The 244,796-nt window shown below is 44.3% G+C and overlaps 1 protein-coding gene across 7 annotated transcripts; it reads left to right on the top strand.

Annotated features, from left to right (window-relative positions):
- The first annotated feature begins 3,926 nt into the window (after positions 1-3,926).
- Positions 3,927-200,058, top strand: SNX29 (sorting nexin 29). 7 transcript variants are annotated; one of them, XM_033166461.1, is made up of 22 exons: positions 3,928-4,087; positions 10,779-10,843; positions 12,950-13,002; positions 14,155-14,279; positions 16,784-16,964; positions 18,566-18,636; positions 19,313-19,561; positions 21,498-21,876; positions 25,621-25,739; positions 28,860-28,941; positions 29,363-29,448; positions 33,269-33,332; positions 35,098-35,226; positions 45,686-45,768; positions 68,511-68,617; positions 91,942-92,058; positions 101,593-101,648; positions 102,080-102,161; positions 133,562-133,702; positions 154,170-154,309; positions 199,109-199,145; positions 199,670-199,777. In XM_033166461.1, exons 1-21 carry the CDS (start codon positions 4,081-4,083, stop codon positions 199,125-199,127), a joined length of 2,355 nt encoding a protein of 784 aa, XP_033022352.1. In that variant the 5' UTR covers positions 3,928-4,080; the 3' UTR covers positions 199,128-199,145; positions 199,670-199,777. The 7 variants fall into 7 exon arrangements, with proteins under 7 accessions (XP_033022354.1, XP_033022353.1, XP_033022352.1 ...); XM_033166457.1 differs by lacking the exon at positions 199,109-199,145 and having other exon boundaries at positions 29,366-29,448; positions 199,670-200,058; XM_033166456.1 differs by lacking the exon at positions 199,109-199,145 and having other exon boundaries at positions 199,670-200,058.
- Positions 200,059-244,796: the final 44,738 nt, after the last annotated feature.

Below are 244,796 nucleotides of genomic sequence, written 5' to 3'. Positions count from 1 at the left end.
GTCTCGAAACGTAGCGCAGAGGAACTACAAGACCCAGCGGGCTTTACGCTTCGCAGTCGTAGGCGGGACCATGCGCTTACTCTCGAAAGGAGCTGGGGAATGTAGTTTCGTGGATGTCTAAGAAAGTTGATAGAAGCATTTCGTAAAAGGAAGTATAGACAGGGATATTCCTTCCACACTCCTCGCACATAGAAGCGAGAAAGTGGGTTTTATTACCAAAGAGGGAAGACGTAATAATAAATATTTTCCAATGGAATGAATCGGATTGTGTTCCACGTGGCTGCTCTACAGCACGTGCTTGAGAACATAGTTTGCCATATGGGCAGTTTTATATATTGAATTTCTATCCCATCTTTTCCTCCAAGGAGCTCAAGGTGACATACCTGTTCTCCCCCTCCTCGTGAAATTCTTCAAGAACCCTATGGGGTAAACTGAGAGGCTGCGACTGGCCCACAAGGTCACCCAGTGAGCTTCATGGCCAAGTAGGGATTTGAACCCTGGTCTCCAAAGACCCAACACACTAACCATTATACCATAAGGTTACCAGATGTCCCCGTTTCCCCGAGGACAGTACCCGGATTTACAAATCAGTCCCCTGACAAAATCCTATCATTCCTAATGAAGTTGAAAAGTGTCCCTGGATTCATTGAAAAATATCTGGTAACCTTACTATACCACACTGCTTCACACTGGTTTTCAACCTGCCTCTTCCCAGTCATTAGAGGCTGGTCGATTAGTGTGAATGGGGCACTGGCCCACCAACCACAAGCCAGCCCCCAAAGCGTCTGCTTTCTTGCTTGCAACCAGCCCAGTGGGTAAACCTGGCTCTGCTTCTTGCTCCTTAGGTTATTATTTATTAAATTTGTATACCACCACCCTTCATCTGTAGATCTCAGGGTGTTTCACAACATAAAAATACAAGATTTTATAAACCCATAAAATATATGGTGTGACATCCACACCATATATTTAAAGTACATTTTAGCACACATTTAAAACACAGCTTTCCCCAAAGAATCATGCAACTGCAGTTTACCACTCACAAAGCTCCTATAGATCTCCCATGTTGCAAACAGCTTGGCAACACGCTGGCTCAGAGCAGACACTCTGGCACCGTTTCGTACTCTGCTAACACCTGGTTCAATGTGTTGTCTGAATGTATCATGCAACAGGGTTTCACCCAAGCAATGTGTGATGGCAGTTACCAGAACAATGTCATCTGTACATGAAACCGAACAAATTAGCTGTGCGCTGAGTAACACAAGCCAGCTTCCAGGTACTGTTCTTACCTGTGGTTCAGTAGGAATATTTCTTCCTGCACACAGCTACCAGCATGTTTCTGCATCGTTTGCTAAGCACCACCTCCACATGTAGCCCTGGGCAGTGCTACACAGCAGTACTGTACCAGAAGACCTGTCCTACTACCATCACATTGCAGCACAATATTGCTCCAGTATGAGAAAGGCAATTGCAAAAAAGAGGGCAAATCAAGTCTCTTGAGTTTTATTGGCGTAGCTCAGAAGAAGGGCCTTTTGCCCAATGCAACAACCTGACCTGCTTGAACCTGCCTCTAAAGTGTAATAGGAGTCTCAGGTAGCAAGACACTATGGTGCCTAACAGGTGCTTTTACAGTGGTGGTGAGAAAGTACTTGATGGTCCCTTTGATATTGTTGCCTCTCCAATTACAGGGTGATAGACTGATGACTGATAGGTAAGAGGATGGGGAATTTTATTACAGTATTATTATTCATTTATGTATTACCCACCCTTTACCCTAAGGTCCCAGGGCATGTTACAACATAAAAAAAAAAATTAAAAACAGTTTTAAACAACCAACAATTACAAAAATGAGATGGGTCATTAAAATATATACTTCAGGTGTCAAAAGCCAGGGTAAAAAGGTGCACTTTCAGCAATCTCCAGAAGCTGTATCTTGAAGATGCCATGTACACCTTTAGGAAGTGTGGCTGCATACACACCAAGCATTTAAAATACCCTGGCCCAATATTGTGAACCATAGTTTGTCAATGGTGCTGGGAATTGTAGCTTTGTGCATTTTGAGAAATGCCAAGGATTTCGTTGACTCCACCCTTCCCGCATCATGCAAATGGTCATGATTCCATTACCTTGCTTTGCTCTTGGACAATTTGAGCACACCCTTTCTCAGAGCTTCCTGTTCCAGGGAAAGAGGAAGCTTGTGGAACAAGTCTGGGCACTTTGGATACTCCTGCCCTTCAAGTTTGCGAAGGCCTCAAGTATTCCCACTAGGGATGGATGATTTGTTCATATTAAAGGACTAGATGAGAGCTGTGTTTACGTAGCCCCATCCTCTTATGGCTACTTGGAGGCAATGCGACACACCTTAATATTTTTTTCTGTCCTTCAGTAATTTAACACGTGGAATAAAACTTGTCCCCTCCTTGGAATATCGCCTATTGTTTGCCCTAGCCTGCATGTACAGTACTGCCTATGTGTGAAAGGTCATGTATTTAAGCTCTGGGTAGCTAAGCAGTCAAATTTACAAATTCGGGTGTGCGTGTGACAAACTCCAGAGGGGCCATCCGATTTGGCGGCGATAGATTGTAATGGATTGTACTGAATACAAGGCTGATCGCCGAAGAAGGCTGATCGCCGAAGAATTGATGCTTTTGAATTATGGTGCTGGAGGAGACTCTTGAGAGTCCCATGGACTGCAAGAAGATCAAACCTATCCATTCTCAAAGAAATCAGCCCTGAGTGCTCACTAGAACAGTGTTTTTCAACCTTTTTGGGGCAAAGGCACACTTGTTTCATGAAAAAAATCACGAGGCACACCACCATTAGAAAATGTTAAAAAAATTAACTCTGTGCCTATATTGACTATATATAAAGTAATTCTCTTGAATAGGAATCAAATAAACACAAAGAAAGTATTTTATAATTACTTTTCAATTTTTCCCACGGCACACCAGGCAACATCTCGCGGCACACTAGTGTGCCGCGGAACAGTGGTTGAAAAACACTGCACTAGAAGGACAGATCCTGAAGTTGAGGCTCCAGTACTTTGGCCACCTCATGAGAAGAGAAGACTCCCTAGAAAAGACCCTGATGTTGGGAAAGATGGAGGGCACAAGAAGGGGACGACAGAGGATGAGATGGTTGGACAGTGTTCTCGAAGCTACTAACATGAGTTTGGCCAAACTACTAGAGGCAGTGAAGGATAGGCGTGCCTGGCGTGCTCTGGTCCATGGGGTCACGAAGAGTCGGACACGACTGAACAACAACACCAGGTGGTGGGGGAATCGTCACCCACCCACCGCTGCCTTGTTCTTTATTTTGCCAGAACAAAGGTGGAAACCCTATCCACCACCTTGCCCAAGAATGGGATATTGGGAGACCGGCCGATTAATTATCTATTGCAGTGGGGGATCCAGGCAATGCTTTTCCCGTAAAGGTCTCACGGCTGCTTCCTTGGGGAGCGCTGGAACCCCGCCTTGTTGCAAGGCGGCGGCAATTAACGCACAAATAATGAAAACAAAACAAAATTAAAAAATTCCTTCCAGTAGCACCTTAGAGACCAACTAAGTTTGTTTTTGGTACGAGCTTTCGTGTGCACCCACAGGAAAGCTCATACCAAGAACAAACTTAGTTGGTCTCTAAGGTGCTACTGGAAGGAATTTTTTATTTTATTTTGTTTTGACTATGGCAGAACAACACGGCTACCTACCTGTAACTAGCACAAATAATGAGTTAGGGGGCGAGCAAAATCGAGGGAGGAGAGACACCGTGCTCAGAGCGACTGCAGGAAGAGGAGGAAGAAAAAGACGGAGCAGCATGGTCTTACCCCACCCTCGCAGCCATGGAGCGTTTGGACTACAATTCCCATGACCCCCCCAGCTTGAGATGGTTTCCGGGTTCTAAGTGTTTTGTTTCCGGGCTTCTTGAGGATCACTTCCGGGTGGAGGGGCAATGTGCTGTGGAGTGTGCTGGTGGCTTTGACGGGAGGGAGGAGCCCCGGCGGCAGCGGAGGAGGAGCCGGAAAAGTCGGAGGGGGGATCCCGAGGCTTTGCTTGCCCGCGGAGGGGAGCTCCGTCGCCGGCCATGAGCGGTGAGTGGAGCGCGGAGCAAGCTTTGCTTGGCAAGGGAGGAGGAGGAGGTGGATGGATGGGCTGGCTCGGTGCTGCTCTTTCGCCCAACAATAACAACGGCAGCAAGGGTGGTGCTGGGGTAGGGTGTTAAAGCGTCCCTGGAAGCCCCCTGCCCCCACCTTTCTTAATGCCACTTTGTGCATGCTCAGACACACTCTGCCGCTCTACTGACAGTGGAGCAGCAGCATCCCTGGAGCCAGCAATTGTATCTTACCATGACAAAAGAAGAGAGAAAAGGGTGTTCGGAAAATGCCTTCCAGCGACTAATTTCCGATTGCAGTTTTTTTTTTTTTGTTTGTTAGTTAGCGCTTGTGTAGCTTGCTCATCGACGAATATTTCTCGTGGCCAGGGGTGGGCGTTGCGAAAAAGTCAGTGTTGAGAATGCAACAGGACCCTACTCTACTCTTGTGATGGCAGCTTGTTTTAAAACTGTTGTTGATATTGTTGTTGTTTTGATTGGTGTACCCTGCCCTGGGGCTTGACGGTGAAGGGCAGGCAAGGAATTGAAAGAACAGCAGCAGCAGTACCAGCAGCAGCAACGTGAAATCAACAGTAAATGACAATGCAAACTAAAACCAAAGCTCACCTTTCCTCATGACATAGTGTATGAAGTTATGCAAGGCCATGACCCTCATTGAGGCTGCATGGGGTGGGGTGGGCTATAGATGCATGCAAATAAATAAATTAAATAAATAAAGCTGCTAGCAAGGTAAATTTGGAATGGAATAAAAAGCACTGTTGTTCTTTTAGAAGTATTAGGACATTGCTCTCTGGCACTGGGCATTCTGTCCCTGTTTAGTAGTTTGCTGTCCCTGTTTCTAGACATTCATGGGTTAGTTAGAGAACGCGGAGCTCTGGCAGCTGACATATTCACATACTGTGGGATGCCTCCATCACTTTTTATGTCACAGCCTTCTGGTACTGAAATGAGACCCAACTAGGTTCTACTCAAAGTAGACCCATTGCTATTAATGAACCCAAGCTAATAATGCCTATTGATTTCAATGGGTATGCTCTGAGTAGGGCTAGCATTGGATACAGCCCCTAAAACTTGGCTAAATGGATCTGCTTGCAGTTTCCTCCCACACCCTAACCGTTTGGGCTTCTATGTATATCTACTTATTTACTTACGCCATTTGTAGCCTGCTTGCCCCCCAGGAGCTCTTGCTCTAAGCAGTGGAGAGAGATCCCCCCTTCTCCATTTTATCCCCACAGCACCCCTGTGTGGTGAGGCTGAGAGGTAGTGTGACTGGCCCAAGGTCACCCAAGGAGTTTGTGACTGAGTGGGATGTTGGCCTATCTCTTAGAGCTAAAGTATTTAACAAATTTTCTCTAGAGTTTTCTATCCCTTTGTGGCAATGTTATACAAGTCTGATGATGATGAGCTGAATAACTGGAAATAGTTAAATGTCAATAGAATTGCTGATAATACTTCTGGTGAAATTGACATAATCCAAGTTTGGTGAATTTAACATAAGTATAAGGAGTTTGGTTCTAGTTTGTGTGGATAGCCAGATCCTCCTGTTGCAAAAGTTGATCAGATATCAACTGTTTACTGTATATTCTGGCATATAAAACTACGTTTTAATCCAGGAAAATCTTCTCAAAAGTCGGAGGTCGTCTTATACGCCGGGTGGAGAATCTGCAGTCGAGTGTATCTCAAACGCTACATTTTAACTTGAAAAGTTGGGGGTCGTCTTATACGCCCAGTCGTCTTATACGCCGGAAAATACGGTAGTTCTAGTAACTGATGCCTTTATAATAACTTCTGTTATTAAGCTAATTCCATCTCTTTCAGTTCTCCTAAGTTTTCATTAGTTGTTGTTGAGTCCATCTGTTTGGTAAATAATGATCCAGGAGTTAATAATAATAATAATAATAATAATAATAATATTTATTATTTGTACCCCGCCCATCTGGCTGGATTTCCCCAGCCACTCTGGGCGGCTTCCAACAGAAATCAATACAAAAACATCAAACATTAAAAACTTCCCTAAAAAGTGGTTTCTTTTCGTTTTGGTTTACATAAAGGTTTATGTTGCATCTTATATTGATTATGCTGCTTGTTTTTCAATGTTGTTTCCTTAAACAACAATAAAGTACTTATTGTTAAAATAAGGCATCTATATTTTTATGTTGTTTAGTTAAACACTTTGAAAGTGCCTTAAATTTCCTAAGAAGAACTAGTCCAGGAGTGGGGGACCCAGGTCTTCGTTAGGATAACATAGGTTTAGGTGCCTGTGCCATATTTGGAGCATATATTCCTGCAATGTCATCCAAAGTGCAAATTAAAATAATGCCATAATAATAAATTTTTATTTATATCCCGCCCTCCCCGGCCAAAGATGGGAGTCTGTTTGCAAACAACTGGAGGCTGCAACGGGATTTTGATTTTATTTATTATTGTGTTTTCTCATCCTTCTTCCATGGAGTTTACAGCACTGCACATGACATACTCCCATTTTATCCTTTTTTCTTTATTTTCATAATTTTTTTATTTATGATTTTCAGTTATATGCAGTCATTTTAACATTTCAAAACTTCTTTCCTCCTTTCTGTGGTTTCTTAAATGTATTTTTATCATTTCCTGCATATTCTAAATTAACTTATTCTTTTATTCATCTACTTTAATTATAAACTCTTAGGAAACTGCAGGTTATTACAAAAACCCTACCAATGTCCTCATCTGTTTACAATTTGTTTGTAAATATTCAATAACTCATTTCCATTCTTTTATAAAAAGTTTGTTACCTTGGTTTCTTATTTTTCCAGTAAGTTTCACCATTTCTGCATAGTTCATAAGTTTTTGAATTCATTCTTGTTTTGTCGAGACTTTTCTTCTTTCAATTTTTGGGCAAGTAACATCTTGCCACTGTGGTTGCAAACACATGAATAAATTTCTATACTTTTTTAGGTAGTTTTACCCCTATAATTCCCAGAAGAAAAGCTTCTGGTTTTTTTAACGTTATTTTAAACATCTTTTTCTGTTCATTATATATCATTTCCCAGTAAGCTTTACCCTTACTGCAAGATCACCACATATGATAGAAAGTACCTTCTTTCTCTCTCCATTTCCAACACTTACTCAGTTTTGATTTATACATTTTTGCCAGTTTACTTGGTGTTAGATACCATCTATATTACTATTTCATATAGTTTTCTCTTAAACCATAGCATGCTGTAAATTTTATATCTGTATTCCACTATTATTCCCATGCTTCCATATCTACGGTATATTGTAACCAATATCTATTGCCCATTGTAGATTTTACCTGCTCATCCTTTGTCTCCCAATCTAGTAATACCTTATACATTTAGACAACACTTTTACATTCTGACAGATCTCTCTTCCATTGTGATATTTGTTTCCCAAACCCTCGTTTCCTATCTTTCTTAAATACTTCATTCAAATGATGATATTGTATTTATGTTGTTAACTTTCCTAATAAATCCTTAAATTTTAACTCTCTTCCCTCTTGTTTTACTAAATTTCTATAAGTTGTCCAATGTTCTATCATATTCTTTTTCTTGACCGTTATGGCTTCCAACGGTGAGAGCCAAAGTGGTGGTTTTGTCTCCAATAATTTTTTGTATTTATCCCATACTCTATACAATTTTTTTCTAATTATGTGATTTGTAAATCCTTTATGTACTTTCACCTTTTCATACCACAAATAGGCGTTCCAACCAAAGATATTATCATGAGCTTCTAAATCTAAGATATGTGGATTCTCCAGTGTCATCCATTCCTTCAACCAACAAAGACAAGATGCTTCATAATATAATGTCATATCTGGCAGGGAGAAATACCCGCCAGGGTCTGTTTTTGCATGCAGGGAAAGTCCCTAACTCACCAAGGGTTTGAGACCTATCGACTACCATCACCTAGTTTAGCTGGCCAGTCAAGGCCGTTCCTAAGGTGTGGCCGCTGTCACATGCTGACAGCATCTAGAAACCACAGATGAGTGCAGGATGGGGACCAAAGATGGACAAAACTGGTCCAGAAGGAGCATGATGTGACCACCACCAGAGGCACTACCCGTCCCTTAACACCCTTAACACCCCCATCATCATATTATTCCCTTGTTATTGTTACTTCTCCAAGAGCAAAGGGACAGCTTTGCTGTTCCACCTCCTTTAAAGCACTTGTATGACACAGTAGTGTCATGTTATCAGAGATTCCTGTTACACCTTAGTAGGAGGCAGAGGCATCTCTCTGGAGGCCAATTGGTGCCTGCTTCTGTGTCACCCCTGGTAAGCAGAGCATACACCTAGGGGAGAGGGTGCTTGCTTCTTGGGTACTTTCTGTAGCTCAGTGGTAGCACATCTGCTTTGCATGTAGAAGGTACCCAGTTCAAACCCTTGTATCTCCAGTTAGAGTTGAGAGAGATCCCCGTCTAAAATCCCAGAGAGCTACTTCCAGTCCGTGTAGACAACGCTGAGCTTGATGAACCAGTGGTTCGGCACAGCAGCTTCCTATGCTACTTCCTTCCTGCTACTTAGCTTTCCTGGTTCTCCCACCACGATCTATCATTGACCCTGTTCCCGTATGCCATAGATGGGAACCTCCAGAGGTTCTTGAAACCTCTATAAGAGCCCCAGTTGGCAGGGGCCCTTGTCAGGGTGAGCTGGACTCCCACAGCACAACAGAGGCCAGTTTGGGTTATGAGCTTGAAATCTATGTGTTTCAGAAACACTGCGAATGCGACAGCAGGCTGAGTAAGCCTTTTTCGTTCACGCTGACTAATTGAATTTCAGTTCTACAAGCAGAGTGGGGAGTCTGAGGTTGTTGTTGTTGTTGTTTTGAAACTATGGTTGCTTCAGAGGTGGCTAATGCTGGATAATATTATGAACAGTATTATTATTATTATTATTATTATTATTATTATTATTATTATTATTATTATTATAACTGGTCCATAATTGAAAGCTACCTTTAATGTTTTATTGTCTACATGTAGTGTTCTGCATTCTGTACACTTCTGTGGCATTTTATGAGATGGCAGTATATCATAGAATCATAGAGTTGGAAGAGACCACAAGGGCCATCCAGTCCACAAGGGCCAACCCCCTGCCAAGCAGGAAACACCATCAAAGCATTCCTGACAGATGGCTGTCAAGCCTCTATAAATACTTTTATAAATAAATAGAAATGCCAAGTCACAGACAGTTGGTCCATGTAGCTCAGTATCGCCTCCTCTGACCGGCAGTGGCTCTCCAGATTAGACAAGTTCATAGAGGGCAAGAGCATTCGTGGGTACTAGTCATGGTGACTGCGTTCTTCCTCCAGGACCAGAGGCAGTAGCCTCTGAATGCCAGTTGCTGGGGAACAACAGGGGAAAAGACTGCTGTGTTCATGTCTTGCATTGTCAGCTTTCCAAAGTCACCTTGCTGGAAACAGGACTTTGGACTGGACAGCCCCTTGGTCTTACTCAGCCGAGCTCTTGCAAGTGCTGTTTTCTGCAGCTCTGGCTCCTTGCAAATGTCTCTTGTCAAAACTACCGTATTTTTCTGTGTATAAGACTAGGTGGGTTTTTATTATTATTATTACCAAAAAGTTGGGTTTGAAATTGGGGCTCGTCTTATACACGGGTAGTGCTGAGGCGTGTTTTCTCAATTTGGAGTCTTAGACATGGGGGCATCTTATAAAAAATACGGCACTTGGCATGAAAAGTGCCCCAGCTTCTATTGCTTCAGTCACAATACAGAGCTAAAGTTTAGGCAATGTTTTTCATTTGTTGGGTCCATTAGGACATAGCCGCCATTGGTTTCTCTCCTGCTGTCCTTGATACCTTCACTAGGAAGCAAAAATGCAAGTTGTCTGTTAAATTTGACAGAACTGTTTCTCAGGCTTAAGACTTAAAACAGCTGCAGTGGTTGCCAGCTTGTTCCCAGGCCCAATCCAAGATGCTCATGCTGGTGTTTAAAGCCCTAAACAACTCATGTCCCCAATACAGTGGTACCTTGGTTCTCAAACTCCTTGGTACTCAAACAACTTGGAACCCAAACTGTCAGGGATTGCCCGTCTCCTCGAGAGGAGAGGGAGAGGAGAGGCCCTACTCAGGAGGAGAGCCGGGGCAAGGGTATTCCTTGGGAGGAGCAAGAGGAGAGAGGTCCTCCTCTCGAGGAAGAGAGGGTTGGAGGTCCTGGTCGAGAGGAGGACTGGGAGAGCAGCTCTTCGCGAGAGGAGGGCTCTCTACGCTACAGAGAACCCCAACCACTTCTGTCGACAGACTCCTCCTCCTCCTCTTCTGGCCTCTTGCCTGAGCTCTCTCCAAGGGAGGGGGATCTGCAAAGGCTTGGAGACTCTGGGCAAAGACCCAGCACCGCCAGCCAGAGAGGATCTGAGGAAGAACGGCCGCTTCCGGCGCCAGCACAGCATTGGGGGTTCAGGAGGCACCGCAGACGTCGTTTTAGGGTGCCGAGACTTTGGTGTTGGGCGGCAAACAGGAGAGGGGCACTTCCGGATTCTGCAAGTGACTGAGCGGTCATGTTTTGAACTAGCTCCACACTGTAAATAGTTATGCACAATAAATAGTTTCAGCTACTGAAGGCTCTGTCGTTACTCATGAGCAACACATGGGAATCTCCTGACAGCAATCCGGAAGTGTATATTTAATATATAGCCCCCTGTGCTTTCTTGAATTCTAGGGTTGCAGAACAACGTGGCAAAAAGGCAGTTTCTCCTGGAGAGATTATTGGATGCAGTTAAACAGGTAAGAAGTTGGGCCTACAAAGAGGAGAGGGTGCCTCCATGTTTGAAACCTTTCTAATAATAGTTGGAGCTGTCTCATTTTGATGCAATTCTAAATAGCTGTGTTGCAATATGTGTGATTGCTTTGTTTTTGCAATGCAGTTATGTTCCTAAATAATCCTGGACCTTAAGGGCTCTTCCAGATTATCTGTTTATTGAGTTTTTACTTGCATAAAGCTTAGGCGGAGGTTGAATGGTGCCCAGTCTGGTGGTTATGGAACAGGCATAGGCAAACTCCGGCCCTCCAGATGTCTGGGACTGCAATTCCCATCATCCCCAGCTAACAGGACCAGTGGTCAGGGATGATGGGAATTGTAGTCCCAAACATCTGGAGGGCCGGAGTTTGCCTATGCCTGTTATGGAACATTCTTTCTGGGGGTTTTTTGAGCAGAGGTTATATGACGACAATCATTCATCCTGATTTGGCTGTGCGGTGCATATATGTCTTACCACTAATCACCCCTTACTTTTCAGTATAGTCCTCTCCTAACAGCAAAAAGTAAGATTTTTTTTTAAAGTGTTTGCTGTATCTGGGCAATGGAACACTTCAGTCCACTTAGATTTCTAGGATGCACTTGAATACCTTCTGCAAAATACTGACAGGCTGGAAGCACCCTCAGTTTCCTTTTGCAAACCACCACTTCGTTTGAATAGGAATTGGCCAGGACAAGTAAATCAGTAGAGCTCCAGAAATTTACTTGCTGGATCATCTGCGCTCATGGCTCCTTTCCTGTATTCAAAATTAGTTGCAGAGGATTTGGAGGAGTTTGGCAGCTTTGGCCACATTTCTCATGCAGAAGCAATAGGAGAGACACTTGAACTGGCGTTTTTTGGGGGGGTTTTTTGCCTTCTGCAAATTTCTTTGCACTTTTGAGTACTTACTGGCTGCCCTTCAAGGAAAAGCTCCCAGCGCAGCTCGCAAAAAGAGGCAGTAACAATATATCTGTGGTTTGAAGTCAGAAAAGAAAAGAAGTTGCACAAGTTCATCCAGCCATGAGACCAGGTTTGGAGAACTTTTAGCCTTCTTGATGTTGTGCGTCAGTTTGCATTAGTTCCAGCCAGCATAGCTCAGCTGTCAGGGATGATGTCAGGATTCGTAGGCTAGCAGCTCCTGGGAATGCATGAGCTTCTTCACCTCTGCCCTAAATCATGGGTAGGTAAACTAAGGCCCGGGGGCCGGATCCGGCCCAATCGCCTTCTAAATCCAGCACGCGGGTGGTCTGGGGATCAGCGTGTTTTTACATGAGTAGAATGTGTCCTTTTATTTAAAATACATCTCTGGGTTATTTGTGGGGCATAGGAATTCGTTCTCTCCCCCCCCCCTTCAAAATATAGTCCGGCCTCCCACAAAGGTCTGAGGGACAATGGACCGGCCCCCTGCTGAAAAAGCTTGCTGACCCCTGGGGCCTAAATGATGGTCAGGGGTGCAGCAGGCAACACTGGCCTCTGCTCCTCTTTCCTTCCCTCCCTCCTCTGATGACCTCTTGCATCTCTGTCAGGCCACTAAGCCTGGGGGCATCCTCTTCCCAGGCCCTGGGGGGCAGGCGTGGCGGCATGAGGAGGCACTTCTCTTTAGGGTGGGGGGGGGGTGGCAGCTCGGAGACCAGGAGCGGCAGCAGTGGCTGCCTGGTGGACTCCCAAGAAGAGGGGAGAGGAGAGGAGGCTGAGGAAACACTCAAAAAAGGAGGGTGTTCGAAAAAGGTGAGAGGCTGCCATCTCTGCAGGCAAGGGGAGACATACAGTACCGGTAATTGAGATCCTGAGACGTACAGAAAGAATGCAATGGTAAAGAATGGTAAAGGGACTCAAAAAGGGTGAAAACCCTTGAGCTAAGCCAATACATGTGGACTTTTGTAAAATGGAACCGCAGTTTGATTTTACTGCCAAACCTCATGCTTCTTTCACCCACATAGTTCCAAAATCTTTATTTTATTTTATTTTATTTTATTTTATTTTAAAGATTGGCATTTTAACTAAAGGTGTACGGTGACTCGCTTAAGTTGAGTATCAACATATTTAAAACTCTCCTCATCACGCCATTGATGCTGACCGTATCTGTTCATTACAGTGCCAGATCAGATTTGGAGGGAGGAAGGAGATTGCTTCCGATTCGGACAGCAGGTAAGTCTGAAAGGATATTGAGTAAACGGCACTTGTTTTTAGTCATGCGTGTCATCGGCTGGCTTGATGCTTCAATTTGCCCGATAGGTACATTCAGGCTAGTCTGGGAGAGCGGGGAGGTAGTTGTTAGAGAGTTGTGTTTGTGCTGTGTGCAGGATGGTATGAGGCAAGAGTTTACAACCTCTGCAATGAATGGTGGGGGGGCAGTAGCCTAGGGTGCACAACGGCAGCAGCTTACTTGACGCCCTCCCCCCAATAAATTGGTCCTTGATAGGGGGTTTCAATAATTGTTGGTCCTTCAGGTTCATCAAGCTCCCCTGGGGATTGCTGTGACTAAGAAATAAGTTACTTCCCACAATGGTACAATCTTCGTTGTTTTTCTTAGAATGGAAATTACCTTGAGCTTATTTTGGGAAGAAGCGATTGCAGAACTTCCCCATTCTTCAGTTTCATTTCCATCTCAACGTGGGAAAGATTTGTAGTGCTTGTTGGAAGTTATAAGGAGGTTTCCCGATTTCTATGCGTTGTGGGGTTAATCAGGCTCTGGGGAAGATAACGCCAGGAGTCAAAAGCCAGGGTCTTTGTCATTGGCCGAAAGCTTTCTAAGGAAGATGCCAGGCGCAGTGCTGTGGGGAGGGAGTTCCACAACTTGGAGGTGCCAGAGAATGGCTCTAACCCTGAGCCACCTACCGGTAAGTTGTTGGCCGTCACCACATCTTGTGGCAATGATTTCCACGGGTTAACAGTGGAATCCACCAGTTGCTCATGAATCCTGTGCACCTCTTTACCATTTCTTCCACCCAACCCCGAAATTCATGCTGTAGGACTTGTGAACTGAGTGTGTCTGTTTCTGTGATTGGGTCTCTGCCCCAGGTTTGGCTCCCATTCCTTCTGCTTTCCCAGCCTTCCCAGTTTTGCTGAGTAAAGTGGATAGGAATCCTCTTTTGACCGTGACCTGCGGGTGTGTAGCAGGAACCAGCAGGTTTTGAGGTCTGATTGCAGCAATCAGTGAAATAGGTTCCTGTGCTAAACTGGGGTATCGTTACCGTTTTGCATCGACTTAAGCTGGGAGGTGGATAGTGCCTTTAAATCTTGTTTCTCCCCTTCTCCCTTTCCTATGGTGCTGCTTATTAAGTTTTGTCTGTTTTGCAGAGTTACATGTCTCTGTGCTCAGTTCGAATCTGTGCTTCAGCATGGCTTGAAGAGGACCCGGGGATTAGCCTTAACAGCAGCAGCTATCAAGCAGGCAGCAGGCTTCTCCAGTAAAGCTGAAATGGGTAATTTGGGATTCCAATGCGCTCAGCTCTTCTTTTTTTGGTTAAAAAAAAAAAGTTTAAACAGTCTGTCTTGCATGTAAACAGCTGGCAACAAATGAGATTTCAATAATGCTGCTGGAATTGAAGAGAAACAACTGTTCTTATTAGTTTGGGTCTCCCCTGCTTCATACGCACCATACATTTACAGCACATGACTTCCCCCAAGGAATCATGGGAACAGTAGTTTACACCTCCCAGAGCTACAATTCCCAGGACCCTTAACAAACTACAATTTCCGGAGTTATTTCCTGGGGGTAGGGTGGGTGCTTTAAATGTATGATGTGTACACAGCCACCATTTTTTGTTGGGGGGCGGCGGCATGCATTCTTTTGAGCTGTTACACATATATCCTACTTTTAAGCAAATAAGGATTTATGGAGAGGGTACAGAGAAGGATAAGTAACCAAAACAATCAGAGGGTTGGAGCAACTCTCCTGTAAAGAAAGTTTAATAGCATTTGGGGATGTTTAGGGAAGAAAGGAAACCAACTACCCAGATGCTCTTGGACAGCAACTCTTGGCATCCCTGACCGTGGGCTAAACTGTCTTGGGATCATGGGAGTTGTAGTATAATAATATGTGGGAACCCAAAGTAGAAGAACTCTGGTTTATGGCTACCCAGGTGGGCTGTTAAATACAAGGCTGGTTTGAACCAGTGAACCCTACAATGGAGGCAAGAGCTGTAGCTCCGTGATAGAGCATCTGCTTTGCATGCAGACAGTCCAGGGTTCAGTCCCTGGTGCCTCCAGGTAGGGTGCAATTAACCTTGTGCTGAATTGATTAATTAGCAAAACCCAGGTGCTGTTAGTTAGGTTCTTTGCATGTAAGCTTGTGATTGGGTTGGCTGGCCATCAGACTTCTACAGTTTGTCAAAAGAGACCCTGTTAGTTCAACGTGCCTGGGTGTTACGCCATACTTCCCAACTTAAGTCCATTGTACTCCTCCAAAAGTTTGTTTTTTAATCCGGTTGGTGGTTTCCATAATGCCTTCTACTCACCCTTGTAACCCTGCTTCTTTTCGATGTATGAACAGATAATTAGAATCTAGGTATTAGTTTTTCTTGGTTTTTCATTCTTGGCTAAAAGTTTGTGTAATTGAGAAGCTTGCCTTACTTTAAATAAACCTTTATATATATATTTACTGGTATGAGTTGTCACTTCAAAGTTGCCCGATGCTAACTTCAGTTGCTTGTAAATTTGTCTTCTACCATAAATTGTTATTTTTCTTATCTCCCGGGCTTGAGAGGACTTCTCTCCGCCTACTTGGCAGAGATAAACACCGGAGAGCTGCTGCCAGTCAGTTTAGACAATGCTGAGCAAGGTAGAACAATGGTTTGAGGCAGGATAATGTAGTTTTTTAATATGTTCTTGTGATGCTGAGGCAAATGGTAGGCCAGGCTGGTCTCATCATAACAGTTTGAAGAGGGTTTGCTAAATAGATGACTTGGGAAGCAAAAGCTTTTTTAATCTCTTTACCCATTATCAAGCTTTTCAATTCCTTGGAATCTGTTTTTAATACTCTACTTAAAGAACAGGCACTTATCCTTAAACTTCTCTGTTAATTAAAATTTCCCCTAAATCGGGAGCAGAAAAGTTCTCCCCTAAGCATACTTGCCTGGGAGTAAACCCTCTTGAACACAGTGGGACTTAGATCTGCATTGGCTTGTGCTACAGGTTTGGCTATGCTATGCTAATTAAACGGTGAGTATGATGACCTTTCGACACAGGAGATTAGGTCTGGCAGTAAAAATTCAATCCTGTAGGGATAACTTGTGAATCGCTTCAAAGCTATTTCCATTCAAGAAGGTACAGTATGTGGTTACATTATCAACCAGCTGGAAAACTGTTTTCAAAGCATTCAGCTAGCATTTTCAAGAACAGAATGGGTAGCTTGTTGCTTTAATTACCCTGCGTGCAATTGGCCGAAGATTAAAAAGTGTGACTTGAAATAATGATTATTTGGGAATTGTCACCAGGGTTATGAGGCCCAGTTCAGATGCAATGAGGCCACTCGAAAACAACAACATAGTTTGTGTGAATCAGCAATGAGTTTATGTATCCCCCCCCATTTTTCTGTCTTTTTCCTCAATTGCTCAGCTGCAGAGGAGATTTCCTGGTTCCTTAGCCACTGTTTCCCCATCCTGTGATGTTCTAACCAGGCACCTGTGGTTTCGGCACTTCCTGCAAATCGGGATCCAGGTTTCCAACCCTGGTTTGTAGGGGGCCCTTTAACCAGGATCCTAGTTTGAATGTCATGGGAAAGCATGGTTGAAGAAACCAGGATGTCTTTTCTGGGTGTGCTGAAGGAGAACTGGAGCTAAGTTATGGTTTGTGCTTTGTTGGAAAATGGGCCCCCTTCCATCTGAACTGTAGAGTTGACGATGGCAGTACTTCTCTGTCTCCTGGGATTTTTGCCGATAAGATTTCAGATGACCTTATGTGTGCCTATGAATGCATACTTTTTCAGAGCCGGTGTTCTGGTACTATGTGAAAGAAGTTCTAAATAAACATGAGCTGCAGCGTTTCTACTCCCTGAGGAATATTACCACAGACGTTGGCAGAGGTCGCGCTTGGCTGCGCTGTGCGCTGAATGAACATTCCTTAGAAAGATACTTTCACATGCTGCTTGCAGATAAAAGCAGGCTGAGGTAACTTCCCTTTTTTATCCTTTTCCTGACAGGTAAATTTCTACTGGCAGAGGCTTCCTGATGAGCCGCCTGAAACTGCAGCAACAGGCTAAAATTTCTATTTATGGCACGAACAGATGACGTACTCATTTGTTTTTAAATAGCAAAGTGTTTGATCATAATTTAAGTAATTGGCGATTCTAGGCAATTCTGCAGCAGAATATATATATATATGTGTGTGTGTGTGTGTGTGTATACACACACACACACACACACACACACACAGTATATGATTCCAAATGCATTGGGGTACATAACAATTTTGTATGAGTCTTCAGTCACTGCCAGTTTTGTTTTAAGGTACCCAAGAGGCTGTATGAAAAACCCCTACAAACAGATACTGACCTTAGGCAAGTCACTGTGTATCAGCCTTGGCCTATATCATTTCACACACACACACACACACACACACACACCCTGCTCAATCTTCCACATGCTCCCATACATATTGACTTGGTTTAAGTGCAATTGTCTGATAAATCATGGTTTATTAGGTGGAGAATTAGCCTTGTGCCCATGCAGTCTGTCATCATCCCTCCCCTTGACTTCCTGACTCGGTGCTTCATTAAACCATGGTTTCCCATTGCATTCTGTTCACCTGCTGCCATGAAGGCAAGTGTGGGGATGGAGGCTGTCTCTCAGGTCTCATAATCCATGGCTTATTAGACTGATAGCTGCATCTGGCCCTCTCTAGCTCACTTACCTTCCATGGAAGAGTGTGCATGAGAGAGTTCTTTTTTACTGTGCAAAGGAAAGTCTGCACTAGCTCTGTTTCTTCAGTATGCAGACTCTAATCCTCATAACACAGCTAAGGTCTCTGTAGACCAGAGTTTACCTATGCCTTAACCCTTCGCTCCCTATCATCTAGAGCAGTCTTCATGCTGGCTGGGACTGGTGGAAACTGTAGTCCAACAACATCTGGAAAGCCACATGTTGGGAAACGCCTTTATAGTGGCTGGTCAGGGCATAACGCAAGGTTGGGAAGCAGATGAGTAATGCATGGGGTTGGGTTGAGGGACTGATGGCTATGAGGTTTAGTCACCCTGTTGTGTTTGGTGTTTGGCTATTGCTGTGGCTGTTAACATTGTAGAGGGTGTGTGCAGGGGGGATAGATTGGCGGGTTCTTTATACACAGTCTTTATAGTAGTGTTAATGGGACATTGGAGAAAGCCAGTCCCCGAGCTTTTAAAAATGCACTCTGCAATGTTGAGCCTCAGCAGCTTACAAAGTACTATAGATAGATAATTACTGTTGAGGAATCCTTTGTCCATAACTGGGTTATGGCCTCTTCTCTAAACTGAGGCTGGCTTCACTCTGCTACAGCGTAGCCTTGGTATCTGATCTGTGTCTTGAGAGTTGGAAGACAGTACTAACAAAGTCCGACTATTTTTTTTAGATCATAAAGGTGTCATGGGCAACACATGTGCCATTTTTCCACTTTCTTTCAGTTCATAAAGTAGTATAGCGCCTCCCCTGTCCCCGTTCGAAAGGGAGTTAGTAAGAACCACAGTAGATTTGTTTACCTTTTTGTCCTGCCTTCTTTTTTTTTTTTAAACACCTAGTGTCTTCTACGAAGACTGGTCCTTCATGATGGATGAAGAGCGCTCTAGTATGATTCCCACTATGGCAGCTGGTATGTATACTCCAGTCTGATCTGTGGGGCAGTTTGTGGTGGAGACTGGACTAGAAATGTTTTAATGCTGGGTAACGTTTTTGGTACAGATAGGAAGAAATGAATTTATTTATATGCTGCTTCCGTGCCAAAATGGCTTCAAAGCAGGTTACAACTATAAAATCAGTACACAGTTGAAATGCCCAACGACAGTTCCAATCACAGTTAAAACAAGCAGTTAATAAGTGTGACAATTAAAAACAGTTTAACCCCCACCTCACAGTTTAAACAGTAAAATCACAAGTTCATTTCAGGGGAACACTTGCCTAAACAGTTGTGTCTTCAGGAGCTGGTGGAATGCCAATACTGATGGGATCCTCCCATATTTCAGCAGGGAGAACATAGCCCAAGACTAATGCCACCAGTGAAAAATCCCTCATCTGTTCTACCACAAGCTGATAATCATCAGATTGTAGCAGAACTAACTGGGTTCCATTAGCTGATTGTAGTGCCCTTGCTGGGCAGCAGAGGGGAAGTTAAAAGGAGCAAGTAGCCTTATAATGTTCTTTTTTTTCTTTTTGTGAACTGCTTTGAGGTTTCTTTTACAATCAAGTGGTATATACATTTTATGATTTTTTTTTTTTGGTAAATTTGTCCACTGAGTTACATTGCATTTTTTTTTTGCTTTTATCTAAAGGGCTGCATTCTATTCTTTTTGCAATCAACATTGATAACAAGGATTTGAATGGGCAAAGCAAGTGTCCACCCACAGTCTCTGACCTTCTCAAAGAATCCACACAGAATGTGACCTCGTTGTTGAAGGAATCTACTCAAGGAGTTAGCAGCCTCCTCAGAGAAATCACGGCATCCTCTCCTGTTTCGATCTTAATCAAATCGGATCAAGATGCCGACCCTTTGCCCATTTTATCGAAGAGTCTTAGCGGTGGTAAGTCTTACTGAGCTGACTGCATTGACAGAGGTAGCCTGCAAGAAAAGAGACTTGTGTTAGATGGTAGCTGTGATTTTGAACATGGGAGGTTTTCACTCATACCTTGTCTCCTAGGCAGCACCTCTTCCATGTACCCAGCTGTTTGCTTCTGCATGGTATGGTGTAATGGTTAGAGCGCAGGACTAGGACATGGGAGATCAGGGTCCCAAACCCCATTCAGCAACAAAACTCACTGGGTGAGCTGGAGTCAGTCACTAATTCTTAGCCTAACCTACCTCACAGGGTTGTTATGGGGGTAATGGGGAGGAGGAAGAACCATATGCACTGCCTTGAGCTCTTTGGAGGAAAGGTAGGATGTAAATGCAGTAAATAAAGATTCATCATGCATAGGTGGTCAGGCAGCTAACACATTCAGATGAACACATGATAGACCAGTTAAGTTGTAGACTTTCTGTCTGTATCAAGGGGGAAAGGCATGCAAGAGACGGTGACTAGGTCGAGAGTTCTCGCTATACAGTTAAGAACGACAAGCTGCTACATTGTCGTAGGTCACATCTGTGTTTGCCGTCGGGAATCCATATGAGCCGTAGCAATAGCGTGAAGAATAAATTCATAAGAAATTGGCTTCTGTTCTGCACCTGTGCAAAGCCATCTTTTTTGTTGTTGTTCAGTCGTTCAGTCGTGTCCGACTCTTCATGACCCCATGGACCAGAGCACGCCAGGCACGCCTATCCTTCACTGCCTCTCGCAGTTTGGCCAAACTCATGTTAGTAGCTTCGAGAACACTGTCCAACCATCTCATCCTCTGTCGTCCCCTTCTCCTTGTGCCCTCCATCTTTCCCAGCATCAGGGTCTTTTCTAGGGAGTCTTCTCTTCTCATGAGGTGGCCAAAGTACTGGAGCCTCAACTTCAGGATCTGTCCTTCTAGTGAGTACTCAGGGCTGATTTCTTTGAGAATGGATAGGTTTGATCTTCTTGCAGTCCATGGGACTCTCAAGAGTCTCCTCCAGCACCATAATTCAAAAGCATCAATTCTACGGCAATCAGCCTTCTTTATGGTCCAGCTCTCAAGCTCATAATTTGACAAGATGTCTGAACTGACAAAATTGCAACAGATTGCTTCACCGCTGGAAAGCAGAAAAGTAGAGCTTAAGTTACAGTTCACCTATACATTTGCGAATTCAAACCAAGCTTGGGATTTTAAAACCATGGCTATCACAAAACCATGGCTTCAAGTGACATGCTATAAAATCTTGATTCTAGAAATAAGCTAGGCTTAGACATAATGATGGTAGGGACCCAGGTGGCGCTGTGGGTTAAACCACAGAGTCTAGGGCTTGCTGATCAGAAGGTCGGCGGTTCGAATCCCTGCCACGGGGTGAGCTCCCGTTGCTCGGTCCCAGCTCCTGCCCACCTAGCAGTTCGAAAGCACGTCAAAGTGCAAGTAGATAAATAGGGACCGCTCCAGCGGGAAGGTAAACGGCGTTTCCGTGCGCTGCTCTGGTTCGCCAGAAGCAGCTTTGTCATGCTGGCCACATGACCCGGAAGCTGTCTGCGGACAAACGCCGGCTCCCTCGGCCTATAGAGCGAGATGAGCGCCACAACCCCAGAGTCGGACACGACTGGACCTGGTGGTCAGGGGTCTCTTTACCTTTACCTTTAGGCATAATGATTAGGTAGCTCAGTTAGTAGAGCATGAGACTCCTTAGGATCGTGGGTTTGAACCCCACATTGCAGGGAGTTGGACTAGATGACCCTCGTGGTCCCTCTCAGCGCTACAGTTCTATTATTAGAATCCTGAAAAACTATTAGTTCACACTCCCCCCCCCCCAGTTGCATATATGCTACCCTGTAAAATTAGAATAAGCTTTCTAAAATAAAAAAACCACTCTTTCTTATAGGCTGTGTGTTTTCATCTCTCTCTCTTCTGCAGATTTAAAATGCAGAAAAGATCGGATGAAGAAAAAGAAGAAAGTCACAAATATCATTTTGTTTGATGATGAGGAAGATGAACAAAACCCGGGGGATGTCTTAAGGGGAACTGTTGCAGGGGAAAGCTCCGAAGAAAACTTGGACAGGTTTTCACCCTACGTAGCTTCTCCCCCTGGCCCTGGAGAGATGCTAGCTAAACTGAGTGGGGACCAAAGTGTGCCTTTGTTGAAAAATGATTCTGTATATCTCAATGGGGACTGCGGCTTCCAAAAGTTGGATGTGAAAAGTATAGATGATGAAGATGTGGATGAAAATGATGATGCGTACGGCAACATTTTAGGAAACCGCTGCTTGGCAGAAGACACAGCGTCTTGTGGAAAGTGAGTATTCTGCAATGGCCCAAGACGACAGCATGTGGCATTTTCCTATGTTACTTAAGAGGCAAACTCTTAATTTGATCCAGGGGTTGTTTTGTCATGCATGGCTTTTATCTTCAGCAGGTTTGGGTGCCAAATTCCACACTCGCAAGTCTCTCTATGGCCCTCATAACCCTTTCCCCAGGCCACTCCCCACCCTGGCCCTGCTTTGAACCCCCAAGTGTTTTTGCCTGGCTTGAAGGTGTCCTTGAACTCCGATACTGGCCCTAATTTGCCTGAATGGAGGCTAGAGGTGGGTTTGCAAGTGTGCGTAGAAATTCCCGTACGAAGGAAAAAATTACATTTGTGGCTCCATCTGCTTTTGACTGTGGCTCTGCCCCACACCTGGCATGTGGCGTCCGCAAGGCTGCCCCAAAGGGAATGAGGCCCTTGGGTTGAAAAAGCTTCCCCACCCTTGATCTTTGGGGAATTTCATTTTCACCGCTTTCTGAACCAGGTGGCGGAGTCCTTCTTGCTACCTGTCCTGCCTTGGCCAAGTTAGTCATGAATCATCTTGGACTTTGAAAAACAGCATCTCTCTCTCTCTCTCTCTCTCTCTCTCTCTCTCTCTCTCTCTCTCTCTCTCTCTGTGTGTGTGTGTGTGTGTGTGTTTGTGCATGCACGAGAACATATTTATCTAGAGGGCAATCCTTTTTAAAAATCTAGGAAGCTGCCTGCTACAGAGTCAGCCTATTGGTCCATCCAGGTCAGTATTGTCTACCCCAGTGTTTCCCAAACTTGGGTCTCCAGCTGTGTACAACTCTCATCATCCCTAGCTAGCAGGACCAGTGGTCCGTGATGATAGGAATTGTAGCCCAAAAGCAGCTGGAGACCCAGGTTTTGAAAACACTGGTCTACAGACAGAATGGCTGGTAGTGGATCTCCTGGGTTTCAGTCAGCTCCTAGCTCCCTCTGGGGATCGAACCTGCGACCTTTTGCATCCAAAGCAAGTGCCCAACGACTGAGCCGCAAAGGAAGCATGTGAGCAAAGGACTGTACAGTATGCATTCAGCTGCCACAGCATTGCATTAACCCAGTGCAGTGCTAGCCCTTGTCCAGTCCTGGTGAAGAGGAGCTCCACGGTCAAGTTTGGAAGAAGCAGGTTAGACAGTGGCTGGGAGAAGATAGCCAGAGCAGGGGAATGATGGACAAGGACCCATGTATATCCACTGAAGAAACTGGCCAGCTCAGATACCAGATGGAGCTTGATGAAACTGTAGTGAAATACAGGCAGTTCTGCCACAGGGGGGCAGTTTGGATCGTCAGCGAAACCTGGTCTCGGAAGAAATCACTTGGTACATTTACCTGAAGAGCTTGCAGAGCTGCCTTTGGATTTTGGTTAGGTGTTTCCTGCAGCAAAATCCCTTATTATTTGTGGAAACACAATACACTTTACAATCGCCCTAGATCAGTGTTTCCCAAAGTGCGGAATGCGTACCCCCAGTAGTACACGAAAGGGTTCAAAGGGTACATAGAAGATTTTAAAAACTGTGCTTTATTGTAGTTTATTTGTTTTTTTTAAGCTGCGGAAAACAATTCATTAAAATTGAATATATTATCTTCATCTGAGAAGGTGGTACATGATTATTGTAAGTTTGCAAAACACTGGTAAATGATACCCCATTGGAGTCATTCCCTATCCAGATTAGACAGTTTTTTATTTTATTTTGCCCTTGTGTTGAAGACTTTCTTGTTTTGGAAAGCCTTCTTGGAAGGATGATCTCACCCCATGTGCCATATAAACCTTTGGGATTTAAAAATGTACCCTATACTGCTGTGTTCACAACATGATGCTGGTTTGCAGCCTTTTTTTGCCTTGCCTTGCCTTGAAATTTTTGGATGTAAAGTGATTGATAGATGAAGCTTCTGGATTCATGCTTAGTGTCAAGGCCCAGATCTGCTGCTTCTGTAGGTGATGCTAATGATGGAGCTGAACCCATGTCCTCTGTGTCTGTATTCAAACCACCGCTCACGTCACAACAGCCATAGAGAGTGTATGCCTGGTACTGGATATTTGTGCTTCTTGCTTTGGGCAAGCAGTGTGGTGTAGTGGTCAGAGCATTGGCCTAGGACTTGGGAAACTAGGATTCAAATCCCTGCATAGCCGTGAAGCTCGCTGGGTGACCTTTGGCCAGCCACAGCCCCTAGCCTAATCTACCTCACAGGGTTGTTGTCAGGGTAAAATGAGGAGAGGAGAACCATATATGCCACCTCGAGCTCCTTGGAGGAAAGGTTGGATATGAATGTAGTAGCAATAAGAGAACAATAAATTAGATAAAAATAGCAACAGTTGGGATAGCTGACCAGACACATTTACCAAAATGTTCATGGGTGTTGATACATACTTTTGTATCTTGTGAGCTGCTGTGAACACACTTACTTTTTATTTTCGAGACAAAATTACGGAGTTAAAGTAACAATCTAGCAAGATATAAATAAAAACAGAAGTGTGTCAGGGGGCGGGGGAGTACAAAACAACGACAACTGGGTTCACAGCCATTGCCTAATAAAACTAAAGTACATTTTCAAGAGACTGCACAATGCGTTAGATGTTACAAACAAAACCCAACCTAATACAGAGAGAATGCAAAGCAAATGTTATGAAACCAAATAAATCCACGTTTCATTGGGACTTGCCATCCCTGTGATTGGCTTGTCATATAAGTAAAAAAAGGCTGCCAATTTTTTTGGGGGGGGGGGATTACATAGGTTTAGCTGCACACTGAGACACTTTTAATTTATAAGTCAGTCAGAGCCATCTTTCCCATAGAGCTTAGTGGCGTGTTGCACCAGGGCGCTGGCCTCTCAGGGGTGCCCCAGCGAGTGGGGGAGCTGCGTGGCTTTGTTGGCGGCCTCCCCTTTCCCTGCATGCCCACCAGCTGCGCCCCATCAACCATATGGCTGGCGGGCCTGTAGCTTCCTTCACCAGCCTCCGCGGGAAGAAAGCGATCCCTGCAGAGGCTTAGGATGGAAGCTGTGCCCTGCCAACTATATGGCTGGTGGGCATGCAGCTTCCTTCGCAAGCCTCCACGGGAGGAAAGCGATCCCCACAGAGGCTTGGGAAAAGGTCGACAACTCTGGGAAATGGGGGGGGGGGGCGGCACCGGAGGGATCTTTGCACCACAGCGCCGGATATGCTTAAGGCGGCCCTGAAGTCAGTTTCTCAGAAGTGAGAATAAACATTACTTTAGGAATAGGAATAGGAATAATTTATTATTGTCCAAGTACATCTTCCAACATACTTGGAATTTGTTTCGGCTACATTGCAATGTAAACATACAGACACTGTTCCTCTCACAATACATAGAAGCAAAGAAACCCCACCCATAATTTACCTCCCCTTCAGCTATACAACTACGAATTTAACAATTTAATGGCACAAGGGGAAAAAAACTATTCTTGTGCCTGGCCGATTTTGTATATGAAGTCCTGTAGCAACGTCCAGATGGAAGTAAATCAAGCAGATGATGACCGGGATGTAAAGGATCTGCTACAATTCTCTCTGCTCTCTTCCTAACTGTTTATACAACCAAATGTTTATACAACCTGAGAACTCCTTCCAGCCCTGTAGTCGACCCATCAGAAATTGATGAGAGACATAGTTTGGAGTTTAAACACACTTTTCGTGTGTGTGGGAAAGCTGTGTTCTAGTTAAAGCCTGATGTTACACACAACTTTTGTTTTCTGAAAAATGTGATTGTTATTTAGACCGTCCGAGGGCGTCACGAGCAACTCGCTGGTTTGCGCCTGGTCTCCTCTGCAAGTCCTGAATGATGATTCTGACAAGTTGTTCCCTGTCAGTGCTGTAGGCTCTTTCTCCCAGACCGGTGAGTATCTATTGTTAGCAGTCAGTATTTTGCAGCCAAATGCAAAGAATGTCTGAAACAAGTAACTGAAATGCATAGAGAGCGAGTGACTTATAACACAAAATGTTGGGCTATTTTTGAAAGGAGGCATGCAAGGAAGTGCCTGTTTTCTTTGATGTTTTTCTCTCTCTCCCCTTGCCTAGTGAGCTTTCTGTATGTTTGTACTGGAGAGATAAATGTAGCATTGTTGTTGTTGTTATTGTTGTTTATAACCAATTTGCATTAATCAATAAGTTTACTTGCAAGACAGTAAATAAAACCCCTACTTAAAAATACACATCGCAATAAACTGAAAACATATGGCTGTGCATTATTATTGTACTTGCTATTCCAGTATATCAGGAAAAAAATGCCCCTTTCTCCATCAATTTATTTAGCTCATTTGCTCGTATTCTCCCATAATAGGTTGTCTTGGTCCTTTTCACTATAGTTCAAATATTTTTAATCAACTCAAAGATAGTGTGGGGAAGTCAGTTTCTTTCAATAGCTTGTCTATTCAGCTAAGTGAGCAACTGAGAGTGACTATACAATAAGAAGTCAACGGGTGCTGGCTGACTATCCTTTCTGGGTCATGCCACCAGACCTCGGATAAATTTATTAATAGAAGGAGGAGGAAAGACTAAATACAAATAAGTGTGGCCCGTGCAAATAGCTAACATCAAAAATATGCCTGACAAGTAAAATATAGTTCATCGTTGAACGGAAAGAGAGGTGCCAAGTCTGAAGATTGACAGTCACTTATAAATCATCACATAGAATGAAAATTTGAGCTTTTGTGCAACTTGCATTCATCTCACCGGGTCTCTTTTGGGTAGATGGTGCCCTTTTGTGTTTTTCTCTTTGGCATCTATGAGTAAAAAACACCTGAAAGGGTTAACCACTGCATCCAGTGCCCTCCTGTGGATTTAACTCTGCAGCATGGTATAAATAGTTGAAAGGCTTGCATACAATTGATCAAAGCCTCTCTTTTAAAAAGTCATTGTCAGGTGCCAAATGGAATGCAGTACCTTTCCATTAAAAGGTGAAAAGGCTTCATGTGCCCATGCAATTCATGTCCATATTCTGCCCCCCAACCCCCCAGCCCATACCGATAAACCCTTAAGGTAGAGCACTGGAATCTTGTTATAAAAAGCTTTATTTTGGAGGGGAGGAAAATCCTAGCAAGATATTCAAGTGCCTGGACCACCTTCCTTCTCTCTCTGAGTGCAGACGGAACCTGTCCTTTGCATTTGTTGTTTCGGCATCTTTTTCCCCCAACACACAGCAATACTGAGAAGCCAGCGAGACAATGACAAATGGGAATAGTTCCTTAGAGATCAAAAGAAGAGTGACACGCAGCTTGAACTGGCCTCTGGAAATGCCCCATTGAATGCAAAAAAGGGGGGGGAGACTTTTCAAAATGCTGCTGTCAGACACCTTGCTGTCAATCACCTGTCTGGCAGTCAAATTCCCTCCTCCCCTCCCCATTTCTCCTTTCCCCCCTCTTTTCTCCTGCTTCTTGCATGTCCTATCAGGTATGGCTTGATGGAGCATCTAACGTTGAAAAGGACTGTTTTTAATCCCAAGGGAGCTAAAAAATAATGGCTTTGGGGCATGGGGTCATACCCAACTAAGCAAACCCTCTGAACCTAATGAACCTAAGTTAGTCATGCCCATTAACTTCAGCAGGTGTGCACAAAGTATAGATACAATTCATTATCTGTAGCTGTACCTTAGTCCTTAAATACCACCATTCAGAACTTTTCTTTTTTTCCCAGCCTGAGTTCCACATTTCTTGTTGGCCAAATTTCTAGTACCAGCTGGCAGCCAGAGCCTGAGCCAGAGGCAATAGTGAGCAGAGCAATAAATTGAATTTTACTTGCATACCGTAGACTACTTTCTATTGATGCACGTCTTCTAGTAGCCTGGGTGTGAGTCTGTTCCCTTCTAAATGGTTTCCAGCCCTAGTCCCTTGACAAAGACAGATGTGGTCTCCCTTTCCCGAGTCTAAACATTCAGGGCAAAACCAATATCCAGCCTGAAGACTGGACAGTGAATGCAGGTTTTCCTCGGTTGTTCTATAATAATTCTCTCCTTCAATGGACAAGTAAGAGACCTGGGAATTGTAGGCAGTGGCTTGAGCCAGTTTTTCCTCTCCATAGTGGCTTTGGAAAGTCTTCATGATCCCCAGCCTCAGACATGAAGCTGCAGAGGTGGCACGGACTGCCCTGCCGGTAACATGGTTCTGAGGTTGGGAGGGAGGCTGGGGGAAGAAGTAGTTGGCTGCTGTGGGTGAGGGGGTGGATGGATGTTCCCAGAGGGCCTTGGTCCAAGTAGCTAGCAAACCAGCAAACCCCTGTCACCTTTCCACCTCTAAGGTTGGGGCAGGGGAGTTATCCTTGACCTTGTCACTGATGGGTGGGGTGGGAACTGGGATACTAGCAATCACAATTTTTGGCTTGTCTACCAAAAATTGTTCATCCTGGGCAGGACGCTGTTACTTTTCTGTAAATTGGCAGTGACCATGACCCACATCTCATTCAATGTGAGGACCAGCTAGTGTTGGGCTTTGCAAAGTGACTGTATAACACCTATTATATTATGGATAGTTCTAAACCTAATTTCTGCAATCCGTCCTGGTTCCCAAATTCTTGTACTTAAAGGTTGCAGAATGCAGAAATGTTTTACAAATCTTTTTCTTTTTCTTTTACCAATTCATAAAGTTACTCTTAAGTCCCATTGAACTGAGTTATGTGAATTATAACTGCTTAGTAGTTAAGTCTAGCATTGCACACTTTAGTGTGTGGTTTGTATGGATCTGATTCTTGGCAAGCAGGCTGTCAGTCTTAAATAAAGATGTCCAGTAATCGGTGGATTTCAGCCTCCGTACTGGCTGGTTCCCTTGATTACAATATTTAATTCAGTGTATCATTGCACTCTATGAAATTGTCCCAGAGTGGATTTATCACAAAGCTGAATTCTGAGAGTGAAAATTAACAAGGCTGCTTTCAAAAGTGAACCAGTGCCTGGAAGAAAGTAGCATTGAACCTATAGGACCTATGTCATATTTCTTCTAACCCTGTTATCCATGTGTTCTTTTAGGTAACCTGGAGAATGGTGATGAGCACGAAACAGCTGATTTTTCAGTAGAATTGGCTCGGCGAAATGCTAACTCACATTACAGGTATAAGGCAGATTAAGTTTTCTAGTTTTCAAACAAGTCCATACACCTTTCTGTTTTCTTCCTGCCTAAAGCTTGGTGTGGCGGATTGTGCTCGAGGTTCAAGCTTGCGTGTTTCCTCTTTCTTTACTTACTTGGTTTATGCAAGCCATGGTTTGCTGTTGCGTCTGAGCCAAGGAAAAAGTGATTAGCACAACCCATTGTTTATGCCTGTAAACCCTCGGAGAAATGTGTTTCAAAATGAGGTGTGCATGGAAACTATGCCTTGCAGTAACAAATAGTTCATGAAGGAAACTTGAGAGGGGAGCAAGTGCATGAACCTGGGAGTTGTGCATTGAAATGGATTGTGCCCAGTCTTGTTCTTGCAGTTCAAATGTCTTCTGTAGGCTCTTCTTCAGGTTTTCCTTTCTCCCCTTTTTAAAAGCAGGGAAGAAGTGAGCCCCCCTGTCCAAGAGAACTCTCTGCACGATCTGCTGCCCTCGGCCACTGTGCCAGAACCGATGACCGTTGGTAAGTCTCTGCTGAGCCGGATTCAGAAGGCTGCTGTTGTTGTCTTTCCATTCTATTCAAGCAAATGCTTTGTCAGGATAAGTTCCAGTTCCCTGGCCAGCATTGGCAAGAGTTCTTATCGGTTTCATAGAACTGATTCAGCCGTCTCCCTGTGTAGTGGCATCCTGATGTTTTCAACTGCAACCCTCATCAGCTCCAGCCAGCAGGTCCAATGGATAGAGATGGTTGGAGTTGTACCCTGACAGCATCTGGAGGGCATCTGATTAGGGTAGGCTGGGCTAATTCAGATTTTGGGGCTATAAATTGGTAGCCCAGTAGGCAGTGAAGCACAATATTAGGAATATAAAACCCCCCAAATCGAAAGCAAAGCCCCCATAACTTGAGAAGAGCATTGCAGGGTCAGATGAAAGGCTCAGTTAATCTTTCACTATCTTTCTAATAACAATTGGCTAGATGTGCCTTGGAAGCATACGGCATCTGCTCCCCCTTATTGCGACCCCCAAGGTATAACTGTGCAATCAGCAGGGAAAGAGGTGGGGAAAGCTTTGCTTTACTCCAAAGCGGTCTGTTGTTAATTTCATTATTAGTTATTGCATTTATGGAATCTTCATAAATGAAATGAATTTGACTTCACATCCAAAGGCGAACTCCTCCGTTGTCTCCCGAAACTGATGGATGCCAACAGATAACAATCTGGGAAGAATCTCAAAAGCAATTTCACAGTACATTAGAAACAGTCACACTTATAAAAACAAATTGAAATGTGTTCAGATATTGACTGGCATTAAAAAAAATAAATCTCCCTGTATGGAAGGGAGGAAAGTCTCCCAACAGGTGCCCCAAAGAGAACAGAGAAGGAACCTGTCTGATACGCAGCTGGAGGGAGTTACCATAGGCTGGTACTTCTTGGTTCTGACCTTGTGCAGAACAGACTCCTGATAAGATGGTCTCTGCATTACTGTGTGATAATAAAAGCCACAAGACCCACAGCTACAAGTGGTTTTTGACAGCAGTGTTTTGTTATGTTTTAAAGGCAGTGGTTGCAACCTATGTTTTGTTGAAAAAGAACTTTCTGCTCCTCGTTTCTTTCCTTGCCAAGTCTGGAAGCACCTCTTCCCCCTTTCTTATCCAATGTGCTTTGCTAACGCATCTCACAGAACCTCCGCTCTTCAAAAGTGTAGCGACTCTCCAGGTCTTATCTGCATCAAATCACTTAGGAGCGTACTGTATTGTCTACACGGGCTGGCAGCAGCTCTCCAGGGGGCCAGGAGTCTCTCCCATCCCTACCTGGATATGCCACTGGGGACTGAACTTGGGAAATTCTGCATGCAAGGCAGATGCGCTCTACCACTGAGCTTATCCCCCTTTGCCTTAAATCCACCAATCTTCCTGAAACGCCAGTGCTGAAAGTATTGCTTTAGGCTGCAGTCCTATGCACAAGCCTGGAAGTGAGTCCCATTGAAACGAATGGGATTTCCTTCTGAGCAAAGAGCCATAGGATTGCTTTGTTTGTTGTGGATTAACATTTTCATCAACAGAGAGGAAGCTAGGAGTAGGCTTTTTGTTTTTTTACTTCTGCCATTATTTAATGTATATACAACAACAACAACCCCCTCCCCAATAAATATGGCCACAGGATGAGGCCACCACTTGGTGATAGAGCCCATTTTGATTTTTAGATTGTAAGCCATTTTTTAAAAACAACAACAACAAGCCAGTATTAAAAACTGCTCAAATGTCTGTATTACAAGAGCTGTGTCCCCATTATCAAGGTTCTTGGAGCAGGACTCAAGCTTTCCTATGTTATTTCCCATAAGCTGTTATGTTTCTGCTCCCTATAATGTGTCAGATTAATCTGTAAATTAAAAAGAAAAAACCATCACCTCTCAGAGAAATCAAATTTATATTCTGGCATTGAGCTAGAGAAGCAATCCAAGAATAAGGTTTTAGCCAAGAATATATCTGGATATATGCTGACAGATGACTTCACTTTACAGCTCCTTCTCAAGAGGTGATTGTGAACTATCCTTATCTAATCCTTGACTAGCCTCTGAGAGTTTTTTAAATTAATAACGTGCCCTGGAGAAGTGGTACGTCTGTACTAAAGCATGTCTCTTCCTGAGCACACGTTCTTCTGAGTTCTGTTTGTATTCCTACTCCTACTGATAAATCTGTCAGACACAGCCATTTGGAAGCGAAATGTTCCAAGACTCGATGGCGCTTTCGGACAGTCCGTTTTCTCCACCGTGGCCTGGTTGCTTATTGGGAGTCGTAACACAAATGTCGCAGGCATCAGACACCTATGGAGGAAATTATTTAGCCTCTCTCTTGAATCCAAAAGCTTGCAGGCAGGCAGGGTGGTTGTGGTTTAGGTATTCAACTAAAGCTTTTTCAGCCCCTTCTTGGGCAATCTTCTGCGAGCCACATGCCATTGATGGCTGGGCAAAAGGGGGCGGAGCAATGAATGCAAAATTTACCTGCGTACAGTGGGCACCTTTTTACACTTGCACACCTCTCTTTGACCTTCATCCAGGCAACCGAGAGTCATGATCAGGGTTTAAGGAGTCATTCTAGGCCAGCAAATGTTTTCAGCAGGGGGCCGGTCCACTGTCCCTCAGACCTTGTGGGGGGCCGGACTATATTTTGAAAAATAATAATAAGTAAATGAATGAATTCCTATGCCCCACAAATAACCCAAAGATGCATTTTAAATAAAAGCACACATTCTGCTCATGTAAGAACACCCGGCAGGCCCCACAAATAACCCAGAGATACATTTTAAATAAAAGGACACATTCTACTCATGAAAAAACACGCTGATTCCTGGACTGTTTGCAGGCCAGATTTAAAGGCGATTGGGCCGGATTTAGAAGGCGATTGGGCCACATCCGGCCCCCGGGCCTTAGTTTGGGGACCCCTGATCTATACTAATGGGAACTAGACAGGGAGTGATTGAGCAGGAAACAGATCTTGGGATCACAGTGGATAGCTCAGTACAAATGCCCCAGTATACATCCACGGTGAAAAGAGTCTAGAGTCGTAACGAAAGGGATGTGCAGGCTGGGGGTGAGGACTGTCAATATGCTAACGTCTTTACAGAAATCTATGATGCAAGCATAGAGGTCGTTGTAGAGCTGGAGAGGGTACAGAGAAGGATAAGTAACCAAAACAATCAGAGGGTTGGAGCAACTCTCCTGTAAAGAAAGTTTCATAGCATTTGGGGATGTTTAGGGAAGAAAGGAAACCAACTACCCAGATGCCCCCGGGCCTTAGTTTGCCTACCCATGTTCTAGGCCAGGGGTGGCCAACTCCCAAGAGACTGCGATCTACTCACAGAGTTAAAAACTGGCAGTGATCTACCCCCTTTTTGGGGGTTCAGGTCAAAGTTGTTGAGTTTTTCCAGGGAGGAGGTAAAATGTTGAGCTTTTTTTTTAGGGGAGCCACAGTTATTCAGCTTTTTGGGGGGAGCCAATGATCTACCAGTGATCTACTGGTAGATCACGATCTACCTGTTGGACATGCCTGTTCTAGGCAGACAAAAGAAGTTTAGGAGGGAGTGTCAGGGGTGTGGGAGAGTCTCAGAAAGTCAGACAAAGAGATTTGGAAGGCTGCATTTTACCCCTGGGCCTGCGATTCTACACCTCTGTTCTAAATTTTACAATACATTAAAAACACCACCACCACCACCAAGCAAAACACCACATTGCTAAGGAGTACGAATTTCAGAGCTTTTGTTGTGTTGGATACGTAACTGTCTATCCAAGTGAATAATGGGGCGATATATTCCATTTCTCTCCCTGCCCCCTGTTTTCTTCTGCAGCTGAACTTCGGCAAGCCATTGTGGCCATGATGAATAGAAAGCATGAACTGGAAGAGCAGAGCAGGTAACCAGAGTGCAGTGCCTTGGTCAACCTCATGCTGAGATGCTATATCCACTGCATTAGGGCGGGAGGGGTTTTCCTTGATTGCATTTGCATGTGAAGGGGTCAAGAGGATGCTGCTTCACCAGACTTCTGCCTTTGTACCCCACTAATTTTGCCTCCATGCTAGCGTACATATTGGTCCTGTGTTTGGTGCCAGCGTGAAGTGAGCCCTGTGCATTTAGTGTTGTGCAAGGGCTTATCCGGTGATCAGGAACCCTTAGTGAAACACACCTGTACAGGTCTGGGGTCCCTTTACACTGGCCCTGGAGTAAAAGCATATCGTGGTCCTTGTGTCCCTCTCTGTTAAACCAGTAAGGAATGGTGGGGGAAACGTGAAATGAGTCATCACTAGAGGTACACATCTTGAATAATCGTTGCTGAACGTTCATACCATTTGATGTTTCCTAATAATCTATTTCAAGCGCCGTTCATTTGCATATGAATAAAACAGTAATTCTGGAGGAGCCAACGTTTTTGTGTCTTTAGATAGCGCATGCATGTGCTGCAGACAGCACTGTCCCAGTAGAGGCATTCCCTCCTGTACGTTGACACCTTTTGAATAGATTCATCGAAACCTTGCCTCCCGAGTCACAACCCATTGTTATACGCAGATGCTCGAGATGCTGTAGGTGAATGAAGGGCTCTGAATTGTAGGGAAATTATACACGCCTAGATGTGGCAAGCCAAAGATACGCGCAGCACACATGAGAGCTCTCTTCCCTTTATGGCAGAAGTGTTGGGAAACCTGTGGCCCTCCAGATCAGGCATCCCCAAACTCGGCCCTCCAGATGTTTTGGGACTACAACTCCCATCATCACTAACTAACAGGACCAGTGGTCAGGGATGATGGGAATTGTAGTCCCAAAACATCTGGAGGGCCGTGTTTGGGGATGCCTGCTCCAGATGTTCTTGTGGAACTGCAACTCCTATCAGCCCCAGCCAACATGGCCAGTAGTCAAGAACGATGGGTGTGGGAGTCCCCCAGTACCTGGAGGGCCACAGGCTTCTGTCCCTGGAGGGGTGATGGACTATCCCTGGAGGAAACTGGGCTGCTAATTTTTAACAGCTGGCCTTGACATCAAGGAGGAAGATAAATTTTCAGGCAGTCCCCCCCCCCCCGAAGCAGGAGAGGAGCAGCAGCCAGGTCAACTGCAAAGCAGGTGAAACTTGCGTTACCATCTTCCTGCTTTGCTACGGCTCCCCCCTGAAGGGAGAGGAGACCTCTGGACCACCCCTGAAGAACCCTGTACTTACACACCACTGATTTGTAACAGCTAGCCTTCACACCAGACTTCTGGGTGGGGAGGTTAAAGGGGGGGGGGAATTGTCGGTTTGATATGAATGATATTTGGATTAGGGTGAGGTTGAGGTTTCGTTTGTTTGCTAGTTAGTGGTTCAGAGTATTGCTTTGTTTATTACTTCAATATTGTTAATGTTGTTTGCTACTATACAGCTAGTATGTCTCCCCCCACCCCTACCCCATGGATGTTATATTCTATGAAATACTAATATATTGTGTAATTCCCCCCACCATTTCCCCCTAGGGTATAACGTATTGTATTTTTCTTCTTCTTCTGTAAGTCACTTGGAGACCTTTAGGCAACGAGTGACGAATAAGTTTAATGAATGAAAGAATGAATATTGAAACAGGCCTGCCTTGACAAGTGTGATGCCATGATGGACAGTGCTGTGTCCATAATGCTGTGCCCTTCCCCCTCCCCCTCAGTTCCTTGCGGAACCTCCTTGACGGAGAGATGGAGCATTCTGCGGGGCTTCGCCAAGAAGTTGACAACCTGAAGAAGAAAGTTTCTGAGCAGGAAGAGCGCTACACCGTGAAGATCCAGGCCTTAGCAAGGTAGGGAAGTGTGGGTGATGTGGCTTCCCCAGGTCTGGTGGAAGGTAGCCTGGTGCCAAGGAAGCTTGCCTTTCCTTGGAGATGCTCCTCTACCCAAGACTGTCTGGAGAACACTCGGGCTGGGAAGAACACATGTGGCTGGGAAGTGACTGTGTATGAGGTTAGGCTCAGCTGCTGCCCTCTTCCAGCTGTGCTTTCTTCTAGGTCAGGGGTTGGCAACCTAAGGCCCATGGGCCACAAGCAGCCCATGGGGGTTGTTTAACCGGCCCATGGACCCCTGCCGCCTGCTCAGTCGGCTCCCGTGCGCCACGCTAAACCGGTGCAGAGCAGAGCGGGGACCACCTTCTGCGACGCTGGCCAGCTTCCCATTGGCTGCTGGAAGCTCCTGCAGCCAATGGGAAGCTGCACACGCTTCCTCTGCGCTCGAAGGAGCACCAGAAGGAGTGTTTGTGCGTGCGTGCGCAGGCACTCCGGCCAACCATGGCGTCTGCGGGACCGTGAACCGGCCCAAGCTACAACAACTTTGCCGACCCCTGTTCTAGGTTGAGCAGACCCAGTTTGGTAGCTTCTGGATTGTCCTTAGATCTCAACCCTCCATCCCAGTGGTCTTCAGCTGGTCCAGACCCAAGTCCCACCTCCTGACTTCCAAGCTGCAACATGGGACCTGCTTTCACATTTTCACATTGGACTTATACTTAATAGTGCTAATGATGCACTTCATTCAATCCTAAAACAACAATCTGTAGAGAAATGTACGTGGTGCAACCTCAGAATTACTACTGAATGGAAACTAGTCCTGCAGTGAGGCATGAGAAAGGCATGAGCACCCGATTGGCCAGAAATATGTGTCTTAGTTTTTTTTTAATGGCTCGTTCTTTTCTCCCATCACGTTGCCACACTTGTGCAAATTGATACAACAAACATCTAATCACAAGAACCTGCCATAGTCCAAACTCACATGAAGTGCTCCTTTGGTCTGGTCAGCTTCATCTGGAATCTAATATGGTGGCAACAGCTTTGCTGCAACCCACTGGTTGAAGACCTATGTTCTATCTTTCAGAGCCCAGTCTTTGCCTTTATTTCAGAGTTCCAATTTTGAGTGCTGTACACAAGCATGGCAGCAGCCAATGAAGGAGGCTTTTGCAAAGGAAGGAGCTGCAACCATTCCTACATTGTTGATGTCCCCTTCCTTTAGGGACCTTGCTTCTGGGTGCAGGGATCAAATGTTGTCTTGGGTACTGGAAATAGAACCTTTACAAACGGAATCTGATAACTCCTCTTAGCTTGTTGCACTTTTATTTGTTTACTGCTGTGTCTACATCCCATCTTTCCTCCAAGGAGCTCTAGGGTGTGGTATATGGTTCTCCTCCCCATTTTTATCCTCACGACAACCCTGTGAGGTAGTTTAGACTGAGAGTGGCCCAAGAGTGAGCTTTGTGGCTGAATTGAGGATTTGAACCCTGGTTCCCAAGGTTCTAGTCCAGCATGTGCATTTTTTCCCTTCTGGAATAGGTCAACCCAATTAGTAAGCTCTGTGTCTTGCAAACTCTTTCCCAATATGTTATTCCAGTCTTTCTTTCTTTCTTCTTCCTCTTTTTTTAAAAAAGAGTGAGTAGATTTTCTTAAGAACACTGAGTTTTGTGCTATTTAGGCATGATGGATTATGTTTGAATGATGAGTAAGCAACTCAACAGATTTTGTTAAACCGGTTTCCTGTGCTTTTTTTCTTTTTCTGCTTGGTGTTGTTGTCTTGTTGATGCTCCAGTGCTCCATAATGCAACTCTGCTGTTTTCGATTTTGAAATTGGTTCCAAAAACCTGTCACCATTCACCTTTTGCTGATTGATACCTGCGGTAGTAACTCCATCTGTAGTCATTTCTACTGGAGTCTTCCTAGATTGATTGCGGAACACAGGCGTGTTTCAACATTTCTCAGAAAGTTTGCGATATCGCTCAGTGTTAATACAAATAGGTCAGCTGTCAGCCTCAATGCAGCAACAAATGTATCTAAGCCTTTCCTGCAATATTTCGAATAACAAAGAGAGACTCCAGCATCACACTTCTTAAAAGTATCTTCAGTATCGGCTGTTGTAGCATATAAACAAGAGAGTCTTTTAGGTTGAAATTATGGGTCTCTCCACCCCCTGGAACAGTCTTTCTGTCCTAATTCCAAGCTGAGTCAACAGTCCTGTATGTCATCTGTTGAAGCACTTAAGTAGGGATTGTGATGTCAGGTGACAGCTTCAAAGCGGCCTGCTCTCGGCACTAATCAGCTGATTGTTGCTGGGTGCGCACACCTTCAAAGGAGCTCGCTATAAGTACTGATCAGCTGACCAGTGGTTCCAGGAACCCCCTTTTGAAGTCCATTTGTAGGTGCAGTGTGAATCCAAGCGACGCCTGCAAACAAAAAACTTCATTGGTTTAGACCAGGGTTTGAGGAGCCAAATTAGTCTGGTGGGCCAGATCTTTACCTTCTCCCACCCCTGCAATCCAGCTTTCCCAGGTGGGTGGAGTCATGCATCTTCCAATCATCTGATGTCATTATGATGTCAGGTGACTGATAGGTGGGCAGTCCCACTCACCTCTCAGAGTTGAGCTGCCCATGTAGGGGCCGGCTTCTTTTCCACCAGTGTGTTTCCTGCAGTGAATGCATTGGCAAAGCATCATCCTGCAGCATTGAACCCTCTGCTCACCAACTGATGTCACCCAGTGGCAACAACTGATGGATGGGTGGGTGTCATTCTTTGGGCCAGCTGGGACCCCCAGAGAACCAGGATTGCCCCATGGGACAGAGGTTCCCCATCCCGGGCTCAATGGACCAGTGGATTGACTTGGTATAAGGCATATTCCTATGTTCATCTGAGAAGAGTGCTTGTTCTGGGGATGGGGTTACTCTTTGGACAGCTAGCATGGGCTGTGGTGATGCTGGCAGTACTCTGTAGTAGACTTCATAAATCTTTCAACTAAGACTGTTCAGCTTCCCGGCTTGTCTCTTTAGGAAATGAAGTGTAAGGACGGATGGCAATGGAAAGTAGCAAAAATTAGCTACTGACTAAGCTTAGATTCTTGGTATGAAAAGCTGAAGCTGTGAACGTCCCTTTTGCTCAGCTCTTCTTTAGGCAGTAGACTAAGCAGAGTGGATTTGCCCGAATAACTCTACATATTAGTTGGCCAAAACTGGTTTTGAATTTGCATTCGAGGTGTCTGAAATCTTCCAAATGAAAGGGCATTCGTAATCATGCCGTGTTTGGCAAAATAGAAGCACAGCTTTCCCAAGCTCTTGCTGCTGTGTTTGTGGAAGATCTGTCTTACCTTTTTAAATAAACAATCTCATAAGTTATCATTTGGAAGTACAAGGAACGGAGCTGGAATCAACCATTTATCCCCAAGAACCGTGCAGTTTTATTTGACAGCCAATCATAAGATCTCTCTCTCTCTCTGTGCGTTTGTTTCCTTTTCCTTTGAGCTTTCACCAGGGCAGCAATTCTGCGAGGTAAATAAGTTGGGGAGGAAGTGCAGTGTCATAGTCTCCCTATCTAAATTCTTTACCAAAGAGATGGTGATGGCTTCAATTGCTTTCGGAACAGAATTAAAACAAATTTCCAGAGAAGAGGTTTGCTTGCAGCTGTGGGTTATGTTCTGAGCAGAGGAACAAAGGGGGTGGCTTTTGAGATTCCCAGAGGTATTTGCAATGCCATCACTGGAGACAGATGCTACCATAGAGGAACCTTTAGGTTTTAGTCGTACATGGGCTACTGCTCCACTCTGATTAATCTTGGTGAATGCTCCTTGGTGAATATATCCTCAGTGTGTGGCGTTCAAGCTGTGTTATCAGTTTCTACATTTTGTGTGATGGTTTTGTTCATGTTTTGGTATCCGCCTTCTGTAAGATCACCAGAAATTGTGTGTGTGTGTGTGTGTGTGTGTGTATGAATAAGAGAGATTCAGACTAAACATTAAAAATAACTTTCCTACAGTAAGAGCTATTTGACAGAGGAGCAGACTGTGGTGGACTCTTCTTCATTGGATAAATATAAATTGGATAAAGGTTGGATGGCCACCTGTCAGGGAGTTTTTAGCTACATTGCAGTGGGTTGGACTAGATCAGTGTTTTTCAACCTTTTTGGGGCAAAGGCACACTTGTTTCATGAAAAAAATCACGAGGCACACCACCATTAGAAAATGTTAAAAAATGTTTAAAAATTTAACTCTGTCCCTATATTCACTATATATAAAGTAATTTTTCAATTTTTCCCACGGCACACCAGACAACATCTCGCGGCACACTAGTGTGCCGCGGAACAGTGGTTGAAAAACACTGGACTAGATGAACCTTGGTTTTCCTTCCAACTCTACAATTCTATGATTCCAAGTAACAAGCATTAACAATAAGAGCACAATATACAGCAGCTTGTCAGTTCAGAATGCCATTAAGAAGATCAGTCATCAAAGCCAAAAGGAAAAAAGGAAAGAAGGAAGAAAATAGGAGGAGGAGTCAAGAAGGGAAAGGGAAGAGAGGAAATAAACTCTGGCGGAGCTCTGCTATGGTGCATTGATCCTGGTTTGTTTACACTACTGTGGAACCTTGGTTGTCGAGCATAACCCGTTCCGGAAGACCGTTCGACTTCCAAAATGTTCAACAACCGAGGCGCAATTGCCGGTCGACAAAATCCATTGAAAAAATGGAGAAACGCGCCTCGGAAGCCATTTGACTTTCGAGGCGCCTTCAGAAACAAAACCAATCACTTCCAGGTTGTTGACGTTTGAAAACTGAAATGTTTGCCCTCCGAAGCATTCGACAACCAAGGTTCCACTGTATCTGAAATGGGGAAGTCTGGGTTAGGAAGAACTGAGACAAATAAAACCATGGTTCAAGTTCATGGCTAGTGAACTGAAAATAAGCTAGAGATCCTTGTTTTGGGTGTGATTCGGAACTCAAGTTTACACAAAACCAGTGGTCTAAGAGGGGAGGGACATGGGAGTGGCCATGATACTCCTCACAGGTTGATAAACCATAGTTTACCAGATGAGGAATATTAATATCTGAACTGGCTTGTAGTTCTTTAGCCTTTTATAACTTTGCACCTATGCCACTTCAAATCCATTTCGATTAAAAGATTTGTTCATGGTTGAAATTTGATTTTGTCAAAAGTCTGTGTTCCCTCCCTTCTGCGTTACAGAAAGAGCAAATTTGTTTCCAGGATGGCATACAGCAATAACGTGTTCCACTGAACAAACATCTGAAAAATGTAGTGCGTGTATGTGTGCAAAAGTTTCCTTTCCAAACCGGGCAGTAAAATGCAAGTGCCTGAAATTTATTAAAACATTTCATTAAGCATTTAGGGTGCTAAATAATTTACTTAGGGTTAGCTGAATAGCAGCTAAATTACATAACATGAATTCCGACACTTGTAAAGCATGAATTTCATCCTTGAGCTCCAATCACTCCCAAATTTAGAAACAGGGCATTTTATGTAAGATTGTAACCAATCAAGTTTTTTCTTGGAGTAGACCCACTGAAATTAATATACAGTACCTAAGTTAGGCATGCTTGCTAATTTCAGTAGGTTTACTCTGAGTATGCCTATTGATAGCTGCAACCCATTATTTTTATATTAGCATGGGAAGACCTATAATTGACATCTTGAAATATTGCCAGAGAGTTTCCAATAAGTGAAGAAGAAAACAGAACAAGATGAAATGTATCTAACGAATTCAAAGCAGGATAGGTGCAAAGTAGTTTTTAAACGACAAAGTACTGTACCCAGCTGTGTCCAGAATTGCTGTTTTTGGCATCCATCCGTCTCGAGAGACAATGGAGTGCGCCTCCAAGGGTGAAGCCAGACCGCTGCTTTGACAGCACTGAAGTGCCCTTCCCAGGGTGCAAGTCTGGGCAGTGTGTTCTGGGCTGCCCAGAAGACAAGACCCCTCTCTCAGCCTCACTGATGCGGTCCAAAGGAGAGCAGAGCAATAGGTTTGGGACCAGCTTGGCTGCAGGAGTTGATGGAAAGAGGCATGCAAGGCACCATCCAACTGCCTTAGGGACTGCACTCTGGATTTGTGTAGGGCTTACTCTTTAGCCTTTTCTTCTGAAGATATCCCACAAGGCAGTGGAGGTTTAGGATCAGAGTTTTGCTTCTCCTAGATGGGCAACCTTCCCAGGTTGATGAGCCCCACCTGCCTCTCACTTCCCTCTACAGCACGTGCAGAAACTGCCTTCTTGACCATTGGACCCACTATTGGTCTCGTCCACTCCATCTGCCAGAGCCTGTCTTCACATGCGGGGGAAGTCCCTAGAAACACTGAAATTAGTGGAGCAGCAGTTTCTTTATCCTAATGCAGCTGAGGCTCCAATACTTTGGCCACCTCATGAGAAGAGAAGACACCCTGGAAAAGACCCTGATGTTGGGAAAGATTGAGGGCACAAGGAGAAGAGGACGACAGAGGATGTGATGGTTGGACAGTGTCCTCGAAGCTACCAACATGAGTCTGACCAAACTGCAGGAGGCAGTGGAAGACAGGAGTGTCTGGCGTGCTCTTGTCCATGGGGTCTCGAAGAGTCAGACACGACTAAACAACAACAACAATGCAAATTTGTTGCCTCATTCAAACTTTCATAAAAATAATTGTGATTGTTATTAAGGGCATATGCATATTCTACTAAATAAAATTTACTTCATCATTGAGTAGTTGCAAAGACATATCTAACTTTTGGGTTCTGTGTCCAGTTAGAAAACCATGTTTGAGAGGGATTGTTTAGAATAAAAACTACTCTCCCCGCCCCTCCCCAACTCATTATTTTAGGATGAGGCTGAAAATCCTTCTTATTTGTAAGCCATCCATTGCCAATTTGTTATGCTACTCTAGTAAAAAACAAAAGTGTATGTTAGATAGATTTTATTTTATTTTATAGCTCAATATGTCATAAGTTGGTGATCCATCAGTTCCAGCTGCATCTGGCAAACTGTAGCTTTATGCTTTTGAACCTTCCATATCTGGGACTAAGAATCATGAGTCCCTAACCTAGACATGGATGGGGGAAAATGAAGCCAACATCATGTATTTTAAATCTCTAGTCATTTTTTTGGCACTATAATCCCCCCCAAAGTGTCTATAGATTATTAGGCATCACAGAGTCATCTGGTCACAATAAAGCACATAAGGCTAAAAGCAGTAAAAGCAATTAAAATGTAAATATACGGTACTTTTCATGGGTAGATTATAACTTTGTTTTATTGAGCTTTTCAGAATTACAATAACTTTGTTTCATTTTGTTTCACCGAACTGCAATAAACGGAAAGCTATAATCTTCCCGTTAACCCTTCTCTCTCATTCTTTAAAGGCTAAAACACGTCGAGTTTAGTTAAATTGTTTTCTCTCTCGTTCAGATTCAAGTGATAATTTTAGCAGAGTTTCTCCCGTTCTGTAAAGATCAAGTCTGATGCTTGGTGTTTGGATTCTGCACGCGGAAGCAGTAAGAGTAATATACAGCATAAAATGCCTTCGGGATCTTCATTAAAATTTCATCGTTATGTAATGTATACTCCATGGCCACACAGGAATTTGTAGAGTTCTGGAGGAGGCTGAATTAAGCAAAGTTGCACTGACCAGAAATCTGTCTTGACAGCTCTGTAATTATTAAAGAAAATATACTGGCCAAGTCATTTCCCAGTGAATTCTTAGGAGATTTCTCCTAAAGGCTCCTTTGTAATGTCACTTTTATGTAGCAATCATTCCCCAAGTTGAGCGCCTGAGAAAATGTCCCTTGATTTAACTAGGAACAACAGCTAGTTCATCCTTGCAAATGGAATGAACAGTTGTTGTTGTTGTTCAGTCGTTCAGTCGTGTCCGACTCTTTGTGACCCCATGGACCAGAGCATGCCAGGCATGCCTATCTTTCACTGCCTCCCACAGTTTGGCCAAACTCATTCTAGTCGCTTCGAGAACACTGTCCAACCATCTCATCCTCTGTCGTCCCCTTCTCCTTGTGCCCTCCATCTTTCCCAACATCAGGGTCTTTTCCAGGGAGTCTTCTCTTCTCATGAGGTGGCCAAAGTACTGGAGCCTCAACTTCAGGATCTGTCCTTCTAGTGAGCACTCAGGGCCGATTTCCTTGAGAATGGATAGGTTTGATCTTCTTGCAGTCCATGGGACTCTCAAGAGTCTCCTCCAGCACCATAATTCAAAAGCATCAATTCTTCGGCGATCAGCCTTCTTGATGGTCCAGCTCTCACTTCCGTACATTACAGTTGTTGTTAGTCCATGCTAAACAAAGCAGCTCATTTCTTGACCACTGATAAGAAGCACGAGCATGGGTATAGCAGAAGGAGCCAGGTTTTCAAGGTGTAGCAAGTTCGAACATTTCTGTACCCTTATCCAGTACCCCCAAATCATTTTGTAGTGATTTATTAGCCGAAATGTCCCTGTTTTGGGGAGTTATGACAGGTAAAGAACAGAACAGAAGAAGAGTGCTGAAACAGGCTTTTGGCCCAAATATTCCAGCATCACAGTGGCTAATCTACAAGAAGCCCACAAGTTGGACCTGAGCACAATAGCACTCTCCCCTCCTGGAGTTTCCAGTAGCCTTATTCCCTATGGCAGTGGTGTTTAAACATTGCTATCATGTGCCCATAGTTTGTACTTTCCAGAAAAAAATAAATGAGTCCCCCCACACAAACTTTTCGTGTGTGTGTGTGTGTGTGTGTGTGTGTGCAGTTCTGAGAAAGGTAATGAAACAAAGTTATTGTAATTCTGAAAAGCTCAATAAAGCAAAGTTATAATCTACTCATGAAAAGTGTGTCTGAGTAAATGTGGTATATCCGAGAGGTAAAAATGCTGCCAAAGAAAAGAAAAGTGTATGTGGAAGAATGATATTTCAGTCTGCTAACCTCGACCAGTGTTTTTGGAAAATTGCCCCTAGTAAAGGGGAAAAAAACCAAAACACCCCAGTAGCAAAAAATGAGATTTCTTGGGATGTTTTTAGTGCCCTGGGCATTTTTTCATTGAAAGAAACCTGTTTAGGCATATTTTGCTTGCTAATGCTAGTCATGGAGAGGGGAGGAGAGGAGGTGAAAGTTCTGCTCCAGGCACCTTCTGATTCCCAAGAGGTTCCTCAGGCATTAGCCACATACTTTCAAGCTTAGCTTTATTAATACAAAGATAAGAGGAAGAAAGTTAAGAGCATGGGTAGGCAAACTAAGGCCCGGGGGCCGGATCCGGCCCAATCGCCTTCTAAATCCGGCCCGCGGATGGTCTGGGAATCAGCGTGTTTTTACATGAGTAGAATGTGTCCTATTATTTAAAATGCATCTCTGGGTTATTTGTGGGGCTTGGGAATTCGTTCATATTTTTTTTTCCAAAATATAGTCCGGCCTCCCCACAAGGTCTGAGGGACAGTGGACTGGCCCCCTGCTGAAAAAGTTTGCTGACCCCTGGTTAAGAGGTTAGGGTAGTTGCTTTCAATGGTTATTAGCCAAGGTGGCTGTATAGAAAATCAGGTTCAGGAGCAAATTTCTTGGGAGAGGAATGTTGCCTTAATGGCCCGCTTTGGAAAGGAGGTGATGGATTTTTGTGCTGATTAAGGAGGGCTGCTTTTTTGTCCTTAAATATACACCTAGTATCAAACCCTGCACTGTAGAGAACCACAGCATCCATAACACCTTGGTTATGGAACGTTGTTGCTTTTACTGTTACTCATGTATGTTCCTTTAATCTGTGATCTCACACACAGTGGCACGCAAACACGAATACTGTGTGGTGTAGTGGTTAGAATGTCGGACTGGGACCTGGGAGAGTGGGGTTCGAATCCATGAAGCTCACTGGGTGGCCTTGGGCGCAGTCACGCTCTCTCACCCTAACCTACCTCACAAGGCTGTTGTGAGGATGAAATGGGGAGGGACAGAACTGTGCATTGCTACTTGGAACTCCTTGGAGGCAAAGCAAAATATAAATGCAGTAATACATAATTAATTCAGTAGTAACAGTATAGTGGATCAACTTCCCATCTCTTTGCGCTTGCATGTCTCTGAAGCCGCGATCAATTAGTGCAGAGCAGGGCTAGCCAGCATGGTACCCTCCAGATGTCGCTGGGCCACAACTCCCATGGTCCTTGACCATTGACCATGTTGGCTGGGACTGATGGGAGTTGTAGTCCAGCAGCATCTGAAGGGCACCATCTTGACTATTGCTGGAGTAGACATTGCTGGTTTAGATGGACCAACAGCTTGACTTTGGCATAGGGCAGCTTTATCGGTTGATTTGCACAGCTGCCTCTTAGCTGCAACATCCATCCAATCACATGAATCAGAGTTTTATGGCCATGGTCACAGTCCTATCAGGTATTGGATCCCCGTGTTCACAATTTATTTTATAACTTGCTCCAGAGTACTTACCTGTTTCCCCCCTTTAAAAAAGAAGAAGAAGAAGAGCAATATTATTTTTTGTTGTTCTTGTATTTGCAGAGAAAATGAGGTGCTAAAAGTTCAGCTAAAGAAGTATGTAGGAGCTGTCCAGATGCTGAAAAGAGAAGGTCAGACTGTGGAAGGTGAGTGTGGAAAACGGCCGCTTGTGGCATTATTGACGGTGCTTCTCTTTGCTGGTATGAAATGCATTGCTAATGAACCATTGCCAAAATACAGTTTTGAAATATACAAGATGCTCGCCATTGGTTAGTATGGAACATTTTAATCCCGTAATTTTGCACGACAAGGGAGGCTATTATTGTTCTGCTATTTTTCAGTAAGTCTTCACAAAAGAGCAATTGATAGCTTACGCTTGCCGGTCCTGAGCATGTTGTGCAGGGATGATAAGACAGCTTGTTTTTGTCTCTGTATTACTTATATGGCAAATGTGGTTGGTGTTTCTTTTAGATCCATATAGGAATCAAGGCCCTTTCTCCAACGGATGACAATAAGTCCTGCTTCTGCCTTAAGAGGTTGCTGTTTCTAGGGCAAAGTTGAGGAATGATTCCTTTAAAGCTCATTTCCTTTTGGTGTCTCCCCTCCTTTCTTTTAAACACTCCTTTGTGATCACTTGGAAACTATTTAAGATTTACAAAGAATTGTGGCCGTATCCTCAGTTCTGGGCTAATGCATAGCCTGTGTGAGTGTTTGTTTAGGTACTGTAGGCTGGATGCAGATTTAGTGACCCACACTGGCACAATTGTACTTTTTCACCACCCCCTCCACCGGGTGGAGCTTGATTTCTGCAAAGTCCTTCCATCCCTTTTCATCCCCCCCCCCCTTCGGGCAGCCTTTTCTGACACATTCCACATTCATGAGGAACCCCTGACTCTCTGACCGCAGTGAGGAGAAGGGGACAGAAAAGCCCCATTGGGTGAACAGATTTTTGCTCTCTCAACTCTAGATCCAATCTTAGAAGTAGCCATCCAGGTTTTTGGCTGGGGCCAGAAAATCAGAACACATTACTCCAGACTTTCAGAGTGCTGATGGGAATCTACCCAAATCCTTCAGCATTCACCTGAGGCCCTTCTCATGGAATTCCTCTGAGGGAGGTTCAAAGGCTGGCAAGAAGGGAGAGGACTCTTTCTGGTTGTAGCTCCCCAGCTGTGGAAAAACCATGTCTCAACTAAACCAGCTGTCAGGATCTTCCCCAGTCCTGCTCATGAGTACAAGCCTCTTTTGAAAATTGAATTGCTATTTACAAGCGGAGATAGTCAAAAACATGACTCTTTAGTCACTATCAGAATCCGGAAGTACATTCCTTCGGCTCCCCGCCCAACACCAGATTTTCGGCACCCTGAAACGATGTCTCCTGGGTCCTCTAGCCCCCCCTGCACTGTGCCTGTGTCGAAGCTGTGAGCTTCTGTCCGATCTTGTCTGGCTGGTGGTGCTGGGTCTTTCAGCAGTGTCACGGAGCCCTTGCTCCGCTCCCTCGCTTGGAGACAATTCCTGTGATAAGCTGGATGAGGAGGAGGAAGAGTCCGTTTGCAAAAGGCTCGGGTTCCCTATAGCTTCGTGAGCTTTCTTCCCTTGAAGAGCAGCTCTCCCTGCCCTGCTCTTGAGCAGGGCTTCCTCTCTCCCTCTCCTCGTGAGTAGCTGGGCTACTGCTGACACCACCTAACATTATAGGAAGATGTGTTGAGATGCCTCTCATTGAGGAAAGGTGAGGATGAGGAAAAGGTTTTTCCTAGACCTGTACGCTATCCATGGAAACCAGCATAGAATTGTCTTCTTTCAGGATGTTCAGTTGGATCCAGAGTAAATTTGTTTCTTTGTGGTTTTTTAAAATATATCTCATTGATTTGGGACAAGTTAGCTCTGACTTGGGTTTCGGCCCATTAAACTCTGTCCCCTCCACACATTTTGATTTTCAGTAAAATGTGTTCTTCCCACTCCTCGGGTTTATTTTTATTCTGGAAGTAAATTGGCTGGAAGTGAGGGCTGGGTTCTTTTGCTGTATAGAATGACTGGCTGAAAAGAGAGAACTAGTACTTTTTAAACACACACACACACACACAGGCACTTTCGTTGGAGAAAATTAAATCTCTTGACAGGCGGTAAAAAGCCTTTTAGTACTTTTCTAGTGCTTTAAACTGCGGAAATAAGTTTTCCATTGGTATTCACAGCTTGAGCACTTATAGATTGAGGGTTTTCTAAGCTGCTGGAGGAATTAAGTAACTTAATTCCTGTTTGTAAAACAATTTAAATCAATATAGCTATGTGATTCTTCATGCAAGTATCATGGCCTGATTTTTTTAATAAGAAATACGTAGACATAAATTCTATTCATGAATTTTCCTTGTAAGTGCACTTATCTATACACCCATAGCCCCTGCAAACTTCCTACAATAAACACTTTCCCCAGAAAAATCGTATTTGTTTTTTTCACTGAAAGTTTAAAGATTAGAGGATAAAATGTTTCTGCAGTTTATGTATTGCCATCATTAGTCTCTCACATAATTTATTATTATACAGCCACATTTATAGCCCTGCATTAAGCGTGAGTTGGCTGAATCACATTCTGCTGTTATAATGAGAAATTGAGGTGTGAGGAATAGGTTCTACTGCCTATGGTTAGAAAATAATTCATCAGACTGGTTTGAAACTTGGCAGTGTACGATGTGTAAATCTGAGAATGGCCCATGCTGAATTTGGGATAGAAAGGATAAGAAATTAGCTACACTTAATTCCAAGTAAAGACATTTTTAATTTTCGCATATTTATATCACCACCTTTCTTGCTTCCTTTTAGCAATTGTATTCCATCTTTTATCCAAGGAGGTCGCGGTGGTGTGCAGTATTTTCCTGCTCCTCAGTTAACCCCCACAACGACCCTATTGAGAGGTAGTTAGGCTGAGAAGCAGTGTTGGCCCAAGATAACTCAGTGAGCTTCATGGCTGAGTGGGAATTTCAACCCTGGGCTCCCAGATCCTAGACCCACACTCAAACTGCTGCACCACACTTGCCATCTTCCATCATGGAACCTAAAGTGGTCTTCCATGGCAGTACTGACTAAATTCAGAACCGCTTAGCTGCATCAAGGTGATGGATGGTTTTGTGTGTCTTCAGATGTTGGCTGAATAACCCCTTAGCCTACTAGAACAGTAAGCTCTTCAAGGCTGAGGCCTGGTCTGCGAGAATCTTACTTAGAAATAGCAAGCATTTACATGCAACTTATACTTCCAGAGGCTAAGACTACAACAGCAGAATGACCAAATCTATTGCCCCGAAAAATGCCTTTTTAATAGCCCCTACAAGCATGCTACACGATTAATGAATAAAAGCACGTACCAGAGCTAACAAAGCAAGCCATATCCCCAAACATACAGTACAAATGGGAGAAATCTTTCTGGGGAAACGGCCCCAGCAAAGTCATTCAGTTTGTTGAAAGTAAGCCATTCTCAGCACGACGTGTTAAATCATTCCTAGGGTTTCAACCTATGGATGGTAAATATATATACTGATAAATGTGAGAAAGACAGGCTGAAGTGAAGAGCACAGGAAGTCAACGTGATGCCCTCCAGATGTTGGACTACAGGTCCCATCATCCCCAGCCAGCATAACCCCGATTAGGTTAGTGATGATGGGAGTTGTAGTCCAACAACATTTGGAAGGCTGCAAGTTGGTTATCCCTGATCAAGATATTGCTTTAAGTGACTTGACTCTCCTGTACCTGCATGGTTTTGACTTAGCTCTTCATTAGATAAATGTTTTGAAGCACTGTGCGGTTGTTTTTTGGTGTACTGATTTCTATTAAAAATATTCATGAAAACGATCCTTTTAAGCTGCTTAAAATACAAAAAATTATCCTTCATTAGATATTGACTTAGTGTAATTACCGGCGGGGGGGGGGGAGGAAGGGGAGAGGAGAGAACCTTGGCTGGCTGTATTCTTCTGTGTTACAATTATGTAAATGAAGGAGTGATAGGAATAGAAACTGTGTGGGTTGGTCAGGTTTTATACAAGAAAAAAGGGGGTGGTGATAGAACGATAGTTTCTAAAAATGAACGACTCTGCGCCATGCCTTCTGTTTGTCTTTCATCAGCTGTGGGTTACATTTCCATCACTGATACTAAGAATAAATTTGAGCTGCATATGTTTTATAATACATATGATTCCAAAAAGGATGTTTTTTTAGGCTGATTTATGTAAGGAAAGAGCTGTATTACTACAAATCTGCATATCATTTTATTTATTTATTTATATTTTGCTGCTGCTGCTGCTGCTGCTGCTGCTATAGAAGGGTCCACAATTTTTGGCTGGCCTTTACGCACAAGCCAAAAAATGGTGATCTTGGTGCTGAACAGCAAGGCATATTCTGGCCTGAGGCCAGGTTCTAGGAAGATGGCTGCAAGGCTGGCCAGAGGTTTCAGGACCTTGGATAGCTCTGAGCAAGCCACTTGATCCAGCAAAAGGCTGAGAGCGGGCAGGCTTTTTAAAGCCTCTGCCACCCAGACTAGCTCTCCCATGCTCTGTCCTGCTTGTCATTATGAAGTTAGATGATGGGCAGATGGGTTGTCCCGCCTACCTATCTTCTTCCCTTGTGTGTTGCTTTCCATGCACTCAACAGACAGTGGGTTGCCAGGCACTTGGGAACCACAACATTTGACTTAGTGTTCACACGTGAACCAGGCCATTGGCTGGGTTTCAGAGCAGCTCACTTGATTGGAGCATGGTGCTCCCTTGGGGAGAACATTCACAAATGGGGAGCCACCACAGAAAAGGACCGTTCTTGTGCTGCCATCCTCTGGGCCTCTTGTGTTTGTAGTATACAGTGGGTCTCTTCATATCAAAGAGGGAGAAGTAGTCAAAGATCCCTCAAGGCATGTGCAAGCCTGAAGATACACCTAAAGAGAGATGCTTTTTTAGCATATGATAAAGCTGCTAGGAAATGTGTGTCCTTTAATTTTTAACCTCTCTTAGAAAAAAGTTATGTACTTATTAGTTCTGGGTGCTGCTTATATCCAATTGCATTGGAAATGTTTAACCAGTTTGCTTCAGATTTATATACTGTATTTTGGCTAACGGATGCCGTTTGATGGTTTACTGTACATTTCCGAGCATATTTCAAAGTGTTGGTGTTGACTTTTAAAGCCCTTAACCGCCTCGGCCCTATATACCTGAAGGAGCGTCTCCATCCCCATCGTTCAGCCCGGACACTGAGGTCCAGCTCTGAGGGCTTTCTGGCGGTTCCCTCACTGCGAGAAGCAAAGTTACAGGGAACCAGGCAGAGGGGCTTCTCAGTAGTGGCACCTGCCCTGTGGAACGCCCTCCCATCAGATGTCAAAGAAATAAACTATCTAACATTTAGAAGACATCTGAAGGCAGCCCTGTTTAGGGAAGTTTTTAATGATTGATGCTTTAATGTATTTTTCATCTTTTGTTGGAAGCCACCCAGAGTGGCTGGGGAAACTCAGCCAGATGGGTGGGGTATAAATTATTATTATTATTATTATTATTATTATTTTATTAATTTGTTATAATATTTATATCATTAAGATGAAGTATTTATTTGGATTGTCATATTGGGCTGCATCTGACACTAGTGCTGCCCAGAGGGTTGCATCCAAGTAGACCCATTGATCTTAATGGACCTGAGTTAGTCATGTCCATTAATTTCAGTGGGTCTGCTCTTGAGTAAAATTTCATTGAATGCAGACCACAATGTTTTGAAATGAATCAGTGTTTGGGTTGTTACTGTAATACTGATTTATATTTTCTGTTGTTAAGGGAGCCGCTGTGGGCACAGTTATATGGGAAAGTGATATACAAACTGAAATAATAAATACACCAATTAACCAGGAATATAAGATCCCCCTGGAACTGGCATTAAAGGCTTCAAGCTCAAATAAAGGTTCACAAAACATTTTTGAGGTAAAGAGAGGGATGTTCAGATTTCAGAGCTAAGCAGGGATTTGAGCCTCCAATTCCCACATCTGAGCCCACCATGCTAGCTAGCTACCACACTGCAGTTCATCTTTGACCCAAATAAAAACAAACCAGAGATTTATTCAATTTTACTTAGGTGCCACTCAAATAACTTTTTTTTTTTTAAAGAGTCTTAATAATTCCTTTAGGCGCAACAGCTCAGAACTAATATTATCATTTGGTGTATGTCACATCATCATAATAAAGCTAACAGTTCTCTTCACTTGAAGCCTTTTTAATTTATTTGGTAATAACCCCCCCCCAACAATATATGTTCAAAGAATGAGTTCATTGGCGAATTAAAGTGGTTCTGCAGCACGTGGACGGAAAACTTTCTAAGATCGCAATTACATTTTGAATTTTCAGTTTAATTGTTTAGCTATGCCTATTTAATCCATTATAAGCATTGCTTATGAATATACATAACCTGAATATCAAATACTTAGAGATTCTCTTCCTTTGAACACAGAGGATACAGCTTCTTTGAACTGTGAAAGTGCCAGGCAGGCTTAAGGAATCAAAGTATAATTCTCAAGTCATATGCAGGCAACTCCAAAGTGTGTGTACCGTATGTGTTTTTAAACGGAGAGTGATACTTTTCAGTTTTATAGAAGCAGATAGATGTGTGCCAAGGAGATGGGATTGCGAGAAAGAATACCTTGTACACCTGATAATTAGTAGTTAAGAGCAGCCCCTGCTAGATCAGACTAAGTGCCAACCTAGTCCAGCATCCTGTTCTCACAGTGACCAAGATGTCTATGGAAAGTGCTCAAGCGAAACCTAAGCACAACAGTACTCTGCCCACCTATGGTTTTGAGCAACCAGTGTACAGACCTGTTTAGGTCTTTGCCAGTATTCTGCTCTACTTTTTGTAAGCGAGCATTACAGAACAGAAGAGGTTCCCAAACTTGGGTCTCCGGCTGTTTTTGGACTATAATTCCCACCATCCTTGACCACTGGTCCTTCTAGCTACGGATGATGGCAGTTGTAGTCCAAAAACAGCTGGGTATCTGTCAGGGAAGTCCCCTCCCTTCCACTGCAGCCGGGAATGGGACCGGCATCACAGAAGCTTTTAGAGTATAGAGACCCTTGTCTGCTGTTTACGAGCTCCCCCTCCCCCTCTGGGAGCTCGCATGGTTCACATTCCTCAGAGGGGGAAAGAGGGGGGGGAGACAGAAGAGCGATGCAGAGGCTTAGAGCCGGAACACCACAGGGAAAGCAGGGACAGAGGTCAAGTTCTCACGCTACGTGGTCGATCGCAGAGGGGGAGAAGGAGGGGCTTCAGGTTCCCCAAGTTGCTTTGTTGGAAGGGAAACAGAAAGAGTTCATTCCTGGACACTGATGAGTAAGTGAAAGGACGTCTGAGACTTTGCTTTGCTGTATATCGCTTGCACAATAAAGAACTTAGTTTTTAGAAGTTCTTTGCCTTGGACTGTTATTCATGAGCAACCACTAATCGTCCTTACAGCATCCAAGTTTGGGAAACCCTGCATTAGAGGGTCCCTCAATTCTCCCTCTGTCTCTGTCTGTCTGTCTGTCTGTCCCTCCCTCCTTTTGCTTCAAAACATTAAGATGGTTAAAAATTAAAGAAAAGGGGAAAGGGCCCCTGGACGGGTTAAGTCCAGTCAAAGGCGACTATGGGGTGCGGCGCTCATCTCATTTTTCAGGCCGAGGGAATGAGCACCCTTGGGGACAAAATAGTTAACTTAAAGCTCTGTCACCCCCCCCTTCTCTTTCAAAATACCCTGCATAACATAGGGCTAAGGAACGTGTTGTAGTTGTGCCACTATCAGCTGTGTGAAAACTGTCGAGTCCAACGAAAAGGGTAATTACCGTATTTTTCCGTGTATAAGACTAGGGATTTTTTAACAACAACAAAAAAAAAGGTTTAAAATTGGGGCTCGTCTTATACACAGGTAGTGTTGAGGGGTGTTTTCTTAATTTGGAGTCCCCCAAAACAGGAGGCGTCTTATACATAATTATACATAATTGGAGTCCCCCAAAACAGGGGGCGTCTTATACAAGGAAAAATACGGTAGATAACATGGGAAATTTCAGGGTCGTTTTGCCCTTAATTTATGCTGATGTGTCGGATGTTGGTAGTGCTTTGTCTTAAAAACCTCTTTCTTTTTGTTGTTGCAAATGATGAAGAACGCTGGAATAAACCAAAATTGACCCGCTAATTTCCTTCCACTTTATTGCTGGAGATGAGATCTTCTATGTCTAAAATATATCATTGTGTCCTTAGTTAATTTCTTAAATTTGTCTTTTGAAGTAACTTGGGTATGGACAGATGGGGCAATGGAATTCAGTCTTTTTTACACTTGGAAGTTCGCCAGGAGCCATTTCCCTGACATTCTGGCGAAAGCTGTATTCATCGGGGATACTAGAATTGTGTGGCTCATAGAGATTTTCAATTTCAGCCCTGCTCCATCATAATTAATATGTTAGTTGTGAGTAATCTTCTTTACCTTCTTGCGTTATCCAAAGAAAAAGTCCTGATAAATAGACCTTAGAACATTGTGCCTTTTAGGATTTAATGTAATTGCAGGGAATGGCTCAGAATAAATCAGGTTATTGGGATTTGGATTTTCACATTACAAGGAAATATATGTTTGGTGGCAAATATTTGTTTTAAAAAAAACTCTGCTGGAAAAGGAGAGAGAGCATCAACCTGAGATCTAGATGAAATGTGTTTCTAGTTGGGGTAGGTTCAATGCTTGGCCATACAGGATGCTAATCCTTGATACTACTATTAATTGGGAAACTGGGGAACAAACCCTGGATGTTTCAGAGACATTTGTTTGCTGGAGGTGTAAGCAAGGCTTCTAAATTGAAATATATGGCTGTTTATTGCTTTAATATTCCCACCTTTACTTCAAGGAGCTCAAGGCAGCATACATTTTTCTCCCCCTTCCCCTTTTGTCCCTTGCGACAACCCTGTGAGGTAGGTTAGGCTGAGAGAGATGGTGACTGTTCCAAGGTTGCCCTAGGAGCTTCATGGCCAGGTAGGACTCCCAACTCCTAGTCCAACACGGCAACTGTTGCACCGGTGGCTCTCATGTCTGTAGACCCGAGGCCTCTAGTTCCTTTTGTCAGGAGGAAAGTGGTTGTCAGTTTCACCATGAAAGACGAAACAACCACTTGAAGTGGAAAGGAAACAGCTATCTTAATCAACCTTAAATAATAATAATAATAATACATTTTATTTATACCCCGACTGATACACCGGGCTAAGGGCGGCTAACATCAGATATATTGTTGTTGTTGTTGTTGTTCAGTCGTTCAGTCGTGTCCGACTCTTCGTGACCCCATGGACCAGAGCACGCCAGGCACGCCTATCCTTCACTGCCTCCCGCAGTTTGGCCAAACTCATGTTAGTAGCTTCGAGCACACTGTCCAACCATCTCATCCTCTGTCGTCCCCTTCTCCTTGTGCCCTCCATCTTTCCCAACATCGGGGTATTTTCCAGGGAGTCTTCTCTTCTCATGAGGTAGCCAAAGTACTGGAGCCTCAACTTCAGGATCTGTCCTTCTAGTGAGCACTCAGGGCCGATTTCCTTGAGAATGGATAGGTTTGATCTTCTTGCAGTCCATGGGACTCTCAAGAGTCTCCTCCAGCACCATAATTCAAAAGCATCAATTCTTCAGCGACCAGCCTTCTTGATGGTCCAGCTCTCACTTCCGTACATTACTACTGGGAAAACCATAGCTTTAACTATACGGACCTTTGTCGGCAAGGTGATGTCTTTGCTTTTTAAGATGCTGTCTAGGTTTGTCATTGCTTTTCTCCCAAGAAGCAGGCATCTTCTAATTTCGTGACTGCTATCACCATCTGCAGTGAACACCAGATATATAAAACACATTAAAAACACAAAATCAAACGATAAAATACAATTCGTATCCTGCCGGTTTCAAATTCTTCCTGTCATCTTATCCAGTTCTGTGTAGTCCATAAACTTCATCTGCCATTCTTCTATCGACGGTAGTTCTTCTTGTTTCCATCTCTGTGCCAGTAACATCCTTGCTGCTGTCGTTGCATATAAAAACAATTTTTTTATCTTGCCTATTAATATCTTTCCCTACAATTCCAAGCAAAAATGCTTCTGGTTTCTTTATAAATGTATAGGACTAAATTTGAAAAAAAATATTTGAAAGACAATTGTAAACAACAAATCACGCTAGTAGGACTGCAAGAAGTTTTGTAAGGTTAATTTTAGGAAATATTACAGAGATAAATTTGCAAAGTAATAATTGATTATTGTTATTAAAAGTAATAGTGGAGTATGAAATACAAGAAGAAGTTAGGAAAAGTGAAAATCTTGAGAAGTGGCTGATGCAAGTGATGGATGTTATGTGATGTTTAAAAGAATGTATGCAAAAATTTAATAAAAGTTATTTAAAAAATACAATTCGAATCACATTTAAAATCAAAATAAAATTAAGTGGGAACCCACGAATCATAATTGTAGGGGTAAGGAATTAAAAGTTCACCAGGCCCTGCCACTTGTGCTGGTCCCATATAGGCCGATAGAAATAGCCAAAGAGGCCACTTACATATAGGGTCCCATAGAAAGAAGGGGGTCAGACTGGGCCTGGACCAAAGGCCTGGCAGAACAGCTCTGTCTTGCAGGCTGTGCGGAAAGAACAAGGCAGCTGCTGCAACTGCATAGGTGCAGCATCCCAAGTCTTGGTTTCTTTGGTTATTGCCAGCTTCACCAATCTGCTTGGGTTAGGGGAGTGGACAAAGTTTTGTCTTGAGTTTAATAAATAAATAAATAAATAAATAAATAAATAAATAAATAATAAATCTTTAGCTTACCAATAACACCAGTTAATTAGTTTACAAACCCATTGGTGGCATTCAGCTAAATAACTGTGAAAGCAGAACAACTTCCTCTTGCACAGCATGACTCCCCCATCTCCTTCCCCCACATGTGCCCTGTGCCATCCCCAAATCTAGAATAGAATGTCTTGTTGGGCAGGCAAAAATCCTTGCACTGATGGAACACTCACCTTAGGCCTGCTTTGGATACATCCCTATGTCTAGTTAGCAAGCCATCTTCTATCATGTCTGACTTTTTGTCCATATAGCTCTAAGGTTCCCCAACAAGCAGGGGGCATAGATGAAGACCTCTCCCATCCCCTGCTAACCTGATTCTTTTAAATGGAGATGCCAGAAGTTGAACCGGGGACCTTCCGGATGGAAAAGTTGTCCTCCGATCACAACACTGACTACAGTAACATGCCCTCTGCCCTGAATGATTTCCCTTTCACGCACAAAATACCTTGGGAAGGTGGTGTTTGCATTTTGTGCATGTGCAACCTGTATAACCACGGGACACTTCTTCTGCCATTTGTCATATATTTATTTAATTGAACTCCTGCCTTTTGCCAGAGGCTAAGCAGAGATAACGAAATGTTCTTAAAATCTGAGAGCTGGTGTGGTTTGAAGTCTTGGAGGAGCGGTTGGGTAATAATGCAAGCAGCAGGTTAATTATCAAGTGATGTTTTCCATGTACTTCTCTTAACGCTGGAAGGGAAGGATTAATTTTTAAAGCAGTAATTTTATTGCAAACTCTTGGATTTGGGAGGTTGGTGAGCGCAGCCTGTGCGTCTCTTGCTCTTTCCTCCTCAAAATAACGGTGCAGGATTTTGTAACACCGAGGCGAGTGGCTTATCATCACAGTGTACATGGTGATATTTGTGTTGTTTCGCTGTTGTTGCCAGACATTTTATCAGTAGTCTACCACATTGCCTTAAGAGTTTTTGACTTCTTTCCTCTGAGGACCTCTCCAGATTCTGGGTCAGTGCAGCCGATCTGAGTTGGCACCGGCTGGCAGACCTTACATGGTTTTATTATGTTGTTTTCCTTATGGGAAATATTAGTTCATTGCTGCTTTTGGACAGCAGTGATTTTATGTTTCTGATTATCCTCTGTGTGGTACAGCTGACTTGAACTTCCCTTTACAAATAACCCTCCTAATTTACCACCCTGCTTCCTTTGCAAATATGCTTTTAATCTCTTTGTGTTCTAGAATGGTATTGAGCAATTGCTTCATTGGAAGTTAGGTGTGCCCAAGTCCTGTGGTGACCAATGGGAGACGAGGGCATGCTTTAGTGTTCAACAGTCCGGTGTTAAACAAGTTTACTTGGAAGTCTCCCTGAATGCAACCAATGTTCCTTCCCGGTTGGGGTTTTCTGAAGTGACTGATTTGCATTACCTAAGCCATGACCTAGGGACCCAGGTGGTGCTTACCTTCTTGGAGAGGATCTTATGTCTCCTCTGGATTCTCCTCACCCAAGTGTCATTATTAATGCTGATGCTATGTTTTCAGAAGATATTAGTTACTTTGGTTATCCATCCTTTCGGCGTTCATCACTTTCCAGGCTAAGCTCGTCCCGAGTGCTCCTTCTTCCCTTAGAGAGAGACTCTGAGCTGTTGCGTGAACTTGAGTCTTTTTTACGTTTGGGTGAAAGAAGGTGGCTTGATGGAGCCTCATTTGATAATGAAAGAGGCTCTACAAGCAAAGAAGGGGAGCCAAACCTTGACAAGAATAATACACCTGTCCGAAGCCCAGTCTCTTTAGGAGAGGACTTGCAGTGGTGGCCGGATAAGGATAGGATGAAATTTATTTCTATTGGTGCTCTGTATTCTGAGCTTGTGGCAGTGAGCAGTAAAGGGGAGCAGTATCAGTGGAAATGGAGTGAATCTGAACCTTACAGAAATGCACAGAATCCTTCTATACATCACCCACGTGCCGTGTCCCTGGGATTAACCAATGAGAAGATCGTCCTCCTTTCTGCAAACAGCATCAGAGCAACTGTTGTCACAGAAAACAATAAGGTAGCTACCTGGGTAGATGAAACCTTGAGTCCTGTAGCTTCTAAACTAGAACATACGGCACAGGTGTACTTTGAATTTCGAGGAGAGCAGATACTTTCCCTGCATTGCTGTGCTCTTTATACCTGTGCTCAGCTGGATTATAACCTGTACTGGTGGGGTGTAGTTCCTTTTAGCCAAAGGAAGAAGATGCTGGAAAAGGCTAAAAATAAAAAGTCTAGTTGTTTTCGGATTCCTCCTAAAGCAATCAGTAATGAGGAAGATGGATAACACCTCGCCAGGGAGGCCATTCCATAAATGGGGATTCTGCCACTGAAAAGGACGTGTTGTGGGGCAGTGCCATCTGGGCAGCCTGCAGTGGTGGACACCACAATCCTAAGGTCTCACCTCTATGGGGACAGTATCTGAAGAAGTGAATACTTGCGATGAGGTGAGGTTTGCTGCCTGTGGAAACACAACCACAAATCTCTTGCTGATCGTCCATCAGAGGACACACATCCAAAGATGATTCCTTTGCTGTCAAAGGACGATTCCTTTCGCTTCCTAGGTTAGTGATGGCGGAGATACAGACTGGTCTCACTTTATTGTGGCTAGAAACTGCTTTTGCAAAAGGTGGTTTTCTTTTCATTGTAGTTTTGTTTCTATATTTGTTCAATAGTTCTTTTTTATTATTTATTAAAAAGATAGGAGAGCTGGTGCATTATCTTAGTCTCCCAGATACAGCATTCTGCTACCAACCAGGAGTGTTTATTATGCGAACCTTAAGATGAAAGTTCTTACCTTATCAGCTTAACAGTCAACAATTTGCCTATTGGGATAACTGTTACAAAGGAGGAGGTGAGAAGGCTGGAGCTTGATCCACTTTGCGCTAATCGTTCCTAGCAGCAACTGAGCGATGCCATCAAGGCAGGTAATTCCTAATTGGCCTTGATTGCTCATTTCTTCATTGCTGGGATAACTCAAATTTGAGCCGAGATGGTTGTTGGCAGTGCGACATGGAGCACTTTGAGCCAAGCACGAGCTCATTCCACAAATAGTGCAACTGCCCGAGCCACAAGACTGACAGGCCACCTGTTTCCTCCAGCTGTTTAAATGCTTGTCAGATCCACTTTAGCACAGTTTTAAAAAGCACTTATTACCTTGAGCCATGGCTTGAACAACAGCATTCCCATATATTTGCAGTTCAGTCCAGTACTATTATTATTTTTGAATTAGCTGTGAAAAAATATCCCAGCTCCTGTCCAAAACCCAACCATAGTGGTGCTTATTTGGAAGTAAGAAGCAAACTTTCATTGTAGCAGATCAATGGTACAGACTTAGTGGCTAGGAAAGAGCAGTATCTAGTCCCAGTGCTCTTACAAAGAGCCAGTGTGGTGTAGTGGTTAAGAGCGGTAGACTCGTAATCTGGGGAACCGGGTTCGTTTCTCCGCTCCTCCACTCACCTCACAGAGTGTTTGTTGTGGGGGAGGAAGGGAAAGGAGAATGTTAGCAGCTTTGGGACTCCTTTGGGTAGTAAAAAGCAGGATATCAAATCCAAACTCTTTCTTCTTCTTTTTGGTAGTGGCACCCACCCTGTGGAACACCCTTCCATCTGATGGCAAAGAAATCAGCAGCTATCCTATTTTTAAGAGACATCTGAAGGCAGCCCTGTTTAGGGACGTTTTTAATATCTAACGCTGTATTGTTTTAACATTCGTTTGGGAGCCGCCCAGAGTGGCTGGGGAAGCTCAGCCAGATGGGCGGGGTACAAATAAATTATTATTATTATTATTATTATTATTATTATTATTATTACTACTACTACTACTACAAAGCAAAGCAGTGGCAACAGCATAACCAGTTCAAAAGACAAAAGACCAGGTTCAGCAGTCCAGGAGAGGGCTGGCCGACATATGGTTTTCAACATCGTGATATATCACCAGCTGAACATCATGATATACCAATATATCACAATGTCTGAAATAAGGATGGAGCTAAGTAGAGGCATTGGCTGGCTTCATGGTTTCCCCTGCATCATGATTTTTGCATAGTGTGGATGCACACACACACCCTGATTCACGATATATTGCTAAGTCAAACATTATGAAACCGATATGGACTTCAAACTGGTTTTGGATGATATGTTGATAAATTGCCCAGCCCTAGTCCAGGATTGGTAGCAAGAGTTCCAAGACCGGACAGTTGTTCTAATAAGTTTCCCTCCCTTCTCACCAAGTATTTAAGCAGGAGCAGAGAAGGCTCAGCTACTCACAAGAAGTTGTGTCCCTTCAGCAATTCCTGACCTGAAGACAGACACTTATCTGGGGAGTGGGGGGAAATATTCTCCCCTTCTCTTGATGCACCACATCTCTCTGGGAGTTCTTGCTGGGTGCACCTCCTCTTCCCCCAGTCTCTCCCAGCGTGTCATAGATGGCTGCACCTAAGATTTCCCTCTCATCCTCCAAGGGATGGGAAGGGCTTGGGTCTCTCACCTTGTCAGCTTCGAGAGGCTTCATCAAGCAAGCTCATAGTCTTATTCCCTGCCCAACTTTGAGTCCATGTCTTCACTCTTGAGTGTTTCCTGTTCCTGGCCTGGATCATAGGATTCAGAGGGAGCCATGGCCATTAACACATTTGCCTTAATGTTTCACTGCATATAGAAGTTACCGGTATTTTTCAGCCTGCATTTGCAACAACGAAGTGTAGTTCATGCCAAGTGCAAATTGGATATATCTTTTGCTACATGTGTCGTCTACAGGGCAATTGAGAGCCATCTCTATTAAATAAGAACCCTGTTCAACTTCAGTGGAATTCTGGCAGGATGAGAGAATATTTTAGCAAATCAACTTTTTTTTTTTTTTAAAAAGCAAAGCAATGTGCTCACCCAAGTAATTGCAGGCTTCTCCTCTTAGTGACAGAAACCTTTTGATCATTTCTCTTTGCGTTGCGAAGTGGTTTTGACACGCTCTTAAAATGAGGTTACCATTTAATTTTCATTAACCAAAGCAACACTTCCTGAAACTCAACAGTTACCTAACCTTGGTGTAGCCCTTGTTGGAGGTAGGCTAGTGTAAATATTGCTGCCGTTTGTCTAATTAGTTGAAATGATTTTGTGGTGTGTGTCCCCCCCTTGAGGGTGTGCAATAAGGTAAATGGTAGGAGAAAATATTTTTCATGTTTTTATGATGATAAAACAGGTGTTCAGCTGATGTTCAAGGGACATGACAGAGTCCTGGAATATAACAATAACAATCATCATCATCATCATCAAGTCCTCCAGATCTGTTTCCCCCAGCGAGTTCAGAGCTGATAGCTGATAGTGGTTTTGCCTTAAATGAGGAATCCACCATTTGTGGGTAGAGTGGACAGGAAATGCTATTTTTTTGTCATTCTCCCCTGTCCATTTAAGTCATTGCCCCAACCCTCATTCTGCCCCTGAGACTTGGTCTACGGCAGGATGGCTAAAGCCTATATTGCCCTGTCTTGTTGAAGCACTTTCTGCTAGGGCAGGAGTGGTGAGTCTCAGGCTTGAGAACCGAGTCTGCCCCTCCAGGCCTTTCTGTTTGGCGCTTAGTACTCTACTCCGTCTACATCCACTCTCCACACCACATTGACAATTTCCAGGCCACACCTCTCACAAGCCTGGGGCCTCCTTGAGTGCTTTTGCCTGGCTAGATCATGTTCTTGAGCTCTTGCTTGTTTGGAGGGGTGTGTGTGTGTATAGAAGCACAGGTCTTATCCACGACCAGAATGTAACCTGCTGTATGAGTTACACCTGTATCTGAAGAAGTGTGCATGCACATGAAAGCTCATACCAAGAACAAACTTAGTTGGTCTCTAAGGTGTTTTGTTTTGACTATGGCAGACCAACACAGCTACCTACCTGTAACCTGTTTTTCTGTCCACTTTTGCTGCCCCCCGGGTGAAAAATATTCCCTTCTCCTTCGCCGTGGCAAAGCTAACCCAACATTTCTATAGCCAATGCTTTCAATCATTTTTAAAAGACGGAATGCAAGTGATGAATCAAAATGGAAAAAAGAAAATGAAGTCTTGTTTGTGAAGCGATCTTATATCCCTTGGCCCCCTTTCCTTTCAGTTCTGAAATTAAGTCTGTCCCTTTCCTAAATCTTGGCTAGATGAAGGTCTCCTCCTCCACCACCACCCTTCCTCCCTTTGTGCCTTGAACTCTTTCCCAGAACACATGTCAGATGCTGTCCCTCTTGCTTCCTTCCAGACCCTCACTCATTTTTTGGCATCGGTTTGGCCACCTCTCAAGATACCAGTGCCAAACTCAGCGCAAGCATTCCCAAGGTGGGAGCAGCAGTCATCGTTGATATTGGGGTGCCAGGTGCCATTTGGAGTCAAGATGGCAGACCGAAACCTGGCTTTCGATTGACTTCATCAGATGGGTGACTGGTCCAAACTCACCGCACTATCCATTTAAAAATCACAGTATTTTCTGGTTTCTAAAAATACCTGGCCAGTACTGGGCACTCCCTGCTAGTCTATATCTGTCTATATCTATATACCTACTGCTTGATTGCAAAAACACCCCTCAGTGGTTTACAAAAAGGATAAAACTATAAGCAAGATCAGCAAAAATTGATGATTTTAAATATTCCAAAAATAAATAAAACCAAAAATAACTCTCACAACCTCCCATTTCAGTAGCAGGGTTACATTTCCAGTGGTCCACTCAGACTTTGGATGCCTTTATTTCCAGAAGCTTCTGGTGTTGGGGCACGTAGAATATGAGACTTATGGGATTCTTGTATGATTGGGGAGTGGCGACGGGGGAAAGAAACACAATTTTATACTGTGAATACTAGGAGTGGAGGGCCAGTGGGATTTGGAATTCCCTGCTGTTACAAACTCAGCAGCAGCCTCTTAATGCTTTTATTTATTGGGCCGATTGAAGTGCTCTGATCAAAGGCTCCATTCAAGCTCTTTGATTTCCCTCCTCCTCCTCCTGCCCCAACTTCATTTGCTTTGTATCTGCATATGAAGCTTGTAAGCAGTTCGGCTGCTTGCTGAGCTTGGCAAACACCGAACTCTCTGGCTGAAGGTCTGTGGCAAAGGGGCCCTTTGATAAGGCTGGTTTGCTTAAATAATCACAAAAAACAACAGCTCTCACTTTTTATGGATTCCTCTGTTTTTTTTTATCCCATATGGGTTGGATCTGGACTGTGTTAGTTGGACTTGCTTCCCATCAGAAATCAATGGGACTTGACGTAACCATGACTAACTCTTTGCATTGAATTTCAATAAGATCCAAGTTCAGCCGACTTAGTCTGGATCTAACTCTCTGTTTTGCTCCTTTGCTGCTACGCGTTTTCAACCACATTTCTCAGACTCAGTTTATTTGATTTTAAAAGGGGGCGTTTCTCTTTCCCTCCCCCAGTCTGCTTTTTAGTCTTGTCCCATATAATGTCCTTACACCCGCAGGTTAAAACTGCTTTATTCCAATAGGCTTTTCCTGTTTAAGGAAAGGCCTTTTAAATGTGTTGTTGTTGTTGTTGTTGTTGTTGTTGTTGTTGTTGTTGTTGTTGTTGTTGTTGTTGTTGTTTTTACTCTCTCGTGTATCTACTACCTATGCAGTGATTGATTTGGTTTTTGTTGTTGTAGTAGTTGTTTAGTCATGGACCAGAGCACGCCAGGCGCTCCTGTCTTCCACTGCCTCCCGCAGTTTGGTCAGTCTCATGTTGGTAGCTTCGAGAACACTGTCCAACCATCTCGTCATCTATCGTCCCCTTCTCCTTGTGCCCCCCATCTTTCCCAACATCCGGGTTTTTTTCCAGGGAATCTTCCCTTTTCATGATATGGTTTTTACTTCACTTTAACTCCATTATATTTTAATTACTTCTTAGCTATTATATTTTATATGTTCATAGCTTTCTGTGTTTTAGTGCTGTGTGGTTCTGGGGGAAAGGTGGGAAGCAAGCAAGCAAGCAAGCAAACAAACAAACAAATGGCTGTATTATGACGCGAGTGGCGCTGTGGGTTAAACCACAGAGCCTAGGGTTTGCCGATCAGAAGGTTGGCAGTTCGAATCTCCGTGACGGGGTGAGCTCCCATTGCTCGGTCCCTGCTCCTGCCAACCTAGCAGTTCGAAAGCACGAAGTGCAAGTAGATACTGGCCGAGGGAGCCGGTGTACAGCTTCCAGGTCATGTGGCCAGCATGACTAAGCCGCTTCTGATGAACCAGAGCAGCGTGTGGAAACACTGTTTACCTTCCTGCCGGAGCCGTATCTATTTGTTTCCATGCACTGTTCTGGTCCATCAGAAGCGGCTTAGTCATGCTGGCCAAATGACCTGGAAGCTGTACGCCTGCTCCCACGGCCAGTAAAGTGAGATGAGCGCCGCAAACCCAGAGTTGTTTGCAACTGGACCTAACGGTCAGGGGTCCTTTTACCTTTTACAGTCTCAATGAGCCCAGGGTCTGGGGTGTCTCCTTATATAGTTCCGATGTACTTTTGCTATTGGTACATTTGTCCTGGGTGTTTAATGTGCGGCTGAATGAGCTGGAAGGGCTTTTCAGACTGCTGGCCATTTGCTGCAGGAGATTTTTTTTGGCAAGTTTCCCCTTCTTGTTTTTATTTAATTGTGTTTTATTCCATTTGATTTCCTCCCTGCTTTTTAGTCCAGAAGGATCCCCAAGGCAGCTTACAGAAACACAACAGAACTGTGCTATTGAACAGCACTGTCGCTGGGAGTGTTCTCATCTGCTTTCATCCAATCTTGCTTCCATGATTGCTGAAAATAATGTGAGATGAGATAAGTTCAGTGAGAATCCACCCATCCACCCCAAATATACCGCTTAATCAACCGAAAAGTTAAAAAAAACAACACCCAACAGACACCAAGAAATACAATCAAGGAAGTGAAGACTTGCCCTAGTTCAGGGCTTCCCAAACATGTTATTGCTCACAGTCCTATTTGATAGGGCTAAAAATGGCAGCAGCCCACAAGTCATGAGTTGAAGCAGAGCCAGGAACATACAATGGCCCATGTTCTACCAGGATTTTGACACCCTTTGCACATCAGAAAACTTTTCACTCCATATTGTCTGCACTATCTGGAAGCAGCTTTCTGGGGTTTCAGACAGTGGGTCTCCTAGCCCTTACCTGGAGATGCTGGGACTTGAACCCGGGACCGTCTGCATGTAAAGCGTATGTTCTACCACTAAGCTACGGCCCTTCCCCATAGCTTCCCTATAGCTTTCTAGGGTTGAAGCCAGTCATTTGAAAACTGGAAAGCTAGACCCCCTCTGGATATTCATTCATGGATTAAGGGTTGAAAGGGTTCGTTTTGGAATCAAAAAGCATAATGAATCTGATTCTTTGATGATAATAAAGTTCCCTGTTCACTCCCCAACATGCCCCTCAATATTCCCCCTTACCTTGCCTTGTCAATAATGTCTCCTTTAACTCACTCCACTTCACTCAGTAAGACTTCAAACTTGCAGGTTGGTTTTTTTTGTGATGCTCCGACTACACAAATAAACAAGATTCGTAATGTACAGGAATAATCCGTGTTATGTTTACTTGGAAGTTAATTCCTGCGGTGCTCAATCAGACTTAACTCCAGAATAAACATGTACAGGGTTGCGGCAACTCGGCTGCTGACAGCTGATTCTGAACAACACAGAAGCAGGACTGTGTGTGTGTGAGGAGGCGGATCAGAGCCCCAAATCTCAGCCTCCTCTGGGCACTCTGATGGCTGTATCGACCACTTGCCTTTTCGCTTTCGCCGTAGGAATGTGCGCCTTCTTTGGCAATTTAATTTAAAGGTTTCGTGAGTTCTCTAATACCACCTAAGTATAACGTTCCTGCTCTTGCGATTTATTGATTTAAATGTTTCATGGAGCATACAACCAGGCAACGTGCAATGTCAAAACATAATGCTACAAGCATAACTTCAGTTAATACATCAAAGGTGCATCGATAAGAATTAAGAGCTAGTGTAATGTAGCAGTTAGAATATTGTCCTATGACCTGGGAGATCGGGGTTTGAATCCCTCCCTGCTCAACCAGAAAGCTCACTAGGTGACTTTGGGCTGGCCACTTTCTCTCAGCCTAACCTACTGCAAAGCGTTGTTTTTTGAGGATAAAATGGGCAGGAAGAACCATGTACACCACTTTGAGGTCCTCGGAGGAAATAATAATAATTTAAAAATGGCAACAGATCACTGTTCCAAAGCCCTGTTTGAACAATACAATTAACCCCCCCCTTTATTGCTTCGATCTCTTCTGTTTCTTCTTTGTTGTTACTGCTTTTTGTGTATTGGAAAACAAAAGTAACAACATTTGTTGAAAAAGATGTCTAAAAGAAAGCAGGGGGTGACTCTTGCCCAGCGGCGGAGCATATGCCTGCGCTGCCCAGGGCGGGCAGGCTCCCGAGGGGGGGGCATGGTACGGAGGGTGCCCTCCTAGGCTTGGGATAGACACTCAGATGCCTGGAACAGCGTGCATGCCCTGCAGCCAGGGACGGAGCGAGCCACCCATGGGGGCGGAGCGAGCCGCCAATGGTGGACATTTGGCGTGCCACCCACCCGCGACTCCCAAGCCTCCCCCAAGCTGTCAAAACAAAGGGGAAGGGGGGAATGCTGCCGGCAAAGCGGCGCAGCTCCCCCCTTACCCCGATGGCTCGGAGTAGGCTTGGGAGTTGCGGGTGGGCCGCGTGCCAAATGTCAACCCCCTCAGTGAGGGCACCCGGGCCAGTCCACCCCCACCCCCTTCCTACGCCCCTTCTCTTGCCCAGCTTCAATTGGGAAGGAGTCTATAGGGCAGGGCCTGCCATACTACATTTGTTTGTGTCTTAGCCTCTAGAAGAGGAGAAAACAAGCTTGTTCCATCCTCCATGTGATAGCCATTTAGATAGCTTTCTTCTAATGCTTTCTTTAGGATTGTGTGTGTGTGTCTTTAGGATTTATGCAGCATCTTCTTTCCAAAGTACTTTGTCTGCTCAGTGATCTCTGTACAAGTGTGCTCAGTAAACTACTTGTAGATTATTTTACAGCATTTAGTTCCAGAAACTGATCTTGAGGTTATTTTAAATGTGCTTACTTACTGCAGCAGAAAAAAAACCTGTGTTGTTAAAAAAATTGGGAGTGTGGGAAATGTTCCCAACAGTATAATAATGGTTTGATTAAAATATGGAATATCCTCATAATGATTAAATGAACATATTTTTTTTAAAAGCTAGTTATAAACTAACCAAGTAAGTTCTTGAACCCTGGCCTTTATCTACCTTTGAAAAGTTGTTCATTCGCTATACTGTATATGTGGACACCTTTTAAGATACTGTAATCAAATGTTACATTATGGCTTCTGAGATCAAGGAGCAAGTTTTCACCTAGGCTTGGATACAACTGGACACAATTTTGAATCAAGGTGGTGGACTGGATTTTTCAAAACGGCATGGATTTTAACCACCCATTTCAGCCACTAATTTCAAAACTGCACTGATTATTATTATTATTATTATTATTATTATTATTATTAAAAAATGGTTTCCTAGAATGGCCCGTCATTGCTCAGTATGTGACTTCTTACTTTGTTATGTTTTGGAGCAATAACTATTAAGGCAGTATCCAGTGTTTTTGCTTTACTGTAGTTCTGTAGATTGTACATGAGAATATAAATACCACACCAGCAGGTTTTAAAGATGGCAAGGCAACCTTGCTGCACATAAATTCAGAGGGTCCAATCCTGTCCCATACAGTTGATCATCTGCCCACTGTGAGCATTCAGCACCAGATACTACAAATTGTGAGACTGACGGGACAGGTGCAAAATCTGCCTGGCACTTTGGCCAATGGAATGGGCACAATGATCCCCACTACTAATTCCTTCTCAATTTTTGCTTTACATGCCTGTTTATGTCCGGTTTCCTGGACACAGAGCTGAGTCGTCTCTGTGTTATGTGAGCCCAGAAGGCTTGGTGGCTCATGCAAATCAATTCTGAGGTCCAGTGGTGGTTTTGGGCCAGTTCTAGAAAGGATTGGTTTGTTTTTTAAAAAATAATAATCCTGAGTTAAATTAGCGCTGTGTGTTTTGTTTTGTTTTTTCTTTCAGTATTGCCAAACCTTTGGAACACAGATAGTGAGTTTGCCATTCCTGAGCAAAAACAAGTAGAAAACCACGAAGAACTGGCAAATGCTTATGAAAGAAAGCTAATTGAGGTAAGAGTGTTTTGCTATATAAAAAGTATGAGGTATAGTTGGAGTAATACTTCTTATGTGAAAGAAGATATGTATGAATAGTCAATTATTTTGTGCAAGTACATTATTTATATTTACCATCTGGGTAAGCGACTTTGGGTTGTAGCCAATGTTCCTTCTACTCATTTTAGACCCACTGAAATTAATTGGCAATACTAATTCAGGCCCATTCATTTCAAAGGGTCTCCTTTGGATATCAGAAGACTCCCTTCTGGATCTCAAGGCCTAGACTTAGACATTGCCCAGTTAATCTGCAAAAATTCCAGCTTCCCCAGCTGTTTTTCAACTTTGTTAACTAAGCTAGCACTGCCAACAGCTACCTTGGGACAATCAACCCAAAGTTCTAGCTTATTATGGAAATAAATACGCAATACCAAACCAAAGAGGGTGATATTTCCTCACTGCTTTCCAAATTAGCAGGGCCTGTTTGACCCCTTTTTAAATGCAGAATTTTAAAGGTATTAGGGGTGGTCTTAGCACTGACTTTTCCTAGGTGCCTGTCTGTGCAGCATAGGGCTGATCAGAATATATATTTTTGGTGAACAGGGGGAAACTAGCATTTACTTTACCTATTTACCTTTATCTTTCCTTCTCAAAGCAATCTGTGATGTCTTCTTCTCCTGCATACCCCCCCCACCCTGTGACAGTCTATTGAGCCTAGGGCTCAATAACAATTAACAATTTCTCACTCAGTTTATTCCCCACTGCTTAAATTAGTGGACAAACATGTTTGTTTCTCACTGTTTATGTGCCTGATAATAGCTCTGTTCAGAAGTGCCTCCAGGATTCAGTGAAACCATGGGGGGGGGCCTACACATTCTCATCTGCACGTGTCCAGGTGCCTCTGAAGATCCAGATTCTTTAAAGTTGAACAAAAGAAAAACCAACAGTCACGCACATAAAATACCATAACATACAAAATACATTAAATTGAGTTGTAAAACAAAATATCAGGTGTAGCTAAACCACTATTGAAAAAAGATACTTTGAAATATGGAAGTTAAGAGAAAGTTAAAAAGAAATAACGTAACATAACCAGATTAGAAATTGTAATGTTTGAGAACAGCAACTGAACAGGATAGGTTTAACCGGGGATGAATGAATGAATCGGGGAAAGATTTTCTCTCATGTTTTTGCAGCCATAGTGAGAAGTCTAGCCATGGGCTTTGTTAATAATTTGTTTGAACCTCCAAACAAAGATGCTGGTACAGGGACCCAGCATGCCATATTAGCCTTCCGAAGTTCAGGTATAATTGAATCAGGCCCTGGAGCTTTCCCTGACTTTAACTGGGAGATCAAGGACTTTTATTTCCAGCTGGGTTACTGGAGCCCATGCTGGGAGTGCTTCAGGGACCTCCAAAGTACTGGGACTCCTGTGGGATTGGTGCTCCCGATTTGCTTGCCTGGAGGAGCCTGCGTGCCTACAGTTGTACTCAAAAAGCTTTCATACTTCTTGCCAAATAGGTGAAGTTCAGAAGCAGGGATGGGGAGAAATTTGATTAAATTTTTGTCTGAAGGCCCGATTTGGACCGTCCAAAACAGTAGGTGCACCGAAACACAACCATTGCTCAAAATTGCACTTCTCCAAATTTTGCAGTGAAATTCTTCAGCCAAGTGATGTGTACAGAAGCGCATATGCCAAGCTAAAATGTGCATAAATGTGCATCTGTTAGTGAAAATAACAGAAAGAGATGCATTATGTTTTTGAAAACATGCTTTGTAAAAATGTGTACATCAGGCTAAAGGTGTGTGCAAAAATGTGCCTATTAGTTCGCACAAAAACGCTTACGAATTTTCACAATGACTTTTTCAAACAACAACAACTACATAAACTGATGTGGATAATGTGGAGAACAGGACAGAAGGCTGGAAAAAGTAGAAACAGAAAGGAACTGGAATGGACAGATTTGCCCATCCATAGTCAGTAGATGGACCCTTCTAGTGCAGCAATGCCTGCTTCCTTTTCCACATATGGACTTGAATGAATGGAGAGCACTTATGCATGAGGCTTTTGGTTTAACCCGCAAATAAATTGACCACAGAGGGGAGAGGAGTAGCACTAAGCGGCAGGCCCTCAACAGCACTGTCTCCCGTCTCTTTGCACACAGTGACACTTTAGATGACGAAGATTGCCCTGCAGCTTAAATATTACAGTTAAGCCTCATGGATCAGTTTTAAGTTACCGTGATCTCAGAAGTTGGTTGGTGGTTAACTAAGACTCTTTTCTGTATTGTCAGTTTTTATAGGCCTCAGTGCTGAACTAGCTGTGTGCATTATGAACAGCATTGGCTTAGATCTTAAGGAGTTTATCTGTCCATGCGTGGCAAGGCTGGGGAGTCTCAGGTTCTGCTTTACAGCCAGAGTGTGTTTGTTTGTCTGGAATATGTTGCTGAACTTTGATCGTGACTCTCGTTTGCCTGTATGGAGGACAGAGGGGTGTCTGTAGACTCTAGCCTGCCATTCAAAGGTAAAATCTACACTCCTCACCATGCCAACTTTTGCCTCTGGTCTGGCCCCACTGGATTGCGGCCCCTGGAAGGTTGCCCAGAAGGGAATGTGGCCCTCAAGCTAAGAGAGAGAGAGAGATTCCCCATTCCTGTTGGGGCAGTTTGGAGATCTAAGCAGAGGCTGGGCTGCCATTTCTTTGGGATATGCTAGCCCTGATTTTTTTGCATCAAGAGTGGGTTTGAACTAGATGCCTATAAAATCCACCCTTTATGTGATTTTATAATGGGGGGGTGGGGTAGGGGAAGGGGCTGCAGTGGGAAGGCCGAGGCAGGAAAGGCCTGCTGGAATCCAAGCTGTTGTCCGTTCCTTTGCTGGCTGAAGACAACACTTTGTGCCTGAAGCTTTAATATGCTGGTCATTCGGCCTCAGCTTTTGAGATGCTCTGTCGAGGCAGGCATACACTGGAGTTCCAGCTATGAATATTTATGGGTGGATGAGGCTCAGCTTCTGTCAGAAAAAAGGTTAAATTTGGCACTTGAAATGTTTGACAAATCGTACAGCCCTCTTCAAATTCTGCTTGTCTGAAGCACTTGAGGAAATATCTGCAGAGGTGCCTGCTTGTGACGGATTAATCCGAGTGTTGGATTTTGTCGCCCTTGTTAATGTCTCTTTACTACTCCTTCAGTGCTGAGGGACACACACACACACACAGAGAGAGAGAGAGAGGGGGGGGGAGAGATAGTTGCAAATGCACCAGCTAAGGAGCAGGATCGTTTCAAGACTCTGAGCTGCTGCTGGAGATTAGGAGACCACTGGGACTGTGGTTGTCAGATGGGAGACCCCAAAAGATCCTGCTGTACCACCAGGGCATGTGGGGCTAGAACTCACAGGGGCCTTCCTCTGAGCCCAAGGAACCAGGTGTCCCCCTCTGCATGTTGCTGATCCATTGGTGCACAGGGTGTTGAACAGAAGAGGAGAAGTGACCATCTTCAGACCATGTGGCTGGCCCTTTAGGAACATGGCGGTCTCCACAAGGGGGTGGAGTCTCCAAGAGGTAGTCTGGCTTAAAAGTCATGAATCTGCTCTTAGCCCTTGTTGGAGCAAGTTGCTTGCTTGCTTCCATGGCCCTGCATCCTGACCTACCTTGCTGCCTTCTCCAGGGGAACTGGCACCAGACTAGAACCTGATCCACATTAATGTTTGCTACATTGTACCTGTGTCTGTGCAATGAAGGCCCCATTCTATTGCATTCCTCCTTCTCTAGCATGGCCCTAAATTCCAGCATTGGCCAAGATAATGAATTGGAGGTCACAGTGCTGCCAGTTAAGGTATGAGTTGGGGAACATGATCTGGTCAGTGGCCCAGCAGATCCAGCCACTGAACTTGCTTGCTCCTGGTAGACCAGTTCGATAGCTACTGCCCACTGTCAATCATGTGGTGTCATAGGGCCGGACCATGCATGGGGCAGGTTGAAGTAGCTGTTGTGATATCAGTACAAGCCGAGCTGCGAAGACGCTGAAGCAGCTAGGTCACTTGACTTGACTAAGAGTCATATTTCACTCTGTGAGAAACACACTGGCCATAGTAGCCCACTCACATGTGATGTCATTGTATTTTACTATTGTACTCTTTACTTTCAGTTCTGCATCAGGAGGTGCAGACGTTTTACAGACAGCTCTGAATTATGAGCTGCTACGCAGAGGCATACTCTGCTCTTTATCTACAATAAAGTAGATCTTAGCCAAATGGCTGATGTGTGTTGTTTTCAAGCTGGGAACAACCGCATATTACATTGTGCCCCTGGACTCCAGAAGCCAGAGGGCACAGAAGCTTCGTCCGTCTTGGGGTCAGTCTCTCAACTTGCCCCCGCTGGAAGTTTTCATAACAGTAGCTGCCTTGGGAAGCCCAAGCCCAAGAGGCAGTGCCCCTACAGGCGTCTCACCACCTCCAACCAGTGGCAGCTTCTGGCGAAATCTCACGAGATCTTGCTGAAATCTCGCGAGAGCTTGTCAGAACCCACCGTCGCCACTTTGCGGGTGCTGCCTCACAGCTCGGGTAAGGAGGGCTTTGTCAGGGGTGGTGCAGGGCAGCACTTTCCTGTTTTGCCTCAGGTGGTGAAGCAGGGCACCTGGGGGTCACCATGATGTTAGGTGGCCTGATTTCAAAAGATAGGATTGGGAGCACATTTTCCAGTGGTCTCCCGGTTCTTTCTCCCCTTCCTTTCTGCGGGAAGTAGCTGCACTCTGGAGTGCCTGAATGTGGGACTAGTCAGTTGCAACTCTGTACACTTTCATCTGGAGGTGCAAAGTTTGCTTGTTTGTTGCTCCTTTCCCCATCAATGCTTAACCTTACAGGGTAACAAATAAATAAAGGGGAAAGAGATTTCCTTGTTATGGCTGCTGCCGCCTCTATTATTTTCTCCACTTCTGGGTCCTGTGGCTGCAGCAAGCCTGCCCTCCTGCCTCGGGCTGCTTAAGCCGGTCCCCGAGACACTGTGGTTTTGAATGTTACGCATGGCGTGCTCCAGCATGCTAATTGGAAGAATTAGTTATAGCTGAGATTATCATCATCACAGCACGTAATCCCTCTGTAGTAGTCTCTTCCCAAAGGTCTCTGAGGCATAGGTGTGTCATGAAATGCAAACCATTACTTTGCAACTCCGGCGAGAGAATGAGTAATTGGGCCTTGCTAACATTACCCCTCCCACCCCATTCACGAGAGAATTCTCCTGAAAATTGCTCCCGTATGCGTGTTCCTGTGTCAAATGAGTCATACGTGCAAGTCCCCCAGAAGCATATAAACTGCCATTTTGATTCTGGAGTGGTTAACATTTATGGAGACTGTCAGGGAGCACGTTTTTGCATAATGCTACCAAATCATTGTGGGCACAGGAGTTGTTCTTCTCAAGAGTTATTCATTGCAGAGTCATAGGATAAATGGTCTTAGATCCTGTTTCCCTGCCCAAACCACCTGAGCAAGTGGGGTGATGGCCTTTCCTGTTAGAGGTGACAATTTTCAGTTACAGGGCTTGTTGTCTTCATGTGTTGGCTGAAGAGTAAATAAGACTGATGTGTCTCTTTTTAAATTAGGGATGGGGAACCTTTTTGAAACTGACCCACCACATTCTCTACTGGGCAATCTTCTGGCGACTGCATGCCAGCAATAGGCAGAGCTGGAGGCAAAAGTGGGCAGAGCAATTAATGCGAATTTTTCCTTGGTGTAGTAGACTAATTTCTGCACACGCTTTCACATACAACTCTGTCCTTCATCCAGGCAAACAAGAAACATTGTATGAGTTCAAGGACACATTCCAGCCAGGCAAAAACACCGAAGGAGGGTGCAAAGCAAGGCCAGGGAGGGAGGGAGGTAGTCTGAGGGGAGGTCCTACTCAGGAGGAGGACATCTCTCCCTTCATTCCTCCCAAGGAATACCTCTGCCCCGGCTCTCCTCCCGAGTAGGACCTCCCCTCGCTCTCTCCTCACGAGGAGCCAGCGATCCCTGGCAGCCACCATTGACAAAGCTGGTGGTGTGAGCATTGCCTCTCTGATACCTCCCCCTTCCCCCTTGTCTCAGTGACGTCCTTTATTACTTAATTATTTGTGCAAATTCTTCAAAGGCAACTAACTTCAGGAGTTTCGGGTTCTCAATACAGGCATTGTGATTATTTGTAATTTTAGTCCATGTCTTCAGATTTCCAGAAATCATGCCTCTTAATGCTTCAGTCATAAATTTTCATGAAAAACATAAGGGGGGTTGCTGAGAGGAGGCCAGGCAATAGCCATTAGCATGCAGCAGGAATAGACTGATCTTTCAGTTGTGCACAGCTCTCACTGGCTATATTTCCTCTCTCTCTCTCTCTCTCTCCCTCTCACCCCCTTCAATTCTATATATGTTATTGCAGAATGCTTTATAATTAACTGAACAAAAATATCATCTGATCTGCAGCTGTCACGGCTAAAGTGTGGTGGCACTCCGAACAATAGATAAATAGTTATGAAGTGTGTTAATCGTAATGATACAGGGAAGGCCAGTAACTGGCTCTGATCTAATCAGGAGTTTTACATAAATCGTTCTGAGGGTGGCACTTCCAATACCATATAATTACATCAGGAAATTTGGTGTGTGTTTGAGTGTATTGGAATTCATTGGCAACCCACAGCGTAGTGTGTATCTGGAAAGTCAAGTTCAAGCAAACACCAGCTGTCTGTGGAAGAAAGAAAATGCCAAAAATGAGCAGTACCAGGCCACCTGTAACTTGCGTGTTCAGTTATTGATTTCTGACGGGCTAGAGGCGAGCTGATTGTGCAGCATTGATCCTGGCACAGCTGCGAGGACTCACTGTAATATGTTTCTGAGCCAATATGCGATGGCCAACCTGGGCTTTTGTTGTGGTTAAAGCTAAGCAAGATCCTTTCACACCATGGTTTCTGAGCAGTTCTTAATTAACTCTTAACTATCATTAAGCCTCCATGTGGGCATCGCTACAAAAAGAAGACTACAGCAGGAGAGGAGAGGGTGATCTGCTGGAGAGGAAGTGAGTGCATGAGTCTACGGCAAGATCTCTAGCTCTTTTTTTCTGCCAATCCTGCTCTCTCGTATAACAAAAGTTCTTCCCCTGGTTTTGCATGATGCATGAACTGGCACCAGTCAGCTTCCTCATTAACATGAGCCCGTTGTGTTGCATTCGGTGGTGTTAGGCGTATCTTACTGTGAGAGGCAGGAGGACTCTTAATACTAGCTGCTGAAAATGGCGTGTTGCACCCAATTCCTGCTTGTGGGTCTCTCACAGGCATCTGGTTGGTCACTGCAAGAACGGGATGCTGGACTAGATGGGCCTATTGTTAGGTTTGCAAGGTATTTTGATGGGCAATGAGATCTACAGTCCTGTCTCCTTGACACATAACCACCTGCTTCTATAAAACTGAAAAGTATCACTCTTAAGACGCACAATCTTTGGAGAAGCGGTATGCTCTATGTTCAAGGAAAGGGGATCTCTTAAGTCTTTAATATTCATGTTATGTGTATTTATAGGCAATGCTTGTAATGGTTTAAATAGGCATAGCTAAATAATTAAACTGAAAATTTAAAATGTAATTACGATCTTAGAAGGTTTTCTGTCCGTGTGCTGTACATTCACTTTAATCCAGCAGCGAACTCATTCTTTGAACATATATTGTGGGTTTTTTTAATGAACAAATAAATTAAAAAGGCTTCAAGAGAAGATAACAGTGAGCTTTATTATGATGATTTGACACCCACCAAATGATAGTATTAGTCTTGAACTGCTGTGCCTCAAGGAATTATTCAGTCTCTTTAAAAGACAATCATTTGAGTGACACTTGAGCACAATTCAAGGAATTGATCCTTTTGGATGGTATCCAGCTATTTTTTTTGCACAGAGTAGGTACATTGACATTAATGGACCTAACTTAGTCTTGTTCATTAATTTCTATGAGTCTGCTGTCAGTAAAACTTTGTTGCATGCAACCATCTGTTTTTATTTCGGTCAAAGAGGAACTTTGGTGTAGCATCTGGCTAGCGGAATAGTCTCAGATGTACTAAGAATTGGAATTGGGACCATAAACACGCAACAGACATCCTCTAGCATTGAACTATGACCTTTCCTCATTCTTTTTGATGAGAGCTTTTAAAGAACAGAATTCTTCATTTTGATAGGCTGCCTTTTCAGGTGGGTTTTCTGTAAGATCTAAGACTGATGCATCTGAATGGGGCATCAATTAGAGTTTGTGGTGGTATGTGATAAATAAAACCTTGCTGTCTATTAGGCTAGTGTTGCACATCACTGTAAACCACAGTTAAACTTTTGTTTAAATGCATGCTGCCAAAATTCAGTGTTTCTCCTGCTCTTCTGTTACTGCTGTGATGCCAGAAAGCAAGCTGTGGTCTAAGCTTGGTGTCACATGTGAACCCAGTTTCATGACGTGTTTGTTCTTAGCTGACTGCTCTGCTGTCCTCATTGTGAGCTTGGAGGTTTAGAGCAACACAAGTGTTAATAGCCTGACTTGGCTGCATCACATTTCCAAAATCATTAAGTTCCGAAATGTCTTCAACCTTGTGATCTCTGTCTCTTAACCTGAGCATCTGGTAGTGTTCAAAACTCATTCAGAGGGAGAGTCTTTAGCTGAGTCCTTCAGGACACTCTGTGTGGCTGGTGCTTAGATGAAGGATGAGTCATTTTTTCTTTCTTTTGGAACTCTGCATGTTCAAAAGGTCTCTCTGCGCATCATTTGCCACTTGCTCTTCTTAATATACAACAAATTGCTGTTGCTTTTTTCCAGGAACATAAGGCTGGCTCTGATATTTCTCATAAAGATAATGTTAGGATTAAATGGAAATGAACCTTGATTCCTCGCCACTTCCCGTTGCCAACACCTCATCTCTTTGTATTTTATAATTGAAAATCAGTGTTCTTCATGCTTGAGCAGGCCAGCCTCATCCTTTTCCATCAGAACCTTAAGTGTCCTATGCATCTTCTACACTAGCTTTCCCTAACCTGTGTCCTTCAGATGTTTTGCAGTATATTTCCCATCAGCCCTAACCAGCACTGTGTCCTGACTGACATGTTTTCTTAGGACGCTGTACCAGCAAATGTTCTGAGGCCGCATCTACACTGTAAAGTAGTGTGATACTGCTTTAAATATAAACAGTCCTGGCTTCCCCCAGAGAATCCTGGCAGCTGTGGTTTGTCAAGAGTTCTGAGAGTTTTTGAGAGGTCCTTATTTCCCTCATAAATCTACAGTTCCCAGAGTTTCCTTGTAAAAGGGATTGATTGTTAAAGCACTCTGGGAGCTGTAGCTCTGTGAGGGGAATAAGAGGAAGGCACGCTTGGCAAATCCACACCGTGATCAACTCCAGCCTGGAAACCAATGTCCCCACTGGACGGCCATGTGGATCCAGAATTGGCCTCCACACAGTCACTTATGGACTCATTGTTAAAACCGTGTTCATGGAAGACAATCTTACTCGGCTATGAGTGATAGCCAAAGAAGAAGAAGGGCCCCCTGAAATCTCCCGGCATCCTTAACAAACTACAATTCCCACAATTCTTTTGGGGAAGACATGACTGCTGCTTTAAATCTATGCTGCAGATGGAGCTTTAGGTAAAGACGGAGAACCTGTAGCCTTCCATACATTGCTGGACTACAGCTCCTATTCGCTCTGACCATTGGCTCAGCTGCCTCGGGTTGATGGGAGTTGGAGCCCCACAACACCTGGAGGGCTATAGATGCACTCAGATTTGTTGCTGCCTTCCCTACACTTGTTTCATCATCAGGAATGGTTAGGGCAACTATTACACCTAGCCCTGCATTATGGCCGCAACTTCCTCTCTGGGAGCCTGCACATTTTCTCATTGCGTTAAGCTATGGCTTAGTGCTCCGTGCGAGTGAGGGAAGACTCAGCCTGAGGCCACTTGGACTTCTCTGCTTTCTTTCCAACAGCCTTCATTAGAAAGGCAGGAAGCTGACAGCCTCCTTAGGGTTCCTTGGCCTTGCCTCCAGGCTGCTTGAATCACTCTTGCTTTGTTCCGCTGTGCCCTTCCTTCCTGCTATTCCTTCCAGGTCTGTCTGCCTATTTGCCTTGGGCTTTTTATTGGTTTGCCTCCTGATTGTGTGTGTGTCTGTGTGTTTGTGCAATGCGCCATGTGTCATCAGGAACCAGGAAGTCCATCTTTCCAATGAAGTTTTAGTTTTCAAAACACATTTATTCCCCCCGCCCTTCACTTTTTGCTGCTTTGTCTCTGGCATAAAGATATCAGGGAGAGCTGTTTTTCTGCTCGCATCTCTCTGGTGTTTCTTATGCTTGTTGGATTATTTCAAGCAACTCCACAGAGCAAGCATGCCTTTTGAGAGGCGAGAAAGATAGAAAGAAGCAGTCGTCCATTGGGCATCAGCAAGGGAGCTCTTGTGTTGTATGTAACATCTTCTCCTGACTGGCATTAAGTGTGCTTCTTCCTCTGGTGGCTTCTAAGTAGGAACCAACTTCTGGCGCACAGATCTTGGCAGAGTGATGCGCAGCTCTGGCACACGATCCTCTCGGGCGTCTCGGTGTCAGTTTCCCTTGCCTGGATGCTCACAGCGATGTTGGTGGCCAACGCTGTTTCTGCCAGAATCCGCCAGCTGCTGCACCCTCAGATACCACTTTTGTTTCTTGGACTTGCCTCTTTAAATTCAGAACAGTCGCTCCCTAAATAAAAAGGCAGTATCACTCTTTTTTTCAATTTGCAGTGCTGAAGTGAGGATGGGGAGGCCTGTATAGTGGTGAAGAAGGGTGTTCATATCCTTAAATCAGACCTTCCCCTAAGTTGCACCCTCTGGGTATGTTGGACCAGCAGGGCCAATTGTCATGGGTTATAGAAGTTGTAGCCTAACAGCACATGGAAGATACTGGAGTGGCTGGGGCAACCCTGTCAGCTGGGTGGGGTACAGTTATTATTATTATTATTATTATTATTATTATTATTATTATTATTATTATTAAGATTAGGGAATGCTGCCTTAAATTTTTAGTTGTTTTACTTAAGTAAATTGTTTAGAGCAAGGTTTCCCAAACTTGGGTCTCCTGCTGTTTTTGGACTACAATTCCCATCACCCCTGACCACTGGTCCTGCTGGCTAGGGATGATGGGAGTTGTAGTCCAAAAAAAAGCTGGAGACCCAAGTTTGGGAAACTCCTGGTTTAGAGATGCTTATTCTAATTATGGATAGTATAACATGGTATCACTAGTAGATAGTTTGTAAAAGTAGGGTGTGAATGTGGAATTTGTATTGCATTTCTTACATTGATTCCTTTTGGGTGGGATTTGTAAATGACTTGAGACTTCTGTTGAAATTAACTAGCTAAAATAAATAATCAAGAGTCAAGGTGATTGTGATTTTTATACATGCATACATACATACATACGTGTGTGTGTGTGTGTGTGTGTGTGTGTGTCTATGTCTATGTCCATCCATCCATTCATCTATGTATCTGTTCTGTCTATAATATTTTGCCTCTTGATTTATTTCTTTTAAGCCCCATCTGCACTATACATTTAAAGCAGTATCATACCACTTTAAACAGTCATGGCTTCTCCCACAGAATCCTGGGAGCTGTAGTTTGTTAAAGGCGCTGAGCATTGTTCAGAGACCCCTATTCCCCTCACAGAGCTATGGTTCTTAGTGTGGTTTAATGGTGCAGTTTAATAGGGAACTCAGGCTGAAACAGGTTTCCCACCACTGTTCTCGCAGAAGATGCCAGGGACTGATTTTCTGCATGCAAAACATGTAATGACTGATGGGGACAGCTTCAACATAACATCAGGACATTTCCCCTTTGTGGAACTGGCATTTCCTGGTGCATCAGAATTGTTGTTAGTAGCACTGATCAGGGGATGCCTTTAAATAGTTTGCTGTTTTGAAACGAGATAGTTTCAAAAATAGGTTCCAGGTGCTGTTCACCAGATTTAATGGGTTGCCTTCCAAACCAGCCATACAATATAGGCACCTGTGTGGTATTTAAGTTTTGTTTATAAGTTAAATTTAAATATAAAGCATGTTTATTCATATTGTTAATTTACTATAGGAAAAAAATAGAAGTGCGTCCTGTTTCCTCTGTGTGTACATTTTTTACAGCTTAAAATAATGCAGTCCTGATGCGAGTTGTGGCATAAAGCAGATGGCATTACATTCTTTGGGATTAATTTCTGGTCTGATTTGGTATGATTTGGACATGTGCCGACGGCATAATTATTGTGTACACGGACATTGTACATTGTGGGACAGAAGGCAGGCAGTCTTACTGTAGCAGCCATCAGAACGTAGGACCACAAAAGTGGGTTCTGTGCCACCTTTTGGTAGCAAAGGGACTGCAAGGTTGGAAGGATGAACATCCAGCATCATTGGTTATAAGATCTCACTGCCATTTGCACGCATGGCTTGTAGTGGCCAATTTCACTTAAATACCTATGTGGACTGCCTCTATTAATCTATGTGTTTAAATCAGGATCGATGGAATATTCTTACTGTTGATGTCAGCTGGAAAAGGGTTGTTGTTCTCTTTCTGTTATATTTGCAATTAAAAGCTACATACATACATACATACATACATAAAAATATTTCCCTGTGGCCCTCCACATGTTGTTGGGCCACAACTCCTATCATTGCTGGCTACTGGCCAAGGTGGCTTGTTTTAGTGGGATTAGACCAGTGGTGGTCAAACTTGGCCCTTCAGCTGTTTTGGGACTACAGTTCCCATCATCCCATGCCACTGGTCCTGTTAGCTAGGGATGATGGGAGTTGTAGTAAAAAAAACAAACAGCTGGAGGACCAAGTTTGGCCATCACTGGATTAGACTATAAGAAGGGCCTTGATGGATCAGACCAAAGTTCTTTCTGTTCCATCATCTTGCTTCCCAGAGTAACCAAGTTTCAGGAAGTCCACAAGAAAAACATGCTAGCAAGAGTCCTCCTTTGCTGGTCATTTAGTGGCCTAATGCCTCTTAGGTTCTACCTGCGGGTTTTCTTAACTGTCATGACCAATACCTGCCACCAGAGCTCTTTTCTAATCCCCTGCTAAAGACGTTAGAGCAGGGGTCAGCAATCTAAGGCCCATGGGCCGGAAGCGGCCCATGGAGGTCGTTTGACCGACCCATGAGCCGCCCCCAAACCGAGTTGCCCGCTCACGCGCTGCGCTAAACTGGCGCGGCGCAGGGACTCACTTCCACGGTGCCGAAAATCGTGTCTGCGCAGACGCAGAAAATCATGGGCGTGTGCATGATCCGGCCCACGGAGGGATCTCCGCAGGACCAAGTGTGATTTGCTTTGACCTTGGGACAACAAGGTCAGCACTTAACTGGCTGAATAGCAAGGATCCCATTGGTTGCATTCACCTGAGATGGTGTGAGAGTGGAGGTAGCATTGAGAGGCTGTCTGGTTGCAGCCTGCACCCACTGCTGCGTGTAGCTCTTGGGGACAAAACGGTTCCCCATTCCCTAGTCTACTAGTTACTGGCATAAGACATCGGAAGCTACTATTGCTCCACTGACTGGCAGTAACTCCAGGGTTTCTGGCATGGGATGCTCTTAACTCTGGAGACTTCTGCCTGCAAAACAGATGCTCTCCTACTGAGCTATGGCCTTTCTGTAGCTGTCCAAGATTCCAACCCTACTCCTTGAGGTTCCTTGATCTTGAGATGCTAGTGATCAAACCTGGGAACTTCTGCATTATTTATTATTATTTATTACTATTTATTGCCTTTATTATTATTTTTACCTCCCCACCCTCGCAAGACTCAAGGTGACTGACATAAAAATAAGAACCACTTTTAAAAAACCATCATTAAAAACCAGTTGAATATTGATAGAAGACTACTGTATTTTCCGGCGTATAAGACGACCCCCAACTTTTCCAGTTAAAATATAGAGTTTGTGATATACTCGACCGCAGATTCTCCACCCAGCGTATAAAACGACCCCCGGTTTTTGAGAAGATTTTCCTGGATTAAAAAGTAGTCTTATACACCAGAATATACAGTATATACATATATAAAATCAATTAAAACCATATGCAGTCATACCTCATGTTGCGTACGCTCTGTGTTGCGTACGTTCGGGATACACACTCCGGCACCCCGGAAGTGTTTTCTGGAGTGCGCGTGACCGCCGGATGCGCAGAATGCTTCTGCGCACTTCGTGCATGCGCAGAAGCGCTCAAATCGTGCAACTTCTGGTTTTTCTTTTTTCTTTTTTACGTGAGTTCGAGTTACGCACACCCGCGTTACGCACAGCAACCCAGAATGGATCACGTGCGTAACCCGGAGTTCCACTGTACTGTAGTTTACATTAAAGAAACACAACAGCCCCAGCTTCCTCATTAAAAGCAGTCAGTTTCCAAAAGCCTGTTGGAATGAAAAAAGGAGAAAGGTGTGTGTGTCTATTATTAATGCATATAAAGTATGTTCTCTTTTACTAAGTTTTGGCATCTCTGCTTTCCTGTGAGCTTGCAAGGTTCTTTATTGTAGGCAGAAGTCACTGTGCCCTATGATGACCCCAAATTCTCACCTGTTTTTCCACACATGAAGCAGAATTTGTTGTAAGCTTGTTGATTCTATTTAATAGCTTATTCAGCTATTTCAAAATAAGGAGAAGCAAAATGTAAAATACTTGCAATTGAGTGCATAGTCGTAAGAACAAAATATATGCTTGCAATATTTTTTTTAAAAAACCCAGTCTTAATTAGGTATTCATTTTCTTTTCTTTTTTCTAAAAAGAGAGAATCTTACAGGTAAAGGAAACTAGCAGGGAGCAAATTAGCAGCCAGAAGTGTGTGAGGGTTTATTGATGGTTGAGGGAAAAATGGATGCCAGCAGGGAATTTTCAGTAATTACAGAGTAAGGAATTTTAACCAGAGTTAGTATAGCTCCTTTGGCTGCTTGTGAGTGATAATTACTACAATAGTAGGAAATCAGGTAAATTAAGTTGTGCAACATGTCAGGCAAATTTAGATCTTCTGCCGTTGCTATTTTTTCATTACGTGGGGAATTAAAAATAGGAAGTTAACCTGAACATTTATGATTTTGCACTTAAAGCCTCAGAAATCCAGGCGCAAGGCATGTATGCCGATTATCATCGTCCTTCGCTGGCAATGTAGCCTGTTCTTGATTTGCATCATATCTGTGACGTCCCTGTGAGGAGCCTAACCTTTTAAAGAACTTTTACTGTTACTGCACCTATTGTATTACGTAGGTTTTTTCTATGGATCATCTGGCCCAACACCCTGCAATGCAGAATATGCAGCTGCCCCTTACGGGGATTGAACCTGCAACCTTGGCATTATCAGCAGCACGCTCTAACCAACAGGTCTATGTGGATTACAAGTTCAGATAAAATAGTCAGCCAGTCACCGTTCCTCAAAGCACAAAGGCAATCATATTTCTTCCCAGGATCATACCCAGTCCCTCAAAAAGCCAAAATCATGTACAGTCAAAACACATTAGGTTCAGTGATGAGTGGGATCACCAAAGTCTTATTTCAATGGCGGGTGGGATTGCCTGCCCCCTTTCTGCTCCTTTAACACACACACACACACACACACACACACACACACACATATTTCCAACAGCATAAAGCTGAATGCGCACAAGTTAAATGCCCATAAGTTGTGAGTTACCTGTGTCATTAAATGGTGCCAAACTGTATTCAATGTTGTATATTAATTTGTTGTGACCCACCCTGGGACCTTAACAGTGAAGATCAGTCAATAAATCAAAATAATAATGATCATAACAATGTACCTTGCCCTGGGCAACTTACAACATAGAATTCACCGCAGGGGGGACAGCCAATGAAATGGGAGGGTATATGGGAAGAATTCCATTTTCAGTTCTGTTACACATACTTCGACATAGTGAGGCAGAAGTGAGGAGCCTGTGGGGTTGGAGGTTCCCTGTCCCTGCAGTAGCGTATGGAGTCTTTTTGGAGGGGAGGTTGTGCCAAAGGGAACCATGGGAAAGGTGGTTTTTGAGGAGTGATTTGAAGTGTAGGTGATGCATGGGGAAAGACTGCAAAGCTAGAAGGAAAGTGGAGGAGGACTTTCCAGTGCTTGGGTTGCAGCGCTCCGAATGGTTTTCTTGATTATGATTTATATGGGGCCATCTGTCCTGGCAGCTCAGCAGCAAGCAGGAAAAGGTTGGCAGAGGACGTCTTGCTCTGGCGAAGCTGGGAGCCCACGAGATTGCAGACAGTGCCTTGTGGGAGGCTGGATTTGTGCAGCAGAAATCAGGAGAATGCAGCAGCTGTGCTGCTTCCAGGTATTGGAGGCTAGCTCAGGACCTGGGACAGCTCCCAGGAGCAATGGCGGTTGCTTTCACAGTGGCCCTATGGCGTGCCCAAGCCTCACTCCTTAGATGCAAATTTTAGCAAGAATTTGAAGGGCCAGTGCCCTAATTTAGGCCCTGGTGATGCAGTGTTGCAAAGTAGCCTCCAGCGGCATCTCCTCTGACTTCTCTGCTGGGAACTTCCGGGGTGCTGGATGGGTACGGGGGCTTGCAGGCAATAGGATGGGTGAGTTGTGGGTTCTGGTTCCTTGTTTTAAGGAGCGTGACTCCCCTGACTTCTGGGGAAGAAGCCAGTGTCAAAGCCTCTTTCATCCAGAGGACTCTTGTTTTTCCAGATCACTTGATATCTATGTTTTCAGGCAAATTGGGAATTCTGATGTCTTCTTTCTAGCCATTCGGAGGCCAGGAACATCCTACATAACACTTTCCCCTCTTGCTTGCTGATCTACACTCCGTTTTCCTGTTTAATCTTAGAGGACTTTGATGTCCAGAAAGTTTTGCATTCAGTGGTGTCCACTAATGGAAGGCTCCTTGATCCAGCGAATGCTCCTATTGGCAGTGGAAAGAGAGGCTTTTTCTTCAGTTCACCACCCACCCACACCCAAAGGGTTTCCCCAGCCCTCTGGAGCTGCTGGAGGAAAGGGGGCTGCAGAGGAAGGGTGACTATGCAAAATCACCCCCTTCCTCTCATTCTGCTGATAGAAGTCCCTTTGCTATTGGGGTGAGGAGTGTCCAGGCCCATGGTCCAATTGTGGCCCTCCAGGCCTTTCTATCTGGCCCTTGAAATTTTCCCCAGGCCACTGGCTCTGCTTTGCACCCTGAGTCATTATTGCCTGACTGAAATGTGTCCTTGAATTCCAGGAACCCGCCTCCTTGCCTCGGGTGTGAGTGCAGAGATTACTTGGCCACTGTTCACCATGTTCTGATAACTTCCATATTGGGTTGTTGCAAAGCACTCCATGCAGGGCTGCCCTGGAAGATGATTTGGAAATCTCAGTTGGTCCAAAATGCAACGGCCAGGAGTTCTGTTTAGATCTCATATAAACTCTGTTTTAAAAAAGCTTCACTTGTTGCCAGTTTATTTCTGGGCCAAATTTAAGGTGCTCATATTAGTGTTTAAAGCCCCAAGCACCTAAAAAACCACCTCCTTCCCCACAGACCCTCATGGATGCTAAGATTGGCAGAAGAGGCCTCTTGGTTCTCCCACCAGCCTCAGAAGCTCAGGGATGGGGGTTGGTGGCCAGGGAGAGCTCATTTTCTGTGGCAGTCCCCAAGTTATGTAGCTCTGTCCCACAGAGGTGTATCTGGAAGCTTCATTATGCTGTTTTTGACAAATGCTGAAGATGTACATCTTTACCTAGGCTTTTGTTTTATTTATTATGTATTTTATTTCATGGAATTTATACAATGCTTGATTTAAAAAAAATGTCAGTGTGGTTTTACAAAAAAGAATAAAACAATAGAAACAGTTAAAACAACTCTTTTAAACATTCAAGTAATTATTGAAACCAGCAATAAGTGAAAAACAGATTCTACATATATGGGTAGGCTTTTCTGAACAAAAATGTTTTTAGCAGGGTACAGCACCAGTATCTGCCTGATGTCAATAGGCAGGGAGTTCCGAAATGTAGGTTGCTGCCACGCTAAAAGATCAATTTCTTACAAATGGGGAACGAGTGCTATATGGCACCCATAACAGTGCAGGTCAAAGCAGTTAAGTGGGCATATATGGGTTAAAGTCATAGAGTTGGAAGGGACCCTGAGGATCATCTAGTCCAACCCCCTGCAGTGCAGGAATATGCAGCTGTCCCGTACTGAGATTGAACTTGCAACCTTGCCATTATTAGCACCACGCTCTAACCATATGAGCAATCCATATGAGCAATTCCGAATGGTGATCTCACAGATAAACGGATCCCGAGTTGTTTAGGTCACTGCATACTAATAGTAGTAGATGTGGTCCTTGGTTTGAAAAAGGTTCACTTCCCTAGCTCTGCTAGATGAAAGAGCCCTTCTGTGAGGTCAACAGGTGATTAACGTTCATGGGTGTGAAGTCGCGTGAAATCAGATCTGTGCCTATTTTTTCATCACTGTTGCATTATTCAACTTTATGTAGATAAATTGCCGCAGAAACAAAGTTTATTAAAGATTTTAGAAATTATAATCCTGAGTAATTTGACAAGCTAATTGGTTGCATCACAAGAACAGTTGGCTTTCATGGCTATCAGCTGTAAAGCCAAGTGGTTTCTGTCTGAATATTACGCTAATAGGCTGGCGTTTCCTCTTCTGAGTGTAATAGAAAATATGTCAGATTACTGAGGGCTCCTGCTGAGCACATGACTCACATCGAATATTAATAAAGTTTTGAGATTGTTTGATCAAAATGTGTGATTTTAATAGAATGCTCAGATTTCCTTCAGAGCTGTAGTTTCTGGAAATAGCTATGGGAATTTAGGTTCTGCATTGATTGGAAATGTGTCAGAAGATTTCTCCCACCTCTGTATAAGAAAAAGTTCTCTTCTCCCCCTCTTCACATCCGATCACTTTATCTTAGTAACTGGATCCTGCTGGATCTTGTGGCATGCTGCAGTGGAGATTCCAAAAATGCTACTAGGACCAGTAGATTTTTATTTAGACGAAAACAATCACATTGAAAAGAAAGAGAATTGCTGACTCAGTAGAAACGAGCGATTGAAATGTGCCAAGCTTGCCCTGTCCTGAAACCTTGTGGTCCCTTTCGACGAGACCTGCATCAACAGAGATAAATAGGGGTTTCCAAAAGCTGCGAAAAGCTACAGTTAACATTCCACATGTTTTGACAGAGACTGTCAACTGAAATAGCACAGTTAGTGACAGAGCAATGACAGGGAAGACATGATCAGAATAACAGCAGACCCCAGAGCAGCCTCCCCACCCCCACCCCCACAACTTGCTGGCTTCCAGATGCCTCAGGCTACAAACCTCGTTGCCCCTGACCATTCACCATGTTGCCTGGCGCTGGTAGCGGTTGTCACCCAATAGCAAAAAAAAGTAAAAAAAGGTAAGGGACTCCTGGACGGTTAAGTCCAGTCAAAGGTGACTATGGGGTTGCGGCGCTCATCTCGCTTTCAGGCCGAGGGAGCCGGCGTTTGTCCACAGACAGCTTTCCGGGTCACGTGGCCAGCATGACTAAACCGCTTCTGGCACAACATAACACCTTGACGGAAGCCAGAGTGCACGCAAATGCCATTTATCTTCCCGCCGCAGCAGTACCTATTTCTCTACTTGCACTGGCGTGCTTTCGAACTGCTAGGTTGGCAGGAGCTGGGACAGAGCTATAGGAGCTCACTTCATCGCGGGGATTCGAACCACCAACCTTCCAATTGGCAAGCCCAAGAAGATCAGTGGTTTAGACCACAGCGCCACCCGTGTCCCCCGCCCAATAGCATCTCCAGGGCATCAGGTTGGGGAAAGATGATAGAGGGGAATAAGGCATTGTGAGCTGAACATACATACGACTGGTCAGGTCAGAACTTTGGTCTGTCCAGCTCAATAATGTCAACCTGATTGGCAGCAGCTCTCTAAGGTCCATCATAAGAGGTCTTCCCCTCTGTGGCTTCCTACCTGGAAGTGCCAGAAATTGAACTGGGGATCTTTTGCATGCAAACATGTTGTCTGCCACCAAGCAAGCACCTTTAACTATAGGCTTGATCCTGTGCATCAATTTGCTATGAGAAAGATCTTCTCCTGTTTCACCATAGCTTCTGCTCCAATCTGTGAACCCTTAGGGCAGGAGTGGGGAACCTTTGGTCCTCCAGGTATTGCTAGACTGCAGCCCCCATCATTCCTGTCCACTGGCCGTGCTTGTCGGGGCTGATGGGAGTTGTAGTTTAGCAACATCTGGAGGGCCACAGGTTCCCCACAGCTGTCTTTAGCGAAGATGGTGGTGCTAAGAAGACATCACCACTGCTTATTATTATGGTTTGTTTATTACAATTTATGTTCCTTCCTCCAACAAGCTTGGGCTGTGTATATGGTCCTTCCTTTTTACTCTTGTCCACACTGTGAAATAAGTTGTGCTGAAAGTGGGAGAGAGTGCACATTTGTCCCAGAGTTTTGTGTTCTCTTGTTTTTAAATAAATTTCATGTTAGCCCTAGTTTAGACATTTTTAGAGCGCTGACGAAAACTGGTGAAAGAGAGCAGAGATCAGTCCGTGAGATTCTTGTGGCATCCCTGATTTATTATAGTGCTGGTTCAGAGGTTTTCTTCAATTGACTGGTGTTTTATCTTTGAAGCAGGGGTTTTCAAAATCTTGCCTGAAGCACAAGTAATCAGCTGCTACGGTACAGTAGCAATATTGTGACAGGGCTATGATGGGACAGGAAACGCCTGGCCCTCCAGATGCTACTGGGCTACAACTCCAGTGGTCAGGAATGATGGGAACTGTAGTCCCACCAATATCTGGAGGACCACACTCTCCACAGGATAAGCCAGGGTCAGAATCAATGGTTGCTAGCCACAATAGCTACATTTTTCCTCCACTGTCAGTGCCTCTGAATACCAGTTGCTGAGAATCCCAGGTAGGAAGAGTGCTGTTGCGTTCAGGCCCTGTTTGTGGGTTTCCCATAAGCATCTGGCGACTGTGAGAACAGGATGCTGGACTAGACACGCCTTTGGTATGATCCAGTAGGCTGTTCTCACGATCAGAAAGACTTGCATGTGGCCTAGAGCAAAAACAAATTCTGAGTTTGAAAATGGCCTGACTTTTCTTCTTTTCAAACGTTCAGTCTGCATACAGTACATGAATCTCAGATCTGGGTGCCTGCTTTACACATCCATGCCTGATTTTGAATTCTGGAGAAAGATTGGCATTCCTTATGGTCTGACAGGCACGATCATTTAATGCACCGTTAATAATAATGTTTCTCCATATGGTTTTATATTGATTAAATAATCTTCGTAGCTTCTTTCATAGGTTCAGGGTAGAACCATCATCCTGGGACTGTTATTCAGGCGGCAACTCGGGTGTGAATACATAATGCTCTAATTGTTAGCGTGGAATTTGTACACGCTTGATCTTATCTGAACAAGCTAGCACGGAGTAATTAACTAGGTTATCTTTAATTAAATCCAATGAGGCTGTGAAGTTACCCCCGTAACAGAATTAAGTAGAACAGAAAAGCATAATGCAAATAGAAATGAATAATAATAATAAAAGGTAGGTGTCAAGGGAACACTGCAGCCTGGTCTGCATGACATAGAATTGTAGAGTTAGAAGGGACCCAAAGAGTCATCTAGTCCAACCTCATTCAATGCAGGAATCACAGCCCAGATATCTATCTGGAAATGCTGGGGATTGAACTTGGGACCCTCAGCACGCAAAGCAGACACTCTGCTCCTGAGCTATGGAGCTTATGAGGACCACGCGGGTGTGCAGGCTGCCAGGCAGGAAGGGCCATAGCTCAGTGATAGAGCACCTTCCTTGCACACAGGAAATCCTGGGTTCAATCCCTGGCATTTCCAGGTAAGGCTGGGAGAAACTCCTACCTGAAGCCCTGAAGAGTCATCTGCTGGTTGGTGTAGGCCGGGGGTCAGCAACCTGCGGCTCCGGAGCCGCATGCGGCTCTTTGACAGCTCTGCCGCGGCTCCGGGGCGGCTGCCTAGGGCGCGGAAATGGTGTGCTTTGGGGGGGGAGGGGAGGGAAGAGATCATGCGCTTTTGGGGGGGTAGAAGCATCGCCCAGAGATCCCCAGCTCAGCTGGTTTGAGGAGAGAGAAGAGATCGTGCGCTTTGGGGGGGGGAGTAGAAGCATGGCCCAGAGATCCCCAGCACAGCTGGTTTGAGGGTAGAGAAGAGATCGTGCGCTTTTGGGGGGGGGGGGTAGAAGCATCGCCCAGAGATCCCCAGCTCAGCTGGTTTTGGGGTAGAGAAGAGATCGTGCGCTTTTGGGGGGGGGTAGAAGCAACGCCCAGAGATCCCCAGCTCAGCTGGTTTGAGAGGAGAGATCAAAAGATTGTCAGCCTTTCCAGGCAGCTTAAACAAGGCTTTGCCCTGAAGCCAGATAGTACTTGCAGGCTCCCTGCTGCTTTAAATGTGCACAAAATAAGATTTAACGTCGTCCTAATAATAATAAATATAATACTTCCTTTTCTATTCTTTGCATTGGCTCATAATAATAATAATAATAATAATAATAATAATAATAATAATAATAATAATAAGGGTTTTTCCTCTGCAGTGTTATATTTGTTTTAAATCTCGCAATGGTTTTGCGGCTCCCAGTTTTTTTTTCCCCCTTCGGAAACGGGTCCAAGTGGCTCTTTTTGTCTTAAAGGTTGCAGACCCCTGGTGTAGGCAGTATTATGCTGGACGAACGCAGTAGTCTGACTTGATATAAGGCAGTTTCTACGTGTGGTGTAGTGGTTAAGAACGGTAGACTCGTAATCTGGGGAACCGGGTTCGTGTCTCCGCTCCTCCACATGCAGCTACTGGGTGACCTTGGGCTAGTCACACTTCTTTGAAGTCTCTCAGCCCCACTCACCTCACAGAGTGTTTGTTGTGGGGAAGGAGGGGAAAGGAGAATGTTAGCCGCTTTGAGACTCCTTCGGGTAGTGATAAAGCGGGATATCAAATCCAAACTCCTCCTCCTCCTCCTCCTCCTCCTCTTCTTCTTCTTCTTCTTCTTCTTCTTCTTCTTCTTCTTCTTCTTCTGCACTTTGTGGCTAGCGAGGAAAGAGCTCAGCCAGAAGCCCTGGTTTGGATGGCATACAAATGTGGTTCATCTATGTGCAGTAGCAAAAAAGGAAACAGCAGGGCTGTGAGCTCTTCTCCAGCACACTTGCACACTCTCACTAAGCCATAGTACGGCTTATTGCGCTATATGGGAGCCTGGCCACTGTGTGCAGAATGTACTTACTCGATATCACACAATATATTTTCTGCCCACTAACGTTGTTTCTTTTGTTGACAATATAAAAACGAAGTGGCTTTCTTAAAAAAAAATAAAATGTATTGCTTGTTTTCCAGGTGGCGGAGATGCACGGGGAACTGATAGAATTCAACGAGAGGCTGCACCGTGCTTTGATGGCTAAAGAAGCTCTTGTGACCCAGATGAGACAGGAACTCATTGATTTGAGAGGACCGGTAGGTTTGTTTGTTTGTTTAATATAATACCCATAGTAATCTTAATCTGTTTATTCTCACTGAAGTCCCAGAAAGGGCCTTTGAAGCTGAACATTGGAAGGTTCAGGATGGACAAAAGAATGTACTGCATCACACTGCGCATAGGTATAACTGTTCAACTCACTCCTGCAGGAGTCAGTGGTGGCCATGAATTTGGGTGGTTTTAAAAAAAGGTTTAGACAAATTCCTGGAGGATGAAGCTATTAATGGCTGCTATTGTTCTTGCTTCCAGCATGTCTCTGAATACCAGTTTCCGGGAATTGCAAATGGAGAGGGTGCTGTTGTGCTCAGGTCCTGCTTCCACTGTGAAAAGAGGGTGATGGACTAGATGGGCCATTGGATATTTTCATTAGAGATTCTTAAACAGAAGTTGGAAGGCCATCTGTCAGGGATTCTTTAGCTGTATTTCCTGCATTGCAGGGGTTTTGACTAGGTGACTCTTGGGTATCCCTTCCAGCTTTACAGTTCTATAAAAATATTTATAAATGCGCAGATGCTCAAATTTGAAGCATGCATATATACACACACACATATACAGTCGTACCTAAGTACGGTCTGGGTTGCGTACTTTTCGGGTTACGAACTCCCTTAACCCGGAAGCGCAACCCGACGTGCGCGCGATTTGCGCATGCGCAGAGCGTTTTTCAGGGTTTTTGGGGATTTTTTTTTGTCTGTGCATGCACAAAACGAATTGTTTGGGTTACATCCTTTTCGGGTTACGTACTGTAACCCAGAACGGATTAAGTACGTAACCCGGGGTACCACTGTGTATATGTATGTATATATGTATATGTATATGTATATGTATATGTATATGTATATGTATATGTATATATATATATATATATGTGTGTGTGTGTGTGTGTGTGTGATTTCTTTGAACATTTGGCTTTATGCAAGTAGAGGATAAGACATTTTGAAAGAGGTTAAAGATGAAGTAATCTGTGTCTAACAGATAATGTTGAATAAGCAGCTGTTAAAACAAGCATTTGCTACCAGTTCCCAAATTTCTCAGCAAGGGCAGGAAAGGGGGAGGTGGAAAAATTAAAATAGCAGTGAGACACGTAGGTGTGGGAGGCTTTGATAACCATAGACAGCTTTCTCTTTCTAGGATTTCCCCCCCTATCTTCTCACTGGAGATTACAAATATATTTTGCTGGTGTTTATCCGGCGAGTGTGGCAGCAAAATCTATTGAGCTGCCAGTTTTATTTACATCCGTAAGAATGCAAATGCCCTGTACGCAAAGGAGACTGGGCAGATGTACTCATTCTTCTACAGTGAGTAATTTACAACACATCCACAGTGATTAATGTTCACAAAATTAGATCCAAAAATGCAGTCCATCCTTCTTTGACTAACACAAAACTTGAGATGGTCTGATCTGGTTTTGAGAAAAGGAAGCATATCTAAACTTGAATGGCCCAAGGCAACCACGAAATTGAAAACTGCCGCAGGCAACTAATGCTGTTGCTTTAAAAAGCAAAGGTAATTGTGTTGGTCCATAAGGGGTAGTGGGGCAGCCCTTCAAAATCAATAGCTGGGCAGTAATTTTATTGGAACCAACCAACATGTCACAGGATATTGGCAATCTTCCTTGTTCTCCAGAACTCTTCATCAGGCATGACTTGGTAACTGTAAGGCCAGGTTTTCAGCCTCTGCTCCAAGATGGAGATTGTAGATGTAATAAATCTTTGGTAGGTGCTGCAGTTGTGAAGTTTGCTCTGACAAAATGTAGTGGTGGCTACCAACCTGTGGTTTTAGGAGGGTATGGTTTGAGGAAAGTCTTAAGGGTCAAGAAGAGAGGCCTGAGGGACGCCATATTCATGGGTTTCATAAACAGTGTGAGAAATGGGCAAATCTTGGGCAAATCTATGGTGGATTTAGGCTATCAGTGGCTATGTTCTACTGCCATTGTTAGAGGCAGTATGTCTCTGAATGATCATTGCTGGGAATTTTAAGGATTGAGAGAGGAGGATATGGTTTGAGGAAAGTGGCAAGGGTCTAGCAGAGAGGTTTGGGGGAGGCCATATTCATGGGGTTTTGTAAACAGTGTGAGAAATGCAAGCACTCCTACAGAATGGAGCAGCAGGATAAAGAGGGTCTCAGGAATGCCATCTGTAAAAATAGATAACTTTGGGTATTATTTATTCATTCACTACTTTTGTGGAAAATGCATTTTTAAAGAAATGGGTCCCCCTGCCATAGAAAAATATAGTAGTGGTAAATTTTCCATTACAGAAAATGCTCAGCTCTGTATGGATGCTGTCTTACTTCATTCATCTTCATTGTCGTCATCTGTGTTAAGAAATGGGACATTTCCGCCTGATTTCTTGATGTAGTTGCAAACTGATCTCCCAACATTTGGTATGTTTGTAAATTTAGTCAGAATGTCTTCAAGAGGAGAACTAGTGTGTGTGTGTGTGTGTGTGTGTGTTATCATTATAAGATTATGATGGATGACAAGGAGACGGTGTCCTTTGCAATAGACTCCTGTCCTTTTGAAGCAATATAAAATAATTAGGTGGCAGAATTCTTTATTATGTGCTTCACAAATACGTTGGCATGGACTAGAGTTTAATAGCAGTACTGCTAACTATAAATTTTGGAACAAAATCTTAAGGGCAAGTTAAACTTAATGGTACATCAGATGGTGGATTTTGTAAGTAGAATAGCTCTGTTTAATTTCGCTGTAGTCTAGCTGAACATTGGGCATCAAATTTGCTTACTGAGTGTACTTTGACCCTCAGTCTTGCTTGTGAAATATCATTTCTTGACTGTCAATAAGTAGGGAAACCTAGACTGCAGGTAAAACAAACAAATATTGCGATCAGGATAAATTCAGCAAATGCTGTTGGTTTGCTATGCAGGTTGCTTAGCTACTACTCACAAAATGCCATCCTTTTCTAGCAGTGTGTTAGAAATAATATAATCATTAATAAATGCAAGGTATTAGAAAAAAGTTGTAGAGATTATTATTAAATATGCAACTATATTAATGATGGTGGTGGTGGTGGTGATGACACCTTTCAGGATACAAACCCTTCTGAAGTGGCATACACGTAAAATCAAAATACATGAATAAACATGATCTACATATAAGTAGCCACCAGGATCCTTCCTACCGGGGAGCTGGTGGTAGATGGCATGTTGGGGGTGGAGGGGAGGTAGGGGGCAGTTGGCTGGAGTAGGAAGAGGGATTTTGAGTCTGTGTTCCCTTGCCTTCTGTTTGCTCTGCTTAGTGTGGTCATGATATAAACCAGGGGTCACAAACCCTTTTTTAAAAGGGCTGTGGGCATGTTTTGATTTTTGAGCGAGTGTCATGGACACCTTCTTTTCTGGTCACTTCTCTGCCATTCCCCTAAATTAACCCCCCCCCAAAAAAGCCAGAAGAAGAGAATATTCATATGTGCATAAGCAGGTACAGGTTTCGCCTGGATCCAGTGGAATTAATATGAGCTTTGAAGAGACCATAGATATGAAACAGGAAGTGTGAAAGAGCGTTGAACTTCCAACTTCCTCCTTCAGCTCTTTGCCCTTTTCAAGGGGAGGTCCAAGGATTTCCTATACCTGGGATACAAGGACCTGTCTCAGGACCAAGCTAGATAATACGCTAGTATATTTCTGTGCCATTTAATGCAAGCACTTTCAGTTCACATAAATTGCCAGCGGGAGCCCTCTGACCCAGCATTGGACCCCCTACTATTGGGTGTTGGCAAGGGGGGCTGTAATCCTTTGTCTCCTACAGTGGTCCCAGCTGGGAACTTATCACCGACATTTGCAATTTTGCTTTGGGGGTGGGGGGAGACCTCCTGTTGAAGCAAATGAGAATTTCCCTCCAATGCAAACAGTGTATAATACACAGACCCATTTAGGCCAGTACTGTCTACTTTGACTGGTGGTCGTTCTTGAGGGTCTTGGGCCAACTCTGCGGCTTCATTTTTTATGTGTAGTTGCCAGTGATAGGTATGTTACCTGTTTATGCACTTAAAGCATGTGCTCTGATGCTCTCCGTTTCCCCCCCTGCCCCCCTGTTGCAAAATGTCTTTAAACCATCAGATGATAAATGCCAAAAGTCTCCAGCTGAAATAATGTTGTTTAATCACTTCATTCCTCCTAGTCATCGAAGTACCCTTAGCTTCAAATGCATTTTTAAAGATGTCCAGCTTTGGAGAAATGTGGAATAATAAGCACTCTCCATCAATACAACATATTTAAGCTATTCATAGCTGAAGGGAAGGGAATGTAAAATGTAAGATTCCCTCTGCCCCTTTATATTCATCATGGAGTGAAGCAACTAGATATAAAAAAATCTGGTTCAGTTTCCAGGTTGTGCTAGAGCTGTAATATAGAAAAGCGGTAATATAAATGAAAAGTACTAGGAAGACTCTTTTATGAAAGAGAGAGGGTGGGGCATGGCGGTTTTGCTATCTATCTATTGTGGTTTTGCCTCCTCTTAGCTTATTTGTGTTCACTTTTTCTACTCAAACTTTCCTTTTGAAAGACCAACTTTAAACTAAATGCCCGCGTTTAATACTGCCTCCGAATTCCTAGGCCGTAATGATGTGAAGTGTTTGCGAGTTATTCTGCATCAGCTGGTGCAAAATGAAGGGAATATATGGAAATGTATTTTCCATATATAATAATAATGCAAGATGTATTTCTGTTGTGAGTAACCTGCTACTTAATTGCTGCTGATTAATCATCCTTCAAGAAAATTGAGTATAATTTGCTGCAAAGAAGTATTTAAGTGATTTCTGCGCAACAGTTGCAGGGGAACTTTTGGGACCGTTCAAAACTAGTGCTAAGCTTAAAGACACATAAAGGCTCAGTCAAGTTCTTCTGCTTCTCCACTTTCTGTGTTGTTGTTTTTAAAATTATTCTGTCCCCTGCTGGACCACAATGGTGTTGTAAGACATGAATCGATGGCAGAGAGGTACAGTGGTTAGAATTTCAGAACTAGGACTTGGGAGACCATGGTTCAAATTACCACTCAGCCATGATTCTGACTGACCAGAGTGACAGTTAAAACTTTTTAAGAATCGTCACTGTTAAAAGCATTATTAAAGCAGTTACACTTAAAAGCTTTCTCTCACCAACATTGTCAAAAACAGTGGCTTTCAGCCATCAAGTGCCTAGCTAATGTTTTCAATTTCCACTTGGAAGTCACTACTGTGGTACCTCGGTTTAAGAACAGTCCTGTTTACGGACAATTCGGTTTACGAACTCTGCAAAACCGGAAGTAGTGTTCCACTTTGCGAACCTTACCTCGGTCTACAAGCGGGAGAACTCATTAGGTAAAGCGCGCCTCAGTTTAAGAACGGACTTCAGGAACGGATTAAAATTGTAAACTGAGTTACCACTGTAATGAAGGAGACAGATGCACCTCGCCATGACGGGCATCTCACATATGGGGAACTGCCACTGAGAAGCTCCTATCATGCTGGGTCATCCCAGCTGCTCCCAGAGGTGGCATCACCAATTGAGGGCCTCACCTGCCGGTTGTAGGGACCGAGAGGGTTAATATTGGAGGTTTCCTATTTTAAAAGTTGCGTAATAAAATTTGCATCATCTTCCAAGAAAACAGGGTAGCCTTGGCAATGAAGTGGCTAAGTGGTAGAGAGGTGATGTCCCCAGTTTCTGTGGGGTCTTAGAGAAGCATGAACAGTCTATACGGCTTTAGGTAAGCTGCCATCAATCAGCCCCAGGGCTCCTTCCCAGCCAGTCTGCAATATGAAGTTAATGACTTGCCTTTGTTTGTAAGTATTCATAGGGCAAGGTTTCCCAAACTTGGGTCTCCAGCTGTTGTTGGGCTACAAATCCCATCACCCCTAGATAGCAGGACCAGTGGTCAGGGATGATGGAAACTGTAGTCCAAAAACAGGTGGAGACCCAAGTTTGGGAAAGCCTTCTTACTGGGTATGTTCTCTGAATACTGTTCAGCATTCTGTATGAATGCTGCTTTATGATAATAAATAATTAGTAAAATATTATGAACAATACCTTTATATACGGGTGTTGATCAGTAGATTGTTGTTCAGCACTGTTCACCTGCATCTGTGCAGTTTTTCAAGGCAGAAATTTTGTTCATCATGATTTGTGGCCCCTTTCCATGGTTGCCGCACAACACAGAGGAAAATATGTACATCTAAAATCACATTGCATTAGCATAATGACTTAGGCTTCTTCCAGAACTCTTGCAAATGACTTCCTCATTGAAGTCAGGAAAGGTGCATTGAAAATGTGTCTGTACGCGCAGTGAAGATCTTACCATGAGTTATTTCTCCCTGTTGTTCCTTTGTGATTGCTGCTACTTACGAATGTACCCCTGCGGGGCTGAAATTGAGGTACAATAATGGGAATTGGGACGTTAGTTTTCAATGGATGACTTTAATGTCCAATTGCATCTGCAGCAGATGTGCTAGGGGTCTCAGTTGATGATGATGATCCCATCTGGTGTTTCTGCCACCAAGCCCACGCTGAATTAATCAGCAAATGGTATATTACCATGCAGCCTTAATATTAGACCTGTTCTTCCTGGAGAAGCCACACCACACACACACCCCTGATGTAGGTTCAGTCACATCAGATACTGCCCGGTAGCACACTTTCTGGATGGGTTGGTGGTGCTGTTTCTGCCATCAGTGGCAGAAATCCAAGAGAGCTGGGGATAGGTTTTTAAAATCATGCCCCCCACCACATTTTAAGGTCAGCTGCAGTGATCATTCAGTTTGCAACTTAAGGGTTAATGTTAAAGCCAACCAGCCAGGAGAGAGATGGGTGGAGGTGTTGCTTAGTAACCGGTCAGAGGGGCATGATGTTCAGTGAGGGAATACTCTACCCTCATTGGCTGTTGAGTTCTGAGGGAGTTTTCTTCTGTGTTTAGTTGTATGTATCTTCCTGAAATGAACAAGGCCTGACCTAAGAAAGACACAACCCCTCAGTTCCTTTCTCATCAGATTATACACTATTTTGTTCAGCTTCCCCAGTAAAGTGCTATCAAGATTCATTTTTCGTATGGACTCTATCTGCATAAGAGAATATGCTAACATGCCCCCCCCCCCATATCTTTTGCTGCCTCGCCAGCAAAAGAGGAAGCAGGAGTCATGTTCTGTCTCTCCTCTGAGATGCCCCAACCCAAGTGACAACTATATGTTCATTGACTACCGGTATTTCTCCTGGTCCTGGACTCGCCACATAGAGCAACACAGCTGGAGCAAAGGCCTTGTTGTTGTTGTTGTTGTTGTTGTTGTTGTTGTTGTTGTTGTTGTTACTTATTTATTAAACACTGATCTTAGATGATCCTCTGGGGTTGGAACCAAAATAATCAGCATGTACTTTAGTTGCCTGTAAAGCAAAACATCAGGGTTAAGATATTTAATACCATCTCCAAATTTTACTAGTTTACTATCTACTAAGAGGAACCCTCCTACTGCACCTTTCTCTTTCTGTTAACTTTTTGCATATGCCAGTTACAGGTGGGTAGCCATGTTGGTCTGCCATTTGTTGTTGTTGTTCAGTCGTTCAGTCGTGTCCGACTCTTCGTGACCCCATGGACCAGAGCACGCCAGGCACGCCTATCCTTCACTGCCTCTCGCAGTTTGGCCAAACTCATGCCAGTCGCTTCGAGAACACTGTCCAACCATCTCATCCTCTGTCGTCCCCTTCTCCTTGTCCCTCCATCTTTCCCAACATCAGGGTCTTTTCTAGGGAGTCTTCTCTTCTCATGAGGTGGCCAAAGTACTGGAGCCTCAACTTCAGGATCTGTCCTTCTAGTGAGCACTCAGGGCTGATTTCTTTGAGAATGGATAGGTTTGATCTTCTTGCAGTCCATGGGACTCTCAAGAGTCTCCTCCAGCACCATGGTCTGCCATAGTTGAAACAAAATAGAAAATTCTTTTCAGTAGCACCTTAGAGACCAACTGTGTTTGTTCTTGGTATGAGCTTTCGTGTGCATGCACACGAAAGCTCATACCAAGAACAAACACAGTTGGTCTCTAAGGTGCTACTGAAAAGAATTTTCTTTTTGCATATGAAACAGACCCCCGCAAAATAATATAAATATAATACCAGAGAGCTTCTTGGTATCAGTTGCTGTGATGTTCGGGCAGAAGAAAGCTTTTGAAGCTCCCGACCGGCCAGGAGGGAGAGAACATGCCAGCCAGGCATGTGTCTCTGCCAGGGTCCTACACAAGAGTAGGACGCTCCTGCTAACAGGGAGTTGTAGTTCAGCAACATCTGGTGGGCCAGATGTTCCCCACACCTGGCAAAAAGAAAAGGGAGATAATAAAAACCATGTATGTAATATTTCAGGCTTGGCCACAGTAGCCATCCCCATTACATGTCATCCATGGGGACTTAGTGGAGGGTGAGGCTGGACCACGAGGAAGGGGGGGGCAATGTTAGACAACTTGCTGTGGAAGATTGTGCTCTTAGAGCTGCATTAGCGCCAATCACAATTATCTAAATGTCTCTTGCAAAGGTTAGATGCTTCATGAATAATTCCTTCAGCTCACTAACCTGAAGCTCCTCTAGGTAAAATAATCAGCAACTTTTGATGGCAGAGATAATGGGGGCATAATTACATCAGAAGGTACTGGATTTTAAAGGACACCGATTTAAAGGTCGCCTGGTGCTAGAGTTACTGATGTCCAAAATGCAACTGTGTGGTGCTTGCTTTGAAGGTTATTATTGTGCATGCTAAAAACATCTAGACGCTTTCTTTAAAAAAACCCAATTTGCTTCTAAAAATCAGAAGGATAATTAAGTATCAAATCATATAGAGTATGGTGCTTATTTCTTAGGTTACTGTGGTTGGAATTTGTCAGAAGAGTTAATTAGATGTGAGGACGTGTCTCCCGACTTGGCACCCCAGGAGAGGAATACCTTCCCCCCAGTATACAAATTTAAATTGTTTTATCAAAACCCCATTTCTTTAACCAGGTAACATCACTAGCGCAAATGTGTTAATTGAGGTTCTTCAGAAAGCTTTCTCCTTGCAGGAAAAGAAAAGAAAAGAAAGATCTGAGTTAAAAGGCTACCCAGCCAGGAAGACAGATTGCAGTGTTTTGTCTAGTGATAAAACAGATGTGAGACCTTTAAGACCATGTGATTTATTAGTTTTATTTTTTTATGTTTGTATCCTCTGGGTGATGTACATGGAGTTTTTCCAGTTTATTTTCACAACAGCCCTGTCCAGTGGTAGATTAGGTAAGAGGTGAGAAACTTTATTTAGGCACCTATCTTCCATTACTTTATATATATCTAAAGTTTAAAGTGGTATGAGAATATACACGTAACATACAAGATTACAGAAGCGTTACCCGGATCTGTTCTGTTCTGATAGGGGCCACTGGGGTGGAAGGTGACGCTCCTCCTATTGCTTTTAGATATTCATTTTTGGGAATTTCCAGCCCCATATCTCTGCGCTTTGAGTCAGCCAGATAGGCAATACCATTGCTTAAACACAATTTAATCCCCTCTTCTTTCAACCGCAGGTTCCCGGAGATCTGAGCCAAACATCTGAGGACCAGAGCTTGTCTGATTTCGAAATGTAAGTTGGTAGAAGGTTTGAGACTTGATACGACCTCTTTGTAGTGGCTCCGAGGGATGAAAGAATGAAAGAATGAATCAAATTCTTATATGTGAGGATATCTCTGTCCTGCAGTATAACTAATGCACAGTTTGTTTGCTATATTATCCCATGTATCCCTTTTTTTGGGGGGTGGGACAGGTTGGCAAATAATATAACCACCCACAAGGCCCTGCTTACAGCTTATTAATAGGTGTGGGGGAACCTCTGGCCTTCCGGACATTTCTGGACTACAACTCCCATCATCCCTGTTGGTCATACTGACTGGAACTGATGAGTGTTTGAGTCCCAACAGCACCTGGAGAACCACAGGCTCCCCACTTCTGGTTTACTACATTGTACCTTGTTTCAGGATTGCACATACAGAGAGCTTTGTGGCTCTTTTTCCTCAGATCTAATCGAGCTCTTATAAATGTCTGGATCCCCTCGGTCTTTCTGCGTGGGAAAGCAGCCAACGCGTTTCATGTCTACCAGGTAAGTTTCATGACTTTTAAGGGATCTCTCTTTTTTTAAGGGTGGTGGTGGATTCCATTGAACTCTTCCAAGTATTTTGCTAAAGTGTCTTCAGTCATTCACAGGCCTGGTAACCGTTGAAATGTCTCAACTTTGATATATGTTGATATGGTTCTTTGGTTATGTAGAGTGCAGTTGTATGCCAGTATGTAAGAAAGTTGTGATGCTTTAATGTCATTAATAAGTGTGTTACATTTGGAACAGCAAAATTTCTTGCTTGGGGTGGAGTTGTAAATGCATTCAAAGATTAATTAAAGTGTGACGGGTTGCAACAGAGATCCTGGCTTTCTTCTCATGCTCTGATCTGATGTTTTAAATATTCTTCTTCATAATAATTTCTTAGGTCCTATTAATGTGTAAGATTTGTTTCTTTGATGTGTAGCTAACAGCAAGTGACTGTAGTACAATGGACATTTATCTAATGCCATTGATAAATGTACCGTTACCAATGAATATACTTGGGAGTACATTTGGCTTCTTAACTTTCTGCTTGTTCTGCCTCTTTTTAAGCTATTTCCTCTTCTCCTTTGATGTTGCAGCACAAATGGGCAACCTTGAGACCTAGACAGCTAAGGGAGATTGTGGAATTTGAAGTGGGAGTAGAATTCAGAACTCCCACAAGGAACTTTTGCAAAATTAAACCGCTACACATTTAAGCCAAAAGCCATAAGCTTTCTAGTAAAGCTTTGATTGTTTGTATATAAATAGATTCCAATTCTGAGCTTATACCCCACAGGTTGGTTCGTAGGAAAATTGTTGAGGGTCTTTGTGGACCACTTAATTATTTTTCCTGTCTGCTGCAGCAATTATAATATGCTGTGCTGTATGATTGCTACTTCTGTTGTTTCTTTTATTTCTTACATTGTGTTTTGGTGTATTACAAATTTGAATTCCACAGAACAGAATTCAAAATTGAATTCCATAGAATTCTGTAGAGATTGTAAGTGTTATTTAGACACACCATGGACTACCTGAAGGAAGCCTGCAAACCACAGACCATAGTTTGGCAACCCCTGATCTAAATGATCTTACAGATCTGAATATGGGGTGGGTGGTCTTTATGGTAGCTTGGTCCTGGGTTGTTCAGGGCTTTGAACATGGCCTGGTAGCTAGTGCAGTTCTCTCAGCCCAGGTGTCATTTGTGCGCACCCAAGTTGCTCCACTCAACAAGATTGGTGTCATGGAATGCTTAGATGCAGAGGAAGGTGGGAGGCCTCAGCTGGGGAATTTCCAAGGGAAGAAGACTCAGAGCCTGGGGATTGGTGGTGGCATATGATGACTGGTAAGAAGGAGAAGAGGGGGCAGACTGGGAGGAGGAGGTGTCAGAAGCTGAAGAGATCCTTACTTTTCCATCCAAATCCACTGAATCTGGTGAAAGGGGAGGGCCTCCGGACTCAGCTCCAACACTTCCGTCTCCTCCTCACCATTCGCCTCAGCCTGCCAACTAGACCAGAGCCTGATGGCATCTCGGAATGGATGACATAGAATTTTGAAGCTCTCTTATTTATTCACTATATTTATATCCCTCCCCCTCCTCCAAACGGAGCCTCCCAAATGGGCTTCTGGCATTTTATAATTAAAAAAAAAACGGTAGTTAGGGTATGAACTGCCTAGCTTTGTAGATTTTTTAAAAAAATGCTATTTATGGTCATGCTTAAGCAATACAGTTGGGAGCCGTTCCCTTATCTGCTTGACATTTTCTTTTTCTTTCTCCAAAATTATTATTATTCCCAAAGGGAATGATCTCATGTGTGTGTGTGCACACGAGAGGGAGAGAGAGAGAGAGAGAGAGAGAGACACTGCATAGGTGTCTGGTTCGAAATTCAAACAATGGATAGCAAGTATTCTGTGCGTAAAAATCCTGAACTCTTCTCACCTCTGTTTTACGTAATCATAAATGTTTGGTGAGAAATGCTAAAAATAAGTCCCAATTGTAATGTGTCTTAGAAAAAAAATCTGTCCAAATTGGTCCCTAGTGCTTTCCTAAAGGAGTGATGTATTAATAGTACTACCTAAGGAATTCTTTTTCCTTTTCTTTAATACAGGTTCTTTCTGTATTATCTCGTCAGTAAACGAGGGGAATTAAGACTAAGAGAGCTGAGTGGGGATGCTCATGTAATCTCACTGTATACAAGTTGTACAAGTGACAATAAAGTATTTGATTTCATTCTTGAGAAATTATTTCTATGGATATAGAAAGAGTTGTACAAAGTATTTCCTTGAGTTAAAAACCAGGTTTTCCCACAACTGTTCTTTTGTAACCTTACTTTGTGTCCCATTATATCTACAGTTGTACCTCGGAAGTCGAACGCCTTGCGAGACAAAGTGATTGTTCCGGTTTGCAAATGTTCCTTAGAACCCGAACGTCCATCGTGGTTTCCGCAGCTTCCGATTGGCTGAAGGAGCTTCCTGCAGCCAATCGGAAGCGGCGCCTTGGTTCACGAATGTTTTGGAAGTCTAACGGATTCCGTTCGACTTCCAAGGTATGACTGTAGTAGGTTTGGAATGTTGTACATCAGGGGCAGCCAACATGCTGCTTTCTTGATGTTGTTGGACTGTAGCTTCCATCAGTGTTCGGAACTGAGGTATGGAACAACAATGGAATGTCTTGTTGTTGTTCATTCGTTCAGTCGTGTCCGACTCTTCGTGACCCCATGGACCAGAGCACGCCAGGCACGCCTATCCTTCACTGCCTCCCGCAGTTTGGCCAAACTCATGCTAGTCGCTTCGAGAACACTGTCCAACCATCTCATCCTCTGTCGTCCCCTTCTCCTTGTGCCCTCCATCTTTCCCAACACCAGGGTCTTTTCCAGGGAGTCTTCTCTTCTCATGAGGTGGAATGTCTAGGCGCGCTTTTTTTAATAACAAGAATACAAAGCTGAAAATGAATGAACTGCAGCTAAAATATTATGTTCATTTTTCACATGGTCTAGTCCTTCCCCTGCCCACCCCCTAATACTCTTCAGAGGGTCCCTTCTCCGGTCTTCAGAGAGTAGCTGGAAGTGGGGAGGCAGAAAAAGGTCCCCTTTCCTTCCACTCTGCCATTTTAAACTGAAGTCTTAAGTGCAGTACTGTGCCCAGAGCTTAGAAACTGCTCGCGCTAATGAAATTCCCTGTTGCAAAAAGCGCCTAGAAGAACAATGGGAGTTTCAAACACTGGCTTGCATTATGCAACATGAGCAAAAACAGATGAAGAGGAAAGAGGAAAACAAGCAGCTTGAAGGGAGACAATGCGGGAGGGGAGGAGCCAAATGGAAGCTGATGGAGTTAGTCCCATTGTCCCTTCTCCCCATCTGTTGTGGCCCAGGTGGAATGGCTGCTGTCTTGCAGAACTATAGCATCATGGGCCGCTGAGTAGGAAAGCGGTGCGAAAATGACTTGCAGACTTCTCCCATTTTGCCAAGCCACGAGGTAGATCCATGCAGACCACCCACCAGAGAAAGCTTGAGTAGAACTTTTAAATCTTGTCTGCATGAACACATTGGAAACAAACGTTCATATAAATGTATCAAAATAATTGATGCAAAAGGAAGCACTGTGTCAGGGTTCTCGATGTACCAAGAACCCCGACACCTCCTCAGTAGTGAAACCTCTTCAAGCGGGAAAAGCGGCACCTCCTCCAGACGAGAGAAGGGCTTGGAGATGCTGCTGAGAGCCCCAGCACGCCTCATGAGTTTCGCTCTGAGGGGAGCATGCCACTTCCATCGCCCCAGTTGCGCAGAGGGGTCAAAAGGAGACTGGGGAGGCGGTGCTTTAGGGTGCCAAAATTCTTATGTTGGGGTCACAGCCGGAAACCAGGACTCTTGGATTCTGCAAGTGACTAGGACGGTCATGTTTGCATGTTCTCTGCACTGTAAATAGTCTGCACCATTAAACTGTTAAAAGAGAGTTGAGACTCATGCCTTTTTACTCGTGAGCAACCCTAACGCAGATCTGACACACTGCTTTCGTTGTAAAGCTCTTCTTGTTACTGTTCAAAATTAAGAGAGAGAGAGAGATTATCGCCAACATACAAGTCAGACAAAGACACTAATCCCAGGGTGTATAAGAAGTTATTATTTTGGTAGCACTTCCTATTAAAAGGTGACAGTAATCTTATCATAGCTGAGATTTAGAATGCTGCATATCACGCTACCATGGAAAATCCATCTTGAAAACCACTCTTGTAGGATGAACGCCTCTTTCTGCTCTGCAGAACGCCTTGCGCGTTCATCACGATAAATAATAATGTGCGGAAAAGTCTCCCCAAACACCAGTCTCTTTTGTCTTTTTTTGGGGGGGGGGCAATGTATTTTATTTTGTTGGTGTTTACGTAGGCAAAGCATATGTGCCAGCATATAATATTGCATCACAGTTATCTCCCTTTTTACTGTGCAAAATCCCATTAAGTGTGTGTGTCTTGCCAAGCTGCCATCTTTGGGTTGCTGCAAAGAAAAATGCTTCTTCCTCCGTTTCATGTACAGGCCCATGAATCAGCGTTTGGAAAGTTCACTTTAAAAGGGAATTGGTTCCAGTTCCAGTTCCAGTTCATCTCCTCCCCTCCCCCAAATAAGGAATCAATTCCAGTTCCAATTTCGGCCCCTCCGAAGAAAAGGAAGTCGTTCTGTTCTAATTCAATTCGCAATTCATTCACAAGGGTCTCAGCATATATATTTTTCACCTTTCAGAATTTTACAAGCTGCTCTGCTAAAGTATAATGAGAAGACTACAAAGGCATCAAAACACACAATGTAATGTGAACAATTGTTTTGTTTAACCCCCCCACCCCCCCATTATAACCTTTAGGCTTAAGCAGCAGCGCCATTTTTCAGATAGTTAAAAATTGTAAATGTAGTAACCACAATCAAACCAAGCAGTTAAACCTCTCCCTCTGTGTGTGTTTCTAAGCTGCCTACCCTATTTTTTCCCCCTCTACCCACCCAGGAATTGACAGTATTTGCGGGGTTTGTGTTAGAGCTTTGGTACACCACAGAAAAGCTATGTGAATTTTTTTTTTGGGAAGGAATGGCTAAGTTTTATTTGGCTCTAACCTCTAGATGGTGATAGTTACTAGCGACCTATTTGTGTTCCCACAGCAACAAAATGATTCTTGTGGACATGTCTGTGTTTCTCGTCTGTCCCATTTGCTTCTGACTCAGGTTTTTACCTCCTCCACAAATCTCTTTCACAGACGCCGCAGTAAATCTAATAGTCCCCTACGGTGGGCAGCTGTTGGCATATCAAACATTGATAAATTATCGGGAATATAAACCCTGTCGGAAAGATGATTCGAGGGATGTTTGTTTACACAGTAATTGCAGCAGTAGAACTGCATCAGTATGGTAGTCTTTTTCTTTTTCTTTTTTTTACAAAATTCTTTTACAACCCAAAGTGCTATTGTTGTAAAGAGAGTAACCACCAGTCTGGATGCAAGTTTATCTGATCAGCACAGTGGCTGGCTTAAACCTACATATTTGAATGCAGGAATCAGAGAGACATCATTGTACAAACATTAATATCAGTTATCAGAAAGAGCGATTACATATGTATTTATCAAGGATGTGTATAAGGCCCTTGGACTGTTTTGCGTGACTAGCTGTGCTCTGGACACTTGTCTCTCCTGGCTGATAAAATCCAGCTGTCTGGGCAAGGGACGTGCCTCTTTACAAGAGTGGGTGGTTCTTGCCTGTTTGAAGGAGGCAGTGATAAGATTGCTCCTTAAGAAAGCACCCCTAGATTCTGAATATCTTAAGTAATTACTGTCCAGTTGCCAACCTCCCTTTTGGGGGGGGGTTAAGGTTCTTAAGTGGGTGGTCACTGACCATTTTGATTGGGGTTTTGGCCTTGCTTTGGTCACCTTATATGATGACTTCTTTTGGGAGAAAGACAGGGACAATATGCTCCTGTTAATCCTCTTTGACCTTTTGGTGTTTTTCAGTACCATCAACCACTTTCATCCTCCTAGAGAGGCTATCTGAGTTGCGGGTGGTTCGCAGTGGTTCCTGTCCTACTTGGATGGTCGTCTTCTGCTTGGGGAGTGTTTTTTGGCACTGTGGGGCCTTCTCCTATGAGGGAGGTGCAGAGGGTGGCAGCATTAAAAAGACATTTTCAGTGCTGGCTGAATGCTATCAGCAGAGAGATGCGCCTGGCACAATCATTATCAGCTTTAAGGCACCAGGCAAAAGGTGTGCCTGTTCAACGCAGGCATTTGGCTCTTAATTGGGGTCATGTGGTATGATGATTCTGGACATAGCTCAGTTGGCTAGAGGATGGTGCTGATAATGCCAAGGTTGCAGGTTTGATCCCCGCATGGGACAGCTGAACGAATATTCCTGCATTGCAAGAGGTTGGACTAGAAAATCCTCAGGGTCTCTTCTGACTCTATGATTCTGTGATGCCATAGCTAGCCTGTATTAGTGATCTTTAACTGGGTTGGGTAGGGTGTGTCCTTTTTATGTTATTGCAGGTGCTTTTAATCAGCAATGCTCTTTTACCTCTTTGGTGTATTTTAAACGTTGCATCATGTATGCTTTTTATCATTGCTAAATCTCTTTGAGACATTTTATGTTGTAAGTGACAAATGATAATAGTCAATACTAATGTTAGATATTGGTCCCCTTTGGCATATTGACCTAGCAGCACTGTTTGTTGAAAAACGAAGGCTTTCCCTTTCCTTTTCTGATACAATTATAAATAAAATTTTAAAATTAAAGAAAAAATGGAGGCTAAAAAGAATCTATCCTCAACTTAAGCACCCCCCCCATTAAGAACAATTACATCTAATTCTTATAATAGCTATAGCATGGTGCAACTCTAATATCTTTGTACTTCAGTTGTATTACACTGGATGGTAACATCTATTTTGCAGTTTTGCAAAAGGTGCCTAAGGCCACTTTGATTCTGGGAAAGCGGAAAGATGCCATCCATGTATAATAGAACTGTTAATTTCTTGTCCATGAGGCTAACTGCTAAGAAGCAACTCCCTTGCAGCTTTTTAACCACATAATTAACATATAAATTAAATAACGGAGGATTGAGAATACAACCCTATCAAATGCATGGGGAGGCAAAAGGAGAATCAGTTAACAAATCTTTCGGGTCCATTCCGACTTCTAGCTCCGTTTTTGAGCATAAATCCCTGTGTGTGAGATCTTTTTTCATTGTATGAGGAACATACAATATGATGATATGATGGATCCGCAAACACTTAATTTAAAAAGGTACTTGGGTGCATGGATCGCTTGTAGCATATTCTGTGTAAAACCAAAAGAGTGATCGATTGTAGATTACTCCTCTAGTAGAACTTGCTTCCCCTCCTAATATGTGATTAGCACCAGCCCACTCTTCAAGTCAATTTAGAACAAAATGGACACAAATATTTTGTTACTACATTGATTTAAAAACATGAGGAGCATAGTTATGTCAGAGCCACCAATGCCTAGATTCACCACTTGTTCTGATATATTTCTCCTGTACAAATGCTTGCTGTAATGGAAAAATAGTGCCAGAGTAAGCTTCTAAGCAGTTTTACAAGTATAAAACCAGTAACCCAAGCATTAAAATAAAGACCTGTAATCAAAATATGCAATGAAACAACAGTAAGATTATTTATAGTTGTCCCCCTCATCCCAATGGATTGCAAGGTGTGTGCAAAGTACAAAGATATACAATTGCATGAAAAACTCAATAAATATAAACCCCTTTTAAAGAACAGGAGCAACTGAAAGAACTGCTAAAACCCTCAAAGCAGGCTATCCACCTTAAACCAGCTAACACACGCTAAAACCCTTAGATGTTTGGGCAAACCAGTAAGTCTTCAGTGGGCACCGGGGTGACAGAAATGTTGGCACTGCACCAAACATCCGTCTAAGGCAGGCATAGGCAACCTCGGCCCTCCAGATGTTTTGGGACTACAACTCCCATCATCCTTGACCACTGGTCCTGTTAGCTAGGGATGATGGGAGTTGTAGTCCCAAAACATCTGGAGGGCCGAGTTTGCCTATGCCTGGTCTAAGGGGAAGGCATTCCAGAAACAGGACCCCGTCTCAAAGAAAGCCTTTTCTCCCCTTGAAACATAGCACAACGCATCCGAAGGTGGACTGTCAAGAAGAGGCTCCTCCACAGCTCTTAAGACTTAGGCAGGGAGGGATGGTTCTTCAAGGATATGCATCCCAAGCCATTTAGGGCTTCATAGGTAAGCATCGGCGTGTTACGATTGGCCCAGAAGGAAATGGGCAGCCAGCGTGATTCCTTCAAAATCGATGTGTCCTGAATGCATCCAGCTGTAACAGATAATTTTCTGTTACAGGTAGGTAGCCGTGTTGGTCTGCCATAGCCAAAACAAAACAAAACTAAATAAATAAATAAACAAATTCCTTCCAATAGCACCTTAGTTAGTTGGTCTCTAAGGTGCTACTGGAGATAATTTTCTGGCAGCTACAATCTCTACACTAGTGGGCCATCTCCAAGGGAAGAAGAAGAAGAAGAAGAGTTTGGATTTGATATCCCGCTTTATCACTACCCGAAGGAGTCTCAAAGCGGCCAACAGTCTCCTTTCCCTCCCTCCCCCACAAGAAACACTCTGTGAGGTGAGTGGGGCTGAGAGACTTCAGAGAAGTGTGACTAGCCCAAGGTCACCCAGCAGCTGCATGTGGAGGAGTGCAGACACGAACCCGGTTCCCCAGATTACGAGTCTGCCGCTCTTAACCACTACACCAAACTGGAAGCCCCATGTACAGCACATTGCAGTTCCAACACAGTCTGACAGGCAGGAGGTTATCAGACCATGCGTCATTGTAGCCAGGCTATCTCTGAGTGGTATGATTGTGGTTGGTGAACCAGTCCCTCTTCGAAAAAGGCATTTCCCACCACTATAAGCCATTTGCCACTCATTTTGCCAAAGCTTCTGCTTATAGTTCCAAGCGTTGTTTTACCCATGTATATTACTTTTAATCATCTTTTATTATCATTTGTTTTTTTAAAAAAATGCTCAGAAATTACTGTGCATGCAATCTGTATGCTATTGTTAAAATATGGCTTTGTTGAAATGAATGTTTATTCTTTATAATTAATCCTGTATCTCTGCCAAAGTAATGAGAGGGAGACAGAGAGCTTCTCACATCTCAACTGACACGGTCCATTGTTCCATTTGTTCTTCCTTAGTCCCAAATGATTACTACAGATTTTTTTTTGTTATTAAAAAAAAACAACCCAGATCGTTTTCAAAGAGCTCATAAATGCAGCCTTGCAGCTGTGTCAAAATGTAAATTGCATCTGTTTTTCTTGGTGCTGCTTTTAGAGAGTTCACCTTGGTTTTTTCTGCCGCTGCGGTCACAAATCTGTGTTCTTTGGGGAAAATCAGAAGATGCACCTGCTTCCTTTATTTGGCTATGCTCTGTTGTATTTATTTTTGGCGTTCCAATCACTTCATAAAAGAAGAATCCTAATTGGATTGTGTCATGTTATCTTTGTGAGGGGAAAGGAAGAGCAAATTAGATGGGCAAGCTTTCCTTTCGACTGGTATTTCATGTTGGGAAGGAGCTTTTTCCCACCTCAGATTGACTAGCGACCCTAGAGATTTGGTCTCTCCACACTCCCAGCCCTTTAGCTACCTATATGTAGCTAGTTAAAGGTGCCAGAAACTTCTTCCTCTCCCACAACTTCCCCCTAGGCATGTGCAGTTTTTTTTTTTTTTTTTTAAAGAGTAGAGTGCATGAAAAGTAATTGAATTAAAGAAATCTGGATATGGGATGGTTCCCAAGGGTCATATAGTCCAACCCTCTGCAACGTAGATGTCACAGCTAAGGGTTTCCTGACAGGTGACCATCCAACTGTTGTTTAAATGCCTCCAGTGAAGGGAAGCCCACCAACTCTTCGTAGGGAAGGTTCTAGCCCAGACAGCAAGCTTTTTATAGCCCTTTGGGAGGGGCCATGGGTGGAACAGGATCAACCCAGTGCCCGAGAGTACTACCTTACCCACGAAATAAAAAGGATAGCTGAAGGATTTGGTGTGTTGGGAACTCGCGTGCTTCTCCCAAATCGATTGATTGATGTTATGGATTTTTTTACATTTATATCCCTCCTTTTTCTCCAAGGGGCTCGAGGTGGCATGCATGATTCTCCCCCTCATTTATTCCCTACAGCAACCCTGTGAGATAGGCTTAGGCTGAGAGGCAGTGACTGGCCCTCACTCAGTGAACTTTGTGGCCAAGTGGGGATTTGAGCCCTTGACTCCCAGGTCTTAGTCACCCCAAATCCTACACGGAGGTTTAAAGGGCTGACATTTAAATCTACCTCTCTTTCTAGCAGCTTAGGACTGCTACATAATGCAGTTTTAAAAGGTGGTCTTCTGGCCGATGGTGTATGACATGTAGGCAAACTAAGGCCCGGAGGCCGGATCCGGCCCAATTGCCTTCTAAATCCATCCCATGGACGATCCGGGAATCAGCATGTTTTTACATGAGCAGAACATGTGCTTTTATTTAAAATGCATCTCTGGGTTATTTGTGGGGCATAGGAATACGTTCATCCCCCCAAAAAAATAGTCCGCCCCCCCAAGGTCTGAGGGACAGTGGGCCCCCTGCTGAAAAAGTTTGCTGACCCCTGGGTATGATGATGTACTTTCCTTCACCGTGAACATTGTATGAGGCGGATCACTACATTGGGTGCAGCCATCTCCCCCCATCAGCCACATACAATGTTCCTGTGAAGAATAGTACAGTATACCATACCATTATTCACCATCTCTCACAGTGGAATTCCAGGACCATTTTGCTGGCTAGAAAAAACTGGTTTAATGAGAGAGAGAGAGAGAGAGAGAGGGAGAGAGAGAGAAATAAACATTCTTATACCACATTGTGAATTTCTTAAAAGTGACTTGTGTCCCTATCTAGGAAGCCCCCACAGAATTGTGTTCAAGGAGGAGATGACTATCGATGGCTACCAGCCAAAATGGCTCTGCTCTGCTTCCACGGTTGGAGGCAGCAATGCTTCTGAAGGCCATTTGCTGGAATCAGAGTCACAGGAGTGGAGAATGCCCTTGTGCTCGAATCCTGCTTGCTGGTTTCCCACAGGCATTTGGCTGTAGAACATGAGAACAGCATGCTAGACTGGATGTTTCATTGGCCTAATCCAGCAGGCTCTTCCTGTGTTCTCGCGTTAAGGTTCTAGCATGGTATCTTCTTCCTATATGACAGCACTGTTGGGTTTTTCCTTCCACTGCCATGCATTGAATTGTTTTGTAGATTGGCTATAATCCACTGAAATCAACGAATTTATATGCACTCAGCTCTATTCTAGGTTGTGAACATGCTGTCCAACAGCTGATACAAAGCCTAACAGGCTCTGTCTAAGATAAATAAAATTATGGATTTCACCCTGAATCTGGGAGTGTTTGAACAAACTCTTCTGCATATACTTAACTATTTAAATTGCTTTGATTTTCTCCTTATATGCAACTTGCTGAACATAAGTGTAACTGGTTTCAACTTTATTTAACTCCCAAGTAAAATTTGTATAGGATTGGAGGATCATTAGAAAACAAATCTTCAGATTAACAATTGAAGAACAGCAAAATAGATTTTGCACTTCTAACAAGGACAGGCATCTTTTTCAAAACAAAATAAAAAATTAAAAAATCCTTCCAGTAGCACCTTGTTGTTCAGTCGTTCAGTCGTGTCCGACTCTTCGTGACCCCATGGACCAGAGCACGCCAGGCACCCCTACATTCACTCATGCCAGTCGCTTCGAGAACACTGTCCAACCATCTCATCCTCTGTCGTCCCCTTCTCTAAGTAGCACCTTAGAGACCAACTAAGTTTGTTCTTGGTATGATCTTTCGTGTGCATGCACACTTCTTCAGATACACTGAAGAATACATCTTTTTGTAATGGATATTGAAGTCTTACAGTAAATTTTACGAGGGCTTGTCTCGTGTGTTCTCATGCCTTATTGAAACAAAATGAAGCCCTAATGAGCTTTCTTGCAGGAATACAGCTTACAACAGGCTTGTTTTGCTTAATGGTTTGAAACCACTGAGCCAAAATATTAGAGAAATGAAAAGAGGACACAGCCATGTCCATAAAACCTAAATGAGGGTTTCCAGTTTGGATGAAGCAGTGGGAGAAATGATGGAGCTTTTGTTTATATTTATATTTATTTATTTATTTATTTATTTATTTATTTATTTTGCAACCGGGAAGCTCTTTAATGACTTTTAATTCTCCCTGCTGGTTGAACTGCCAAATTTTGAAGATGAATTTATTTTTTATTGATGTATTTTTATTACTTGGAAATGGCTCTCTCTAATCCACAGCGCCATGTTTTGTTGCTCTTTGAAACACAACGCTGTCATTTACATGTAAATTGTCATCAGATTAGTGCCATCGCTTCCCCCCTAATGGGTGCTAGTGTGTTTTGTTCTAGTTTTGTTTTTTGCCTCTTCAAAAAAATAGCTCATTGGAAATTGGCTAGCCCTGCTGTTTGGGCAAAGAGTGGAAATGATTGTGACCTGCTGCGAGGCGAGAGGGAAATCAAAGCTCGCGGAACTGATACAAGGGGCCAATGATAGATTTTGGCCATCTTGGATGTTATGGTGCAGAAAATGAAGTAGGCCAGAAATGCTATCTTACAGGCACAGTTTTTAAAAATATATATCCGTATACTGGTTGCTGCTCATCTTCTACAAAAGTGGATTAGGAGGGATTAGTTTCAGTAAGACTTTGCTAGCCTTGAGTCACACACGGCTGTACTTCTCCCGGGCTATAATAATTTGTGATTCTGCTTTGATGATTTTTAGCTGTTTTTTTCTAGCATTAAGCAACTTTGGGGGAGGGGGATTAAAAACACTTCGTAAATGAGTTATTTGGGTCCAGTGTTGTGAAAAATGAGCTTCCTTATTGCATTAAGGTGGAAGGTTGAATGGATGGAGTAGGTTAGAGTGAATAATTAAGGACAGGGCCTTTCTTTTAGGGGTTGATATACACTTCTTCCTGTGTAATGAGTCAGAACTCCTTTTTATATCTTTTAATGTGATGACCCTTACTAAATAGCGCTCCAATTACAAATAATTGATGCCTGCTTATAGTAACATCTTCTACTCCATTCCATTCTGTGTAATGCTCCGGAACCGACGTTTGTTGTTGTTTTGTGTTCACAGTTCAAACTCTGTGTCTCAGTTCCAGCAAAGGGAACAGGGACCAGCTACAATTTAAAAGAAAAAAAAATGGGATGCATACATGTGCCTGCACAAAAGTGTTGTTGTTTAGTCGTTTAGTCGTGTCCGACTCTTCGTGACCCCATGGACCAGAGCACGCCAGGCACTCCTGTCTTCCACTGCCTCCCGCAGTTTGGTCAGACTCATGTTGGTAGCTTCGAGAACACTGTCCAACCATCTCATCCTCTGTCGTCCCCTTCTCCTTGTGCCCTCAATCTTTCACAACATCGGGGTCCTGCACAAAATACCATGCTCAAATGCCCACATGCACAAGAATGGTGTAGAAATACAGCAACTATCTATTAGGGTTCCGAGCTGATATGGCAGCTGGGCTACGGCTACCGGCAAGTTGGCGGTAAAAATGGAAAAGGCCCATTCTCACGTTCCCACACTGTGGACTTCCCTTGGAAGAGTCACACGGAGGAAGGTCCCCAATGACAATCGCAGGGTCTGAGCCAGTGAGCTGCATAAGGCTTTATGGGTCTAAACTGGTGCTTTGAATTGAGCCCGGAAACGAATTGATTGCACCCTTGGTGGAGCTACCCGTGCACCATATATTAACCTGACATTTTGAAATAATTAGGGGGGGGGGGAAACTAGCTCAATAAATACGTCAGGCAGCTCAAATATGTCCCCAGTTTAGAGCGGAATAATTTGCTGACATTTTGATAGGAATCAGACTTGACTCTTTATTTTTGCAAACTTGAAGGATGAAGGTCAAAAGATGCTTCTTCCAAAGGCCAGCATATTCCATAACTGGTTGTCTAATAAGTGAATCAATTTAGAACAGTCTCTATGTCAGATGTGGCTAAAAGTTTGGTTGGCTGGGTGGCCATAGCTATGTAATTGGGGAGGAGGGCTGCAGAGTTTGTTTTTTCACCTAAATTCGGCTGCCTGCTTTCAAGTTACACCCTAAAGAAGGCCCCCAAAGCTAAATTTCCCCCTAAGTTATAATTGGAGCATCCCTATTGAAATTAATGGACCTAAGCTGGTCATTTCCATTATTGTTAGTGGGTCTACTCTAGTGTAGAACTAACACTTGATAGTATCCAGTTTGCTGCCAGGGATCCTTGGGTTTTGAATTTTGCTAGAATTAACAGCTTGGCTACTCTAAAGTATGAGAAACCCCATAATTGTGATTTAAGGGGCCTGCAAAAGCTATGCTAATATTGACTGGTTGAATGGTGCTAATACTGCCTGCCTAAATTAACGTCATATTATAATGGGATTAATGATTTTACTTTAAAAATGTATTGCTTTTAAGTCCTGCGTTTTAATTGTTTTGCATGTGGTTATAACCATAAATAACGGAGGCTGACACTTATGATTAATTGTTTTATTTAAACTCCACCCCCTAAATGTAGTGTTTTAACTGGTTTTTAATCTATTGCCAGATGTTAGACTGGCCATGTAAACAGGAACAGAAGGAAAGTGATACCCACTGTGAGTGATGGGACGCACTCAGTGTGTGATGAATGCACCCCATGTAGCAGGAAAGGGTCAGATCTTGACATGACTAAACGGAAGAAGAGGAGGAGGAATAATGATACTGTGGTCACAGAAAGTGGTAAATGAGTTTACACGGCTAATTAGGATTCTCTCCCCATGCCTCCCATGTTAAGGATGGAGTGTGGGGAATTTCAATCCATTCAATTCAATATAAGCTTGTTCTTCTAGCAAAAGGCCATGACAAACCAGCAGCAGCTGTACCAATAGAACAATAAAAGATCTCGCATCCATAATATGAACCAACACCCATGATCTAAGAGGGAGGTTACCAGCTTGATTTTAAATGAAACCTCTGAATCACCACAACAATAGATAATGATTTTATCTAGCTCTCTTTTCCAGATTTATTTTTAATTTTTATTTATTTTTGCAGCCAGGCAATTTCTGCCAGGGTGAACAAAGGTTTCTGCTTTTGTGAACAAAGGTTTCAGAAAGCGATCTCTTGGGTCTCTATATATAAAGGGGCAGGCTAACAGATAATGAATGATGTCTTCCACCTCAGATGGACCACAAATACAAAGTCTGCTGTATACGAGACCTTGTTGTAGCGGCCATCCAAGACTACAGTGGGCATCACTTTGGAAACACAGCTCAATAAAGGCATTTTATAAGGAAGTTGATGAGAGTTTGGTCAGATAACTAGCTCTAAAATGTTCTGTTCTCAAGAGCAGATACCAAGGGGGGAAAGTGGTGTGTCTAATTATTTGCAGTTCCCTTCTAGATTCTATGCAGAAGAGCCAATCCCTTAGTTGACACTTAGATAAAGGTACCCATGACCGTTAGGTCCAGTTGTGGACGACTCTGTGGTTGCGGCGTGCATCTCGCTCTATAGACCGAGGGAGCTGGTGTACAGCTTCCGGGTCATGTGGCCAGCATGACTAAGCCACTTCTGGTGAACCAGAGCAGCGCATGGAAATGCTGTTTACCTTCCCGCTGGAGTGGCACCTATTTATCTACTTGCACTTTGATATGGTTTCGAACTGCTAGGTTGGCAGGAGCAGGGACCGAGCAACGGGAGCTCACCCCGTCATGGGGATTCGAACCACTGACCTTCTGATCGGCAATCCCTAGGCTCTGTGGTTTAACCCACAGCACCACCCGCATCCCAAGTTGACACTTACTCAAGCTCAAAGCAGAGCTCAGTTCAGGAGAAAAATTATAGTCTAAAACATAGTGACAAGCTGCTTTCCAGAGACGTTATCACCCAATTCCATATAGCACAGAGCAGGAAAACATTAAATAGGCATAGTAGCATTTTTAGAAATATACTTTAACCGAGTGCAGTCCTCTCTTGCCTTAATTGTTGGCCACTTGAATTCTATACGAAGAAGGGCTGCTGATATTCCTGATGGCAGAGTATAGCTTCTGGGGGGGGGGGGTGTTCTGCACAGTCTCCAAAGCTTTAACAGCATTTGAGTAAGCACTTTGCTACCTATGGCAGGCATAGGCAAACCTGGCCCTCTAGATGTTTTGGGACTACAACTCCCATCACCCCAGCTAACAGGACCAGTGGTCAGGGATGATGGGAGTTGTAGTCCCAAAACATCTGGAGGGCCGGGTTTTGCCTGACCTATGGTTTTCTGTGCTTTGACTTTTGCTACCTCCATATGACCCTTCCAAGAGAGGGTTTCGTTAAAGAGCACACACAGGTATCTAAATGAGCACACACACACACACACACACACACACACACACACACACACCAGTAGCCTGTGATCCAAGCACCATCTATATCTGGGCCTGGGCCTGTGAAAAATCTTGCTCTTAGAGTAATGTATAGGTAGTCTTTTTTGTTTGCTAAACATCTTCAATAGATTTTTGAGGCCCAACTGGGAAAGAAAGAGGAGCAATAAATTATCTACATATATCAGGTAATAACTGCAGTGATAAGTAATATAATTTTACAGCCTGCCCCCGAAGAACAACATGGTTGGCCACCATGGGCAAACAGGGTGCTGGACTAGATCGACCTAGTAGTGGAATTTGCTGCCAAGGAGTGTGGTGGAGTCTCCTTCTTTGGAGGTCTTTAAGCAGAGGCTTGACAGCCATTTGCCAGGAATGCTTTGATGGTGTTTCCTGCTTGGCAGGGGGTTGGACTGGATGCCCCTTGTGGTCTCTTCCAACTCTATGATTCTGTGATACTATGGTGTTCGTCTTAGAATCTTCCCCACCACTCCTCCCTCCGAGGTTTTTGTCCCAACAATTTACCGGCATTTTGTCCTCATTGGGTTGTTTAGGGCTCCGCCTCTTTACTTTAGGCCCCCTTCTCCCTGCACACTCATGGTTCCACCAGGTCTGCTGATGTTTCTTTTTTGGGCATTCTGCCTACATAAGGTTAATGACTCAGAGAATGAGCTTGCTTATTAATATGTGCAGTGGTCACCATTAACTCAGTAATGAGTAACTAAATATGAATAAAGAAAGCTCTTACCCCCGCAGGGGATATCTGTAGCTGATGAGACTTGATTGTTCTGGTCTGTATTTTATATTTTGCATCATATCTCTGTGTGACACGCACTTAATGATATTGTACATTTCGCAAGAGCCTTTGGCTAGAAGTGATAAATACGAGTAACCATGGCACTGTGCCTTTCCCCCAATGTAGCTGAAACTACCCCTTGGGCTATGTTCAATCACGAAGCCTTGAAAACCCCAGGGGGGAAAACTGCCAGAGGGAGTGAGGCTTCTGAGGGCCATTGCAGGCAGCCATAGGAAAGAGCCAGGAGTTTCAAATCGGCAAACCTCATGACAGGTGCATTAAAATAGCAGTTTCGTGAGAAAAGTGGGGCATATAATATTAATTCTTGCAAGCGGGGGTGTGGGGATCTAAGTGGATGACCTACTTGTCCTCAATCACTTATATTCCTAGGAGTTTATGGGTGGCGTGTTTTAGCTGGGTATATATGTCACCTGCAGTTGTGATACGACAGTCAACTGGATGGGGGCCAACTCGCTGAAGCTCCATCCAACGGGTGACTTGGAAGAATATGACCAGCCTTTTCTGGACAAGGTTACACTCCCCACTAAAGTAGGGGTGGCTGACCTGTGGCTCTCCAGAGCTTGTGGGACTACAACTCCCACTTGCCCCTAGCGAGCATTGCCGCGGGCCAGGGATGATGGGAGTTGTAGTCTACTAGCACCAGCATCCGGAGGAAGGAAGGTTGGTCACACCTTGCCCTAAAGCAGGGGTGGCCAACTTCCAAGAGACAGCAATCTACTCACAGAGTTAAAAACTGGCGGTGATCTACCACCTTTTGGGGGGTTCAGGTCAAAGTTGATGAGCTTTTTTTAGGGAGGGGAAAGCCACTTTTTAGGGGTACAAATGTTGAGCTTTTTTGGGGGGAGCCAAGCTTGTTGAGCTTCTTGGGGGGGCAGTGATCTACCACAGACGACCAGTGATCTACTGGTAGATCACGATCTACCTGTTGGACGTGCCTGCCCTAAAGAATCAGGTGTGCAGCTTGAGATGCTGCATGGTCCAGCTTTTGGAATGTAAGAACATGGCAAGTTGCCTTATACTGAGTCAGGCCATTTTTTCAGCCAGCTCAGCATTGTCTGCACAGACAGGCAACATCTCTCCAGGATTTCAGGTAGAGGGCATTCCCAGACCTACCTGGAGATGCCGGGAACAGAACTTGGGGAAGTACTGAATGCAAAACAGATGCTATGCCACAAAGTTAATGTCCTTCCCATTTTGCACAACAAGCAAACTAGGTAACATTTTGAACTCATAGTGTACTCATAGTGTACCCAACACAGAGTCAGTTTAAAAGTGCGGCAGGGAGAGAAACTTAAGTATTTTTATTTTTTTGTGAGAGATGTCTGAAGAAAAACCTTTTTATTTCTGAGCTGAGCTGAGGGAGTTTGCCTGTCGCCACCCTCCATGAATGGCTGTTCTCCTTGTGAGGGCCGAGATACTGGGAAATCTTAAGGCACACAGGTGGTAAGTACTCAGCCATGGGATAGCTCAGTTGGTTAGAACATAATACGGGTTAACGCCAAGGTTGCAGGTTCGATCCACTTATGGGACAGCTCCACATTCCTGAATTGCAGGGCGTTGGACTAGAATCAGGGGTCAGCAAACTTTTTCAGCAGGGGGCCGCTCCACTGTCCCTCAGACCTTGTGGGGGGCCGGACTATATTTTGGAGGGGGGCGGAGAACAAATTCCTATGCCCCACAAATAACCCAGAGATGCCTTTTAAATAAAAGGACACATTCTACTCATGTAAAAACACGCTGATTCTCGGACCGTCTGTGGGCTGGACTTAGAAGGTGATTGGGCCGGATCCGGCCCCCGGGCCTTAGTTTGGCTACCCATGAACTAGATGTTCCTCAGGGTCCCTTCCAACTCTACAATTCTATGGTTTTTGGCCCTGACTTTAGTGCCCTGTATTCCCCCTTTTGCCGTCATGCTGTTGATTTCTCAACACAACTGTATTGCTAGGCATTCTCTGCTCCTACACGGCATTTGGCTCTGATGCCCGAGGAAATTGGCTTTTCTGTGGGATACCATGGAACACTGGCAATTAAAATAGCCTGTTTAACAGTAGCATAACTGTAGCATTTAAAGCTTCTATAATTGGATGTCTGAAGCATTTGTTAAAGTCCCAAGAATCTAGGCTTTTGTTTGGGGAGTTGGGAATAAGCGATTGTAAGTTTCTAGTTGCTATGGTGGTTGTGGAGAAAATAGAATCACTTTGGACCTCTTCAAACAACACCCAGTTTCCTAAACATGTGCAGTCCTGTGTTTAGGAACTGGTTTGGGGCTTCTGCGGGGTTGGGGATTGCAGTTCATTGGTGAAGCACATCCCTCAGTATGACAGAGGTCTGGGTTCAATCTCTGCTGGTATCTCCCGTTTGGAGATGGCGGTAGGTGACCAGGTGTTAGGTGACAGGGAAGAGCTGTGCTTGAGACACTGGAAAGCTACTGCCAGTCAGAGTAGACAGAACTGCCCTAGATCAGTGTTTCCCAAACTTGGGCCTTCAGCTGCCCAAGTTTTGGACTACAGTTCCCATCATCCCTAACCACTGGTCTTGCTAGCTAGGGGTGATGGGAGTTGTAGTCCAAAAATACCTGGAGACCCAAGTTTGGGAAACACCAGCCTAGATGAATGGAGAATCTCACTCCTGTGTTCTTTCCCTCTCATCGTGCATAAAGCATCATGTACGGGAGGGACTGCAGCTCAGTAGGAGCATTTGCTCTGCCTGTGGAAGGTCTTAAGTTCAATCCTTGGCATCTCCAGGTAGGGTTGGTAGAGTCCCCTGTCTCAAATCCTGGAGAGCTTGTTGACTGTCAGTTAAAACAGTACCAAGCTAGATGCACCCAATTGTCTGAATCAATATAAGGCAGCTTCCCCCCCCCCCCATTTTTTATTTGCATTTCTGATAGATTTAAACACAAGGGGTGAAAAATCAACAACACCCTCCAAAAGTAATAATAAATAGGAAAAAGAAAATTATATATTACATTTTTTTAAAAATACAGTCACTGACGGACTTCACTTCCTCTCCTTCCACGGTTCCTTTTATCTTCCACTTCCTCTCGCGTTTTCTTTGTTTCCATTTTAGGAACCACAGCTTTCTGTGATCCAGACCCAGGTGGATCCTTCTGTGATCCAGACCCAGGTGGATCCTTGTGATCCAGACCCAGGTGGATCCTTCGTGTTCCTTTGTTAGAAGATTTTGCTTGGCACTGGCACTATTCAGAGTTGTGCAAGGGGCACGGGGGGGGGAGAGAAAAAAAGTGTGGGGTGTGTAGGTCGGATTCAGTGAGGTATTCCTGAAAAGAAGTGGGGCCACGCCAACCAGCAGGCACAGATCTTAACTACCCAAGCAGTTGGAGGTTGTGGCTCTAGGTGTTGGGCAGAGGCACCAGCTTCTCAGGATGGGTGAGGGGGCCCAACACCCTCTGAACATTGAGGGGCCCTGGCCCTCTCTAAAGGGAGGGGGGACAAAAGTGCTTGGGCCCCTAGGAGACAGTTCCTATGATGTTGAAGAAGCCCAAGTGAGCTACCTCATAGGTTAACATTGGGCCTTTTAAGGGATTGTCTCAGCTCTAGCTTAAGATAAACCCTCTTTCCTGAGTTTTGCCTATGTGGAACCCAGGGCTTTTTGAAGGAAGTGCTAATTATTTTTTGCTGGTAGCTAGATTCTTCACCTTAAGTATTAGGACGTGAGAATATTTATTCATGCCTTCCAGGAGACATTTTAAGATATGGACTTGTACCAGGGTCAGAATAGGTCATATTGGGGATCTCCTTTTATATCACACTAGCTGACCCGGCCACGCGTTGCTGTGGGTTTTTAAAATGGTTTTTTTTATGATTGTATTGATTTAGTTTGCGGCACCTCCCTGTTTTCAATTACCCTATTTTTGCCCCCCCATTTTCAATTACCCTATTTTTGCCCCCCTGTTTTCAATTACCGTCTTTTCGTCCCCCCGTTTTCAATTACCCTCTTTTTGGCACCCCATTTTCAATTACCCTCTTTGCGTCACCCCCTGTTTTCAATTACCCTATCCCCCCCCTTTCAATTACCAGTTTGTGATATTGCAAATGGCCGACGGAGCTCTGCCAAGGGGAAGCTGTATTAGCTGCAGTGCCAGGTATGACATCAAATTGTGGAGCCAAGGCCTAGCTTTTGTACCTGCAGTACCAGTATAGCTGTCGCTAGAGGGCGCTGTTTCTCTGGTGATATCTAATGCGTGCGCCAATTTTTTTGCCTTTATTCTATATTTTAGGCATGACAGGTGTGGGTTTTTTTTTTTTTTTTTATGATGCCAGATCCTTCCTTGATGGTCATGTTACGCTTTGTACTAATTTGATGCGCTTTGGTCCAGCGGTTACGGAGAACATCGGTGTCCGCCGCGCACACAATGGGAATATATATAATGCCAGCTTTTTCTTGTGTCATGATGTACAGAAATGAACCATAGAAAAAGTTCAGTTTGGCGCATGCCATTGCACAAGGTGGTCCTCCTCTCTTATCCTCAGAGCAGCCCTGAGAAGTAGGTAAGGCTGTGAGAAATAGTGGTTGGCCCAATATCACCCAGTGAATAGAGATTTGATCCAACTATTACCTCTGCTCTGGTTTTTAAATCTGCATTAGTGATGAACACAGAGGCAAAAACCTTTAACGGCATAATTTTAAATCTGCTTCTCTTTTGTGTCTTTCCCACAAATATCATTATTTCTCCTTTGTTTTAGCTGCTTATAATACTTAATATGTCATTTCCCCATTTCCTAATCAAGGATTTAATACAAAACCAATTTTTTCCCCTGTACTCCACTACAGAGAAAATCATAGTGTTGGTGAATCATGTAGTTCAGTGTTGCATATTAAGCTGTAACCTGTTGTTAAGTAATTAAGGATCCCAATACACTGTAATTTATTTTTTAAAAAGATGGTGGAAACGTTTATTCATTTCTCCTCTAAGTTGCTATTGGGTTTACCTGGTCTTCTTTTACTTGAAAAAAAAGAAACAAAAAATATAAGGATGATTTAAGAACTGTATTTATCAGAGGAACTTACACCAGGAGCTCACACCAAAGTGATTTTCTTTAAAAGGTATATAATTAAATATCAGGGGACACGTTACATTTTTTCTGCATTGGGAAGTGGTAGGCACAAACAAAAATGTTTCAGTAGGTTTCATATATGGCTCACTTGGAAAATATTGTAGGATATTGTGCAGCTGAAAAAGACAACTGTGGTGATCATTGAAGTGAAACACCTTCCCTAGGGAAAAAAATGGTTTAGAGCAGGTGTGAGGAACATTTTAGCCCACCAGATGTTGCTGAACTACAACTTCCATTATCCCTGCCCATTAGCCATGATGCTGGAGGTAATGGGAGTTGTAGTTTAGCAACATCTGGAGGGCCAAACGTTCTCCACGCCTGGGTAGCCAAAATAGTGCTGTCCAGATGTTGTTGGGCTAGAAGTCCCATCATCTCTGACCATTGACCATGTTTGCTAGGACTGATAGGAGCTGTAGTCCAGCAACATTGGAGGAGGACCATATTGGCTACCCCTGATGTGGAAGAAGGAGAGAGTATGTATATTTATTCTCCCTTCGGGTAGTGATAAAGCGAGATATCAAATCCAAACTCTTCTTCTTCTTCTTCTTCTTCTTCTTCTTCTTCTTCTTCTTCTTCTTCTTCTTCTTCTTCCTCTTATAATCCTAGAACACAGCTGGGGAACTTGCATTCCGCCGGATGTTGTTGAATTCCCCCAGCCAGCATGGCCAATGGTCAGAGATACTGAAGTCCAAAGAAGTCTGAAAGGCCACAAATTCCCCATCCCTGCATTAAACCATCCTGTCAGATTAACTGACAGGAGATTCAGGACAGACAAAATATGAAAATTATTATTTCATATGGTGCAAAATTGATTTATGGAATTGGCCACCCCAGGATTTGGTGGGACACATTCATGGAGTCTAAGACTATCAGTTGGAACTAGCTGTGGTGACTATATGCCTCTTGAGTAGCAGTTGGTGGAGAACAACTGTCTTGTCAACTCCTGGATAATTCCACGGTCAATAGCCTCAACACACGCAGGGAACTGCTTTGTTGTTGTTGTTTAGTCGTTTAGTTGTGTCCGACTCTTCGTGAACCCATGGACCAGAGCACGCCAGGCACTCCTGTCTTCCACTGCCTCCCGCAGTTTGGTCAAACTCATGTTGGTAGCTTCGAGAACACTGTCCAACCATCTCATCCTCTGTTGTCCCTTTCTCCTTGTGTCCTCCATCTTTCCCAACATCAGGGTCTTTTCCAGGGAGTCTTCTCTTCTCATGAGGTGGCCAATGTATTGGAGTCTCAACTTCAGGACCTGTCCTTCCAGTGAGGACTCATGGCTGATTTCCCTGCTTATTAAGTTATAAATGCATTTTATTTGCCTTGCCACTGACATCTTTCCAGTTGGGGTGGCCTCCTCTTGGTTTGCTTCCAGTTTTAAGGACTTGCAATCCTGCCATATTGGAGTGCTCCCCAAGGGTATTATTACAGCATGTGACTGTTGATTGGGGAAAGGGGGCCATACAAATTAGTGGTTTAGTTAGAGTTCAAGAGCTTTCAAAACTGTGGTGTGGCGGGGTTCAGTATTATCAGATGTTCTAGATCAGGCACCCCCAACCTTCGGCCCTCCAGATGTTTTGGACTACAATTCCCATCATCCCTGACCACTGGTCCTGTTAGCTAGGGATCATGGGAATTGTAGGCCAAAACATCTGGAGGGCCGCAGGTTGGGGATGCCTGTTCTAGATGTTACCCACTCACACATATGCACTGTAACTCTTCAGTGGTATGACTTTACTCCTAAAGGCGCACTCTTCCATTGTCTCCCGAGACAGATGGATGCCGGTGACAGCACAACACCAACATGCACCAGGAAGTTTATAATCTTCCAGTTAAACTGCATAACCTACAATAATACACAACACAGCACCCCACCATCAACCCTTTATTTCAAAGGAGAAATGGAATTTTGATGTGAGGAAGAGATTCAGACTTATATTCTGCTACAAAATAAATGGCACAGAATTTATAGTCACAGCTGCATTTCAGCAGTTGGAAATTTAAGCTGCCAGAGCTAGAAGTTTGGGTGTGTTTGTAATATCTTGAAATGATCATTTGCAGAACACCTGCATTCCCTCTGGAAAAAACAAATCGCCAGCAATTTGAAGCCAATTAAAATATTTCTTATTTGATTGACCCCGTCTCTAATTTTTGTGCCTCTTGCTTGGAACCCAGAACTTTCCCATCAGTATATAGCTCAGTTCCAACATTGTGCCAAACTGTGGATAAGGAAGCTTAGCCATAGTTTGGTGCAATGGGTGATTTCTCCTAATTTAATTTTCCTAAAACTAGATTGTGATTCATCACATGTCACTGAACCTCATCTTTCAGAATATGAACGCTCTCCCTTTATGAACCACCCTGGACCCTTGGTCTTCATCAGATGCCTTTCTCTGTGTCCCCACTTGTGGGAGGTATGGAGGATAGCCCCTTGAGAACAGGCCTTTTCAAGTGGAATGTTTTTCTCAGGGAGATGTGCATGGTGCCACCTCTGTCAGTTTTTAGATGCCAGGCTAAAACCTTTATTTTCCCCCAGACCTTGCATTAATTATCATTGCCTCCTATGGTGGTGCTCATCTTTGGAAGGTCAAAGTGTGGTTTAGGTTCTGAACTACAGTTGGTGCAAAACATGGTTTAGCATGTTATGTGATTTGACTGCAACATGGTTACTCAGAAATAAATCCCACTGCATTCATTGGGGCTTATTTCCTAGTAGGAGTGTTTAGGATTGCAGGTTAATCTATCAGCAAAACCTGGAATGTCCTAATAAATATGCAGCTTGATTAACTGAAGGGTTATGCATTTATCCAAAGGGGGGGGGGACTGTCAGGAGACATTCTACACACAAGTAGAACCTTGGCAGAGATACATGCCCGACTGGCATGTTCCCTCCCTCCTGGGCGATAGTTCGGGAGCTTCAAAAGCGTTCTTCAGCCCGAACATCACAGCGACTGATGCCAGAAGACATCAGCACACTAACGGATCCGCAGAGTTTGCACAATTGCATAACGGACCTCAGCAACACAGCATTGTGGCTAATCTACTTTAATTACATATAAACACACACGGAGCACTGCAACATGGCTCCCTCTCTCTCTAGCATCACACAGCAAAGAGAAAGAACAATAGTCCCACTTCACGGAATGCAGTAAGACAAACATCCTGTCTTCGTCACATCCTATTCTGTGGAATCAAAACACATACCCAGTCATGTGATAGACAACAAACCCATGACCACACATGGGGAATGAATCTCCAACAGGGACATGGCATGAAGTACTTCTCCAGGCCCTTTCATATGCTTCTTCAGCACCACATAGAAAGAAAGCAGTGTGAGCCCTTGGAGCTCATCCTGCACTGACGGAGCATTTGTTCTCTCAAAGAACACAAAGGTTACTAACCTTTTTGTGCCCGTGGGGACATTTGCAAACTGGATAAACTGTCATGCGTAGCACATATACAAACACCCCAATCCAGCACCTGCCACTGCCTGTTTTGTTACTACAAAATACTTCTTTCAAGCCTAATTTTGGTGGTGGGAGAGGATCCCATGGGCACCAGGGAAAGCCTCCTGGGGCATGTGTGTGCCCGTGGGCACCATGCTGGCAATTCCTGAAATAGTGTCTCATAAAGCTTTTCATACTGTAACTTTGGGTGCCATTGTCTGAAGATGAGCAACCTTTCTCTGGCTTGCACTGGTTTGGCTCAGAAGTTAGCCCCGAGGAAAGAGCAGGGAGAGAAAAGGGTCTGAAGGATCCAGAAGTCTAGTGACAGGAGTTGGAGTCAAGCATAGGTCAGCAATAAAAACACGGTGTCTGTGAAGTTAACTCTTTATTCAAAGAAACCAAGGCAGCACAGGCTTAGTGATCCCTTCCTCTTCCTGGTAGGTCTCCCCCCCCCCCAATGAAGCCAGTGCGAGGTCTGAATGTCCCTGCCTTCCCAGTGCTCTCTAAGGCTCCTTCTCTCCAGGTTTTTCCCAAGCAGTCACAAGCTGCATCTGCACACAACCAAACTCTCCTCTCTTCATTTCTCAGCATTTTCTAGGGGACTGGGGGGAGGGCAGCTGGTGGTAGCAAGAGGGAGAGACTCCCTGGGTTCTTCAGCAACCTGCCTCAACTGTGCCTCTTGAGTCTTGACCATGGGTAGGCAAACTAAGGCCAGTGGGCCAGATCTGGCTCAATCGCCGTCTAAATCCGGCCCGTGGACGGTCCGGGAATCAGCGTGTTTTTACATGAGTAGAACGTGTGCTTTTATTTAAAATGCATCTCTGGGTTATTTGTGGGGCATAGGAATTCATTCATTTGCCCCCCCCCCAAAAAAAATATAGTCCAGCCCCCCACAAGGTCTGAGGGACAGTGGACCGGCCCCCTGCTGAAAAAGTTTGCTTGACCATTCTCCTGTCCAGCCTCTGCTTCAGCCTGGAGTCTGAGCTGCTCTCTGCCACAGCTTCTTCCTGCTCACTAAACCCTGTTACCTCTTCTGCTTCTGACACCTCCCCCCCCCTCAGTCTGCTCCTTCCTCTTCCTCTTCCTCTGACCTCTCATCTTCATCCCACCACAAAACCCCTGGCTCAGAACCTTCTTCCCTTGGGGATTCCCCAGCTGGTGCCTCCCAGCACTCCTCTGCCTCCAGCCAGTCCATGACATCTAGCAAAATTAAAGTCTAAGGACTTGCTGAAGTTAACAGCTGAAAAAAGGACAATGAAGAAGAGGGAAGGAATTGAGCTTGAGCAGCTAACAGGTTATAGTATCCATGCAACCAGCCTCAAACAGGAGTCATGTATTTATTATTTAGCACACCGAAGTACAGTGGAACTTTGGTTCTTGAATGCCTTGGTACTCGAACATTTCAAACGCCGAAAACCCGGAAGTAAGTGTTCCGGATTCCAAACGTTTTCCGGAAGCCGAACATCTGATGTGGCTGTCAGCTATTGTTTCCGGGGTGCCTGTGCCAATCAGAAGCCATGCCTTGGTTTTTGAATGTTTCAGAACCAAGGTACCACTGTAGATTTCAGAAGCGTGCGAATGGGGGGGGGGAGTTCTTTTGTTTTCTCTCCTTCGTCTGTGATTCCTCCCTCCTCCCACTCTTAAACATCCCCTACATAGCTCCCCCCCACCCCATGTTGGCTGAAACAGGAGCAGTGCTGGAACTGTGCTGCAACATTTTCTTACAGGTTCCCACTTGTAAACTTTCTCTCCTGCTGATGCACTCGAGTCCCATCAACTACTAGCTGCAGTTGATTGATTGCTTCCTGCTGTTGAGAAGCACTTGACCCAATACATTGAATTACGTTCAGAATATCAGGGATTTGTTCCCCCGGAGCTTCCTTGTATCCTGTGCTTTGTCACTTTCATCGCCAGAGAAGCCTCCATGGCTGCTCACATTGAAGGTAGGAATGATTTGACTGGAAGGGAAGGCAGATGAACCCTCCTGAGAGTTAATTTGAAAATAATGCTTTAATGGATCAGTAGTAAAGTAGGCCGTGCTAAGATGCTTCATTCTGCTGTTTCTTGTAGGGTATTTAGGGGAGGGGGAGTAATAAATTCTGAAATCACAACAAGGATCCTTAAATAAATATCTTACTGGGGGTTGTTTTGTTTTTCGTTACCAATGGCCAAACAGCAAGGTATACAAGGTGTTTGCATTGCTTCCGGGGAGTTAATGATGCTGAATCAAAGTTAAAAAGGAAGCTCGTAAGAGGCTGTAGCCTGAGCAGCAAGAGCCTGTATTCAGCACCTGCCGAATGGCTATGTGGATTCAGCATCTGTATACGTGTAGGAAGCTGCCTTCAGAAACACAAAATAATAAACCAAAGGAGGAAATCCCATAGTAAGTTCTGCATAGGAAGCTGACTTCTACTGGGTGCATCTAGTCCAGGGGTAGCTAGAGTGGTGTTGCTGGACTACAACTCTCACCATGCCTGGCCATTGGCCATACTACCTGGGACTGATGGGGGTTGGAGTCCAACAGCGTAGAGATAGCACTGAAGCCCATCCCTTCTGAGTCCCAATTGTGTCTTCTATGAAAGCTCTTCTATGAAAGCTTTCAAGGAGGAATTGCTCCCATCATCTTCTACCTGATTCTTCTAACTAAAGATGACAAGGTTTGAACCTTAGACTTTCTGAATCCAAAGCCAGTGCCCTAGCACTGAGTGATGGTCCCACTGTTGGAATGGGACCGTGATGGAAGTCGACTGATACAGGGAGGATTATTGGGGTTTTTATGATTATGTATTTTCTGTTGTTGTTTTTATTGTGATTTTATGTTGTGAACCACCCTGAGTTCTACGGGTACAGGGCAATATACAAATTTAATAAATAATAACAATAATAACAATAGGACTCATTGCTCTTGGCTCTGTGACAACTCCCCCTCCTTTCCTAGGTTGTGTGCGAAGTTGCTACTCTAGTCCATTTGAGAGGTCTGTTGATGAATCCTATGATGATTGTGTCATTGGATATATGGTGCTTTGCAGAGTACAAGAGGAAGGTCTGTGCCCCAAGGAGCATACAGTCGTAAATATGACATGTGGGAAGTGACAGGGGAAAGGAAGGGAAGTGGAGGCATGGGTAAAGGGGGAAAGAATCAGTCTTGAGCTACAAATTCAGATGGCACATTTGCACATTGATAAAGGGTTGGGGGTGTCTTATAGGTGCCAGTCAGTTTTAAAAACTGAGGGTTGCATCCAGAGTAGACCCATTGAAATTAATGGATATGACTAAATTAGCACTGTTAATTTCAGTGGGTTTTCTCTTGAGTAGAAATTAGTTGGATACAACCCAAAGCAGGTACTTGGCCTCTCTGGACATTTTGCTGCAATGCTATGCAAGAGAAGGTGAAACAATCGTTTTCGTCCTAACAGGCAAAATGGAGATGAGAAATAGTTCCTCAACTGGGCTGACATATTGCATTGCATTGCATTGCATTCAGCTTCCCTTTAGACATGGCTAGGAAACCTGTGGCCCCCCAGATGTTGTTGGGCTCCAGTTCAGCCCCTGCCAGCACAGCCCATGGTCAGGGATGCTGGGAGTTGGAGTCCACCAACCCCTGGAAGACTACAGCTTAGCCACCTCTTCCCTAGAAGATCAAGTTTGCAGCTTGAGTTTTTTTAATGGGTTGCCTAACTAATGGGGGGCGGGGCCAAAAAGCACTTATGATCAGCTTAATGTAATCTGTTGATTTAAATGCTGCCGCTCTAAAAACTATCTGCATTCATTTTAATCCCCCGCCATTCATCCTCAAGTTGCGCCAAACGCATCCCTTTCATTTTCATTCATTCGTTTTGTCTTGGTACCATAGCCCTTGAAAAAGAATGGTTAAGGAAGGGGGTGAATACTAGCAACCTATTGCGTTTCTGTTGCTCCTTCGTGTCTTTGATGATCCTGTTTCCGTTGCGTTGACAGTCATTGGCCTGCTTTATATTCTTGTATACTTCACCAGAGCTTTTTATTTGACATATGCATGGTTCTTTCTTCTTGGCACTTTTTGTACCCACACTTTTGCAGTAGCGTCTGTTCTTCATACGACGTTTTCCTCATTATATGTAGTTCCTATTGCAAGGTCTTTATATCTCTGTGTAATGGAAATGTACTAATAATGCAGTTTTCTCAGGCATCGCCCCCCTCCCATTTCCTGCACGTGAAATGTTGCATGATATACATAAAGTGTGAGTATTGACTCTGTGGCCCTCCAGATACTGTTAGACTCCCAACTCCCATCAGCCCTACCCAACATGACCAATGATTAGAGATGATGAGATGCTCAGCAAAATCTGGAGGGCCACAGATCCCCACCCCTGATATATTTGTCCATACAAAAGAGCATTAGACAAATTCATAGAGGATAAGGCTATCAGTGGCTGCAAGCCATGACACCTATGTTCTCCCTCCACTGTTGGAGTCAGTATGCCTTTGAATGCCCGTTGCTGGGAACTGCAGGAGGAGAGAGTGCTCTTGTGCTCGCTTCCTGCTTTCAAGCTCCCCAGAGGAAAGGGCGGAGGAAGGGGGTGTGCGGTGGGTGCGGGGCGCCCGTGTGTCACCACTGAGGCGGGTGACAAAATGCCGGGCAGCACTCACCGCGGGGCCTGCAGCATGCCCAACCCATGCACCTCTCCTGGGAGAGACATGGTGGATTGGGTGCACGCAGGCTCCACGCTGCCCAAATGGTCCACCTGCTGCCTCCTTCCCAGCTGTAGGGCGGCTGAGTGGGAGGAGGCAGGCAGACTCCGGAGGCCCTGTGGTGCGCCCGCCCCGCCCCTATGGGAGTCTCACCCCGTCCCAGGCACCCGAGCGGCTTCCTACGCCCTTGCCCAGAGGCATCAGTTGGCCACTGGAAGAACAGGATGCTGGACTAGATGGTGTTGTAATTTGTCCAGGGAAACGGGAACAACGGGCATGCTCCCTGCTGGCTCAAACACCCCCGGCCGAACTGCCGGTCAGACTTCGAAGCCCTGGAACAGCAGCAGAAACCAGAGACCTAGCTTCAGAAAGCCAGACACTCTTTCTGTCTATTTAGCAGCAGAAGATGCACCACAGAGGCTGGCATGAGCATTATATATAAGCATTTATTAGGCGAACATGAGGACAAAAGAAAGCACACGTGCAGTCACCTCCATGTTCGGAAAACGAGAGAGAAAGTACAGACTGAGGAACGGAAGTTCCCAGCAGCACACTGGAACACTATACAGACATGTGACAAGCTCCCATCCTCAGTCTGTTATTAAGGTGGAATGGGAATTACAACAGATGGACCTATGGGCTGATCCTGGTGGTCCCTTCCAACTCTACCGTTATACGATTCTAAGAGCATCTTATGATGATGTGTTGTTGTTAGAAGTGCTGTACTTGCTTTCATTGTTGGCAGTATCTTATGTCCAGGTTTGGAGGCAGTATGTCTCGTAAGTGACAACTGATGGGGGAGCAAATGTAGGAAGAGGACTTTTGCTCTGGCCTCTTCCCAAAAGCCAGTGTGGGAAAACAGGGTCCTGAGCCCGATGGACTTCTAGTCTGACCCAGCAGGGCTCTTCTAACGTTCTGCATGGCTAATCGATTTAAAATGGATTTATTTCACAATCTACTTCCGGCAGGTATATATAAGGATAAAAGACGATGAGTGGAATGTCTATCGAAGATACACGGAGTTCAGAGTCCTTCATCACAAGTTGCAGGCAAAATACCACCAAGTGAGAAGTTTTAACTTTCCACCGAAAAAGGCCATTGGGAACAAGGTAAGTGCGAATGAAAATGATGTGGATGCCCTGAGATGCAAAATACATTTGCAAAGCAGGGCATTTATTTATTGTTTACTATTAACTGTAGCTTTAGGAAATGCACAAATGCCTTTGTCCAACAAAGCATTAAGACAATGAGCAAAGGAATACATGCTTGCCCAAATGTGTCAATTATCTGAGTTAAAAAAAAAAAAGTTTTGCAAGGTGAGAATTGGAACTATATCACATGGTCACACTGCATGTGAGTTTGGGGGGAGGTTAGGGAGGAGGAGGAATGAAGAAGGAAATGAAGCACCTAATATATATTCAGCACTGTAACCAATGTTGGTAAATTAGAGGACATTAAGCTCCAGGAGAGGCTGGCTGGATCCTGCCCCAGGAAGGAAGCAGCTGTGAGACTGGGAGGAAGTAGAGGCAAGGTGACTGTGTATCAAGGGTTCAGATATGTGGATGGGCGCTCACTCATAGGTCGGTATTGAGTGTAGGGTTTCTCTGGTTGAGTTCTTCAACCTTGGTTCCCCAGACTGTTTTGGACCACCACTCCCATCAACCCTGACCATTGGCTAAGCTGTTTGGGGATGCTGGGAGTTGCGGTCCCACCACTGCGGGGAACCCAAAGTTGAAGAATGCTGGTTTAGCCACTAGAGGACTTGTGGATGCTGCTTAAGTAGGTTTCCTCACTGAACATTTTTTATCACCTCTCCCCCCCCCCCCCGCCCAACATTTCCAAATCTTTGGATGGTGGCCTGGAATGGGTTTGCAAGTACCAGTGATGGGGTGTCTGAAGCATGTCCTTGCCCCTGCACCCCCAAACGACTCATAAATTTTGTCTGGGTTTGGCAGCTAACTCGGATATGTGCTTACTACCAACCTTGGCTTCTATCTGAAGTGGAGGGGCAAGGGTTCTTGACTGGGTAACAACACAGCGAAGGTGCTCCAATGCAATTGTGCCAAGCCTTAGAGAGGCTGGAAAAACAGCATTTCAGATCATTCTGGTGCCTGAGAGATTCCCGTCTCTTCTCCGAGCTCAGGAGAAGGGCATGGTTTATTCCACATTATTGGAACGCTGGTTCTTGTCCTTTAAAAAATGTGACTTAAAAAATGGAACTTTCTTAATTTAAGTCTGGTGTGTGGGGTGATAGCAAACCAAGTTTTACTCAGAGTAGACCTGTTAAAATTAACAGAACAGTAATCTTTTCCAAGACTGGTTTTGCCCAAGAAATAAGAAATACATTAGCATTAAATGTAGCCATAAAATCCTAGTTTGTCTACACTTGTGTGTGTGTTTAAGTGTTTAAAGATTTTGTTCTGTGTTATAAGGTGGTCCTTCGTTGTCTCTTTAAAAGTTCTGATGCTCTTCGCTACTTTCCATTCAGGTTTTTTCCTTGCGTACGTATTGCATCTTTTCACAACTCTTTAGTAGACTTTTACAAGTTTTACTGGAACTTCTCTGAAGATCATTTGTATCGTTTTTCTTTGCCATTGAAGGACATGTCCTTTTGCTTTTGAGTGTCTGGTTGAAAAAGTCTAAATTCACACTCATAATCCAGTGCAAAATAAGATGTTAAAAATCCACACCTTAAAAAAAGCTGACAGTTACCTCAGAGGCAGAATCACCCTTGTCAACATCCTTGTCGCTCCCTTTTCGCACACTAACAGTGATTCTGTTTCGTTTGGGCTGAATAAGAGAACACCACTTCCCTTGGCTGAACCTTGGCTACTGTCATGATTGCAACTAGAGTAATCTGAACATTTATATTATCCAGAAGAGTTTGCAAGGTGTTCTAGAAGACATCTTCTTGAAATTAATTGAGTACTCTGGCATGATGCTGGGTACAATCCATCTCCATCCTTTGAAGGCGATGGCAAAAAGCCCAGGAAGTAGTTCAATCACCGTCCTGTCCTTCTGTGAAATAAAGAGTATTCAGAGCAATGCTGGGAATTTACAAGAATTGCCAAGGTGTCTTGTGTTTTTACCTAGAGCTGTGGTGAAATTTGCTTGGAATGCAGTTTTCTGAATGGATTTGAGAGAGTTCTGTTTCCTGTCCTTCTTAGAACTTTCTCCGAATAGTCTCTACCATTTGGGGAGACAACTTGCACACATACTCAGCTGATTTACACTGGGAGAGGGGATTTTACAAAATGGCGGCCAGGTTGCCAACGCAGTGGGTGCTGCCACAGCTAGTGGCAACCAAGGCAAAGGACAACCTTGGAGGGTGGGGGAAAGAGAAGCTGGGGCGCTGCCCATGGTGGGCCCCATCTCCCCCCAAAATGTGGAATATTTTATTCTCTTGTTAGAGATAATTTGGTGAAATTATCCTCCCAGTTTCTCTGCTGGCGGTAGGTTTTGATCGGTCATGTCAACAGCTCTCAACTCTGAATATTACCGTACTTTCCCGTGTATAAGACAGGTTTTTTTTTTTTTTTTTACTATAAAATACTGTTAAAAATTGGGGGTCGTCTTATACACAGATAGTGCATATGGGTGATGGGTGATTGGTTGCAGCCATGAGCCGGAGCTTGTCAGCAGCGATTGGGTGGGTGATTGGTGGCTGTGGCAAGGGCTGCTTTGGATTGGCTGCCACTGCAGCAATTGGGCGTGCAATTGCTGGCTACTGGCGGTGAGTGGGCAGATTTTTCGTTCTTCAGCAACGCTTTTAATTGGCAGTGTTTGTCAGTCGGGTGAGAGATTTTCGGCATTTTGTTGTTGTTTAGTTGTGTCTGACTCTTCATGACCCCATGGACCACAGCACGCCAGGCACTCCTGTCTTCCACTGCCTCCTGCAGTTTGGTCAAACTCATGTTGGTAGCTGTGAGAACACTGTCCAACCATCTTGTCCTCTGTCTTCCCCTTCTCCTTGTGCCCTCCATCTTTCCCAACATCAGGGTATTTTCCAGGGAGTCTTCTCTTCTGATGAGGTGGCCAAAGTATTGGAGCCTCAACTTCAGGATCTGTCCTTCCAGTGAGCACTCAGGGCTGATTTCCTTAATAATGGATAGGTTTGATCTTCTTGCAGTCCATGGGACTCTCAAGAGTCTCCTCCAGCACCATAATTCAAAAGTAGCAATTCTTTGGCGATCAGCCTTCTTTATGGTCTAGCTCTCACTTCCATACATCCCCTACAAAAAAATCTCAAAAACTCTTGGCAACCCCGCCCCGCCCCCCCAAAAATCTAAACAACTTTGGGCAATCCTCCCCAAAAAATCCTCAACAACTCTGGGCCATCTCCCCTATTTTCTTAAATTGGAGTCTCCAAAAGTAGGGGTTGTCTTATACACGGGAGCATGTTGTACACGGAAAATATGGTATGTTCTTGCTCCACTTTCAGAGGCAATATGCATCTCAGTCACAAGTGGGTAGAGTACTACGACACTTTAGGTCTTGCAGACTCCCATAGTCATCTTGTTGCTCAGCATGAGAAAAGGATGTTGGACTAGATGTGGTCTATTTAACTGCGCCATCGAATCTAATGTGCACCTCAATTTTCAAAACCTTGAAACCAAAAGAGTATTTGCTGGCGAATGTAAATCTAATCAAATCTAATGCGCATCCTAATTTTTGTGACGTAATTTGGCCAAAAAAGAGAGGCAGCAACGCTTCTGAGTATCAGTTGCTGGAAACCACAGAAGCGGAGAGTGTTCTTGTGTTCGAATCCTGCTTGCTGTTTTCCTACAAGCATTGGGTCGGTAAGTGTGAGGACAGGATGCTGGACCAGATGGGCCTTCGGCCTCATCCAGCAGGCTTTTTGCGTTCTTATGGGGGGGGGGGGAATAGGAATGTGCCTATATACTGCAAGATACAGAAGTACTGTATCTCCTCCTGAATAACCTCTTCAGGGATGCCTCATGCATTTTGCTTTGGATTCTGTCAGCGTGGCCTCTGATTCGATTCTTGCTCTTTCATCCATAACTGAGGGGGCGTAGAAGTTAGTAAAGATTGAACACTGGGTCTTTTCATCTTGGAGATTAGGATGCATTTGCCATTGCTGCTGTGAGTCCTACTACTCTGAAGTCCTGCTTTGGGGAGATAAAAATAACATCTTGTATATATATTTACACATATCTGTTGTTCCATCTAACTGTCTCATAGGACAGGAAAGCAGTATTATTTTGCCCTGGACATTTCTGTATGTTTCTCTGCGATGGAGAAGAGGAAAGAAAACAAATGCCTCTAACTTTTGTCTTATTAACATTTTATTTAATATGAAAAACTAGTGCTGTAGTGGAGGCGAAATGAAGGGGAGTGCGGCTCCAAGATGTTTTTTTATGGCAAGAGCGGTGGCATCATTTGCCAGAGCTTTGGTAACTAATGAATTCTTCTTGCTCTGGTGAGTGAATGAGGCGATAAGGAGGCTTTCAAGTTTGTTTGTAACAGATTAGCATAGGAGAAATGGGGGAGCAGGGCCTAGATGCATATTTTCTTTTCTTTGATGGGGTTTCCCTCTTCACCCCTGGCAAATTAAACAGTAACACTTCTTTGTAAGACTATTTACACTTCCAATTAAGAGTCAAAGGTTGCACTTCAGGTGACTGGATAGCTTTTGTTTAAAGCTTGGCGTGTTTTAAAAGTCGAACCAACGCAGTCAGAAGTGCTGGATTCAGTGGAGCTTACTCCCAGGAAGCTATGCATAGGATTGCAGTTACCCTGATCCTTATAAATAGGGTATTGTGCTATGTACTCCCAATCCGTGAGGTGTGGGTTGTGTGTGTGCAGACAGAGAAGAAAATGAGATAGGTGTATATGTGTTTGTGACAGGTTAAAGGTAAAGGTAAAAGGACCCCTGACCATTAGGTCCAGTCGTGGACGACTCTGGGGTTGCGGCGCTCATCTCGCTTTATTGGCCGAAGGAGCCAGCATACAGCTTCCGGGTCATGTGACCAGCATGACTAAGCCACTTCTAGTGAACCAGAGCAGCGCACGGAAACGCCGTTTACCTTCCCGCCGGAGCGGTACCTGTTTATCTATTTGCACTTGGACGTGCTTTTGAACTGCTAGGTTGTGCGGATTAGCATGGAAGAAATCACAAAATCAGGAAAATAGTCATATATAGTCAACAAAGCTGCCTGCATTAAAATAATAATAATTCCTTGGTCAAGGGAGTGGCTTGGGAATTGTCATGATGAGTCCCTGCACTTCAAAATGACTAAAAAAAAAAAAAAAAAAAGTTAGGGATGCATTATTTCATTTTGCTTAATGTTTATATTTCTGTTCATATTACATGTTGCGCCGTAAGCCGCCCTGTGCTCTCAAGGAATGGATGGGATATAAAATAATAATAATAAATAACAATCCTCAACATTCTTTTAAATGTCGAGAAATGTTGTGGGTATCAGCAAGCAGAGCCAGTGACCATGGATGATGGGAGTTAACAGTTCAGCAACATTGGGGGGGGGGGCAAAGGTACCCCACACCTGGCATATAGGAACTTAGGAAGCTGCCTAATATACCAGGTCAGGCTATTGATCCCCCTAAGGCCTAGGGGCCAGATCCGGCTCAATCACCTTCTAAATCTGGCCCGGAATCAGCGTGTTTTTACATGAGTAGAATGTATCCTTTTTTTAAAAAAAATGCATCTCTGGGTTATTTGTAGGGCCTGCCTGAGTAGAATGTGCGCACATGAGTAGAATGTGCGCTTTTATTTAAAATGCGTCTCTGGGTTATTCGTGGAGCATAGGAATTCGTTCATCCCCCCCCCAAAAAAAATTATAGCCCGGCCCCCCACGGCTGAAAAAGGTTGCTGACCCCTGCTCTAGCCCCAATACCATCTTGTAGTCTGACTGGCAGCTGCTCTCCAGGGCCTCAAGCAGAGCCTCTTTCACATTACCTGCTTGCTACCTCCTGATCTTTTTAACAGGAGATGCCAGGGATTTCTCAGAGGATGTGTGGCTTGCAAAGCAAGGGCCATTCCGCTGAGCTCTAGTCCTTCCCCATTTAATTAGATGGCACCTTTTCGCTCTCGTAACAGCAGATTGTAAATCCCTGTCAGACTGTGCTCCAGAGCTGGGGTGAATTATACAGGTAGCTGTGGCACAAACTGTTCCAGTTAAATTAAGCTTGCCTGGAAGCTAGGCACACTGCGCTTTTAAATTCCATGAGGTAAACATGGATGAATATACTTTTGTTTCTGATGTGGCCGGTTCTCTTCTCTCCCATCATTTCTTCCAGGAATGCCAGTAGAGTTTTAAATCCCAGAGCACGCAACCTGAGCGTTTGTGTGTGTGGGAGAGATATGAAATCCTGTATTTGGCTAAGAAGGAGTGTCGATAGTTACTGCCGTCATATTATCTGAAGTACAAGTGAGTGGCTTGTTCTTTAGTAGCTGCTGATAGAAACTATCTAGACTGCGCAAGCAGAGTTGAAAGATGTGTCACTCTGCTTTAAGGATGTGTCAAAACAGAAGCGGATCTTCATCTTTTAATGATGGTGTGTATTCGATTCTGTAGAAAGAGAATAAAATCGGAGTTAGACCAAATGTTGGCCTACGTGCAGGTCATCTGTTTGCTCTCTGGTCCGACTTTCAGGATTTCAGGTAGGCACGGTTTTCAAGCTAAAAAAGGAGAATGACTTCTCTTTGGCTCAGAGCTTCCAAGTGAGAGAATTGCAGAGGGCTAAGGTTATTCCCCTATCCTTGGCAGAGTAGACCATGTCTCTCATTTTTGTTCCATAATCCAGCTGTCTGGCTTGAAGTCACTCTCAATGAAGTGTGTGTAATAGGTTCTGACCATCTAGCCTCAACAAGTACTCGGGTGGCTTCATTCTGTGCTACCTGAAGTTTTGGGGTTCTGTTTATTTTTATTTACAGTGGTACCTCGGTTAAGAACTTAATTCATTCTGGAGGTCCGTTCTTAACCTGAAACTGTTCTTAACCTGAAGCCCCACTTTAGCTAATGGGATCTCCCGCTGCCGCTGCACCGCCAGAGCATGATTTCTGTTCTTATCCTGAAGCAAAGTTCTTAACCTGAAGCGTTATTTCTGGGTTAGCGGAGTCTGTAACCTGAAGCATCTGTAATAATAAGGGTCTCATAATAACTCTCAGCACTCTTAACAAACTACAGTTCCCAAGATTCTCTGGAGGAAACCATGAATGTTTAAAGTGGCATATTGCTTTAAATATTAGACTTAGGTGGGACTATATAAGTCCTCATCTTCTTCTTCCCTACACCCCTAATTTTATTAATTTAATTCTTCAGTTAATAGAAAAAAATCTTAAAACGTGTAATTGGTTCACCTCAGCTTTTGCTTTGGAACCCTCTTCAAAGGCAGTCTCATGAAGGGCGCATCGCCGTAGTCTAGCCTGCAAAATTGAAGCCATGCCTGCTTTTTCTATCTGTGCTATATTTCAATTTGGTTTCCCCTTCCTAGTTTTGCATGGTTGTGGGGTAGAAAACTTTTAATAAATACAGGGCAGGGGGGTGAGTGAAACAATCTAGGTATGTAGAAGGGAAAGCTTTCAAGGACTAGAGTTTCTCTATCTATAATCTATCTATATCTATCTGACTATCTATCATCTATCTATCTATATATCTATATCTATATCTATATCTATATCTATCTATCATCTATTTATCTAATTACTATTCATTAAATTTGTAGACCACCCTTCATCACATGGCAGTTCACAACATAAAATAAATAAGTCTGGAGAACCGGGAAAGGCATTGCTGTAGAGATAGGGAAGAGAAGCTGTTTTAGCAGAGGCATTCTGAATTGATTTGAAAAACGGAGATGTAACTTGAAGGAGAGCCCCCAAAGCAAGATGCACAACTTCAGCTGGCCCTCGGAGTGCATCTATGTAACTGTTTTTCATGCGGGCGAAATAGTCTTTATTATTGCATCCCTCCAAAATTCATGCCTCATCTAAATCTCGTTAACATATTTTCAAATTAATGCATCTGATCGTTTGCCAAATGTATGCCATTTGTAGAGAACGGTATCAAAATTTATGCGGCCAGTTCTGCCACATAACTGTGCAAATAGCCCCATTCACATTTCCGCAGGTGTCGCGTCTGGCCCATCAGCGCCAAAGACGTGAATCGATTAGTTGCGGACTCTTTGAGAAAGACATAAAATGGCCATTACATTTCATGTTCTATCAAGTCACAGTTAACGAGTATTAATGGAAGCAATTTAGGCTTAAGAATGATCTGATATTTTAAGGAGGCAATTCTACATCGGAGCGGACATTTTCACTTATTGATTGTGTGTCTTTTTATTTATTTGTATTTAAAAGTAAGAGAAAAGGATATGGGCACTAGAAGGAGGTTATTTTTATAGGAGCTGCCTATGAAGTCAGATATTAGAGGCCCAGCTCATAATACAGTGGACCCTCAGGTTACGTTACTTTCGGGTAATGTAACTTTCAGGTTGCGAATGCGGCAAAACTGGAAGTGTACACTTCCGGGTTTCGCTGCGCGCACATGTGCAGAAGCGCTCTATCGCGCCATGCGCAAAAGTGGCGCCTCATGTTGTTGACTTTTGGGGGTACGTAAGGACATCTGGAATGAATTAAGTGTGTATCCTGAGGATCCAAAGATATTAAATGCAACTGGGGCAAACTGTTTTTGCAGAATTTATATCCCATGCCATGGACTAGCTAGATGCAGAGGGAGTGGTGGGAGGCACCAGCTGGGGACCTCCAGGGGAAGAAAGCTCAGAGCCAGGGGACTGGTGGGGGGATGACAATGAGTGGTCAGGGGAAGAAGAGAGAGCAGACTTGGGAGGAGGAGGTGTCGGAAGCTGAAGCGGCAACAGGGTTTAGTGAGCAGGAAGGGGCTGGGGCAGAGAGCAGTACAGATTTGGAGGCTGGAGGGGAGTGGGGCCAAGAGACAGAGATGAGTCTTGCCCTCCTGCTGCGACCAGCTCCCCTCCCTCCGATCTCCCAGAACACACAAAGAAGTGAAGACGGCAGAGCAATGAGAGGCAAAATGAAGGAGCCTCAGGTTGCTGGGGAAGGAACTGTGGGAGGAGCCTTAGAGAAGGCTGGGAGCTTCAGTCCTCGCAACTGCCTCATTAGGGCAAGCCCTACTGAGAAGTGTTGTTGGGATCACTAGGCCTGTGCTGATTTGGTTTCTCTGAATAAAGAGTTCACTCCACTGACACTGGTGTTTTTTTTTTATTGCTGACCTACTCCTGACTCTGTCTCCTGCCACTCACCCTTAAATGAATACTTTGATGTTGGCTTATAGTGTGCAGCGGCGGAGGAAGCCTTTTGGCTGCCCGGGGCGGCAGTGCAGATACACCCCCTTGGGGGTGGGGGCGTCGTGACATCACGATGTCAGATGGACTGCGCACCCACGACCTGCCGCTCTCACTCAGCGGCTCGCCCGGTCGCCGCGGGAGCAGCAGCGCCAGCCCGAATGAACTGCGCATGCCCGGAAAGCAGCATGGACGGGGCAGCCCCATGAGCCGCCGAGCGAGTGGCGGGTCGTTGGGCTGCCCCGTCCGTCCGTAAAGCAGTACAGACAGGTGCCGGGCAGCGGGGCTCGGTTTTGGGAGGGACCGCCAAGTGTCACCCCTCTCCACTGGAACCCGGGGCGCCCGCCCCTACGCCCCGCCCTTCCTACACTACTGATCGTGCGTCTGGCCATTGGTCCCCCTAGCCTAGTATTGTTGCTTCAGGGAAAAGCAGTAGCTCTGTGGCAGAGCATCTGCTTTGGATGAAGGACATCCCAGGTTCAGTCCCCAACAATTCCAGGGAGAGACCCCCATCTGAAACCCCGGAGAGTCTCTGCCAGTCACTATAAATACTGAGCAAGATGGACCAATGGACTTACTCAGCATAAGGCAGCTTCTTGTGTTCCTATGCCATCTCTGACTGGCAGCACCTTCTCAGATTCTTCTATCCGGAGATGCTGGAGTTCAAACGTGGGACCTTCTGCATATAAAGCAGGCATAGGCAAACTCGATCCTCCAGATGTTTTGGGACTACAACTCCCATCATCCCTAGCTAACAGGACCAGTGGTCAGGGATGATGGGAATTGCAGTCCCAAAACATCTGGAGGGCTGAGTTTGCCTATGCCTGATATAAAGCATGTGGTCTAACACTGTTTGGACCCTCCATGTAGTTTACATCACTTCAATTATTGCCTTTAAGAAATAAACAAAGGGGGGCGGGGAGCTTGCAGTGGTGTATTGAAAAATCACCAGACTTCGTGTGCTGCAGGGTCACTTCCCTAGGGAGCATTTGAAACAGTCTCCTGCTGTTGGCATGTGTGAATCAGGCCTGAGAGATGCAATTTGCAAGGCAGGAATGGAAGGAGACTTCTGGGCAAGCAGTCCATGAAGAGGACCTTGACATGGTTGAGGAGGAGCGAAGCAGCTCAGTGAGTACATCGAAAAAGGAGCAGGTAATCGGATCATTGTGTACAGAAGAGAGAGCATGGACGGAGGTGTAATGGAAGATGGAAAGGAGGGTGTAGTCAAAGGTGACTCCAAGGTTGTGTGGAGAAATAACAGCAGCGTTTCCCCCCAGCAATGGATAGTTTCGGAAGTGAGAGCGAATTTGCTGGCAAGATTAACAGCTCCGTCTAGCATATCTCAGTGGAGACAGACATCTTGTCAGCAAGACAAGACTTCTGGAATTGGATTGAAAGATGTAGAACAGCAGGCTTGGGTGTCATCAGTGAAACTGTGAATGTGATAATCTTCCTTGACTCTTATTAAGATTTGGTTGTTAGATACTCCTTCTTGGGGCGGGGGGAATAGACTAAGGGTAGATGATATATTTGTTGGATGATTCTGTTCCATTTTAGGCCCCATCTGCACTATATAAATCAGTATCATATCACTTTAAACATTCATGGTTGCCCCCAAAGAATTCTGGGGACTGTAGTTTAAGGGTGCCGAGAATTGTTAGACCCCTATTCGCACGGAGCTACACTTCAGAGTTTCAGGGCTACAATTCAGAGACAGAGTGGTGTAGTGCTTATTGTCGGACTAGAACCTGGCAGACCAGGGTTCGAATCCCCACTCGGCTAAGAAGCTGCCTTTCAGCCTAACCAACCTCACAGCATTGCTGTGGGGATTAAATGAAGAGGGGGAGAACCATGTACTGTATATCACCTCGGTTGGAGTGGGGGTGGGGGAAGAGATGGGATATAAATGCAATAAATAAATTTTATAAATTGAAGAAATTCCCAGCGGGGCTTAATAATCAACCCATCTTTCGAAGAAATTCTGGGATTTGTAGCTCTGTGAGAGGAATAGGGGTCTCTTAACAACTCTCTCAACACCCTTAACAAAGATTCTTTGGGCAAAGCAAGTGACCATTTTAAGTGGTAATAAAGTGCTTTAAATGCAGATTGGGCCTCATTCTTAGTGAAGTGACACACACAAGAACTCCACCCCCCACTTCTGTCTAGATAGGGTTAATATGATTATGATACTCTGATTTGAGTTGTTATGTGATGCATGTTTTTGTAGATTACATAGCAATTTGCAAATCAAAAACAAATTGACTCCAGTTATACAGTGCTGGTTATCTCTCAGCCTTAATGCTTAAGCCTTCTTTTGTTAGGAAAATGCATCAGTGACTTAAATCTCTGAAACTAATGGGAGCAAAATGATTCTAATAAATTTTTAAATATATAGCTTGGAGACGATTTCCCAAAAGTGCATTCCAAATAACGTGCAGTGATATTTTTTAAACATGTCATTCTGAATGCAATTTAGCTTTGGCTTGCATACCTGTTTAAATAAGAGCAGTGAAGTACTTGAAAATCTTGTCACATTTATTGACTTAGTTACTTTCTCCTAGAATCTTCTTGTGCTCACAAAGCAAGAAAAATAAAATAAATAAATGTTAAGCCTGCTTTGAGACATTTCATAACTCTTCCAGGTGAAGTTTATTGCTGATGTGGTTGTCTGAATCTTCTATTTGGAAGTAAAATGTTTGCTAAAATACACAAGTTTGTGAAGTGCTACAAGATTGTCTTGTCACTCCAGGGCATTGTGGGAAATTAAAATGGCGGCTCCACCATACTCAGCCAGGGCAGGTGTCGGTGGTGGAGAGGTTTGCCAGGTCATGAGCATCCCAGACTCTTGAGATTTCAGGACTGAAACCTGAGACCTAGAAATGGCCCCCAGTGGTGCATACCCTCCAACATTTCTCCGATGAAAATAGGGATGTTCCATTCCATAATGATAAATTTACTATTTATACCCCACACATCTTTCTGGGTTGTCCCAGCTATTCTGGGCAGCTTCCAACATATATAGAAACATAATAAAACATTTAAAAAACCGTCCCTATACAGGATTGCCTTCTGACGGCTCAGATAACTCCATACCCTCCAACATTTCTCCAGTGAAAATAGAGACAGCCTAAGGAAAAGGGGGACATTCCAGGATCAAATCGGAAACCGAGACGGCTTCTCTAAATCAGGGACATCCCTGGAAAATAGGGACACTTGAAGGGTCTGGTAGTGTAATTAAGCATGACGCATTAAGCATTAACTACAGCCACTGAGAGCATATCATTCAAATAAAAAACACATTCTAACAACTGAGTACATATGTCACTGGTTGGACATTAAGATAGAAAGCTAAATGGAGTGTTCATTCCTTCTCACCTGCTTAGGGAGCCTGTGTTGGGAAGACACTCCTTCTGTCAGACAGGGTTTCTGCATTAGTCACTGGCAAGTCATAATCCAGTAGCCTTCATGTAGTTCGCAGCTCTGTTGGCTTGAGAAAAATAACTTCTGTAATTGTCAAGAGGTCAAATGCAACACAAATTGTGAAAGGATTTTAAGAATATTTTTTTGGTCTGTCCTAAAATCATGGTTGGAAGATTTTAAGCTGCGCAAATAAACCACTAAGGGTAATATTTAATTTTTACTCAGAGTAAACCCACTGAAGAATAACAACAGCAACAACAATATATTTATTTACACCTTGCCTTTTTCCCTCAAGAGAAAATGAGCAAGACTAAGTTTGGTTCATTATTTTCTCCACTTACGGTAACTGTTTTTAATTTTTAAAATGGTTGTAACCTGTCCTGGGACCTGCTGGTGAAGGTAATAAATTTAACAATAATGATAATTTTTCAGGCAGACAAAATCTGGAACCTCTGTTTTTGTGCTCACCTTCCAGTTGTTTATTTGAACATGACACCGGGTAAAATAGCTTGAGCCGAAAGCAAACTTTGGGCTTACTTTTGAAACACACACTTCGAGCTTTATGTTACAGGTGGGTAGCCGTGTTGGTCTGCCATAGTCGAAACAAAATAGGAAATTCTTTCCAGTAGCACCTTAGAGACCAACTGAGTTTGTTCTTGGTATGAGCTTTCGTGTGCATGCACACTTCTTCAGATCTTCGAGCTTTATGTCAGCTTTCATGCCTTTAAAAGAGGATTAAAAAATTCATGGAGGATAAGGCTATCAGTGGTTACCAGCCACAATGACTATGCTTTTCCCCCATAGTCAGAGGCAGTGATGCTTCCGAATACCAGTTGCTGGAAACCATAGGAGGAGAGAGTGTTGTTAGGTTTGGGTCCTGCTTGCAGATTTTCCACAGGCAACTGGTTGGCCACTGTGAGAACAGGACTGGATGAGTCACTGGCCTGATCCAACAGGCTCTTCTCGTGTTCTTGTGTCAGAGGGACATGCAGGCTTCAAGCAGGGGTGTGTGTGTGTGTGTTTATTTATTTATTTATTGACCTCAAACTACAGGGCAGTAGCACCCCACCAGCCTAGTGTAATATTATGGTTAACAGTGCTGCCCACTCTGCCTCTGCTGTGTCAGACCACAACTTGGGTTAGCGGGATTTGGGATTGCCATGGGTATTTTTAAGGACATGTGAATTCACTGGGGCACGGGGGCTGGAGAGGTTACGATTTCAGGTCAAAGCTTAAGCGAGGAAGGCAAGTTGAAGTACATTGTGTGAAGTATTTATAGCGTCGATAAATGAAATTCGAGGTGGGATAGTATGCTCTCTGTTGTTGTTGTAGCAGTCGCTTGAGAACAAGAAAATTGAGTGAGATGTTTTCTAAGGGCAGCTGAAATCACCTGGAGCTTTTAAAGCATGGAGGGGCGGGGAAATTCCTGTATGTTTCTGTAATTTTCTGAAAATTACAAATTAAGATTCACTGCCTTTTTATATGCTGCCTCTCTGCAAAGACACTTAAGGTACTCTTCATTTTAAAAGGACATGCACACACACACCGTAATTAAGGTTCTGTCTGCCTGAGCGCATGGGTCTTCTTAGCTCAGTGGTAGATCATCCATCTTGGATGCTGGGTGTCCCAGGTTCAGTTCCCAGCATTTCCAGGTACAGCTGGGAAAATCCCTTATCTGTAAACCTGAAGAGGCACTACCAGCACTGGTGGAGGAAGAGGAGTGCAGGGGGAGCACACACACCCCAGCAGCGCGATCCCGGTGGGGTGCCATCGCGGCTGCACCCCCGCAGGCGGCGCGCCATGCCCCCGGGACGCATGCCAGCCCCGCCCCCACTTACTCTCCGCCCCCCGGTGCCAGAGCATGAAGCTTCACCACTGACTATCAGTCAGTGTACTGAGCTAGACAGACCAAAGGTTTGATGTGGTATAAGGCATTTTCATAGGTTCCTTTATTCCTAGTTCCTAGGAAGGGGCAGAAATTGCTGCTCCCATAGGACTTCCATTCATCACTGACCCTCAGAGGCTTTCCCATTCCTGTGGCTACTTATTTGCTTGCCCTCTTCCTCTGGGCCCAGTCTACGCCGCCACCCAGAGGGACAGTGGAAGGCAAGCAAATGGCGACGCTCCCATCTCCCAGCTCTTGTCATTGTTCACTTGCTTGGATAGGAAATGACAACAAATAGCTGTCCTGTTGTGGTAGGTAAGTAAAGCTGTTCGTTGTTGGCATGCATCTGTCTCGAGAAACAATGGAGTGCGTCCCAGGGGGTGAAGTCAAACCACGACATTAGCAGCACCAAAGTGACCTCCCCAGGGTGCAAGTCTGGGCAGTGCGTATGGTGGTCCTGGGCTGCCCAGACGAAAAGATGTGTGTCATGGGCCAGGAATCAGCTTCACCTGCTGAATAGCAGCCTGAAGGGGGAGAAGGCCGAAGCCAGGTGGTTCTCATCAGTGCCTCCTCCTCCTCTGTGTCCTTGATCAGCTGCAGGTGGAGTCACTCTCCCTTCTCCCCCTTCAGGCTGCTGTTGAGCAGGCAAAGCTGACTCCTGGCCCATGACACACTGATTCAAAGAAAGCAGAGCAATACATTTGGCACCACCCAGCTGTCTTAGGGATTCCACTCCAGATTTGTGTAGAGTTTGCTCCAGAGCTTTCCAAACTTTTCATATTGGTGACAACAATTGTTAGTCATGCATCATTTCACAACACAGTGTTTTCCTTCTCCTAGATGGAGGTTGACGAGCCCCACCTGCCTCTCAATTCCCTCTACAGCAGGCACAGGCAAACTCGGCCCTCCAGATGTTTTGGGACTACAACTCCCATCATCCCTGACCACTGGTCCTGTTAGCTAGGGATGATGGGCGTTGTAGTCCGAAAACATCTGGAGGGCCGAGTTTGCCTGTGCCTGCTCTACAGCATGTGCAGAAACTGCCTTCTTGACCGCTGGACCCACTATTGGTCTTGCCCGCTCAGTCCACCGGAGCCTGTCTTCACATGCAGGGTTTGAGACCGATCGGCTGCCCTCACCTGGTTTAGCTGGCCAGTGGAAGCCTTTCCAGGGCGTGGCTGATGTCACATTCTGACAGCTTCTAGGAGCCATCGCTGAGAGCTGAGTGCAGGGTGTGTGTGTGTGTGTGTGTGTGTGTGTGTGTTAAATTATGCTCACAGAGCTAACTTGACAAATTTAAAGCCAGAGCAGCCCTCTTCGGTTGTCTTTTAAAAAAAAAGGATTAAACATGTTTCCACAGTATGCTCTTGACTTCACTGAGTTGGAGTCCTGATCCATCTTCTGGCATAAAAAAACCCCGAAAGTGCTCCATTAGCTCTTGTTCCCTAAGACTGCCCTCCTTAGCAGCTTGTTTTGCCAGGCTGAACAGCAAATGATTGCATTAGAGCAGCGTGTAGTTTTTGGTCCTCAGCGGCATGCAGTAATCAGGGTGTCCATTTTGCAAAATAAAATAAATAGATCTTTTTAATGATCCATTTAGCTGGCTGGATAACACAGAGAATCATGCTGCTTATAGTATCCTGCGGAAGGGACAATATTAGGAACGTCTTCGATGAAACACCTCAGCCCATGTTAACCATCTGTTAGGCAATAATGTTGGTTTAAGACCAACTGTGATTTGCAAAACCTCGAATTCCTGATGGAACTTTGCTCTCCTGTTTTGGCTTTGAGTTTATCAATCAGAATTTGTGAATCTCCAGTTACTTGGGCTTCCTTTCCCGCAACTCTGCAAAGAAAGAAAAATGTGCCACAAAGAAAATATCTGTATCCACAGATAAAGGTTTAGTGTGCTCTTGTAGCTGAATGATGTTGTAGTGTTCAGAAGTGGTAGGTATAGATGGAGTAGTCTCCTTGGATGGAACTGCAGCTTTCCACCATGGACTCTAAAAAGAGAGGCTGCAGATGGAAGTGTCTTCATGATGGTGCCAATCTGCCTGTGGAGCACACTCCCCAAGGACCTTTGCCCATTTGCCATCAATACAAGTTTAGAAACTGTAGCTAAACAAAGGTGTTTCAGATAATTTGTTCTCGGATTACAGTGCAAATAATGAATTTTAAAAATAATTTCCCAGGTGGAGATCTTTTCAAGTCATGATTCCTGTTAACTTTCTGATGAATCTGCATAAGAATCCCCAAATAACGATTTTTGCAAGATCATTAAGTAGGTCCACAAAGGTTTCCTCTTCATTGAACATCCATATCTCCTGTGAGGGTTTTTAAGCTGACAAAAACAAGAGTGTGTAATGTATTTTACCAATTAGTCAGTACTTATTGGTCTCTTTAGAACAATTGCCAGTTTGATTCTTCAAATTTGAGATGTGGATGTTTCTTCCAAAATACAATCATAGGTGCAAACCTAATACAGTATTTTCTGACTTTCCTATTTTTCTTTTTTTGCACTCTTAAGTGTTGCAATGAAAGAAGAAATCAGGTAAGTAGCACTAAGCCCCAGAGATTTGTGTTGTGAACCAATGCATTGGATTAAATGGAACTTTCTTTGGGCCAATTTCTGCTCCGAGCTTTTGCACTAAGAAAGAAATGCATTGCGTTGTGTATTAGGGTTATGTTATTAAAAAAAAAACCCTGACCTCATCAGCAAACACAAGCAAAGGGAGTTGGATACCTGGGTGAAAAAGGGAATGTGATGGGTCATAAAAGGAGTCCCGATGGATCAGGCCAGTGGCCAATCTAGTCCAGCATTCTGTTCTCAGAGTGGGCAACCAGATGCCTCTGGGAAACAAGCAAGCAGGACCCGAGTGCAAGAGAAGCCCCCCACCCCGTTTCTATTACCTGGTATTCTGAATCATGCTGCTTTCCAAAACCACCCAAGATGGCTATCACTGCCTCTTTGGGGAGCAAATCCCATAGTTCAGTTATGCACTGCACGAATAAGTATTTTCTTGTATCTGTCCTGAATTTTCCATCATTCACTTTTCACTGAACATCTATGAGTTCTAGAGTTCTAGAGAGCCAGTGTGGTGTAGTGGTTAAGAGCGGTAGACTCGTTATCTGGGGAACCGGGTTCGCGTCTCCACTCCTCCACATGCAGCTGCTGGGCGACCTTGGGCTAGTCACACTTCTCTGAAGTCTCTCAGCCCCACTCACCTCACAGAGTGTTTCTTGTGGGGGAGGAAGGGAAAGGAGACTGTTAGCCGCTTTGAGACTCCTTCGGGTAGTGATAAAGCGGGATATCAAATCCAAACTCTTCTTCTTCTTCTGAGATGAGGGAGAAATATTTGCTTCTATCCTATTTCTCCACACCAGGATGCCTTGCACACAGTCCTAATGACTTTCTGGCATTGTCTGTGTTCAGACAATCAATTTTTGCTTCAAAAGGGCAGCCATAAAAAATATCCATAGTGTTAATATTTGGGTAGCGCTACCATTATCTGTATTTCTGCTACCCAAATTACAAGACTGCTTGAATTAACCATTTACCTGTGATGGCTGAGTGAAGAGCATGGGATGGGATGTTGAGCCATTTTCCAGAACCTCACCTATTTCACATGGATTCTGCAAATCCTGCTTTGTCTCCAGTCATAAGATGCCATTTTTGTTTGTTTGTTCAGAGATGTGGTGGCAAAGAAGTCTCTGGTGCAAGTATTGGTTCTGCTATGAACCAAAAATTAAAAATAAATACTGACTAATAAAAATAACTAAATACTGGGAATAAGCAGAAGTGTCAAGACTCTTAATGACCATTGCTGGGGGGAGAACAGTTGGAGCAGTAGTGGATCCTAGGTTCACGCTGCCCTAATAATACTCATCAGCCTAACAAGGTTGCTGTAAGGATTTCTGAGAGCATGCATAGACATCTCTTTAGTGGGATAAATATGTAGTCTTGTGAGATCTATACTTCATTGAAGTGCCATATTTTGGATGAGGCAGTGAGTCTACTTGAATGTAATGTAGTTCTAAGGAAGGGAGTAGCAATCTCTGCTGTCCAGAATGAGCTGCCCATTCTCACACTTGGACATCCCAATAGTACTTCCATGGAACTGAATAGGCTGTGGGGGGGGGGTGAGCAGACTGCTAGGTTGAAATGAGCATTTAATGTTTTAATTCTTTCATTTATTTCTACTGGCGGGGAGTGCTGGTCAATGCCCATTGAATGTTTCCTGTCCACCCACCTTCCTCTGGAGTAGGTGACTATATAATTGGCAAGTCTCTCATTCATATATATATATATATATGCAGGAGCAGGTGGATAGTCAGATTATGAACTGCTAAACTCCATTAAGTGACTACCAAATCTCTTTGGCGTTTTCCATTCCGGGCTTCCATCCAGATTTGTTTGTTTCTAATGTGTTGTTGACTGGGAGACCCTAGGTGCTGAATTGGAAGAGACCCAAATGAGCTATGCTGCTGCTGCTGCTGTTTGTGCAGATGTAAATATAATCCTTGACCCGGTTCTCTTGGTTCTTACAAAAATAAATAAATAAATGGTGAAAACTGATTTTGAAGAGAGAAAGAGAGGGTGGAAAGGGTTCTCTGAAGGGCCTATTCCTGAATCAACCTTTGTTCAATGTTTCTTGACTATGCTTTCCCCCTCTAAATCCAGAATCACAGGTTCTGGGTCTCTCTCTCTCTCTCTCTCTCTCTCTCTCTCTCTCTCTCTCTCTCTCTCACACACACACACACACACACACACATGTCAATAAGGCCTTTGCCCCAGAAAAGTTTAGCCACCCTTGTTTTAGTTCACATTGTGTCCGGATGTATTGCAGTGTGCTTTATGTGGAATTCCTTTGAAAAGTATCCAGAATCTTCACCTGGTCCAGAATGGGACATCTAGGAAAATGGCAGAATCTGACTCTTGGAACCATTGATAGAAGAACACTTCTACTGGCTTCCACTGGGAGCAATTCAGAGTGCTGTCTGTTAGCTTTTCAGGGCCCTAAATGGCTCCGAATGGCTTCAGGTTCAGGATATCTAAAGGGCCAACTACTCCTGAATGAACCTACCCAACTGTGAGATCCAGTGGAAAACCTCTCTCATTCTCCTCTCCCCTTTTCCCCAGCCCTTCAGTCCAGTGTGGCTTGCAGGAATGTCTGAGATAACTTCCTTGAGTCCTCCTCACCTAGGCTATGAAGCTCCCTACCTGAGGAAGCTCATCCCTCTGCCTCCCTGTGGTCTCTTCCCACTTCATTGAGATGTTTCTTAGGCAGATCTTCATTTTGCTGAGCTGAAAAATGACCTTTGTATTGAAGGAATGCTTTTTGTATCGATTCCTCGGATTTCGTTTTCATTTGATGTGCTGTCATATGTCTCTGAAATCTCTTCTAATATTTCCCCCTGAAATGTGCGTTTTCTTGTATTTAGAATGTTGTAAGCTTCCTTGAACATCCATATTTTTTTAAGGAAAGGTTGTGGTTTTAATAACCAATCAATAGGAAGTTTGCCAGTAATCCTGAAGGCAGCTTCTGAATTCCACTGCATTACTTGTTCCAAAATGTTGTTTCCAGGCACACACCCCCCCCCAAAAAATAAAAAATACTTTATTTGCAAATACATTTAAACTGATACTAGAGGTAAGATCAACTAGTCTGACTTCCTGAATGTCCTCCAGTCTACTCTTCAAACAGAAATTCACTTTAAGGACCAATTTCCATTTTCCCATCAATGATGCAGCTTTGAGGTTTGATACTGCATTGGTGGTTGGATTATGGACCTTTTTGTGACGTTTCCATACTTTGGGTTATGCTGTCCATCTGCAGTACAGCTTTATTTTTTTATTTTTTTTAAGGATGGGAACTCGATAATTACATTTTATATTTTTGCTTGGCACAAAAATTGAAGTCTGTGGCCTAATTCCATTTTCTCCTCCCTCCCACTCCCCTTAGGATGCAAAGTTTGTAGAAGAAAGGCGGAAACAGTTGCAGAATTACTTAAGGAATGTTATGAACAAAGTAATCCAGACACTGCCAGAATTTGCTTCCAACCCTAAAAAAGAGACTCTTATCCAACTGATGCCCTTTTTTATGTAAGTAGCTTTCAAATGGATAGATACGCCTCAATATGTTATTAAATACATATACTGTATTTTCTTTCTCCTGTAACTTGAAAAATATTAACAGCGGCTGTTCTGAAATTTCTGCAATAAGTGTGTGTGTGTGTGTGTTAATAAGAATTGCCCATTAAATTCAAAAGGCTTGGTTGATTTTTCTTTTTTAAGAAAACTGAATTATGAAATCACTCTTTTAAAAATCGAAAATGGACAACTTTGTGGCCATTCATAGATTGAAATGAAAGAGGGAGAAAAATGCAGTTGGCTGTCCATTTATTGGATGACGGCGAGTGGTTACTGCCGTTCCATGACATGGTGGCCTAAACATTGGTGGAGTGGAGCAGGGACATAGGAGAGAACAGCTCTGGTTCTTTATTTACTGCAGGAACCAGGGCCGTCTCAGGCACATCTGCCGCCATAGCGCGGCGATCCTTCCGGCACCTCCATGCGTCTGGGGCATCCAGGGGAGAGCGCAGGTGGCGCAAGCACCCGGCCGTCCGTGGGGCCGCGCAGCTCTCCCCGCTTGCTGCACTCGAAGACGGGGCTGGGCGGCGAGCTCGCAGCCTGCCCGGGAGCAGCATGAGCGGCAGCGGCTGTGCCGCCAGCATGGGGGCGGGTTGGGGAGGGGGTGCCCGGTATACCAGCGGGGGCACACCTGGCGCGCTGCGCCACCAGCCCCAATGGACGAGACGGGGCTGGCAGGAACAGTTTTTGCCAGTGCTGCAGGACTGGGGGGGGGGGGGTTGGAGGAGAGACCTGGCACATGACCCCGTTGTTAGGTAAGCTGGGTCCAAGGTGTTTTTGTCAACTTCATTGCTGGTCATGAATGTAAACTCAGGTCTCCCCAGCCCCCGTTCGGAAGTCACATCTGCACCATGCATTGAAAGCATCCTGGGAACCGTAAGATGCTGGGAATTGTAGCTTCTGAGAGGTGCAAACTTCAGTCTCCAGGACCATTTGGAAGAAGGCTTGTGCTTTAAACATTTGGTGTGATTGGAACCAAGCTTTCAGCTGCTACACCACCCATTTTTTCAGCTCACTATTCTATAACTGAGAAAATACTAATATATTGGGCTTTCCTGGGGGGGGGGTGTTGGCTTGGGGGGCTGCCACAGCGAGTTCCTGCACTTTGACATTTCCCAGCGCACCACTGGGATGCAGATGTCCCGTTTCAGCTCTACCACCCATCATGAAATAATGAAATGATAAATGAAACAGGCCAAGAGATGGTGACTGGCCCAATGTCACCCAGTGAGCTTCATGGCTGAGTGGGGATTCGAATCCTGGTCTCCCAGGTCATGGTCCAAGACTAACCATTATGCCACACTGGGTGGATGATAATCCCAGCATGACTGCGCACTTACGCCGATGATAACAGTTGCAGAAGTATTGGCGGTAATAAAATTGCTGCTGCTGTTATCTGCCATTCTACTAAAAGTACCCAGCATAAAATTGATACAGCTGAGAAAATAAGAGCACAACATCATCAAGATTAAAAGCACGGGTTTTTTAATGGAGAGGCCCAGAAGACATAAATACCATAGAAGGCCTTGGTAAACAGAAAGGATATTTTTCACACAGGTGGTACCAGGCCAGCTTCCCTTGGAAGGCTGAGCCACAACCAGGGTGCCACTTTGGAAAAGGCCCTCTCTCCCTGATGTTTACCCATCAGTGACCTTGCTGGGACATGTGTGCCCCAATAGATGTCCTATTATGCTGGGTGCCGACACTGGGGACTGCTAAGCCCCCACCAAACCACGAAAGAACCTGGAGATGATACTGGCACATGCAATGGGATCAATCAGTTGGGATATGTTCATAAATACCATGTTCTAGGCAATTAAAATATAGCAGGGAGAAAGCTTCACTGTTTACGAGTGCTCAGTTGGGCTTTGTGCTGTACCAAATCTATTAAAAGTAGGTGAGATTAGTCTGCAGAATGTAATATTTTTCTAGTACGAGATCTGTAGAACTAGGATTTTTGACTAAGGGTGAAGGGGGCGGGGCAGGAAAGGGAAGAGAGATTTGTGTTTAAAACATGCTCCTTAGTATTAGTCAGCTTGTCATTTTTTGACAGGGAAATTTCCATAATTTTCAAGATGTTCATATACAATATTCCAGAGGGCTTTCATTTTAAAGCAAAATAAAATAAAAAATATATGAACGTCTTCAAGTTTTAATGAGCCTGCTCTCTATATCTCATGCTGCATCTGACATATTGATTCTATGAAAAACAAAAACTTGCTGATTCCCTCTCAAATCTCAGTGGTGCTTCTTTACCCTTTTATGCCAGGAGCAATCTTTACTTGAAAACAAAAGATAGGCATGTCAGCTTCCAACTAAATATCGTGTTTCTGATATTCCTTGTAGCACCATCTGTCCTTTATGCAGAATCTGGTACATACAGATTATGCAGAATCTAATACATACATTCTCTCCTGATACATACTATATGGACCACGCATAGCGTAGCATATTCAGGGCATTATTTATTTTTTTAGTTTGTTAGTCAATTTCTGAACCACTTAATGTAGAAGATTTTCTCTAAGCGGTATACAGCAAACTACAACAACGAATGTTACAAAAATAGGCAATAGAAGCATTGCTACAGAAATTGCTAATAAATACTGGTAAATTCTGGAACCCTTCTCCACTCAACACACCTCAGACTCCTGTCTCCCACCCAGCACTCCTTCCATCAAGCTTGGCTCTCTACCCAGACCTAAGCAAACTCACAGATCATCCCTAAAAATCTCACCACGAGAGAGTTCCTGGAACCTGCTGACATCAGTCTAGTCTCTCCCTCTAGGCTTGCTTTTATAGACAAGGGCTAAGGTTGGATCTTCCTTGGTCCCATTCAACACTCAAATCAGCTGCACTGCATATGACCAGTTCCAGGATACAGCAGGTTTAGTATCTAAAAAGCTATGGACCTTTAGAATTTCATTAACTACAAACACCGAAATTTGGGATCCCCTCCAAACCGGTTCCATAGTTTTGTAATAGTTTTGTAACGCACACCCCACATTTTGCAGCATGCAACCCCCCAAACTGAGTAATTGGTATCATCCCAAACTCCAACATGGTCTGATTAACTCCAAACTGGTGCCAAAGTTCTACGATCATTCTACAGCATTATGCAGTGGAAGCACCATGTTTTGTGGCGCCTCTAAAACTGAGTAATTGAGACTCAAAGTGTGAGTCATAGGCCTCACCAGCACTGTCTGATTTACTCCAAAGCGGTAGCAAAGTTTTGCTAGAGTTTTGCAACCTTTTTCTTGTGGAAACCCCCACATTTTGCAGCACCCACAAAAGTGGGTTACTGTCTTGCTCAGTGTGGGGCCATACTAGTGTCTACTCTTCTTCACCTGTGTTTTTCAGTGATGGGAGTTGCAGCACACCAATAATGCCTGATCTCAGCTTCCCTTTTTTGTTGCCTCCTGCATAGACTATGCAAAATTCATTTCAGGCAGGCCCGGAAAAGATGGCCCAGAAGCCATCAGAAATGTGGAGGCAAGTCTATCTCAGTGCTATCCTTCGTTGTCACAGCTCAATGGAGGACATCTCTCTTGTGTTTCCTGTTCATGAGAAAACTTTGGCTTCTTGATATACAGGTGAAACTCGAAAAATTAGAATATCGTGGAAAAGTCCATTTATGTGAGCAATTGTTTTCATTAGCTACTGGAGTTTAATATATGAGATAGACTCATGACATGCAAAGTGAGATATGTCAAGCCTTTGTTTGTTATAATTGTGATGATTATGGCGCACAGCTGATGAAAACCCCAAAGTTGAAATTGTTAATTTGGGGGTCTCATCAGCTGTATACCATAATCATCACAATTATAACAAATAAAGGCTTGACATATCTCGCTTTGCATGTCATGAGTCTATCTCATATATTAGTTTCACCTTTTAAGTTGAATTACTGAAAGAAATGAACCTTTCCACGATATTCTAATTTTTCAGATTTCACCTGTATACACACACACACACACACACACACACACACACACACACAAAGGTACTCATCAATTAGGGGGGGAAATGCTATCAGACAGAACCAACTAGCTGCTCATGTTTTTAATGGGAGAGCAAATATGTTGCTTTGCTTCTGTACTCTCCAGTGCAACTCCAAATCTCTCTGCACAGTCTAAGCGAATTATGCCTGTGTTAACACCCCTTTCCCATTCCATCTTAAAACTATTACAGTTTGCAGATTTAAGATTATTACAGAGATGGAGTCCAGCAACATCTGGAGGGCCTCAGATTCCCATTCCCTGCTGTGTCTGTTGTTGTTGTTTGTTTAAACTACTTCTTGTAAAATATTAATATCTTGATATTGCAATAAAATCTAATTAAAATGCCCTTCCTTTATAGACAGCATGTAAATGTTTTTTTTGCTCTCCAAAGGCTAGATTTCTGGAACAGGAAGATTAGCATTGCAAAACAGTGTGGGGTGCTTTAGAATCGGATGGGATTTTTTTTTAAAAAAACACACACACACCACAAACAAACATTTTACCTATCCGTTAGAGCAATATGTAAATTACATTTGAAATCAGGATGCAAACTCCTTCTCCTCTTCCTTGTAAGATGAAACCTAAGCTGTTCCAAAAGTGTGTGTGTGGGGGGGGGAATTACGCCAGGAGCAATTTAATATCTATATGAAGCCATTGGGAATGGTTATTAGGAATTTTGGAGCAAGGTGTCATCAGAATGCTGATGATACACAACTCTACCTCTCCATAGCATCTGAATCAGGAGAGACTCTGAAAATTCTGGATTGGTGTCTGAACACAATGGTGGATTGGATTAGGCTGGACTGAGGTGCATATTTTCAGGACCCTCCCTATTTTTTGTGATGGCGGTTTTTGTAAGTTTTTAAAGCTGTTTTTAATGTTGTATTTTAAACTGTGGCAACCCGCCCTGAGATCTTAGGATGGAATGGATAATAATAATAATAATAATAATAATAATAGTAATAATACATACCCAGTGGTGTATAGATTGTTAAGGGAGGGGTAGTACCTCTAGTGGGGAACACATTGTGCTCCTTCTGGGGTGGTTTGCCCACCTTTGCCCTGCACTCAGCTCTCACCTGTGGCTCCCAGAAGCTGCCAGCATGTGACAGCAGCCACATCCTGGGAACAGCTTTGACCGCCAACTAAACCTGGTGAGTGTAGCCGCTGGGTCTCAAACCCTCGGTGAGTTAGGGACTCCCCCCTGCATGTGAAGACAGGCTATGGCAGAGTGAGAGAATGAGACCAATATGGTCAAGAACACACTTTCTGCACCTGCTGTAGAGAGAGGCGTGAGGGGCAGGTGGGTCTTATCAACCTGGGAAGGCATCCCATCTAGGAGAAGGAAAAGTGGTCCTAAACTTCTGTTGCCTTGCGGGATATCTTTGGGGGAAGAAAAAGCTAAGGAGTAAACCCTATACAGATCTGGAGTGGAGTCCCTTAGATGATTGGATGGCACCTTGCACACCTCTTTCTAGCAACTCCTGCAGACAAGCTGGTGCCAAATGTATTGCTCTGCTTTCCTTTGAACCACATCATCTGGGCAGCCCAGGACCAGGCCCGTCTTATCCATTGGTCCTACTGGCGCGGGGCGCCAGGGCGCCGGCCACCCCAGGGGCGCCCCCACGAGCGCAGCCTCCCCTTCCCTGCATGCCACCAGATGGCCGGTGGGGTGCAACGAGCCACCAAGCCCCATGGCTCTGCCACCACCACCACCACCCCGCCCTGATTGGTGCACGTGCCCCCCCAACCCTCCTCGATTTGCCCCCACCCCCACGGGCGGCTGGGCGCTGGCAGCACCACCCGTGCCGCTCCTGGGCGGGCTGCAAGCCAGCCGCCCTTGCCTCCCATCCCAGGGAGCCCCAACTGGAGCGCTGGAAGGTCGCACAGAGTCCCGTACCGATCCAGCACTGCGCCCCTCATCCCCCGCTTGTCTGCCCCCCCCTCCTGAGGGGTTGCCAGCGCGGGAGGGAGGCTGCCCCAGAGGCGGAGAGGCACGAAGGCGGCACCCCGGACCTCCCTGCCCTGCACCCCGAGCTCTCCCCCGGATGCCACTCTCCCCCCCTGCCAGCCCACCACCACCACTACTCCCTAGCGCACAGGGGCGCCGGAGGGATCGCTGTGCCACGGCAGCTGATGTGTCTATGACGGCCCTGCCCATATACACTGCTCAGGCTTGCACCTGGTAAGGTCACTTGGGTGCTGCTAACGCAGCAAAAACAACACAGGGGGCATGATTCTCCAGCAGTTTTACTTCACCCCCCATTATCTCTCAAGATTGCCAACAACAACAATGCAAACAGCTTCCTATGATGCTAGCTGCCAGCACCACTGTTTTCCAAACAGCCTGAGGTTCTTGGTTTGGGAAGCGGTAGTGCAGGGCTATGCACTACCCACCAGACATTTTTGGACCCCCAACCCACATGGCAAGTGGTCAGGAATGATGAGAGCTGTAGCCCAACTGTATCTGGAGGTCCAAAGGTTCCTCATCCCTGTCTCAAAACCCCATGAAGACAGATGGGTTGCTCTAGGCATTTTAAAACTTGTTTGCCCAAGGAATGCCTCATTTTTTTTCAATCCCCATGAATCTGTTTTCCTACATTCGCTTGAGGGCCCTGTGAGCCCGACTCGGCTCACGCTGAAACTTTCCAGCACTGTCTGGACTTTGCCACGCGAGAGGTTCTTGTGTTCCATATAAGTTGCAGTTTGCTGTTTGATTCTAAAGTGTGATTGATTCACCTGCTTTCGTTTCGTGAGTCACAATCACGTTCGTGCTGCCTCCGCTTGCCAGAGTAGTCACAGAAAGAACAGCACTGATTTTTGGCCTTCCTCTCTCCCAGAGCTCTCGTCGGGTTTGGAGCCGTAGCCAAAAGTTCCTGGGGCAGTGGATAATGAGAGAGGCTTGTTTGCCTGTGTTTATCATATTTAGCCGGGATGATGCCAAGATTCCCCTGTTGGGGGCATGTCTGACTAACAATGAGATTCAGAATCCCAAATGCTCTGAAACGACTCGGGATTACAAACGCGGTTGTTAAATTTGTTATGCTGAATAGGCTTGAGCACCACGACCACGATAATGCATATGGCTGTGATGTCTAGCATAATGATTTGCCCAGCTCCATAACAGTTTGTCAGAGCATCCACAGCCCTTAAATAAATATTGCTCCCATTTGCACAGCTGCATTCTGAAGGAACATTGCCAGTAACTTTCTCTAACATTCTTTTTTATTGTTATTGTTTCACACTCCCCACCCCCCACAGCAGTTGGTTTGTAACAAAAGAGCTCTGAAGGTGAATATAATAGATTTTAATTACACAAATTAAGCAATTTGAAGTGGCATCTATACTTTCAAAAACAAGCAAACAAATGCAAGAACAGCAGAAAGTCTTTGCTTTGCTTTTTTTTAAAAAAAAATTCACTTAGTAGAACACAAGCTTACAGTGTGACGCAGCAGCAAAAAAAGCTAAGGCAATTCTAGGCAGCATCAACAGAAGTATAGTGTCCTGGTCCAGATAAGTAATAATATTCCTATTCTGCCTTGGTCAGACCACACTTGGAGTACTTGGGTCCACTTTTTGGCACCACAATTTAAGAAGGATATCGATAAGCTGGAACATGTGCAGAGGAAGGCAACAAAAATGTCCAATGGTCTGGAAACTAAGCCTTATGAAGAACAGTTGGGGGATCTGGGTATGTTTAGCCTGAGTAAGAGGAGATATGATAAAGGGAGCTGGCGTACAACTTCCGGGTCATGTGGCCAGCATGGCAAAGCCACTTCTGGCAAACCAGAGCAGCACACAGAAACACCATTTACCTTCCCGCTGGAGCGGTACCTATTTATCTACTTGCACTTTGACGTGCTTTCGAACTGCTAGGTTGGCAGGAGCAGGGACCGAGCAACGGGAGCTCACCCCGTCGCGGGGATTCGAACCGCCGACCTTCTGATCGGCAATCCCTAGGCTCTGTGGTTTAACCCACAGTGCCACCCGCGTCCCTCTAGGAGATATGATAGCCATCTTCAAATACCTAAAGAGTTGTCACTTGGAAGATGGAGAAAGTTTGTTTTCTCCCAGTGGATTCAAGTTACAAGGAGATTCCAACTAAACATCAGGAAGAAGTTTCTGATGGTAAGAGTTTTTTTGATAGTGGCCTGGACTCCCTTGAAGGTGGTGGACTCATTGGACTTCATTGGAGCTCTTAAAGTAGAAGTTGAATCTTGTCATGAATCTTGTCATGGATGCTTTAGTTGAGATTCCTGCATTGCAGAGGGTTGGGCTAGATGACCCTTGGGGTCCCTTCCAACTTTGCAATTCTATAACCCTATGATTCTTTAGATACAGATTATTTATCATGCAGTCATAGACTTGAACAAAATAAAACCAACAACCATACAAGTGAAATATCGTAACATACAATATACATCAAAGTGGGTTGTAATATATAAAGTATCAGCAATATCTAAAACATGTCTCAAATAAGGTATACAACACAGCACCTGAAAATGGGCAAGTTAAGAGTGAGTTGGGGGGGGGGGAATACCACATTAGAAATCACAATGCATGAGCACAGCATCCAGACAGTATAGGCTTCTTCGGGGAAGATTTGTGCAGCCAGAAAGAGAAATCTAGCCACAGTCTCGGTTAAAAAAATTCTTGAATCTGCCAAAGAGTAGGCCAGATACCATTTGGAAGTCCTGCCTTGGAAATGTTGAGAGAATCGGATTCACCAGTCTGAATGGGTCATTTTTATAGAAATTACAGGCAAAAAGCACATCAGCCAAATATTCTATCACCTCCTCTCCACAGGGACAGAGCCATATATAGAGATAGAGATATAGTATTGCTAAATCATAAGTATATTTTTAAACTTCAAAAATATTTTAATATTTTTTTTGCCAGCTTATTAAACAGCACTTGACGGGGGGGGGGGGGGGTTGAATGTCTCCATGTTTCAACGTGGGTGTGGGTGGATTCTGGCACCAGTGCAGGCAGTTAAGGGGCTCCACCATCTGCTTCCAAGACACAATGGGAAGGCCCAGTTTTCGTAGCTGCTGCTACAGCCTTATGCTTGTTCTGGTGAATTCTCCAAGCCTTCAGGGCAGTCTTGATTCCAGGAGCTGCTGAAAGAAGCATTTAAAAAGAAGAAGAAGAATGGATTGCTGCAGGGCATCTAAACTTATGTTTGGTAATGCTTCTGAATGTCACGGGTGGGGTGTGTTTTTCTTCCTTCTCATGCTGGCAGGAGACCATGAACACTGCAGGGGAAGTGCTTGAGCTGCCAAGTGTGAGATCTTTTGTTGAGTCTCCTGTTCTTCTCCCAATTCCTTAACACACCCCATCTTTTTAAAGGGGAAAAAGCATGCACTCAGGGCTATCAATGGCTACTAGCCCATGCCCCTTTGTCCCCTTTTGAACTTGTTCCATAGCCAAAGGTGAGAACTTTATTATTATTATCTATAGCAATTGTTTCCAGGGCTTAAGGCAGTGATGGCCAAACTTGGCCCTCCAGCTGTTTTGGGACTACAACTCCCATCATCCCTAGCTAACAGGACCAGTGGACAGGGATGATGGGAATTGTAGTCCCAAACAGCTAGAGGGCCAAGTTTGGCCATCACTGGCTTAAGGTAAGCTTGCGAGTGACACCTTTGAGAGCTCCTGTTCTGCTCACCCCCCCTCCTTCTGTGCTGCTTTCTGGATTTCTTTATTAAAAATTATATTTAGTTAAATTTCAACATTTTTAACATGAACAATCAACACACAGTTACATTTTCTCTCTCATTTTTGTTGACTTCCCACCCCATTTTCCATGGAGTTGCTGTTTCACCCCTTCTGCTGCACCCTATCTTTTGTCTGTTAAATGTTAAATCATAACCACAATATTATAATCTAATTACTTCTGCTGCTCAATAGCTCAAATCCTGCTTGTGAGTTCAGCATACTATAACATTTCTTTAAGTAGCCCCCCAAAAGGCATCCATTCTTGCCTAAAACACTCATCATTAGATTCCCTTAATTTTTTTCCTGTTAGCTTTGCCAGTTCTGCATAGTCCATTTTCTTGCCTATCCATTCTTCTCTGGTGCTTTCTGGATTTCGTAGGGAGTCCTTTGGAGTTGGAGGGGGTCTGGCTGGTAGTCTAGTGTCTAGCCTTCTGCTTGATGCAGGAAAGCTGGAGCCCAAGCATTTCTGACAGATGACTGAGGCTTGGCTTGAAGATTTTTCGGTGAGGGAGACCCCACACATTCCTCTAGATAATTGGTTAGGAACCTAGAATACTGAGTCAGACTATTGGTCCACTTAGTGCAGGGTAGAGAATGTTTGGCCCACCAGATGTTGGTGAAATACAACTCCCATCAGCACAGCAATGGGCAATGGCCACGGATGATAAAGTCATGGAGTCATATAACTGTTGATTTGGAAGGGAGGCTGAGGATAATCTTTTCCAACCCCCTGCAACGCAGGAATGTGCAGCTGCCCCATACAGGGATCAAACCTGGGTGTTTATCAGCACCACGCTCTAACCAACTGATTACAGTTGTACTTCACCAGCATCTGGAGGGGCAAAGGTTCCCCCACACCCGATCTAGCTCAGTGTTGTCTATGCCGGCTGTCAGTGTTTCAGACAGAGGACATGCAAACCGGGGGAAGGAAATGTGCTTTTATTTATTTAAGACATTTCTATGCAAATCGGTTTCCAGGGTGATGTGCAATGTATGCAGATCACAATAGAGCAAAACAGATGTATTGATATTTTAAAAAGAGGTGGCAGCTATTCAGCTTTGAGGTTCTGATTGCTGGACTTTTCGGCGGTAGTCTAGGGCACTTCAATCTGCTAGGCGAAGGGAATGTGTGTTTGCCTTCTCCACTGCCTCTGCAGAGTTTACACGGCATCAGCTTGACAGCTTTCATTTGTAGCAAATCATAGAGTGCAGAATGTATTTGGAAATGAATCCACAGAGCTTGTCCCCCAAATTTATTCAAGCCACTGCTGTGCTGGAGTCCAAAAATAAATAAGACTGAAACAAGTTGTTTTACCTTTATTTTGTGCAATTGTTTTTCCCCCGGGGTATGTCCTTTATTCCAAGTTTGAAATGCCTTGATGACAGGGTCTATAAGAGAATATCAGGATCTTGGTGGCGTTCCATAGAACAGGCGTGCCATATTGCTGCTTTGTAAGATTGCGGGGTATTATGAAATCCCAACTTGATATTAAATCTTGCCTATAAAGCTGAAATCGGCTTAGCTTTCCAATGGCATGGCTCTTAAATGAGATTAGCATCTAAATAAGAGCAATAAGGCATTGCTCAGCAGAGTTAATTGCTGAGAATTGTTCAGCAATCCTTGCAAATAGATAAATCATGGGTATTTATGAATCTATTACCAGGAAGCAAATTCCACCAGTACTCCTTTGTAATGCAAAGCTACCTTTATCGAGGCTCATGAGGTGGAATAATTTAGCGCTTTACAGTATTTGAAGTGAGCGCTGCATAGAGTCAGCTGCATAGAGGGTCTTATCAGAGTTTACAGTTGCCGTTTAGGCGAGAAACACTTGCCGAGCATCCTCTTAGGCAAAAATAAATAAATAAAAGCCAGGCCATGCTGACATTTTCTGAATTTACAACTATTGGCACAGAACTGAGACAGTGGAAGGCAGGTTTTGTTTAGAAATATATCTGGAGTATTGATGGTGGCTTTTCATTCCTCTGGAGAGAGATAAGAAATAAATAACAGCAGGATTGTTACAGCTGGAGCTCCCAGCTACAGAGCTTTGGTTTTAAGTGTTGCATAGAAAGCAGAATTTTTCCAGGGCGATCTTTCATCCCATCCACACTGGTGGGTTTTCCTTTCCGTGGAACTCCTGAAATTATAGCAGCCCTTGCAGGCCCCGCAGCTGACAACTTTGGTGAGAGCAATAGTTTGAAGTTAGGACCAGCAGAATCTGGCCATGGTCTATGCAGGCAGCAGAATCACTCCCTCTAAGAATGAACTAAAATTGCCCTGTAGGGGGAAAGGAGGTGGTGAAGGAAGGAAGGAAGGCAAAGGGTCAATCTGCCCCATTCCCTTCACAGGGCCCATGTTTCATTTGTTCATGTAGTTGTTTCAGTATTTTAAAACTGTAAAACTTGGCAGAAAGGCAGTGTGTAAATGCAATCCAGCAATCAGTAATAATAATCTCAGTGCCTCCATGCAGACAAGACTGGAGCCCAGTGGGAGCTGACAGTGACATTATGCTTGGCTTGGGTGAATTCTGGGGTATACAAAAGTACAAAGAAGTTTTTTTGCGAAAAAGGGGGGAAGCCCTCCTCTACCCCAGACCAGCTCCCGAGGGACCAAACATGCCCATCAAATCCAGCATCCTGTCCTCACAGTGGCCAGTCGGTTGTCTAATGGAAGCTACAGCTGGTTAGGGTTTATAATAGTACAATCAGGGCCTTTTTTCCCAGCCAGAACTCACCAAAACTCAGTTCCGGCACCTCTCAGGTAGGCGCCATTGCCATTATAGCAAGGGAGGGTTTCATGGTGAATTCCAGCATCTCTTTTTCTAGAAAAATAGCACTTGTGTATAACATTACATATCCCCTCAAACCCCAAATTGCTTTTATGGCTGTCCTGGTTGTCTTAAAAGCACCTGCAGTCTCCACTTCCCTGCTTTGGTAGTAGTGGGGGCAAGATTTTGTTAAAGGACACAGGCTGTCTCTCTGTAGCAAATGTAACCTCCCCCCGCCGCCCCCCGCCACCAGCAGCAGCAGCAGCAGCCTAGGAACAGGTTAACATTTCTCTCAAAAGTAGAACATGTAAACCACTTGAAGTTTGGGGTCCTTCCTGCAGTGATCTCGTTTCCTTGGCAACGAGCAGCGGCCATGCTCTTCCCTGTTTTAAAATGGAACGCTTCTGACATGCTGCTGGTCTGCTATGGTAACAGGTGGCCCTTGAAATCTATTAGCAAGGAATGGGCTCCCTAGCCAATAATGGGGTGTGTGTGTGTGTTCATTTCCAATGACAAGCGGGAGAGAAATGTGGTCACAGCTCCTCTTCTGTTTTTCACATGATTTGATTAAGACCTGGAATGCCCTGGAAGGGGCTGCTCTGTGCATTTGTTGTGTGTGTCTCCCCCCTCTTTACATTTTTACGTTTATCTACCTGAGAGTTTTCATTCCTTCCTTGAAAGGTGATCCTAACATTTCTGCTGTTAGGTTATTATTTTTATTTTTGCTCTCTGTGTGATAGACTAAACAGTAGCAATTAACAGCTAATAGGAAGGCTTTCCTGAAGCTCTTGGAACGTTTTGCGACGAGGACAATCTTACAAGGTAGACCGCTATTATTATCTCCATGACACTACAGGGGTGCTAAGGCTTTAGAGAAAGGGGTGGGGAAACCACAGGTCTGGGGGCCATCCAGCCTCCTCCCTCTGGCCCTTGGAACCCTCCCCAGCCACACTCCTCTTGGGTCTTGCTTCATACTCCAGATGTTGTTGCATTGTTAGAATGTGTTCCTGAACCCTGATAATGCGTTTGCTTCTCTCGATGGAGGATAAAGAGGATAAAGGATGCTATGAAGGTGCATGTTGAGCACAAGCCCCTCTTTATCCTGATATTGATTTACTAGCACCCATAGCTGAACCCACCCCGAGAGCTCAAGGCGGTAGTAACTAACAGCTAAGATGCAACTCCAGAATATCCGCAAGATACAGTTATTAGAAGCACAACATCGGAACTAAAATTAGCCTCTACCAGTTCAGTCCCATCTGTTAAAATAAATACCTGCTGCCTGCATAGAAACATAGGAAGCTTCCTTATACTGAGTCAGACCTTTGGTCCATCCAGGTCAGTATTATCTATGCTGACAGGCATTGGTTCTCCAGGGTTTCAGACAGGGACATTTCTTGTCCTGCCTGGAGATTCCCTGAAGAGACACTGCGAGTCAGTATAGACAGTGTTAAGTATAATGGTTTAATTGGCACTGTAATGGAAAATGCCTGTATGTAGATTAGGTAAAGGTTAAGGTACCCCTGACTGTAAGGTCCAGTCGCGGATGGCTCTGGGGTTGTGGTGCTCATCTCGCTCTATAGACTGAGGGAGCAGGCGTTTGTCCGCAGACAGCTTCTGGGTCATGTGGCCAGCATGACTAAGATGCAGCAGAGCAGTGCACGGAAACACTGTTTACCTTCCCGCCGGAGCAGTACCTATTTATCTACTTGCACTTTGATGTGCTTTCGAACTGCTAGGTGGGCAGGAGCTGTGACCGAGCAATGGGAGCTCACCCCATCGTGGGGATTCAAACTGCCGACCCTCCAATCGGCAAGCCCTAGGTTCAGTGGTTTAGACCACAGCGCCACCCGTGTCTCGTATATAGATTACTAAAGGTTAAACTGGGAATTTCCATTGAAGCTAAAGGAAGAGCTCTCCAAGTGTGTAGCAGGTTGTTGATTAACTGTGGATGTTCTCTTCTCTGCCATGTGCCTGACTTAGATCACATGAAAGAAATAGTAGAAATATATTTAAATAAATAAATAAATAAATAAATAAATAAATAAATAAATAAATAAATAAATAAATGTGTAAATGTATGTATGCATGTTCCAGTAGTACCTTAGAGACCAACTAAGTTTGTTCTTGGTATGAGCTGTTGTGTGTATGCACACTTCTTCAAATAGGATTGCATTCTATGCATATGGTTGCCTCCATTTTGTGTGAGTTGGAGTCTTTGTTCTCAAGCAGCCAAAGGATGTGATAATGAGCTCTGAATAATAATTATGGGTCTGGACAGTTTTTATTCCAAAAGGTATCCATTTTTATGCATCCAGTTGCTTCAAGCTGCACAATATTAATAACTGCAATAGACAGTACAGAGCTTAATGGTAAGGACCAATGTTTTGACTGGATATAAGGTAAATTTCTGTGCGTCTAGTCTTTGAATTCCCCGGCCAATAAAAATGGCCAGCAGTCCCACGGACACTTGCCTAAGGAACAGATTCTGCAGTGAGGCTTATTTCTGTGTAGACATACATAGGATTGCACTCTCAGTTAATTAATCCATAATATAGAGTATAGTATGCCCCTTTACATAGCCTGAGTACCATGGAGGCTACATTCAGGTAGCATCAATAGTGGAAGTCAGCTTACTTTAATCATCGACCTCAGCTTGTGGGCATTTCACACAAGTTTGATGTGCTCCTGCTGTTAGAATAAATGTGAAATGGAAACCACTGGTCATTTAAAAATTGAGAGGGAGACGAACAGATAGATCTACGTGCTCCGGTGCAAACTTTTGCTGTGCATCGTAATTCCCCATGGCCATGAATTGATAGGGCATCCACTTTGCATGCAGGAGGTCCTAGGTTCAGTCCCCAGAATCTCTAGGTGGGGCTGGGAGGGAACCCAGCCTGAAACCCTGGTAAGTTACTGCCAGTCTCTGTATGCAATATCCAGCAAGATGGACCAGTGATTGACTCAGTTTAAGGCAGCATCCTAAGGGAAGGAAGGAGCAAAATATTACACTTGGTGGAGTGACAAATTGTCTTTCCTGTGCAGTGGCTGCTGTGTTTGCACGTCGTAGCAATAAGCCAAGAAACTTTGCTTCATAAAGCATACGGTGTGGTGTACTCATCTCTCCCACTGCCCACTTAGCATGAAGCCTGAACCTGAAATTGTGCTGTGTTTCTCCCTGACAAGCTAGGATTCCTGAGCCACCAGTAAAGTTTGACTTAAGTCAGGTTGGTGATCTTGACTTGGTAGGAAAAAAACAAACCGTGATCCTAGGTTCAGACATTGCGCTGCGCCTGTTGGTGCACCACCTTGCAATGGGCAGGGGAGCAAAGCCTGCGTGCACAGTATGCTTTATAAAGCCAAGGGTAGTTTGTTGGTTTGTTTGCTCATTGTTAGTTGTGGAAGGGACTGATAATTAAGAACACAATAAGAGCCCTGCCAGACCTTTTGGAGTCTGCAAGCATATTGGCACGCTGTGAACTGTTATGTAAGATACAATAGACTGCTTCTTTCAAAACTCATTTCAGTGGGGGGAGGGGACCTGCTGGATCAGGCCAGCTGCCCATCTAGTTCTCACTTGGCCAACCAGATGTCTGGGGAAGACTGAGTGCAACAGTACTTTCCCCACATGCAATTCTCAACAACTGGTATTCAGAGGCGTAATGCCTCTGGCAGTGGAGGTAGAACATAGCCATCTTGGTTAGTGGCCATTGGTAGCCTCGTCCTTCTTGAAATTGCCTAATCCTCTTTTAAAGCTAACCAAGTTGGTGGCCATCCCTGCCTCTTGTGGGAGCGAGTTCCCTAGCTAAGCTATGTGCCGTGTAAATAATTGATCCAGTTATATTGATACTAGGACCTTCTACGAAACAAAATAGAAAATTCTTTCCAGTAGCATCTTAGAGACCAACTGAGTTTGTTCTTGGTATGAGCTTTCGTGTGCATGCACACGAAAGCTCATACCAAGAACAAACTCAGTTGGTCTCTAAGGTGCTACTGGAAAGAATTTTCTATTTTGTTTCGACTATGGCAGACCAACACGGCTACCCACCTGTAACTAGGACCTTCTACGTAGGACTTAATAGCAAATACTGCTGTAAATCTTTTTTAAAAACAACAACAACAACAACAACAGGTGCAATGGTTTTGAAATAAGATTTCTAATAACAAGTACCAAACTGCTCTTTGCATTCACTTTAGCAGTGGCTCCCGCTGCGTTGAGTGAAAGTACAGCAGAGTCAATCTTTTGAGGCTTCCTGATTTCTCACGGTAAGTTTCCTCTGTTTATAAAAACCAAAACATGCAAAATGAACTTTCTCCTTTAGGGTTAATTAGAAAGTTAATCCAAAGTCCATTAAAGTTATTGAATATACTCCCCAAAACTTCAGGGGAGCCCTTAAGTTAACAATAAAGCCAAGCACATTTAACCAAGGAGGAAAGGGAATGGTTATTACAGTAAATTAGTTCCTAGAGAATATTGAGGTTTTAATTATTATAAATGCCTTCCAGAATAGCCTAGTATCTTCATTAGCTGAGGCCTAAGATAACCCTGTTACCGTAATATATAATTTTTCACCCTGAATAACTAATCTGGAATCGTTGAACAAACACCAGCCAAGAATAATTTTAACACTGGCTGGGACTATGGAGCAGAAGAGAGAATTGGCATCACTTCCCAACTTTTACCTTATTGCGTAGAAGATGTCAATTTTAGTTTTGAGAACTACAACAGACCTGGAAGGCATCTGTTATTTTAGGGAAGAAAAAGTCACAGTTAGAAATAGTCTCACAGGAGAGTGCCTTAAGAAAGTATCCAGAATGCTGCTGTTAGCATTTTACTATTAAAAAAAAAAGCGGAAGCAAAAAAATAAAATAAAGCAATACTGATTTTGAACAGAATTTAATCCGCTTTCCCCCAGCAACTTGCTGCCATGCCTAGAACGACAATCGTTCATTGTTATATAAGTATTTATGCAGCGCTTCTCCCATTTGTATATGACACTTAGTAAAACCTTAGAATACCCTGTAAGGTTGACCACGTGAAAGAGATAGGGGATTGAGGCTGAGTGGCTTGACCAAGGCCACGCAATGACCTGAACTTGAACTCGGGACATCCAAACAGCTACTCATCCCCTTCTTAAGGTTCCAGGAGTCGCAAATTGGGAGCTTAAATGGTGAAGTCCAAGCACCTTACTCGTGCCACCACAGTGGCAGCTTTCAAGCAGGAGGAGCTGCTGGCCTCATTTCAGCAGCACAGCACCATCGCTAAAGACATCACAAGAAGACCCTAGGGCAGGGGTAGCCAACATGGCACCCTCCATAAGTTGTTGGAACACAACTCCCATTATCCATGACCATTAGCAATGCTGGCCGAGGCAGATGGGAGTTGAAGTTCAACAACATCTGGAAGATACCACATTGGTTGTCGCTGCCCTACATCCTTAAATTTTGCTTCCATAACTTCACAACTACACTGCCCAGAGTCATTGGTACCAACACGCACTGAGATTGCCAATTCCTCCCCTGTGTTACCTGTTAGCCCTTTCAGACAAATTTGTAATGAATGTAAGCAGTTTGCAAACACACACGTACATGGAATCAGACTGCTGGCTCTTTAACTTGTTTGTGAGATTGTTTGGTTCTTGGACTTTTAAGATAAAATTATAAAAATGCAAAGAAGTGTGCAACAGAGAGAAGAAACATATAACAATAAAGAAAATAATTGAGATAGAATACATCCCTCTTTGTGCATTATACCCGAACAGGTATAATGAGTAGGTGGCATGGGGACAATGCGCTTTCCTGCCCCAATATTTCTGCTTGCCCTGCCATCTCTGCCCATGTCGAACAGGGAAAGTCTATAGAGAACCACCCAACCATGTTCATTTTAACACGAGTAGAACCCCCGCAGGATCAAGAACCTTGAGAAAGCAGAGTTCTTGATTGTGCAGAGCTTTCTACCCACATTTGAGCAAACACAGGTAGAAGCCTCCTCCAAACCTTCTGTATTCATCACAGGAAACTTGAGGCCTACATGGGTGGGGTCAGGGTTGCTAGGGACCTGAGCCTTCCAATTTTGTGTTAACACTTCCTTTTCAAGGCACAGCAACTGAACGGGGATGATCCATTGATTAAATCATAAGTTGAAACCTTCTAGATCTTGACATGTGCTGCAGAGTGCTCACCTTTCAGTAGATTTGTATGGCTGAAAACCTTCCGGCATCCTTGTGTAAGGATAGTGTGGATGCAAGTACAGTGTGGTTTAGATCTTGTCGTAGCATCCAGAAATGGGGGGAGCTATATATCCCCTCTAATTGGCCCAAGTCATTTTGGCGCCTGAGGCAAACCACCAAATGGTGCCCCCCCAACCTCCAGGAAAGAAGGGGTGAGTGAAGAACTACATCAGGAACAAGGGGTGGGGAAATAAAGATCTACAGCAGAATCTGCTGCCTCTCTGGTTTCTGCTGCCTGAAGTGGTTGCCTTGCCTTGCCTTGCCTTGCCTTGCCTTGCCTTGCCTTGCCTTGCCTTGCCTTGCCTTGCCTTGCCTTGCCTTGCCTTGCCTTGCCTTGCCTTGCCTCTTGGTTGGGCCGCTCCTGGCTGCTGTACACAGCCTGGCCACAGTATTGCTCTGCCGTGAATACTTTGATTGGCAGTTAGCTTCCCATGGTCTCATGTGGGTCTTTCCTGTGCCTGCTACCTGCATGCTTTTAACTGGAGAGAGTGGACAGTGAACTGGACTTTTTTTTTTTTTGCTTGCAGAGTATGTGCTCTGCCACTGAGCTATGGCATCTCCACTTGGAGTGGGGCTGCTTTTCAGCTTAAACAAGCAAAACGTAAACAATCCCAATGGGGTACTTTCAAAGTGTCTCTTCCAGTCGCTGTCCAATACAACCAAGCGTCCCTGTGGATTGAATTTGGAATTCACAAGCAAATTTGCCACTGTGCAATTATGTAATCCATTTTCAACAATAACCCAGGCACTTCTCTTGTACAGGCATACTTCTTGATATAATAAACCTCTTAAAATGTCACTATCAGTTCAGTTGCCCTTGAGGAATGTGTTTATGGAGTTTGCTATAATGAGGAAATTTAATTGAAGAAGTTCAAAATGAGCTAAGTGCTTCTTGTACACTGTTGCTTGGAATGAGCTTGTGCTATAAATTGATATTTCTATGCGTACACAAACACACACAGCCGCCTCACATATGCTGTGAGGTAGCCCAGCATCTTAAAAGCTCACTCTCCCCCCCAATCAATTGTCTATTGGGAGAACCTTAGGCTGTAGCATGGTGTTGGACAAAACGTCACTCCTGCCAAATTGTGGAAGGAAGTGTGGTACAGAATACTTGACAAAGTGCATGTGAGCTATAGGAATACGTGGAGTTCTCCAATTTTTGTCACGTTGATGCTCTGCAGCAGCTTTTTTTGGAAATAAATTTTCTTTTTGTCACAAATGAAACATAAATGACACATTCCTGTAGGTATATAAGGGTCATTCCTTTGTCACGGGTGGGACACCTGGACCATGTTTTTTGGTATCCACACATGTGTAACAATGTAAGTATACATAAAAATTAACAACCAAAATTTAAATTATGTTCTTAATCAGATACTGAACATTTTACTAATTTTTTATTATTTTTATAGATATTTTTGACAATTTTATTAAATGTTAAAGTATTGTCACGGGTGGGACAAAAAAAGGGCATGGAGCTTGAGATAAGTTTGATTTATGGAAAAACTCTGTGAGTTGGGAGGTGAATGAATGATAAACTCAGCATATCTGTTTAAATCAATGTTACAACTATGCAATCAGAAATTAAGTTAAAGAAATTTAACAATACAAAATTAAGGGGAAAATGCTGTCACGGGTGGGACAATCATCAGAAAACTTTTAACTTGAACACTTCTGTGAAGACTACATGGGTGGACTTTTGAAAAGAAGGTCCATAAACTAAACTTCTTTTGTCTTTAGCTTTAAAAAAATGGTTAGACTGCACGTTTGGAATCTTCCTCACCAAAGTCCAGCGATCATCTAGCATTCTTATCAGGCTCATTTTTCATGGAATGGCCCATAAGTTGTGGCTCTCACTAAAGTAGAAGCCTGATGTTGTAGCCACAATAAGAGGCTTGGTGGTAAAGAAAGGTAAAGCACCCCTGGATGGTTAAGTGCAGTCAAAAGGCGACTATGGGATTGTGGCACTCATCTTGCTTTCAGGCCAAGGGAGTCTGGATTTGTCCGCAGGCAGCTTTCCGGGTCATGTGGCCAGCATGACTAAACCCCTTCTGGTGCAACGGAATACAGTGACCGAAACCAGAGCGCACGGAAACGCCGTTTACCTTCCTGCTGCAGCGGTACCTATTTATCTACTTGCACTGGTGTGCTTTTGAACTGCTAGGTTGGCAGGAGCTAGGACAGAGCAATGGGAGCTCACCCCATCGCGGGGATTTGAAATGCCGACCTTCTGATCGGCAAGCCCAAGAGGCTCAGTGGTTTAGACCACAGCGCCACCCGCTTCCCTGCTTGGTGGTGTGGATCAGGCTCTACCTAAAGGACAAAGCACAATAACAAAGGGCCAGTGACCCACAGCTGTCCATCACGGCTTCCCACAGCCTGAAGCAGCTGCAGAAGGAGGGGGGGGGCTTCTTTTTAAAAATTAAAATGTGGACATAGCCAGTGCCTTTGGACCATGTCGTATGTCAGGGGTGGGGAAGCTTTGCCCCCCCCCCAGGTGTTGCTGAACTACAACACCAATAATCCCTGACCATTGGCCATTTCCCCCCCCTAAGGCTGATAGGAATCCACATTTCCCCAGCCCCTGCACTGCTGCTATGCCTGACTAAGGGATACAAAGCATGGATATTTCTTGGAAGCAATGTGGTGCTTTTCACAGCAAGCTGTTTCCTGCTCTGTTCTATGGGGACTGGAGGTTATGAGGAATTTGAAAGGTACTTTTAAAGGATTGTGTAAGACTAGAGTAAGATTGGGTAGGACAAGAGAGATGGGGGGGGGGGAGGCAGACATCTTACCTGGTAAAGCAAAATAAATTCAGGTGGTTGGTTTTTTTAAAAAAGGGATGGAGCAGAAACATTTGTGTCCTTTTCAAATTACTTTTTAGGGCAGGTGAAGAAAGGAGCTTTCGTGGAAAGCAAAGAGCATGCAGAAAATGTGTTGGTTTTTTTTTTTTTTTTTTTAAAAAGACAAAGCAAGGCTGGTACAGTAATCAAGATGCTTATGCACTTTTGCTTAAGTACTGTCTTGTTAATTTAGGAATGCCGCCCTCTGGATTAGGTCTTGAATATTTATGCTTCCTTCCAAATGTTAAGGTGACATAAATCTGCCTTGAGGTATCAGGCGGCTTCCGATGAGGGAGATGTCATTTGCCTTCCTCAACTTTTGATGTGGAAGAAGTGATGTGGCTATACTCCATTTTGCTCTTCCATTGGTAAAAAAAAGGGGGTGGGGTGGGGGGACCCCCTTCACTCATTTTCATTTGAGCTTTCATACGAAAATCTTCCGGCTGCTGTCAGTCTCTGATATTGAAAGCAGCATGTTATTCACTCTGGGCAGCCACCAATAACATTTCAGAATCCATCACTCAGTGATGGGTGTTTTTAATCTGCCTGCTGCAAGCATCTGTGGCCTTTCGCTTCCTAATTCTGCAGTACATTTTAATAGAGCTGGCATTTTGCATTATGGTGCCCTTCAGAGTCCATTAAATACATTCGTAGCAGCAAGATTTCAAATACTCTTAATGGAAACACAAGACACTTTCAAAATTAATAAGTGCTCTTTAATATGTTAAACAATGTTCACGTATCGTGGTTCCAAATTACATCAAATACTTTATCACAATCTCCACTGTACAAGCTCAAGCTTGTTGTGCTCTAACATCATTTGAACGTCTAGTTTATTGTCCTTCAAAGAATGTGAAACATTTACTTTTCTATTACGTAATAAAACCGGAAAAATAACATCTTGCAGTATAACGGTGTGGGTGGGTTGTATCATTTAGGGACTGGATACCAAATTAGCAGCCACACCTCCCAAGTGGTCTTCTCTTTGGACTGAGGGCCCAAACAGATGTAATACAGGATATATTTGATTGGCACTTTTTCATTCCAGGCAGTTAACCAGGGCATCCACCTCTATTAGCCAGGATCCATAGAACTGCACAACAAGTCAGATGTGTCCAAGAGGGCTTTGGGTTTCTATTTTTAAATAGAATATTCCTACACTGACAGATACCAAATCATAAGAACCATGGCTCAAAGGGAGATCGCACACTCTGCATGCAGAAGGTGCCAGGTTCAATCTCTGGCATTTCCCAGATATGGCTGGGAAAGACTTCTGTTTAAAATCCTTGCAAACCATTACCTGATCTGTGTGGACCAATGCCCTGGCTTCGTGTCCTGGCTTCACATAAGGGAATTTCCTTACTTTAGATTCTGGGGAGATTTTTCAAAAACAGTTTCTGATTGGGCTGATTAAAGGAAGAACGGAAGATGTGAGAGTTATGTGAGATCTCAAGCGGATAAACCAGAGAATGAAAAAATAGAATTTCTGGATGTTAGCATTATCAGCCTTGGAATCAAGCAACAAGAACCATCTTCTAAGGTTGTGGGCTTGTCTGGGGCATATCTTCATATTCCTATTTACCTAGCACACAGGAAATTCCTTGACTTATACAAGTGGATATCATCCATCCCACAGCTGAAGACGTGTGACTCTGGGTTGCATCCATGCTTACTGTAGACACATTGAATTAATTAGCAGGACTAACTTAGGTCCATTAATTAATTAATTAAATTTTTTTATTATAAGATTTTTATTATTTTGCCATAAAACAAAACAGAAACAACATTAAACATACATAAACACAATAAAAACATAATACACAATCAACAATATAAAACATAACAATAACATACAAAAAAGAAAACTTATACAAACCTTACCAAATACCTATCTTTGTTTCTCAACTTATTTTTTACTTCTTGGGGGGACTTCCCCTGGTCCCTCCTCTGTCTTCAAAAACATATATACTCTTTAGGTAGCTTCATTTCTTTTCCCATTAACTTATGCTCAGTATCTTAATGCTCTTTAAATTTGTTTAAACCAATATACTTCTTAACTTGTATTCTATATCTTAAAACCTTCTTATACAAATAGATCTATCACATCAAAAATTTCTTCTAAACCATTATAACTAACCTTAAACTTCTAAAGCCGATTCTTCTATATATTTCTGCTCAAATATTCAAACATTCAATTTAACATATTTAAATAAATAGTCCTTAAATTTCTTCCAATCTTGCGACACCTTCTCCTCCCTCTGGTCTCGGATTCTGGCGGTCAGGTCTGCGAGCTCCATATACTCCATCAGCTTCGTCTGCCATTCTTCAATTGTCGGTATCTCTTCACCCTTCCAAGTTCTTGCCAATAAAATTCTAGCCGCTGTCGTGGCATACATAAAGAATACTCTATCCTGACTGGGTATCTCTTCATTGGTCATGCTCAAAAGAAATGCCTCTGGTTTCTTACAAAAGGTAATTTTCATTACCTTCTTAAGCTCATTATAAATCTTATCCCAGAAGGCCTTTACCCCTGGACACGACCACCACATATGGTAAAAGGTACCTTTCGACGATTTACATTTCCAACACACATCCGACATTTTAGAATTCATTCTAGCTAACTTAACTGGTGTCAGATACCATCTATATATCATTTTCATTACATTTTCTCTTAAACTATTACATGCAGTGAAATTGATACCTTTCTGCCACAATCTCTCCCAGTCATCCATCATAATATTATGACCCACATCTTTTGTCCAATCTATCATTGTTGATTTAACCAATTCATCTTTCGTATGCCACTCTAGCAACAAATTATACATCTTGGAGAGGTTTTTAGAGTTCGATTCGATCAGTTCTGTTTCCAGTTTTGATTTTTCCACTTGAAAACCAATTTTTTTGTCTAGTTTAAATGTTTCATGAACCTGGTAGTATTGCAGCCAGTCAGGGACTTGACTTTTGACTTGATCGTAACTTTTCAACTTAAATAAGTCCCCTTCCTGCTGCAATATGTCCATATATCGTAACCAACTTGCAGCCATATTTGGTCTCTTATAGGCCTTGGCCTCCACTGGTGATATCCATCTAGGAGTCTTTCTCTCCAATAAGTCTTTATACCTAATCCAGACCTGATACAGAGATTTCCTAACTATGTGACTCTTAAAAGTTCTGTGGATTTTAACTTTGTCATACCAAAGGTATGCATGCCAACCAAACATGTTGTCGTGTCCTTCCAAGTCCAACACATCTACATTCTCTAATTTAAACCAATCTTTCAACCAGCAAAAGGCCGCTGCTTCAAAATAAAGTCTTAAATCCGGCAGGGCAAAGCCTCCTCTCTCTTTAGAGTCTGTCAGAATCTTAAACTTAATTCTAGGTTTTTTGCCCTGCCATATAAACTTCGATAAGTCCCTTTGCCATATCTTAAAACAATCCATTTTATCCAAAATTGGTATGGCTTGGAATAAAAACAGCATCCTTGGTAGGACATTCATTTTAATCGCTGCTATTCTTCCCATTAACGACAGTTTCAATCTTGTCCATATTTCCAGATCTTTCTTTATCTCTGTCCACAGTTTTTCATAATTATCTTTGTACAGGTTCACGTTTTTTGCTGTGAGATTGATACCTAGATATTTTACAGATTTAACAAAATTGAGGCCTGTGCCATCTTGTAATCTTTGTATCTGTTCTGCACTCATATTTTTACTTAAAACTTTGGTTTTCTGTTTGTTTAATTTGAAGCCAGCTACACGTCCAAATTGTTCGATTAATTCCAAGGCTTTGGGGACACTGCTAGGTCCATTAATTTAATTGGGTTTACTCTGAGTAAAACGTGGTTGGATTCAATTCTTTGGTTCTGCACCCGCGATCTATCAGTATTTGGCAACATGATTCAACCCGAGTTTTCATCAAGAAGGGCAGGACCTTCACCAAATGCTCTTCTGCGCAAGAGCCCACATTTCTGCAGTCAACCTGGAGGAGAGTGATTCCGCACACACCTGTTTCTTATACTCCAGATTAGTTCATCTTGATTCCTATTTGCTCCGTCTTCCGTTGCTGTTGCAGACTCACCCGTGTGAAGAGCAAGATGCTGTCAAAGATGCCAAACAGCATGGGCAGAAGCTTCCTCACCACCCCTCCAGTTTCCGCAGCTTGAATACAAATTTTGTTGCATTGCTTGTGGAAAGAGATGATTCAGTTGATATTTCAGCTGACAAAGACACAAACTTCGCAAAAACACACACAAAAACAAACCTCTGTGTCTTTGCAAGACATTGAAATAGAAGAAGGATTACTCTTTCCCAGTATTTCAAAACCCTACCCTTCATCTGGGGGGTTGCATGAAACTTCTCTTGCAGTCGCATCAGCAATAATTTATCACGGAGAAACCCCCGAAAGCTTCGCTGCTCAATAATTCTGTGTATGGATCAAGTTACAACCGAGGCTCTTTGCCAGATATAGGGAACTGTACTGTATAGGGAAACTGCCTATCATCTTCATTTCCCTAGGGTGTCTCATGCAATATTGCAAGGCTAAACCTGCAACATTAAATAACTCACACAATATTAGCTTGTGGCCCTTTGCCCTGGCCTTGGATGGTCACCTTGTCTGCTCTTCAGGCTGTGGAGTTAATAAGCTTGGTTGTCACATTGTTCCAGTGCACAAGGCAACATGCTCTGAAAGCAAATAGATGCAATCACACTTGCACTGATTTATTATTTTGGGGAAGCCGACAAAGAAATACGGTACCACATAATGAAACTCGTTTCTCGTTTGATATTTGCAAGTTTGAAAACTGGAGCTGTGTTTCTCCAGGATAATGAAATGCCTGATGCTCTGCCTTGCTATTGATGACTGCTCCAGTCTTTACTTTCCCTAATAAAATAAACAACATTATTTCAGCACACATTCCATCTTCTCTGGTAATAAAAGCAAAACATAAGGACAGGAATGTGCTGTTGGTATTTCTTGTGGGCTGTTTCAGGCCTGATATTTTGCAGGTGTGTGTTAATTGTGATGTGTCTTAAAGCAGCATTTATCTGTCTCTCTTGGCAAATACCCCATGTTGGACGCTTGCGCCATCTATGCCAGAATGCTTGATTATTCAATCTCTTCCTACCTTGAAATGTAGGTAACATCCACATCCATTTCTTTAAAGCACTGTCAAAGTGGTATAAGAGTGCTCAGTGACAGAGCATATACTTCGGCTGCAAAATCTCCCCAGTTCAGCTCTTAGCACTTCCTAGTTAAAAGAATCAGGTCGCAGGTGATGCCTAAATCTTTCAGTCTTGGACAGACCCTGAAGAGTGGAGAGTACTGGATTAGATGCTTTGTATATTCCCAAGTGAACAGTTCATGGATGTTCACTTCCCTTTCCTCTGTGGTCCCATTTATATATGGATGATCTTGAACATCCCATTATCAGCTGTATTTTTCTGGCCTCATAAGAAGTTGCAGGATTCCCTTGTGATGGAAGCAGAAGCCTTGAAAGGGTAGAGAGTCAGACTTTACCCATAAAACCCTGTGCTCGCCAGCTGTAATTCTTTCCTGTTCAGTTTTGCCACTGCAGGGTGTTGTCATTGCTGCCTCTTTCTACCACTTAATGCCCAATTATACCACTATTTATAGCATGGCCCAGGAAACTTGCTGGACTCCAACTCCCATCCTCCCTAGCTACTATGGTGGATGGTCAGTAATGATAATGATGATAATTAATGGTGATGGGTGTTGTGTTCCAGCAACACCCATAGGGTGACAGGTGGCCCATCCCTGCTTTATAGCAACGAAAGGCTATGCACTCACATTTTTTCCTGGACTTAAAGGACTGGAGAGTGGGGAGAGAGAGAACACAAGTGTATATGTTCTCTTCTGGCTCTTTAAATGGGAAATGACAGGATGTTGAGAGCAGCTGCTTTCACTGCAAGAAAGACCTGGCTCCAAAGTCTGCCTTCTTGTCATCTCATTCAGGCACTATGCTGCTTTTAGCATCGGCATTGCAAGTGACACAGCTCTCTCTCTCTCTCTTCTCTGCTGCAGAGCAGCAGTGGTGGACTCAGGCAAGTGGGACCAGTTATCATATCTGCTTAATTTGACTTCCAGGTCTTAACCCTGGAGCAACCTTTTCTCTTCTGACAAGCACAGTATCCCTTGTCCTGTTCCACTGCCAGTCCATCACCCACCCACTCTCCACTTTCTTTCCTTAGAGCAAAAATGAAAGATCACCTGCTCGTGAGAAGGTGGGCACCAGAACCTAGGGGAGAAGCCAAGAGGCTTAAGCCTTGGCTGGTGGGCTGTTAGAAGGACAGAATGATGCTGAAAGGCAGTCCTTAAATGGTCCACATGCCACTACTGGACAAATAGAAGCCCATGAGAAGCACTGTTTTTCTAGGGCAACCTAAGGCCCGTGGGCTGGATGCGGCCCAATCGCCCTCTCAATCTGGCCCGCAGGCGGTCTGGAAATCAGCGTGTTTTTACATGTGTAGAATGTGTCCTTTTATTTAAAATGCATCTCTGGGTTATTTGTGGGGCCTGCCTGGTGTTTTTACATGAGTAGAATGTGTGCTTTTATTTAAAATGCATCTCTGGGTTATTTGTGGGGCATAGAATTAGTTCGTTATTATTTTTTTCAAAATATAGTCTGGCCCCCCACAAGGTCTGAGGGACGGTGGACTGGCCCACGGCTGAAAAAGGTTGCTGACCCCTGTTCTAGGGCCTCTAGGTCAATGTCCCTGAATACTAGTTGTGCTTAACAGAATGGCATTGTCAAAATGTTATCCTCTCTTTTTCTTTAAAACCAGGGCAGAGTCCAGCTTCTCCCCTCTTTCTGCCACCCCTCCATTTCTGCTTTCAGCTTGGAATACAATAGAAATCTGATCTCTTTTTACATAGCTTCCTGCCAGTGTCTTACGTATTTGCTGATGTCAGGCCCATTCACGTTATGAGGTTAGTTCACTAAAGCAGCTGAAACAACTTTTATTTGAAGGACTGGCTTGACCTCAAAGACGTGCCGGATGATAAAAGCACGTTTTGATCATCGCAGGCTTCCCTTTAGTAGGCTCCTCACGTGTGACTTTCATAAAAAACCTAAGCTTTTTGATTAAAATTGAAGACTCTAATTTGTTTCTCTGGACACATACGACCTGAACTTATGCTAGGCTTTGTCCACACATGGACATTGCATTTGTACCTATGTAGCTCTTTTCTCTTGTGATTTTCTTTTACTAGCATTTGCTGGGCCAATTTGATGGGGGGGGCATGCCCATCTTATAAAAATTTCATCCATTGAGCTCAACTGGAAATAAAATAGGCTGCTTTCCCTTGTTTCAGCTCTTTGAAATAACTTTGCCACCAGAAGGTGTTGCATACTTTTTGCGTTAGGACCCTGCTTGAAGCATAAAAAAGTATATCCAAATAGTTTAACTTGCCCTGTAGAGATTTGCTTTTTCTTTTACACAGGAGACCTTCAAGCGTTTCAGGAACTGATTTGTGTCATTGCCAGGACTTAAGCAACAGGGTGGGGAACCTGTCACCCTCCAGATGTTGCCCGTTCCCATCGTCCCTAATCATTGGACATGTTGGCTTGGGTTGATGGGAGTTGGAGTCCAGCAACATCTGAAGTGCCACAGGTTCCCCACCCCCCGATAAGAGCCTATCCGTGGAGGAGTCCTTTGACAAGATGAATGTGATTGGTTGGGCATGCCTTCAGAATAGAAGAGCACTCTTTTGAACCCGAGCAATTTTGCTCTGAGGACGTGTAGCTGGGCACATCCATTTTGCCACATAACTACTTAAGCTTCCAGTTGGCTCTAGCCTGTCCTGAAGCCACAGTCTTGAATTATCTTCTTCTTAATTTAGCTTGCATCCAGACTCTCAGTGAACTGCCCATGGTCTTAATGACACACTGGTTATTTTGTACTCTTGCCATGCTTTGCTGGTGCAAAGCCAAAGCACCCCTATGCGCTTCAGCCTGGAATAGGAGACCTTGTAGTTCACCAATTTCAGTGCTTGCCCTGCATTGTGGAGAAGTTTGAGCTTCCTTTGATGTGCAGAACCATTTGCTAAGAATTAGGCCAGTGAACAGAGAGCATTTGGGTCCAGTTCATAGCAGGTTCCTGTATAACTCTGCAGGGAATAACACTGGCTGGTTCCTATCACAACCTTGGCTGGCAAAGGGCATGCACTTTTCTTAGTGGAAACTTTGATAGATAGAGCATCTGCTCTGCAATATCAAACAGCGGGGGAAGTCAGTGGGATATAATAATTTTCTAGGCAGAACTATAATGTGTAATGAGCCCTGAGGCTGCTTTCACAAGAGACAATTGAATGGTCTGCACCATAATGTCAAATGGGGCCGGCATGATGTGTGTTTGTAATGTTAACCTCTTTGCGCCCGTTGTTTTCCAGTGTGCAAAACAGAACAGACACTCTGTGGCAAAAATAATAATAATCACGGGATGCATGAAAATATTGTTATCAGGACCAGCCAATGTTCAAAATAGTGTTTGAGAGCTTCCAAATGACACCAAACGCAGATGTTCAAGCATATTAGATAGCATCAGGAAAGAACATGTTCTGTACCTGAAAGGATGCTCTCACCTTCTTGTTGTAGGTCAGCCTGGCACCTCTATATGTTTCATACTGAAGCTCCAATCAGCCCCAGGCAAGCAGAGCCATGCTGGCTAGAGCTGATAAGAGTTATAGTCCAAAACATTTGTAGGGCATCAAGTTTGCAAAGGCTGGGAAGGTTATTTCTGTTCCTGAAGTGGTGGTGGAAGGTGGTTGGCTAGGTCACTGTCTCTTGGATTTAATGACTTGTCTTACATGGAGTCATGCTTTGATTTATGTAGCGACAGAAGTGCTTCCTTTGTGGGGAGATTAATAGAAGAGGAACATTTGCCCCAGCTTGTTTTCTGGTATTATATCCTAGCAATACATGTTTCTGTACACATCAGATCTTGCACAGGGTCAATTCTGGGCTGCTGGTGGAGAAAGCCCTTGTTAAGGATGAACATCACATGCAATGTCTTCAGAAATACTGGGGTGTCTCCAGCTAAGTCCTGCTCAGAGTTATGTAGTCATGCTTATTAACTTCAGTGGGTCTACACTGTGTAGGGATAACATTGGAAACAACTTACTATGGCAAACATTCAGTCTGCTGTTTTGGAGAGTGCCAGCCTCTCTTAAGTGAAGCTTTCCCCACTGCCCAAAACAGAACTCTATTGTGGTTAGCATACCCACCAACAAATTTGCAAGAGCTGTAACAGATCAGGCAACTAGAAAAAGAACTCTTGTTTCCAGCATGAGTCCTGAGCCCTCCCATCTGGAAGATCTACAGAGGAAATGAGGAAACTGTGGCCCTCCAGATGTTGTTGAACTACAGCTCCCTCCATCTTTGACTATTGTGTCAATCATGTTGGCTGGGCCTGGTGGGAGTTGGAGTCCAATAACATCTGAAGAACCAGAGGTTCCACATCCCTGATCTGCAGGCTGAGCTGCCTAATCATTGTGGGTGCCAACACAATGTGAGTGCTTTGTGGCTGCCGGTTAGTTACCAGGCTAAGTTCAAGGTGCTGGTTTTGGTGTATAAAGCCTTCAACAGCTTGGGAGCAGGATACCTGAAAGATCATCTCACTGCTTATATCCTGAAGATGCCATCGTATCAGGAGGTCCGTTCCACACAATCTAGAAATTCAGTCTTTAGCATTGTGGGACTTACCCTTTGGAATTCCCTCCCCGTGACTTCTAAACAGGCACCATCTCTGTTGTGTTTTCTGAAGACCTTCTTCTTCCAACAAGTATTTTGTTGTTGTCGTTCAGTCGTGTCCGACACTTCATGACCCCATGGACCAGAGCACACCAGGCACGCCTATCCTCCACTGCCTCCCGCAGTTTGGCCAAACTCATGCCATTCGCTTCGAGAACACTGTCCAACCATCTCATCCTCTGTCGTCCCCTTCTCCTTGCGCCCTTCATCTTTCCCAACATCAGGGTCTTTTCCAGGGAGTCTTCTCTTCTCATGAGGTGGCCAAATTATTTTAGGTAGAGATATTTCCCAGTCTTTATCTGCACTGGAATTATTTTTCAATATGTTTTGTTTTTGTTTTTGTTTTATCACCTCTTGCTTGCTGCCCTGTGCTCCTTTGGGAGGAAGGGCGAAACAAAAAATTGACAAACAAACAGTGTATTCTGAGAAGGGGGAGCAACAAAGTGGAACAATTTGCCCTGCCTTTTCCCTATGACTGTTTTAGAAGATGAGCATTTTTAACTGTGTGCGAGAAAGCATCTTTAGTGATGGGTATTTATACTGACATATGCTTAAATTTGCATGTAACTCTCTCAGTTAAACAAGTGCTTCTTTCCTGGGGTTGAAGGTTCCATCCCTTGCATCTTAGTAGTAGGCAGGGCTGAGGGAGATGTTCTCAAGATTCAGGCATGGAGAAGACTTCTGCTGGAGACCGTCTACCTGACTACTCCAGCCCACCCCAACTGGCCCTCTCCATATGTTGTTGAATCAGTCTCTAAGACCTCCATTTTTTTCCTCCAGGACTGTCCAAAGCCAATCAGAATAGGCCAGTGGTTCCCAAACTCCACCCCTCCCCTTAGCCCACTTGAAAATTGCTGAGGGTCTTGCCGGACCACTGAATGGTATTTCTGCCCACTGTAGCAATGGTGATGTGCTGTCCTAGATGCTGTAGGAAGTTTAATTTTAATTTTAATTTTATGGCTTCTTTGATTTCTTTTTTAAAAATTGTACGGCAAAATTGTCCATAGAACCCCATAGAGCGAGTAGGGTACTCTGTGAAGCAAGATGCATAGCATCAGTAAAGATGTCAAACATCTTCCTTCCCCCCTTGCCCCTGGAGCTCCATAGGTAGGCACGTCGCTTTCTCAACTGTTGTGAAGCATTGCATTTGCAGCGTTTCCTATTCTGTACTTGATGGTATCTTTTTATTTTCTTTTTTTAGAGTAGTAATTCTTTCTGGAGAGAAGCTTCTAAAAACATTTTTAACGGCTCTGTCTCATCGTGTTCCTTCTGTTTTCCCTTAATACCAGACAGATTGGCTATAGACTGTTTAAAAGTTAAATAGGTAATTAAGGCGGGCACGCTCCGTCTGTCTTTGTATGCAGGCGCCATGCAAACACAGAGGGGAAGGGGTCTTCAGATAGTTTGTGTAAAAGCAGCTCGATGACATACAGTATCTGTGTCTTCACAAGAGGGTAGCTTAGGAACCTTCCAGAACCTTAGTCAGTGTCAGGGAGCAGTGGTGGCTGGATACTGAGGAATGGGCACCAGGAGAAGCGGGGTTGGAGATGGACTTGGAAGAAGGGATCAGTGACTCAAGGGAGCCTGTAACAGCCAGGAGGTGAGAGTCAGAGGCAGGAGAAGCTGCAGGATTGAAGAATGAAGAACAGGAGCAGGAGGTGGGAGATATAAGTCAGGCTGGTGTAGAGCAGGCATAGGCAAACTCCGGCCCTTCAGATGTTTGGGACTACAATTCCCATCATCCCTGACCTCTGGTCCTGTTAGCTAGGGATGGTGGGAATTGTAGTCCCAAACATCTGGAGGGCCAGAGTTTGCCTATGCCTGGTGTAGAGTCAAGGGCTTCCACACTTCCTTCTGCTCCTCCTGCCTTCACCTCTCCTGTTCCACTGTCTCCCAGAACCAATAGATGAGTGAAGTGGGAGGAGCAGAAACAGGTTACGTGCAGACTGGGTCCGCAGCTGCTTGCATGCAGCTCCGATGGGGGAGATATATAAGATGAGGTAGAGAGCAGGCTCCTGCCAACCTAGCAGTTCGAAAACATGCCAGTGCAAGTAGAGAAATAGGTACCACTGCGGTGGGAAGGTAAATGGCATTTCCGTACGCTCTGGTTTCCGTCACAGTGTTCCGTTGCACCAGAAGCGGTTTAGTCATGCTGGCCACATGACCCAGAAAGCTTTCTGTGGACAAACGCCGGCTCCCTCAGCCTGAAAGCGAGATAAGCGCCGCAACCCCAGAGTCGCCTTTGACTGGACTTAACTGTCCAGGGGTCCTTTACCTTTACCTAGAGAGCAGGGCCTTTGTGTTACGGCAACTCCCTCATCAGGTGCACACCATGGGGGTAGCTGAGGCACGTAGGTTGAATGAACATGCCTTCCCCTAACTTGTAAGTGTACTTTTGACCATAAAGAGTTAATGCCTCACTCTGGACATTCCTCGCCTGACAGCGCTGTGACTGCGTCAATACCTTTTTAAAAAATAAGGGAAGTCAAGATAAGAAACGAAGGCGCACAAGTCTTGGAACAAAAGAAAGGAGAGAAGAGGGGGAAGGGACAATGGAATTGAAGGAGGAGAGGGAGGAAGGGAAAGAAAAGAAGAAGAAAAGATGTAGGAGAGGAAAATTTTTGGTTTAAATATTTTCCTGTTCCTAAGTCATTAGGAAACTACAAAGTCTTGCGCGTTAAGACAATCATTAGGTTTTTCTTTAAAACATATGTGTAAGTGTAATTTTTTTTTGCCATCTCGTTTTTTGAATGTATGATGACAATAAAGCTTGCTGATTTGTGTGTAAAATATGTTTGCGGTAATTGTAATGTTTGTTTTTTTGTCACTTTTTTGTTGTGTGTAGTTTTTTTTGTTAGTCTTTGGTAAAATAGAAAATGAAATAAAATTAAAAATTTTTTTTAAAAAAATCTCTCTCCATTTCAGGGTACAGTGATACCTCTGGTTACGAATGGGATCCATTCCGGAGCCCCGTTCATAACCTGCGATGTGCATATCATGAAGTGCCGCGTCTGCGCAAGTGCGCAACGCGATTCAGCGCTTCTGTGCATGCACGTGACATCATCGCACGCTTCTGTGCATGTGGACGCTGCGAACCCAGGAGTAACCCGTTCCGTTACTTCCAGGTCACCGTGGTGCGTATCCCGAATGTACGCACCCCACAGCGTACGTAACACGAGGTATGACTGTAATGTACTATGTGCAAAGATTTCCTTTGTGCAACATAATTACCACAGTACACCTAAGTTCAGCAGATAACACTGATGCAGTGAATTTGACCTCCCGAGAGTATTACTCTGGGCTGTTGGTGTTGGCATTAGGCCATCACCCTTTTGGAACAAACAGGGATAGTTGGGAAAAATGAAGTAATGCAACTGTGTACATGCACCGTGTAGATCAGGCCTGGAGAAGCTCAGGCCCAGGGGTTGGACATGCCCCGCCCCCAAACTCTTTATGTGGCCACTGGGTCTCCCACCTAGCCACTACGCTTCTAAATACCAGCAGCTCACTCCATCCCAGCCTAATGTGAGTGGCAAAGGTCCATCAGCCTCGTTGAACACAAGTATACCACCACAATTAGAGGAGTTGTTGTTGTTTAGTCGTTTAGTCGTGTCCGACTCTTCGTGACCCCATGGACCAGAGCACGCCAGGCACTCCTGTCTTCCACTGCCTCCTGCAATTTGGTCAGACTCACGTTGGTAGCTTCGAGAGCACTGTCCAACCATCTTGTCCTCTGTTGTCCCCTTCTCCTTGTGCCCTCCATCTTTCCCAACATCAAGGTCTTTTCCAGGGAGTCTTCTCTTCTCATGAGGTGGCCAAAGTATCAGTGCCTCAACTTCAGGATCTGTCCTTCCAGTGAGCACTCAGGGCTGATTTCCTTCAGAATGGATAGGTTTGATCTTCTTGCAGTCTCCTCCAGCACCATTAGAGGAGTTAGAAGAGACCATAATGGAAGAGTGCATGCTTTGTATACAAAATGTCCTAGGCTTCAATCCCTGGCATCTACAGTTTAAAGAAGTTTTAACATTTGCTAGTTCTTTAATACCAAAAAGTCTCAATGTGACTTAACAAGATAAAACTTGGCTTCGTAACTTATAAGGTAGCACTATATGCGCCGACAGCTAAGAAGATCAGGAGAAAAGAACTAGATATAATAGCGGTCAGTTGCAAAGGTGATTCGGACATTTAAGCTGGCACATTGTATCTGAGAACCCCCTGCTATTCTATCGTATGCAACAAATAATTTCTAGGAGACGTGACCGTGGTTTATTGTATTTGCAGTGCCTGATGTGTTTATGGTTTTTATGGTCATTGTTGTTTTTCTTTTTGTTTCCTCTGTGAATGATGCCATGGCCTTGGCTAGTGCAATAAAGTTTATGATGATGTAAAAGATAAAATAAACAGATATAATTCAATTTAAAACTTTTTTTGAAAGCACAAAGTATGATACAAAGTACCTAAAATGCTCATTTGATAACACAATATGGACAGGTCCCATTCCACCCAACTCAAAGATCAGCAGCACTGTAGAGGCCAGCTTAAGTTACCAAAGGTCTGAGTGAATAGCAGTGTCTTTTCTTGGTGTATACGAACCAATAATGATGGCCCCAGGTGCATTTCCCTGGAGAGAGCATTCCGCAGGTAGGGAGCATCACAGAAAAGACCTGTTCTCATGTGGCCCCCTTTCATGCCTTCCTTGGGTGGGGCACCCGGTGAGGGGCTCTGATGAAGACCACAGTGTCTGGGGTGGTTCCTTTCAGGAGGTAATGAGTAGCAGGTAATAAGAGCTGCCGTCTCCCTGAAACCTGCGGAAGCCACTGGCAGGGATGAGAAACTATGGGTTGTATCCAATACTAGTTTAGCTCATAGGAGACCCACTGAAATAATAGACATGGCTAACTCAGGCCCATGAATTTAATTTAGCTGAATACAACCCAATACTGGGCTGGGTGGACAAAAGTCTGACCTGATAGAAGGCAGATTTCTGTGTTCCTTGAAATCTTTGGCCTTTGATTTACTTCGCCTACTGATGTCTTCCTTGGAGATGCACTACTGTGCTGAACATCACAGCTTGAAGAGCAAGCCCAGGGCACTGAATGCACAATGTGGGTCCAGGATGGAATGGGGAGTGAGATGGGGGAAAGCCTTCTTCCTAAAGCAGTTACCTTGCAGATGCACCTCAGGCAGAACATGGCACCGTGATAAAAGAGGAAGGAGCAGAATTGGCAATCAGAACAAAGGCTGGGCCCATAATAATCAAGAACACTTATGAGCCGAAACAATGGCTGGTGGGAGGAAGGAATTGATTGCCGTGGCAGGAGGTCTTTGCTGCCTGAACTAGTGACAACTGCTAACTAGTGCTGGAGATGAGGAGCTTTGGATTATTGCCCTGTTAAACCAGTTCACTGCCTTCCATCCCACTTGAGGTCTATCAAAAAGCTTGTGTGCAGCTGTTTAAGAGGGAAGGTTCAAATCAAGAAGTCCCTGAACCTAAAAAGAGCCCTGCTGGATCAGGCCAAAGGCCCACCTAGTCCAGCATTCTACTCTTACCATGGCCAACCAGGTCCTCAGGAGTAACCAGTAAGCCGGACCTGAGAGCAGCAGCACTCACCCCACCAGGGATTCCCAACAACTGGCATTCAGAAGTCATGCTGCCTCTGACAGTGGACACTGGACATAGCCGCTTCCTTTAAACTGAACACACATCCCATGTATTTTCCAGTTGTGCATCCATTTTGAAGTTGTTAAAACCTACAATTTGTTTTATTTATTTTATTTTATAACTCACTCTTCATTGAATATTTCGATATCAGAGTGGGGAACAATGAAATAAAACGATAATGCAAATGTACAGATACACAAACAATGGCAGAACCCATAAAAGCAAATCCAATAAAAAAACAAATTAACAGCTCCATTGTAAAACGAAGAAAGCCAGGAAAGGCAACAATTAGGATATCACCATAATAAATTGCACATAGGATTATTCAGGAGAATAAGGTCTCAGGTTTGCTTAAGCATTAATATTTGGATGCTCCCTTACATCAGGTGCGGAGAACCTTTGGCCCTCCAGAATTTGCTGAACTACAAATCCCATCATCCTGGGCCATTGACCATGCTTGCTGGGACTGATGGGAGTTGCAGTTCAGCAACATTCCAACGGGGGCAGAACATATGCATGGGGACAGGCTATAGCTTAACGGTATAGCACATGCTTTGTGTGCAGGAAGTCTTGGGTATTTTCAGGTAAAAACATGCCACCTCAATATTCTGCGGCCTTACCGGAACAAGACAGTAGGGAGGGTGGCATGGTGCAGATGCACCAGCAAGGAGCAGCGGATTGGCTTTTTTGGTGTGTTTGCACCGCACTGATCTTCCCACTAGCTCACCTCTCCTCCCAGTAAGCAGCAGTGACTCTCCTGCTGGGAAAGGGAGAGGTTAAAAATTACTTTCTGAATGGTTTGAATAGCTGTTTTCCACTGTTTTATTGCTAATTTTATTGTTTCATTCTCTTTGTAAACTGATTTCAGGTTATTTTTCTTTCTTGCCATCAGCAGTCTGTAGATTTCATGAAAGAAATAAAGAAAACCCACTTACGATTCCCAGCCACTGCCTCTGACAGCGGAGGCAGAACATTTCCCTTGTGGCTAGTAGCCATTGTTATCCTCCATGAAAGCCTTGCATCTGTCCAAGAAAGAAAAGTCCAGAAGGGAAATACATTGAGGTTTCCTCCTTCTCCTCCTCCTGCAATTATTTTTTTTTCTTTTGGAGTGAGGGGGAAGTTGGAGGGCTCAAGGTTAGATGTTGACAGGTTTCCCCCTCCTGCTTCCTAGACCATATGGAAGTAGTGTGATTTGATAGATAAAACACAGGGTTTCTTAAAACACACACACACACACACACACACACACACAGAACATAATCATTTTAAAGCTTTTTACTTATTTTTTTGCCCATATAACATTTGTTTCCATGGAAGCAGATCTGGCCACTAACAGTGCGAAATGCTATTCAGCTACTTGTAACTGTTCTCATTGGGGAGGGGGGCTGTGGGGAGAAAGAGAAAATGGGGGGTGGCAATTCTTGTTGGCAGTAAATCTAATTTCTGTTGAGTACATTGTGCATTTTCTTAATTTCAGCAGGTTGTAGTCAACTTGAGTCCTGCTCAGAGGAGATCCATTGAAATTAATGAACATTTGTTGCTATTGGTCTTTTATTATCCACCCTTTGCCCTTAGGTCCCAGTGTGGGTTACAGTATTAAAGCACAATATGTTCTTTATAGTGGATGAGCTGGGATAGCTCAGTTGGTAAAGCATGAGACCCTTAATTTCCAGGTCGTGGGTTTGAGCCCCACGTTGGACAAAAGATTCCTCTGCTTAAAAACAATTTAAGACAACTTGCAATCGTAAAAATAAGGTGGGTCCTAAAAGCCAGGGTAAAAAAAGTGTGTCCTCAGCATTTTTCAGAAGCTGTATAATGAAGGTGCCAGATGAACCTTGGTGGGGAGTTCAATAGTAATGTCCATTAACTTCAATGGGTCTATTCTGTATAGGACTAGCACTGAATGCCAATCACCAATGTTTTCTTTCAAGTGAGTATGAAGGGAGACCAGGTTTCATCAAAGGTATTTTCCTTTATAGCCCCTGGTTATTCTTTTCATACGCAGGAGAAAAAGAAAGTAAAGCTCTCCCACCAGCCTCACAAACCTGTCTGTGGAGAACCTATATGGACTGCCAATGTTTTAAGACCATGTAAAATGATGCCATAAACTTAATGCTATGTTCTTTTCTCTGAGACAGTGTGGTGTAGTGGTTAAGAGCAGTGGACTCATAATCTGGTGAACAGGGTTCGATTCCCCGCTCCTCCACATGAAGCTGCTGGGTGACCTTGGGCCAGTCACACTTCTTTGAAGTCTCTCAGCCTCCCTCACAGGGTGTTTGTTGTGGGGGAGGAAGGGGAAGGAGACTGTTAGCCGCTTTGAGACTCCTTAGGGTAGTGATAAAGCGGGGTATCAAATCCAAACTCCTCCTCCTCCTCCTCCTCCTCCTCCTCCTCCTCCTCCTCCTCCTCCTCCTCTTCTTCGACTGTATTGTATAATGAGAGAGGGGGTTATGAAGGGCAGAGCTGGACTGAACTATCAGGTGAAAAACAATGTAGAAAAAGAGTCTTGGATAAATAGGGTCATTTTGACTATCTTCACCTGCTTGACCTCATTTCTTCATTTCCATTTCATTCCTGGCATGCATCCCAATTTTCCTTCCCAAAGGGAATTCCAGAGTGGTGAAAGCACAAAACAGGAAGCAGCTCAGTTAGCACCAAAATATTGGAAAAGAAGCCAATTCATGCCACTACAGGCTCACTAATAGAATAATTCTGTTGAATCTCCTCCTGCTCTGAATGTCTTCTTCCCACATCACCACATTTGGTCTCCTTTGAGCAGTGATGGGAGCAGTGCAGATCTCTGCAAGACAGCAATCACAGGCCAGCCACCTTGTTCCTAAAAGTTAGCTTAAAATGATAACGCTCATGTCCAACAGGATGCCAAATCACAGGTGTGAAGCCAGTAGGGGGTGTACATAGAAAATAAAAAACTGCTTTGAACCCACTTTGAGCAAGACCTTGCTTGCTTCTGTCTAAGGCAGAGTCCTAATTTGGTTTTCCAAAACTTTTGAGTGTCTCCTCATCAAGAGCTGTTGCTGTCGGCATGAGCAGAGACCGTTGTGAAGGGATTTCATTGGGGTGGCTATCATTCATGGAATTTATAGACTCAGAGAGTTGGAAGGGACCCTGAGGATCATCTAGTCCAACCCCCTGCAATGCAGGAATATGCAGTTGTCCCATATGGGGGGCTGCACCCCAGAAAGCAGCTGGAAGAGGAAAGCTGTCCCCCAAAGGACCCTGCTGCCTGATGGATGTGCTTTCATTTTCTTCCTGGTTGCAACCTAAAGCTTGGAACTGTGCACGTGTAACTGTGGGTAAGCTCAACTGAACAAACTGGGATACTCTTCTGAGTTCAGTGTCCACAGGATTGCTCTGCCAGTGTATTGGTCTGCAATGAAGACTACTTACAGAAGGCATTATTGATTTCATGATGACACAGGAAGTAAGAACCCACTCTGAGCATCAGCACACTCTGCTTGTGTCTGGCTCTTATTAGGACGCTGGTTTTCCCCTTTAGAAATTCTGTGTTGCTTTTCGTACCTTTCTGTCTTCAAGGGGCAGGAGAACAGATTTTTAAAGACTGGTTTTATTCCAAAGAACGGGCAAGTGGCTTCTTCCTAGGCCACGGTTGAGGTTGTTTTATGAATTTACCAGCAGGAGGAGCTACTGTACTGATGAAATGCTCAGGGATAAAAGCTAAAGGGAGAGATGAGGGCACATGTGTATGTTGAGTTCTTGCTTTTTAGAAAAAGAAAAAGAAAAGAAGGGGGGGAGATAATTAGTATTACACCAGGGTTCCTGGCCTCTGTCTTTCCATTATACCTGACAGAGGGTATAACACAAGCCCTTTGCAGTCCTGTTCAGTGGCTGCAGAACTGACCTCCCCCTTTTCATTTGGGGTCACTTCAAAGATGGACCATGTGTTCAGGTGATAGGGAATGAAGTGTGGCGCACCTCTCAGGCTTCCTCTTTGCACATGAGAGTGAAGCTTCAATTTTAAGAACAGGCCACCGTTCTACATTGCAAGAAACTCAGGGAAGCATGGTTTGTTCTAACAAAAGTTAACTAAAAGAAACCATGGTTTCAGATTCTGGTTGACTTTAGTTAAAACAAGCTTCTTCCTTAGGGGGTAGGAAAACAGCTGCTGCTGGGGGAGACCAGTAGTTTCTCCTGTTCACCGAGAGGCTGCTGTGTAGGCAGCACTGAGGCAGGGTGCTGAGGAAGCAGCAGATCCGGCCCCAATAAGTGTGCTGCAGCCGCTGCTGATACTGTTCTTTGGAGGCCAGATCTGCCCCCCTCCATGCAGTGGATCCTGCTGCCTAAGGTGGTCACTTCACCTTGCCTCATCATGGGATGGGCTAGCCCTTGGGCTCAGACAGTGATCTTCACTTAGCATGAGCGTATTCCAAGAGTTTTCCAAGGACGCCCCTGTTTTCATCCATGAAATGTATAGGATGATGGAATGGGGCGGGGGGGGGTATCAAAGCACAAACTGAAGTCAGCTGTGGGAAAGCGCCAGACTACACATTACATTGTTTTGCCATTGAGTGCAAGATTTCTATTTTATTTTTTAAGTCAGCTGGAACTCCCTCCACCCATGCAAATAGCAGGTGCAGGGCTGCTGCTGGTGGTCTATCTCAGAACCATAGCACGGGGCAAAGAGTTAACACCCCCTCAAAGCCCCTCCCAAGGTCATGATTCAGAGTTGCTCCTCCACCACCACTACCCTGGCACTGTCTGTTTGCGGGGGGGGGGGGGCTGGAACCTTGCAAATCATGCAGTTAGCAGTAAAGTGTTCCTTGGTCCACTGAGAGCTGGGGCAGCTCTTCAAGAGGGCATCCTGTCAAGTGTTCCATGCAGTGTGAAGTTCATGCTTTCTGATGGGATGTCATAGCAGAGCAACTTACACTCCCCCCCCCCCCGTCCGCTGCCATCACAGAATTATTTTTATAGCAGCAGCTGCAGTGCTCGTAGTTTGTGCCCCAACATTATTTACTGGGATCCTGCAGAGTCAGGCTGGTAGCACTGCTGCATTTCAGAATTGGTGATGGGTGAGAGACTCACCAGGCCCTGGAAGTCTGAGAGCAGAGATTCATTTGCCTTAAGCAACTGCCAGGGAGGGTGCAATTTCCCCCTCCCAGCCCTGATTTTTATTGAAAGGCAAGCAAAGCAATAAAAGTGGTAATTTGTAAAGCCAGCTATTACACAAGAGGGACTGGTTTCTACTTAAAAGTATTGTGATGGATGTGAATTTCCTGTATTTTTCTTTGATGTTTATGTGCTCCCTGGTTGTTCAGGAGGAAAGCACTCGGTGCTTTAGTGGTTGCTAGTTAAAAATACGACATGATTAAGGTTTTCCCACAGAACGTTAATTCTGATCTTCCTTTCTTTCTTTTTAACCCTGAGCGCTTTTTATTGTGTATTCTTTTTGAAGCAGAGATGGAAATTTTCAATGATAAGCGTAGATGGGATTGCAAGTAAAAAAGATAAAGGACCCCCGGACGGTTAAGTCCAGTCAAAGGCAACTATGGGGTGTGGTGCTCATCTCGCTGCAGGCTGAGGGAGCTGGCATGTGTCCGCAGACAGCTTTCCAGGTCATGTGGCCAGCATGACTAAACCGCTTCTGGTGCAGTGGAACACCGTGACAGAAGCCAACTGTGCTGGCCCCAAGGGTTTGTCCGTGAAGCGAGGTCCGAGTCCAGTCCTGGGTCTAGGGGTCCAAAGGAAGTCAGTCCGGTGGGGAGCGAGGCAGGGAGCAGGTCGAGGTCCAAGGCAGGTTCAGGCACAAGGTTGCAGGTTGAGCACACGCTTGCAACTAAGTTGCTCACGCAACCTGGGCTGGGTCTGGCTGGCTTTTATCTGGCCCTATGCTTAGGGCGGTCCCGATCCTCCAGAGACTCGCCTCTCCTCCGGGCCTGGAGGCGAGCACTCCTCCTGCAGACACTTAACTCCCTTCACCTCTCTGCCCTGAGCCTCTGTAGCTCAGGAGAGGCTGGTGGGTTACTGGACCCAGGGGATGCCTCTGCTTCCTCTGAAGAGGCTGGGAGTGGAGCACCTGCAGGCAATGGGTCCTCCCTCCCATCAGGAGCCAGAGCAGACTCTGCTGATGCCTGCACCTGGGGATCCAGCACAGGTGGGGATCCTTCAGGCTCAAGCCCTGGCCCCGGCTCAGCTGGTTCTGGAGGCGGGGAATCCTGTGCAGGCTGGGATCCCTCAGGTTCAGCATCAGAGTCTGACTCCCAGGCCATCACACCAGAGCACACAGAAACACTGTTTATCTTCCCGCCACAGTGGTACCTATTTATCTACTTGCACTGGCGTGTTTTCGAACTGCTAGGTTGGCAGGAGCTGGGACAGCAAGAGGAGCTCACCCCATCGTGGGGATTCAAACCGCCAACCTTCCAATTGACAAGCCCAAGAGGATCAGTGGTTTAGACCACAGCGCCACCTGCGTCCCTAGATGGAATTGCATTGGAGTGCTGGCACCTCACTTCCAAAAAATTGTGCTTGGCACATCTACCAGCGATGCTGACTTTGCAGCGCCTGGCATCACGTCATGCCTTGTGGTAAACCTCAGTCAACAGCAGGCATAGGCAAACTCGGCCCTCCAGATGTTTTGGGACTACAACTCCCATCATCCCTAGTTTACAGGACCAGTGGTCAGGGATGATGGGAGTTGTAGTCCCAAAACATCTGGAGGGCCGAGTTTGCCTATGTCTGGTCAACAGTATGTATCACCCTGAACTAGGCTTGCTGTCAAAACAAAATCGAAAATTCTTTCTAGTAGCACCTTAGAGACCAACTGAGTTTGTTCCTGGTATGAGCTTTCGTGTGCATGCACACTTCTTCAGATACACTGAAACAGGAAACACGAAAGCTCATACCAGGAACAAACTCAGTTGGTCTCTAAGGTGCTACTAGAAAGAATTTTCGATTTTGTTTTGACTATGGCAGACCAACACGGCTACCCACCTGTAACTAGGCTTGCTGTATTGAGGATGAAGCAGCTCTTAAAGACCTGGTCTGTAAGCAAAGAGATTTTTTTTCAGAGCCACACACTTCACCTTGTATGCCTTCCCTTTAACGTCTCTTAGTTTGAGGCATCAGGTGAAAGCTTCCTGCCACCCTGCAAGCCTTTGATTGCTCTTGATTACCACCACTTTTCGAGTCATCGTTGTGATGCTGTTAACTGTCTGCTTGGCATTGGATCAATGTACCATTTTAAATGTTTTTGGGTTTTTTTTGCATTGATTCTAGATAGGTTGCTGTGGTCATTAATTTAACGCAGCGGTGGCAAACTGCTGGCTCACAGATTGCACTGGCCTTCAAGCCAAGGCGCCAGTGCCAGGCAACATTGCACTGTCTCCATTCTTTGGATTAATCATCTGAAAGGTTCTCCTCCCCATTATAGGGCTGGGCAGAGAGGAAGCTCCACCAGCTCTTGAGCCATGCCCACCTTTGGGCCAGACCCATCGTCGACATGCCATCTTCAGAGTAGCTGTACCCCGGCAGCAGGGCCCCGATGCCAAAAAGGGTTGGTCGCCTCAAATTTAATGTGGGTGTGGCAGCACCTGGAGAAGGGTGGTGATGTGTGACGGCATTTTAAGTTGCGCTCCACCCCACATATCCTTTGGGGAGTTTGGTAGGTTTCAAATGGTGTCCGTGCATGTGTCTGTGCGTGCGCACGAGGCATAAAATAGTCTTGTGGAGTCCACTGAGAAAACAAAGAAAAGTACAACCTTATTCCTTTTATACTGTAGTTTTCGGAGGAGTCTGTAGCCTGTGAGTGACTGCTGGGTAAGCAATATTTTTTCCAATAATTGTTTGTAGTAGACAAGTAAGTTCCTTTCAAGCAATTCATTCATGAAAGTCGGTCTATTGCAGGTCAGAATAGACTGTGAAGCTCCTCAAGGGGGTGTATTACTAATGTGTATCATTGTGCATCAATACATCGGTCCATCATTAGCACAACGTTCATCAGAGCACCATCAGTTTCTTGTATTGTCTATCACTTCCGGTGGTATAGTGTGGCCTCCAAATTCCAGGCCATAGAGTTTTGTATTTTTTAATTTTTTTGTATTATTGTGTTTGCAAGAACATAATGGTGTAATTGATTAATCCATTCCCTAGGTCACTATGTGAGTAGTGTACAGATCCAGTAAACTAATTGTAGATATAGATAATACACACATCAGCACATACATTTGTTTTCTGATATCTGCTTTCCCCACATACCGGGGTGGGTGGGAATACAGGTTTGTTTAATGCACAGTATGAACTTGTTTGTGGCTTGTTTCCCCCCCCCCCCTTCCTGTTTTTAGTGATTTCCAACCCACGGGAGATTCTGCAAGCAAAAGCAACAGGCCGCGCGGGACGACCCGGTTTCCAAGGCTGTCTCGGAGCCATCAAAGAGACCCACGGAACCCGGAGCCTCAGAGCGGTGACCTTTGACTTTTTGGATAATTAGGACCAACTAGCACCGTGTACTTTAAGCTGCCTTTTGATTTGGTTCTGTCCTGTGCAGTTGACGACACAAGCCTGTGGGCAGAAAGAAAATACAACAGCACTGAATTTATAGCCAGAAGGGGAACCATCTGCCGTAAGGGTCCCTATTCTGATTAAACAGGTCACAGTTGAGGCGGCCACCATTTTCCAAAACAATCGGAGGCCTTTTGGCCCAGGACTAAAAATAAATAAATAGGATTGGTTCGTATTTTCTTTGGCTTCTCAAGAGACACACTCTAGCTCCTTTCATATATTGGGAGTTTATGCAGTTTTGATGCGATCGCTCTACATTCAGATCCTCAAAGGAACGTCATAAGGCTTGTGGATTCACCAGGATGCCATTTTCCAGCAGTACAATTGCAGCTGGAACTATTGGGGTATTTATTTTATTTTCTGCCTCATTTCTTCCCCCCTCCCCCCAATCAAGCAACTGTTCCTTGGGCAAAAATGGAACAGGAGTGTTGGAACCTGGTTGATGTTTCTGGTCAGATCCTCTGGCATATGACAAATGAACCTGTGGCACCATTGATTCCTCAAACAAAATATCTATGATTTAAGGGGAGGTGGGCTGCACTGAAACCAGGAATGTGCTAGTATCAGTGGGTGAGATCAAGGGCAATAGACGAGTGTGGTGGGGAGGGCATTTTTACAGAAGTTGAGACAGTTTCCCAGCGATTTGCCTGAACTCCCATTATTGGTTTCTTGGTGGCATGTTATTATTAAAAGTAATAATAATCTCGGTGCCAAAATAAGTTGGCGCTTGAGGCTATTCTTTCCACCGCTTCCTGCTTAAGGCACATGAAGCGACGCTGCTGAGGGCTTCTGAATGCAAGCGCCTCTGTTGCTTGTCACCTTTCGCTGAAATGTTTTCGGGTAAGGATGTGGCATGGACAGCTGAAAGGGAAGCTGTTGTTAAGACTGATCGGAATCCTAATACGATTTAACTGGAGTGCGGTTCGCTACACGCACACTTTGCACTGCCATAGATAGCAAATGACACCGTAGCTTTATTTTTTACTTTCCATAATAAGCTTCACCCAATACTACATCTTTGTGAGCACTGTTTTGTTTTTGTTTTTTTAAAAAAATCAAGAATAAACTCTATTCCTTTCACCCCTTTGCACCAGCACAGCAGGTCTGTTGCATCATGTTAGGCTCATTTTGCAAGCAAGGCAGTACAGGACGGCATCTCTCACATTATGTTTACAGAAACCAAGCAGTCCGTGGTTGAGTCCTGTTACAACACTGGTGATGGGACTGTGTTCTATCCTGCACCTGAGGGCAGCACGCTAGCTTAAGGGATGGAGGGCAAGCTGCCTGGCGCACACACAGCATGTGCCGTTGAAGGCAGGTGCCTCATTCCACCCAACGGTAGAGCCCCAGTCCTACTTTGTGATCACTGTGCTCCCATCTTTCCCAAGCGCCCTCCTTCTTCCACAGATCTAACACTACTTTTCTGGCGATAATAAACAAACAAACAAACAAACAAACAAACCTTTATTGTCACTACACCACCTGTGTGCAGTGAAATTGAACAAGCCCCCCTCCCCCCCACACACATACACTCAGTCTTGTTCGCACTCTGTGTGCTTTTCGGAAGTCAATTGCACCACTATTTGTTTTCCATTCAGCAGCCCAACAGCCCACAGATAAAAACTGTTCTTTAACCCATTGTTGCGGCTGACTATACTTCTATATCTCCTGCCCAAAGGTAGGAGATTAAAGAGGTGCTGGCCGGGGTGTGAGTCATCTCTGAGAATTTTCCTCGCTCTCCTGAGGCAGCGGTCTCCTGCGATGTCATCTAGTGAACTCAGGGGACAGCATCTGCTCTGTTACTTTAGGTGCTTGGCCCCCCGCTCAAATAATAGCAGTATTCTAATTTTGTCTTACGCGGTGCATGAATTACATGGATCTGGTTCCCCTCTGCACCACAGATCCCCAAATGCACAGATACCATCCTGCATCAGGATTATTTAACAGGAAGTGTTTGCAAATACTCGCAATGGAGAAAAGAAAAAAGTGTGCTCTTGTCACTGAAGTGTTCAGCTTGTAGACAGTGCTGGCCTTGGGACAAAAGTCCCCTGACTTTGGGGGTAACAGGAAAGATCTGGGTGCCTAGTACTATTAGTTTTGAGATTTGCCACACAACAAGATGTTGTTTGGACGCATTCACTGCCTTTTCTTTTGTTTTAGATTGCAAACCCGCAGGCAGGGTTTTTAGGTCAGGGATGCGGGGGGGGGGGACACACCTGTGGCCTTTGGGATGCTGTCAGACGCCAGCTCCCATCAGTCCCAGCCAGTGTGGCTAATGGCCAGGAGTGATGGGAGCTGGTGTTCAGCAACATCTGGATGGCCGAAGAGGAAGGTGTTTGGATTTGATATCCCACTTTATCACTACCCTAAGGAGTCTCAAAGCAGCTAACAATCTCCTTTTCCCTTCCTCCCCTACAACAAAATAAAAAATAAAAAAAATCCTTCCAGTAGCACCTTAGAGACCAACTAAGTTTGTTCTTGGTATGAGCTTTCGTGTGCATGCACACTTTCTCATACCAAGAACAAACTTAGTTGGTCTCTAAGGTGCTACTGGAAGGATTTTTTTTTATTTTTTATTTTGTTTTGACCATGGCAGACCAACACAGCTACCTACCTGTAACTCCCCTACAACAAACACTCTGTGAGGTGAGTGAGGCCGAGAGACTTCAGAGAAGTGTGACTAGCCCTAGGTCACCTAGCAGCTGCATGTGGAGGAGCGGGGAATCGAACCTGGTTCACCAGATTATGAGTCCACTGCTCTTAACCACTACACCACCCCTTGTCCCTGTTTCAGCTGACGTCTGTGGGCAGGAACATCCCTTCTATGACTAGCCTATTTATATGATAAAAAATTAATGGGAATCAGTGTGCCTCAAAACTATCTGATATGGCTTCACCTGGACTACACGTCTATATCTGATCAGATGATCAGATAAAACAATGTCCCATACATTAGTAAACTATTCCTCTTGCCAAGGAACTTTTTGAGGATTGGGCCATTACCAATCTGGCTGCTGATAGTAACATAAACACCAAATTTTTATAAGCATTAGGAGGATTGGTGGCATTCTCCAAAGAAAGAAGGGCCATGGAGAGATCTGGAGACAAAGTAAAAGCGAGACAATATTTTGGCGCTTTGGGATGCTTTTTCCCTGGCATATTTATGATGAGCCTGAGTTTTAATAGGTTATAAGGTTTTATTGGTAGCCATATTTGTTGTATTTTTGTTGGTGTTTGTCTTTTAGATGCTATGGCCAGTCGGCTACGCAAATAAAGTTTGAATTTGATAGAATTTGATCTGGAGACAAATGTTGTTGAGGAATAGTCGCTATCATTGAGAAAACCCAGCCCCAGAATCTCCTCACATTTCACAAACACACACCCCATTTGTGTGTAAATGGGCTTAACATTTTTATTAAACCAAGCTTCCCATTAAGTTAGATAAATCAAAGTGTGTGTGTGTGTGTGTGTGTGTGTGTGTGTGTGTATTGAAATAATTCAGAAGACCCCACAAAATATGTCCATTATATCACAACTTGTTAAAAAAGGATTAATCATTTTTAAGTCTCTCGTATTTGCACAAGGCATTGCTCGGGGAGCAGCAATAAACAAATCTGCCTCAATTTGAGGAAACAGGCCTCCAGCCGTAAAACACGGTGACAGAGTTTAGTGCAGCAAGCCGTTGAGAGATAAGGCACAATGGCAGTAAATTGGGAATTTGGCTCACGGAGGAAACCCATATGCAGAGGTTCAATTTGCCATCCTGAAATGAATGCTTCATTGTATAAGGGGGGGGGGAGAGAGAGAGAGAGAGAGAGAGAAAAAAAAAACATGTTTAGTTGTTAGCTGTCAAATGAAATGAATAGGAATGTATTAAGGACTAGCATCCGCTGGCTCCATGCGGCAGTAATGAATGGGGCTTGGAACGGCTGAGGTGCTAAGGAGAAGTCACTTGTCACGTCGTATTAATGGTGAAGAAAGTGGCACCAACTTGTGAGTATTTCAGATCTGAAAACTCAGGCGAAGCAAATCCAGAAATTCCGGAAAGGGGCCTTTTTGAGAAAGGGGTGTGTGTAGGAGACAGAAAGTATATTTCATTCAGTGCATCTAATGTTTCAGTTGCAGTAAAAGAATTTGTGAATTGTTGGTCTTTGTTGCAGAGCCCATAGAAATTTGGCAGCCTGTTTTCAAAGATTCCAGCCTGCTCAAGAGTCCCCTTATCCCAATTTCTGCCTGTGCAACAGAACTCCCCCCCCCCACTCTCCTCCCCCTGATATCCTTGTGCTAATGGGAAAAGGACATTGGATACCACCCCTTCTTTGCATGTGCTTTCAGTGCATCTGTAGGATTTCTGGACCCTCCTAATACCATCCTCTTATTTCCCAACAACCTGTTGACACAGACTTTAGTGCCCACGAGAGCTTGTGCCACAAAGAATTTGTTGGGCTCAAGGGTAACGCGGCCACCCCTCTGGAAGTCTTGCATAGCAGCTAAAACACCACCCTGAATGGAACTCACTTTTCCTTTTTTTGTCCCACTGATGTCATGCCAGTTATCACAAGGGGGGATCTAAACCATGCTGCTGCGATTCACCGGGTTACTCAAGTCAGGAGCTCTGTGTTCTTTAGTGCAATATGAAACTTGTGTCCCCATTGGCCTTTGGAGTAAATCACTCTTGAGAACACATTTGAGCTTCGTTGTTTCTGTGTGAAAAAGAATTGAACTTGTTTACTCCTGTTGCATTTTCGCACTGCCTTCCTTTTGGCCCTTCCCACCTTTCTCAGTATTAATTTAGTAACTCTTCAGTATTGCCCTTTATGCAAGCACAGAAGATTGCGGTACCTAATATATCACTTTAATGTGTTGAGAGAGAGAAACCAAGAAATTTGAAAAGAAATCTACATTCTGTTTGGTTCTACCAGGGGGTGGGGGACCTTTTATTTTCTCCCCACCCTGTGGGCCAGCTTGGGACAACTGGGTGAGTTGTCTGGCCCACCATTCAGTGTTGACCTCAGAAGGGAGGGCAGATAGTGACCAAGCGGGACTGAACTCCCTTTGCATCAGCTGATGCTTGGAGAGTTCAATCCTGCTTTCTGCGGGGATCTAGCTGTGTCTCTAACCTGCGTCACACCTGACATTACATATGATATCAGGTGTGGGTTTGGTGGATGTGATTTGGGGTGAGGAGAAGAGCCTTGTGGGACAAACTGGGAGACCTGGCGGGCCACATTTGGCCCAAACGCCAGAGGTTCCCCACCCCATGTTACAATTCGATGAAATAACGCAATTTGGGGACAGTATTTGTGTGCTGTTGTTTTTAACCGCTACCTGGCGCTTTGAAACTCATCTGTGGCATACATGCACTTTACAAACAGTTAATTTACAGTTCCTGTTTTTGTATACCCTGGGTGAGCTTGTGCGTGTGCTAGCTGTGGCCCACAGCCCTTGTATACGAGAGGCTCCTCCTGTAGCGATCTGCATTCCTTGGGTTGATTTCCCCCTTTCACAGCTGGGCTTTGGGAAAGCCCAGGCAGGGGCTCGTTTCCAGTTGGGTCCAGGTAAGCTGATCCTACCCACCACATTCCTAGGGGATACATTATTCTTTGTTTGTTTGCAGAGAGTTTCATACCCCCGCCTTTTTTAGTGCCTGTGCACCACTCGGAGCAAGATTATGTTAGCTCTACCTCGGTCCTTTGGGGAAATGAAAAGATGTGAACTAGGAGCAAAGAACTTGATATACCCATCTTCGCCCTTTCATTTCCTGTTTTTGTTTTCCTTATGCTATAAACACTCATTGTTCCTGAATTCTTCAAAAACTACCGGTAATAGACTGTCACGCTTCCTAAGCTGTGAGCTGCAAAATTGGATCCAGCTATACCACATCTATGGCAGGTGCTGCTGCTGCTGCCAGCCCCTCCTTCATCCCTGGAAACTTGGGGTGGTTATGCACCATCCAGAGGCTGACCCCACTCCAAAGTTCAAAGCAAATTGAACTTCCTGTATCCCAGCCCCATAGTTTCCAGTGACACGTCTTCTACAAGTCAGATAGTTGTTTATTTCCTTGACATCTGATGGGCGAGCACCACTACCAAGAAGGCACTCTGCCTGGGTCCCTGTAACCTCAGTTCTTGCAGTGAGGGAACTGCCAGAAAGCGCTCCTTCAGGTATACTGGGTCGAGGCTGTTTAGGGCATTAAGGTCAGCACCAACACTTTGAATTGTGCTCAGAAATGTACTGGGAGCCAATGTAGGTCTTTCAGGACCTGTGTTGTATGGTTTCAGCGGCCACTCCCAGTCACCAGACAGTCTAGCTGCTGCATTCTGGATTAATTGTAGTTTCAGATCACATTCAAAGGTAGCCCCATGTAGGGGGCATCTTAAAAATTAAAATTAAAGGGACTCTTGCCCACATTCAAGCCAACCTGGAGCCTTAAGGTCAGCCCTGGAGGTCTGGCTGCCCTAGGCCAAAGGATGAGGATCACAGAGGGGCACCAACCCTTTTGAGCCAGTTGGCACATTCAGAATTTTGAGAGTACTGTGGGCACCAGCCACAAAATGGCCGCCATGGGTATGCGGCCTAACCCCAAATGGCTGCTACCTATGTAAAAAAAAAAAAAGACAGAACCACAGACATGCCCCAAATTCACCTCCCATTAATGGGCCATTCCATGAAAAATGAGCCTGATAAGAATGCTAGATGAGCACTGGACTTTGGTGAGGAAGATTCCAAACGTGTAGTCTAACCATTTTTTTAAAGCTAAAGACAAAAGAAGTTTAGTTTATGGACCTTCTTTTCAAAAGTCCACCCACGTAGTCTTCACAGAAGTGTTCAAGTTAAAAGTTTTCTGATGATTGTCCCACCCGTGACAGCATTTTTTCCTATAAAAATAATAAAATATTAGTAAAATGTTCAGTATCACAGGGCATGTGATCTTGGATGACTGACCACATGATGTGTGCATGCACACGAAAGCTCATACCAAGAACAAACTTAGTTGGTCTCTAAGGTGCTACTGGAAGGAATTTTTTTATTTTTGTTTTGACTATTGCAGACCAACACGGCTACCTATCTGTAACCGACCACATGATAACTGATTCTAGTTGAGAATACTACCATACTTGTAGCTAACCTGGGGATCTAGAGCTTTAGGGAAGCTCTGAAAAATATATGTTGCTGCATTTCTATATTCACAAGGCCTGTTTTCCTTCCCCCGCCTGTTCTCTACCGATGTCAATTGACTGAAACGTTCTCTATGATACCACTGAAGGAGAAATCACTCTTCTCTGCATTTCCATAAAGTGGCTTCTTCAATAGATGTCTCAGCCTGCGTATAATCAATTCTTCTGAGCATTTCGCTGCTGGGATACATGTATCTCCGATTACACAGTGACAATTTGCTGGCATGCATTACTTCTTTCTCCAGTGAATATTGAATGATCTGAAATGGTAGGTATCCAGATGGCTCTAAATATAATTAAATGACGGAAAACCGAAAACCCTTAAGACGCAACTTGCCTACACTTTTGTAAAGCCTCACATACTGAAAGTAACGGATAGAAGAAGCAATTTGGATTTTTGCTCCATTTAACTTTTGAGCGTAAGAAATAGGGTGTTAAGTCTGAGATAGTGTCTGTATATATGGTAGCCAAATCTGGTTCTATAAACTAATAGTGTTATTTTAACCCATCTTCTATTATATTATTTCGAATCTTATGTATATATAATTTTTTAAAAAAAATAATAATACCACTTATTTGTATCAATATTTCTTTTGTTGCGGAAATATTCAGTGACAATTTTGTTATAACCTGGCCGGAAAATGTGCTAATTTGGAACTGAGGAAATAAAACAACATTTTGTATGTTTAAGAGAGAGATTGCCAGCATGATTATTGTATTATATTGTTTGCATAAGTCAGTGTGTGAGTTAGGATTGCTTTTAACAGCAGGATCCTATACATGTCTGCTCAGAGGTAAATCCCACTGAGATTGATGGGTCTTCGACACAGGTGTCAATTTGGACTGAGGAGGAATGGTGGGAGCCCACCACCTTTTTTCCTGAACCTTCCCAAAGGCAGGAGGACAGTATTGATTTAGAACAGTGGTTTGCAGAGGGGTGTAGTCCAGAGGGGAAAAAGTTGGGAAATACTGGGTGAGGAACAGCTAGAAGAGGAAACGCCAGAAGAGAGACAGCTGGCAGATTCAGTGTCCTTGGAAAGCATTCCTGACCCCACCTCACCTAAGACTAGACGGACTTTGAGAGTGATAGAACAGAGCACAAAAATTCTGGGACACGATCTACAGTGAAATGAAAAAAAAAACTATTAAAAATTACATTTCATAAAAAGCCAGAAACATTCCTTCTTGGGATAATAAATAGTAGAATTCCAAAAGAAAAAAATAAGACCATTTTTCTATGCAATAACGGCAGCTAGGGTATTAATAGCCAAAAATTGGCAGGGTAATTATATACCAACTAAAGAAGAATGGCTACAAAAGTTAAGCGAGTACTTGGAACTTGCTTAGCTAACCGTACTTTGGCCACCTCATGAGAAGAGAAGACTCCCTGGAAAAGACCCCAATGTTGGGAAAGATGGAGGGCACAAGGAGAAGGGGACGACAGAGGATGAGATGGTTGGACAGTGTTCTCGAAGCTACCAACATGAGTCTGACCAAACTGCGAGAGGCAGTGAAAGATAGGCGTGCGTGGTCATGAAGAGTCGGACATGACTGAACGACTGAACAACAACAAGCTAACTGAAGCCTTAGGGAATAAGTCTAAAAAAAACTATCCAGAAGGAATGGGAATGCCTAAATACTTATTTATCAAATCAAGCTTCAACAATCAGGATTTGGCTGGGTTTAGAATAAACCAGTAAGTGAGAATATGACTCCTCATACCAAGATGAGGAATATAGTGAAATACTGAGAATCTGTTTTAGCCGCAGGAAATGATTGACAAAAGTCAAAACCAAAACAAAAAAATAAGCAAATGGAACCCATCCCAGAAAAGCCAGCACCTCAGCAGAGAAATGGAACCCTGGGTTGTCTTTCTTAGTTCTTTACTTTACTGTTTAAATTATTTGAATTTGTTCCATTTTCATATCATATTTGTTTTTGTTTGTAGGTGTGTGTGTGTGTGTTTATTTTTCTTTTTTTGTCTTTATTTTTGCCAGATGTATGTATGCTTTGCCTTTGTTTTGTATTTGCATAATAAATCAATTTTTTTTTTAAAAAAAAGATAGAACAGAGAGCACAGTGGCAACAAGCTCAGATTACCTGACGTAGGAGTAATGGGGGTGGAGGGAGATTAATGGGGGTGGAGGGAGTGAACCTTTACTGGGAGCAACACCATTTCTAGAGAGATATGCATTCCTTTGTCTCTCTTTGTGATTATTAAAGAAACTAACTGGTAAGAATTCTACTTTCATTTGATCTGCTTATTTACTGCCACCTGGGGAGGGATTCAATTCCCTGAAGCCTGACAATAGGCGAGTATAGAATTCTAGGCTCAGGGTATGATCCTAGTCCAAAGCAATGGGATTTTTTTTAAAAAAAACGTAACAGCCTACTGAATTAGGCCAATAGCTCGGCATCCTGTTCTCACAGTGGCCAAACAGATGCCTATGGGAAACCCATAAGCACGACTCAAACCCCAGAGCACTCTTCTCTGCTGCAGTTTCCAGAACTGATTTTCAGAAGCGTTACTGCCTCCAACTGTGGAGCAGAGCAGAGCCACCACTTGACTGCCTGCCACTTCTGTAGGTCTTGGGTTTCTATTTAGGAATATAACACTTGACACATACCCATGGCTTTGTCCATTCAAGAAGAGATTTGAAAATGCCTTGTTGATGTGTATCATGGACCATTTCCCAAGCAAACAAAAAAAGGGGGGGCACCATGATTTAAGGAGCCTTTCAAGAGTGAACAGGGGAAAACAGAAACGAAATGTAATTATTTGTCGTTCAGCTTTCACGTTTCTATTAAAATCCCTGATTCACCAGTGTGTGTGTGTGTGTGTGTGTGTGTGTGTGTGTGTGTGTGTGTGTCAGAATGGTTTGGGCACTTCCCAAGGAGCTACAGCTCAGAATTCTGGCTCACATGTGTTGCTAATGATTGCATTTTTAAGAAAAAACAACAACCTGAAAAATTAGACATTTGAACACCTCTTGCTTGAAATGCTAGGATAGCTGTTTGGCAGGCCCTCTCAGAAAGGTCCCTAATTCAATCTCTGGCTTCTCCAGTTAAAAAGGTTCAGATGATCCAAAAGGCACCCTTCTTCTTGGAGTAACTGGAGAACATCTGCCAGCCAAGAGTGCAGTAGAAAAATATTGGTCTAGGTGGACAAGCATAAGGAAGCTTCCTTGAAGCTGAAATTCAGTACATCCTAGCTCCATTTTGCTGTGATTATTAGAAAAGTCTTGAGTGAGAGGTATTGGTGGACTCCTACCTAGAAACAAGATCAAAGGCTACTCCAAATGGTTACGAGACTTCCAGACCACCCAGAAAATTGGCATTTCACGCAAGTCACTGGATGCTAGAAAAGTATGAAAATCTGATACTTTTGTGTCAAGCATTCTACAAGGATTGAAAAATTTACTTCCTAAGAGAGGGTAGTATTAAAATCCAGAGCAAACCCATCTGCCCATAGGATGAAAGGTTGAAAAGTAGATGTTCTGTTCCCTTGGATTCAGCAGAAAAGCACCTCCAGTACCAGCAAAAACTATAGACCCCATACATGCCAGGGATGGAGAACTTGCAGCTCACCAGATAATGGACTTCAACTCCCACCAACCCCAGCCAACACGGTAAATGGTTGGGGGTGATGGAGCTGTAGTCCAGCAAAATCTGGAAGGCCAAAGGTTGTCTGTACCTGGAAGTGAAAACCTAGTTGGTTGTGTATATTTTCATGTAGTGCAGTGTTTGCATTTTAGAAAATATAGTGCCTAAGACTACAGCAAACAAGCCAGCCAGCTAATTATGACACACTTGTGCACCAATCACACAAATTATCCAGCTAATTTAATCAAGAGACACTTGTGACTGTCAGTGCCACTTATGACCATCAATTCCAGCCCATTGTTTAATAAGAGTGTAGCTGCCTAAGAATCCATTGGGATTTCAGTTGCATGAAGAGAATACTGAAATGGAAAAAGCAAGAGAATTGCCGATCATTTCAATTGTTCAACATGCACATCTTTGCTATGTCTGGAATTTGGAAGTGCATTAGAAATTCTATGTGTGTTATGAAATTATACTTAATTATACAGTATTGCATTTGTGGAGGGGTTGTATAAAAACACCAGAAGAGCCTGGTGGTTCAGTCCAGTGGCACATCTCCTCCAGCATCCTCTTCTCACAGTGGCCAACCGGATGCCTAGCTGGGATTGGGAAGTCAAAAAACAGGGACCAAGAGAAGAAGCAGAATGTGTCATTAAGCACACAGCGGACATAGGGATGATTCCAGCACTGCAGAGACTTGGGACTAGATGATTGTTGGGGTCCCTTCCAACTCTACAATTATGTGATCCTACAGGGTGAGTGAGGGTAGCCCTAGTCAGATGTTTGGTCTAATCATGTTTGACGAACACGTGGAAGGGAGCGGTGCCATGTGTGCCCTCCCTGCCCCCAACACCCCCAACCCTGCCAAGTCCACTTCCAGACAGATGGTCTGAAGGGTTCTGGATGTGCTTAGAATACCTTCCATGAACTGGAACTCTGTGTTGAGTTTGCAACTGGGAGGATTCTGAGCTAACTTAAAGTCTCCCTTCAGACCTTCAAACTTAACATGTCAAGGTTAGACATGGACAGCAGGTGGGGCACCCTCTCCATGTGTTCTTCAAACATGACTAGACCTAACACTGGAATAGGGCTATCTTCACTCACTCATCCCAGGCAGTTTAGCTTCATTCTTCCAAGCAAACTCAAGCCAGGCTTCCCACAGCTGTTGGGCCCATGCTCCATCAGAGGTGCTGTGCACCCATAACTCTTGACTACCTTCCATGTCCTTTCCAAAATGATCTTACCTCCAGGAGCTTGTATGATTTTCTGTCATCTTGAAGGCTTAGATCTCGGCAATTGCAGGCCCAGCTGGGTCCCTCAGTGTCTCTGGTTACTATGGCTACTATATCAAATCCCATAATTCATCTCTGCTGCTGAAGACAAGTACTGTCATCATGTCGTTGGCCATTCTGAAAGCTTTTTTTGTTGTTGGTTTGTTTTGGAGTCTTCACCACTACTTCCTGAGTGGGCATTTTATGCTCCAGGCATGTTTTGGCACATCTCTGGGGCTGGCACTTTGGATCAAAGAAACAGCTGCCTTCACCCAGAGGACGCTTCTCATCTGGTGATCTTCTCAGTTCCTGGCAGGTGACAAATAGCTGTCTATTGACACAAGTCCAGGCTGTCCGGCTGCATTGTCTGTTACAATATTTTGTTTTGGGAAAACCTATAAATTGTATACGCTTAGCACATACAATAGCACATAACTCAAGAGCCTGGTCTTGTTTGACTCCATTGATGTAGCTACTCAAGCAAGCCTGTGCCTTAAATATAAGATTAACAAAATGAATCGATAGGGCCCTTCAGTGCCACACAGTACGGTAAAGCGGGAGAGACGTTGACAGATCTTACCAGATCTAGACGTGAGATACAAGTGAATCCTTCAGCCAATATCTCCTGGAAATGTCTTTGATGCTACTTAAATCTCTTCTTAAGGCTTTTCTCACTTGATAAAGCACTAGGAGAAATAACTACACCCTCCCTCTCCTTTTCTCTGAGCTTTAGGGAGGTAGCACTACTACACTAAGGCACTTGTGTTTTGTGCATATTACACACACGAAATCAGACAATGAAATGAAACTGGCACCCTTTGCAATGCAGTCTGGTGTGTAAGCAGAAGCGGGTGAGCTGGAAGCCAATTCATTTGCCCGAGAATGATGAAACTAAAAACAAGGAGGAGTAATACAGTTACTCTTCCATCCTTGAAAGATCCAGGGGAAGGTGGAGAACCAAGGGCCTAATTGAGAATATAAGAGCCTGCTGGGTCAGGCCAATGGCCCATCTAGTCCAGCATCCAGTTCTCACTGTGGCCGACCAAGATGCCATACCCTCCAACATGTTGACCCCCAAACCAGAACACGTGTCTTCCCATCCATGCTTCTGCACTAGTCTTGTGGCCTGCCTGCACAAGAGAACGGAGCCCAAAAAACACCCTTATTTGGGGACGAAGTCTTGCAGGAAAAAACAGTATGTCCTGGTCTTTCCTGGGCACCTGTGGGGTATGAGATGCCTGTGGAAAGCTTGCAAACAGGACCTGAGCACAAGAGCTCTCTCTCCTGCCGTGGTTTCCAGCAACTGGTATTCAGAAGCATTGCTGCCTCCAGCTGAGGGGTCGTCACGGCTAGAAGCCATCAATAGCTGTGAGAAGCCTTGCAGATCATGGGCCACAGGTTCCACATCCCTGCTGTAAGGCATTTGTAATTTAAAACATTTATAAAAGGGCCACACTCCCAGTGACCACATACCGTATATACCCGAGTATAAGCCGACCTGAATATAAACCGAGGCACCTAATTTTCCTACAAAAACCTGGGAAAGCTTATTGACTCAAGTATAAGCCGGTTCACCTTTGCTGCTGTGGAGGAGGAGGAGGAGGAATGAGCAGCCCGAAAGCAGCCCTTTGGGCTGCTCCTTCCTCTTCCTCCTTTGCCAAGTTTGCATTTATGTGAGCAGTTCAGGAATGGAACAAGCTGCCTGGGGAGAGTAAAGAACCACCGTTCTTGTACACTTCTTAAGGAATGGTTGACTGGGGAGAGCGGGTGGCGGCACGAGCGGAGAGAAAGGGCTTCTTTCTCGCCGCCCCCATCGCCCGCCTCGCTCGAGTATAAGCCGAGGGCAGCTTTTTCAGCACAAAAAATGTGCTGAAAAACTAGGCTTATACTCAAGTATATACAGTATAATGTGTCAGCTTGCAACGGAAAGGAAAGCTGCTGCTAAATGTTTAACATGGGGGAGAATTAGACAATGGTAAGATCAGATGCGGGTGGCGCTGTGGGTTAAACCACAGAACCTAGGGCTTGCTGATGAGAAGGTCGGCGGTTTGAATCCCCGCGACGGGGTGAGCTCCCGTTGCTCGGTCCCAGCTCCTGCCCACCTAGCAATTCGAAAGCACGTCAAAGTGCAAGTAGATAAATAGGTACCGCTCCAGCGGGAAGGTAAACAGCGTTTCTGTGCGCTGCTCTGGTTCGCCAGAAGAGGCTTAGTCATGCCGGCCACATGAGCCGGAAGCTGTATGCAGGCTCCCTCGGCTATTAATGTGAGATGAGCGCCACAACCCCAGAGTCGGACATGACTGGACCTAATGGTCAGGGGTCCCTTTAGCTTTACCTTTAAGATCGGATTTGGTTCTTGATTTGCATTCATCAACAGACCAGTGCAAAGCAGAGGACTCATAGAGGGGAGGGGTCCCAAGCTAAGGGGGCACACATACCTGAAGCTGCAGTTAGTGGAGAATGCTGCAGCATGGTTGCTGACAGGAGTGAGACATTGTCAGCATGTAACACCTGCCTTCAGAGATCTGCACTGGTTGCTGATTTGCTATTGGGCCAGGTTCAAGGTGTTACTATTAGTATACAAAATGCTTAACCACTTGAGACTAGTTTGCCTGCAAGGTCGCTTTGCCTCTCAGCTACTTCGATCTGTGAAACTGGCACCATTACTAGTGCCTATTCTGCCTCTGTAAGAGATCAATCTTTTAACGTGGTGGCGCCTATACTTTGGAACTCCCTGCCACTTGATACCAGGCAGGTGCTTTCACTGTACTCTTTTCTGCATCTCCTGAAAACGGTTTTGTTTAGACAAGCCTACCCAGAATGCTGACAAATACCATCAGCTCCTGAAACAGCCACCGACGAGAACTGTTAGGGCAGCTTCTTCCCAACCTTCCCTGGGCTTCCTAAATACCTGTGTGTCCTGACAGAAGGTGGGAGCCTGGCATTGGCTCCCAGTGGCCTCGGAGAACTCCATCACTCTTTACATTTTATATAATGTATTTTTAAAATATATTTATTTGGCTTTTATGAACATACAAACAGTAAACATATACAAAACAGATCATTCTGACAGAAGATTACAAGAAATCAATATCACTGATGTTCGGAAAAGGTTGTTACAATATGACGGTACAAGGAGTTAAGTTATCTAGAGTTGGGAACAAAACAGAGGTTAGTGCATTTAATCAAGAGCTGTTCACCATAAATTACCCTGTGTTGGAGGAAGTATAAAATTACTTTTCTTCATTGCATGCACAGTCAATAAAGTGATACTACTATCTATCTATCTATCTATCTATCTATCTATCTATCTATCTATCTATCTATCTATACCCTGCCTTTTCCCATGATGGAACTCTAAGCAGTTTATAGATAAAAATGGTTGTTGTTGTTTAGTCGTTTAGTCATGTCCAACTCTTCGTGACCCCATGGACCAGAGCATGCCAGGCACTCCTGTCTTCTACTGCCTCCCGCAGTTTGGTCAGACTCGTGTTGGTAGCTTTGAGAACACTGTCCAACCACCTCGTCCTCTGTCGTCCCCTTCTCCTTGTGCCCTCCATCTTTCCCAACATCAGGGTCTTTTCCAGGGAGTCTTAAGAACTGCTAAAAACATAGGAAAGAACAATAATTAAGAACGAATTAAACATTGATAGAATTAAAACTATGCACGCATATTAACATCTATTAAAACTATACCAATAATTACAATAAAAGCAGCATGGCACTGGTCTTTTCATTAAAAGCAGCCAGTTCCCCAAAGCCTGTTGGAACAAGAAAGTCTTCACCTGCTGGCAAAAGGACAACAAGGAGGGAGCCAGTCTGGCTTCTCTAGGGAGGGACTTCCAGAGTTTGGGAGCAGCCACTGAGAAGGCCCTCTCCTGTGTCTCCACCAAGCATTCCTTTCTGCCCTGTAAATTGTCTTGGGGCAGAAAGGCAGCATAAAAATCAAATAAACATTTGTTATTAAAGTAATATAGAAAAATATGGAAATTATATAAAAGCATAAATGCCAACCTGATTCTGTATTCCAGCCTATCACTAGGGACACAAACGGCCTCTGTGTCTAGGGGTGTTGATGCCCAGCTCAGGTTGGCTTGACAGTCTGGGCTTGGTAGTCCAATCTCTAGCACCCTCCTGTCTGGACTACTGTAATGTGCTCTACATTGGGCTGCCCTTGACAATGTTCTGGAAACTGCAGCTGGTGCAGAACTCAGCTGCTAGGTTAGTAACTTGTGGCAGCTCAATGGAGCCATGAAAGCATTGTCCTGGATGCCAACTCCTGGGCCCAATCCAGGGTGTTAATGCTAGTGCACAAGGCCCTAAATTGCTTAGCACCCAATTACCTAAGAGAGCATCTCCCCCAGGATCAACCACCTCAGACTGTACGATTGGCAGAATCGTACCACCTTCTTGGTGGTTCCAGCTGATCCACCCAGGGTGGCTGGGGCAACCCAGTCAGATGGGTGGTGGGGTACACATAATAATAAAAGTAGTAGTAATAGTAGTAGTAGTAGTGGTAGTGTTTCCCCATTTATGGAATGCCCTCCCTGGTAAGGTGCATCTGTCTCCTTCATTATTAACATTGCAGCAGAATTTTAATACGCAACCCCAGTATTTCAGGGATGAAAGATATTGTTCCTGACAACCATGAAATTATTTAGCCAGGAGGATATTTGATTGTTTTTAAAATATTTTTTAATAATAAAAAAACACTTCTGTCTTTTTCTTCTTTTTCTTTTGGCTGTTTGGTTGTTTGCCTGGGCTCCTCTGGGAGGAAGGACGGGGTAGAACTTTAATAAATAAACGAGTAGCACAAAATCTGGCAAAAACACAGCACTCTCCTTTAAAAATTGATCTCTAATACTGTATCAACACAAGTGAAGATACATAAGATGTACACAAACTGGAATGAAAGTATATAGAAGCGCAAACAGTTTAGAATTCTCAATCTGCTGGTGAGACACTGAATATTCACTTGGTTCCCTGCCTCCAGCATCAGTGATTGCAGATGGAAAATGTGCCGTCTCCTCCTTAAGTGCCTAGCAGAATCCAAGCAACCCTCCTGGCACTTTCTTTATACAGAGCCCCAGACATTTTGGGGTACATCTAAAAGCTGGTCTACTCAGAGCAGACCCATCTTGTCTTTATTTTTGTACCTGGTTATGGGATGAAACCGACCTCCCCTACTCACATTTGTTGTTGTTGTTCAGTCGTTCAGTCGTGTCCGACTCTTCGTGACCCCATGGACCAGAGCACGCCAGGCACGCCTATCCTTCACTGCCTCCCACAGTTTGGCCAAACTCATGTTAGTAGCTTCGAGAACACTGTCCATCTCATCCTCTGTCGTCCCCTTCTCCTTGTGCCCTCCATCTTTCCCAACATCAGGGTCTTTTCCAGGGAGTCTTCTCTTCTCATGAGGTGGCCAAAGTACTGGAGCCTCAACTTCAGGATCTGTCCTTCTAGTGAGCACTCAGGTCCGATTTCCTTGAGAATGGATAGGTTTGATCTTCTTGCAGTCCATGGGACTCTCAAGAGTCTCCTCCAGCACCATAATTCAAAAGCACCAATTCTTCGGCGATCAGCCTTCTTGATGGTCCAGCTCTCACATTATCCCTTCTGAATGTTCTTTCACTGCAACTTCCATCAACCCTGATCATGTCATGTTGGCCGAGGCTGATAAGGAGTTGAAATCCAAATGCATGTGGAGGGTAGCAGTTTGTGAGAAGGCTGGCTTCACCTCTGCCCATGCAAAGACAGAATTCTTGGGTCGCATCCAATGTAGCATCAAGTAACTTGTTCCATTAATGCAAGGATTTATGCTTGAGCAATGGAACTTTCTTCCACTCCCCTCCGTGCAATTCCTAGAGATGTCTAAGACCTGCATTCAAGACATGTGCATTCCCCACGGCGTTGTGGTCCCTCCCCAATATAGACCTTAATATATAGAAAAGAGATGTAGAGCAACAGTGCAAATTTAAACTATGAAATTCATCTCACAAGAGGCAGTGATGACCATTGTTATGGACTGGACATCGGAGGAAGAATGGTGGAGACAGCCCCCCCCCTTCTCCTGACCCTTCCCAAGAAGAGGAAGGCAGTATAGATTTGCAATGGTGGTTTGCAAAAGGCCATGACAGAAGAGGGGGAAAAGCTGGGAGATAATGGAAGAGGAGGGGGGAGCAGCAAAGCCAGAGCAGCTGGCTGACACGTTATCATTAGAAAGCATTCCTGACCCCCTTCTCCTAGGACCCGGCGTGCATCGAGAGCAGTAGAGCAGAAAGCTCAGAGGCAGAAAGCACAGATCAGCCGGCACAAGGATGACATGCAATAGGAGAGATGTAGGGGGTGGAACTTTACTGGAATGGATAGGCACTTTTCAAAGCCTCTCTCTGTGAATACTGAATAAAGAACTTGGTAAGAGCTCTTCTTGTTATATGCTTCTTGATTTGCTCACCATGGGAGTGACCGGATTCCCTGTAGCCTGACAACCACCAACATGGGTGCCTTCAAAAGAGAACTGGGCAAATTGATGGAAGAGAAGCTATCAATGGCTACTAACTTTGAAGGGGGAATGCTACACACCTCTGGATACAAGTTGCTGGGAATCACACCTGGGCAGAGCACTGTTGATCTCAGGTCCTGCTTGTGAGTTTCCCTTAGGCATCTGGTTGGCCGAGGGGAGAAAAGAATGCTGGACTAGATGGGCCCCTGGCCTGATCCAGGAGGTGTCTTCTTACATTCTTAATGCAGAAGTGCTGCCAGCTTCCTTTAGCTCCCCTTTGCTGCCCATCTCAAAATCACATTTCTTTCCTCGGAGCAACGTTGAGCATTGTAGCCTATCCGTCAAAATCTCAATCAATCTCTGTGCAGAAACTCGCGAAAGAAAGTGCTAACATCGGAGTTTAATATCTTACTTTGGAGACTTTCACCATAAGGGCTGGGTGGGTGGAAGCGGGAGATCATCCATATAAATTGAGATTTCAAACCATCATGAAGGCATCGAGAGAATGTGAAGTCCTGAAATATGGCCTCGTTATGCTGGCTGGACTAGGGAAAAAATGTGTTTCAGAGAAGTTATAGCCCTCTTAATACAGTTGGCAGCTTTTACAGTGAGGAAAATCCCCCCCCCCCTGATTATGGAGATAGCTTGGATGCATAGGAGCGGTATAGTGTCACAAAGCAATCAAACGATGTAAATGCTGAATCAGATACATCTTCATCTCTGCCCTGACAGTGCATGCGTCCAATAAATGTTTAATTGCATGCCTCATTTTCTCTTACTCTTTGATTTATTAGTGGGAATGCACCTTTGTTCCTAATATATTCCAGAAGCTTGATAAACCTACCATTAAGTCCTGAGAATGCAATGGATTCAACACAATATAAAGCTGTAGCACAGCGGAAGAGCATCTGCTTTGTATGCAGAAGGTCCCAGGTTCAATCCCCGGCACTTCCAAATATGCTTGGGAATGTCCCCAGTCTAAACCCTGTAGTCACTACCAATCAGTATAGTCCAAGGGGCCAAATACTGGACCATAGGAAATTTCCTTATACAGAGTCAGACCATTGGTCCATCCAACTCAGTATTGTCTACGCCAGGGATGGGGAACATGTGACCCTCCAGATATTGCTGGACTACAACTCCCATAATTCCTTGACCATTGGCCATGCTGACTGGGGCTGATGGTAGTTGCATTTGGAATGGGGCTACACTGTGGGTTAAACCACAGAGCCTAGGGCTTGCCGATCAGAAGGTCGGCGGTTCAAATCCCTGCGACGGGTTGAGCTCCCGTTGCTCAGTCCCTGCTCCTGCCAACGTAGCAGTTCGAAAGCATGTCAAAGTGCAAGTAGATAAGTAGGTACCACTCCGTCGGGAAGGTAAATAGTGTTTCCGTGTGCTGCTCTGGTTCACCAGAAGCGGCTTAGTCATGCTGGCCACATGACCCAGAAGCTGTACGCCAGCTCCCTTGGCCAATAAAGCGAGATGAGCACCGCAACCCCAGAGTCATCCGTGACTGGACCTAATGGTCGGGGTCCCTTTACCTATATATGCAGAGGTGCTAAAAACAACTATTGGCATTGTGGTTCTAATTAAGTTGATCACACCATAGTTGGGGAGACTGTGAGCAGGTGAACCACTTGCTTTTGCTCAGCTGCTAATCCTTGAGGGACATCTCTTACATGTTTTTTTTTTTTATCTTTAAACCAGATTTGGACCAGACAGCGCCCCTAAGTAGAGGACTGTTCCATGTAAATTAGGACACTTGGCTACCCTAGCTGAGGTGCCATCCATTAGCACAGATCCTGGAACTCAAAGCCAGTGACATCAAGGGGAAAAAAACCCTCAATCAAACTGATTCATTATGATGCCATTGCCAGTGCATCACCATTACTAACAAACAGGGAAAGGAAACTGCAACTGAGATCCCTTTTGATGTATGCTTGTATTGCCAGATGATGCCCAGCAATGGTGAGAATCAAAACAAAACAATCGTTTCTGAAGAATTCTTGCTTCAGTGTTTTCAAGACCTGAAACAGCGCAAATTCTCCCCACCTCCACCATGGGGGCTATTTTGCTCTATGAGAGTTGCTAGGTAATCAAGTAGTTGCCAAGGTCTTCTGTTGCTTCACAAAAGTAGTTGAGCCTGTTTATTTCTGTTGAGGTTTCTCTCTCTCTCTTTAAAAAAGAAGCAAGCTTAAAAAAAATTTTTTTTAAATACATTGAGATTTTTAAATCAGAGAGGCCTTATTCACTGCAGATGGCAAAGTCTCCCATGGACAGCAAGGGTGCCAATCTTCTGTACAGTGGATCTCTCTACTAGTAGACGCACATCAGATTGTGCTGCCCAGCAGGCTCCAATTTGTAATGTTCAAAAGTGAACAGCCCAGATCCTCCCTCCTTCCTGTGTCCAAACAAGATCCATTGCACCAGGCTCCAAAAGAATCTTAGGAACATAAGAAACTGCCTTATGCTGAGTTAGACCACTGGTCCAGCTGGGAGCCAGTGTGGTGCAGTGGTTAAGAGCGGCGGACTCGTAATCTGGGGAACCGGGTTCGCGTCTCCGCTCCTCCACATGCAGCTGCAGCTGCTGGGTGACCTTGGGCTAGTCACACTTCTTTGAAGTCTCTCAGCCCCACAGAGTGTTTGTTGTGGGGGAGGAAGGGAAAGGAGAATGTTAGCCGCTTTGAGACTCCTTCAGGTAGTGATAAAGCAGGATATCAAATCCAAACTCTTCTTCTTCCAGCTTGCTCAGTACTGTCTCAGTACTGACTGGCAGCAACTCTCCAAGGTTTCAGGCAGGGTTATCCCCCAGCCCTACCTAGAGATGCCAGGGACTAAACCTGGGGCTTCCGGCATACAAGATAGATGCTTTACTACTGAGATCCAGCCCTTTCTCATCTTAAATAATGAATGCATCTTTCTTTTTCAACTACCGTATTTTTCCATGTATAAGACGCCCCCAATGTATAAGACGCCTTCTATTTTGGGGGACTCCGAATTAAGAAAACATCCCTCAGCACTACCCGTGCACAAGATGAACCCCAATTTCAAACCTATTTTTTTGGTGGAAAAAACCCCTAGTCTTACGGTATTTCTGCAGTTTTGAATGAGTGCCGTGGTCACTTCTTGCCCAAGATCCCCACCCACACCCAACTCTGAGAGAAAGGGAGAAAATTTAAGCACCTGCATTTCACTTTTTGAAAAGATTTGGGAAAACGTTGGAGCCAGATCTGAACCCTGAAAAGCATGCAGAAATGGGGAAAAGTGTTGCTTTCCCAACTTCGTCCTTCACCTCTATGAGCTTTTCAAATGAGAAAAATATAGACACCCTCGCCAAGTGGGAAGTGACTAAGCGGGTAGTTAGGAGTCATGCTCAGAGATTGGGTGGGTGCTAGGGAAAAATCTAACGGACACCCACAGGCACCTTGATGTAGCTACATTTGCATTTGAGCAGATGGACTGCAAGAAGATCAAACCTATCCATTCTTAAAGAAATCAGCCCTGAGTGCTCACTGGAAGGACAGATCCTGAAGCTGAGGCTCCAATACTTTGGCCACCTCATCAGAAGAGAAGACTCCTTGAAAAAGACCCTGATGTTGGGAAAGATGGAGGGCACAAGCAGAAGGGGACGACAGAGGACGAGATGGTTGGACAGTGTTCTCGAAGCTACCAACATGAATCTGACCAAATTGCGGGAGGCAGTGGAAGACAGGAGTGCCTGGCGTGCTTTGATCCATGGGGTTGGACACGACTAAACAACTAAACAACAACAAGCCTTATAATGCTGGTGAATTTTCACAAGAACTTAAAAAAATAAAAAAATCACAAATTGACATGGAAATGTGGAAAACTGAACTTGAGGCTGGAAAAATGAGAAATTTGAATCGATGGATTTGCCCATTCCTGCTCTTGACTAGCATGAATTCAGGGGTTATGGTGCTATAGTAACAACAACAACAACAACAACAACAACAACAACAACAACAACAACCATCCTGCAGTCTACAAGGGCAACACTAAAAGACACTCAGATCTGGTTGTAATTAAGAAGGCACAGAGGGATGTGATGACTTCCTGAGGGCTGCTAGGGACCTGTGTTGATGGTTTTTCGTGCCAATTCATGGGACATGGCTGTTGGAATGATTGAGTCTTGGTTTTAGCAACAGGGATATCTTTTATATATATAAAAACTCCCTGCATGGTTTCTCATTTCCTTTCCCCCTGACAAAAGTTGTGTTTATGACAACTGCAGGAAAGTACATCGCACACCTACCATCTATATTTCTGCTTCCCCAATGAGCCGCTCGAAGAATCACTGGGTGTTTTCTGATAGACGTGTACAACAGTAACAGATCGGCAGAGAGCTCTGTGAAAATGTCTCTTCCTTGATGCTACGAAGCGGCCTCAGATCAATATTTCACCGCCTGCCTGGAAAGTGCATGATTAAACAGGCCTCTTGAAATGTTTGCATCTGGATCCCACTCAAATGGCAGGTGTTCCTCAAACGGCAGGTGGTTTTTTTCCCCGTCATCACAAAGCGGCCAGCTAACACTTCTCTTGGAGAGAAGGAGCTGTCTGCAGTGTGAAAAACATGGCTGCTCTTTTCAGTGGACAAAGCTGGAGATGGTGCTGTGGGAAAAATAAACTTGCAATGAAAAGGATAATAATAATAATACTTTAGCACACTCAGAATCTTCCTTTGATCAAAGGTTTACCTTTTGTTAGCCTGCCAGGCTTCTATAACTGGCCCCTAGGCCACACCCCCTCTCTCAGCCAATCACAACTCCTGCTTTGTGTCCTCCTCAAGAGCTTTTGCCTGGCTGAACTGTGTCCTTGAACTGCAGCAATGCCTCATGCTTTCCGGGAGGTGTGTGTGCACAGAAACCACAAAATCAATTTCAAAGCTTTGGATTATTATTATTTTATTTTTTTAAAAAAAATATTTGCTCGGTGCCTGAACAAATACTAAGCAGGCAACACATGTGACTCTCTGGACATCACCTGCTCTCAAGGATCTTGCTTGTCCTAATGGAAAATTGTAACATGGAAAAGGGAACAGGCTGTACAAACTGCTGGAGAAGTGACTAACTGTGGTGTATTAAGAATGCAATCTGTTCTACTGAATTGGAATCTCTCGCCCAGGCATGAAATTATATTAGGTGAGCAAAGCCTCAGTTTCCCCTTGTATAAAAAGGGAACATGATTTTCCAGTCTACATGGCTTGTGCTGTGAGTGAACCTATCTCATCAGGGTTTTGTAGATAGAAGTGGGTTTGCCATGAAGGTCAGGTAGCACATTTTGTCTGGGGTGGGGCTAGAATATGATATTGAGCTTGAAGAGTGTCTTAACTTTCTCTCCTCGGATAAACAAAACGTTCAAGCCAGACATCACTGAAGATGACAAAAAGAAAGAGTTTTAGATGCTCTATATCTTATTATAGCGATCTACCAGGAGAAATGGTGAGTGGTAAGTCATAAGTGATAATGGTAAATGTTAAAATCATGAAGCCAAGGGTGCGAAAGCTTTCTCAGTCTTCTGGGCAACCCTCTCAGGGTCACATGCAAGTGGCAAGCAGGTCCACAGGCAGAGGTGGGTGGAGCAACAAACCTAATTTTTTACCTTTGTATGTTAGGTGACTGTCTACACACATGCCTCTATCTTCCATTCAGAGTGCAGCATTTCCACCTAGAACCAGGTGCTGCCTTTGCAGATGGGAGCAGACCCACGAACCTCAATAGAGTGCACATTTGCAACCCTGATATTTCCACAAGTAAGTTTGGTGAGTAAGTGTGCCATAACTTGTCTTTTAAAAGCTTGGTGGGTGGGGTGTGGAAACTTGTTGGGACATCTTCATTGCTTTGGTCCAGTTCTGAACATCTTGCCCTCCTGATGAGCTCCTGAACCATGGCCCTCTGAGCCCCGTGTCTGCTGCTGAGCCTGTACCATTACTTGCCTGAATAAAGATATCTTTCTTACTTGCAAGGATGAGCTTCTGCTTCCAGGTTTTAGGATGGGAGCAACAGCAGGAAGCCTACAAGGCTTCTTTTCAGTTGTTTTTTTTTTTAAATCCACAGGAAGAAAATACACAACTTCATGTAATTGTGTGGTTTGGCCTTTGGGTGTACTTCTACAAAATGTAATATGCGGAGCAGGCCTGATATAATTCAAAATGTCTGCCTTGTACTGTCTTTCCTGAATAAATGAAAGCTTAGGATGTTGAGTCTAGCTTGATGGCAGCATTGTCCATGACTTTTGGACTTCGGATGTCATGTCATGTATTTTTCATGTTATAAATGGAAAAGGCCACAAATAAAACAGGCCCCGGTGTCTCTCATTATGTAACTTCCCTTAGCTGCAGATAGTACATCTCTTTGTTATACTTAATTATAGCTCTGAATCATATTTTACACAACCCTGGAAATGCCATAGGGGCTTCTTTCACCGGCTCCTTTTATATACCTTAGGGTGTTTTCCCCCTCCCTTCTTCATTTTTGTTTTTTTACAAGACAAATGAAATATGCATCGAATGTGGGTGGCTTCAAACCTACTCTGCCTCGTTCTGTCATAAGAGAGTCTTGGAGAAGCGCACTGATCTGTCCTTCGGCTCCAAGCCCTCCTTCCATTCCCTTTCTTCCCTTACCATTATTAGAAATTCAGCACCAAGCTGTGGACAAATTCCCTTTCTCACAGGAGGAGCTAGCAGAACTTTCTTACCTGAGTGAGATATGCCTGAATAGGAACTTACTTGCCTCCACTCCACCCCACCCCGTAAGGCCACAGGGGTGGGGGAAATAGCTCACTAAGTGCTCCTGAACATAGCAAAGAAGCAGATGCTTTGGGAAGGCTAGTGAGGGTAAAAATGGACTGGAAGACATCATAGTGGCTTATGAATTCTAGGGGATGAAACAGGGATGTGAAAGTTCCACACCTGAGAGGCAGGACCATATTTCAGTGGTAGAGCATATGCTTTGCTTATAGAACATGAGTGGAGAATCTCTGGGGCTCCATGGGCCAGATTCTTATCAGAGCCAATTTTGACAGATGGGCAGGGCCATCCGTCAATCACCTGACATCACAATGGCACCAGGTACACGAGGCACCTGAAAAGGGGGGCAAGAAAAAGTATCGGGCCAGTCCTTTGAGAACATAAGAAGAGCTCTGCTGGATCAGGCCAGTGGCCCATCTAGCCCAGCATCCCATTCTCACAGTGGCCAACCAGATGCCTATGGGAAGCCCATAAACCATACATGAGCACAGGAGTGCCCTCCTCTCCTGCAGCAAACTGGTGTCGTGGAAAAATATAGCCTTGGATATCAGGAGGAGCAGAACATGGTCTGTTGGAATGTTCTGGTGCTGATAAGCAAGTTGCGCAGCCATGCCCCATTTCCTGCCAATCTTTTCGCTGTGTATGTGATAAACAGACTGAGCATGTGTTTGATTGTAAAAAATTATAACCAATACAAAGTTGCCTTATGTCTTTGTTCATTGGACTCCACCCAGGTGGGCTCCGCAACAGCCAGTGCTCTTTGCCAAAAGTCATAGAATCATAGAATTGTAGAGTTGGAAGGCACCCAAAGGGTTAACTCATCCAACCCCCTACAAAGCAGGAATCACAGCTAAAGAATCCCTGACAGATGGCCATCCAACTTCTGTTTAGAAACCTCCAATGAAGAAGAGCCTGCTACCTTCCAAGGCAGTCCGTTCCACCATTGAACCAATCTTCCTATCAGAAAGTTCTTCCTAAGGCTTAGTCAGAATTTCCTTTCTTGTCACATCAATGCTCTTACCATGTGTACCCTGGGATAGTGGAAGTTTCCACAACACTGGGATTCAGAAGCATACGGCCTCTAACAGTGGAGGAAGAATGTGTGCATCAGGGCTAGTAGCTGCTTCATGAATTCGTCTAATCATTTTTATAGTCATCCAAGTTGGTGCCTACTTGAGTTCCATGTGTGTGTGTGTGTGTGTGTAGGCATAAAAAAATAAACAACTTTTGAGTCACAGGAACAATGCAAACATTGTCTCTTCTTTCCTGGCAGTGGTTATGGGATGAAGGTTGTTGTCTCTCAGTGCTGGGTCCCACAGCCCCCCCTGTTTTGTTTCCACCAACCACATCGTTTAAGAGTCACTTTTTCATTATTCCATTTTAGCTGCCTTTCCAAGGAGGCCTTCACCTCCTGATCTTCAGCTGGACGTACTTGCAGAATCTGGTATGAGGAAAGGGAGGAATCATTAAAAAGAACAAAATCCCAACAATCTGTGGGAGACACATGGCAGAATCCCTTCCAAGGGACAGAGGAGACATTTGATTTTGTTTGCATTTTGATCACCCAATTTGCACATCAAAATGCAGCTACCCTTTGAAATGCGCATTTCTCTGAATTCTGCAATGCAATTCTCCAGCTAAACAATATGTTGGTTTGTTGTTGGTCTTTACGTTTTTAGCACTGTGCTCTTCAGATTCTTTTTTTTTTTTTAATGTAGCATCCCTTTTTGTTTTCAGGTGGTCCAGATGTTGCTAGACTACAAATCACCCACTAACTACTGATCCATGCTGACTGGGCATCGGAGTACAACAGCATCTGAAGGGCCACCACCAGCTCCCCAGTCCAGCTGCAGATATCCAAGGAAGAAACAGAGTCTCCATATGTGAGTCGCCTTATAGTCAAAACAGCACCATCCATGTCCCAGATGAAGGCATGAGGAAGCTTCAGACAACCTCAAGGTTTGCAGAAGTACAAAAATATTTTTTTTTGGGGGGGGGGCAAATAAAGGGGGTAGTCAAAACCACCCAGTGAGACTGAGCTTGCTTAATGGCCTTGGAAAGTGGATGGACTGAGGAGGCAGAGGGATGGAAAACTGTTAGAACAGAATGGAGCTTCTTGGAAAAGGGTATGTCTGGCTCCTTCTGGAGGAGCACTCCACATTGCAACGTTTTGTTGCAGGTCACATTACTACCACTACTACTACTACTACTATTTCCCCTTCCCAAGCATTGTTTTAACACTTCTCACTGTATGTTAGGAGACAGGGAATGAGGCGGTGGTGTGTGTGTGTTACATAAACAGGAAAAGCAATCAAACCTAGGAGCCAAGGTGAAACTGCACTTAGAAGAGCACTTTTTTTTTTGGACATAACCTAAATATTTTGTTTTAAAACACAGTCAACATAATATTATTCCCTGTTGCCCTTGAGGAGTGTGGGTGTATAATTCATTTATTATGAATCAGGGAGCCGAAAGAGTCATAGACCATATTTGGTCTGTTGATATTGAAGAGGTGCATTTTTACTCATTACTTGGGAGAGCTGTAGATCATTAAGGTTCCATCACCAGTAGAGGTGGAGGTGTTTTTGCATTCTGGTATATTAAAAAGGAGCTATGCCACAAAACGGGTGAGAGTGGTGGGAAGAAGTCATACCTGAGGAAATGCAGGAGGTGTTCCTCTCCCCCCCCCTTTTTTTTTGCAATGGCATATTCCTGGAGTGATTGCTTTAAAAAAAGAAGTCGATGAAGCCAGGCTAATAAAAATAGAATAGGGGTGGACTACCCCGAATGCTTAAGAAACATTGTATGCTTGGTTTATGATATAATATATATAGCAATCTTGTCACCCAAGACCTGTTGGAGATTATGTTCATTGCCTGGGAAATGTGAAAAATCCTTCTTCATGAACAGATGATGTGCACATTCTCCTTAAGCCCTGGTGAATGTGAACAATGGCTGGTTGCTATGTATATTAACCACCCTGTTTACATTCTCCTTAAGATATACATATTGCTGCTCTCTCTCTCTCTCTCTCTCTCTCTCTCTCTCTCTCTCTCTCTCCTGTGCATAAGCAGCAGTCTCAGGGGGTCAAGCCTAATTTTGCACCTTCCCGAAAGGTAGATTCTGAGAACCACTGCTTGCTTGCAGAAGGATGTGTTGTGTGAAGGAGGATGTGTTGTGTGAAGGATGTCTGAACTGAGCTGTTGATCAAGGTGGCGGGAAGAAATCTGATTCAGTTTGCTTCTGAAGATGAATATACACAATTCACACTTTGCAAAACAGTACATGAACTGGAACACAACCATCCTTTGAAATTTGCAGTTCTCAGAATTTTGCAATGCATTTCTCAGGATTTTGCCAGCTGAGCAATGTGTACGAAACACATATAAGGTAGGGTGAAGTGTGGATTAAAAAGTATATATATTGGTGAAACGAACATTAAAATGCATTACATGAGTGGGAGCTGCTTTGCAAAAATATGTAAGGCAAAAATGCATATATCAAGTGAAACCTGCACTAAATTGCTGGTGAATTTTCATCAGTTTTTTAAAAAAACAAACAGGAAATTGATGTGGAAATGTGGAGAACTGAATTTAAGAATGGAAAAATGGCAAACTGAGATAAACTAAAATGGACAGATCTGCCCATCCCTAGCTGCTTATCCCAAGACATGCCTCATTGCTGGATTCTTATGCTGACTGCATAACAGAAGTTAGGAAGAAAAGGAGGTGTAGGGAAGGAGAGAAGGAAGGAAGGAGCGGATATTAGAATGATAAACTGACACCACTGCAGTGATAAAGTGTGCCACATTAGAGATCATAGCAGGTCTTCCTCTGAGGCGGGGTGGATGGATTGTGGCTGCGCTACCACCAAGCATTGCATTCAGGCTCATGAACCAGTGACAAATCATGCTGTGTACGCCACCTACTTATTCACTGCAGCGGCGGTTCTCCTCTCTGGGGTTGTCGTGCCTCTTGCATTTGCTTCCAAACCGTTCCCACAACCCTTGTGCTTTTCCTTGCTTCAGGTGGACTCCCTGCCACTGTTGACTTTTGGAAGCTTGTGTACTGATGCTCAGCAAGACCAGTGGTTGGCTAGGTGACCTTGTTACCTTTTGGAGAAAAGGTAAGAGGGTTTCCAGCAGAGGTGTATAAAATTATATGTAATAAGTTCATAGGGAGAAGCTTTCCTCCTTTTCTCATAAGGCTACAATACAGGGATTCGGGTCCTGTTTGTAGGCTTCACTGTGAGAACAGGATGCTGGACTAGATGGGCCATTGGCCTGATCCAGCAGGGCCCTTTCTTACATTTACTGTTTAAGGTTTTACACATCTTCCCCCCTTTTTCTTTTATTGTTCAGACTCTTGAGCACTTTGCGGGTTTGGGAAAAAAAACAAAAACCAGGCCGGTGTTATGTAATGGATTTTTAACAGCTTCCGCTTTGTTGCCCAGTGATTTTGTGAAGATGTCAACAGCCGCTGAGGGACAGAGAAGGCTGCAAAATGAGCAGTGCCCCCTCTGTATCTGCAAGTCTAGTCAGGCCCATGGGAATTTGTCAACTAGCTTTCTGGTTTTTATGAAATGTGTAAACTACTTGGGTGCTGATCAGTGTCAACCCCCCCCCCTCCCCAGGAAAAGGAATTAGGAAGGGGGTTAATTTTCAGGGCAATGTGAAGGATGAGGGATGAGACCTGTTACCCTTGGCTAAGGATGAGGAAGGAATGAGATGCACTTTTGTTATCTGCGCTCCTTGAAACAGTATGTGTACTGAAATGTAGCCATCCTAATTTCCACTTTCTGAAATAATATGCAAACTGAAGCACAACTACCTTTCAATATTTGCACTTCTCTGGATTTTACAGTAGCTCATTCCACTCCAGCAATGCGTATATGACTGCATTTACTAAGGTAAAATGTGCATTAAAATGCATATATTGGTGAAAATAACTTCAATACTGCAATACATTAGGGGAAATTGCTTGGGGAAAAAGATGTGTGTTTAATGCCTCCTTCCTGGATCACTGCCTTGTCGTGGCGAAGGGGCTTGAATAACTCAGAGAAGCTATGAGCTATGCCATGCAGGGCCCACCTATCCATTCTTAAGGAAATCAGCCCTGTGTGCTCACTGGAAGGACAGATCCTGAAGCTGAGGCTCCAATAGTTTGGCCACCTCGTGAGAAGAGAAGACTCCCTGGAAAAGACCCTGATGTTGGGAAAGATGGAGGGCACAAGGAGAAGGGGACGACAGAGGATGTTTCATTCTTTCCCAATGAAATTCAATAAGACAAAAAACAGAGATCCACCCAAGGATGGAAAGAAGTCAACTGCACACAGAAGCAGCTCTCTAGAAGGGGTAGAGCCACAGCATTCGCTTCCTGGCAAGTGGGTTGATGTTTACCGAGAGACGTTAGGTGGTGGGGAAGGGTTTGCAGAGTGCAAAGACATTGGCAGGAGCACCCGTCTTTTTGGGGCCCTCCTCTCCCTGGCAAATAGCAGCAGCCCACAAGTATCCCACAAGCAGCCAGCAAGCTATTATAGCACCCCCACTCTGCCTGCTGAGCCCCTTCTGATTGAATATCATTCCTGTTCAAATAAAACACCTCAAATTCTCTCTCTCTCTCTCTCTCTCTCTGTGTGTGTGTGTGTGTGTGTGTAATACATACATACATATATATATATATATATATATATATAGGGAACAAGCAGGCCAAATATATTGCTTTTAAACAGGCAAGATCTTTGTGTTATTGATCTTACAAAGCCCTGTTTAATGGAGGATGATGGGAGGAGAGCATGAAGAATAGAGAGAGATTATTCCTAAGCTTCGTCACTTTAACCTTCTTGGCAGCCCAAAGCGAGTCATCTGAATAATGCAAACACTATTGACTTTGGGATAATGCCTTTAAAACACTCAAAGGAGGGGTGAATTGTAATAGGTGACATTGCAAATGAAAGGAATTTTTAAATATATATATATATATATATATATATATATATATATATATATATATATATATATATATATTTGTAGCTCTGCACAAGACTCAGCTTGTTTCTTTAGAGGAATGGAAGAACTGTCTCTCCACCCCATCCTAAAGTTACTTTAACTTAATGCAAACAACAGTAACAGCCAGCAGGGCAGGGCAGGGCAGAGGGCAGGTGGAGTGGTACTGCTTACTCAGTTCCCCAAAGCAGAGATCACCTCTGGTTACTCGAGAGGGAGTGGAGGGAGGTGGTGGTGGTGCATGCCGCATCAGAAGTGTTGGATTGGTTCCGCTGCTGTGCCCGCACCACACCAACCTCCCAGTCACCTTGCCTCTCCCTCTTCTCGTTTACCTCTGAATGTGGAAGCCAAGTAAGATTCGCCACCTTGCTCTGCCCTGCCAGCTGCTATGGAGTAACAATGGAATAAAAATCCTAATGCAAAGGCTGCAATCCGCTGGACTCAATTGGGGTTTTTTTGTGAGCAGGCGTTAGGATTGCATTAGAATCATAGAATCATAGAGTTGGAGGAGACCACAAGGGCCATCCAGTCCAACCTCCTGCCAAGCAGGCATTAACTTCTAAGTTAATTTTAGCCATGGTGCCACAGCCATAACAACAACAACAACAACAACAACAACAACAATAACAATTTGTACCCCACCCATCTGATTGGGTTGCCCCAGCCACTCTGGGCGGCTTCCAGCATATACAGAAACATAACGAAACATTGAATATTAAAAACTTCCTGATACAGGGCTGCCTTCAGATGTCTTCTAAAGGTTATATAGTTACTCATCTCCTTGACATCTGATGGGAAGGCGTTCCACATAATAAGCATGCTAGAACGGAAAGGTTTCAAAAACATTGCATCCAAGAATATATGAATGATAACAGAAGAACAAACATACAAATCTGCAGCTCACACCATGAAAATATGCTCTGCTAAGGCTACAGTCATAACCCTACCTAATAATGTAAGAGGATCAGGCCAAAGGCCCATCCAGTCTGGCATCCTGTTCTCACGGTGGCCTCTGGGAGCCCACAAACATGACCCGAGAACGACAGCACTCTCTCCCCTTGTGATTCCCAGCAACTGGCATTCAGAGGCATGCCGCTTCCGACACTGGAGTTCACATTGCTGTTCATAACATGCAGAGTGCATCGGAATATTATTAGGTGCCCTGTAATTATGAGTTTCATCATCTCTGGTTGAGAGAGTGCCAGAGGCTACGTTTATATCCCACCTTTTAGACTAAGCTCTCAAGGCAGTTTCCTACAGACATGTAGGAAAAGAGGGTTTCGCCCAGAAGTTTTGCCCCCTCCCAATGCTTTTCTTGAGTGGGTCAGTCCCCCTCAATGTTCAGAGGGTATTCGACTCTGCCCCCGGTTCTTGGCAACATCACATGCATGACGTCAGGACGTCGCATCAGGCCCCCTCAATCAACTTGAGAAGATGGTCCCTCTCATGTCTAGCATCCTTCTTGCTGCCTTCAGGAAGCCAACAAGAAAACTGCATGTAGCCATCATGGCTTAGTAGCCAGACTCTTTTTTCCATTTTAATAATAGAAGAAGAGGCTTGGTGGCTAAGACCATCCTTCTGTTTCCACATTAGCCAACCAGAAGCTCAGAAGAACATGACAATAGCAATAGCCCTGTCTTGCTGTTTGCACACACAGAGCACACTCCATCCTGTCAATATCCTTCTTAAATTGTGGTGCCCAGAACTGGACACAGAACTCCAGGTGGAATCTGACAAAGGCAGGATAGAGAGATACTATTACTTCCCTTCATCTGGACACTATACTTCTGTTGAAACAGCCTAGAATTGCCTGAGCTCCCCTGCCACCCGCTGCTGCCTCACACTGTTGTCTCATGTTAAGCTTGTTTTCTGTTAGGACCCCTAGGTGTTTTTCACACATGCAAACTGTGAGTGTAATGCATTTGTGAGTAGGGAATGGCAAATCTGCCATTTCTTCTAATATATACACACGACTGCAAGCAATTTCCCTCAATATAATGCATTCCTGTATGTTATTTTAAGGAAATGTGTGCATTTTAATGCACAGTATACATATTTTTGTTCCCGGTATTTGACTGGAGAAATGAGAATTTCGAAGGATAGCTATGTTTTGGTTCATGCATTATTCTGAGAAGTCTATATCAGGTAATGCAAATTTTGGTTCATGGCTTAATTCAAGAGGTAAAGATCTGGCAATGCAAACCAAATTGAATTTCTCCCCTATTTTTCATTTGTGAGAATTGAGCAGGTATGTCATCTGCCCTACTCCACCCCAGTCACCCTGAAGTGGAGGATAAAGGGGTTTTGATGATCAGGCACAATTTTTCTCTTCCATGAAACATTTCATGATGAATTAAGAACACAGACTCTTCAATTTCGCAAGTGCAGGCAGCCAGCTGCTAGATCAGGAGGGAGCGATAATCCGACCCAGGGCTCCTGATCATCACACTTTTTCAAGCTCATCTTTTCCTCTTCTTTGCTGTCCCCTTCCCTGCAGCCTGCAGCGTTCATCTGTTATGTTTTCATGAGAAAAACCTGTCACTGCAGTGTTGACATCTTGGGAAGCGTCTTGGCAAAATAAAAGAGTGAAAAAAAAGGATGAATCTTTCCAGCCATCTGAGACATTAGCCGTGACAAATGGGACGCAAGTAGGTGGAAGAACCACGGCTCCCCTCTGCCAGATCCAAAACAAATTAAGCATGTTGTAGGCAATGAGAGAAAATTCAATCAATGTGTAGGAAACATCTAGTCAACGAAAATAAAACAGGAGAGACTGAGCGGTGTTTCTGATTGTAAAAATAAATGAATTATGTGAGGTATCCAACAAACAGATAAATTAATAATGTTCTATCTACTGTATTTTTCGCTCCATAGGACGCACTGGACCATAGGGCGCACCTCATTTTTAGAGGAGGAAACAAGGGAAGAATATTTTTCTGGTTTTCCTCCTCTAAAAGCCCTGTTTTTTTGAGGATCAGCTAAAAGTTATGCAGCTTTTTTGCAAAGTGAAAAGCCCTGGTTTTTTTGAGGATCAGCTAAAAGTTTCGCAGCTTTTTTGCAAAGGGAAAAGCCCTGGTTTTTTTGAGGATCAGCTAAAAGTCTTGCAGCTTTTTTGCAAAGGGGGAAAAGCAAAGCTCCTTTTGCAAAGGGGGAAAAGCAAAGAGGAAAAGCCCCATTTTTATGGGGTTCAACTCACATTTCTGAAAAATCTTAAGGAAAGGGAGCAGTTTCTACTGTTTGTAGACAGATAATCTAATCAGCCAGTCACATGTCCTGGGGAAACAAACAACCTCCCTCTGCAGCACATTCAACAAAGGAGGGCGGGGCTGAAAGGGAGCTGGGACTCTTATCTCTCTCCCGATCTCTTGCTGATCAGCTGCTGAGCGGGGTCCTTTCAACACCCCCCTTTCTCTTTGTAAAATAAAAAGCACAATCTGCTTTTGGCCCCTGGGCAATTTAGCTCCAGGGACCACCATTCACTCCATAAGATGCACAGGTATTTCCCCTTACTTTTTAGGAGGAAAAAAGTGCGTCTTATGGAGCGGAAAATACGGTATTCAACTTTACCGTTATATATCACCTTTCCCACAATGAGCTCAAAGTGGTGTACCTAGTTGTCCTCCCTCATCTTATCCTTTGAGGTAGGCTAAGGGCTTGAATCCCCACTCAGCCACGAAGCTCACAGGACGACCTTGGGCCAGTTACCATCTCTCAGCCTAACCTACCTCGCAGGGTTGTTGTGAGGATGAGATGGGAAGGAGAAAAACCATGTACACAACCATGAGTTCCTTAGAGGAAAAGGTGGTATATCAATGTAATAAATAATAACAAAGAAATAATAATAATAATAATAATAATAATAATAATAATAATAATAATATTTTAATGGGTGCACCTTACTGTACGATTCTTAATCTTTTGTAAGCTTCCTCAAGCATAGGATGGCCATTTATTATTGCTATTATATTATTCCCCCATATAATAAAAAAGGGGTTCTGTTTTGAAAATGGGCACAAAACCACCACAGAACAATGACGCTGCCTTGCTCACAACAGTCTTGGGAGAAATAGATGGCTGTTTCTCTGCCCCCTCACCCTAGCTGGAGAACATCCTGTTCCCCAAATTTGATAGGTGTTATATTCTCAACTAGGGATGGGGAACCTGCAGCTTTACTGACATTGTTGGACTCCAACTCCCATCAGCTTCAGCCAGCATGGCCAAGCACCAGGAATTATGGGATTTGTAGTCCAGCAACATCTGAAGCGCCACAGGTTCCCCATCGAGCTATTTCCCATTGGTTGATTAAACATCAGTTGATTGTCACGGTCTACTAGCAAGCCATCAGCCTAACAAAAGATGGCTTCTCAACATCTGTAAAGCCTGTCATCGTGACAAATGCATTGGTAGCTTATATCTAGAAAAAGAACCTGGGAAACGGCTTCCTAGAATTGTCATGCTCTGCAAGGGAGAATTGCAGAAACCCTTCCTTGTTCTTCTCAGAACAGAACTTTTGATCATGGCCTTGCTATCGTTGTAACAAAAGAGGGAGTCCATTACATCATCCACAAAGGCAATATATCAGACGAGGCTATTTGGAAGAGATGAGATGGAAGGAGGTTTAGATTCATTGCGCTCTCATTGGGGAATTAAATTTTGATGCCCGGCTCATCTTGTGTCAAAGAGAAATTCAGCCGCATGTAATGAAAGGAGATTTCACAATGAGGAGAAATTGCTGGCTGCTTTGAGAGAGAGAAATTACTGGCTGCTTTGGAAGCCTAACCCAGGCTGAGAGACCTTTTTCAGACTGAGAGCCCCACTCCTTTCTGAGCAACTGTCCAGGGGCCACATCCCAGTGGCAGCCAGGGCCAGAAACAAAAGTGGGCAGAGCAACAGATGCAAAATCTACCTTTGTACAGTAGGAGGCTAGTTTCTCACATACTCCACTCCATCCAGGCAAGCCAGAGGCATTATCAGAGTACACAGACACATCCCTACCAGGCAAAAACACCCAATGGGGCAGGGCAAAGCAGGGCAAGAGAAGGGTGTGGCTTGGAGAGGGAAGGTGTGGCTTGGGAAGGGTGTGGCCTAGAGAGGAAAGGTGTGGCCTGGGAAGGGTGTGGCTTAGAGGGGAAAGGTGTGGCCTGGGAAGGGTATGGCTTAGGGGGGAAAGGTGTGGCCTGGGAGGGGTGTGGCTTGGAGAGGGAAGGTGTGGCCTGGGAAGGGTGTGGCTTAGAGGGGAAAGGTGTGGCCTGGGAAGGGTATGGCTTAGGGGGGAAAGGTGTGGCCTGGGAGGGGTGTGGCTTGGAGAGGGAAGGTGTGGCCTGGGAAGGGTGTGGCTTAGAGGGGAAAGGTGTGGCCTGGGAAGGGTATGGCTTAGGGGGGAAAGGTGTGGCCTGGGAGGGGTGTGACCTGGAGAAGGAAGGTGTGGCTTGGGAGGGTGTGTGTCCTGGTGAGAGTTCTGTGGGCCAGATAGAAAGGCTGCATATGGCTGCATGATATCCCTATTTTAAATGAATGACTACTATTTCCTTCTTGTTGATGATGAAGTGGAAAAGCAGCTTAAATTCAGTGACAACCCCCCCCCCCCCCGCAAAACAAGCAAGCTGGCTTTTAAAAATGGTTCAGACTCTTCCATCCAAAAAACCTCCTCCAGCCCTCGCATTCTGTCATGTTCAACGACAAAATGTTTCTGAGCAACATCACACCCAGCGTGTACTTGCATTTGTCCCCACCAAGCAGCAAGAGGAGACAGGCAATAGGAAGTGATTATGCCTCTGGTGATGCTAGGAAGCCAGAACACACGCAAGGAGTGCAGTAATCACTGTGAAGCACACCTGTCGGGGGGCCTTATTCTTAACGTGGCATGGAAACGGCATACAGAAAACAAGAAAAGGAAGGATTCGCTAAGGGGGGGAAACTGTGTGCACTCCATGGCGTAAGATGGTTGGTAGGCAGCTGGCGTTGTTCAGGACTTCTGTGAGGAATCCTGTCTATGCAGGGTCATTGCAAGGCCAGGGGCATTGCACTGAAGAAAGAAAAAGCTCATCAAATCAAATGAGCCACTGGGGTGGTTGGAGCTCATTAAGACTGGTAAGACTGGAAGGCAGGGAACCCAGCAGTAGGTGGCGCTAGAGCCAATGTCAGGCAGAGCCAACAAATGCTACCCCCCTCCCCCCGCAAGGGCAACCCTGGGGCTAAGGAGGAGGGACCTGATAGCCAGTGCCACTCCTGGGCTGATTGTAAGTAAGAAGGGAGGCCAGTGAGGTCATTTGCGTCTTACTGAACCCCAAAATAACTGGGTCATTTTCACCCAAAGGGATGAAGGCTCTGATCCTGTTGTTGAATTTGTCTTAGGAGGCTGGTCCATTTGGACAAATGGGGCACTGCCCCAGCAACCTCAGCCAGCCCCCACATGCCTGCTTTCTTACATATAACCAGTCCATGGGGTGGCACTGGCTGTTAGTTTCTCCCTTAGTCTTGGTGTTGCTCTTGGAGAACTCAGGTGGGAGAAAGAGGATGGGGACAAAAACAGAATGAGTTGGCTCTACTTCTCATTGGCTCTGGCTCCACCTATGGTTGGGCCCCCTGCCTTCACCCCACCAGTCCCAATGGGCACCAGCTACCACTGCATCTAGAGGGCCATGACTTTTCTGATACGTGGATTAGAGAAACTGTAGCTTGCAGTAAGCAATATACAGATTGCATTCCTACAAAACGCCAAATCTGAACTCATTGGTTTGGGTCCTACCCTCTGGAGCAGCAGAGAACGAGCTTGACAGCCCTCCAGATATTTGAAGATGGCTCTCCTATCACATCTCCATTCGTCTCTTATCCAGACTAAACATACCCAACTCCATCAACCGTTCCTCATAAGGCTCAGTTTCTGGGCCCTTTATCATCTTGGTCACCCTTGCCTGCACGCATTCCAGGTGGTCAATATCCTTCTTAAATTCTGGTGCCCAGAACTGGAAACAGTATTCCTAGTGTGCTCTGACCAAGGCAGAATAGAGTGGTACTATTACTTCCCTTCAAACGTCTGTATAGTTAAAGCTATGGTTTTCCCAGTAGTAATGTATGGAAGTGAGAGCTGGACCATAAAGAAGGCTGATCATCAAAGAATTGATGCTTTTGAATTATGGTGCTGGAGGAGACTCTTGAGAGTCCCATGGATTGCAAGAAGATCAAACCTATCCATTCTTAAGGAAATCAGCCCTGAGTGCTCACTGGAAGGACAGATCCTGAAGCTGAGGCTCCAATACTTTGGCCACCTCGTGAGAAGAGAAGACTCCCTGGAAAAGACCCTGGTGTTGGGAAAGATGGAGAGCACAAGGAGAAGGGGACAACAGAGAATGAGATGGTTGGACAGTGTTCTCGAAGCTACCAACATGAGTCTGACCAAACTGCGGGAGGCAGTGGAAGACAGGAGTGCCTGGCGTGCTCTAGTGCATGGGGTCACAAAGAGTCGGACACGGCTAAACGACTAAACAACATTACTTCCCTAAATCGGGACATTATACTTCTGCTGATGTAGCTTAGAATTGCACCAGTTTTTCTCCCCACTTTTCCTTCCCTAAGAATATCTGTATAGTAGCGAATCCTAAGGAGTTCCGCTTCCATTCATTGTTCCTTTGAAACACTTTTCTTGAACCAGTCGTGCACCCCGTGGGACAATTCATCAGGGAGGAGCATCACTGAATTGCCATTGTGCCACACTTGGCTTGAAGGAAGGCTGGGGCAGAAAGGAAACTCAGTTGGGGGATATGCTTTTAACCTCCCACCGAGTGGGAATGCGACAACCGATATTTCATTGAGGACATTAAAGTAATGAGCGCAGGATCTATGTAAGAGGCAGAAGAAATGCCACCGAAGTTTCCTGCTGAGGAACAAATGTATCCACAGGATGCAGTTGATACCTATCAGCTCCTATTAGGGAAGATCTAGAGAAAAAGACCCCCCTCCCCTTTCAGATGAATGGCTCATGCACGGGAGCCTGTGCTAAGCTAAGGATCAACTGAAGCAGTGTTTTTCAACCACTGTTCCGCGGCACACTAGTGTGCCGCGAGATGTTGCCTGGTGTGCCATGGGAAAAATTGAAAAATTCAAAAGAATTACTTTATATATAGTCAATATAGGCACGGAGTTAATTTTTTTAACATTTTCTAATGGTGGTGTGCCTCGTGATTTTTTTCATGAAACAAGTGTGCCTTTGCCCAAAAAAGGTTGAAAAACACTGAACTGAAGAGAAACGCTTGGTGTGCAGACAAGGTGGGTGTTGAGTGGAGTCATAGCATGCTCAGCATATGCTCTTGCCTGCCTCAGTTCCTTGCTTTACTTCTGTTCAAGCAGTGGGGCCTGCAACAATTTGTTGCAGCGTGGAGTGTGCTTGTTCAGAGTTCCGGTTGTGCCTCCTCCCCGGATACTCCATTGCAATCTGCTCAGTTTTTGCATCCCCCGCCGTCACCACCATCGCAGCCAGCATTTTGCCCTCGGCCACGCCTTGCACTATTTTAATTGCTATTTATTGATGCAAGTTCCCCCAGCTGATCCTGAAGGCTCCATAAACAGCACAGTCTGAAGGCTTTGTCAACAACGCGTGATTGAATGCGTGTGTCTTTCAAGCTCCTTTCCGCCTTGTGTGCGGCAGGAGCGCTCGGCAGTCATAATTACCACCCTGGCCCTCTTAAAAAGGAGACACTCCTGATATTGCATTACAGCATTCAGGCAGCAAATGCAAAGCCAGCTTAGTGCCAGTGTTATCCAAAGCAGCTTATTGATTGCGTTCGCGCTCTCCCCCCCCCCGCCCGAAACAAAGCCGGTCTCCCCTTCAGCGGCTCAGACAAAAGGAAAACATACAGATTGAAAGGTCCCCACAGAAAACAGCCTTTGCTGTTTCTGCAGTGAGTTACACCAGCTTGCGTTTAGGGGCACCAGGCGTCGCCTGCTCTTGGTTTGATAAAGGCAGCTGCTTGAGCATAGCTTTAAAATTAGGGACCCCAAAGGGACAAGGTCTGTTGCAAAACAGCCAACAAGGGAAGGCGACTGATCAGAGCAGAGGATGCATGCCGCTGCCAGCAGGGAGCAATTAGCTCTGGGCTACTGCCCTGTGCCAAAATAGGCTGTTGAAATCTTGTCACCATCGATGGGATTCGCACAGCCAAGCTGAGCAGCCTCAGTGGACCCCCTGCTAGGATTGTATTGATGCTCCTAATTAGTCCTACTCAGAGTAGGCCCACTGAAATTAATGGACTTGACTAACTTAGGTTCATTAATTTCAGTAGATCTACTCGAACATAATTGGATACAACCCTTTGATTTGCCCAACACGGCTTATTCCCCAGACCCCTCTGTAAAGAAATGCAGGAAGTGGCCGCCGTATACCATCGGTCTACCTAGCATTGCTTTCACTGACTGGCAGCAGCTCTCCAGAGTTTCAGGAATGGGTTCCTCTGGGATTGAACCTGGGACCTTCTGCGTGCAAAGCGGATGTTCTACCACCAAGCCACGGAAATTAAGCCATGGAATGGGATTAAATGCATACCCTTCCCAATTCCACCTGCCTCTGTTTCTCTTCCTCTGTTGCCTCCCATGTCAAATCTTGGTTTGCAAGTGACCTGTCCTCCTGTATAGGGATGGCTGAATCTGTCAATTTTGGTTCCTCCACTTCCTCGTTTTTCCAGTTTCCAGTTCAGTTCGGCACATTGCCACATCCGTTGGCTTAACAGAAAATAAAGCGCTGCTGACAATTCACCAGCATTTGGGTGCAGATTTCTCCTGATATACACATTTCGCAAAGCACTTTCTACTAATGTAATGCACTCTATGTTGTTTTCACTAATGTGTGCATTTCCATGCTCCCTAATTGGCTGGAGATCTAAATTGCAAAATTCAGAAAAGTGTGAATTTTGCTGTGTTTTGGTTCATGAATTTAGTGTAAAGTAGGAACGTTCACCTTTAAATATGAACCGAATCTTGCTTTTCCCCATCCCCTATTCCCGCAACTTGTATAAGTGTTGTGCACACCTATGTCAATCGATCATGATCATCGGCCAATGAGATCTGTTCCAAAGGCTAAATTCACACCACACACAGCAAGTGCCACAATATTACTTTAAACCGTAATGGCGTCCCCCAAAGAATTCTGTAGTTTGTTAAAGGCACTGAGTTGTTAGGTGACCCTTATTTCCTTCTAAGAGCTACAATTCCCAGCTCCATGAAGAAGGATTGATCATTAAACTGCTCTGGGTGTTGTAGCTCTGGGAAGGGAATAGGGCATGGGTAGGCAAACTAAGGCCCCGGGGGCCGGATCCAGCCCAATTGCCTTCTAAATCCGGCCTGCGGACTGTCCGGGAATCAGCATGTTTTTACCCGAGTAGAATGTGTGCTTTTATTTAAAATGCATCTCTGGGTTATTTATGGGGCCTGCCTGGTGTTTTTGCATGAGTATGTGTGCTTTTATTTAAATGTGTGCTCTTATTTAAAATGCATCTCTGGGTTATTTGTGGGGCATAGGAATTTGTTCACCCCCCCCCAAATATAGTCCAGCCCCCCACAAGGTCTGAGGGACAGTGGACCAGCCCCCTGCTGAAAAAGTTTGCTGACCCCTGGAATAGGGAGTCCCCTAGCGACTCTGTGGATTCCTGATTGGCTACAGTTCCAGGATGGAACCATAGTTGGGTCATGCCTCTTTTTCAGAAATGTCAAGCCTGGGTCACTGGGTGGGGAGCGTGGCTGGCAGATATGATCCCTCTTAAGAGGACTTCCTTATTTGTTTTCCCCAAAGTACTAAAAAGCAAAAGAAAAGAAAGAAAGCGCCTTTCATACATTAAGAGGTAGTTACAATTATGGGCCCTGTTGGAACGGTGGAAAAATCATCTCCACAACATCAAAGGCTCGTTTCCTTAGATGATAATTAGAGCATCTCTGTGGGTGGTCTGTTTCCCAACTTAACTCAGCATGAGCGATTTTGTTCTACATAAACAAACGCGAAGAGGTGCTGTGTGACCACAAGGGCCTCTGCCACTTCTGATTAGTTGAGGCATCAGTATTAATTCCACGTTAGCTAATTATGCCCGGCAAAGTAAATGGAGCCAACCAAACTTCTTTGTTTTGACTTGGGCTGATGGAAACAGAGTTTGGGGGTTGGAAAGGTGTCCGCAGCTGTGACTAGGGTTAAGAAACTGTCACTTCCCACTGAGTGCAAACCCATAGTCTTCCCCCCAACATACAAAGAGGGTTGTTGTTGTTGTTTTTCTCAATGTACCAGGCAAACAGCAGAAATTATGGCTAAGCATAGGAAGTGGTTGTACACCGGATCTGATGAATTGCATGTCTAGCTTAATGCTGTGAGCTGCTGTGGCTCTGGTGAAGAGTCCCCCAAATTTATGTGCAATTGGTTTGTGCGGGGAGCCACAGAATTGTGGGTTGTGGTAAACTGGGCAGCATAGTATCCTTAGGCCTCAGGCTGAACTCATTCCTCTAGGCTGGGCATTGGCGCCTCTTGCACACAACATACTATAACAGTGCTTCCTGTTAAATTTAACCCTGCCTAAGCAACAAGCCTTGGTGTGCTTCTTTTGTATTTTGGTTGACCTCCAGTCCTGACTTCTTGCTTGCTTTTCAGTCCTGCCTCCAGGCTTTGACCTTCTGAGTTTTGTTTGCTCATCCTTTCTGCCTCGTCCTTTGGTTGCGTCTTAGGTCCCTCCTTATGGCTTTGTCCCTTGTTTCCGATGCCCTGGTGCAACTTTCATTTCCTGTTGCCTGCAGATCAGCTCTTATTCCTCTGTATTTTAAATTTAAAAAAGGGGAAAGGGAAAACAAATGTGTATATGTGCAAAGGGAGAGAGGGAAAGGGTGTGTGTGTGTATGTGTGTGAAGACTTTACGTATGAATAGTCTCTTATATTAAAGGAGAATTGCAAGGACAAATATTGGCTATTTCTTTATTTCATCCCCAAACTATAAATAAGTCTCACCTTTCCATGAACTTATTTTGATGGCTGTTACTAACAGCTTTCTTTTTATGCCAACTTGGTCACTGGTTCTATCCCACCACTTATCCACTCTGCAATAACTGTAAGATTTTTGGTGGAAAAGACAAACAGTTGGGAAGCAGAGCCCATTCCATCAGCTCCGTTGTAAGACCGCCCTCACCAGACTCCTCCTCTCTATGAACGGTGTCTTTTCCAGCTGGTCATGATAAGAGCTACCATTCAACTTCAAGAATTAGTGCCTGCGTTTGCTTTCCCCTCCTCCCTCCTCCCTGACTTTTCCTTTCGTGTCATGTATTTTAGATTGTATTGTGCAGACAGGAACTCTGTTTCTTTTGACTGGTTGCATGTAAGCTGCTGCACTCAGTGGAAACATGAGGTACAAATCCCCTGAAACTGGGGCGAAGAACCTCAACCTGGGGGCCAAATGAGTGTTTCACTGGAGTGTTTTTGCCTGACTGGAAGGTGTCCTTCAGCTGCTTCTCTGGATAGAGAGAGGCGCATGCATGTGCCTTAAAACTAGCCAACTGTACAGAGGTAAAATTTACACTGATGGCCCTGCCCACTTTTGTCTCTGGTCCTGCCCACCAGTGACATTGATTGTCAAGAAGGGAATGTGGCCTCAAGCTGGAAGAAGGGCCCCACCCTGCTCTGAATCAGTGTGTTCTTAAGGTCTATCCATGGCATTAAGTGAGGCAGCTAAATGGACCGTCCATGTGCGGAGGCAGTGTACTACAGAGCTTCAGTTGCTGGGGAGGTCTATGGCCCTTATGCCCTGACTTCTGGCTTCCCATGGGCCTCTGATCGGTTAATCTTAGAAATGGGATGTTGGAGCTTCAAGACCTGCTGCTTAATCTTTCAATGCTCCTCATATGCAGAACACCTCAGCATCTCATTTAGAGGCACCTGAGAGCTCAAAGCTTCCTTTTTCCGAATGAGAGGTGGCTCATTTTTCATAAAATCAGTTGGAACTTCACCCTCCCTAACCCCCTCCACCCTCTAAACAACCTAGCACTTATTAGGGCTGTCAATGAGTGACAAATGAGTAAAGCGCTTGCTCACTCTCCCTAATGGGGATTTTTTTTTCACTGCTCTTAAAGGGCCTTAAAAGGTTACAACTATGATGAATGCTTTGGGAACATGGAAAAAATATATATTAAAAATTTTATGCGTAAGCCAAGGTGACCTTTTGTGTATGAGAGCAAAGGCTGGGCTCTGCCTACCATGTTCACAATGATACTTTTTAAAAGGAAGATGCACACTTCGGGTTGGCATCTATGGTGAGAGGATGCTGGATTAGACAAACCTTTGGCCTGATCCAGCAGAGCCCTCCTTCTGTGCCAATTTATGCCATGAAGGTCAAGAAGAATTAGTGGGAAAGAGCCTAGTGGATTCACCCATCAGCGAAGGTTATCAGCACTCTTGCTGGTGAACCAGTCCAATGGGCAGCGCAACAGCCGTGGCTGTTGATCATGGGCATTGGTAGGGCATCAAGGCAGGGAGTCCAACAGCAGGTGGCGCCAGAGCCTATGACAGGCAGAACCAACTAATGCCAATTATGCCCCCCCCCCCAGCTGAGTTCCGCAAGGGAAACACAGGG

This window comes from Lacerta agilis, chromosome 13 (genome assembly GCF_009819535.1).
Source record: "Lacerta agilis isolate rLacAgi1 chromosome 13, rLacAgi1.pri, whole genome shotgun sequence".
NCBI classification, from domain to species: domain Eukaryota; kingdom Metazoa; phylum Chordata; class Lepidosauria; order Squamata; family Lacertidae; genus Lacerta; species Lacerta agilis.
The sequence above is the reverse complement of the archived record's forward strand: the minus strand, read 5'-3'. Positions and strand labels throughout refer to the sequence as shown.

What these genes read in the sequence shown, in the direction of transcription:
- SNX29 (XM_033166456.1), top strand. An exon ending in GCTTCCGATTCGGACAGCAG is followed by an intron (nt 13,003 to 14,154) that starts GTAAGTCTGAAA and finishes TCTGTTTTGCAG; the next exon opens with AGTTACATGTCTCTGTGCTC. An exon ending in GCAGATAAAAGCAGGCTGAG is followed by an intron (nt 16,965 to 18,565) that starts GTAACTTCCCTT and finishes TTAAACACCTAG; the next exon opens with TGTCTTCTACGAAGACTGGT.